Source organism: Strongylocentrotus purpuratus, unplaced genomic scaffold (genome assembly GCF_000002235.5).
Source record: "Strongylocentrotus purpuratus isolate Spur 01 unplaced genomic scaffold, Spur_5.0 spur5_scaffold_5, whole genome shotgun sequence".
Classification (NCBI taxonomy): domain Eukaryota; kingdom Metazoa; phylum Echinodermata; class Echinoidea; order Camarodonta; family Strongylocentrotidae; genus Strongylocentrotus; species Strongylocentrotus purpuratus.
In genome coordinates this window covers 25,008,804-25,297,161 of record NW_022145611.1, presented here as the reverse complement: position 1 = coordinate 25,297,161, position 288,358 = coordinate 25,008,804, and the positions used below count along the sequence as shown (strand labels likewise).

General features: G+C 36.3%; 14 protein-coding genes and 3 long non-coding RNA genes across 28 annotated transcripts; 6 read left to right on the top strand and 11 right to left on the bottom strand.

The window, feature by feature from the left end:
- Positions 1 to 1,507: 1,507 nt before the first annotated feature.
- LOC576977 (protein transport protein Sec23A) lies at positions 1,508 to 14,883 on the bottom strand. Of its 2 annotated transcripts, none has more exons than XM_030999452.1 (12): positions 14,764 to 14,883; positions 9,071 to 9,313; positions 8,487 to 8,544; positions 7,963 to 8,049; positions 7,391 to 7,469; positions 6,570 to 6,727; positions 6,055 to 6,140; positions 5,607 to 5,751; positions 4,918 to 5,076; positions 3,866 to 3,981; positions 3,346 to 3,469; positions 1,508 to 1,750 (listed from the first exon to the last, which is right to left on the bottom strand). In XM_030999452.1, the coding sequence occupies exons 2-12, from the start codon at positions 9,286 to 9,288 to the stop codon at positions 1,562 to 1,564; spliced, it is 1,419 nt and encodes a 472-aa protein (XP_030855312.1). In that variant the 5' UTR covers positions 9,289 to 9,313; positions 14,764 to 14,883; the 3' UTR covers positions 1,508 to 1,561. The 2 variants fall into 2 exon arrangements, with proteins under 2 accessions (XP_030855312.1, XP_030855313.1); XM_030999453.1 differs by having other exon boundaries at positions 14,757 to 14,861.
- Positions 14,884 to 34,712: 19,829 nt separating this feature from the next.
- On the top strand, positions 34,713 to 64,524 carry LOC100889603 (chromaffin granule amine transporter). The gene is made up of 14 exons (XM_030998319.1): positions 34,713 to 34,970; positions 40,358 to 40,658; positions 40,979 to 41,037; positions 41,516 to 41,599; positions 48,581 to 48,676; positions 50,702 to 50,791; positions 51,358 to 51,462; positions 58,475 to 58,570; positions 59,303 to 59,381; positions 59,733 to 59,784; positions 60,365 to 60,428; positions 60,685 to 60,804; positions 61,304 to 61,349; positions 64,265 to 64,524. The coding sequence occupies exons 1-14, from the start codon at positions 34,853 to 34,855 to the stop codon at positions 64,455 to 64,457; spliced, it is 1,503 nt and encodes a 500-aa protein (XP_030854179.1). The 5' UTR covers positions 34,713 to 34,852; the 3' UTR covers positions 64,458 to 64,524.
- A 2,629-nt stretch (positions 64,525 to 67,153) lies between these two features.
- On the bottom strand, positions 67,154 to 71,990 carry LOC588285 (protein SPEC3-like). The gene is made up of 3 exons (XM_787978.5): positions 71,421 to 71,990; positions 69,018 to 69,197; positions 67,154 to 68,197 (listed from the first exon to the last, which is right to left on the bottom strand). The coding sequence occupies exons 1-3, from the start codon at positions 71,587 to 71,589 to the stop codon at positions 67,785 to 67,787; spliced, it is 762 nt and encodes a 253-aa protein (XP_793071.1). The 5' UTR covers positions 71,590 to 71,990; the 3' UTR covers positions 67,154 to 67,784.
- Positions 71,991 to 75,247: 3,257 nt separating this feature from the next.
- On the bottom strand, positions 75,248 to 77,473 carry LOC115929440. The gene is made up of 2 exons (XR_004066494.1): positions 77,255 to 77,473; positions 75,248 to 75,779 (listed from the first exon to the last, which is right to left on the bottom strand). It is a non-coding gene; the product is annotated as an uncharacterized LOC115929440 (long non-coding RNA).
- A 2,146-nt stretch (positions 77,474 to 79,619) lies between these two features.
- Positions 79,620 to 88,980, bottom strand: LOC100888890 (protein SPEC3-like). The gene is made up of 4 exons (XM_030998713.1): positions 88,376 to 88,980; positions 82,854 to 83,033; positions 80,497 to 82,262; positions 79,620 to 80,183 (listed from the first exon to the last, which is right to left on the bottom strand). Exons 1-3 carry the CDS (start codon positions 88,542 to 88,544, stop codon positions 82,015 to 82,017), a joined length of 597 nt encoding a protein of 198 aa, XP_030854573.1. The 5' UTR covers positions 88,545 to 88,980; the 3' UTR covers positions 79,620 to 80,183; positions 80,497 to 82,014.
- A 4,623-nt stretch (positions 88,981 to 93,603) lies between these two features.
- On the bottom strand, positions 93,604 to 97,275 carry LOC578575 (protein SPEC3-like). Its single transcript, XM_774821.5, has 3 exons — positions 96,714 to 97,275; positions 95,211 to 95,393; positions 93,604 to 94,904 (listed from the first exon to the last, which is right to left on the bottom strand). The coding sequence occupies exons 1-3, from the start codon at positions 97,081 to 97,083 to the stop codon at positions 94,831 to 94,833; spliced, it is 627 nt and encodes a 208-aa protein (XP_779914.1). The 5' UTR covers positions 97,084 to 97,275; the 3' UTR covers positions 93,604 to 94,830.
- Positions 97,276 to 114,439: 17,164 nt separating this feature from the next.
- LOC100888762 lies at positions 114,440 to 120,810 on the top strand. Its single transcript, XR_143597.3, has 3 exons — positions 114,440 to 114,651; positions 118,295 to 118,379; positions 119,177 to 120,810. It is a non-coding gene; the product is annotated as an uncharacterized LOC100888762 (long non-coding RNA).
- Positions 120,811 to 124,688: 3,878 nt separating this feature from the next.
- Positions 124,689 to 128,798, bottom strand: LOC764243 (probable basic-leucine zipper transcription factor Q). 5 transcript variants are annotated; one of them, XR_004066561.1, is made up of 3 exons: positions 128,557 to 128,734; positions 127,030 to 128,245; positions 124,689 to 126,674 (listed from the first exon to the last, which is right to left on the bottom strand). XR_004066561.1 is itself a non-coding variant. In XM_011666585.2 (3 exons), exons 2-3 carry the CDS (start codon positions 128,616 to 128,618, stop codon positions 127,204 to 127,206), a joined length of 1,104 nt encoding a protein of 367 aa, XP_011664887.2. In that variant the 5' UTR covers positions 128,741 to 128,798; the 3' UTR covers positions 124,689 to 127,203. The 5 variants fall into 5 exon arrangements, 3 of the variants coding, with proteins under 3 accessions (XP_011664887.2, XP_030854890.1, XP_030854888.1); XM_011666585.2 differs by adding an exon at positions 128,741 to 128,798 and having other exon boundaries at positions 124,689 to 128,245; positions 128,557 to 128,618; XM_030999030.1 differs by having other exon boundaries at positions 127,477 to 128,245.
- Positions 128,799 to 130,805: 2,007 nt separating this feature from the next.
- LOC754165 (phosphatidylinositol N-acetylglucosaminyltransferase subunit H) lies at positions 130,806 to 135,260 on the bottom strand. The gene is made up of 5 exons (XM_001177880.4): positions 134,889 to 135,260; positions 133,944 to 134,019; positions 133,143 to 133,270; positions 132,462 to 132,545; positions 130,806 to 132,238 (listed from the first exon to the last, which is right to left on the bottom strand). The coding sequence occupies exons 1-5, from the start codon at positions 135,063 to 135,065 to the stop codon at positions 132,113 to 132,115; spliced, it is 591 nt and encodes a 196-aa protein (XP_001177880.2). The 5' UTR covers positions 135,066 to 135,260; the 3' UTR covers positions 130,806 to 132,112.
- Positions 135,258 to 160,921, top strand: LOC577287 (interaptin). Of its 5 annotated transcripts, XM_030998467.1 has the most exons (23): positions 135,258 to 135,388; positions 138,168 to 138,253; positions 141,642 to 141,806; positions 142,266 to 142,348; positions 144,407 to 144,484; positions 144,717 to 144,771; positions 145,158 to 145,256; positions 145,652 to 145,771; positions 146,389 to 146,498; positions 146,953 to 147,034; positions 147,360 to 147,432; positions 147,986 to 148,049; positions 148,394 to 148,504; positions 148,967 to 149,174; positions 149,680 to 149,811; positions 150,211 to 150,349; positions 150,690 to 150,769; positions 151,880 to 151,900; positions 154,970 to 155,065; positions 157,412 to 157,564; positions 158,079 to 158,181; positions 158,685 to 158,891; positions 159,291 to 160,921. In XM_030998467.1, the coding sequence occupies exons 1-23, from the start codon at positions 135,328 to 135,330 to the stop codon at positions 159,449 to 159,451; spliced, it is 2,487 nt and encodes an 828-aa protein (XP_030854327.1). In that variant the 5' UTR covers positions 135,258 to 135,327; the 3' UTR covers positions 159,452 to 160,921. The 5 variants fall into 5 exon arrangements, with proteins under 5 accessions (XP_030854327.1, XP_030854328.1, XP_030854329.1 ...); XM_030998468.1 differs by lacking the exon at positions 151,880 to 151,900; XM_030998469.1 differs by lacking the exons at positions 151,880 to 151,900; positions 154,970 to 155,065 and adding an exon at positions 152,657 to 152,686.
- A 980-nt stretch (positions 160,922 to 161,901) lies between these two features.
- LOC577348 (mitochondrial genome maintenance exonuclease 1) lies at positions 161,902 to 168,891 on the bottom strand. Its single transcript, XM_777580.4, has 7 exons — positions 168,833 to 168,891; positions 167,744 to 168,315; positions 166,842 to 166,976; positions 165,928 to 166,020; positions 165,011 to 165,134; positions 164,501 to 164,633; positions 161,902 to 163,832 (listed from the first exon to the last, which is right to left on the bottom strand). Exons 2-7 carry the CDS (start codon positions 168,306 to 168,308, stop codon positions 163,674 to 163,676), a joined length of 1,209 nt encoding a protein of 402 aa, XP_782673.3. The 5' UTR covers positions 168,309 to 168,315; positions 168,833 to 168,891; the 3' UTR covers positions 161,902 to 163,673.
- Positions 168,892 to 169,893: 1,002 nt separating this feature from the next.
- LOC577414 (tubulin-specific chaperone E) lies at positions 169,894 to 180,665 on the top strand. The gene is made up of 14 exons (XM_030999600.1): positions 169,894 to 170,050; positions 172,276 to 172,360; positions 172,729 to 172,911; positions 173,180 to 173,265; positions 173,845 to 173,944; positions 174,459 to 174,561; positions 175,004 to 175,080; positions 175,611 to 175,709; positions 176,085 to 176,214; positions 176,758 to 176,907; positions 177,467 to 177,620; positions 177,995 to 178,123; positions 178,955 to 179,046; positions 179,616 to 180,665. Exons 1-14 carry the CDS (start codon positions 169,906 to 169,908, stop codon positions 179,706 to 179,708), a joined length of 1,626 nt encoding a protein of 541 aa, XP_030855460.1. The 5' UTR covers positions 169,894 to 169,905; the 3' UTR covers positions 179,709 to 180,665.
- Positions 180,666 to 181,625: 960 nt separating this feature from the next.
- LOC577476 (striatin-3) lies at positions 181,626 to 211,242 on the bottom strand. 2 transcript variants are annotated; one of them, XM_030999598.1, is made up of 18 exons: positions 210,971 to 211,242; positions 207,536 to 207,639; positions 207,047 to 207,114; positions 203,832 to 203,907; positions 195,141 to 195,332; positions 194,472 to 194,673; positions 193,976 to 194,135; positions 193,231 to 193,347; positions 192,835 to 192,960; positions 190,473 to 190,594; positions 189,786 to 189,961; positions 189,447 to 189,494; positions 188,921 to 189,042; positions 188,166 to 188,333; positions 187,596 to 187,736; positions 187,120 to 187,224; positions 186,585 to 186,671; positions 181,626 to 186,050 (listed from the first exon to the last, which is right to left on the bottom strand). In XM_030999598.1, exons 1-18 carry the CDS (start codon positions 211,190 to 211,192, stop codon positions 185,881 to 185,883), a joined length of 2,406 nt encoding a protein of 801 aa, XP_030855458.1. In that variant the 5' UTR covers positions 211,193 to 211,242; the 3' UTR covers positions 181,626 to 185,880. The 2 variants fall into 2 exon arrangements, with proteins under 2 accessions (XP_030855458.1, XP_030855459.1); XM_030999599.1 differs by having other exon boundaries at positions 193,976 to 194,132; positions 210,971 to 211,210.
- Positions 211,243 to 213,271: 2,029 nt separating this feature from the next.
- LOC105440169 lies at positions 213,272 to 217,059 on the bottom strand. Its single transcript, XR_004066677.1, has 3 exons — positions 216,994 to 217,059; positions 215,647 to 215,797; positions 213,272 to 214,525 (listed from the first exon to the last, which is right to left on the bottom strand). It is a non-coding gene; the product is annotated as an uncharacterized LOC105440169 (long non-coding RNA).
- Positions 217,060 to 223,924: 6,865 nt separating this feature from the next.
- LOC577545 (nuclear pore membrane glycoprotein 210) lies at positions 223,925 to 258,407 on the top strand. The gene is made up of 42 exons (XM_777764.5): positions 223,925 to 224,130; positions 226,561 to 226,700; positions 227,337 to 227,468; positions 227,962 to 228,058; positions 228,652 to 228,802; positions 229,496 to 229,628; positions 230,269 to 230,397; positions 231,804 to 231,878; positions 232,234 to 232,346; positions 232,956 to 233,096; positions 233,597 to 233,734; positions 234,436 to 234,591; positions 235,052 to 235,160; positions 235,762 to 235,848; positions 236,228 to 236,379; positions 236,834 to 237,005; positions 237,638 to 237,758; positions 238,274 to 238,373; positions 238,837 to 239,029; positions 239,433 to 239,539; positions 240,187 to 240,288; positions 240,821 to 240,922; positions 241,495 to 241,623; positions 242,031 to 242,158; positions 242,624 to 242,765; positions 243,071 to 243,133; positions 243,547 to 243,726; positions 244,107 to 244,319; positions 244,994 to 245,149; positions 246,233 to 246,327; positions 246,712 to 246,883; positions 247,288 to 247,460; positions 247,888 to 247,972; positions 248,427 to 248,556; positions 248,956 to 249,092; positions 249,503 to 249,626; positions 249,977 to 250,123; positions 251,018 to 251,271; positions 251,637 to 251,859; positions 252,117 to 252,230; positions 252,730 to 252,846; positions 256,397 to 258,407. The coding sequence occupies exons 1-42, from the start codon at positions 223,949 to 223,951 to the stop codon at positions 256,522 to 256,524; spliced, it is 5,742 nt and encodes a 1,913-aa protein (XP_782857.3). The 5' UTR covers positions 223,925 to 223,948; the 3' UTR covers positions 256,525 to 258,407.
- Positions 258,408 to 259,806: 1,399 nt separating this feature from the next.
- LOC577602 lies at positions 259,807 to 279,474 on the bottom strand. Its single transcript, XM_030998378.1, has 21 exons — positions 279,250 to 279,474; positions 276,401 to 276,605; positions 275,786 to 275,982; positions 275,080 to 275,249; positions 274,577 to 274,767; positions 274,006 to 274,106; positions 273,596 to 273,686; positions 273,156 to 273,285; positions 272,655 to 272,757; positions 271,905 to 272,252; positions 271,573 to 271,631; positions 270,587 to 271,159; positions 270,053 to 270,329; positions 269,489 to 269,603; positions 267,332 to 267,723; positions 266,479 to 267,044; positions 265,942 to 266,162; positions 265,349 to 265,596; positions 264,510 to 264,684; positions 263,761 to 263,867; positions 259,807 to 263,342 (listed from the first exon to the last, which is right to left on the bottom strand). The coding sequence occupies exons 1-21, from the start codon at positions 279,402 to 279,404 to the stop codon at positions 263,171 to 263,173; spliced, it is 4,596 nt and encodes a 1,531-aa protein (XP_030854238.1). The 5' UTR covers positions 279,405 to 279,474; the 3' UTR covers positions 259,807 to 263,170.
- Positions 279,475 to 279,618: 144 nt separating this feature from the next.
- Positions 279,619 to 286,872, top strand: LOC100889281 (MAP3K12-binding inhibitory protein 1). Of its 2 annotated transcripts, XM_003727472.3 has the most exons (7): positions 279,619 to 279,804; positions 281,334 to 281,447; positions 283,054 to 283,206; positions 283,748 to 283,910; positions 284,273 to 284,461; positions 285,592 to 285,689; positions 286,283 to 286,872. In XM_003727472.3, exons 1-7 carry the CDS (start codon positions 279,742 to 279,744, stop codon positions 286,436 to 286,438), a joined length of 936 nt encoding a protein of 311 aa, XP_003727520.1. In that variant the 5' UTR covers positions 279,619 to 279,741; the 3' UTR covers positions 286,439 to 286,872. The 2 variants fall into 2 exon arrangements, with proteins under 2 accessions (XP_003727520.1, XP_030854382.1); XM_030998522.1 differs by lacking the exon at positions 281,334 to 281,447 and having other exon boundaries at positions 279,658 to 279,804.
- Positions 286,873 to 288,358: the final 1,486 nt, after the last annotated feature.

Below are 288,358 nucleotides of genomic sequence, written 5' to 3'. Positions count from 1 at the left end.
TTTTTTTTTTTTTTTTATTTATTTTTTTTTAATTTTTTTTTTTTAAATTTCTATCTATAATCTATTTTTAAATTTTGTATAGAGACTCATTTCACATTAAGATATGGAGCAAAAATTCTATATTTTAAAGCATATTAACATCATATTCATCAGTAAAGAGCACTTACATGTAAGTACATAAAACACATGTTTTCTCAGATCTTAACACTTCGGTTGCTATATTCACCTCCCTGTAAAGTCACCTGTTTGCCAAACGTGTAATTTTACGCAAAACAAGGGGCGCTCATTGACAGGAGAATTGGTTTGTAAACATACCCATTTCTGGGCTTGATAGGCTCCATGACAACCCTTTTAACACTGGTATAAGTTACTCTTGCAGTGGAAACAGTTATATAGTTTTGAAGCCTTTGGTATATATGTATATCTATCCCTTGATAAATACGAAGCGGCACAGGGAGATTACTTGTGTGGCAAATAAAGAGTTAAAGCTTGAAACCTCATGAATCTTTTGGTACTTTTCGTCGCCATGATCAGTAAATACACTACTGGTAATTAACAAGGACGAGAGACGGAGTATCATTAATTGTTTGCCTCTCTCTCTCTCTCTCTCTCCCTCTATAATTCACACACTTCAGTTACAATCTTTGTCTACCAACCAACAGCTGTCAAATATCCCACATGATAATTGGCTACATGTATAATTAGATTATCATGAGCGCTACTTTAATAATGCTGTATGAAAGATACAGAATTTCTCTCACAATCTCTCTCCATGTGTTGAGAATCAGAACACTTCAACCCTATGCAAATTTCGCTCACGAATGTTAACATTCTACATTATCTGCAAGGAGGGTATGGGAGGGAGTTCCACCTCTGGAGTTTTTATGTGATAACTTAGCAGAATTTTCTTCTAACCCTGTGTTTTCATTATTTTTTAAGCCCCGAGCCTTGCCCATCTTTTGACACAACATTCATGAAATTTGGACAATGGTTTTTAACGCACCGCAAACAATAACTTTGTGCTGCACGTGTCAAATTGCAATCTCGCTTTACTAATAATCGTGAAGCCTGATCAGAATGATTAACCAGGTGATTATTAATAAACACTTCTAGTCATGAATTAAAAATTTCATTCCTGTGCCAAATGTTAAGATATTTTGTTCCTCCACTACAGAGATTAGAGGGGGGGGGGGGGGGGGGGGGGGGGCGGTCAACACACATTACATGTATTTTTCCAATAATTCTATGCAGTAACTAATGATTAGTGTTTAAATTGTCAAGAATCAATAATCATGATCAGATGATACTCTTGATTTGGTATTAAAAAAAAAAAGACTTGTACTCAAAGAATAAAAAATACTGCTGTACTTTGTCCTACTTTCAACACAGAATTGTTAACACATCAGCTAATAAGGAATTTTCCTCTCTTCCTGCAATAGATTAATTTATCACACAAGATACATCATTTTAGAGAGGTTTCATGCACTCTGAAAAATTTCCAATATACGACAACAAAAACACCACAACACATACATATACAATTTCCAAGACAAGTCTCATTTCATGATGTATTTCTTACCTGGTTGACGACCTCGAAGAAGAGCCCTACGGTGGTGTTGGGGTAGAGTCCACAGAACTTCCACTGGCATGTCCCTCCTGTTCCAATCTCTGTATCAGACACAGAGGGACCCTTCACCCCCATGGAGAAGCATGGTCCAATGGCACCAGATACCTTGATCTCACGAGATGTCTGGTGAGAGGAAGAGAGTGGAAGGATGGAGAGACAGAGAGGGATAGAAAGAGAGAGTAGGAGACAGAGAGAGACATGGAGAGAGAGAGAGAGAGATGGACATGGAGAGAGAGAGAGAGTAAGAGATAACAAGTAAAGAGATAGATAGGGGAGAGGGAGTAATGGATAGAGATAGGGAGTAGGTGGGGAGAGAAGGACACAGGAGGGAAAGGGAAAGGAGAGGGAGCGGATAGAGAGAAATAGATACAAGAAAATAGAAGAGATAGAAAGAAGGAGAAAATAAAAGAGAGAGAGAGAAAAAAATGAAAAGAGAGAAAGAAATAAGAGAAATAAAAATGACAGATATTAATATCCAATTCATATTGTATTGTTGCAAATACAATAAAAGTTATTCTTTAGTGTACAGGCATACAAAGCAAGTCTACGCAACATTATCTAATTTAGAGGAAAGCAATACGAGATATGGACAAGATTGAGGGTATTTCCAGAAACAAACTGTTTGTCATTCAAAAAGAAAGGAATTGAATCATATAATCAAAACTACAAGAAAGTGTTATACCTAACATTTTACCACATTCCCAAAGAAATGTAGATTACTTGCACTGAAATCATTTCATTGAACATAGAAAAGTAAAATCCATCTAAAAATAATTTGGTTACAATGATAAAGCATACTTGTCAGTCTACGTGCATGTTGTGCATCCAACAGGTAGCTAACAGCAATATGGTAAAGAAAAGCAGTTCAAATAAAATAATGTAACAAGTTGCCTCATATTTGACAAGCAGCCAATTTCAACTTAGTGTTTTCATAGAAAATAGAGGAACTATAATCAAAATTAAAGAAAATATGTTTTCAGTCATTTTCGAAGTTTGGAGATATTGTGCGCATTCTGTACATTTTTGAACAAACAAGTGGAATTGACAAATTTAAAAACATGAATGCATATTAATTTTTAGAACTAATATTAGGGAGAGCAAGCAAAGAACCACCCACTTCCCTTGCAAATTTGATCTCTTAAAACAATATTTCTACAGTATTCTGTATAATTGCAATATCTATTTTTCATACAAGCTCCCGTCACCGCTGCACATAATCATCCACTTCCTTCACGATATTCATTCCATTAAAAATGATTTCTGTATCTAGCTGACAATAAGAAACCCAACAAGCATACCCAAGAGCATCAATTTTCAAAACACGTAAACCACTTGAGTAGATCATTGTCTATTTGTCATCCTCTTGAAAAGTTAATGGCAAATATTTCAAGCACATATACTGAACCTCTCCTCTTGCAAGCATGGAAACGTAATGAGGATTAGGAACAAGCGAGGGCAGTATACCCTTTCCATGCCCAGAGGAACATTTACCCACTGAATAAGATATGAGCAAAGTGTGTATCTTTTATATTAGTCGACCTGTTACTTCTAATCATTTATATTAATTGATTCAGGTTTTATGAATAAATTCGTTATCTTATGGGGGGGGGGGGTATCATTCCCTTTAACTTGTTAAGTTGTTTTCATACAGTTCTAAAACATTTAGATCATTTAGTACAAACTTCCATCTCGGGTTAAAGGTTGATCATTAGTCTTACCTTGACTTCCAGTACCCCTCCAAATGCCATCTTGAATTCTTCCTTGACATCTTTGGAGAAGACTCTCTGGAAGGTTTGCTTGAACAGTGATGTATTGAAGGAATCTCCCATCACCATGTGACCACTGTGGCATCAAACACATATATATTCTTTTGTCAACATACTAATTCACGATGAATTTTTAAAAAAATCAATTAAAAAAAAAAAACGGGCAAAACCACTAACACTACTAAACCAGGAGAAATTAAATTGGTGAAAACCAGTACAAGAGACTCAGAATCAATGATGACTGAGACCACTAGGGTAATAAAAAGACATACATTACTGAAAGGCATTGGTTAGCATTAATGATAAAATGAACTGACCATTGTTCTTTACATACAGGACACATGAATACATATTTTTTTTGAGTAGTGGTGGCTGTGGAAAAAAAAAGCCGCCCACATATAAATTCACTTTTTCTTATAATGTAACTTAACGATTGGAATATCTTTTTTAATGCAGCAGAAACAGAACTTACCCAGTGATGTTACAGCAGTTCTTCATTTCATGTAGACCAGTTTGATCCAGATTGCAGGCATAGATGTCAATGGTGTGGCCATTAGTAGCTGCACGGTTTGATAGGGCATCATAGTGCTGTAAGGGCATGAGAAAAAGGGGTAAAAAACATCTAAATCCTAATCAATCTCTATAATTGTTAACAAATAAATTTTCAAACTCTTAGAGCCATCAACATCTTTCTCCTATAATAAAGTGAAAAATTGATAGATACTTGTATCATCTTCTTCCATCTGTCTTTTGATTCTTTTTCGTATTCTTCTGAATTCCACTCCTCCAGTATCTGGGCTCGATACACAGTCTACACTATGTCCCAAATACACTCTCTTTTATTTGTAAATTAGCCAAACTGAAACACCTTACAAAACAATATAAAACAATATTAACACTTCTATAGCGCTCTTACATACTGTATCACATCGCTTTACAAACACATTATATAAATGTACATAAGTAATTTAAAACAATAGATATGAATACTACAGAGACGCCAAGTTCAAAGATTGGCAATGCGAGACATTTTCATGATTTGGCGCGCGAGGGTATAACACACGTATAAGGTATAGCGTTTTTTTATTGGGTCACAGATTAATATGCATTCTCTTAGGCCTGCATATAATGAGGCAACTAAAGACCTGAATTAAATCAATTATTTTGTTGTGTGTAAAAGGAATCCCAGATGAAAGCTACACGCAGTCTATAGCATTATGAATTGTAAGATATCACTTCAATTATTACTTCTACAGTATCTAATATTGTTGACTCTACATTACATTTCTTTCCACATAAATACAAACAATTGCAGATGTTTCCATATGAGGATAGAGGAGCAATTGGTTTTCAGAAGGTTTAGGATAAATTATGCTCTATTGGTCCAGGGTTGAAGTCTAGCAAATTCACTGAGTGTAGAACACTGACCATGGAATATGTGTTGCCAGAGCATGTGTCACATAACCCTTACTCCCTCCCCTTTTATCAAATTCCTTCACCAAATACTATTATCTGCCATCTTACCTTGATTGCTTTCCTCATGAACTTGACACTGTCCTTCTCGATGTCATGATGCGATCTGATGGTTGTCTTGAGCTCCTCACCGACCACCATGCCGGGTCCCTGGGTGGGAGGACCACCCATGAAGAGCATGATACGAGCACCGCTGTTGGGGAACGTACACTGTAAGGAGGAGAAATAGAAGTACATCACTACATCTTGATTTAGAACTTGAATTGTGGTGGTTATTTTACCTGACTGCTAAGAAAGCATAAATGCTTGTTAGTATTAGCAACCAGAGGACCGACCGGCTTTAGGTCCTCTCCGAGAGACCTGGTAATGAGGATTAATGCCTTACCAAAGGACACTAGTGCATTGCCTTTGTTTCGCTGGATTACGAGACCACCGCTCTACCAACTGCTGACCAGTTATGCATCTCTCATTCATTTTCATTTCTTTATCGTAAACCATTGTCAGATTATGTTCCTGACAAACACTTTTAAGATTAGCCAAACATATCACAACATCATGAGAAAGAAACTTAAACAAATATAATAGTTCAAAAGGCAATTCAAATAGGTTGCCTAACTAGCAGAGTAACCAATATATAGAATTCATGTCAGACATTTTATCAATTACAAGTCATAGACTGAGTAAGGTTTACACATCCACACCTTTCCCTCTATTGAATAAGACTCCCCCTTCGCACTTACCTCAAGCAAGCCAACGGCAATGGAGAGTGCTACTCCAGTGGAACGAAGGGGGCGCTTTCCGGCATTGACAGGCCATGGATCTCGCTGCAGCTCTCCAAGCAAGTCCGTCAGGTTCATGTCACATTTGTGAACAGGCTGGAGAAATCTATAAAAGGAAAACAATAACCTTAATGATAATAACATTATTACTGATATTTATAATAATCATAATGATAACAACAATTCTTATACTAATAACAACAATCATTATCATCATCATTATCATCATTACCGTCCTCATCATCATCACAGTCATCATTATAATTTGCTGAAAACATGAGGTTTATGAACTTCACACACTTAATAAAAAGTTACTGCCTTCTCAGCTCCCAAAAGGCAATATTTGATATTTGGCCTATTCATTACAATCAATATGAAGCCTAATAACTTGTAAACTACTTGTGCTTACTTGTTCATAGGTGGTTGTTGTGGCTGCTGTGGCTGTTGGTTGCCCCTCTGTGCCTGTGCTGGCACACGTCCTATGCCAAGCATGTCCTGTACGAATACAAGTAGATTTGCATTTGAATTGGGCGCTCATACAAACCCACAATGAAACCAAAAAATGTAGTATTTAAGAAATTATTATTTTTAGCCAATTGTATCTTGGTTAAGATTCTTCTGTGAGAAAGATAAACTGCAATTGAGAAAAAGATTTGGGGTGTTGAGATATATTCCATTATGAGTGCAAAATAAATACTCTTTGGGAATGTAAACAAGGTCCAACTTTTTCAGACTAAAATCCGCTTGGATCTAAATTGTAAAGAGCAATAATTTTCATGGAACATTTCTTCTATGATGTATTCTTCTACACGATAATGACAGCAATGCGAAGTCTGACAAATTATTTTCATCTTCACCAGAACTTAACCTCTGTCTTTACAAGAAGGAAAGGTCAGAAAACAAAGAATTATCGGTTCATTCTACCTGGATCTGTTTGGCAGTAAGGTCTTTAGTACCCCTGAAGACATAGCTCTTAGAGCATCCATCACAGCCCAGCTCATGGACCTGAACCATGCGACCGTACGTGATGAGACCAATCAAGGCGTTAGGGGGCAGCAGACTCAATGACATCTGAAGGGATTCTGCTCATCAAGAAACAAATAGAGATACATTTTAAATATAGTTCTTGAAATGACATTCAAAAGGTCAATCCTATCAACAAGCATATTGTGTATTGTGCTATGATCAATGTTATAGGAACAGAAACATAATGAGTAATGCAAGAAAATATCTCACTAAAACAATCTCTACTCAATATGTTAATGAAACAAAATATGCATGACTTTCATTAGAGTAAAAGAGTATGCAACATTTTCAACATACTGCAATCATTAACTAAAAATAGGTAATAGAAGATGCTACTTTTATCATGGGGGGGGGGGGGTATTTTTCCACCATTAGAAATTATTTGCTACAGAAAAAAGATCATTCCTTTTATACTTGTTACAAGCTTTTTTCAATACAGCAAACTTATGAGCTAAAAAGGTGCCACAGTCAAAGCAAACATGAACATTAATGTCTTGGTGACATATTCATCTACCAAATACTTCTAAGACCAACTGTCTGGATTATCATTCTTGAAAATTTTGCCCAACTAAAAATCAATCTTTGTGACATATAAATTATTAAAAAAAGGATAAATCTACATTTTCCTTCATTTCAACAGTTTATGAACTTTCTGATAACTTCAGATCATACATATTCCTCCTTTCTGATGAATAATAAAAACAACAAATATGTATTACCTTTGAGAGCTTGCAAGTCCTCTTCTTCCATGCATGTATCCAAAACCAAGAGATAAATAAGAGGGGCAGCAGGAGCTCGCTATCACACAAATATGAAACATTTCAATAAATCTAAATGCTTGATGATCTGTTATTAAAGAATTATCATTTCTATAATACTTCTATCAATTGTGATGTATGAGTATGTGTAACTTGCATTAGACCCCAGATGGAATACCGGTTCCTATTTGTATAAACCTAAATAATCATAACACACATTTACAGAAATTCTGAAGAGTGAGAAAGACCAAGAGATTTCATATGGGAAAGCCAAGGAAAATGTTTATTTTATAAATTATGCATTCTAATTATTCTTCATTGTCGCTCGATATGTAAATGTAGAAGAATTTGTTTTTATTTTTAAATCAGAAATGACAGTTCTATAAATTGACTAAGGATTTACTAAAACTGTAATTCAGATTCTAGAAATGATGAAGGATTCACCACATATACTGATATACTGAGAATTCAAGTGATATAAATAATAACCCCTCTCGATATATTGGGGAGTACCTATAAACTCAAGCACTTACAGTCAGTGTGTATTCAATCGTTGTAAACTGGGGAATCAACTCTGCTGGCTGGTGCTGTTCAGATATTCCTCTGTACTGGTTGGGGAACTATTGTGAAAGAGAGAAAGAAGGTAAATGGAAATTTAAACATTCATAGAATAAATAGAGATTTGATATCTGATTTCATTTCAAAATCGCTATTTCAATTTTCAAGATTGGTATAAGTAAGGTACATGCACATGTACCACTCACAGATAGTAACCAGGTTGATCCACAAAACATTTACATTGTACATGTCAAATACATCCATTACTCCAGCAATACGTTATTAATATCTTTACCATGTTCCTTATAATGTTAATACACCAATTCATTCGGATTGAATATCCCTTATTGACATGGGAGCAAAAAGTATGGCAAAAGCATATCTTTTTGCTAATTTGGCATACATCTACATGTATATGATTGTTTGTAAATTATTCATAATGCAAACATATGACCTGAAAAGTGTTTCCATTTATAGAGCCTTGTAAATGTACAATTACCTGATTTCTTTGAAAGCAGAAGTTGCAGTTCCATAACTTAGCCCTGTAATCCACTTGGCTGGAAAGAGAAAATGAATATAGACATCCATCATATTAAAACCAATACATAAAGTGATCTTTTTTAAATGAATACAGTTCAATTGCACCAAGATTACACATCCACAACAAAAACATGACCAATGCTAGAAATTCTGCTGAAACAAAGTTCCATGCCTAATTGAGACTCAATTCACCATACTCTGAAACTATGTTACCTACAAACAAGAGCAGAAAGACTGCCCCTTCTTTAAATAGATGACAAACCATGGATATTTTTCATCTAACAAACTCTTAGAATTTATATTTCAATGTATGAGTTTCAATCATAGATTTGAAAATCATTTTTAGCCCCTATAAAAGTATTACACTGCTTTTCTGCTAATAACTAGTAAGCCATTCAATTTCAAAATGTTTTTTTGGCTTTTCAGATATGCGCGTGACCATTATTAGCTTGCTAATTTTGATAAGTAATCACCCCCCCCCCTCTTTTTTTTCCCCTCCAGGAAGCAAGTAGCTGTATCTATCCACAACTGGGCCTGACTTACCAAAATGGATTGAGGACAGCTCTGCATGTTGATCTGCTACAGAGGACTGGATCATACTGAATGGGTGGTAAATCAGGTCTCTCCTTCAGAGGGGTGTAGAGAGCTGAAAGAGGGACCACCATTCGGGTGGCTTCCAGACGGCTAGATGGCCACACATTCCAGCTGAAACGAACGCCATCCCTCTCTTCGTTCTGTCGTATGAACTCGTAGTTCGCCATCAAGACTTTCTATTTCTGGCTAGTTCTGTGTGGATAGAAGGAAAAATTATTTTAGATTCAAAAGACAAAGGGCAAAACTACTTACCTTTGTTTATCAGCTGGCAAAGTAGATCTAATGATCTAATCCTATTCTAATGTAAAATAAAGAAAAAGCAAATTAAAACAAACAATCATCCCATGACGGTAGAGTCTAATGATTTATTTGCATGGCATTTAATGCAGCCAGAATAAGTCTTAAAGGCAGCGTTGTGGGATCGATCAGAAAAGGTTGATCATCTAGCATAAAAGTATTGGTGTGTACTGCAAAATTTGGCCCAGTCTTGGTAAAGTCATAAGCAGTGTACACAGAAAGATAAGGGACTATGCGATATCTATCCATTCCAGATAGATATAATAATTTACCAAATATATCAATTAGTAGGTGGTTTCCCGGCAAATTTGTATCATCACATATTAGTCAAAATATATTCTTTCACATGATTGGTAATAAGAGCTTCCATTTCATTTTTTGAGAGGGGGGCATTTCCAAAACTTGTCTATACCTTTAACAATGTTAAATCTGAGATGCATGGCCCTACGTGTTATCAGAGTATGTGATATGGTGTAATATTGAAGCCCTAAAAAAGAGTGTCTTGAAAAAGTAAAAATCTTTGAGTGACCGGTTTTACCATACCGGTACTCATTTTTCCAGTAGACTGTAGTGTTATAAAAACCGTTATAACTGACGCCTCGTAAACTCAGCGGGTGTTCGCGAGATGATTTACGACAGCTGTTTTGACATCGCTCTAGATATCGCGCAGTTGCTACTTTCGTATGTGGCTTTCTTGGATTAACTATTTTGACAATCGCAAACAATGACTGAAAGCACATATTCCGAGTACGACTTTGATTTAAATGACGAGTTATCTTTATCTGAAATCGGTGAATTGAAACTTGTTCCTGATGATTCGAAAATTGGAATTCATAATGATTATTACGATTTAGACTACCGGGTAGATCTATATAAAAGGAAGCACTAACGTTTGAGTAATGACTTCGTCTTCGGTTCTGTACATTGCATTCCGTGTGGGTTTTGCAATGTTTTGAGGAAATAGCCTTGCGCGATTATGACAGGCTTTTCACATTTCTTTTCAATGGTTATCATATCATTAAGTAACATATACATTGCCTGATTAAACAGAATGAAGTGGTTAACAAAAGTACAGCCATTATTAATTATTTCCTTAACACTACCTACCCCCCCCCCCTCCATCAAAATCAACTAGGGTCTAGACCTTACTCCTTAGCCTTGCCCTTGGCCTTAGGTCATAGCCTAGGACCTATGTGTATAGACTCCTATAGAGTCTTTTAGGAACTAAATATAATCTACATGAGGAGCAACTCTTTGTTCACCACACAATTAGGGATGAACTGTAAAAGATGCAGTGAAAAAATGACACTAGGACAGTCCTGAAAACAACAAAATAAAAAAAACATATGATGGCTGAAAATGAAGTTTGAACCATCATGAATGATGTAATGCATGTGAGTAACTGTTAATCTAGATTTTGAATTAAGACAATGATCAAGGATTATTTTCAAAAACTTCTAAGTATTATTATATTAGCGAGTTTAGCTAATTGTTCATAAAAAGATTAACTTTTATTTACATAGACGTTAGACCCTGTAAAATTATGGAGATCGAGATCTAGATCGATTCGTTAGATTGCAATCAGAAAAAAAATAAACAAGCCGAATAGAAAATGAGAGTCACTAGGTGCACAGAACACGAATTTGAACGCGTATCTTTCCCCAGCAGACGACGCAAACCAAGCTGACCAAATGCATAGGCATCTTCACGTGCAAATCTAAGCGCATGGGCACCCCTGGGCACTCTTCCGATAAGGTGGGTTTCAAAGACAAAAACATTCTCTTTTGAATGAAATACAGTCTAAATTCCGCAAAAGATCGGAACATATTTATAACGAATTATGAAATTGATACTACAACATACTGAGTATGGAGTCATAAAAATCATAACTAGCCCATTTCTGGGTGGATTTTGACGAAAAATACATCGTTGGAATCAGAAAAACAAATGGAATTCAATAACAACAACTGCGCATGCTCACGACTAGTAAGTCGGTACTGCGCACAGTTGCTTTATATGTTTGCGAATCTTTACTCCACTTAATGTGAATGGGTTTGGACGGCGGCTTGGAAGCTTGTACATGTACATCAGAGAGCGGCCTAGCTGTTGTCTACGGGCAAATTCCAGCGAGCGGCACTCTGATGTCGGTTGTTATCTTGCGCGTTGCGTAATACTCCTGGTCATAAATTTGCTAGCTGTAACTCCATTTGTAATATCCTCCTTGACTCAACTGATTTCACTCAAAATCTGTATTTGTGACGATTGATAACACCTAAGCAGGAAAATACAATTTTTTAAATTTCCGATGTTAGAAAAAATAATTTAAAAATTCAAATCGCGAGTCCACTGTCAAACTTGCTGATCAGCCGCATCGGCATGATTGTGTGCATCTGAGTGTATTGACTATTGGTGTATTTAAATGCTGCCTGTTAGCACGTAGTGCAGCGCTAGAGGTCAATACGCATTAGCATTGACTCTCTTAGACCGAAAGCTTCAGTCTCTGATATCGACGGTTGTTCCGTTGAGATTGCATCTGGCTCCTCTGACCGCCTCTATACATAGACTGAAGTACGTCCTATGGGGACTGAGTTGAACAAATGGTTCAGTTCGGCCGGACCGCGATGAATGAGATATATGCAACAAGATTTTCACTCTTTACATCCTCATATATTCTATTTGGCTGCAATATTACAATACATGAAATTAAAAAATAACACAGAAATATCTACTTGGACTTACGATAGCTTGCTCATTTAGATCCTAAATTAATGATTAATCCGAGAAAGTCTGGTAGTCAACATGATTCGTTTTCAGCCATCTTGGTTTTAGTTGATGAATATTCATTTTTTTTTCTTCGAACGTCCAATAGCTACATACGAGTCAACCCAGCTTGACCCAGTGATATATGAATATTCATAAACCCAATATTAAACGAGTGCTCTGATTGGCCAAAAAAGTGACCGAATACTGGGCACTCTACCCTAGAGTAAAGGAGGGGGTAATCGACCAGCTCCAGTTTTCGGCCGATTGGTTGGATGCATGGTAAAATCCCTTTAAAATACATAATAGCATAACACATATCCCACACACACCATACCATGCCAGTGTCACTGAAGAACCACATTTGCAATGAAAAAAATGTCCTAAAATATCACATTTTAGCGATGTAATCGGCGGTCCCGCTACCCGAATCTGAAAAATCAAGTATCTTACGCGTGTCTGTAAGAAATATGGGTACCATAAAATGAGCTTTATTTCAAGTATTTTTCAGATTTAGATAGGCAAATTCATGCAAAAAAATATATTAAAAAAATTGACTTGAAAACACATCAGACAATTAGTCTGAACCGAGTCAGGAGCAAATTTGAAGAAATTATATTTTTAAATGTTGTAAAACCAAAGATATAAGAAGAAAACTGACCAAGTATCTGTACTAAAAATCGTACATGTAAAATTGGTCGTATACATTCGACAGCTGAAAATGACGCGCACGGTTGCATTACGTGCGTTCTCGAATCCAAAATCATACTTCACACACACACTCTCGCCATACCGCGAATGGTCCTTCGTGGGGAGCTAGCCGGCTGAGAGTTTGCAGCGATACCAACACAGCTTCGGAGCTCCGCAGAGCGCCATTTTAGCGGGACTCGTAAGGGTTCGCGTGGGAAGGCAGCGGCCTAGCTTTTTGCCCAAACAACGCTAGATCGGCTGCTGGCACAATGAAAATAACTAAGATCAAGAACATCGTCGGTTTCTTAACTTTTCAGTGAGATAATTCTGAATTCTAATTGAGACTATATAATCAATTGAATCGACAAAGAAACCTCGGTAGAACTCTTATAACTATACAAAAGCTTGTTTATTTCTTCATTTGACATTTTGTTTTCGACCATTTTTTCGTGCGAGTCAATGCAAACTATGTATTACCAAACTTTCAACACGCAAGGAACGGGGAACACTCGCGGACCTCGTATCAAATTCGTTGCAAAAAAAAAATTCAAGTGTGATTTTGAAGCAGTGTAGAATATTGGCGCTGCAATGCGCAGAAATATACTTGAAAGAAACTTAATAAATCATACCTGAATTTTCAGAAAATCGTATTTGTATTAGTGTACCTAGATGTGACTTGTTTATAACTCAGATTTTATGAAGATTTGTCGGGAAAAAATGTCAATTTTTTCCGTTTGGTGGTCATTTCTAGGCTAATATTTAAAAAGTTACTTCAGTAATGGGCCCGATGTTTCTCTTATCACACTCGCATGTTATTTCTAAATAGATTAAACATAGGATGGTTAAGGGTAAGACCGGATAACATTATAAAAAAGATATATCCTTCCAACCTCCCATATCCAAGTTTTGGGCTGATTATTGCCGACCCACCGCAGCAAGGCCATTCAGATTGTCGTACGCAAGCGAAGCGCCCTCTAGTGCCCCATGAATGTGCCTAATTTAGAGCCCAATTTTGTGTTAGTCGCAAGCTCAAAAGTATCTCATCGCATGTATTAAATCAATGCACCGTAACGCACACACGATATCTCTGTCTAATTCAGATTCCAATTTCCGATCACTGCAGTACTAGTTTTCGGCCTGGCGAGCTCCGGCGTGGGATACCCGCTCTACCCGCTAGTGCTATAGATCAGCGCGGAAACGCATGGCGCGCGCTTCCTATTGACTTTGAACATGCGGCCGAAAACTGGTTCGCTATGCAGATAACTGCCTTCGAAACAGTGAAAATTGAAATGAATATTGTCACGGCAATTCATGATTTTTTTTTCTTCTGGGATTCTGTTTTTGTTTAAATAATAATAATATTTGCTTCATGATTTGAACAAGAAATTATAATAAATAGGAAGTAAAGGGTCTAGAAAATAGGATTTTGTCGATAAGTGGCCGAAAACCCCCTCCTTAGCTTTACTCTAAAAGTTAGACCTAGTCTAAGTCATGAAGTTAGACTCTAACTTTTAGTCTAGTTTTAGTATTTTTATTTCATGAGCGATACAAATAATGACTACAGACAGTGTATGAACTGAAGATAGTTGTGCTGCATGACTTCATATTTCGATTCAAGTCACTATTCCTCTCAATTAAAATACTAGTATTATAGTATTCGAAATTTATCAAAATTTAAATCAAAGACATAGCCTAGACTCTAGGTCTAGATCCTAGAATTTACTTACGCAAAATATGATGAATGGGACAACAGTTTCTAACAACCGATATCAAGATTCTGCAAACAATGAATTTTTCGTCGATTACTAGAAAGTGAAATACGAAATATTTTTACAAACGAAAATTCATGTTAAATAGGACACACACATATGTAAATAATATGTATTACCTCTTACCGTGTCTTGTTTTACGTGAAATCTTTGTCTGATCTCCACCCTCATCTGCCCATACACAGAACAGTTCTACTCAATATGCTTAGTCGACGTGGCTAACTTACAATACATAAAGCTAATAGCGCACGCGCGAGACGTCTTCCGCGCGTTACGCGTACGTATGTCGTCACAAAATAATACGTAATTTTTTATTTCAAGGTACTAGATTTAGGCGTCCAGTGGCGTACCTGGGGTAGTCCGTCAGGGGGGGGGGGGCAAGCGACCGAAACAAACAAAAAAGGCGATGCTAATTTTCACTTCTGGCGAGCGAGCGAGCAAAAAAAAATCTTTAAGTAACGTTTGGTATATAAACTGGTATTGTTGCAAGTTGGGGGTGGGAACATTCACTTGTTAGCGACGTTAATTTCATTTTTTTGCGAACGAGTGTAGCGAGCAAGAAAAAAATCACTTCTTTTTTAATAATTGCCACTTAAACTTGGTTCAATTGTCCCATGCAGGGCGCGGGAACAATATTGTGTTTAGGCTAATTTTATACCCATTTTAGCTAGCGAGCGAAAATACACCTTTCTCTCAATGAATTGCCATATAAAATTTGTTTCATTGGTGCAGGTAGGGGGCGGGCACAATCGTGTTTAAGGCAATGTCAATCCCATTTTGGCGGGCAGGCAACCCCCTACATTTCTCTTGTTAATGATATTGTAGCAGGTTAGTGGTGGGCACATAATTCCACGAGCTAGCGAGCGTAGCGAGCGAAAAAAAAAAATCGCTTTTCTTTATAGGGAAAATATGGTACATAAAACTTGGGTTCATTGTTCCATGTCAGGGACGTGATTATTAAAAGCGGTGTTATTTCTATTTTGGCGAGCGAGCGTAGCGAGCGAGCAAAAAAAAATCACTTCTCTTTTATAGGGAAAATATGGTATATAAACTTGGGTTCATTGTTCCATGTCAGGGACGTGATTATTAAAGGCGGTGTTATTTTTATTTTGGCGAGCGAGCGTAGCGAGCGAGCAAAATTTTTGTAATGATAATTGGTTCATAAATTTCAGATTTTTTTGTTGCCGGCAGGGCAGGGCTTACACAATCATGTCTAAGGTGATGTTAATTCCGTTTTGGCGAGCACGAGCACACCAAAACTTCTTTGAATAACGTTTGGTACATAATTATTAACTGGTTGTTGCAGGTTGGGGCGGGCACGTTAGCGGTGTCAATTCCATTTTGGCGAGCGAGAATAGCGAGCAAGCAACAAAAAAAAATTTCTCTTTTAATAGAAATTAATAAATAAACTTGTTTTTATTGGTGCAGGTCAAGATGGACGCAATCGCGTTTAACGCGATTCAATTCCTTTTTGGCGAGAGGGCGAAAAAACTCTTCCATTTTTAATGATATTGTTGCAGGTCAAGGGTGGGCACAATTGTTTCCAAAGCAATGTCTATTTATTTTATTCGCGAGTGAGTGTAGCGAGCGAGAAAAATGAATTAGTCTCTTTTAGTAACATTTGGTACATATATTGTGTGTTATTGTTGCCATGGTTGCAGGTCGGGGCCCGTCGGGGCAGGCACAATTGTATTCTAGGCAATACTAATCCTTTTCTTTTTTCAGGGGGACGAGCAAGTGAAAACATTTAATACAAAATAGGCTAGCAAGCAGTTCGCGCCAGCGAAGAGTTTCAAATTTGTTATATCACTTATATTTTCCTATTTTCATTTGTTTTAATTTTTCAGGGCCGTATGCGGAATATTTTTCTGGTGGGGGAGGGGGAAAGATGCGTTAAAAGTTTTCGAAGAATTTCAAAAGCAAAAGGAGTGAAGGGAGTTCGAGCGACCGAACTGGTCATGAGGGTACTTTTGCATTTTCAAAAGTAGAATTGAAGGATTTGGTATAGGCCTACACTACATTTTCAGGAAAAAAAATGTACGTTTTCAAAATATCTGGGGTCAACTGCCCCCCCCCCCTGGTGCGTACGGCCATGTTTTTTTTTTTTTTAAATTTCCCCATTTTTATTCTTTTCCTTTTCTTTTCCCTTTTTCTTCCTTTTCTCTTCTTCTTCCTTTTTTCTTTCCTTTTTTTCCTTTTTTCTTTTTCTTTCCTTTTTTCTTCCCTTTTCCTTTTTTCTTTTTCTTTCCTTTTCCTTTCTTTTCTTTTCTTTCCCCTTTTTCTTTTTTCCCCTGGAGCCTGTCAGGGGGGGCACTCTGCCCCCCCTGCCCCCCCCCCATAGGTACGCCAGTGTAGGCGTCCTTAGTTTTATTTCAAGCAAAATTTATATTTGTCTCAGGTGTAAAAATGTTACCACCGCCCCCTTTTTTGTATTGATCTTATATTATGATATCCAAATCTCTTTGGATGGCTTTTCCGTAGTAGCCCGTAAATACCAGGTGAAGATGATAGATCACGTCTATAATTCTAACACTAACAGTAACACTAACAGTTGTTGTTGTTTTTTGTTGTAATGGCAATCAGTCAAGACCTGACTATTAGTTGTCTCCTTTCTCTTTTATCTCTTCCATATCGCTATTGGCGGCGCAAAAAAAAAAAGAGGAAAAAAAAGTAGATGAAAAAAGAAAGGAGAAGAGAAACTAGAAAGGAGAAGAGAAAAGAAAGGAGAAAGGAAGGAAAGGGGAAGAAAATAGAAAAGAGAAGAGAAGAATTAAGACTGAGAGAAAAGGAAGAGAAAGAGCTAGAGAGAGAGAGAGAGAGAGAGAGCTAGAGAGAGAGAGAGAGAGAGAGAGAGAGAGAGAGAAGCCGGGTAAGAAAGCGAGAAAGACAAGGAAATGGTATTATGATGGGTAGAAGAATCCCAGCAATCTGATTGGTCAATTACCATGTAATTATTTTTACTGGATGCACGCGATATCGGCGATCGATACCACCGATTTTTATTTTTAAATAAGTCTTCTTTTTTTTTTTTTTTTTAATAATTTTTTTTTTTATATAATTTTTTTTTTTAATGATTTTTTTGATAATTATAATCTTTTTTTTTTTAAATTTAAAGGTAATACAAAGTTTTGGGAGATTTTGAAAATTGGGTGGATAGTGAATCTTATTTTGATATATTTGGATGCCCCTGTGGATGTTTTCTAAGCATTACAAAAAATTGCCCCTAAAACACTTCTGTTTTCGAGAAAAATTGAATATAAAAATTTACCGGTGCTCCCGGTAAATTTTGACAAATTTCAAATAGCGCCTATGGCCGTACAATGGTAGATGCGACCATGAAAATCTCAGAATATGTAGTTGGGATATATAATTTAAAAACGGGAATAGCTAATCGGTCGATTTTAGTCATTGTTTCATAGCTAAATTAATATCTTGACCTTGAGAGGGAGCTATACAACATAAAGAGTTTATTATTTATAATTTCATAACTTTAGACTCGATTTCAACCGCGACAACGATCAGTGTATATTGTAGGAACGTATATGCTTCCAATATGTTAATTTGAACCAAATTCATGACCCCATACCAAAACTTTGTAATACTATAATTATTTTTATTTTATTTTTTTAAGTTTATGATAAGTTAAAAATCATGGAGCCCACGTGGCCCATAAAAAACCCATATTGGCATTCCCACCCAAATCCCACATGTATACCAACACATGTTGGCCCAATATGGGCCCCATGTGGGTCTTTTGGTGGTGAAAGTTGCACATCGAGCATCGGCCGGGCCCAGCTAAAAACCAGATGTATACCAGATGGGCCTTCCCACCCGAAACCCACAAATACATCCCAGAATTTGCATAATGAATATGGGGTGCGTGCACATCTATGTTTTTTTACAATTTATTCGAATTTACAGGATATTTCCTAATTACTGATGATTTGGTTATGTGCAATTCATTTCGAAAATACTACAAACTGTAAATTGCTAATTATTAGGACATTTCACTACTTTTTATAAATTACATTTAATTAAACGTGAATTAGGAAAAACACTAACTATGAACTAAAACAGATTCAATAAAATACAAGTAAATGGAAATGTCCCATCACAGCAAAATTATCCAAGTCTTCTCAACACCAATGCCTTTACATTGGAAATTTTAGACGATGTGTTGTTGCCAATGGCAAAATTAATTAGTACAAGTGTTACATAACATACTAATTAAGTCTGCTAATTGGAGCTTTCAACTGGTTGAAAGTTGTGCCAAATGGTACGACTGGTCTAGTTACCCAAGTGGTAACCCTGGAAATTGAAATGGGATAAATGAATTCAACTGGGTAAAAAAAGAACCCATTTAAACAATATGAAGCCCATTTAGAACCACTTTGGCCCATATGGATCCCATATAAAAACCTGCTTATAGCCCATATGGGGCCCATATAGAACCCACTTGACCCATATATAGAATGTGGTAGGTCCCACATAAAACCCACATGTAACAAATAGGTAACCCTTGTGTATATTAATGGGCCAATTGTGGGGCCCATCTGGGCCGCCCATCTGGGGCCCTTCTATAACCCGGGTGCAGATTGCTGGGCCACACAAGGGGCCTATCTGGGACCCATCTGGGCCAAATGGGCCAAGTGGGCTGGGCCATTTTGGGCCAAGTGGGCCAGCCCAGTTGTAACCAAATAAAACCCAGATGGGCCCTACAACATTTTGCTCTCTGGGGGGGGGGGGGGGTGGGTTTGACTGACTGCATTCTAATTATCGGTTGTGCAAAACTGAGTCGGAATTTAGCTTATTTTTCAAAAATTCTAAGCATGCTTGTTTATGTTAATGAGAATGTGATTGATTTTAAAAACAAACTTTATTTTCATTATTGCAAAGGTGAAAATTTGATTGGACAAGGTTATCAAAATTCAATGCTTGGAAACATTCGAAATTATGATTATTATCAATTACAACATACTTAAATACAGCCCCGGCATATAGCACCTAAAAAGCTCTCCGATCGCTGCTGAGATGTGTGACGTCACATGCAGGGGCGTCTCCAAAGGGGGTTGTGGGGGTGCGACACCCCCCACCTGTCAGGATATTGTCGGTAAAATTCCGCTGCCGTCGGGAAAACAGAGAAAAGGGGGAGGGAAAAAAAGAGAGGGAAAGGGAAAGAAAAGAAAAAAAGAAAAGGAAAAGAAAATAATTTAATGAAACGTCAAAGCTTCAAAATTCATTCAGACAAGGATTAACAGTCGAGAACGGTACAATAAATCGTTTTCTTTTCCTAATAATTTAATGAAACGTCAAAACTTGAGCACTTTGCGCGGAAGAGGGATAAATAAATTCAGATAAGGATTAAGAGTCGAGAACAGTACACCGAATCGTCAGCTTTTTTTCATAATTTGATGAAACGTCAAGGGAGAAACTGAATCAGACAAGGATTAAGAGTCGAGCAAGGTGCAACAAATCGTCTACTTTCTCTGATAATTTAATGAAACGTCAAAAGTTCCGCGCTTTGCGCAGAAGAGGGAAACTTCATTCAGACAAGGATTAAAAGTCGAGCACGGTTCAACGAATCGTCTATTTTCTCTAATAATTTAATGAAACGCCAAAGCTTGCGCGCTTTGCGCGGAAGGGGGAGAACTGAATTCAGATAAGAATTAAGAGTCGAGAACAGTACACCGAATCGTCTGCTTTTTCTCATAGTTTGATGAAACGTCAAAGGAGAAACTGAATCAGACAAGGATTAAGAGTCGAGCAAGGTGCAACGAATCGTCTACTTTCTCTAATAATTTAATGAAACGTAAAAAGTTCTGCGCTTTGCACGGGAGGGGGAAACTTCATTCAGACAAGGATTAAAAGTCGAGCACGGTTCAACGAATCGTCTACTTACTCTAATAATTTAATAAAACGTCAAAACTTCTGCGCTTCGCGCGGGAGGGGGATAACAGGATTCAGATAAGGATTTAGAGTCCAGAACAGTACACCGAATCGTCTGCTTTTTTTTCATAATTTAATGAAAGGTCAAAGCTTCCGCGCTTCGCGCGGAAGGGGAGAAACTGAAACAGAGGAGGGAAAGCATTCGTTCAGACAAGGATTAACTGTCGAGAACGGTACAATAAATCGTCTTCTTTTCCTAATAATTTAATGAAACGTCAAAACTTCCGCGCTTTGCGCGAGAGGGGGAGCACTGAATTCAGATAAAGATTAAAAGTCGTAAACAGTACACCGAATCGTCTACTTTTCTCATAATTTAATGAATTTAATGAAACTGAATTCAGACAAGGATTAAGAGTCGAGCACGGTTCAACGAATCGTCTACTTTCTCTAATAATTTAATGAAACGCCAAAGGTTCCGCGCTATGCGCGGGCGGGGGGAAAAATTCGTTCAGACAAGGATTAACAGTCGAGAACGGTATTGGGACATTTAATTTTGTCGGTAATTGGTGGCTAGTTGTGTCGGTAATCGTTGGCCTCGACACCCCCCCCCCCCCCCCCCCCTCATGAAAAAGGTCTAGCGACGCCCCTGGATACAGCCCACCTGATAAAGGCAATTTTAACAAAAATATAAGGTGGTCTGTATCAGGGGCGGCGATTTTCTTTTCATGACCGGGGGGACAAAATGCGAGGGACGGGGGAGCAGTGGCGTATATTGAACAAAAACGTTGGGGGGGGGGGGTGGAGACAAAAATCCGCATCCCCACTCTAACATTGTACATGCAGGCCTCGCGGAACTTTTTTCATAGAGGGGGAGGCTAAAGTATTTTATTAGGTAGAGCAAAGCGAGCATAGCAAGTGGAGCGTAAATTGGCGTGTGGTCCAGGGGCGTAGGCCCATGAAGCTCAGGGGTTTTAGGCATTTAATAACAGTCAGATGAGCATCCAGGGGCTCGTCTTAGAGCCCCTGGTGGGATGCAGGGGGCCAGGGGCGGATCCAGGATTTTCCGATAGGGGGGGGCCTAAAATGTGAAAATCGCGCCGACCAATATCTGACTCAGTGGGGGGGGGGGGGGGGTAGTGATCACAATTTTTTTTCTCGTATTTGACCTCGAAAATGTGAAATCGTACCGACCAATATCTCGCTCAGTGGGGGGGGGGGGGGGGGGGGGAGGGTAGTGAGCATCATTTTTTGGGGGTATATGACCCCGAAAATGTGAAAATCGAGCCTACCAATATCTCGCTCAGTGGGGGGGGGGGGGGGGGGGGGAGTATGCATTATTTATTTTTTGTATTTGACCCCGAAAACACCATAGCGGTTACGACCACGCCTGAGTACTGTATAACCAGGAATAATAATTTCAGCATCATCAATATTATCACTCAAGTGTGTCTCGCTGAGTGTCAAGACATCCAAGTCTAAGTCATGGACATGGGTGTCGATCCTGGGGGATGGGGGGATATATCCCCCCCCCCCAATATTTCAGGTGTGGGGGGGGGGGGGGGATGGCCTGTACAATCACCCCCCCCCCCCCCCCCAATAATTCACCATCAAAAAATGAAGAGAAAATTAATGATGAGAACCCGATGAGAGTAGTTAATGGTTATTACTCGCAAGATAACCATCTATATACACATTTTGCTATCTCGTTTTCATTATATGTATATATATATATATATACGAAGTAAATGAGATAACCGTATATGAGACAAGAATAAATTGAATTCTCGCTCATACGGCTACATCAGGAATTTATGAACTTATTCAATCAACAGCATCATAGAAATGCAGAGCGCCAAATGCAAAGACGCAGCGTCAAACAGCAACGAGCAACGAGCAATGAGCTAAATATTATGCTACCCACCACTCGGGCTGTACATGCAAAGATTTGCGAACGAACATTCCAAACGTACTTCATGTGGGGAAACTGAATTCAGGATTAATATACAGAACAGTACAACGAGTCGTCTTTCTCTAATAATCAAGTGAAACGGCTAAGCTTCCGCGCATTGCGCGGGAGGGGGGGGGGGCAACTGAATTCATACTAGGATTAAGAGTTATAATTAAATGAAACGTCAAAGTACACGATACAACGAATCGTCTTCTTTTTCTAATAATTTAATGAAACGTGAAAGCTTCCGCGCTATCCGCGGGATGGTTGAAAGTGATTTCAGACGTGGATTAAGAGTAATAATCAAATGAAACGTCGAAGCTTCCGCGTTTCGCGCGGGATGGGGGGAAACTGAATTCAGACAAGGACACGATACACAAAATCGTCTTCCTTCTCTACGAATTTAATGAAAATATAAAGCTTCCGCGCTTCGCGCGGGATGGGCAAAAGTGAATACAGATAAGGATTAAGAGTAATAATTTATTGAACCGTCGCACAGTGGGCCAGGGAGGAGCCAAAGTGCGCCAAAACTAAGTTTGGGTGATTTCTTTTTTTTTGATTTTTTTTCTTGCCCAGTTGAAAGGTAATACATAGAGGAGTACCTCAGTGAAATATTTAATTCCGGAATGCACAATAAGGGTATAAATTTACTACTTCAAACAGCAAAATCCTACATATTCACAGTTTAGTGCAAAAGTGACTTATTTTATAAATCTTTCAATTCAACATGAAGTTTTTAAGTTATTGATATGAAATTGCTCTCACATATTCCTGATAGTTCATTTCGTTGAATGAATGGGTTAAAATTAATAGAAACACAATCTTCATGATATATTAAAGGGTAATTCGCTGAAAAATGGACTAATTATCCATGTTTTTTATAAATCCAAAAGAAATGTTTAGATCTCCGCGATGTACCGCTTAAATTTTAATACCACCATATTCTCTGATGTCTAAGTTTCAAGTTGATACCAAATTTGGCTGCCCAATCTTGCCCATTGTTATGTTAGAGCCGATTTCCCTTGCCACATTGCCCCGAAAAATGTGGGTTTTGGGGGTCCGCGGCTGAATCATGAAGGATTCGTGGTCATAAATCACGGCGCGAGGGGGCGCGTGACACTGTCTTGTTCTGACACCGCGGACCAAATTAAACACATTTTTCGGGGCAATGTTGCAAGGAAAACGGCTCTAACATAATAACGGGCAAAATCGGGCAGCCAAATCTGGTATCAACTTAAAGCGTAGACATCATAGAAAATGTTGGTAATAAAATTTAAGCGAAAATCCCTGGAAATCCAAACATTTCCTCTGGATTTATAAAAAATAAATCCCCAAACATGAGTTTTGGCGCACTTTGGTTCCTCCCTGGCCCACTGTGCGTCGAAGCTTCCGCGCTTTTCGCGGTAGAGGGGAAAACTAAATTCTATATCATCATCTTCTTTCTCTAATAATGTAATGAAATGTGGAAGCTTGCGCGCTTCGCGCAGGAATGAGCGAAAATGAATTCAGACAAGGATCAAGAGTAGTAATTTATTGAACCGTCAAAGCTTCCGCGCTACGCGCGATAAAGGGGGAAACTAAATTCTATATCATCATCTTCTTTCTCTAATAATGTAATGAAATGTGGAAGCTTGCGCGCTTCGCGCAGGAATGAGCGAAAATGAATTCAGACAAGGATTAAGAGTAATAATTTATTGAACCGTCAAAGCTTCCGCGCTACGCGCGATAAAGGGGGAAACTGAATTCTATATCATCATCTTCTTTCTCTAATAATGTAATGAAATGTGGAAGCTTGCGCGCTTCGCGCAGGAATGGGCGAAAATGAATTCAGACAAGGATCAAGAGTAGTAATTTATTGAAACGTCAAAGCTTCCACGCTTCGCGCGGGAGGGGGGGGCTGAATTCAGACAAGGATTAAGAGTCGAGAATGGTACATCGAATCGTCTTCTTTCTTTAATAATCTAATGAAACGTCAGAGCTTCCGCGCTATGCGCGGAGGTAGGGAACTTGATTCAAACAAGGAAAAAGAGTCGATAACGGTCCAACAAATCGTCTTTTTTTCTCTAATAATTTAATGAAACGTCAAAGGCTCGCGCTTCGCTTCGCCCATACAATGTAGGGCATTTTTTTTTTACTGCCTTTTTACAAATTATACAGGGGTATTTTAATCGCTGCAAACACCGTTTAGCAATGAGCTTACCAAAATACTAACACACCAAAAGAGAAATTAATCAACAATTAACAATTAAAAATTTGCAAGATAATAATAAAAAAAGTAAAAATAAAAAAATTCTAAAGTCTAATGAGTTTGAGTTTATAAAGAGAAATATGAAATGTTTCAGCAAGTTCAGTGGTTCATAATTTGTCCAGATCTTGTTTGCAGTGAATTGTCCTTTTCATTGACTTTCCGAGTAGAATGACGATCCGCCCGACGTAGGCTATAGGAAGGCACTGTAGCCACGGGGGGGGGGGGATCCACGTGCCCCCAAAATTTTTCCAAGATCGGTTGTACTTTTTTAGACCCCACCCCAGGACGTCGATTATTTACATGTATGTGCCCCCCCCAAAAAAAAAACATCAAACTCTGGCTACGGGCCTGGCTATAGGAACACACCTCCTTTACCATTTCGTGCCTTTTTGCACCTTTTTTTTAGGACAGCGCTCCGTACACGATACGAGCAGAACTTTGTTACGAGGCCTAACAAAAAAAGGTGTTGTATTGCTCTTTAGGTGCCAAAACATGGGTCGGTCGGTCGGAATTTTTTTTTTTTCTTCTTCAAATCTCCCTCTTTGGGCTAATATTTTTCAGTTTTGAATGCTTCAACATTTTTTTCTCTAAAAAACGGTTAAAAAAAAAAAAATTAAAAGCCGACCGTAGATTTCAAGATTTTTGAGTCGGTCGCGAAGGGCAATACGACATTTTTTTTTTGTTAGGCCTGATAGCGCGAGACTTCTTGATCTTGGACCTGGGGTTGGCGTCTGCAGACCGCGAGTCGTTCGCGATTCCACTCCTTGGAGATTTTTTTTTTTATGGTCAGTTTTTATTCTTTTCTCTCTTGAAACAAATTATAATCATAGTACAAATTACAATCATCATATGTAACTCTCACTGCAAATGTGATGACATTATAAATCAGTATACATTTTTGTCTTACAAACGGCTTCAAAAGAAACTTACATAGTTAGTTCCTATACATCATATTTGAAACAAAAATTCATATTTTCAAAAAAAAACATATGCAGTTGTATAATCCAATTTTTTTTTGTTTTAACAATGTAGCAACTTATACTTCTTTTTATACTGTTGTCCTGAGAGAAAAGTTTTCTCTTTTTGTTAACCCTACCCTACCCGACCTCTCCCTTATCCCCACCCCCCCCCCCCCCCCCCCCCCCTCTTAACCGGTGGACGACTGGCTCTGGGTTCCAATTGTTTGTCTAATACTCAGGTTTTCCCATTTAGAAAAATGAATAGTGAGAGTTCCCCTCATTGCTGCCAATTTCCTTTCTTCTACTTTATCCCCTATTATACTATTCTTTATTTCATTAAAAGAGGGTGGTTTTTTAAGTTCTCTATTTCTATAAATCAGATATTTAACAAGAATTAAAACATGATTCATTAATTGATATTTTCCTTTATTTCTCTCCTCTTTCCCATACAGAATTTCCTCCAAACTACAGTTATGTATTTCAAAGTCTAAAAATCTCGTGCACATTTCCCACACTGATTGTGCAAATTCACAAGTATAGAATAAATGTTTATATGTTTCTTCATCTTTTTCGCAAAATGAGCCTAAGTTAGTCGAGACAAGACCAAAACGGAAGAGGTGATGGTTTGTATATAATATATTATGTATAAGTTTGAACTGAAACTCTCTTAATCGACTGTTAAGTGTACACTGTCTTAGTCTTAAAAATATGTTTTCTATTTCCTTACAGGAAAAACCATAGTTCCTTCCAATTCTCTCAAAAACCAAGGGTTTAAAATCATCTTTCTTTATTAATTGTACATAAATTTGTTTTGATTTTAAATCAGCTATATTAGTTGTTTTCTTCCCCAAAGTGAAATCAGTTCCAGAATTATTTTTTTCTTCTCCCTTTCTAAAATTATTTTTCCAACAAACTGGTAAACAGGCATAAAAGTGCTTGATCTTTTCAATTTCATTTACTTCAACACCTAAATCGATAAAATGCCTGTCACTTTTTAGTTTACCATCGTTTTCCAGAATATGTTTTAATTTGTAAATTCCTTTGGCATACAACCTCTTATCGTATATACAACTTCCTTTATATCGAATAAGTTTATTATTAAAAATTACCACATCACCAATGTCTATACTCCTTATATGTCTCGTATTCACCCAATCTTCTAATAAATCCATATAAAATTGTGGAGCTGTCACTTTTAATAAACTTGGTATATAGTCACATGAAAATATCAAATCTCCACCCACGTGTTCAGTGACAAAGTTAAAATATTGTTTCCATTTCATGTCTTCATCTTTGTTTAGAAGTTTTTGAATCCACATAATTCGCTGCGATTTAACTTGTGCAGAAAAATTTAACATCTTTAACCCCCCTTGGTTATAGTCTAAGAACATGGTGTTTCTATTGATTTTATCTGTTTTTCCTTTCCATATGAAATCAAAAGTTAATTCATCCAGTGAATCATAAACCCATTTTGGAACAGGAGTAAGTGACGCCCGATAAAGAACTTTAGAATAAATGTGCACTTTCAATAGTTGAATCTTACCCATAAGTGTTAAATCCCTTTGCTTCCAAAAATTTAAAAGTGTTTTTATTTTACTTAAGATTTCTTTATAATTTAGATCTTCTTTCTTGTGTTCATCGAGGGAAAAGAAAATCCCTAAAACCTTAAGAAAGTCAACTATTTCGCCAAAAGCAAAATCACAATCTAAACGTTGACATGAACCTAACCTTAATATTTTAGTCTTGTCGTTGTTTATTTTCAGTCCAGAAATTTTTTCGAAATCTGCAAATAATACTTTTAACCTATTAATTGATTTTTTATTGCGAACAAAAATTGTCATATCATCCGCATAAAGTACTAGTTTAGTTTCCTTATCTCCAAAATTAATTCCGTCCACCAATTTATCTATTCGTAATTTGTGTGCCATTACTTCAATACACAAGATAAAGAGGTACGGAGAAAGAGGGTCTCCCTGTCTTACTCCCCTTTCTACTTTGAAATAACCAGTGGACCCTCCTTCATTTAATACACAACTTAGAGTGTTCATGTATAAAACTTTAACCCACTTTTGAAAGGACGGACCGAAACCAAATGACGACAGAACTTTTTGAAGAAATTGATGTGAAATTGAGTCAAAAGCTTTTTCGAAGTCTACAGCTAACAAAAAACCAGATAAATTGTAACGGGATGTATGAAAAATAATATCATCTATAATGCGAATGGCCTCACCAATATTCCTCCCTTTCATGTAGCCCACCTGATCTCCCATAATGATCTCATTTAATACTTTCTTGATTCGCTTAGCCAAAATTTTTGTTAAGATTTTATAATCGACATTAAGAAGGGAAATGGGTCTATAATTTTTCAGTGAAAAGGGATCTTTCCCATCTTTAGCGATTAACGTAATTACAGCTTGTTTTTGAGACGATGCTAATTCTCCTAATCTATATGCTTCATTCAAGGCATCTTTAACTAAATCTCCAATATTCGGCCAAAAGGTACGATAAAATTCTGAAGAAAAACCGTCATTTCCAGGTGATTTGTTCTGTTTTAATTCTTTTAAGATTTCTAGGCATTCTTTATTACTTATAGATCCTTCACAGTATTCTCGAGATTTTTCAGTCAATTTCGGTAAACCTTGAAAGAAACTATTATAACAATTATCCGAGCACTCGTACTCTACTTTACTGTACAACATGCTGTAAAACTTCCGGATTTCTTCAGTTATCCTTTTTTCATCGCAGCAAATAGCACCATCTGAGGTTTTAATTTTTTTAATAGTACTCTTTCTTTTGTTATTTTGCATTAATTGATTGAAATAACGCGAATCCCTTTCTCCGCTTTCGTACCACGAGGCTCGTGATCGAATCCTAATTCCTTCATTTACATAGCTATAAACTTCCTTTAATTTCTTTTTTGTATTTTCCAATTTTTCTAAAGTATCTGCATTAGTGCTTTCCGTCAATTGTTGTTCTAAACATTGTATTTCTTTTTCTAAATCTGTTCTTATTGTTCTTCTTTGATCAGCCAATTTTTTTGAAAATTTTTGTGTAAAGCTCCGAATTTTCATTTTTAAAAAATCCCATAACAACCTTTTATCTTTTATTTTAGTTTGCAGTTCGTTTTTTAATTGACAAATTTTCTTTTTTAACTCTCTAACATAATCTTCATTTTCACATAAACTATTATTGAATTTCCAATATGACCCTTTTCTTCCATTCGTTTTATTGACTGTTTTGTCAAATAAACGTAAAATATTGAATGATGATCAGGGGCAACAGATGGAATTATATCGCACTTCATAACCATTTCCTCTAGACATTCTGATATTATCCAGTAATCTAGTCTACTTTGCATAAAGGGATTGTTTTGCATATAAGTGAATTGCCTTTTTAAAGAATGCCTACATCTCCAAATATCCAAAAGCTGCAAATCTTCCATGAATTTTTCAAATTCTCGATTAAATCTTTTCGAAATCCTGTTTGAAGATTTCCCGTTATAATCAAATTCAATGTCCCTAATCATGTTAAAATCACCACCTATTATAACCGGGTAGTTATCTTTATTTAACTTAGCCAGATTATTGCGTAATTTTCGAAGAAATTGCAATTGATCACTCTCAAAATTTCTTGTTGGAAAATACACATTGCCTAAAATCAACCTAACACCTTGAAACTTACAGTCTATAAAAATATATCTACCCTCACTGTCTTTTAAGACTTGCAATATCTCAATATCTATCCTCGGCGCAATCAAAACGAGAACTCCTTTACTGTGATTAGAACCATGACTAAAATAATTAGAACCCTCCCACATTGAAGCCCACTTGTCCTCACAATCGCTAGTACTAAATGTTTCTTGTAGGAAAACAATGTCCGCCCCTTTATCTTTACACCAGAAAAATATGCGTTCCCTTTTATCTCTGTCCCTGATCCCTTTCACGTTGAGGGAGAACAATTTACAATTAATCAGAACATCCATAACCTATCACACACAAGAAAATTCAACCCAGTCCCAGAGCCAATCCCCCACCTTAAAGGACCCCACGAAAAGCAAGAACGAAACCCCGTCATCTGGGAAGGAAACTGATCCATGTAAGGCATGCAATATTGCAGCTCCCCCGCCCCACCCCTCCCACTCTAAAAATTTCTATTTAAAGGTAACATTCCCGAAAATAAGGCTATAAAGGATTATGTACCCTCTCCACATTGAAGGTGCTATAATAGCCTGACTTACAGAATACACAAAATAAATGCTTCCTTGCAATTATAAAAAAAAAAACATGTCATGTACGACAATCTTTGAAGGCTCTTGAATCTATTAATCACAAATTGATTAAGTATTCAGGAGTAAATTACATTTCAATAATCAACATATAAAAAGGGAACATCCTTAATAATCACAGGGTTGTAAACCAGTATCTTCCCATATAATAGCTTAACTACCAAGTAAATACCAACATGAAAAACATGCAGCTGGTAAGTACACCTGGGAACAACCAATGTATTTAAATTTGGATTTAGGATAATAATTATCCGCATAATGCGCCCTTTTCACTCTGTTTATTTTCATCTTTCTTAGTCACACAGAAAAGAAATGCTTGACAATCTATTCCTTTGAGGCTTTTGAAGCAACTGCAATTTCAATTTCACCAATTGATGGACGTGTTCTAAGAATATTAAATTTCACAGATAAACAAAAAGATAACATTCTTAAGACGCATGTAGTTCTAAGCTTAAATACTTCTCAAACATAAGGACATTTGACTTGGCAACAGCCCTGAAAAAAAAAGCAATTAAATTTGACTAAGAATAAGAGTTATCCATTTACATTCCAATGCTCTCCGAAACTACCTCTTTTCTTTTCTTATTAAAGAGTGATACATTTCACCTAACCAACAGTCTCACAATAATAACTACAGACCCTTGGAATTTGCATGCATATAAACAAGTTTTTTTTTTAAACAAAAAGATGACATTCTGGAGACGCATGTAGTTCGAAGCTTAAATACTTCTCAAACATAAGGAAATTTGACTTGGCAACAGCCCTGAAAAAAAATGAAGCAATTATTTGACTAAGAATAAGAGTTATCCATTTACATTCCAATACTCTCCGAAGCTACATCTTTTCTTCTCTTATTAAGGAGTGATGCATTTCACCCAATCAACAGTCTCACAATAGAAACTACAGACTCTTGGAATTTGCATGCATATAAAGAATTTTTTTTTTTTTCCCTCTCCTCTAGAACTGTCAAATAGATTTTCCATTGAGAGAACAAAAGCATTTCCAGTATGCTAATAAGTGTATTGCTTCTCGTGACATAATAAATAAGTACACCTGAAAAAAAAATGAAGCAATTATTTGACTAAGAATAAGAGTTATCCATTTACATTCCAATACTCTCCGAAGCTACATCTTTTCTTCTCTTATTAAGGAGTGATGCATTTCACCAACAGTCTCACAATAATAACTACAGACCCTTGGAATTTGCATGGATATAAAAAAAAAAAATTTAAACAAAAAGATTACATTCTTGAGACGCATGTAGTTCAAAGCTTAAATACTTCTTAAACATAAGGAAATTTGACTTGGCAACAGCCCTGAAAAAAAAATGAAGCAATTATTTGACTAAGAATAGGAGTTATCTATTTACTTTCCAATACTCTCCGAAGCTACATCTTTTCTTCTCTTATTAAGGAGTGATGTATTTCACCCAATCAACAGTCTCACAATAGAAACTACAGACTCTTGGAATTTGCATGCATATAAAAAAGTTTTTTTTAAACAAAAAGATGACATTCTTGAGACGCATGTAGTTCGAAGCTTAAATACTTCTCAAACATAAGGAAATTTGACTTGGCAACAGCCCTGAAAAAAAAATGAAGCAATTATTTGACTAAGAATAAGAGTTATCCATTTACATTCCAATACTCTCCGAAGCTACATCTTTTCTTCTCTTATTAAGGAGTGATGCATTTCACCCAATTAACAGTCTCACAATAGAAACTACAGACTCTTGGAATTTCTATCTATCTATCTATCAGGCTATAGTTCATCCAGACGTTGGACAAAGCCCTCCTCATGAAATTTCCATTCTCTTCTGTTTCTAGCTGTCCTGGTCCAAGCGGCCGTTCCCATGTATGATGTTAGGTCATCTCTCCATCTTCTCTTCTGCCTTCCTCTTCTTCTCTTTCCCACCCTTGGTTGCCATTCTGTTAAACGATTTGTCCATCTATTGTCCTGCAGTCTTGCTACATGCCCAGCCCATCTCCACTTTGATTCTCTTACTTTCTCCACGATGTCTTTAACCTTTGTTTTCTGGCGTATGACTTTGTGGTTGATTTTGTCTCGCAGAGATAAATGCGACATCTTTCTCTCCATAGCTCTTTGAGTAGTCACAAGCTTCTGTTCTAGATCCTTTGTCAATGACCATGTTTCTGATCCATATGTCATAGTTGTTAGAATGCATTGGTTGAACATTCTTCTTCTTAGTGACATGGGTATGTTTTTATTGGTCAACATGTCTTTGTATCTTCCAAAGTTCATCCATCCTGCTTTTACTCTCATCATAACTTCTTCTTTTGTGGTGTCCTCCATTTTCAAAGTTTGTCCCAGATACTTGTAACTGCTCACTCTCTCTAACGTTCGACCTTCTATCTCGATGTTTTCATCTGTGTCATAATTAGTCATATATTTAGTTTTCTCTTTGTGCATAGTTAGGCCAATACGTTTGCTCTCCCTGTTGAGACCTGTCAGCTGGTCTTCCAAGTCTTTGGTTGATGTTGAGATCAAGGCCACATCATCAGCAAATCTTAGATCAGTAAGCGTTTCCCCATCAATGTTTATTCCTCCATTTAAATGCGACTTTTTAAATACTTCCTCTATAGTGGCTGTGAATATCTTTGGAGATAATGTGTCTCCCTGTCGGACTCCCCTCTGGATCTTGACCTCCTTTGATACATCATTATCAATGTGAATTCTGGCTACTGCGTTGGTGTAAATATCTTCCAGGATGCGCACATACCCTTCTTCAATGTTAATCTTTCGTAGGGCATCAAACATGTCTGTGTGTTCGATGGAATCAAACGCCTTCTGGTAGTCTACGAATCCGAGGCATAGTTGAAGTTGGTACTCATTTGCCTTCTCAATTAGTTGATTTATAGATTGTAGGTGGTCTGTTGTTGAGAATCCAGCTCTAAACCCTGCTTGTTCTCTGGGTTGATTTGAGTCCAATCTATCTTTGATTCTATTTTGGATTACTTTGGTGAAGATCTTGTACAGATGAGATAGAAGGCTGATAGGGCGATAGTTTTTGACATCAGCTTTGTCACCTTTCTTGTATAAAAGAATTATTTTTGCCTCTTTCCAAGTGGTTGGAATCTGTTGCTTTTCCAATATCTGATTGAATAGTTTCAGTAACTGTGTGATTGTCTCCTCCCCTCCTTGTTTGATAATATCACTTGTTATTTCGTCATTTCCTGGTGCCTTGTTATCCTTCATACTGTTTACAGCTTCCTCAACTTCTCTCTGTAGTATTGGCGGTATGTCTGATTTTCTGGATGAGATATCTATATGATCCTTCGGTTGTTTTTTCGTTGAACCATAAAGTTCCTGGTAGAAATCGGCGCATATTTCTAGCAGTTCCGATCTGTCAGAAGTTATATTTCCATCTTTTTTCTTCAGTTTGCTCATTCTGGACTTTTTGCTTGCCATCTTTTGTATTGTTTTTGGTCCCCTTCCGCTTTCTAGAGTTTCCAAAATGAGTTTAGAAGTTTTTCGTCTGTTTCTTTGACGTCGTTTCTTTTTCACCAATTTGACTATTTCTGCATACTCCACTTTTTCTGTTGTTGTCTTGGATTCTTTCAGTCGTATTTCCTTTCTTCTTTGATCTAGTTCCTCTATTTCTTTGTCTTCTTCCGATCTTACTATCTTTCTTTTCTCAGTTGGGGCTACAGATTTGGCTTCTTCTAGCATTGCTGATGTCATCATATCGCATCGCTCATCAATGTCCATATCCTCTAACTCTAATCCATCAAAGCGGTTGTGAAGCTTTAGTTGGAATTCTTCTTTCTTTCCCTTCAGCTTCACGATGTTAATCCGTGTTTTCCTCTCATTTTGAATGAATCTAAGCCTAGCTAGTTTCTTGTTGATGCTTATATTGACTCTTACCATTCTATGATCACTTGCAATATCTTGGAATTTGCATGCATATAAAAAAGTTTTTTTTTTTTTTTTTCCCTCTCCTCTAGAACTGTCAAATAGATTTTCCATTGAGAGAACAAAAGCATTTCCAGTATGCTAATAAGTGTATTGCTTCTCGTGACATAATAGATAAGTACACCTGAAAAAAAAATGAAGCAATTATTTGACTAAGAATAAGAGTTATCCATTTACATTCCAATACTCTCCGAAGCTACATCTTTTCTTCTCTTATTAAGGAGTGATGCATTTCACCAACAGTCTCACAATAATAACTACAGACCCTTGGAATTTGCATGCATATATAAAAAAAAAAAAAAAATTTAAACAAAAAGATTACATTCTTGAGACGCATGTAGTTCGAAGCTTAAATACTTCTCAAACATAAGGAAATTTGACTTGGCAACAGCCCTGAAAAAAAAATGAAGCAATTATTTGACTAAGAATAGGAGTTATCCATTAACATTCCAATACTCTCCGAAGCTACATCTTTTCTTCTCTTATTAAGGAGTGATGCATTTCACCCAATCAACAGTCTTACAATAGAAACTACAGACTCTTGGAATTTGCATGCATATAAAAAAGATACACGATGCGATCGATCGATATCGCCAGTTGTTAGTTGCCACTATGAATATGACTGACAAAGAAAGCGGACAAAATATACAGTTCCTCAGGTAGACAAAGGAACATCCCTTCACTGCTATTATGTAAAAATGTGTAGAACAGGTGTCACATGCATATTCACCTTTTCACATAATAGCAGTGAAGGGATGTTCCTTTGTCTACCTGAGGAACTGTATATTTTGTCCACTTTCTTTGTCTGTCATATTCATAGTGTGCACACCCATGCAGTCGCGCACTCACTAATTATTGACAGATGATTTCATCGGTGTAAGTTCCGAGTCACTCTCCTTTACGCCGTAAAACTTCAAACAATTACGTCGAGAGTAGGCCTACTGTATAAATTAATCATGCCTTCGTCCATTTCGTGGAGTTTTTGCATGGGTTTCTTTCGAAGCAATCGAGCTTTTTCGACCGCTCTTGTAATCATTGTGCTCATCGCTAACGAAACTTGCATGACTGCTGTTCGTGAGTATAACTTTTAATCACTACAGTTTCGTTAGATTAGATTTGTTTATTTATTCATTCATTCATGATTTCTTTCAACAGGGTAGTTTCATTCAGCTCCACTTAAAGCCTGTGGACCTGATTTTCAAGAAAACCCTGCATAACAATAACCTCCTGTAGGTTCCATAATGCTGTATACCACGGGTGGCCAAGATTTTAAAGCTCGCGGGCCACAGCTAACGATTGGCATAACTTGGCGGGCCGTAGGTAGTCTACCCCCCCCCCCACACACACCCATGCAATACGTGTACACACCTGCAGTTTTGCAAAAACAAACAAGCAAACAACAAAATCAGTGAAAAAAAACAGGCTTACTTTTTTTAGTGTGATTTCTGGGACTGCATCTCATTGAACGCGGTGTAAGAGAAGGGGACTATCCAGTTCATAAGAAATTCAACGGCGGGAGAAAAGGGGTGTAAATTTCAAGCCCGGGGGGGGGGGGGGGTATTCAGATTTGGTCGGGGGTGTGCCGCTCGAGCACCTATACCCCTACCCATTTTAAAGGGTCATTTATGGAGATTTTTCTCGAAATAAGGCCCCTTTTTCAAAAAATTTCGGTGTTTTTCGGGTGCTTGATACACCCGGAAATTTGGGAATTTTTTTGAAAAAATAGATCCATTTTTAATGGTATTTTTATCAAAAGTGGGACCCATGTATGATGTTTAGGGATTTGTGTGTGAAAAAGCCACCCATTAGAGCGGCACACTCAACCAAATGGGGTTTCAAAACAAGTATGGAATTTCAAACATAAAATATTTCTTGATTCACAACATTTGTATATTAATTTTACAAACGTTGCGGAAATTACAAACTAAAATAAACACGGCCAGTGATGTTAATGTAATGTAATGTAATTGGAGGGAATTTGAGGATTTTTATATCAACCAAGTAATAGCCCGGTCCCACTGGCCGATGGACACAAAACGTATGCATAAAGGACACAGCGGACGAGCAAAATTTCGGGAGTGGCTCCATCCGTTTTCATCCGCTCCAGAAATGGACAAAAATTGCGAAAACAGAACGGAAAATAACCGACGTGGTAGTATGTAGCGGGGATATTAAACGGAAGCCTAGCGGATAAAAGCGGATGGAAGTGGACGTCAGCTTTGAATACTTCATATACGAGATGCATACGCTTACATCCTTTCTATTTCCGTGGTACTAACGATGTATAGACGTTCCATGTACCTTATCTTTCCTCCCTCTTTCCGTTTTCAACTGCAGCGGATGTGAGTTGCGAGGATGCCCAGAATTTGGGAATTATAACTCTTCTACCTCAAGGTAACAAACCTCGCTATCTATCGCCCTATATCTTTGCTCAATGTCCAATATAAGATTCTTTCAAGTTGCATTGCAAACAGAATAAAACCACTGTTAGACGAAAACATACATAAAGATCAAAAAGGCTTTTTGTCCGGTAGATACATTCAGTTGGAGAGAATATCAGAATACTTTATGACTTTACTCATGCAGATTATAAAATATTCCAGGGATATTTCCTTGGCAGCATTGGTAAGTTGAAATAACGGTCTGCGCGATATTCAAATTTCCGCCCCCCCCCCCCCCCCCATTTGAAAATCCTGGATCCGCGCCTGAATATATAATTCTTTTCCCTCTCAATACAAACCTGAAATGCGCTGTATAAGAACGAACTATTAGTATTATTATCGTGCACGCATCTCGCCACTCCGCTATTACGACATAACCATCCAAATGATTCGCATTTAGGCCTAATCAACCTTTTCCTGATATAATTTTATACCGCAGGAAAATACAATCAAACTAGATAAACGCAACCTGAGTTAAACTATCTGTGCATACAATTATCATGACAAGGCAATGACATGAACGTGTTAAGTAGGAGATAGTTTCTGTTACGTAACTATGGTTGCGTTTATCAACCAGATTTTTGGCTAGAATCAGGTTTCTCAAACGTCTTTCAGGCAAATTTAGAAGGTGATAAAGCTACAGTCCCATATACGTCCCGGACCGTCCCGGACCATCCCGGACCCCATCCGGGGTGATCCGGGATTCGGTCCGTGTTGACACCGTGTTGGCACCGGGGTGGTCCTGGATGGTCCTGGATGGTCCTGGATGGTCCTGGATGGTCCTGGGCGGTCCGGGAGTCGACCCCGGATGTTTTTGACGGTCAAAAACTGCCGGGGTGGTCCGGGACGGTCCGGGACAATAGTTTGATCCGGGGTGATCCGTGTAGCCACCGTGCTGGGTCCGGGGTCATCCGTAGTGGCGCCGGGGCGGTCCGTGTTGATCCGTGGCAGTCCGGGAGTGAGTTATTGACCGCCCAGGACCATCCAGGACCACCCCGGTGCCAACACGGTGTCAACACGGACCGAATCCCGGATCACCCCGGATGGGGTCCGGGATGGTCCGGGACGGTCCGGGACGTATATGGGACTGTAGCTTAAAAGCATCACACTTTTTTGAACAAAACATCCCGGACCATCCCGGATCACCCCAGACCATGGTCCGGGATGGTCCGGAGTGGTCCGTGCTCGTCCGTGCTCGTCCGGCTTTATATGGGACTGGGGCTTAAACGTAAAGCCTTTTTCAAACGTCTTTAGATATGGGCATATCTAAAGACGCAAAAAGGTGCGTTTTGAATGTGACATAGGCCTACAGCCAGAATCACGTTTCTGAGAGATCGATAAACGCAAAGCTGTTTTGATTCTCACATACAAATAGGACCACCCAGGTGTTGTGTACAAGCATGTGTGTGAAGTTGACTTCCGAGAAACTGTCTGCTTCCCGGGTCAAAACAGCTGGGCAGACACAAGGCCTTTATTTTGAATCGTGAAGGGACGATAAACGCGACATCCCGCAAATCCCGATCGTATAGTGGGGTTCGATAGTGGGGTTTGATAGTGGGGTACGATATTTATCTATACAGTGCGTCCCAAAAAAAACTATACACTTTTGAAATGGCAGCCGAATAAAAAATATATGATCCTAGGGGAAAAGTTTTATATGTATGGAAAGCTCATAAACTCAACTTTCATATGACACCAAAAAGTCCGAAAATAATTCATGCTTGGGTGAGCACTGCTCACTTTTATAAAGGGTATGAAAATTAGGTTGCGCAGGAATTAGCGTTCCAATCTGTGAGAGGTAACTCCTTTGGTGCTTACAAAATCGAGGGTGATATGATACATTCATGATTTTGGTTTATAAAACCAAAATTTTATGCATGAGTGAACAGAAATTTCATTTTTTATTTTAGCATTGTAACCTTCCCTGGTAGACTCAGTGGTGTGTACATGGGAGTCAGGAGGGGTTGATGGTACATGTTGTAATTTCCATCTTATAAACTGTTATTTTTTATATCTGTGACTTTGAATAAAAACCTTCACCCCACATTTCAGTTATTGTAAGATTAGTTGAACATCTTATTGATTTACTTAATAACCAAATAAGGATTATGTAAATTGATTATTCAATACGGTTTGTTGAAAAGAGGAATATCACAGATGTTGGTTACTTATTCTTCATGTTACCCATTTACCATTTACAGAAACTCAAGTGCTAAAATGACTGGTTGGTTGGTTGATAGATTAAGTGATTGACTGAGTTATTGATTGATTATGATTGAATGATTAAATTGATTGAAATACTGAATGGTGATTGAATGCTTGATTGATTAATTGACTGATAGCGTACATTGTTGATTAAGTGATTGGTAGCTGAATGTAATGGATTGTCAAGATATGCACAAGCACACCAAGGCAGAGAGAGAGAGAGAGAGAGCGAGAGAGAGAGAGAGAGAGAGAGAAAGAGAGGGGGAGGGGCATACATGTCCTCTTGACCCTTATCCCATCTACCAAACAAAGTCCTACCCTACATTTCACCTCCCCTGCACCATGTTCCATCACCCAGTCGTGACTCCTATGAACACTCCACTGAGTCTACCATGGAAAGTTACATTGCTATACGGTATTATCAAATGCAATTCCTGTTCACTCATGCATAAAATGTTAATCCCATAAACCACAAATTTCACTCAGATCAATTGATCATTAATTGGTCATATCATCCTCAATTCCGTAAGCTCCAACGGATTTACCTCTCACAAATTGGAAGGCCAATTCCTGCGCAACCTAATTTTCATACCCTTTACAAAAGTGTGCAGTGCTCACCCAAGCATGAATTATTTTCAAACTTTTTGGTGTCATATGAAAGCTGAGCTTATGAGCTTTCCATACATATAAAAAAAAATCCCCATAATCATATATTCTTTTATTTGGCAGCCATTTCAAAAGTGTATAGTTTTTTTCGGGACGCACTGTAGTGGCAAGCCCGGATAAACGCGCCCTATATCAATGGCAATAGGCCATTTTCGTGAAGTCTTAGTGAAGTGCCTCAATACAAATTATTTCATTCACCTGGTAAGAATAATAGTATTTCAACATAATCAGAACTGCGCTGTTGCCAGATGGGACGTGATGGTACGGGATGTGGCCCTTAGTGAGAGACTCGTAGCTCTCTTTGCATGTTTAGTGCATGTGTTTGTATTTGTCAAGTTTAATGTCTTGATATGTCTGTTTGTCTGTCTTGTTTCTTTGTCTGTCTGTGTTGCTCGTTGTATTGTACTGTTACTCATGCTCTATAAAATAATGTTTAAAAATTCATCCGATGGCCTTATACATGTAGCCTATGTATAAAATAGTTATTTGTTATCGTGATGTATAATAAGTTGAAGATTATTTCTATGAACTGTAGAGGTTTGGGAAACTCTCAGAAAATAAAAGATGTACTAAACTATTTAAATGGAAAACATGCTGACATTTGTTGTTTGCAAAATGAAAAATCTCTATCTAAATTCAAAAGTTCAAAATCCCTTAGACACGCGTGTTATAAGTCCGTTTTTGTCGAAAAGAAAATCGTGTACAAACCCTATGGCCGTCCGTCAAGTCACTGCTATAACTACTATTCATACAAACATTAATAATACTTTATCAATGAGTTACATAAACAAATGATCCGTATGTATTTATTTGGAATGCATTAGAAGAAGAATTGTGGAGATAAAACCCATTTCTAATTTTCTTAACCATGCATGAAGTATTTATTTATGTAAAAAATTGATCCGTTATTCGAAATCGGAAAAAAAGCCTTTAATCAATTGTTAATAGAAGATTATTAAGATCTTATCTCTCTCTCTCTCTCTCTCTCTCTCACACACACACACACACACACACACTCCTCGCCCCATCTCTCTCTCTCTCTCTCTCCCTCCATTCTCTCCCTCTATCCTCCCCCTAATTCTCCCCTTCTATCTATCTTTCTCCTTCAATATTCCTCATTCTCCCTCCTTTTACTCTCTCTGAATACAGTACCAGTGTCTCCTGAAGTCCTACTCAAATTTTGTTACAGGAATGTGTACCGTTCTTTGTGTCAGGAGGTTGCACAGACGGGACTATTCAACATGTCGGAATGTTTGACAGAGCAGCCCGAGTCGTATCACAGTACAAAGGATGTCACACCCTCCTATACAACCAGCTCCACTCCAGAACCCTTCTTAGCTCCTCTACACGACTGTCGTGAGAGGCTTAGTTTCCAAAATGGGTTGTTCCTGGCAACAAAGTTCTTGATGAGGATCTTGCTGACTGTTCCTACAAGCTCGCTCGTTGATAAGTAAAAAAGAGTATTTGGAGCACATACATGTCTTTAACTTCGCTCATTAATTTAATATTCGAATTTAGTGGTTAGACTTCTAACATGCAGGACTGTTCTCAATTTATCTTAACAAGGGATAACAAAATTAGAATTACGGTGTACAAAATACAGTTCACAGTGATAATTTCGTGCCAATGTCAAAATTACAATAAACAGAATTGACATCACTTTTCGTGCTGTCACGTGCCTTTTCAGGAAAAATACAAATATGATAGGAAATTACATTTCTGTAGTTAATGCTTGATTAAATAAGTGTTAATTTGTATCTTCTTTTTCAGAGTTGGACCGTTTTTAACGTTTTTCTTCAGTACACTCTTGACTCTGGCCGCCTGTTTGAGTAAGATCCTTCTCGATGTTCATAATTGTTGTTATTACTGCTACTCTTTTGTATCATCTCTCTCTCTCTCTCTCTCTTTCTTTTCGCCTGTTAATCCGTTACTTAAAGAGAAAGTCCAATTAAAGCAGAAAAGGTAAAGAAACAAGTAATTCAAAATTTGAGGAAAATCCGATGAAGAATGAGAAAATTGTAGATTTGTATAGTGACTTACGTGTACCTGTGATTTCACATTCGACCCCATCTCCATTTGTTAATTGCTTTATAAATCTTAAAATTCCATTTTCTCGCGAAAGAAAAATATTGTACAAGCACTCTACTTGTAATTATTTTACATATGATTTTACACAACCCCTATACTAAGTTAATCGATTCCTTAATCATCAGTAAAGAAGAGGGCTTTTTTCTCTCTCTCCCCATTCCTTGTTATTTTCAGTAGAAAGCAAATGGTAAAGCTAATTAAATTCTTTTAATTTTACAGTGATGGGCTTTGCTGACTCGATCCTGGTACTTTTTCTATCGCGAGCACTCCATGGCATCGGTGGGACTGGAGTGGAAATCGCAGGTACATTTGCCACTCTCCACCTTGGTGTAGTAAATGTGTACATGGTATAATGTAGCTATTATTTTCGTCATTGTTATTATTACAACTTTCATTTTAAAATATCTCGGAATCATCGGTGTAGATTGACCTATTGTCAACAGATTATAAGGTAGTCTTTAATATATTCCGAGATAATGAACAATACAGTGTACAACATTTATCTCTAACCTCTTTCTCTCGTTCTCTATGTCCTCCCCCCTCTCTCTCTCTCTCTCTCTCTCTCCTCTTTCTCTCATTCTCTCTTTCTCTCTTATTTCACTTCTCCCCCTTATGCTTAACACTTCCTACTTGTGCACTTGCATTGCCAAGACGTAGATTGTATTCATGTATCTAAAGTATCAATAATCAATTCTCGCTACCCCAAATAGCGATTTTGCCGAGATCCGGGGAAAATCCTGAAAACGCGCATTGCATTATGGGATAGCTTTTCGACATTACAGCTTCCTGTGCAGGCGGCGCGATAGCGCAAACGTAAAACGCCGTCGCCACACAACGTGTATGCACCGAATATGTCGTCTGCTCGGTCTTGTTTTTTTTCGCAAATATTTCAACGTTTATTTGAACATTTCATTCGTTGTTTTTTGCGTCTTTTGACATCAGTGACGATGGTTTTCTTTTGTGAGGCTGCACAGTGCTGGGCTCATGATTCCAAGCGTAAGAACCCTGAAAAATGGGGGTGGATGAAGGCCGTGACTTGGGATGGGACTCTATACCGGAAGTTGTAGTGACGACCCGAGAGAGTGAAAATTACCTCGTCTCGCGAATTTCGAGATTTTCGTACATATTTAGGGTAGCGAGAATTCGTCCCCATTTTCACGAAGTGACGGATGAGCGCGCAATTAAAAGAAAGTTAGTTTTGAATAAATCGCTTCCGAACTTTCAAACCATAATCTCAACCACTTTAATGTATCAAGGGCAAACAAATAAATAATTATATCCTGGGATAGAACATATCTCAATGTTTAGTTCTATGTTTAATTATTTCCATGTTTTCTTATACTTTGGGGGAAATGAGCTGTAAACATAACGGCTTATGCCGAAAGGGTGGGTAGCGTCGCGTCGTGGCGCGTTGACTTGAACGCGACCATTCGTCCGAAGCCCCCCCCCCCCCCGGTTTGGCCGAAAGGGTGCGTTGGATTGTTAGGGTGCGTCAGGTCAGATAACGCGACCAAATGGCACATACGTGGGGGGGGGGGGGGCGGGGGGCTTATTCCAAATGTACGCGTTCAGAGTCCCATGCCAACAACGCGCGAGACTGTTACGTACCTTAGAGATCTATAATAACACTTGATCTCTAGGTTACGTACGTATACGCACCTCGCGTACGTCGTGGATATCGATGGTGGATATCGATCGCAAGCTGACTAGCTGAGAGAGATGGAGAGAGGCTGGACATCTTCGAGCTTCCTGATCACTTTTGTGGTGAGTTTATAGAAGTATTCCTGCATATTATCGTGTTTTTGTGTAGTACGTGTTCAAGTATACAAGTAAAATGTCAAAATATAGAAGTTTTTTAGTTTTGTTTGCCAAGTGGTAATCCGCAATGCTGTATTAAACTGACCTTGATGATCGGATCGTACGGTTGATCAGAACGGCTGAGCTCAGTCCTATATGCTTAATTTGGTGTAATCTTTCAGAACTAACTTAGGGGCTAACTTAATGAGGCTCTATTAAATAAAGATAATTATAAATATAATTGCTTAATAAAAATAAAATAAAAACAAACTACAATTTCTGATTGGCGTAGCCAAGGGGAAGGGGGTCAGGGGTGCTTGCTTAATAACGTAAAAAGAAAAACAAACTCACATTAGTGAATAGCTGTTAACACCGGCTAGCTGTTTCGCCGCTAAATATTCTCTCATGAAATTGGGCCCCCTCTTTGGCCCCCTCCCCTGCCGCCGGCTGGATCCGCCCCTGGGTTCTATATAAATGGGATGGAATGGGGGGGGGGCTTGATTAATTCAGGGGCAATCTTGCACTTCTGTCCATTTCTCCATCTCTTTGGGAGCTTCTTCCAAGCATGAATGGAGACTACGGGCACCGCCCTTTTAGAGAACCCTCTCTCACCATATCATAAGACCGGGTGCTTTGCCCATCTGTTTAAAGCCCCCTCCAAGTATCTCTGAAGCCCGGAGGCTCTGTCTCACCATTGGGAGCCCCTTCCGAGCATGAATGAAGTCTAGGGGCACCGTTCAACACTGGTGACCCCGTCAGAAGCCTGGGGGCTCCGTCCTTCTTTTGGGGATCCCCTTTTAAGCACTAGATGAGGTGAGGCTGTGTAAGACAATTATTTTGTGTGTATGCCGGATAAGGCGTTGCCATGGTAACAACTATTTTGTTCCAAAAAATATGCCATTATGATATCAAAACCTTGTGGAGTGAGCTTCTTCGACAATTTTGGAGTTATTCTCCATTAATTATTATGCAAATTTATTCCAAAAATAACAAAAAGTGCTTCTCCCTCATTTCTTGACCGATTGTGATTTGGATTGCCGTATCTGGTAGAGCTAAATTTGGAACACTAAACTTCGACACAGAATTTTGAGATTTTGCTCCATTGATTATTTATGGTACTTTATGCAAATTTATTCCAAAAATAATAAACAAATCACATAAAATGCTTCTTCTCCTTCATATTTCGACCGATTTTGATTTGATTTGCTTTATATCATAGAGCTAACTTTGGTACACTATACCTCTACGCAGAATTTTGAAATTGTTCTCCATTAATTAATTATGGTAAATTATGCAAATTTATTCCAGAAAAAGCAAAAATTGCTTCTTCTTCCTCATTTCTTGACCATATTTGATTTGGTTTGCTTTATCTGGTAGAGCTTAATTTGGTTTACTAAAATTCTACACAGAATTTTGAGATTTTGCTCCATTGTTTAATTATGGTAATTTATTCAAATTTATTCCAAAAATTAACAAAAAATGCTTCTTCTCCTTTAGTTTCTATTTAATCTTGTTCGGCTAAATGAAATTATGTCCCTTCCAGGGCATCAAATTTTTATTTTTTGACTAGTTCAAAAGTGTACCACATAAAATTGACGATATTTGTTGTTACGAGATGCGGATGAGCGCTACGTCATTGACGTTCTGGTTTAATAAACTGAACTGAACTCGTGATCCAGGCCCCGCGCAACGGCGTAGCATGTTCTACAACGGTGGTGGGGCGTTTCGAGGTTTAATATAGGAGTTAAATGGGAAATTAAAGTGATTAGAAATGGGGTTGAAAGTGAGTGGGGGACTGGAGGATAGAGTATTTTAGATAAGGTAGAGCCTAGCACAAATTGGCGGGGGGATCAAGGGGCGGAGCCCCCGGATGCTCAGGGGGTAGGGGCATTTAATTACGGTCAGATGAGCATATTTGACTACCTTATTGATGACACTGGCAGGTCACTAATTGGCGTATGGTCCAGGGGGCGGAGCCCCCGAAAGCGCAGGGGTTTTAGGCATTGAAATAAGGTCAGATGAGCATCCAGGGGCCAGCCTTAGGGCCCAAGGTGGGGTCCAGGAGGCAGAGCCCCCAGAAGCTCAGGGGTATAGGTATTTAATTACGGTCACATGAGCATATTTTGTTACCTCCTTATTTTGTGACACTGGCAATTCACTATTTTTCTTTTTTTTCTATTTCTTTCTATTTAATTCTCTTTAATAATATTTTTCAAAAGTGTGAGTGTGAGGGAAGGGGGGATTGAGCCCCCAAGCCCGCAGATCCGTGGGACCTGACATGTAGGCCTCTAAAAAGTAAATAAGCACATTTCTTGCCTGACTGTAAATTTTGATATTTGTCATTCTCCAACAAACGCATAAAATGTATAATTTACTAAAAAGTGAGGAAAAATCCTTGGAAATTATGTCATTTCAGCAACAACTGTAAATCACTGGTATCGAATTAGAACCAACCCCCCCCCTTTTTTTTTTTAAAGGAAAGGAAAGGAAAAAGTAAAGAAAGAAGGGCTAAAAATACGAGTTAGAAATGGACCCACCAGGGCACTCACTTATCCGTATATAGGACAAGGCCCTGGGGCAGCTAGCCATACTCGGATATTTGGGTCGTTTCCCGGTCAGAACTAGCCCTTATTATCATTCCAGGATTTTGTTTCAAAACCTGAGACAAAGTTACTCAATCCCTTTAAGTTTCAAAAAGTAGACTTCAATGACCTGTAATAATATTATGATAACTATATGATTTCAAGTTGTGTTTTTTACCCTTCAGAACCAGAGTGAAAAAAACTGGTTGTTTACTATATCACTTTTACAAATTTTTACGTAGCAGATTCTTCGGAACAAAAACATGCCAAGAAAGACAACTTGTAGTTTTTGTACGATTCAAATTGTATAGGCGGATACTCCACCTATTCATACAAAATAGCGTGCACAGAGCAACAACATGAAAATAGAACGACACCTCAGGCCTATACTTGCGTTTTGTGAGAGGCTCAAGTGTCCAGGCTAGCTATTTATACTTTTGTATTGAGTAAGTTTTGAAGAAAAACAAAAACGAGTACTCACTCTCCATTCTTATTGGTTATTGGGGAATTTTGATTGTCATCAAATATGTTCTTTTTTCCTTTTAACACAATAATTGTTTTGCTTCTCAATTCAGGCCCGACTAAATATAAAAAATTTCGTATTAAAGGCAACAGACAAGTAATTAAGTCATATACCTGATTGAAGATTTCCTACACTATTGCCTGGCCGTGCGTGTCCCATATTTGAACACTAAGTTGCACCTGACATGGCAACATCTGCATTATAATGCTTTCTTTCATACAAATACACACAAAAAATCCCAAAATTTTGAATGCATACTATTTCACAAGATGTAATTAAACAATACTAATAATATTAATGATACACTTACATGTACATGCAAATGCATGCTCATTTTTGCACTTCTTGCTGCCAGCAAAATAGTTAATCCACAACGCGTTGGTGGGGAAAATCTGATCTCTCGTACCTTTTCTTTCCCTTTCCCGTTCTTCCTTCTCTCTCTCTGTTAATTTTGCTGAGAAAGGGAGGAGGCAAGGGCCATTTGCCCCCCCCCCCCCCGATTGGCGGGAAAACTAAAACTGATATACCCCCTTCTTTTCTTTCCTTCCCTTTATCTGCTCTTTTCCTTTTTTTTTCTTTCTTTCCCTTCTCTTCCTTCTCTCTTTCTTTTTGCTGGGGGGGGGGGGCAACAGCCTAGGAGGCGAGGCCCTGTCTTCCCCTCGATCTCCTTCTTTCCCCTTTTCTTTTCTTCTTCCTATCCCTTTGTCTCTTCTTTCCCTTTCACTTATTTTTCTTCCTTCTTTCTCTCTCTCTCTCTCTTTTGCTGGGAAGTGGGGAAGGCCTTTAGCCCCCGATATCCCTTTTTCCCCCTTTTTGTTTTCTTCCTCTTCTTCCTTTCCCTTACTCTCCGCTTTACCTTTCCCTTCTTTTCCTTCTCTCTCTATCTCTTCTTTTTTGTTGCCGCCGGGGCAAGGCCCCGTCGCCCCCCCCCCCCTGGATCCGCGCCGGGAAGACCTGTAGTGTCATCCCTAGCTAGCTGGCAAAGCAGAATATGGGTTATCCAGCCGTTTCATTCACTGTGTATAATTATACTTGTATTGATGTACGTGTGGACTAGAGTACGGACATTCGGTGCGGCAGGCGGCATATTGGTGCGAGACCTCTTCCGCACAGATTGTCCGTCAGACAATTGAGGCGCGCATGGAATGTCCGATACGGACATTCTGCGCGGATAAAATCCGCACCGATCGTCCGCTCTCGATCGATCTCTAATTCCCGGACGAACGGTGCGGGCTACATTCTACGCGGTCACACCGGCTGTAAGCGCGTACTTAGCCGTCACTTCGTGAAAACAGAAAATCCTTTTACTAACTAGGTAGTTTCTTGTTTACGTCATCGTCATAGTAACATAATTAGATTATTGTGGTTCGAAATTTTGTGAGATTCAAGATGTTAGTGAATGATGTCCAAAAATGCGACAAAAAATACTGGAATTTTATGCGATTTTCCTAATTACCGTGACTTCGTGAAAAAAGGGACGATTTATGCCACAAATGTACTGGATTATACACAAACACAATATAATCTAATCATTGGCACTGTATGTAATATTTAGAAAAATGATATTGGATAAGTAACAACACGCGGTAGGTAAGTAGGTAAGTCAGCAAGTAACTAATATAAATAATGATAATGATGATAATAATATCAATAATAATCTCATTTTGTTGATAACCTTTCTGATGGGATTGATTGTAAGAATGACGATATAAGTCTGTTATTTTGTATGTATTATGAATGTATTTTGTCTCATTATAATGTATGTTTATATTACTATACTACTCACTATGAACATGACGGACAAAGAAAGCGGACAAAATATACAGTTCGTCAGGTAAACAAAGGAACATCCCTTCACTGCTATTATGTAAAGATGTGTAAAACAGGTGTCACATGCATATTCACCTGTTCTACACATTGTACATAATAGCAGTGAAGGGATGTTCCTTTGTCTACCTGAGGAACTGTATATTTTGTCCGCTTTCTTTGTCCGACATGTTCATAGTGACTTGTACCAACCATGCAGGGGGATCGAATTTCCTGATATGGACAATTACTTATATACTTATACTTATAAAAAGCATCATTGTAATGCATCATTGTAACAGCACGTTTGTGAGATGTGGATCGAGGACAGAAGCCGATTTCTCCACGAGTGGAGATGCAAATGTTCAATCCGTTAATGAGAGGGCTAGGAATCCAGAACAAAAATCGAGAGGTTATTGTAATGCTACGTTTAATGTCCGTTGAGTATATAGTGGCAAAGGGACACGATTATCGTATAGTGTTATATATTTTAAAAATGATCTAACTACAGGCCACAACAACATGTAATTGAATTTTTTTTTAAATTATCATCATTATTGTTTCATTCATCTCAAGGAATTTCTTACTTAGCCATACGATACCAAGATGATGAGAACAAGAAAGGATTTGTTTTTGGTTTGGTGATCAGCGGCTTTGCTTTCGGAACACTTAGTAAGTCTTGAATTATTTTATTTTCACATTCAAGGACGTAATAGGTATTAAGCGGAGGGCCAAAGTCAGAAAAGAGGAGTTTGCCTGCCACTATACCACACAAACTGAGCACATCTCATTTATTCGAAAGACTAGATCAAGATACACAATATTCCAGAATATGTTTTAAGCGCGACCACCCCTTAGTCGGAGGGGGCGTCTAAAAAGGCGGCCCTTTTGACGAAAATTAGTATTTTGTAAATAATATTTTAAGGGAGCTTTGAACCACCATGAGTTTGGTGTCATATGAAAGAAAATTAAATCGTTTATTTTTGTATGGCAATTTCAATGGAATGAGATTAATTAAAATCACACATTTAAGTAAAAAACATGATTTTTGTGTGTGATTGATTTTTAAACAAATTGATTTTTTTATCAAAAACCGTTATTTTCCATGTATCAAAATCGGAGAGGCGTCTTTTATTGTCACTTTCCAGGAATTTGGCCATGTTTAAGGATAATATATTGTTTAAAGGGAGGCTTATATCTCTTTTCAGTCACTGTGAAAAGATATAGCAACCCTAAGTTATTTATTTGACTTCCACAAAAAACTACATTTTTGCCCGTATGTGTATTAACAGTTTGGATGTACTTGTATGTATTGAGGACGTGTTTACTGTGTTTAAATCAATTTTTAGGATATGTTTTAAAGATATAGACCGGTAGTGGTAAAATTACGGTTCAAGGGTTTTGTGTGCAAAATATCCATTCAATATTGTTTAAATATTGCCTTCAGAGGTTTAGATGACTTTACTTCAACCTAAATTCGCAAAAAAAGCAGAAATATATGCCCAAATGTTCAAGTGCATTCGCGATATCTCTTACATACTGTACTCCTATAACAGCGCCATGTACCCCCCCCCCCCTTCCCGGCTGCTATCGACTCAAGCCTTCTTGCTTATGATGGTTGGCTTCTACATTTATCTTGATTATTTTACTTACCTCCATACTCCAAGCTTTCAATTATATATATATATATATATATATATATATATATATATATATATAGGCCTATATATGCATTTTATGTGTGTGTATTTAAGTTGTCACTCTTTATGTAAATCAATTATATGTTATATACTATTATTGTTATTTGAATGTTTTATATTTGATGTATCAATAAATGTAGAAATATCTGCTATAATATATCTATCCAGGCTGGATCGATATGATAATTTACCAAATATATCAATTAGTAAGCGGTTTTCCGGAAAAATTTGTATCATCACACATTCTTTCACATGATTGGTAATAAGAGCTTCCATTTCATTTTTTGAGAGGGGGGCGTTTCCCAACTTGGCTATACCTTTAAGCTAAACCTCTTATAAATATGGGTTGGTGTCGAATGATGGATAATTAACTTACATTCAGGTTGATATCAATTTCCCTGAGTTATGTAGTGTGTAAAATGTAAATTTTGAGCCGATAACGTATTTTGGGAGATTATTTCCCCCTGATTTAAATAAATAGTTTGTTGACAAAATACTGGTATTACCCTGGTTGTCAAGAACGCCGGCAAAATAAGTGGTGTTGCACGAATGAATTCTGTATATCAGTATGATGCACACCATGTTATAATTTTAAGAGCAATTTGAAGGATATTTTGAGAACATTTTTGTTTTAATTCAGAAAATCCGATTGCGCATTTGCAATCAGATAATGACCTAACTAAAATGTTGAAGGAAATGAAAAGAAGATCATGATTGTGGGCACAGGTGAGATTGTTTTTTCCAGACGAGTTATGATGCACAATATTCAAAATTGGTGTAACCTTGCGTCCTTGCCTTCAAGTTGTGATTCTCGACTTTAATGATTACGAAGTATAGGGATTATAACATTAATTTCTTTTCTTGCCTTTTTATCCCCCCTTATCTCTCTCTCTCTCTCTCCATCTCCATCTCCCCCCCCCCCCTCTCTCTCTCTCTCTCTCTATATCTCTTTCTCTCTCTCTCTCTCTCCCTCTCCTCTCTTTCCCCCTCTCTGTAGTCGGTCCAACTTTAGGTTCTGTCCTGTATGGACTAGTAGGTCAGTCTGCTCCATTCCTGGTCATCTCTGCTGTATTAATTGCTTCTGTAGGTATGTTCTTTTTCCAGGTCAGAAGTTAGCTCGATAAATATTTACCCCCATCCCCCCCCCCCCAAAAAAAATATATATATATATATAATGATCGAAACACTTTCAAGAAATCAACTTAGGGGCAATGTTATACTCTGTTTTATTCCATATCGAAATCATGTACGGATGCTGTAACATGCTATTATACGACGTCAGAACATTATCAAGGGACAGAGCTATTGTAAGTGCATTAGCTGTGTTGATTTTTCGAAAGTATTTGCGATCCTGTCCCGTAGTATTCCACATTGTATCTTCTCTTTCAAAATTATGTTGATAGTGAAATCCACCCAATATGTGGAAATAAGTTAATACGATTCATAAAATATATATAAGAGTAAAAACGTCTAGAGATTTTTGTTTGATATTTGGCATGGTATACTTTTTTCCAATACATTATTTGTTTTAAAAATGTGTCTATATTATGATACTCATCAAAATAATTTTGTTTCATTGACTTGTAATGTGTACGTAATATGCTTACGCCAAATATTTTAGAGTGCACGATCATGTCCTTTTTCTACTCACAGTTTTTATTCCAATCTTCATGCCTGTGGACATACGACCTCCTTTGACAGAAGAGGGGTCATCTGCTCTTACTTTAATAATGAATCCTTACACCATACTGGTCTCGGGTATGTAGCAGACGTAATAATGGGGACTTTTAGATTTGCACAACGACAACGTGGATTGCTACGATCGACGTCCTTTTAATGCGCTGCCTTGAATGGACGTCACACGTATCAGTCCACGCAAATCTAAAAGTCCCTACTGTCATTGAATGTAAGGATAGAATTTATAAAGCCCTTCTGCTATAATTGAAGCGTAACATAGTGTATCATTAACCTAGTAATATGATTCAATAAGGGATGAAGTTACGATTCTGTCTTCACTCCTCAGGGGAGTATTCCAGTCAGTCGCAATTATTCCAAAACAGTGACATTCTAATCATGCTGGGAACCCCCTCAACACCTGCGTGGACAGGATAAACTTAGATAAATGGTGGATCATTGGTGGTTCCAGGAGTCTCTTGTCAGGTGGGGGGGGGGGGGGGGGGAGGTGGCACAGGTATCTATGTTGTTGTTGTTGTTCGTTTGGTATTAATAATGGCTATTAGTCAAATTTGACTATTGTTGCCAATTTCATCGCATCTCTTTCTTTTAATGTCTTGGTAAAATTATTATTTCTTTCTTTCTTTTTCCAATCTCATTTTAATATAATATTAGTCATAGTCTACAAAAAAAATAAAAACAAAAAATTATTTCAAATTAAACCACGATCCGCACACAGTTCCAACTCACGCTGGCCCTGTCCTTTCTATGATGCCTTCTTACCAGCCCAGCGAGTTATGTTACGCCGTACGCTTCTCGGTTGATAAACTCAACCTAGGTCACTCTGGCATAGACAAGGGGGCGTCGTGTACCTGTATGTTTAGAGGGTTTATTTATTTATTAGGAGAAAGACAACTGCATAAGCAAAACACTTGTGGGCTTTATTAGTTTATATGAGTTAGTTCATGAAATTATTTATATAGCGCATGACTTTTAACTACTATAATCATTGGGGGGTGACATGCTTTCGAGTAATGATATAGCAAGTTTTAATTGCTTTTTTTCTTTTCCCCAGCAGATTTCATGTATCCTTCTCTCTCTCTCTCCTCTCCACTTCCCTAAAGTTGTGTGTATGTATTAAGATATGTTTTTCGATTGGTCAAATAAATAATGTTAAATTGTTTCAATCATTATTTTTTTTTTTTTTAATTAAAAGAGGCCTAAATAAGATATATAGGTCTATACGATCAAAACTTCAAATAAGACACTAATACAGGTGTAGGCATAAGGTTATACACAAAAAACCTATTTTCTCTTCTATTCAGCTCAAATTGATTGCGGTTTCTGTTTTTCATCTCTTTTTGATTTTACTTTTTACATAATCGCTTCGTTCTAAAAACGAAGCGAGAAATTGCCATTTGTACATGAGAGTCACTGTTTCGTAAACATATCATAATGTCCTCTTCCTTGGAAATATTAACTTCTGACATTAACATGGCCCTTTCTATTATATACTTTGGACATTCTATCAAAAAATGTCTGACCGTTTCTAATGTTGGGCAGCTGTCACAGAAACCTGTGGAGTGGATGCCCAAACGCAAGAGGTCTTGGTTGAGTCCAGACACTCCCAGGCGTAGTCGCCTAAGAATAGTTTCAGTTTTTCTTCCCAATTTACAAGAATATTGTGAGATAACATTTGGCTGAAGGATTTTTAATGCCGATTGGGTATCATTCCACCTTTCTTGCCAAAGTAACTTTGAACTGTACAAAATTAAACTTGTCTTTTCAAATAAAGTCAATTTATTATGCATTTCAATTTCCTGAGTTAGAGCTTTTTTTGCGTAGAAGTCTGCCTTTTCATTTCCCACTATCCCACAGTGGCCTGGAATCCATTCCAAAGCGATTTCGATCCCTCTATATTTCAATCGGGTCGTTATTATAAATATTTCTGTGACAAAGGATTCGTCACTAAAATGTTTCAAGGCTGTGAGGGCACTTAAGCAGTCGCTAAAAATGACTGCACCTGTATAGATATTTGTTTCTTCGATCCATTGAAGGGCAAGAACAATTGCAGCCAACTCGGCTCTATACGATGAGGTAAAATTCGCTAATCTTTTACATTGGTGTACAGAAAAGTGTGGGATATAGAAAGCAGCCGAGCATTGGCCCTTCTCCGGAAACTTAGATCCATCTGTATATATATGCAACTGGTTCGACCATTTTGTATTAATCAATTTTAAGCTTTGTTGCTGTAGTTCATTCGGATGGTCGGCTTTTGAAATCCGAGAGCTCAACTCGGTCGAAACCAGTGGGGGTTCAAAAAGCCATGGCGGAAATGGGGATGGTACGGCAGTTTCTGTCATGAAGTTTTTTATTTTACTCTGGGTTCTATACCCGAAAGGTTTACTAAGAAAGTCTTTTCCCTTTAGATAATCAAATTGCCAACATGGCCCTATGTTTTGTGATAATGGGTGGTTTGGGGATCTTTCGATACTTTGTCTATATTTACTTGACACAATTTGTCTCCTTAGATCCAAGGGAAATTCCCCCATTTCCACTTGTAAGGATTGTAGGGAAGTGAGAGGTAGTCCTCCCGCACAAATCCGTAGCGCCTGGTATTGCACCGAATCAAGTGCCTTTTTTGTGGTGGTAGTAGCGCTATCGTAGGCCTCACATCCATAGTCGAGTAAAGATCTTATGAATGCCCTGTAAACCTTTACGAGGGATTTAGAAGAGCTCCCCCATTTAGTTCCCGTTAAACATCTTAGGATATTCAATTTTCTTTTACATCTCTTTACAACATTTTCCACGTGTGGCTTCCAGGTCAATTTCTTATCAAAAGTTACCCCCAGAAAATGATGAGTATTCTGAAAGGGCACTTTTTTCCCGTCTAATTCTACTTGCGGTGGTGAGAGATTCATTGTACTTTTTGTAAAAAATATAGGGACTGTCTTATCAGCCGAAAGCCGAAATCCCCATCTGCGAAACCAAGTCTGGAGTCTATTCAGGTATTCCTGAAGTTTGCTTGATATTTGAAGGATATCCCTACCTGATGCCCATATGACAAAATCATCAGCATATACAGCTAAGGGCACTGAAGGATCTGTAGGGATATCACTAATCATTAAATTAAAAAGCAGTGGACTCAAAATACTTCCTTGTGGGAGTCCATTATGCATATCATATGTTTTTGATTCAGTATTATTAATTCTTACCTGAAAGGTACGTCCTGTCAAATAATTTTGTAGATATTGTAACAAATTTCCTTCTATTCCTTTTTGGGCGAGTTTGAATAGTAGTCCGTTTATCCATAATTTATCATAAGCTTTCTCAATATCTAGGAACACAGCTATTATGTGTTCATTACAATTGATACTTTTCTGAATATCGTTTTCTAGGAGAACTATGTTGTCTATGGCACTCCGCCCTTTTCTAAACCCGCTAATAAAATTAGGTAGTAACTCATGTTTTTCTACATACCATTGTAACCTTTCTTTGATCAAACGCTCGATTATTTTGGCGAAGCATGATGTGAGTGAAATGGGTCTATATGAAGACGCTTTCCGGGGATCTTTTCCAGGTTTCAAAATTGGTATCAAAATAGAGTGCTTCAGTGGGAGGGGTATTTCCCCTGTTCCCCAAATCCTGTTTATTATATCTAACATAACCTTTTTAGTTTCTTTAGGAAAGTTTTCATACACCTCATAAGGAATGTTATCTTGACCAGGGGCAGTCCGCTTTTTTGACTGTACTGCCTTTTCTAATTCAATGAGTAAAAAGGGTTCATTGATAACACTCTCCTGAATATTCATGCTATTCTTTACTAAAGCTAAATACTGTTCATTTACCCTATCTTCTCTCATTCCTAAAGATTGAAAGTAGCGTCCAAAAACATCCACCTTTTCATCCTCCCGAGTTATTTCTTTGTCATTTTCTGTCAATGATGACATATTTTTTGACCTCGCACCTGGAACACCATTTAGTCGTTTTATGCAGGTCCAGATTTTTGACTCAGGCATGTAACGGTCCAGTTTCGTGCAAAACGCTTGCCAATATTTTTGTTCTGCTTGGCGGAGAACTCGTTGTGCCATTTTTTTCTTGTTACTATAATCATCTATATTCTCCAGCGTTATCATTCTACCTTTAGAGAGCTTGTTACTCGCTTTATTTCTTTCTTTAATTTTAGCAGAACATTCTTTTGTCCACCATGGGACCGGGTTTTGTTTCTTTTTACTCTTTTGGGGAACAGCTTCCTTTATAACTTCTTTTAGGTACTCCATAAATTGGGTGTACATTTCCTTTACATTTGTGTTTTTTAATGTAATCTGTCCATTTAATACTTCTTCACATTTCTTTGCAAAGTTAGACCAGCTTATATTCTTAAAAGAAAAAGGCTTTTCTACCACATTTCCATTAGGCATACCTGCATTTGCTCTATGCGGATCTGTACTTTTTTCGAGAGACACTTGGAGAGAGATTGGGAAGTGGTCACTACCAAAAGTACTCCGCATGACTCCCCATGTAGACTTACACGCCAAAGAAGGAGATGTGATACTTAGATCCAGACATGATGTTTTCCCCGTTCGTGGGTCTAATCTGGTCCCCTCTCCATTGTTCAAAATAATCAAACTGTTCTTATTCAAAAAATGTTCTATTACTTCACCGTTTTTGTCTGTTTTCTCGCTGCCCCATAAAACATTGTGAGCATTAAAATCTCCCATTATAAGGACGTTTTCATTGTTAGATACATTTTCCATTAACTTATTCATAATATTTTCATTCAGTTTATTACAAGGGTTATAATAATTAATGATTGACAATTTTTTCCCCCCTATGTAAACATTCATTTGTTGTAATTCTAAGTTTGCATCTGTGAAAGGACCCTCATACTTAATCCTATCATGAACATATATAGCACAGCCTCCTCTAATATTATTTTGTCTGTTTCTAGGAAAGCATGTATATTCTGGAATATTCAAAATAATGTTATTATGAAACCAGGTCTCCTGTATGCAAATAATATCATATTTAAAATCCTTGTGTAAGTTTAAATAATTTAATAATTCATTGCCGTGCCCTAAGAGTCCCTGGGCGTTCCAGTGTATAATGGAAAGTGACATGAGTAAATTAATCACTATCATTTGTTCTATCATATGTACTATTTTGTTGCAGCGCCCTTTTGGCTGCGACGCAAACAAGAGTATTCAATTCTTTTTCAGTTCTACCTTCTGTGAATTTAAAAATTAGTTGGCAAATAAAATCTATAATTTGTTCATCACTAGCCGAGGCTATGAAGTTGGTCATAGGTGGAGTGCCTTGTGGTGTTTCATTTGACGTTCCTTGATTATTAATGGTCTCTTTACTCTGTGGTACCTGAGGAATAACCTGGTTTTGAAATTGTGGGGTGGTGTTTGCTCTGGTCAGGAATGACGGAACAGCTGCTTGTGCGTAGGTACTATTAGGTTTACCAACATTCCGCACTGGAAGTTCGTTTGTTTGTTTTTCTGTTTCCTTACTCAATGTTTTGTTGGCTTTATTTTTCTGTTGAATAGGCTGTGGATTTGATACTTTTTTGTTTTGTTGCTGCCAGGACTGAGCTGCTTCTGCGTACGATAGCCCCTTTTCATACCGTATCTGTTGAACCTGCTTTGCCTTTTTTGCTTGTGCGCAGCCGCTGTAGGCTGCAGAGTGGTTTTCCCCGCAATTTACGCACTTTCGTTCTTCTTTTTTTTTACAGTCATCGAACGAGTGGTTTTCTCCACATCTGACGCATCTTTTATTGGAATTACATTGTGAAGCATTGTGTCCGAATCTTTGGCATTGATAACATCTAATTACAGGTGGGACATATTGTTTTACGCGCTTGATTTGGAAACATAAGTGGATTTCAGGGGGGATAGTGACTTTACTGAAGGTTAGAATAACGCAGCGCATGGGAATTTGAGAGATTTGGCGCTTTCCTTCTATTGTTTCATCTGTTCGGACTCTTTTTACCATCCTCTTCACCCCAATCACATTCTGAGTTTTCAATTCATTAAGAATTTCCTCTTCCTTCATTTCCTGTGGGATGTCATAAATGACTCCCTTTGATCCATTCGCTCCTTCACTGACTTTTACATCAACACTTCCTATTTTGTTAATCTCTGAGATAGCCTTCACCTGCTTAGTATTTTTACACTTGATTAAGAGTCCCGTATTAGTGGTTTTGATAAAATCTACAGGGTTCACGCAAACTTCCCGAATTGCCTTGGCTATTTGTATGGGATTTACTTTGTTCAAAGATTTTGTCCTATCTATTGGGGTTATGAAAATGTTAAAGCCCTTTGGCCTTGGGTTTGGGTTTGGGGAAGTGGTGTGGAAAGTGGTGTTCGAAGAGTATGATTCTGAGGCGTGTTTTAAGTTCTCTATATTAGTAGAGCTTCTCCCACGTTGCCTTTTTGCAGGATTCCTGTTTTGCACAGTTTGAAAAACCATTTCATCCTCGCTCATCATGGATCTTTCCGGCTCGGAGGCGTGAGCCGCCATGATTGGCTTTCGAAAAAAGGCGCGAAATTTGAATAGCGCGTATCGTGCAGCTAACCACAATGAAATGAAATGAAATGAAATGAAAAGCCCACAGTGTTTGCTTACCTCAGTACGAAAAATTCCTATTCCAAAAGTGGTCACATAAATCCAAAACAAAAAACTTCAAAAAGAACAACCCAATTTCCATATGAGAAACAAAGTCAAAGATATAATCCAAGAGTAAGGCGAGAGTGCGACCTATCCGTGCGACCTATCCGTAAGTTTTTCAGAATGATCAGAATGTAAATAGCTATGGTGAAGCTTAACAGTGCATCCAAAATTACATAGAAATTACAAGGTCCAAACCTTGAAATTTATCATAGACCTTGTAATTTATCAAAGAGAAAGCCAAACTCGTATTTTGACTCTATTAATAATTCATTCATATCGTTGATGCCTAGAAACATTATTTCACATGTAAAAGAGGAGCCTTTGGGCCTTTACACAAATTTCATTTCGGTATGCTTTCATAGTTGAAGGGAATGTAACTGAATCGTATCATCACCATTACATATCTTGTTTTCATATGTAGTTCTCGCTTTGATGAACACGATGGGCATGGCCTACGCTAGTGCAACCCTTCCAATCTGGCTTCGATCAACTTTACACACACCAGACTGGCAAATAGGTATGCACCACGTAGTGACAGATACCGGGAGCACGAGTGGCTGTGCCCCCATTTAAATCAAAATCTTCACAACACAACAGGTCCCTTCCCCCATTGTGTTTTGTACCCACTAGCAAATTCTTGACCTCAAATATCATGTTCATTGCAGGTGACGTATTTTTCTATCGTTATGCATTATTTTCTTTACTTCTTTATTTTTTTTATTTTTTCAGAGGCCTGGACTAAACTGTTTTCACATGTTCAAAATGTAGTCCATGGCGTATCCCTAATAGGCTTGGTGTAACCCCCTCTCCACCCTTGTTAAAAGCCGAGAAACATTCATTGGAGTGTGTCTCCGTCATGCGGGAGTGCCGAGATATCCCCCCCCCCTAACTTCCCCTTCTTCAAAAGGATTTAGCCTCCCTGTACACTGTCTGTCAATTTTTTGAAATTATATCATCACACCGTTTGCAACCATTATTTTTGTTTGGAACCATGTAGATATGGTACGAATTACGCACAAAAAAGATTTAGATGAACGAAAAGTCTATTGTTGATTACTTTCATATTCGAGGAATTGTAGAGCTTGTACATGATGGGAGCGGTCTGGTGTGGTACAGTGATGACCACGATGATGTTGATGATCGCAGGGATACGGGCATTTTTAATTGCAGTTATGCTTATTAACAACGAAAGAAAATAAAACAATTAAAAAATATAATTACGTCAATAAAGTGCTCATTTCTTCTCCAGGTCTGATTTTCATTCCAACTAGTATCATGCACGTTATATCAGGACCTCTTATCGGATACTGGAATAAAAAATTGAAAAGGTAGCTGTTTCTTCATTTCTTTCTTCCCCTGTTCATCACGGGTTGTTTTGTCTTACTTACACCTTTTTCAAAAGGAATGATATGTTCGAACGAGAGATGTTCAGAAAATATGGACTTGTGTGGTTCTGTTGATACAAATATATCATGCTTGATATTTTTATGTTAAGTGATAATTTAGAAAAAAGAAGAGGGGAGGGTATAATTATTAGAATAATATGAATTCATAAATCGTTTTATTCACATGTTTATTCATAAAATTGGTGCTTAGTATTTTTATCTATATTCATATTTTTTAATGTCGCATAAAAGTTTTAAAATTTGAATAAAACTGTTCACTCTCTGCAATCACAGATGGAGGTGTATGTTTGTTGGGGTGTTAGCGATGGCCATTGGTATTTCCACGGTAAGTTAAATACGTGCACTAGACAAGTTCATAAATATGTGTATTGCGTGCGCATATATTTCTTTCTAAATTATTAGTTACTTTTGACAACTAAACAGCTTGATAACGGCTCACCCAATACACCAACTATATACTCATGTACGACAGATTTATCCAAATACAATGTTAGGGACATTTGTCGATATATCAGGTTGACTTAGAGCTTTAATGTATTTACGTCAGTGGTGTGCAAGAAAAAAAGTTCTACACGGTTTAAAGTAGAAAATAAGAATGTCAACGTTTGCTATGCTTTTGATCTATTATTTTATAACATACCTAGCAATTAGTTCGAAAGTATAGGGTAAATTATTTCTGACAGCTTGGTATATTTGTATATTGACTATCTTAGCAGTGTAATAGTATATATCTATTGTATCATTCTGATGTTTCAGGGTTTTGTCTGAAATGCAGACTTCACATTTGAATTAGCATTACTATCATTAAAAAATGAAGTTAAAGTATGACAGAAGAAATAAATAAGTAGTAGCTACAATTTGATATTATTTACACTGATTAATACTATTCACGTTATATCACATAGCTTCCACTAGCTCACGGGATCTGGCACCTGATTCCCTCTATGTGCATCATTGGATTTGCCATTGGTGAGTTGAATACGTATCATATTCTACATTATATCATTATGTTCAAGAACTGATAATAGGCCACGCCGGATACAATACCATGATTAAATCACTCTGTCCCTTCTTTTCTAACCTCTTTCTCACTCTCTCTCTCTCTCTCTCTCTCTCCTTCCCTCCCTCTCATTCTCTTTCTCTTTCTCTCTCTCTCTCCCTCTCATTCACTTTCTCTCCCTCTCATTCATTCTAATCTTTATTTGTCACCCCTCTTTATTGGCAGGTACTGTTGATAGCACCGTAATGGGAATAATGTATCGAATTGTAGAAGTTTGGTATAACGGCGCGCACAGCTTGGCTGCCGCCGTTTTCGTCTTTAACTTTTGTCTTGCGTACACAATAGGTAAGCAACATTTCATCTTGTTCATTATTTGTATTTAACAGACGCAGTTCTAGATTTTTTTTTTTTTTTTTTTTTTTTTTGGGGGGGGGGGGCTGTTGTGGGGGCATGGGGTTCTTTAATTCATTTCTACAGTCATGTTCCTCGATTAAATTCATTTAAAATCAATATATTGCCACCCCTCCCTCCCCCTCCCTATCCTTTCTCTCTAGAGCTGCTACTTATCTTGAGTCTCTTTTTCTTTTTTTCATTAATGTTGAATAACTATAAAAACAGAAGTTAGCAATACATTATTCTCCAAAACAGAATTGTAATGCTACTCAAAAGGCTCACTTAGAAAAAGTAATTTTTTAAGGAGATTCGTCACAAATCAGATTTCTTATTCAGAGCATTTTAATTGTTAGAGGTTAGATAACGACTACCCTAAAATAATACATCTACAATTGTCAAATTTTGTTTATTTAAAAAAAAAATGGTTTATTACAATGCATTCTCCTCACAGGTACGCTGACTACAGGTTTTATTGTCGGATATATTGGATTTAATTGGTAAGTTTTGTGTGAGCTATACAGTGCGTCCCAGAAAAACACGAAACCGAGAATTATCGATGTTTTATCATAACGTAATCACCATTATAATTAATAAATGACACATATTTGAAAAGCTTAGCTACATATTTCACGCATGAGTGATTAAAAACAATTTGAAGAAAGGGTATCCAAAAAGTCATTTGGCGAACGGTATCTGAATTTCAAAGAGAAAATCACATTTCCAGAAAGTTCGTTTTCTGCCCTTTCATAAGACACCTCAATCAGGAAAAATGAGCCAGGAATAACCGGTGGCGGATCCAGGGGCCCGGGGCCCCGGGCCTCCTCCCCTGGGGAAAAAACGTGTAAAAAAACAAAAGACTTAAAAAGACGATCAGCCATGCACATAGAAGACGGAAGGCTTCATGTATGGATGATCGTCAACGAAATGGAGTTTTAAGTCTTTTGTCAACTCTGTCTTTTGTCAACTTTGTTGCTAAGGCAGGCAGCCTGTGAAAAACGAATTCTTATAATAAAATATTATTATGGAAATGCAAGCATTATAATTCAAATAAACAGAACTTTGTTATTCCTGGCTCATTTTTCCTGATTGAGTTTTCAAAAGAAAGGGTAGAAAACGAACGTTCTAGAAATGTGATTTTCTCTTTGAAATTCAGATACCGTTCGCCAAATTTCTTTTTGGTACCCTTTCTTCAAATTGTTTTAATCACTCATGCGTGAAATATGTATCGTATGAGTTGAATCAAATGAAAGAGGAGGATTTAAGCTTTACCAATGTGTGTCATTTATTAATCATAATTGTGATTAAATAATGATAAAACATCGATGTATTATTCTGGGATGCACTGTATGGAACTTCTATAATGCCGTTTATTTGACATGCATTTAGTCGTTAATAAATGAATTCATGTTCAAAGTATTTAAGAATGCAGAATTCGTCAATCTTTGCAACGGAAGCCAAATCTTTACATGATTTTGTTTAAGAACTTTATAACGAAAATAAAAAAGTTGGCTAAATATTCAATCGAATGTCTGTTACTTGGTGAGAGGGAGACTGGAGAAAGAGAGAGAGAGAGAGAGAGAGCGGAAAAATAGACAGACAAACAGAGATAAATAGAGAACTAGTATTCGTCAATCCTTATGTACATAATATATGTAGAGTCTTTTAAGGAAAGTTTGAAATATTTTTTGTTTAATATAGGTTTTCCCGCCCAACTTCGTAAATTCAGCATCCTAATTAACGTAACGTTCATTCAAGTTCGTGCGAAATTGAATGACTATGTAGATCAACATTCAAAAAGCTAATTGCGTCATTCAATTTGATTTAGTAGCATGCGATTTCATATACTCTTGTCACGGAGACGTGCAAAACGAGCATTCAATTTAGAAAAGCGTGCAAAGAGCATTCAAATTCGCGCCGGACAGACGGTGGTATGACTTCGTGCATTCAATTTCGTGATTAGGCATACATTATGTGACATTTGTGCATTGTTTTTCATTTGATGTTAATTTGTCACTTAATATACTTATGTTTGAATAATTTTATGCAAAGTTTACTTGTAGGAATGACATGCGTATTCGTTCTGTCATTATACAGGTAACTGCCGGCCCCACCCCCCCCCCCCCCGCCCTCCCCTATTCAGTGTTATTTAGGGTACGCATATGCATGTTCCCTCCTACGGGCCGGATTGTTGTGTACTACGAGCCGGACTTTGGTGCGTGAAACTACCGGACATTTTGGGAACACGCATGGTATCCGTTCACGGAGTTGGGGTGGGGGGGGGGGGGGGTCGGGGGTAACTGTCCCCAGAGAAGGTGCACAATTTATGACTTCTCTTCTTTTTAAGCACAAGCTATATATAAACAGATCTTGGACAGAGGTAGAGTTCAGGTTTAATAGACATGGACATGATGGAAACAAAATGCAATGATGAATAAAGAAAAAGATGTTAAATGAAAAGAAAGAAAGATCACCTACTCAATCAAGATTGATCAAAACAAACCATTAAAAAAATAACCCCTAAGGCATTTATAATGAAAAATATGAAGATATGAATAAAGAGATGTTTCAACAAAAATAAAGAATGTCGAAAGAAAGAGAAAACATAAAATACAATATAAATATATCAGAAAAATAAGAAGATTGTGTAATGTGAAATCATGTCAGAAAAGATATAGAGAAAAAGAATAAATAAATGAACATGAAATACTGAATATCCGATTGAACATCGAGCCTCATACTATGATTATGAGGTCTAGTTTTAATTTGAATGACCCGATTGCGAAAGAAGTTGCCCATAGACGAAAATGAAACCGCCAAAGAATTCACCTGCCACTCAACATTGGCGAAATTGAATGACCCTTACGCATTTCCAAATTGACTGAACCAAGCTTTAATTTGAATGTGCATATTTAGAAAATTCGGTGACTCGAAACGAAATTGAATGCAACAAGTTTAAAAATGAAACAGGGGAGAAAATTTACTCGAACATGAATGCACTTTAATGATATTGATTGCTGCTCTTACGAAATTGGCCGGGAAAACCTATAGTAATTTATAGGGCAGTTTTGTTTAAAGTAAGTTTTTAATTATCTGTAATGTTATTATTAGAATTATGTATTATTATTGCTGTATGTTTAGTTTACGTTGTGCCTTGATATGTTGAGCGTTTAAAAACATTGTATTAAGCGCTTTATAAATGTGATTTATTATTATTAATGAAAGAGCGTTTAAACTATGAGTACAAGTGGCATTGCGCATTGTTAGCGTGTCTTTAGAAACAATTTATTGATACGACATTTGAGAGAGTTGTATTTTATTTTCAGTCACCTTCTTCGTCTTTTTAATTGCGACGTACCACCAACCGTAACTGAAGTCTAATTACCTTTTTTTTGTATTGCATTGTGTTGTACAGGACTATGTGGAGCTTATCGATAGCCATTCTCGTGTCTTCACCATTTTGTTTACTGCTCAGTCGAATTCCAGAAGAGAAAGAAACCCTACCATCTCCTGATCAAGATGTTCTGTTACCGAACTGTCCACCCGAGACAATAGAAGATAAACCACAACCATCGCTTGATGAAACCATACGCTTGATCAAAGGATGATAGCAAACTATCGTAAACACGATCACAAGATGTTGCATCAGGCGCGTACGCAGGGAGGTGTTTGGGGGGTTAAACCCCCCCCCCCTTTGGTATTTTTATGTGTGTAAACCCCCCTAAAAAATCCCTAAAAAAGTCGCTCAGTGGGGGGGGGGGTAAGCGGACACTTTTTTTTTTTTTTTTTTTTTAAATTATTAAAAAAAAAAAAAAAAAAAATTGCCCCCATGGCTGACCTAAGAAAGGTAACCTTACCCCCCCCCCCAACGGAGCAAAATGTCAAATTTTCAAATTTCGAGACCAAAAAAACAAAAAAAAGTGTCCTCTTACCCCACCCCACCCCCCCCCCCCCCCCCCCCCCCCCCCCCCCCCCCCCCCCCCCCCCCCACTGAGCGACTTTTCGGCTGGCTGAGTCGTTGCGATTTTTTTTTGGGACTCCCAAAAAAAACAAAAACAAAAAAGTGTCCGCTTACCCCCCCCCCCCCCCCCCCCCACTGAGCGACTTTTTGGCCGGCGCGATTTTCAAATTTTCCTGAGTCGTTGCGAAATTTTGGACCCGATTTTAACACCCCCCCCCCCCCCCCCCTTGAAAAAATCCTGCGTACGCCACTGTGTTGCATTATATATAATATACCAAAATCATGTTTCCCATTTTGTAAAGCATCACCGTATAATGTTCCCACATTTCAAGCAGTCTCACAACACTTATACTTTATAATGTGCTCCGGCAATAATTGTTTCCGCGGACAACAGTATTTCTGACATTAACTGAATTCCTGATTTCAACCATGACACTATACAAACCGTATTACATAACCTAAAAACCAAACCACGACCCTTATATTCCTTACCCTATTTTTGACAAAGCGACACGGGGAGCAAACGTCCCCGGAACATGTATCAGATTACTCGCAGACACTTACTGCCTGTTACTGGTGCTGTATACCACTATGATGCCTTTACAAATTTGTGTTCTTTATTTTATGTTTCATCAAAGAAGTACGCTCTATGATTAAAATCAAATTAATTTCTTTCCAGATTGTTACGGCAGCAAATTAAAGTGTGCTCGTAAAGATCTGTAATACTGTTTTAACTTACTATACCAAAACTCTCTATAAATATTATGAAACTAAGTTTTAGGGGTTTGCTTCTTTAGCATGCCCCTCCGTGTCATAGTATTTAGCTCAACAATGTTTCGTTATAATTTTCGGTTCTTCAATATTTCTCATTTATACAATTCTATCACATTGTTTTATGTCATTGTTGAATTTATATGTACTTTGTACATGTTTAAATGTGTTCATATTGAAACGGAAATATATATATCAATTCAAATCAAATCAAGGTCAATGGTTGGATGTAATGGTAATTGATGAGGACACCACCATAAATACTCTTTGAAAATAGATCAAATTTCCTCTTCCGAACTCGATGAACATGATAAAGGGATACAAAAACTCTTTCTTGTGATATCCCGAACGCGTCACAGCGCCATCATCATTCATGTAGCAGTCGGCGTAAACAAAGGAGGCGTATACTTGGATTGTGTTTTTAAAAGTTATCATCATATTAATATCATTTCTCATACTTAGCACCATCATTTTATATCTACAAAATAATGGATATTATCGTAATACAGCAGTATAATCTATTAACCTAAATAGTGGTAGTTATACTTTTGTTATCCCTCTACTTCATTTGATTGTACACTTTTATTTCATGTTCTGTGGAAATAAATTCAATTCAATTCGATTCGATTACAGTCATGTAACGGGCGAATTGATGTTTGGTCTACAACCGGTTCGTCTACTACCCAATTAGTCTATTCCCGTATTGTCTACCAACAGTCCGTCTACTATCCACATGGTCTAATAACCATTTCGTCTTCTCATAAGTTGGTCTAATGACCATTTAGGCTGAAAGCCATTTGGTCTAATTTCCATTTGGGCTTATCTCAAATTATTCTACTATCCATTTGGTTTATTGTTCATTTAGTTTAATAACCAGTTAGTCTAATTCCCAGTTTTTGCCCATTTCGTCTATTTTCCGTAAGGTCTAAATGATTAATCATTTAATGACTAATTTGTATCCTCCCTGCCTTTCCTTCTCTCTCTCCCTTTCTTTCTTTGACTACCTGACTCCCGTATCCCTCTTCTTCTTTGTCTCAATATCTCAATGCTCATACCCTTTCTTCTTATCTGTAACATGATTTCAAAGTCTTTGGTAATACAAATGGCACATTTTTAAATAATTTACTTAGTAATGATAAAATATTTATTCAAAATATATAGGCAAAATACATATATTTATATTCTAACTTTCAATTTCTTCAAACAATCCTTTTGTACGCAGAACAAATGAATAATGTTCAGTTCACGATATCATAAAAAAAAATTAAATTAAAATTAGTTAAAATTAGACATGCGTAGAATATAATTTCGATCAACAAATTAATTTGCTACCGTAACATAGTAAACTACTGCAAGACAAAGAAAGTAAATTGTTGCTAAATATTATTGTGAGGGAGGGCAGAGAGAGAGAGAGAGAGAGAGAGAGAGTGTGTGAGAGAGGCAGAGGATTGGAGTCAGACAAAGACGGGAAGAGAGACACAAGAGAAACCGTGGACGAAGAGGTAGAGAATATACCCTGTAAAAACAACGGAACTCGCTATTATGAGCAGTGGCATAGCGAGGGTCCATTCATTGAGGGGCGGGGGCGGGGGTGGGTCCTGTCATCTTCGTTTACATTACCTTCCGCTTCTCACTTTCTTCCTTTCATTCCTTGTGTGTATGTTTGTTTGTTTTTGTTTCGCCATTTGATTATTAGGGCAAGTTCCCCATACCCTAGACATAGCTACGCCATTAAGAATGAGTGATCGACATTTCTGTTATTACATTCGATGATGATGGATGTTGCGAGCCTATAAACATTAATATAATTGAGCTAGTATGAAACACTGTCTGCCGTTAGTCCTTTTTCTGTATAACTCACACATTAATACCCCAAAATGATAAACGCATCTGTCCAATTAAGCTTTCTATTACCATTGAAGTCGGAAGAGGTGCATTACAGTCACGTGATTCGATGAATTACGATCGTTTGATAATGAAGCCGGTGATTGATACCATGCCTCTCTCTCCCTCTCTCTCTCTCGCTCCCTCCCTCTCTCTCTCTCTCTCTCTCTCTCTCTCTCCCCCTCTCTCTCTCTCTCTCTCTCTCTCTGAATCCCTTCTTACTTGTAACATCATCACGAACACGAAGGAAGCTTTAGTTTTGAAGGCAATGATCTATTATTGAACATCCTTTTAAAAATACAAACATTTCCATCCAGTATTATGACTTCTTGGGAGGAAGTTCGCTGGCGGTATAAGGCGGAGGCTGTTGTTGATCCGGTTGGTTGTAAGGGTTGTAGGCAGGTTGTTGCGAGTAATTCTGTGGCGGAAAGTTACTATCCATTGGCGGTGCTGTTCCTTGAAGAGGAGGGGCATATCCCTGTTGTGGGGGTGGGGCAAAACCTTGTTGAGGGGGTGGTGCATAGCCTTGTTGTGGGGGAGGAGCGTAACCCTGCTGTGGCGGAGGGGCGTAACCCTGATGTTGGTTCGGATAACCATGTTGTAGGGGTGGTTGAGGATAATATGCCTGAGACTGTGGTTGTGGTTGTGTTTGAGTGACCGTGAGTGCCTGAGGTCCTGGGCTTCTGGTTGTTACGAGCGTGGTGGTGGTTTTGTTAGTCTGAGAATAATCGTCTAAAGACCATAAGTAGAGAAAGAAAAGCCATGATGAAGATTACATGTGAAGCTAGACATGAAGTAGGAACGGACATGATGAGTGAAAAAATATCATATAAAATTCATCTGAATTCTTTAATTCCTTTCTACTTTAGAGTAAAATAGATATCTAGAAGTCTACATCATTATAACCAGTGATAACGGACTCCCTGTGTGACTGATTGATGTTCAGTGATTTGACATATCTGCTGCATGTAATAATGTGCAGTATACATCATAAAAACTCGTGTCTTCTGTATTTTCGTGTCTACTGTATTTAAGGACAGAAGATAATTCAATAATCGCGGCTTTGTAAATTTCAATCAAATATCACCAGAGACACATTTTAGTAACGTCAGCTTTATGACGCTCGATGCGCAAAGAGGATTATTAAGTAGCCCTACACCTATATCAAAACAAGGAAAACGGAGAAGGTTAAAGGTTAAAGATGCTAAAATGATGGCGTAGGACTGCATCGACAGACAGTCTCAGTCTTTAACGCACCATGTGAATGCAAAATAAACAGTGCTATTCTTGCGGTGAATTATTGGCGCACCAAATTATGTGTAGGCTTAAAAATTAAGTAGAAATGGCACCTCATGTGCAAGGGATGTAAGGCAAGTATGAAGAGGACTAAGAGAAAGAACAGTGGTATTATGTAAATGCCACTGTAATATGATTTCTGTCATTTACATATTAACTTTTGTTTGTTATTGTTATGGAAATATAAAAATAAAAGATTTAAAAAATAATACAAAAAAAGGGAATCTAAATCTAGATAAATGCAATTTTTATTTACGTGACATGCCGATGAATGCGACTCCCCACATGATAGACCAGATCCAGCCCACGAAGATGACCGTTAAGACCAACTGGAGGAGTCCCACAAACAAGTTGAGACACATAGTTCCACAATTGCCCAATCCCGACTGCCCTGGATTGCCGCAACAGAAAACAGAGAATCCAGCGATGATCGTACCTACACAAATGGAAAGAAAAAAAAAGAGGCCGTGCTGTCAATTTCAAAAACAAACACCAATCAGAGAGAGGAAAATTATAGGAAATAGAGAGATAGAGAAGGGCCGACTCTCAAAATTCTTTGATTCTGTGATCTCACGCTTGGGCTAAATGTCAAGTTGGGAAATTGGGATGTTTGGGAAATGACTAGTTCACACGTTTGAAACTTCTGCACTTTTTTTTCTTCTTTTGGGGTTGTTACCCTTTCATTCTCGATGTAGGGCCCACGGTCAAAACCATAACCAGTACATTTTGAAGAAGAAAAAAAAATATTAGGATAATCATGAAAAAGAGCAAAATAATATTTCTTATAACATACACTGTAGTTATTATTGCCAATATTTCGATAGAGAAAATAAAATGCGAAAGGGTGATGAGAGCAATATAAAAAATAAAACAGATCAAAACTCTCATAAAATTTGAAATAATAATTATTAAACTGCACATTTAACGAAATACTTATAAATAAAAGGTTAATTCTATTTAGATCTTATATCCACTCGTGTGGTTATATTCTTTTCTTGAAGATCATAATAGCTGCTCCTCCCCGCACGAAATATGAATATTTTAGTCACTTTAACCTCGCTGTTGTAACCATGGTAACAATGAATCATTTCCCTCAGTTTTCGTTTCCAAGGCTCTTGCCTTAGCATGCTTATCATCTCCTATTATAGGCTTTGAAAATAAAGCATGTGAGTAATAGTCCCTGATTCATCGATCTAAGTTATAACTTCTTATAAATTTCAACAAAAAGTTCACACTATATCATTATAAGTTGACAAACAGGCTCGAATATGCCCTTTTTAAGGTTAGCCTACATAATTTTGTATAGAGTACGATTTTGTTGGGTTAAACTGTTTTACGTTTATGTGAATGAAAAGCTTTTTGGTCTGTTACGAGAAAACGTTTATCCACTATTTATTTATGGCAGTGCAAAGCAGACGAACAGGGTTTTCTTCTCGTTTCCATGGAAACTTCGTTAACTTCTTCCTGGCATGAGCCGCAGGGTTTAGTGTTCCTGACAAATAGCGATTACACTATAGTAGGTCCAACTACCGTGCTATGCTAATATAGGAACGAACTTTGGCAAAACAAATGCTAATAATGTATGCTTTTGACATGGGTATGCCTTGTTTTCATCGATTTCAGTGAGTTCAGAGTCCAATGAAACAATAACATGATTTATAATCAATGCCCATATTTAACAATCAATCTTCACGCTCTCATGTTCAGCTCTGCCAGCTCTCACGTCATCACGTTCAAGCTCTAGCTTAAAGGTAGTGTATCCCTTTTGCAGCCAGCATCAAATTTTTATGTAGAACTGTGCAGGAAATTATGAATATGCTATACGTATGCATTCTACATGATATTAATATAACTCCTCTACAACAAGAACTGTATACACAAACAAACCAGTTTACTTTTGATATGTCATAACAATAGGACTGTGTGCTCTTCTAATCAACCTAGTTCCTGTGATTGCATGGAAAAGCATTGTCAGTGAGAATCAACGATCTGACATGACAACTACAACGCGCAATAATATCTGAAGGGTGACGCAAACAATAACATTATCATCATCCCTGCATTGTATATTACATGTAGGCCTACATGTCATTCTAGTCAAGTCAGTAGGAATGAAGAATGTTGCATTTAATGTTTGTGGGGAAAGTTAAGATATACCCGAGTTCAACACAGTGCTTTCCTTTTAGAAACGAAACTTTATTCGAACGCCCGGCCCACGAGTCCCTTTTTTCTAAACTTTTGAGGCGTGGCAAAATTCTATTCAGTTTTGGTAGATAGAACGCATACGCATAACTCTGTAAGCTACACAATAGGATACGAATTCATACACGTAATGTACTATGTAAACAAGCCTGTAGACGTTTTTGTTCTGACTGCAAACATAATATACTTTGGTCTGATAAGTGATATAGACATGCGCATGCACTGTAATAAATAAGCAGTTAGCATCACACATGCGAGTTGCATGAATTGCTAGAGGGTTTGCTGTAGCTTTGTATGTAATTATATGAATAATTAGTAAACAAAAACAAACAAAAAAGGACAATACATATTGACAACATACTAATCCCCCAAAGAAATGAGGTGGTGTATACAGTACATTACTATCATCAGGCATATTCTGAGTGAAATAATTGGAATCCAATCTTGAATAACTTACCTAGTCCTGGAACGAGAATGTTGAAGATAAGACAGAATACAGCCATAACCATCGGCATGGCAGGGATAGCGGCTCGACAGGCATTGCCTTCTTTCTTGTGTATCACCACCGAAGTCTGTATCGTGGGTTGTGTCGGAGCTAAAACCACCGTTGTTTGTTGTTGTGCCATGACTTACTTCGACGGTACAATAATGATATACCCTACAACATTGACAGTATATACATATGTCCACCGATGGTTATGTTATCTTGCTGCAATACAATGGTCGATGTGGATGGTATTGCTGTAATTAGACGTGATAGAAAGTTATGCAGACGACAGGACGTGTGCGCTGTTTGTTGTTAATTATCGTTTTGAACTACACGATCGCTTTCCCGTCTGGTTGACCACTTGTACATGTAGACCTACATGTAAATGCAATATCACAATAAACCAGTTACATACGAAAGTTGATCGTACATGCAGTATCCATTTCGACTTCTGTGCAACGTATGATATTCGATATTATTTTGTCGCAACTTTCAGGGCATGGCTGTCTCAGTTCTCGCGCTCTCTCTCTATCTCTCTCTCTCTCTCTCTCTCTCTCTCTCTCTCTCTCTCTGTGCCCTCCTGAAGAGTGAAGAACACTGATATTCTTTTGTATAAGACATATATATATATATATATATACTATGCAATTATGCGGAATTATTGTAGAGCGCTTAGAGACTTCTGATAAAGTATAGTGTTAGGCCCTATATAAGCAATTATAATTAGTATTACATTATTTTACTTTATTAAAGATTTTGTTTTTAAACATCATTTACAATTATGGTTGAAGATATTAGAAAACTATGAACACCGCTATATATAGACCTACATGCATTCGCTTGGATGAAAAATATACTCGTTTAATCCACCTGTAAATATCTACACCGTAGAGAGATCATTCTGAAACTTATGTTTAACATTATGATGATGGATTGTCTAACATCAATTTTTTTTTTAATTGGCACAGTTTCCATTTTTCTAACAGTCATCTTCAATACTGAGGCTGCAATTACTTTGCTACATAAAGCTCTCGTAACAGAATATTTTTCACTGAATTACAAATGACAATATTGACCATAAAGCTCACAATAGATGTGTGCAGTGATTATTAAAAGTGACAGCTTGCAGATACTAATCCAGTAATATCATACCGTGGAGATGGGGCACAAGCATTGTGTCATACATATCTGACCACAAAAAAGGGTTTTGCCATCTTTATCCGGCATAGAATAGTGTCACTTGCTGCCAGTGGCGGATCCAGCCGGCGGCAGGAGGGGGGCCCAATTCGTGTGAATTTTTTTTAGCGCCGACCCAGCCGGCCGGTGAATAAGCGGGGGGGGGGGGGGGGGGGGTAAGAGCACTTTTTTTCTCTCCAGTTTTTGAGGGGAAATTTAGGGCCGATTCAGCTGGCCGGTGAATAAGTGGGGGGGGGGGGAGGAGAGAACTCATTTTGTTTCCCAATTCGTGAGAAAATATTTAGCAGCGATTCATCAAGCCGGTAAATAAGCAGGGGGGCGGGGTCATGGAGAGAAGAACCACTATATTACTGTTGATGTTTTTTTGTTTTTTAAAAAAAGGTTAAATTTTACGTTATTATCCTATTTTTTTTTACCGATTTGGGGGGCTGGGGGGGGGGGGCCCCGGGCCGGAAAAATCGCCACGTGGATCCGCCCCTGCTTGCTGTATAATAGTACTATGTCTGACAGAATTTGAAACGCAAAACAAAGTCACAAAAGGGGCCTCAGCTACGCTTGAATAATTGCAGTTTAAAGCAATCTGTAACCTCCACTATTACACTGCATTAAAATTACCAAGGACATCACATCTCTAGTTCATCTCTACGGCCCAATACTTCAATATAAAACGAACTATACCATTACCCCCTTATACACGTTTACAACTTAGAAACTAATCCTATCTTCCATTTCTTTCTTTTTAATCCAGTTATTCTGGATGACCAAACATGCGAAGAAAAAAAAAGAACAGAAAAACGCGCCCTCATCTGAAGGTGAATATCTGGCAGGCAAATACAGATAGGGTTTTAAAGCCCGTCTGCACTAGTTTGCCAGGGGATTAGACCTCCTTGCAAGGTCACTGCTCTCTTAATTTCTAGGACTTAAATTTAAATCCATTTTGAGACTTAAAATATTTCAAGTCTTTAAGACTTAATAAATTGGGAATTCGACTAAAAGTTTTATCGAAACCAGCTTCTAGATATAAATCTTGGAAAGACTTAAACTTCTCGCCAATAAGATGTGCATATTTCCAGTTGCACCTGTTGATGACTGACTGTTGGCATATTTCCAGTTGAACCAGCTGACACCAATTAATTTGCATATTGAATATGGGGTGCGTGCAGATCTATGTTTTTTTAACAATTTTTCTGAATTTACAGCATATTTCTTAATTACCGATGATTTAGGTATATGCAATTCATTTCGAAAATACTACAAATATAAATTACAAGTTATTAGGACATTTCGTTACTTTGTATGAATTCCATTTAATTAAACATGAATAAGGGAAACATTAACTATGAACTAAAATAATTTCAATAAAATACAAGTATATGAAAAAAAATTCGATTAATTAAATTATGTATAAGTCTACTTATTACCGATGCCTTTACATTGATAATACAGACGTACCAGTATTGAAGTGTTGTTGCCGTTCAATTGGTTGGAAGTTTTACCAAATGGTTCTAATGGCTTAGCTAGACCAGTAAATCTAAAAGACTTGAAATATAAATACAATTGACTTAAACTTTAAATCTTTCAGGGACTTAAAATTTTAAGTCTTAGCTTAGATTTATTTTTGAAATGAATCCAAGAAAGGTTTAAAATAAATATTAAAAGACTTGAAATATAAATCCAATTGACTTAAATTTTAAACCTTTTCAGGGACTTAAAATTTCAAGTCTTAGCTTAGACTTATTTTAAATCCCAAAGGGTTCGTCACTAATATCAGTCTCTGTTAGATTTAAAAGTAAGACTTTAAGATTTAAAAATAAGACTTTCAAATTTAGAGAGTGACAAGTGGTATTCTAATTAAATCAGCTCTATATTGACATGAGAAAAAAGGGATCATGGGGACCAACAGGCACCGATTAGGCTTTGTTTGCTATATAGAGGGCGCAAGTAGCTATAAGTAGAGCAGTGGGGCTTAAAAGACGGTTAACATGTAACGGGATTGTTTGCTCCTTGTGCATCATAATAATGCAATTTTTTTCACTACCGTCACTTCGTGAAAACAGCGACGATATCACCTGGATCCATGCACCAGACATTATCTGCCACACTACCACACTGCCACACTGCTTCACTGACTCGACACCAGGGCTCAAATTAATTTTTTTGTCCACGGGGGCTCTTCCAATATAAAAAGCGCCCCCGTGAGCCTTCTCACGGGGGCTCTTTTAGTACAGACGGGGGCTCTTTTTTAATACAAATTTCCATTGAATTGGTGTACCCATGAAACTCCTAAATTATTTGCTATTTCATCATTAACATTAATAGTCGGCATTATTTCTCTTACAACTTTACAAGTTATAACATGCAGCTAATGGTCAGATCTTTTCCCTTTGTACGAAATTTCTGGTCCAAGCCCGTATACATACGCATTACTCAATCTGTATAGTGGATATGATCGCCGCAATGTAGTATAGTCAAATTGGAGTTTCCTTTGTTCGTTAGGACTAGTTCTCTTAAACATACAAGTATTATATAATTTTATGAACAATCGTGAATACCAGAGGGAAAAACCGTTGCAATCGACTGAACTTTAGCCTATTTTGTTATTTTTTTTTGTCGCGCCCATATCGCCTTTGTAGTTGATTAAAAGCTGAAATAAGGAAGTACTTGAGCTCGAAAATATATATCTTCACTGTTCTCACGCGGGGGTGATGTCGAAATAGAAACCTAGCCACAAAACACAACTAAACTATTCAGAATCAATAGCAGAAAGGACAAAAGACATGAAGACCTTGGCAATCTTATTACAACATTCCTCTTCAGAAAAGTAGAGACCTAGACCAGACCCCCACCCCTGATTTCGCGGAAGAAGAAAAAATGGTTTTAATGGTAATGGTCGACATAAAAAACTCTGAGCTCATCCTGTTTTCTATTTAATTATGAATCGAAAGAGAAAATTAGCGCCACCCTCGTAGTTAGTTTCGAAAGATGGATGATGTATATACTGGGCTGTTATCTTATTCTTATTTTGTCCTCGTTGCACGGGCGTGCTTTTCTTCTCAGTGACTAGTTTCTTTACTTTTGTAGCCCTCGTTACTTTTGTAATAGTAGGGTACCAAAAATAGAGATGAGATGAGTCTGTAAAACAGGAGGCGAAGAGGAGATGTGTGATGGTTAAACTCGTGACACGGACTGCCTTTTTAATAACAAGTAATGATATATATAAAACATAATTGAATATTCGTATTCAACAAACAAACTCACAAAATCAAAACACAAATACACTTCTATAGTTCCTATCCTACTAATATATAGGTTTACATCCACACTTAGCCATTAGATGAAATGGCAAAGTAAATATCAACAACATGTCCCTTTCCAATATTTAACCAAACAAAGACTTATCATTCACTAGAATGGATAATGTATAATAACTATTAATATCAAATACTCGAAACGTATAACTGCTGAACTACGAAGATAACCAATATCTAACTCGACTGAACTTAAATAAAGTAAACAAGACGATAACAAATATGTAATAACTAATTATAACGAAGAAACTATAGCTAACATAATACGAATAGACTAAATAGATTTATACATGTCTGACTAATAATATACAACTGGAGACTACCGAATGATAAATATATAGTGCTTTCGTAAACTGGACATATATCGTGCAAATGATTGTTGTTCTCTAACTTAATTCATACTGTAAAGATGAGCGTTTTGGACCTTTTGGACCATAATAGGACCCACTCATACATATGTAATAGTGACGGCTAAAGCACATTTGCTTCAGCTACTAATACTATAGTACCTGCTCTATACAGATTACAGAGTTGAGACAAATAAACCTAAAAAGCCCAAGTTCCTCTTTGTCAAGGTAATACTTGTACTTGTACTATTAGTTAAAAGTTGTAATCCTTTCTTTCGTCTCAACGATGCGCTTACTCCCTACACACCGTGTTAATGTACATGTCTAATCACGCAGACACCAATGTATCATAGATAAATGATTATAAAGTTGTACGCCAATTCCACACAAATCCCTGGTATATTAGAACATATATTAACATGATTATTATCTTGACATGGTATCGTTAGATCCTAAACAACATAAACGACATAATAACTCGATACATATTATAAAAAAAGGACGGACTTATAGACTAGCAAAATCTGGCCGGTTCTATGTCAAATCGAAGGTTATCTCCTTCTGAGATGGAAATCTCTCAAAACCTTATCAAATCGAATATGGAAAATCGTCATGATATTTCCCCAACTAGAATATGTCAAATGCTAACTAGAATCACAATAGTGGTTCATAAACGACAAAATATTGATTAGCTCATATCTGTAAGTAAGAAAACTAAATAGATAGTTATATACAATGTGAAATATATATATTCGCGGGTACCATTCACCCATACAGTATAACGCTTCACAAATAGTTGTAAGAAAGCTACACTTTCTTAACTTAAATTCCTAACTAAAATGCGAACATCAGAACATATCCAATCATACATCAGTACAACCGCACACAGTTATATAACATGATAATAATGATTTACTTAAATTTAAGTATAATATAAAATATGGTAAATTACCTGTAAAACAGGAGGCGAAGAGGAGATGTGTGATGGTTAAACTCGTGACACGGACTGCGAGGAGTCAAGCGGGTTCACGAGCTCAAGGTGTTCAGAAACAAAGGGACAAAGTAATGTTGCGGGGTCACGTGTTAAAAGATATTTGCATAAAGTGAGTCATGTAATCCAGCATTTTATGTGGAAATAGGATGTTGGTATGTGACTAGTCTTTATAGAACAGTCACCAGGGGGGTGTTTCACTAATGTCCTAAAATCGATCTAAAATCGATTTGATCGATTTTAAAGGCCTAAAATTGATTTCGATTTTAGCAGCAGTTTCACTAAATAAATAAAATCGATTTTGGCCTTAAAATCGATTTTAAGTTAGAGTGTGATCCATATCAATTTTAAATTAATTTTATCCTTATTCATTGCATTATTGATATGCTATGTTCAGCATTCATTGGTTTTAAAGGCGCAAGTGTCGGCTAGCTTCAATTTGACCATACATCTGAAAATGAAGAATTCTGTTCTTGGGGGAACAAATCTTTGTTCATAACCAATTTTTTTTTAAATCATCATAGTTAGGCATTATCAATACCAAATGTGGCACTCTGGAGGGTGGGAGCACAATGGCCCATTTTTTTCTTCAAAAATACATGGGCGGCCCGTTTTCCCCTTAACCCTATCTAGCCTGGGGGGGGGTCCTTATCCAGACGGCGGCACGGGAGGGGGCCCAATTCGTGAGACAATATTTAGCAGCGAAACAGCCGGCCGATAATTCGTTCGGGGGGGGGGGGGGGAGGGTAGTGAACAATCAACAAAAAAATTATTGGGGGGGCCTCGAAAATTTGAAAAAATCGCACCCCCCCCCCCCCTTGAGCGCCAGGGGAGGGGGCCCGGACCCCCCAGGCTATGCAGTTTCAAAATAACCCATGCTAGATAGGGTTTAAGTGCCCCTTTTACATCTGATTAACATCCCTTTTTGTTTATTACAAGTGCACTTTTCCTTCATGTAGTTTGTCTGGTTTCACTTTGTTTGAAAGTTCCTCTTGTTATTTCTAATAACTTTTGTTTTCTTCTTAGAAGTGACCCTTTTCCATTTTGTTATGTGCCCCTTTTTCTATATTTTTTTTACCATATGCGCTTACAATTATCGTCCTTGTTTTCACGAAGTGACGGTAGTGAGGAAAATCGTAACGCAAAGTGAATGCAATTTTTTTTCACTACCGTCACTTCGTGAGAACAGCGACGATTATGTGTCCTTATTTCGTTCATATTCTCTCTCTCTCTCTCTCTCTCTCTCTCTCTCTCTCTCTCTCTCTCTCTCTCTCTCTCATTAACATAAAACGACACTCCCATCACAACGCTTTGCTTGCCGTAATTTTGTTTCTTCATGAACACCCCCCCCCCCTTCCCCCACAAAAAAATAAATAAAGAACAAAAATGAATAAATAAACACCAACTTATAACAATAACTCACCAGCATACAAACACACTATTCTTGAATCACATCATTGCCCATTATCATCATGTAATTATTATCACCATGCGCTAGCGTACAATCTCATCTATTCATCCCCCCCCCCTTTATCTTCTTAAAAGACAAAAAATACATACAAAATAAAATTAACACAGATTTTAAAGTATAATCAATATGTTTATGCTTTAATGAATGAAATCTACATTTTGTAAATGATGAGCATAGCAAACACATTCAAGGGATACAATTACAATATTTTAAATGACACAAATAAAAGTGCTCCTATGAAAGTATCAGCCAGTTGTTAAAACTATGCAGCTGATATCTGCCACTCTCTATTTGAGTTACCTTTATGGAGATTAAAAGAGTAATACTTGTCACAAATATTTCTGTTACTCATACGGTTGTTAATCTAAGGATGATATACGTGATAATAATAATAATAATAATAATAATAATAATAATAATAGCCTAATAGTCCACTCCAAATTTTATTAAACCGAAACGGAAATTCTTTTTGCCCAATTGATGGTGAGCCCGGCAGCCACTGAGCAGCGCCAGATCGACGTTGCTCTATCCCTTATTGTTGAACGCCAAACAAGGTAGCAACAACTCCCATCTTTTAACGTCTTTTGGTATGACGCGGCCGGGGTTCGAACCCACGACCTCCCGGTTGTCATGTAAGGTCACGCAGTCGGTGAGAATGTGGTTTCTTGATGCAATAGTTTGTCTATATGAAATTAATTATCAATTCTTTTCTATCAGCTTTGACAAAAAATTCTAAGGACAACATAAGTCAGAGTTAATATATTTCCTGCAGGAAAAATCTGTTTTCACTCAATGTTCTGTTATTTATTTTGTATTTGTTGTTGTGCAATTGCTACAATAGCACTTTAAGCACCAACAGGTAATTATCGATACATAGTCATGCAAGAAGTGCCTCTAGGAAGAGTTCCAAATAGGTCATCAAACTGCTGCTCAGATGAATTGCTAATTAAGAAATTCCAATTTGATATTTTAAGATTTATTGCCATGAACAAAATTATCTATGTAATGTGAGTTTGGTAACAATAACCTCCATGACAGAATAATAGCTTTTTATTTCTTCTCTTTTCTTCTGCAAGATTCTAAATTTCTGTTTAAAATATAGGAAATCTTGGAAGTATCATTAAAACGTTTACTTCCTTTAAAATATTTTATGTTAACATTTTATCAAACCCAAAACCTCAAACTCGATTGCAAAATTTTAGTACCTTGACTAGAGCATTTTTAATAGCTTATAGGAATTAATTTGCAAATCTTATTTTACAAGTAGTTTTGGTTGTAAAAAGTGACCAGTCCATGATATCAAGATCTGTATCTCATTGTGGTTCCTCTTGCTTAAAGCTGGAAAAGGGAGCTTCTATCTGTAGGCTGGCTGATGTTTCATAAGAAGCATAACGTTGCAGGTAATTCAGGCTCTGCAGTCTAGAATAGGAATTGAAAGTTATGTAATAAATGAATCAATTACTAAATACTAGTACAATTTTTCAATCAATCTTCATTTTTTGTATTTATGATTATTTCAAATACTTTAATTGCTAAATAAATAAAGTAGGAGAATAAAAAATAGTTACAGAAGATAAATGATTAATTGTTTGCTTTGGATAAAAAAAAAAAAAATATCCTTTCATTACCATTTGTGTATGTTTTATCTAACAGAATGGGTAAGATGGGTATTAGACTTCTTACAAGGATTATGAAAAATGATAGATAAATTTTGGTAATTGATACTGCTTACCTTTTCAATTTGAAGAGATGGACAATAAATGTTCAGAGTCGACACCCACCCCCTCCCACCCCCTCCATGACGATGTCACGCAAACATATTTGGCTTACAATTCAGAACATATTAACTGAATGGAATTTATTTATCACTTTCATAAAAACATGAAAAGTCAAAGAGTACATAAATATATTCCTCACAAATAAAAAATAAAAAAAAGACAATAACAGGGAAAATACACTAAAGTAAATAAGGAAGTGCTTTGATCATCAAAAATTTACCGAAACTTGTAGGTAGATGAGCCTACACAAAATACAAACACTAACACCCTTAAAAGGAAAGATACATAGAAATAATACATTCTTAATTACACATATAATAGTGCGGTTGTCTTATTTAAAGCTTGTAGGAGGAAAATGCGAACAAGTAAAATGTTGTTTACACAACCCCTGTTACGTCAAGGTCTTTATGCTTATCAAGATAAGCTTTAACAATATGTCACAAAATTAGTACAAAATAAGATTATAAAATATTACAAATGCTTGTTAAAAATCATGAAATCATCATTTATTATCGCTCACTGAGAGACGTGATGAAATTTATTCTATATATCCTTCCTAATTTCATATACATTAAAACTTTAAACGTCTAGTCTAATATAATTGTACGATACTTAGTGCTCATGAATATAATATACATGTATGTTATTTATAATTTTAGAAAGGTCGAGACAAGTTCAAACACAAGAATAACGTGTTGTCAGTTTACGTTAGGGTTTCTTATACTATTGTTTTTGTCACGTTGTATGGATTATAATGAGGTGATATACGATTTATAAATACTGATATGAAATCAATGGTGTATCAAATGAGAATATTTCAGAGTTACAATCTTTCAATTTAATCTTAAAAAGTTTATCTAAAATTTACCGATATTTACAAGATGTATACAGGTCCTGTCATGTTTCCTGATCATGCTGAACGTTGAAAAATTAAATACAAACTGAAACTGAAAGAAGAGTTACGGGATGGACATGGTGAACTTAACTAAAGAATGGTAGTTTGAAAATAATCCTATACCCCTTTTCCTTTACATATCAGCAAACGTAAGAGAGTAAAACAACGAACAATATAATAACGAGATGAAGTACACGACGGGTTAGATAAAGCAGGCTAGGAAACAATTATGATGAGACTAACAGATAATACTTCGAAAATAGTTACTGATTGTTAGAATGAAAATCTTTTATAATACAAGGCATCTGTGAAACATTTAGAGACAATCAGAATACTATACAAACATATCTATATATTCGGCAGGGTCAGATGGTCATTTCAATCTTTTAGGTATAGTTGTTATGCAATACAGAGTTGGTTCGAGTTTTAATTGTAACTACATCTTATTATCAAATCCACGTTATTAATCAAAAATTACCCATGCTGTGCATCATCGTGTATTATGTCTAAAACCGTTATATTCATGCAGACTAATGGCATTCTGATTCTTGCAACACGAATGACGATAAAAAAAAACTTAATATTTCTCTTGTGGCGGTGCTCCCATGTCATAACTCGGTGGCTGCGGTGGTTGATTGTAGCCTTGTTGTGGCGGTTGATTGTAGCCTTGTTGCGGCGGTTGGTTGTAGCCTTGTTGTGGCGGTTGGTTGTAGCCTTGTTGTGGCGGTTGGGTGACTTGCATCTGCTGTGTGTTGACCACAGTGGAATTGGTAACCACTGTTCCAGTGGTCATTGTTGTGAGCGTCCCGGGGTTGTGGTAGTCGGCTGCAAAAGATTATGTTTTTTCCCGAAGCAATCAAGAACAAGTTCTCTCAAAATACGTCATACGCCTATGTTACTTTCATAAGATATTTACTGAAATCATATACTGTATCATGCAGATATAATATATTGTATTACAAAATAATGGATAAGAATTAGAACCCTAATGGTTTTAGCAAACCGAAACTGGACACTTTCATGCCCACCTATTTCGTCAAATTTGTGGCTAAGAATTATCAGAAACTGGACATTACATTTTGCATTTTGGAAATGATACAGTACCAAGATTTGTTGTATACATGGAAATGATTTTGAGTGTTCTTACTTAAGGCTCTTTCTCCCACTGCCATACTTCCTAAACACAGAAGTGGAAAACGACCCATCCATACTTTTCCACTTTGTTTTTTGGTCCCTATTTTAATGATTGGAATCTATACTAGCCCATAGATACTTTCTAATCACCTCGTGGATCATTGACTCTCTCACTAATATTGACATACTTCCTCCCTTGTGCTTGCTGGCTTATCTAGTTTATTTAAGAATTATTATTTCTTTTTTGTTTGTACTTGTAAAGGTTTATTCAAATGAGCTTACCTGACATAGCAATCATGACGGTACCCCAGATGATGGCCCATATCCATCCGACCAGGAATAAAGTGAGGAAGAGTTGCAGGATCCCCACCCAGAAGTTCAAGCAGAAGGTGCCCACCTTACCCCCATCACTCTGTCCCGGGTTAGCGCAACAAAAGACTGCAAAACCTGCCACAATAGTGCCTAAAAATAAAACGGATTGTTTGTAAATGTCAAGAAAGTGAATTTCGAACTTGTACTCTTGCAACTAATAGGGGGTGAATGTTTTACTAAGATATCGGAATTTATGGTGGTATTCCAGAACGACTGAATCATATGATATAATGTATAGTTCAATAACGCGTTAACAGTTTTAATATACTACGTGTATATTTTTGTCAATAAAACAAATTGACATGTCCCCCTTTTCTTTTTACAGTCACTCTTCGATATGATCAGAACATCAGAGTCTTCTCTTTCTGTGTTTTTGAGAGAATTAACGAAATCGAGGGGAAATTAGTAAGAAAGGAACCACAATTACACTGAAAGTATGTGGATCCCAATAGTTAATTCCATAGAAAACTGCCGTTAATTCATAACAATTTGTAAATTGTTCATTAATTTTCACTTTTAGACTGCATAATTTACCTTAATACCCCATGTGGTGTTGTTTATCAGATGAGCTGGTACACTGCCGAATAGCTATTATTATCATATCATTCATACTCAACCATATTTTATTCTTACTTTCTCCTTTGAACATGTTAAAGATTAATCATTTACTTGTTAAACGAGACCTTTTCATCTTGTTATTCTAATATGAAATGTTTAATATGTAAACACTTTCAACTTCAAGCAAATATCGTAAAGCATACAATAAAGCTCTTGGAACGAAATATATTTTCTCTGTAATATTTGTGCTAGACTGGACTGTTATATTTACATGAAAGGGTTGCTGGTATGAACTTTGGTCGTACTTTGATTACTTTCCTGCATATTGTCCTAAGTCTATATACGTTTGGGGGTCCCTCTAAAAACAAAGTTTAACTCTCTTCCCATAAAATTAATGTCGTCAGAATCCTATCATGCAAATACAGGGTTCAAAAGGAAACCCATTTACGTGTGGGTATATATACCTGTACCATGAATACATAGGCCTACAATTTTCTTACAGCAAATTGAAAATATTCACTTGTTGTTTATTATCGTGCGAGTGAGCGAGCGATAGAGCAAGAATACTGTCCATTTTGGGATGAGTAAAATTCAGCAGAGCCTATAGCCTTATCTTCTTCCTCTCGTTTGTTTGTTGTTGTTGTCGTTGTTTTTATTATTTTGGGGGTTGGAGGCTATTTTTTATAAATATCTTCACATGCAATAACCATGTCCCCTTATAGGCCTACCGCCTCTTCCTATATTGATTTGACGAGAATGACAATATGAGTGAGTGTACGGTATGAGATATCATGCAAGTATAGAATAACTATTGCCTTCCGTGTCATTGATAATAATAACAATTATAGGCATTTCTATAGCGCCGTCTATCTAGAAATTCTATTCCGAGGCGCATAAAATAGTACCCTGGCTTAAGCCTAGCCGCCATTAAAGCGCTAGCATTTCAAGGAATTAATTCGTTGATTAAAGCATTGATAGCCTACTAAATTGATACGTTATTAACCTATGTGTGCACATTAATTTGTAGCGTGTTATCAATTTTACGCCCTTGGCCCATATTATTGACAGAATTTTAGGTAGACTATCATATTCTGACAGTTTGCATACAGTGAAAATACATTTTAACTATTAAAAATCCCGAAGTTTATCAGAGTTTTTTTCCTACCATCATAATTTACCAGTGACTACACCATGGTCTAAACACTGATGAATACTTATCCATCCGCAAGCATATAATAAAGGAAAACAATTATGGACACATTGCATTGACGAAAATAATCCTTCTTCTAGACTACCTCTTTGACATCCGGCTGCAGGCAACATGACTTCTAGAAGCGAAGGAGTGTGCCTACTTTAGACTGTGCTCATAAATTTGTTGTTGTTGTTTATGCTTAACTGGTGTATGAGTTATGTGAAGAAAATGCTTTTTTTTTTGTAACCATATTTGCTTTTATAAGGTCTTGAACTACAATGTTGCGAAGTTAAATCACCACACAAGAATCATTATTTTAACTATTTACCTTTTCTATCAGATGCCAACTTTGAATAAGATGCCAATTACCAACATTGATTACCCTCCAGGAAGTAAATAAATTTAACAGCATTTTAGACAGTGTTTCATTATTCAGTTATATTTTCATTTCCAACGGAACAATCAATATAAACACCTGCGACAAGAAATCATACAAATCAATGTACATTAAAATTATGAATTTCGCAAATCATTAATTGAATTACAAAATAATATGTACATGTTTGGTGTAAGTTATGGTTCGCTTTTTTAAAGTAAAAATGTGGAAATAGAGGGATCTACTGAGAAGCAGGGCTTGTATAGAATATGGACCTCAAATAAAGGTAATTATAAACTTATGTAATTGATACAAAAGCATTTGAAGAAAAAAGACAGAAGGAGAAAATAGATTAATCTGTAAAGGTGGAATGATAAGATAATTATAATTCATAATTTGAAAATTTATGACCACATACTTCTCCTGCATCGGGGTGAAAATGAGTTAGCAGAGACTTATACGATGATGAATGACATGATCAGACACAAACGCATCAAATAAATTTACAAGAAAGGAACATGGGAACAGGGGAACAGGAAACTACAACGGTATAAATAGAGAATAAATTACAGATAGTGGGAAAGTAAAACAAAAGTAAGAGGGGGAAAAGGAAGGCAACGACAAAGAGAGAGAGAGAGAGAGAGAGAGAGGGAGAGAGAGAGAGAGAGGGAGGGAGAGAGAGAGAGAGAGAGAGAGAGAGAGAGAGAGATTATGGCCCTGGGTTCAAATTCAGTTTTTATTATACCCGGTACTGAAGATCATTTATCTGATGACATGTTGAATGACGTTAACTGAAAATAGTACCACGGAGTCGTTTATTGTCATCAAAATATTTGAATGGCATTGTAGAGATGAACAGATAATAACAATATATACATCGTCGTTAAAGGGACTCGGTAAAATTGTTCAGATGGAAGAAAATGGTACTGTGGTAGTGACTTCAATTCTAGATGTACAGTTAAAGATAATCTGAAAGTTTGAGTAAAAACAAACCATTATTAATGATAAAAATTGGGGGAAACTGATTTGATCGATTCCTTAATTCGCCCAACTATACTTCTACAATTTTATTTCATTTTAGGTGAATGTAAATCGCCACAAACCAATGAATTGGCTCTATTTACCATTCCAGATATTTAAGTGTTGAACATTTTTTAAGGCCTGTCTTATGTCTGATTGAAAAACGGTTGGGAAAATTCCAAAATGGTTTGTAGAATAAGAGGGTGTCGCACAGTGACGCCTTCAAAGCAAACCATAAATATCTTTGAGGTTTGAGAATTTTTAAAGGATTTGTTGCATGTTAGAGGGTTAGTACAGTAAACGGGAATGTAATAAGTGATGTTTCATACAAAAATTACGCATTTTTTCATCAACCTTCGTTAATGTTTCCTAGTCATTTGAAAGGAAACCTCACCCCAAGAAATAACTTTACTTATGTTGAGAGATTTATTATATTCTTGCCCATTAATCTACAAGATTCCCCACCAAAGGGTATGAGAGAGGCATAAAGCAAGAATAGTGTACAGTTTCTCAGCACGGCAGGGCATCGCCATTTTCTTGATAACGTGACGTACTATATGACGTGGTGTATCAAGTAAATTTATTCAAATTTATGGATGCTTCCTTCCCAGGTGATGTGTTTGGTGTTGAAGCATTTCATTCTCCTGCTTTTACTCTTTGTACTACAATTGTCAGAACGCAAATTGCATGAATAAGTTGGTGCTCTCATGGGGTGAAGGTTTCTCATGAATGAAATAGATTCATCAACTGCTATATTTTAGTAATTTAAAGGAATTACTTACAATTGGTCCCCTAATGTATCATTTTCACCAAATATAATTTTTATTTTCTCAGTTATGATTTTCCTCATTGAAAAATAAAGTTTTTTTTTAATTGATTTAAGAATTCTTTCCAACTAAAGCTTGGTGCATGATATATGTACAATTTCAACTGGTACGTCACAATTTCAAGAAAATGGCTGTGCATAATTATGAGTCATGCTGAAATGCATCACATCATGTCAAGAAATATCTTAATTTATACATCTCTTGTACATGTACATTTCGTAAGGATCAATATTGTACATCAAAGGGCAGGAATATATCTCATTTTTCAGAATACCTACACATATTTTTTAGGGTGAGGTTTCCTTTAATCGCGAGAGTGTTCACTTCTGTCTCTCTCTCTCTCTCTCTCTCTGCACTAATTCCTGCGAACAGTGGAATCAACCAAGTGAAACATCTTGTCGAAATTGACTATGAAATGTACGCTATAAGGAAGTTTCGGGACGAAATTGAATGAAAATAGAAATTGATTGAAAATGTGTTAAAATGGACAGGAAAACCTAAATATACATGGTCGTTCGTGATAATATTCACTTCTCTGAAGTTCTCTCTCCCTCTATGTTAAAATCTCCGAACACAAGTTGGGATTTTTAAAATAATTTCCCTTCAGTATGAAGATTGAAGATTATGTTGATAATACTGGTATCAGCTCTTAAACAATGTCAACAAGTTATTTATCAGCTTCTGAATATCAAAATAACAGCACTTTGGTATATTGGTGAGGACTCTTGACTCTCATAAGAAGTTTCGTTCCTTATCAGCGCTACATGTACAGTGTGTTACCAACGGAATACAGATTTTCGACCATATCTACTTGTACAATTTGAAGGATATCATGCGAGGGAGCGTAGCGACCGAGCGAGAAGATGTTTGCATTTGTATTATTCTAAACGCTGCACTCTTGGGCCCTCCAGAGCCTAAAAGTATGTTGCAGTCTTTAGTCAGTATTTGCTATACATTTTTTTTTCTTGTATTTTTCAAATTTACTACAAAAATTGAGAGGGGGTGTGTCCCTCCCGTCTTCCCTCCCCCAGACCGGGATCGCCGCCCTTGACTATAGGGATATCATATTGTCCTTGGGTTAATTGTCCCATGGGTAATTGTCCGGGGGTACTTGTCCTCGGGGTGGTTGCCCTAATACGCGGATAATCATCCCCTCGGACAACAACTCCAAGAACAATTACCTTCAGACGACAACCTTTTCTAGGACAATTATCCCCGGACAAATGTATTAAGAGTACAATTACTCCCCAATACTAACCCTTATGACTACCACCTCATCGGAAAATATCTTTAAGACCGTTATTCCGGACCCTACCCCCTCACTCTCAATTTGATAAAGATGAAAGAGGTTTTCAAATTCTGCGGGATGGTGAGGGCTATATCTTTTAGAGCGTACAGATAGTACAATCAACATGTACAATTTATGAAAAGAAAACAAAACAAAACAGATTTTCTTTACCTATTCCAGGCAAAAAGATATTGAGAATCAAACATGTGACGGCCATGGCGATGTGCATAGACGGTATGGCAGCTCGGCATGCATTGGGCTGGTTGGTCTGTTGGACGATCACATGTTGGGTCTGGGGTTGCATGGGTTGCACCACCACTGTTGTGTTAGTATTTGCCATTGTAGCTTCAACTAAATCGAGAACGAATTCGCGAACAAATCGTCAAATAATCACCAAGCAAGCGTAGAATATTGTCGATTAATGTGGAAGGCCTACTGAACAGGAGAGGTTCCAAATCAAATGAAAATAAAGTAATAGTGAGTATATCGAAATGACTATGGACGACTGTGTCTATTCATGGTAGGTCCGTGGTATGTTGGATAAACGAGGGTGTGCACAGGGGGTGTGCATGCAAAAGCATGTTAGAGGATCAACACAGCCAGTTTTTTTTCAGGACACAGTTGATTCGGTATAAATAGCTATGAGACAATTTTGGTCAATATTTGCAACGCTAGAACTCAAGTTCAAAGGAGACGGGGTAAATAGAGAGCGGTGGGGAAAGAGAGTGAGGGAGGCCGAGTGATAAAGTGGAGAACGCACGAACGCGGGAGAGAGGGAGAGAGAGAGAGAGAGAGAGAGAGATAGAAAGAGAGGGGAGGGAGAGAGCGGGGAGATGGGAGAGCAAGAGAATAGCAGTAGTGAGATGAAGTGATAAAGTGAAGGGAAAGTAGAAGGAGGAAGAGAGACTGAGCGAGAGGGATTGACGAACAGCAAGATAAAATGAATTAGAGAAGTGACGATGAGTGGAGAGCAATCCCGGAGAGCAATAGAGAGATTTTCATGTCATTTACAGAATTCGCAGTGCACCAGTTTATGAGACCTCCCCCAAGGCAACCAACCCAAACATTGTCCCTGCTCATCCATTTGGGTTTGTAGAGAGATTTTTAGAATTCAAAGTTTAATTTTACTCCACTTTGACCCCTGATGGCATACAAACAAGAATCGTAATGAATCAGGTGATGCACAGAGCGTAAAACAAACTTTGCCGAAGCAGGACGAAAAATTCAGCACAAAAAAACAGTTTTAAAAGGATTTTTAAAAAATGATATAAATATTTCGAGTCCAAATCTAAAATAGTTTAAATAAATCATACTAAATAACATAATGAATTTGAGACAATTTTGTTCACTGCATGTAACACCATGTAAAGGGAAATTTCACATGGACATTAAATAATTATGATCCTTGGATGTTGGATAACTATTTTTAAAAAGGGTCCCTATCTTTACGAGTAAATATCATAAAATACAGACATTCAAAAAAAAAATTGTTAAAACAAAGATATAATACAATAAGAAAGCATAACTGTAAAAACATGTTTATATGAAATTAGACAAACAAGTTACCACAAAGTCAAATGGATACATTTTTTTTTCTAGGAGAGATTTAATACTCCTAAAATATATTACAAAAGAATTGAGAATCTCTTGCTGTGTAAATAGATAATATAATGCCAAAAGAATAATTTTAAAAAATGTTTTATTATATAATATAGCCAGATTTTCATGATATCGTCATTTTCAAGGAGTTTGTCCACGTTTCATAATTATGTGGAACAATTTACTTCCCGTCATCAAAAGTAAATTTTTATCGAATTATATAAAAAGTATATCAATATGCACCTCGTCGTTAAAAGTAAAGTCCTAATCAATAAACGTGATAATTATTATCTGTAAATGATTTTTACGATTCTAGTTTGCTAATGCTCGCGTTATATGCATTCAAAGTAAACTCTGATTTTATTCCCCAAGCTTATTGCATGAAACTCATCTTCTACCATAAAATAGAAGTAGGAAGGGTTTTCTTTTTTTCTTTTTCATTATAGTTGATGGAGAGCATCCCGTAGTAATTTGATATATTTTGCACTGTTTAAATTCTTTCTTTCTTTTATTGTGATCTCCTGACACATTATTAAGTTGCTGATGTGGTTACCAAAACCCTATAGGGGTTGGAGTGGGAACCCTTGTTGTGGGTGCAACTGGTTCTCATCTCCGGGTTGTTCTGAGTAGGCCGGTTGTCGCTTTACGTAGCTTTGTTGTGCCGGTTGTCGCTTTGCGTAGCTTTATGGTGGCGGTGGTTGATGTGCGTAGCTTTGTTGTGGCGGCGGTTGCTGTGCGTAGCTTTGTTGTGGCGGAGGTTGTTTTGGGATAGCCTTGCTTCGGTGGGGGATGCTGTGCAGAGCCCTGTGGGTAAATATTATGTACTATGTTTCTAACCGCTTTAAATTGTACTGACTCATAATTCTATACGTGTATAAAATACATTATTACATGAAAATATAAAGTGTTACATGAATATGGTAAATGCATTTGGGTATGTTTTAAAGCGCTTTAAAATGTACTGATTCACAATATATGTGTATTTACATTATTACATGAAAATGTTGCTTTCTCGGCAAGGTACTGGGAAAACTATAAATATTAATATCATTCCGTTGAATTAAAAAAAATGCATTGACTTTTGCTGTATAAAGACTTTGCATTCTAACGACGTCCTCGTTGAGTTATCTAATCTCATTTAGCGAGATTGCGTAGCAATCCAGCCAGAAAATGTAATCTTTTGCAGTTGGGAACTTGTCATTTTAGAGAAGTTTTGATCACAAGTCTGAGCTTACTATCCATTCAATTTTTCTCTTCTATTATGGGGATAGTCAGCATTAAATATTGTTTTGACAATTTTTGCGACTCTCCAATATCGGGGACGACAACCAAACATTAACCATGCAGGAAGTTGCCTACTCTCTTGAATCACCGTTCCCCGCTTTTATGTTGTACCCTATAGTTAACAGGTCTTCTTTAACTTTAAAGGATATCAAGCAAGTGAACGTGTAGTGATCGATGGAGGAGAGTTTCCATTTTAAATAGTAAATGCACTTGACAGCCGAAATATAAAGGTTCTGGGCTTCTGGCATCAATCTTTCATTTTGTATATGCTATTTTGTTTTGTTTTCATTTTGCAGAATCAACGGGATGCCGCCCCCGCTGGTAACACTGAACACGTCTTGCCACATACACTCATGTGCAGATGAAAGAAAAAATGTGATGATATTGCATAATCCTATGGTAAAGGGGGGCTGGTTGACTTAAGACAGAAGGTTTTATTGGAGGGAAATACTAATAAATGGGGACCTTTAAATCGTTTATAGGACGTACTCCTGTTATCCTAAATACACCTTTTTTTCTAGACAAACTTAATGGGGCATATGGACTATACTTCTTTAAATATACCCCAAAGAACAAAGCTTGAGCTTTGTGTAGGCTATTATCGGTTTTGCAAGGATGTATGTTTTTTGTATTGTATTATACATTATAATAAAACCAAGGGAATACAAGACAAAGTGGCAGGGGTTAAAAAGGCGTGAAAGGAATCCCTTTTCTTTCTTTTTTCTTCTTCTTTTCGTTTTTGGGTGTGGGCGTGGAACATGTAGGGGGCAGCAGCCCCAAGCCCTTTCAAAATTCATGTATTACGCCAGTGCGCGCGAGGCGTCACCGTTTATGTTGCCTTAGATATTTTGTTGTTTAAGCATAATTTTAAAGGCAATCATCTAATGTGCCAGTTATAATTCAGAAAGGGGCAGACAGATATTGTGAAGGCATAGGTAAAGCGATACTAGAAGGTGTAGATGAGAGAAGAATAGGGACTTTTAGAGATGCGTGGACTGATACGTGTGACGTCCATTCAATTTAAGGCAGTGCATTAAAAGGACGTCGATCGTAGCAATACACGTTGTCGTTGTGCAAATCTAAAAGTCCGTAGTAGGGAACGGTAGAGGACAGTCATACCTCATGTCACATTGATGACATACCAGAACCACGTCCATCCGCACGAGTTTTAAAAGCTGGTGTAAATTCAGTTTTCATTAAAGTAGATATTCATTGATTTTAAAAACTAACATTATTTTCATTATTGCAAAGTTGAAACTTTGATTCGACAAGGTTATCAAAATTCAATGCTTGGTAACATTCGTAGTAATGATTATTATAAATTACAAAACGCTTAAATACAGCCCCGGCATAGCACCTGAAGAGCTCTCCGAACGCCGCTGAGACGTGTGAGATCACAGTATGGACATGACTTGCACAAGCAGACGATGTCCCATGACATCTCACACATTTTCAGTGCCTGTGTTTACATCTTCTCTCGAGTTCTTTCTCTTACTTCACTACCGTCAGGCTAAAACATAATCTATTGCCTCACTCTAAACCCCGCGCATGGTTTTATTTTGATGACAAATGCAGCGATACAAAAATAAAGGAATCTGTCGCTTGTAAACAAAATAAGACGCCATTGTATATTCAGCTGCACACAACGGGGTATGTTCGGCGCTTCAAGAGCGAACAAATGCCGTCCCTAATATCATTCCGAGGGTTTTTCAATTTGAAAATCTGGTTTCTTTGATTGTTAATTAATCCCTATCCTGTGTATTTACAAGCAAAAGATTTTAGTTATCAGAATCGGGTCATACTCCTTTTGAATGGTTTGACATGCCATTATATTTATATACACTTAACTCATAATAATTTGAGAAATAATAGCTTTGCAATTATGTTCATTCTCTACGGGATGTCGTCTGCTTGGGCAGTGTTGGTCCATATAGTGACGTCATTAAAATATCGTTATTTTTCCGGCGAATCTTTCGTATATCCCAGCTGCTATGAGGTGGTTGTTTTTTTATTTTTATAAATCACCCGATATGTAGTTGACCTAAAACTTGTACGATGGCCATCTGTTAGCCTACAAGTTTCTAGTGATACATTAGTTGACATATTTGTGATTTTCTTTGAATTTCACCTTTAACACCTATTGGTGCCGATTCGTCAGTTCTCCACCCCTTCTTCTATAACTTCCACATAAATATTCCCAATTTAAATTTCACTCCTTTCACAAATCTTATCCTAAGATCTCAATTCCACCCCTCCCCACTCTTACATCTTTCTGATCAATCTCTTTTTTCTTTTCCTGTTTCTCTCTCCTTCTCCCTTCTCTCTCTCTCTCTCTCTCTCTGATGTCTTCTCAATCTTCTCTCTGTCTCTATTATAGCTTTCTTATCTCTCTCTATCTTTCTCCCTTTCCGTCTCTCTTTTTTCCCTCTAAATACATCACCCTTGAATCTTACTCTTTACATTATCTCTCTCAACTATAACCACGGAGTAATCGACGTATGAATCTGGACACAGAATTACAGAGAGATACATTATATTTTAACATAGGATAATTGATATTTACAAACTGAATATCCCTTCATTCAAAACAATATTTATAAAAACATACCTGTACATGAAAGACGTGTGAGAATTACGGGAAATCCTTTTCAGCCATTTGTTTTTCCGCTGTACTATATCATAATCTCCGTAACAGCAATAATAATATATTAGGCTGGACGGAATGTCATAATATAAACGAAATTAACTATCATACGATATAAAAACAAACTCTCCAAACCGTGTTAAAACATGAAATAGTGTGACGAAGTAATACAAAATATGCAGCTTCAATGGGAATTCATTCATTAAAAGAAACCTCAAGGTGAATTGACTAACATGCCTGTTAAAAACAATACTTAAATTTTGTAGAAGTACCATCATATAAAACGTGTATGTTTACAAGATTTATAAATAATGAGCGGAGTTATCCAGCCTTCGATGATCACGTTAACGTTTAAGAAAACATTAAAAAAATGACATAAAATTCATCTTACTTCACCTCCTTATTCTCCAATGTAAGTTTTACAAAATGTATATGACACACACCATACTAGCGTTGCCTTTGAAATAAAATTATTCTTTTTTTTACGAGGATCAGCCATACGAGGATCCAAAACATATCCTAATATTAAAATCATGATTACTTTGTTGTTACAAAAATAGAATGAACAGTGGAATGTTTTGATCAACTATAGTTACAATTGCTGTGCAAGTTCGCCTGTAGTATAATCATCGCAACCAGTGTCCAACACACCCGTTATCAACTACCGTAAAGCCAGAAACTTCAGCGACATGGAATTTTTGTTGTTGTTAATGACAACCCGTTTTCGAGGCAAGAAACTTCCTCGAAATGTCAAAACTTCATTATTGATACTGGCTGTTTTGAGATTAAATCATTTCGAGGCTTTCAAACTTCTAGAACCTTTACCATTTGCGAAATTCTCAAGAATTTCACATCACACGCGAGAGTTTCTGGTTTCAGACTACACGTTTGGCATCTCATATGCTTGCCGACTCTTGACTTTTCTTTTTAAACGGTTTAGCTGCAAGGGACGTTTTATTGCTGTACATGAGTTCCTTGCGATGGTGCTTGCCTCGAATATTCCTTGGTTCAATTATTGTTCAAGTTCAAGATATCGTCGGTGCAGGATAATGATATTAAGACACGAAGCGTTATTATCATTTTGTCTTGGAAGTCGAGTTTAGTTGTTGATGACTGTGGTTCCTCCGCCACCAGTGGCTACAATAGTGGTATCTCCACTGGAATGATAATCAGCTGTTAAATGGAAAATAAAGAGAAATAGAAATTAGACTTCAGTTGTTTGTTTTGCCATAATAGTTTTTAAAATATAAACAATCAATTGTGATGTCAATGATGGTTTTTTGAAGAGAAAACAGATCAAAAGAATATTTGTTTTCCCCATTTTATTAAATGAGTTAAATGATTTCAAATTGAATAAATGTCAGTGATCCACATAACATACACCGACATGGTAGCTATATCGAAAGTGGTACCCAGACATATTTTACTGGTGAGTTTTATAACGAATTTATTATCAATAAGAAATGTTATGATATTTACCTGACATGCCGATGAAAGCAGCGCCCCACATGATGGACCAGATCCAGCCAAGGAAAAAGAACCAAACGGTACCGATTTGGAGGAGGCCGATCCAGAAGTTGATGCACATTGTCCCCACCTTGCTTCCTCCATCCGCTCCGGGGTTACCGCAACAGAACACAGCGAAACCAGCAATGATCGTGCCTGGAGTAGGTAAAATAAAATGGAAATGAAATCATTAAGAAATTGAAAAATGTATAGAATTATTCATTTAATGTTATAATAAAGAAAAGTTCAGAAACCATATAGAAACTGTCAATGAGAGTATGATCAAGATGTCGAATAAAAATTGTTATGATGATTCGTTTAAGGAACCATTTGTATTATTAATATATATTTATTATAAATATTAGTGGGAAATAACACTAAAACAATTCTTTCATTAAGAACACATGAAATATAAATCAATAAACTAAAAATTCGATAGTAGAGGGATGGGAAGGGGGTCTACTGTGGAATGTAACCGGTATTCCCTGAGGCACCTTCGGTATCTACTGTTTGCTACTATGAAGCGAAGGAAAGTGTTACATAACATTTCGATGGTGACAGTGACGCACAAGCTTTTCTTTTCAAAGTATTACGCAATGAGACAAGACATGCACCATTCCCGCTGCGCATTGTTGCATTTCGCTGGATTGGCGAGCGTATAGTTGATTCTATAGGATACTATACGGAGTATTTGCTGGTTGCTAGCCAGTATCGATCATGTTGACTCCGTGCTTCCCTGTTGCTATGGTCCCCAGCGTAAACTTCGCTTTCTCCCCGTATCGCATCACTTAGCCTATTCATTAACACAGTACTTTGTAATAAGTACCGCAAGGAGTTCGGGGTAATCGTTTTTATTCATGAATGGCGAATTTGCGTACGAATTCCGGTGTTATCAAGTGGTCACGACTACCAAATAACAAGGCGCCAATGGTGCGCTGTACGTAAGACAGGCATGCTTGTTGATTGTTTTTTTCTTATCATTACGTTAGGATAATTAAATTCAACATTTTCACTTTATAGTAAACAAGTTTTTACATAAAGAAGAAATTCAAAGTATATTCTATAGGATGATATACATACATTTTGCGACCTTTTTTTTGTTGAATGCATCTCACAGAACTACTCTCGAGAAGCTCATTTTATCTTTACCAAACTAATTGTAAACCTTTAATTCTATTTCTTCAGAACTTCAAATTCGACATAACTGATTTAAGATTGAATCGTGAACAATTAAAATAATACGCTAATGAGAAAACAACTTTTAAAAATTCGATATTCAGTATACTCTTAATAGAAGATTAAGAGACATGATATGTAGACTGTAAGTGAGATAATCAAGGTTATACATCTATATTCGAATCATTTATAGGTGTAATTAGCTTGGTGGCAGTAGGATGTAGTAAGCGGTTAGGACAGGATATGGAGGAGGAATTCAAGAGAAGATGGGAACACATTCTATCACGATTTGAAACTTACCAATGCCGGGGAAGAAGATGTTGAAAATAAGACATAGGATAGCGGCGGCGATGTGGAGGGCTGGGATGGCTTGTCTGCAGCAGTTGTCCTTCTTCTGGTTGATGATGACGACGTTGTTTGCGGGAGCGGGGGCGGGTGCGGTGACGACCACGGTGTTGTTCATCATCATGTTGTTGTTTTGAGGAGGAGGAGGGTATCCATACCCTGGTTGTGGTGGTGGTTGGCCATACCCTGGTTGTGGTGGTGGTTGGCCATACCCTGGTTGTGGTTGGCCATATCCTGGCTGTTGTGGGGGTGGTGCCTGCTGAGGGGGAGGTGGATAAGCAGGGGGAGCATCGGTTGGGGCTCCTGTAGGTGCAACTTGAGCCATTTTATTCAGTAAATTCCAACAAATCCGAAATTTAAATGTGTATATCCACGAGTGTGAGTTGGCCGCGTGTGAATTTTTTTGCTGAGTGGTAGCGGTGCGAGTGGCGTCTCTCCTGGTTGTCGCGTGAATAGCGTTCCTTCGCAACGGCGCGCCCAACTTATTGTGTCAGGCCTCCCTGGTCAGACAATGCGTGTATGATTTGTTTGCGTTGGGAACACGTAGCAACCTTCAACACGCTAGGATACCCGGATGCGATTATAATCAACCAAGCGAGATCTCCTTAGTGATGTTGACCCATGCCTGGACCTTGTTTATCTTTACCAGGGAAAGGGAAAGTGAAGGTGGGATCTGAGGGGGGCTGCACATATTTCAGCCAATGGAAAGCAGGATGGTTGTAACATAAAAATGTAACCCTGATTCACCTAGTTTTTCTTTATGAAGCTCATGCCCTCACATTATACCAACAGAGACGACTTTGCGAGTCTCAATGGACACTCAATTTCAGATGTGTTTATAGCACTTAAACAATAAATGCGCGCTGAAATGCAAATTTAGATATCATGCTTTATTTATATTATAACACAGCCAGAAGGATGTGGAATTAAAATCAACTACACACAAAATGGAATAATGAGAAAATGTTTCTTTTTTGTATAATGTAGATAAAATACACAAAATATGCATTCTTCAACTTGAACGTCTTCCAGGCACAATGATTTCCACAAGCCATAAATTGTAGATTCTATACTTGTATAAAAAATTAAATGTAAGGAAGTTTAATTCTCGGGAATATGTTTGTATATATATATATATTTGCTATGTTCATGATGCTTGACTATGATTGAGTGATATTAAGTTTGTAATGTATTTGTTTTTGTATGTGTTTGCACTTCAGAACCTGAAGAAGGCCTCACAAGCCGAAAGCTCGTAATAAAATTGTAAAGTACAGCTACGTTTCATGTTCCTAGACTATTTTCTTCACGCCTATATAATTATATACACACATATTTTGCATAGGCCTACTTATTTCATATGTTATCATACATTATATATATATATATATTATATGCAAGGTATGTATCTTATAAATGTATATATATATATATATATATATATATATATATATATATATATGTGTGTGTGTGGGGGGGGGGGTCCTTTCAGAGAACAAAAATCAGGAATAGAGGATTCAGTTGCGCTTCATCGCTACAGGTACTACGCTATATACTCTGCACTATTCTATAATACCTATATAGAAAGTGCTTCTTCATGTTGTCGTGCATTGTTGAACCTAAAATGGCGGTCCATAATCCTGAGTATTATCTAGTTCCAGTGGGTGGAATGAATAAATTAAAGAAAAGGCTGAAAAGGAAGATTAGCGAGGGGTATTGGAATCATGCGGCTCTGGACATATTATGTATAATTTTATAATAGCCTATTATGACTTCGTTATCATGGGTGTTTTGTTAGTTTCGTGTTGGTTCTCTCATCTCCCTGGTAACTTAGTATGATATTTCTTTACAGTAAATTTCAAATTATGTAAAATTGTAAAAATCGACCCTGCGCTTAATTTAATCTCATTTCTTTAATATCCATATTACACTTTCTTCAATGCATGAAGTTACTAGTGTTAAAATAAACTGATGCAATTTGTTGACGTAAATCAGTTTAAATAAACTTTATATTTTTACGGGGTACATTACACTGCTTTAGTATAGGGACTAAGGTCAGATAGGTGTCAGAATATTCAGAAAGGGAAATAGGACGTGATGAAATAATAGTCATGGACATTTTCAATCTTAGATTGTCCGCTAAAATGTAATGTACATTTTAGCATTTTCCATGACACACAGACCAAAACAAATATCGACAACAAAAAGACACACAACAACAAAAAACACATGAAAACAATCACGTCAAAAGGAAAAATATGTATTCATTTATTTATCGATTATATACATGCAGAGCTGCCAACCTATGGAAGTACAAATTAGTACTCAGCACCTCCAAAATTAGTATTTTACCATCAAAATTAGTATTTTACCATCAAAATTAGTATTTTTCAACCGGCCTTCCTTTCACCTATTAAAAACCTATTGATGTCTTAACGCAGTTCAAATGCATACCGTAAAGACCATATTTTTGCTGTAATTACTTTTTTAAAAACATATTCAATTGTATATGTTCATCTATATACCTTGTTTTAACTGCAAACTCAGTTATTTTTAGTTCCAAGCTCTTGCTTCAGCCACAAAATCACCTTGAAGATTCACACACAAGTGACTATAAGCCACTCCATATAAAATGATGCACTGAATTCACAATATGGCTCTTGTAAAAATCTGCAATAATGTAGTACACTCAACATTATACCTCCTTATCATCGAAACAGTTATCAAAGAATATTTACAGAACCAGTCTATTGTCTCAGCAACTTTTAATAAAAATTGTATTTAAAGCTCGCATTTTAACATGTTTAATCGAAAGATATTAGATTGTATCCAAACTTTCGTCGTTATTTTAAAAACAGAAATACAGATAAGTAAACGCTTAACTTGGTACGACGATGGAAAAAATCTCATCATATTTCAACTCAACAATTGATCATGAATTAATATTTGTATCTGTCTGCATAAAACCAAAAACACAATGATAAAAATATAACTTAAAGGGCAAGTCCACTCGAAAAATAACTTACTTTCAATAAAAGCAGGAAAATCAGACAAACCAATCAAAAAAAGTTTGAGCAAAATCGGATAACTAATAAGGAAGCTATGAATTTTTGAAAAAGTATGTAAAACTATGGAACAATGAGAATCACAACACAATTTGCCAAGATGGTTATCAGTTTGTGACGTCATGTCCTCACAACTTATCAATTGCTTTATATAGTTTAATCCCATTAATTTCCCTTTTCCCGATTTCCCCATGCCTTTGCCCAGGTTATATCATTTGTATCATATTGCGTGCATGACATTTCACAAAAACTTTTATGAATTTTGAAGAATTGATACTATTTTCTGAATATTGTATTTCATAATTATTGATTTTTATATAAATAGTTTATCAAAATTCAATTCTTCATGATTTAACTGGACATAAATTACTCTTTATTTGTGCATCCACACATAAAAAATATTACTAACAATGTGACTTGGATGCTGGTGTGAAGAAAGAGGATTCTTAGGGTGAAAATAGGAAATTTACATTATCAATATAAAGAAAATAATAAGTGCATAGTGAGGACCATACGTCACAGACTCATGAGTGAGTTGCCAATTTGTGTAGTGATTTTCAAAGTTGTTTATGTCATTAAAAATTCATAACTTTCTTATTAGTTATCCGATTTTGTTCAAACCTTTTTTGATTGGTTTGTCTGATTTTTCTGGTTCTATTGAAAGTAATTTATTTTTGGAGTGGACTTGAGCTTTAACAACAAGTGTCAATACAAGACAGTCGCTATTCGGGCAATGTTGTAGATAACAATCTATAACAATCGATAACAATATACACACACACATGCTCACACTATATGATCAATAATTATATACAGAATGAGAGAGACGAAATTGAGAGGACAGAGAGAGAGAGAGAGAGAGCGAGAGAAAGAGAGAGAGAGAGAGAGCGAGATAGAGAGAGAGAGAGAGAGAGGAAGGGAGCAAGGTAAGATAACTATGGCACCGAGAAGAACAGATGTATAGCTTTAAAGTGTTAATATTAAAGTGACTTACAAAGTTTATTTGCAAACTAGATACTATACAGTATGGTTTTGAAAATAAGACACTCGGGGAAATGTCTTAGTGTAATTACAATAATCCTGTTTAAAAAAACACATACAAATTTAATGATTGCAATTCTCAATTCATTTAATAGAAATTGATATCCTGACACGTTTTGCTCAATGCAACTGTTAGGGATTTGTACGTAAGAATGTCACATTTTTGCGCCGATCTTCTTTTCGCTATTGAGCACTATCACTCGTCTGTGTAATATATTAATTCTGCTTATTATGCTTATTGTAGTTCTTTGCATTATCATTTCATATAAAAACTTTAGTTCATTTATCACAACAGCAAGTTTCATACGTAAAAGACATCATACAGAATTTTGCATCAACATTGTTACATCGTCATATATATAAATCTTTTATGGGCCTATCACATGAAAGGGACAACTTCAACAAATACATTTTGTTACACTTAAATATCGTACATTATATTACACAGTATTCTATAATTATGCTTAATCACTAAGGTCTTGTCAATGCATATAAATAATTTGTGTATTCTATTGTAACTAGCATAATTATGATTATATTTCATGAATATGTTATCACCATTTTAATTTGGTATGCTATTCTGAAACAGTTTTCAAACCCCTTTTCTACATTATATCCCTTATGATTTATAAAAAGAACACAATAGTTAGACGTACAATTATGAACACAATTATTCATATACACCTATATACGTCACAATTTACATCTCTCGATGTTTAAACTATTTCAAAAACTTTCTTCGGCTAGCTTCATGGTATGGGAATAGATACCCACTTTATTTTTTCGAATTGATAATGTTTATTCCAATGCCAATGATTTATATGAATATTATATATATATATATATATATATAATATATATTTAGAGAGAGAGAGAGAGATCACTTTGAAGAAGTGCATTTTATGTCAACTATTTGATTTATTTCGAAATTTATTTAACTATATTACATAGTTGACCTAAAATGCATTTCTTCACAGTACCATGTCAATGAATGTTTTTTTTATATTTATATTGTTTTAATTTATAATGATTTGTTTGTAGGCCTATATCTTTTGATGTGTTTTTAAAGAGATGTGAAATAAAATTGAATACTTGAATACTTCTATGCAGTCGAGCACTGCTACTATGTGGATTAATCAGGACACACATATACACCCACACACACCTACACCCACACAAACACACGCACGCATACGCAATCACACACATGCACTCACGCAGGCGCGTACGCAGGATTTTTTCAAGGGGGGGGTTTTAACATTTATAAATCGGTCCGAAAATTTCGCAACGACTCAGCCAGCCGCTGAATAAGCGGGGGGGGGGGGGGGGGGGGGGGGGGGGGGGGGGGTAAGAGGACACATTTTTTTTTTTTTTTGGTCCCAAAAAAATCGCAACGACTCAGCCGACCGCTGAATAAGCGGGGGGGGGGGGGGGGGGGGGGGGGGGGGTAAGAGGACACTTTTTTTTTGTTTTTTTGGTCTCGAAATTTGGAAATTTGACATTTTGCTCCGTTGGGGGGGGGGTAAGGTCACCTTTTTTAGGTCGGCCATGAGAATAATTTTTTTTTTTTTTTTTTTTTTAATAATTAAAAAAAAAAAAAAAAAAAAAAAATCCAAAAGGGGGGGGGTTTTAGGTTTTTTTTAGGGGGGTTTACACACAAAAAATTTCCAAAGGGGGGGGGGTTTAACCCCCCCCCCCCCCCCCCCCCCCCCCCCTGCGTACGCGCCTGCACTCACGCGCAAATACACACATTTCTTACTGCCAAATTCAAGCAGAATCGTGTACTAAAACTGAAAAGATATTTATCGTGTACTAAAACTAAAAGATACTTTCAAAATTCTTCAAGGTCTATACATTTTGTCATGATGTTTGACATTGTTCGTATTTTTCTGAAACAATGTAACTGCAAAATAAAATGATGTAAAATCATGCTAAGTATAAAGTGATACATAGAAAAAAGGAAAAAGAAGAACAAGAAATAAAACCATGAAGGACAAGGAGATCATAAAAATAAAAATGAAAGAAAATAATTCCCTCCACCCTACTCCGAAAGAATGGACGTCTTTTCCTGGCTTCTTTGGAGTATACGGAGTGGAATTCTATAGGATGTGTCTTTCGGTTGACAGGAAACCAAAAACAGGCCATTCTTTTCATGTACTCTTTGAAAGGCTCTAACCACATTCCAATACACGAAGGGTGAAAGGGGAAGAAATAGCGAAATAAAGGAAAACGGACCTAGCAGCCCTTCCTTCACACGCACTGGATGCGTGGTGCATTAAACTGATGAAAATGACTTTTTCGTATAAAGATAACAGGGTGGAAGCGCCATTAAAAACGGATTTGAAGTGAAAGATGTCCTTGAGAGAGATTTACACAGTAGGCTACATAGCATAATATAAACATTCTATAAAACAAGGTAGAGTGAATGTGCATTAATACTTTTAGGAAACACTATAAGATGTGTCTCAAAAAAGTAATTATACCAAGTTATGTTACATGTATATACAGTTATATGGGTACTATGGGTACATAATATAATGTGAAAGGCATGATACATGTTTACTATAAAGACAAATTATGTGAATCATTTTATCAAGTTTTTACATCATTCACTCCAGACATAAGCATGAATCAAGAGTGTTACTTGAAATGTTTTTAAGCTGTAAAGTATTTCCACGTTAAAATACTTGAGATGGTTAATTCCCAGTAAAGGTGAAAATAGTTTGTGAACCTTCTCACTCGTTTACTGTCAGTTTGGAAGAATAACCATAAAAGAAAAATCCCATGAAAATGGTAGCTCTAAAAATGCCTTCATTTCAAAATGACGAGTAACATCTGCAAAGTTCGGATCAAACTGTCATGCCACACGTCAGAATATAGTCCCAATATGCTTATTTCATAATATACACTGATTCTAATAGTACTTCATTATAATCAATCTTTCCCAATAACTTCCAGGCACTTTCTTTTACTTTGTGACCGCATGACCAGAACTCCTCTTACCTTGAACAGTACCATGATTCAAGACATGAATTATTAATTTGATATCCACTATTACTATGCACTTACTTTACATGCAAGGTTGTTTTGTTTTCCTAATTAATTAAATCATGATGCAATTTCTTATCATCAGGCATTTTGAAATGGTCATGAAAGTTAATGAGTCGTGATTTAATTGGTCTTAACACGTCAGTAAAATGCGTGCGGGTGAAAGAAAGAAAACTAGATTATCGACGATTAGTATGAAAAATAGTAAATTGAGTAGGAATTTTATTCGTAAAATCGGACAAATAACTCATTTCATAGACATCATCGTAAGTTTGGGAGTTTTTTTTCTTTCTCTCAGCAGGTTATTGTATTGTCATTTGTTCGTGTGTTAGTTTCTTTCGTTGTGCATGTGTTCTTTTTATTTTATTTAAGCAATATAACATCATTTTTACATGTACATGTTTATGTTTAAAACATGTAATAATTATTGGTAGTGCAAAAGTGTAATCCGACAATCTACTCTAAATGTATCTTGATACGCTTACGTTTGGTGACCTTCATTGTCATTAGGCTATACTATTAATCACGCAGCCATGAAGCAAGCTGTGTAATAAACTAATGGGGGTAGTTATGCACGGGTTATCATGCTCTGGTGAAATTGTCATATGTTAATGGAACTATCCAATTTCGAATTAATAAGCATATTACCAGACACAATACTCTATGGATGCTTGGTTACAAATAATAGCGCCCTGGTGGATTAACTGAAGTGTGTATTTTTTCATGAGACAGTGTATTATAAGAGAGAAAGACAGAGAAAGAGAGAGAGAGAGAGACAGAGAGTGAGTGAAAGAGAGAGAGAGAGAGAGACAGAGAGAGAGAGAAAGAATTAGAGAGAAAGGTAGAGAGAGAGAGGAAGAGAGAGAGAGGGGAGAGAGGGAGAGAGAGAGAGAGAGACCAAAAAAGAAAGAAAGAGGGAAACACAAATAAAGAGAGAGAGAGAGAGGGGGGTATAATAATGATGATTGGGTCTTCCAAGTAGACAGACAGTCCGTGAGACCGACATCACTAGTGAGCGACTCGAGATCTCGGCCTCACCACTGACCGACTCGACACTGACGAAAGTTTTACAAATATAGAACCGATAAACCCACGCGATAAACCCACGCGATAAACCCACGCTCAAGACCGACCATCCGATTGACAGAGAGATATAAGGGCTTATAGAAAATGGAGTCATGAAGATAACAGTAACAACGATGACGATGATGATAATGATGATGATGATGATGATGATAATATTAATACTAATACTTCTACTACTACTGATAATAATAGTAACAACAACAGCAACAATATTAAAAATAATAGCAATAACAATAATAATAGTAATAATGATAATAATGACAATAATACAACAACAACAACAATCAAATAATCTTTTTTTTTTAATTGGAAATGTATGAGATTGCAAATAAGGAAGTCGATCAAATGGAAGAGAGACCAAAAGAACACTGTCTGAAACGTGGTAGAAGCGCATCAATCATATTCGTGATATATGTTTACCTCATATTTTCAACGGAAAGCAATCATAACTATTTCATCGATGATACTATGACGATGAAAGGGTGACGAGTATTAGTTTTTCGTGGTAATATCACCGCTTTGCTTATTCCTGCTATAAGATCGATTAAACAAAATTCCTGATTGTGGGGATTTTATGCACAAAAGGAAATAGCAGGAAAAATACCACCTTATTTTTTCTCATAATGCCGCCTCTGTATGTTGCTATTGAAGCATTCCTCAAAATGTTGCGATGCGTTTTTAAAGCAAGTGCGCCATCTATGACATTTTCAACGCAGTTTACAAAGTGTTTCATGCATGCAGGCAAATAAATGATCAAGCATTGCTTTCTCAGCATTAAGTAAAAGAATGTTTTACATTAATGATTTTCATTACCTCTTTTTATTTTACTAGAGAGGGGAAAGAGACTGTAGAGCCTCAAAATCCATGACAACTGTAAAAATAACCACAAATGGCAATACATTGCACCCGCAAATTTCAAAAACAAATGTCATAATATGACAACCACACACAAATGAACAAATATCCATATATGTAAAACATTACTTTCACCAACAAATGTAAAGTTTCGGCTACAAATACAAAAAAAATATTTGGTAATGTTAGGCAATGGCTCTTAATACAAGTGATTTCCCCAAAAAATATTAAATTCAACCCCAGATCCACCCTTGCTTCTTCAGGGTTGTTGCTTTGAAGCATTCCACAAAAATAATGTGCGACACGGTTTTAAAGCAAGTGCGTCATCTTAAGTTTATTAACGCAGTTTACAAAATATTTCATGCACTGTCTTTATCAACGAACTCAAAAGTCCAGCCTGAGATTTTTCTCCAGGCATAGAAATTCGGGGATGACGTCAGGTTCGGCTTGCAGCAAGTAGGGGGAGATCGCGGTCGTGGTGATTAAGTTTGATTTAAAAAATAATAATAATCGGCCAGATTCTGGACTAAGGCGTAGGGGTGGGGACTGGGGCGCCCCAAGACTGAGGAGTTGCTATTACCAATATTTTTAGGCAACCAAAAGTTTGAATTATAAAGGGCATGTCTGTTTGTGTTGGTCGGGAAATGATAGGTGGATGAGGTGTCTGGGGGGGGGCTGCTTTCCCGCCTCCCCCCTCCCCCAAAGAAGTATGAAATTAACAATATTCGGACAGCCGGCATCTCATATTCGGGTAACTTTCATCTCATAGTAGGGCAGTGAGGTGGTTCATTAATTTTGTAATCATCATTATATCTTTAGGACCATTCTCACTCACATGTAAAGCAGTACAAAGTGACTCCCAGATTAAAAAGCTTTAAAACTTTGTATTCAGGCAAGAGACGTCAGCCCCTGAGGGATAATTTTGATTTCGAGTTTAAAAGTGAAAATTGAATTTATTTCTTATGTAACCATCTCGTATAGATCTTATTACGAGCTTTAGATCGGTCTCTGGCTCGAGGGACGATTAAACCACTCTCAAGTTATCTAATAGTAACATAATCTCGTGGTGGAAATCATTTATTTTCTGTAATATCTTTTTTTTTTTAAAGTGTTTAGTGTTATATATTTTCATTATTTGTTATGCTTTATTATGCTTTAAAAAAAAACACTTATTGAGTAACGCTCAATGGGAACTATGAATATAAATATAAATATTATAAGCTAGATTGATAATGGCAACCTTGGATTTGGCATACATTAATATGTCTTTGAAAATATGTCAGTACTTCAGGGGAACTCAGTTAAGTAGCCTGAAAGATAACATCCATAGACAATTAGATATTTTATCATATGATTTTATTCCTAAATGTGCAATCATGAAGAATGAACAAAGTACGCCCATCAGGAGCTTACAAAATTTGGCAGTCATATTTTGTCGAACGGAAACGGCAACAATTTTATTGCTAATTCAATCACTTCCCGCCTGCCAAGTTGAAAATGAAAGAATTATTGTCTTCAGTACACTTTTGCAAATGTTTATTTCAAGAATAAGCCTTTCATCCGAGAAAAAATGGTATGTCATCGCAAAGAAAATCTCTCCAAAGCGAATATATGCAAACTGTGTAAAATATTAATATTGTCATCCAATATCTAATAAAATGTCACATTGTAATATAATGTTGTGTATATCTTCATTGTACATGTTGTAGTTTAATCAAAACCTGATTTCATCATCCTGCATTTTTTTAAATAGCTCTCGGAACATGTATATATATTTTTTTTCTATATGCATAGTATCTTGTGTCATCGTTGTTATTGTTGTTTTATGTGTGGATGTGTTTCTCTGATTTTCTTTGCAATATCAGTCTCCATTTTTATTTGCCTTATTACCCAAGCAACAGGGAAAAAGCGTAATATGGCTTGCATGCTTGAGATCGTAATGTTTTGTCTCTTAACCCTAAAAAGGCCGGGCTATTTGAGGTCTTAGTACGGCCGGGGGGGGCATTATGCCCCCCCCCCCATAAGATCTCGGCCGTGAAGCGGCCGATCTCCGCGAAAATTTGCACACATGTCAAGTGAAGTGTATAGAATACTATGATAATTTCATTTTTTTTTTAATTTCACTCATTTGCATAATTATGGTAATTTATGCTAATAAGGTCATACAAATCCAATCCCCCCCCCCCCCATAAATCATATATTATTCATATTTAAGCAATCTTTTTCACTACATATATTCATTAGACCATTCGAAATAATAATACAACAACAGAAATTGGAAGAGCCAGCTTCTTCCTTATGTTATCTCTTGTTTTGAGAATTTCTTATGTCAATTTCATTGTTTTTTTAACTTATGTATTTTATTGTTTTTGTTGTTTCATATCATTTCTAACTACAATTCAAGTATTTTGACTCCCAAAACAACCACCTAAACTTTAAACAAGACCCAATAACCCATGTTTGATCTGTTATTGGGGAAAATGACTTTTCCATATGTTTTGTACACAAATCACGAAAATGAGCGATTTTCGGGCTGAGATGCATAGACATAAGGTCACGTGACCTTGTAACCGTAGGGCCGATTTTCAAAAAAATTGTTTTAAAAGTTGCGCAAGACTCGAAAGAAAAAAAATCAGCGAGCGACAGGGCGCCACCCGTACGCGTTCCCGAACAATCGTGGAGGGGGGGGGGGGGCATGATGCCCCCCGGCCTTATTAGGGTTAAATGTACTATTCAATTCAATTAATTTATTTCTCCTCTTTCAATCGTTTATATTTAAATGATGGTACATTTTAACATATTCACATATTTATATACATATAGATCAATTTGCACAATAAATTACATTCAAAAAATAAAAATGAAATTGAAAGGGAAGGAGGGCCGACTAAAAAGCAGAGCTTGTAGGGTCTAAGCCCCCCTGTAAAAGTAATTATCACTAATTATTATTTCATGAGAAAAAAAAAAACAATAACAATAACTGATTCAGTAATACAAAAAAATCACTTTTAAACGCAAAACATTGATAAATACATACATGTTCATTAAAAGGCAAAGGTAATTGTTTAGTGTTGAGCTCGTACATTAACTGTCCAAGCTGAAACATATACAAAAGATTATTCGTGTGTGCCCGGAAATCTGCATTATTAATAATACGAATTGCTCTTTTTTGTAATATATAGGTCCAATTTGCAGGCCAAAAAATGAAAATATTAAATTCTAACGGCATTTGTAAGATGATATTAGTAATTTAGAACTTCCCTTTAAAAAAGGGACTTTAAAATGTCTTTAAGTGGGAAAATAACGACTATGAATTGTCAAATCGACTTAATTGCTACCAAGTCAGTAAGTAATAGTCTGATTTTCAGACCATTGTACCGAATGGTCACTACGTTTGGTGCTGCACAAAGATTCAATCAGTTTGATTTTGGCCATTACAAGAAGTGGGTTATTGATGTAAAGAAAATGCTCATGTACCCTTTACAGCTCATTTTGTGTATGTTATTACCAAAGAAGAAGAAAAACAGTCAGGCACTCAATAAAGTGTCTGACAGTGACGTTTAGCAAGTATACGGGTTTCCTTGCATAATTTGAATATTAGGACACTGCTAATGTTTAAATATCACAGATAGGACATGGCATTACATATTCTGAATTCCTGCAAAGTTCTACAGAATTCGACGTTGGCTGCAAAAGGGACATAGTATCTTTAAAGTTGATTGGTAACTTTGCCTCAGATTTTAAACAAATCATTGATTTAGCTCATGCTGCAATCATAATTATAAACCTCATAAAGCCTTTAATTATCAAGATATTTATGATTCGAACTAGAAACGTCAACAACTGTCAGCCCTATACAATTTTAAACAGTTTAAAATCTGTAAACTTGAACGCAGATGTGTGGCGTTTTAGAGTTGATTTCACTCCATTTGAGATCCATTTGAAAATAGTGGTCTGAATTACTTTTTAAGAGTGGATGCCACTACCATATCAAAGTGATCCCTCACGACTCCATGACTCCTTAAGGAGTGGATTTCCACTCGAGTACATTTAGAGAGCATAAAAAGGCAAAGCAATATCTCATTTCCTCCTTTTTTAATATATAAATCAGTGGTTTCATTAAAATTCTTACCTCTTTCCAGGCGCGGATCCAGGGGGGGGGGGCCGAGCGTGCCTTGCCCCCCCCCCCCGCAAAAAAAAAAAAAAAAAAAAGAAAGGGAAAAAAAGAAGAGAAAGAAGAAAAGAAAAGAGGGAAGAAGGAGATCGGGGGAAGGACTTGCCTCCCCCCTCCCCCCCCCCCAATAAAAAAAATAAAAGAGAAGGAAGGAAAGGGAAAGAAAAAAGATAAAGAGGAGATAAAGGGAAGGACAAAATAGGAAGAAGAAAAGAAAAGAAGGGGGATAACAGTTGCAATTTTCCCGCCAACAAGTTGTGGATCGAGGGGGGCAAAAGACCCTAGCCTCCCCCCCCCCCCCCCCGCCCTCCCGTCCCCGCTAAAAAAAGAGAGAAGGAAGGAAAAGGAAAAGAGGAGAGCTAAAAGGGAACAAAAAGAGGAAGAAAAAAAGAAAAGAAGCGGAGATCAGTTGCGGTTAATCCCGCCAACAATGTGTGGAGCGGGTTGGGGACCAAAATGACCATGCCCCCCCCCCCCCCCCCCCCCCAGCAAACCTAAAAGAGAGATAAGGAAGGGAAGGTAAAAGTGAAAAAGGAAAGAAAGGGAAAGGAAAAAAAAGAGAATGAAGAAAGGTAAGGGATATCAATTGCAATTTTCCCGCCAACAAGGTGTAGATCGAGGGGGGGGGGGGGGCACTGGCATACTGATAGGGGAGGGGGGAGTTGGAGAAATAGAATTCAAACGTGGTTTATTTATAATTCCATAACGGTGGTTAACAAATAATGCTGAAATGAGATAATTTTTCTCACTTCATGCGTTTGTTGGAAAATGACAAATTCCTAAATTTACAGCCAGGCAAGAAAATGCTTCTTGAGATGCCTACATAATTATCAGGGCCCGCGGAACGGCGGGGATCGGGATCCTCGAGCCCCTCCCCCACACTTTCTTTGAAAAAGTATATTAAAGAAAAATAGAAAGAAGAGAGCGAGAAAGAAAAAAATAGTTAACTGCCAGTGTCACATTATAATGGGGTTTCAAAATATGCTCATCTGACCATGATTAAAATGAATGCCTAAAATCCTAAGAGCTCTGCCCCCTGGATTCCACCTAGGGCCCTAAGGCGGGCCCTTAGATGCTCATATGACGGTCATTTAATGCCTAAACCCCTGATTTCTGGGGGCTCTGCCCCCTGGACCCCACGCCAAATAGTGTCCTGCTAGTGTCACAAATAATAAGGTATCAAAAATGCTCATCTGACCGTAATTAAACGCCTAAAACCCCTGAGCTTCTGGGGGCTCTGCCCCCTGAACCCAACCAAGAGCCCTTAGGCGGGCCCCTCGATACTCATCTGACCGTAATTGAGTGCCTAAAACCCTTGAGATTCCGGGGCTCCGCCCCATGAACCCCAAGCAAATTAGTGACCTGCCATTGTAACAATTAGGTATCAAAATAATGCTCATCTGACCGTAATTAAATGCCTAAACTCCTGAACTTCCGGGGCTCTGCCCCCTGGACCCCGTCTAGGGCGCTAAGGCGGACCCCTGAATGCTAATCTGACCGTAAATTAAAACCTTAAACCCCTGAGCTTCCGGGGCGGACAAGGTATCAATGTTCATCTGACAGCAGGCGCGTAGCCAGGGGGCGGTGGGGTGGTCCCCCAATAAACGCCGGCCAAAAAGAGAGGAGTGTAAAGGAAGAGGACGTAGGAAGAAAAGGGAATAGACAAAGAACATATTTGAAATTCAAACAAGGATTAAGAGTCGAGAACGGTACAACGAATCGTCTTCTTTCTCTAATAAATTCATGAAACGTCAAAGCTTCCGCGCTACGCGCGGGGGAGGGCAGGGGGAACTTAATTCAGACGAGGATAATTTTCTGGAATGGTACAACGAATCGTCTTCTTTCTATAATAATTTTAATGAAACGTCGAAGTTTCCGCGCATCGCGCGGAAGGGGGGGGGGAATTGATTTAGACAAGGATTAAGAGTCAAGAACGGTACGACGAATCTTCCTCTTTCTCTAATGATTTAATGAAAAGTAAAAGCTTCCGCGCTTCGCGCGGGTGGGGGAAACTAAATTATTTTCGAGAGCGGAACAACGAATCGTCTTCATTCTCTAAAAATTTAATGAAACGTCGAAGCGGGGGGAAAACTGAATTTAGACAAGGATTAAGAGTCGAGAACAGTACAACGAATCATCTTCTTTCTTTAATGATTTAATGAAACGTAAAAGCTTCCGCGCTTCGCGTGGAAAGGGGAAAACTGAATTAAGACAAGGATTAAAAGTCATTCATAACGGTACAACGAATCGTCTTATTTCGCTAATGATTTAATGAAACGTAAAAGCTGTATTCAGACGAGGATTATTTTCGAGAACGGTACAACGAATCGTCTTCTTTCTCTAATGATTTAATGAAACGTACAAGCTTCCGCGCTTCGCGCGGGAGGGAGGAGGGGAAAACTGAATTCAGATGAGGATTAAGAGTCGAGAACGGTACAACGAATCGTCTTCTTTCTCTAATGATTTAATGAAACGTAAAAGCTTCCGAGCTTCGCGCGGGAGGGGAAAAACTATTTTCAGACGAGTAGGCACGTACGGAAGGGGGGGGGAGGGGGTTAGGGGGTTGACCCTCCCCCCTTCGGTTTTTTTATGTGTGTATTTTGGAGCACCCCCCCCCCTTTTCTGTGATTTTTTTTTTTTTTTTTTTTTTTTAATTTTAAAAAAATATTAAAAAATATGCCAACGGCTGACCTAAAAGAGGTGACCTAACCCCCCCCCCCCCAACGGAACAAAATGTCAAATTTTCAAATTTCGAGACCAAAACAAAAAAAAGTGTCCTCCCCCCCCCCCCCCCCCCCCCCCGCTTATTTAGCGGCTGGCTGAGTCGTTACGATTTTTTTTTTCGGACCAAACAAGTGGCCCCCCCCCCCCTAAGAAATCCTGGATCCGCGCCTGCCTCTTTCTCCTTGTCGTTATCTTTCTAATAATTATCGCCAACCTTTGGGTGTATATTTTCTCATTTCAATGACCCCTCTCTTTTCTGGTATACATTATAAAGCAGGTGTCCCACAAGGCTCCTTCATCGAGGTCAATGTAAGTGAAGAGTCATTGAGAAAATGAGGCCGCTCTATTCCTTATAAAAACAGCATTATTATCATTTTGTACACGTAGAGTGCTGATTATAGTAAAGGCAACATGGTGCGCAGGTTGGGGGGGGGGGGCGTCCCCTTCCATAGAATGGGGGAAATGGTACTGAGAGCGAGAGAGAGAGGGGGGATGAAAATAACTGGAAAAGTGGACGGAAAGTGAAAAGAAGATTATACGACACCATTTTCAACAATTTGGTTGACCTGTGACCAAGTGTCAACTCACCCTCTTCACCAAGGGAGGTCATCAGGACTGACCCACGACGTAAAACCCCAAGGTACTTTTGCAAACGCGATGTTAAGAATAAAATTATTGTTTTGCAAGGTCACAAAGGTCTCCCCGCCCACTAAGGTAACCATAGAAACTATAAAGGAATTTCACTACAGTATATACCTACACACACTCCCTGCACCTTACTTTTTTCATATAATTCGAGTTGAAAAGGAAAATAAAATCAATAAAACAAATTGAATTAAATTCAGTTTTGAAACTCAACGACATAATATTAAATTTACAATATGGGAGCCTGAGAAAGAAATAAAGGGTAAGAAAGAGAGAGAGAGAGAGGGGGGGGGGGGCGGAGATAAAGAGAAAGTTTGGGCTGGTTTATTCTGTCTTTATTTACTCAGGATCTCTTGTATAGACGTTCTTTTTAGAAAGAAAAAATAACTGAACCATCGGCCTGCATACAGTTAATCAAAAATTGAAAAAAATTAAAAAACTGATTCATATTATAAGGAACTAAAGCCCTTGGCTGAGAGCCATGATTTATAACATTAAGTATATAAACAATGTTTAAAATTACAACACCGTTTCAATCTTTATTAAAGTTCAATTTTAAATAATACAAACATTAAAATACATAGATTTTGAGAAAGAAGAGAGAGAGAGAGAGAGAGAGAGAGAGAGAGAGAGAGGACAAGGGGATGTGCACATTTAATGCTCGCCAACGCAAACTCAAACAAAGCGTTATATTTAATACCCTTGCAGTTTTTTTTATACTCCAGCCAATATTATTACATTGATATGCGTATAAAATAGAGTCGAATATATACGGTTTGAGAGCACCTCTTATTAGAGACCAAGTACAATAACAACAAACTAGTCATAACTAACAAAATAATTGACCATTTCGAGGTACAGTATAGGCAGGGATATGTGATCCCTGGTATAGGGTAATCCAACTATATTCCTACTCATCGCACCCATAAAAGGGCGTGGTCATGGAGGCAGATTTGCACTCTGTACACAGCTTAGCATGCAGAACGCACTAAGCACACACATCTGCATGCGCTCTTCCTCCTATCCATTCACTGAGCGGGAGAGCGGTCAACGACCATTTGCATTCATTCATTCATTCATTCATCTGGCCTCCTCATCGTACACGCTGTTCACGTGTTCTCTTCTCATACTCTTGACTTCCATCATCATCACCATGCCTGATCTGGGAGATATGAAGCCAAAAGGACCAAGCAAGTGCAAGCTATGCTTCCTAAAATGCTGCTTCTGCTGTGTACCTAAACCATCACTTCCTGGGAAGGTCAGTAAAATAAGTATTAGTGCCTATGATTACAATATATATATATTTCTCATAGATGCTGCTACAGGTTAGTCATGTGGGTGTATGCACTTTTGCAGTATACAAATCTGAAATCAGCTCATAGAGGGAGAAAGGCAGAGAGAGAGAGAGAGAGAGAGAGAGAGAGAGAGAGAGACGAATTGAATGGTAAACTGTGTGGCAGCCGATATATATGATAATACTGTACTAATAATATGAGAGAGTGTTACATTGTTGTACAATTACATGGCACTCATCGACAGGAAATAAACGTCAGGCCGAAACTATCATAGTCCTTGACCAGAGCTCGGCGGGGTCGGCTGGAATTCAATCCAATATCACATTGAACGGATACCACTATTAATGTGTGCTCTACAGTATACACTTTCATTTTTCATTTTAAAGATTGTAGGCCTAGAAATTTTGCTTTGCGTTGTATTTTATGACGTGACATTTTCTGAATTATAACTCAGTGAAATACATTGTTAAAAGTGTCGAGTCGATCGTATGCAATTTACATGTCAATGAATAATACGGGTATTCTGTAGGTCGTGAATGGGATGTTAACATTATACTTGGGTCAGTTATACAGGAAATGTAAAGCGCTTAAATGTGAACATAAGAGATAAGGGGGGGGGGGGGAACAGAGGGGGTGAACATGGAGTCATTCGGATTGTACATGTTTCTCAACAATAGGACTGTTCGTTTTTATTCGCACATGATAATAATTCTGCTGAATAACCAGTGCCAAAACTGAGAATAAATATGAAAATAAATCAACCGCTTTAAAACGGGTGTACAGTGCCAGAAGGGTGCCATTGTTAACTCTGTGCTAAAACATAATGACTTAACGCTCTTCTGGCTTCAAACAGACGAAAATATCTATTCAAATATTACAAGGTCTATATTTTGATGGGGAATATTATGAACTTGGTATAGGCCTATGCTGAAATCCCTTTCAATCAGTGTAACTTTTCATTCCCCTATTGCATGGATACCAATCTGGATTGTAAAGAACTTTACAGATCTGGTAAAGTACCAGTAGATGTAGATTAAATTGACAGTGCATGTTCTGTATAATGTATACGTTAACCACAACAGCTGCAGTGCAACGGTTCTTTTTTTATTAAGCATTCTCATACTAGGTCAAAACCACGCACAATTTGATATTATTAAACAATAAATATTCTTCTTTGTCAACAGATCTATTATATTGGAGTTATTTGTTATTTCCGCACAGTTACCCCGAACGTCAACGTAATTTTAAAGGCTCTTTTATTCTCCATTGTTGACTCGAGCATATAAATCTGAAGCGTGGGTTGCAAACAAATAAAATTCAATTCAATTCAAACTGTAATATTTATTGGCCATGGTATATTGTTACTAATACTAAATCTAATAAACCGCCATACTGCATCTTGAACGAAATAGAAACAATGATTGTAAGACTGTATTGTACATATTTGTGTAGGTTACGAATGAGAGGAAAGGAATTTTGTTTACGATGTGTAAGGTATGCGTTGTTATTGCGATTGCGTTATGATATTTCCAATCATACACAAATGATAAGCTTCGTAATATCATTAACGTTCTTTGGTTGTATTTTAATTTCTTATCATGGTAAAAGAGATAAAAGAGCTACCGATACTTATCAGTAAGTATCCGACTGATAGTTGTACGGGTGTATTATTCACGGATAACTGCCCTATAAACGGTTATCAGGGATGGTATTCTGCGATAAGTTACCCTGATGCATAATTGTGTTTTATGTGTTTTACACCAAGATGTAAAAATTAATGACGAAGTGGTGTCAGGGGGTGGCGGTTTATACACCCTTCAAAATCAATGGCAGTGCATAATTTTGCTTCGGTTCTATATTGAAGGGAAATTTAACCCAAATAGACAGCTATTTCATTTCACAGTTTTGCCATTCTGTTTCTCTTATTTTTCTGCTTTCATTCAAATCAACTTATTACAAGGGTTCGATTGCCCTTTAAGTATGTACCATTAGTATGTGTTTGAAGTTTGTTCCGATTAACAACCTTTAATTAAATTTATCCCGGATATATAGTCATGTAGTAGCAATATTTTGTCATATAGGTACACGGTTGAAAAAAAAATACATGATAATAATTATACTGTACATCATATCTATCAATTTAATTATCCAATTCAAGGAGGAAAAATTGCCTGCCATGAATAATTCGATGATTAATGTTATTTTATCATTATGTTTAGGTCTTTGTATGCAACATTGGTATGTCGTATAAAAACGGGGTACACGCATAAAATAATCACGATAAAAAACTGCTGTATGAAGAAGAGGCAGAGATGCATGCAAAGCACACTTACACGCATGTGGAGTGTGGTGAATAGTGGTGAACCTTTAGCTCTTGATGAATCCAGAGAATTATGCTGGTATAATATAGGCCGATTCATAGATGGTTGTAAATATATCAAAATTACTGGAGCATGGAATTCATAGATTAACATTCTAGGAGCTATTGACTTTGATTATATACCACCACATATTATTAATAGTGCTCCAACTATAATAATTGCTTTGCGCCCATTAATTTTGATGACACACTCATCATTACCTAACCCGGAACCAACAATATAACCATATACCTCATCCTCACCCTCACCCTAAACCTAACCTCTACGCAACCGGAGTCTTCATCTTTTCCACATCTATGTCGCCAGAGCAATATCGGACCACCACTTTCGTCACAATCATTATTTTAATCGGTAGCTAATACTAAAGGAAGTGACAAATACTTTGGGAATTTCACCCTGATAATAAGCGTGTTTTTATATTGGGAGAAAAAATTTAAAACAGATCAGTGAAAAATTTAGAAAAATCGGACAATAAATAAGAATATAATGGATTTGTTAAATCCATAACTTTTATGAAATACTTCAAACCTGTGAGTCAAATTGGCAACACGGCCTCTCAATAATGTCACCCCCTCACATTTTTTCCTTTGTTGACTGCCTGATATGTCATTAAATTCCATTTTGATCACAAGATATATTTTCTTCGTGCCTATTTCGATCATAATATCACGGATAACAAGTCATGTTCTTTCATGCACCCCATAGGTCTACTATTCTATTCACATTCAGAGAAATGGAGATTTTGGTCATTCTGTCATTCAGATCAGTGGTGAATATTATTGTGAGGGGGTGACATCACAACATTCTGACCGCATTGCCAATTTGTCTCACAGATTCCATGATTTTCATGGTTTTGACAGATTCATAACTTTCTTATTTGTTATCCGATTTTTCTCAAACTTTCACTGAATTGTTTCTCTAATTTTCTGCGTCTATAAAAACCAATTTTATATCAGGGTGAAATTCCCCTTTAATGGTCATGTGGAATATTCAACCGGAGGGAAGTTCGTTGGTGTGACTTTCCGGTGTCATATTGTAAAATAATTGACATTTGCAAACTGATAACCACACCAATTTGTGGACCAATAAACTCATTTCTGAGCAATGAATTGTCCCTTCTCCACGTCGAGTAATTTGAACCTGCTTTGTGAAAAACCTGTTATACATTAATAAATTCGCTTCATGACTTGTATCTTTGATTTTTTTTCTTCTTCCAATGTTCCAGAAAAAGAAATGCGGTTGCTGCTGATAGGAGTGAACTTCGATGTACATAAAACGAGATGACCGTATATAATCAATCATATTACAACGTAAGTGTGCAATGGTCCTCAACTCTGAATACTCATCTAGAAATAAAATTCAGTCTATATTAAGAATACGACCTTCACAACAAGGGATCCGAAAACTATAATTAAACCACTATGGAAGAACCAGATAAAAGATGTTGTACATGACTTGTACTATTATTTTCAATCTCTATGAGCAATATTCGTTTTAAAGTAGACTATTTTTCTGTTTCATTCCTTTTTACCACACGGAGACCCCACTATTAATTAAAAGTATAATAATGTAACTTTAAATAATATATGCGTGGGTGGAATACACACAAAAGGGTGGAAGCTACCAGCGCTGCATGTGGTGGGTAACCGCTAAATATTGGGGTTGGGGCGAAGGCTTGGCTTATTTTTCTGTTTTTCACTGATAAGAACTTTTCATGATACACAATTTAGTATGTTTTAAATTCAAAGTTTAGAAATTTATTCTTTGGAGTATGCCTTCGCTTAATGATGATTGCATAGAAATTAATGTTAATGTTATTTTTGAGATTTTGCCATTTTGATAGGTCGAGAAAACGTTGCTCATTATACAAGACAAAATTGCATACATGCTAATAGTGATATTTTATTAGCAATCATAGAATCTTATGGCAGTAAACGCCAAGTTGAGCTTTTCTTTCAAATCTAAATCTTGGCGTTTCTCTACGTCGAAAAGGAACACCTTTTTAGTTACAAGCCCCATGATGAGTACCTGGCTCACGTACGACATAATTACATTATCATTATTTTGTCTCTTTTTTTTAACCCTCTCTTTCCTTTTCAAATTACAGTGGATTACACAGGAGCTAATCTGTCACACCGGAACCGTCGCAACACATGCATGACTTGCCAAACTCGTGATTCACAGCAAGTCACAAGCATTGGTCGAGACCCGGGGCGACGTGCCTAGATTTTAGACAGCTAAATAATCTTTTTATGGAACATGTACTGTAAGGGTGATAAAGTTTTGTTGACGTCATAGAAAATTCATACAACAGTATATGATGGAGTTTAACATGATATATAGGCATAATTTATTATTGATTAGAGGCAAGGGTAATGCTAACAATAAGTGAGATTAATCTGTTGTATTTAACCTTTGCCTGCCTATTCATGAAGATTGTGATGTACGTTTGTTTAAAGTCTGATCTTTCCGTTTAAAACGGACACAGAAAGTGAGATTGTTATATTAATCTGTAATTGCACTTTGTAGCGTCCCTGCCATTATTTAACGTCCAAGTTCTCCAAGAACGCAGACAGTGGTTATTGATTTGTACAAGGGGCCAGCATTGTTTGGTAGAATACTTATTGAATACCTATGTAACGAGGTCAGAGAGAAACGGAAAAACAAAGTCATGTATACAGTCAATAGGGGCACATTTTCGGGGCGGGGGGGGGGGGGGTGGGAGGGAATTCATGTTGACCACTGTAGAGACTACATGTTTCTCATTAGGTTCTTCTCTGTATTCTATAAACATCCTTATTGTATAGGTCAACGCGATAGCAATTACTTTCGAACAACCCAACCTAACGCAATTAGAATAACCTTGCGCATTACCTTTTGAAATGTGTCGATGACAATAACGTATTACGTAACACAAACATGGCATCTCTCTGACAAACATGCAGGCGTGATGGGAGTAGTGAAGTCGCCCATTAGTTGATTTTCGAAAATAGTTGTGATTGTGTTACGTGTAGCATAACCTATACGGGTCGTTTTAAGTTACCTGTAAATAACTAGTCACATATCTGTAACATTATTTTGTAGCCTAGTACTTTTCCTCAATCACCTTCGTAGTTTATTTCATCATAAATATATTCGACGCTCAGACAAGCGTTGCTATAATTCTAACTTAAGTTTCAGGAATGTCTATGTGGCCTATATCCCTTGAAATACGTACTGCGGTAAGAATTCACGGAAAACGACATAAAGGCAATAAATAGGCCTACGTCAGACTCACGCACACCAAAAACGAATTAACATCACTCTTATTTGTGAATAGTAATGCAACATAACTCAAAGTGACTTAATCAATAACCTCTATTCTTCTTTTGGACGGTGTCTTCATTGTTATTTGTTATTTTTCTTACAGAAATGTACAGTATGTAAAACAATTTCATGGAGTTTTTTCCCACCCATTATTTTGAACAATACATAATTTATATGTAATTTTCTCAGTGACGCATTATCTTTTGTGGCTGAATATGTAGGATTATTATCACACATGTACATGTAGTTTTACACAAGAGTAATGCTCGATTTTGATTTCTATGTTTGTATTGTAATACAGTTGTTTCATAGCAAGAATAATAATGTTCATGATCATCCATAGTGTTTTGTATAGAAGGTGTATACAATTTGACATTTTATTTGCTGAATAAAAGGTTTCTGTGAACTAATTCTTTTAAAATTGATTATACACAAGTCGATAGAGGTGTAAATGTTTTCCAAAAATAAATGAGTGTCTTGGGGATTTACAGGACAATTACTTTCAGAATACACACAAGATCAAAGAGCGTCAGAATTGGTGGTCTAGCGCCACCTACGATTTAAGAAACTTTTAGCGAGTCCCCCACAGGATGCGTTTGGAGCAGGACAAGTGGAAATTGGAGTTCATGATGAAGAAGACAGAGAAATTCCCCAAAAGGAGAACGACCAAACGGAAGTCCGGGGGCAACGCCCCTGGCAGTGGTTACCTTTTTCGCAGAAAACTTAAGAATATATTAACGTAAAAGGACATGTTTTCCTTGCATTAATTTAAATGCTAAATTTGAGAAATATGTGTCACTCCATCTTGCCTAAATGGACTCTATAATAATCATTGTTATGAGAGGAAAATGCTGCTTATATAGCGAGGTCAATGCTAGATGTACAATACATGATAATCTCGAAATCGGCGGAGGAATTTTATCCCTGGGTCTTTTGTGAAGGGCATGCAGAGGGTGAGAAAGAAAGAAAGTGGAAGAGAGTGAGTGAGTGAGAGAGAGAGAGAGAGAGAGAGAGAGAGAGAGAATGAACTTTCAAGAAGAAAGAGTGATTAACACAACCTTTTAAAAATGCATTTATTGACGAACTAATGAACAACGTCAAGAAGTCTATGTTTGACATCACAGTAAATTTACGAGGATCTAAAATAAAAGACAAAGCTCATCTTTTTTTTAAAGGTGCCTTTTGGTAATTATCTGAAGGGGAACTTTTTAAAACTTGAGCCAGTGTAAGTCATCATCCGTGTTCTAGAAGAACAACTTCAGTTACAACAGTCAAACAACAAATTAAATGAAATTTAATTTCCCCAAACAAAACAATTCATTCATAAGTGATCTCATTTTGATGACCGTCCGTTTGTCCATCAATTCAAATTATTGTACAACCCAAGAAAGGGAAGAAAATAAATGAGGGGAAAGATAATCGGAGGAGGGGGTAGCTGGAAAATGTGAGAAATATTTACACAAATAGTTTATGAAGGTTCAGGTAACGAAACGTATGTAGATGGGGGTTAAGACTCCTGTTAAAGCAATAGTAAGAGAAGAGGAATAGATTGATATATGATAGCAAACTTCGATTCATTCTACTCAAGATCACAGCGCTCTCTGGAAGTAATTATTGTAATAAATCTTATTCAATTTCATATAGACTGCCCCCTGCGCACGCAGAGGCGGTCCTCCGGAAGGGGGGGGGGGGGAACACAGTTCCCCCTCTACTTTTTCAAGCACCCCTTCCAACTCTGATAATTGCCCCTTTCATTAAGACACATATCCTTTTTACAAGTTCCAATTTTCCTTTGCAATAAGTGTCCATTTTAATCTCTAGTAAATGCCCTATTCAAATCTGAGAACTACCCAATTTTTCAACTCGGATAAGCACACCTCATATTTTCAAATGTACCCCTTTTCCGAAAGATAAATGCTCTTATTAAAGAAAAAAACTCCCTCGTCAGGTATGAGAAGTTACTCATTTCAACAATGATACATGCCCCTTTTCCTTTTTAATAAGGGACATATCCCCCTTTAATAAATGCCCCTATCAATATGACAGGTGCCCGTTTCCCATAGTCCTTTTTGCATCCTAGCTAGTGCCTATTTTAAAAGGTGTAAGAAGTACCCCTTTGTACATACTCCTTTTTTTAATAAGCGTCCCATTTCCCCAAAGCTCACTCACATTTAAATGTTATTTATCAAAGGTCTTTTTAGTCTTCTGTTGTGAGAATGTGCTTATACCCCATTCACATTCAGGTTTCCCTTTGTAGGTGACCTTTGTTGTTGGTGTCCCCCCCCCCCCTACTTTGGAAGTTTCTCCGCCACCCCTGCCCCTCCGAGTACAACACACAAAAACATGTGTAGTGTATGCCTCTTTCATCAATACCTCATTTACTCAACAAATGGCTAAATCCTTGATCGTGTTTGCTTTGTCAGTGTAGTTCATTACAATCTTGCAGTGATTTCCAGCCAAGTTTTCGCCTATACAAAAGTTATTTGGAGCCAGGATGGCTCTTAACAGAAGATATGTTGGCTTCATAAATGAAGTACAGTACATATTTCATGTAAAAGGTTGCCAAACATTTCTGTCAGTATGGTACATTAACAAACATATGGCACGGCCAGAATTCAACCTGCTGGAAATCCTTGCAGCCCCCCCCCCCCCCCCCCCCCTCTCTACTGAGCAACTCTAGAATCTCTCGCACCTCAACAACGAACACCAGATGGGAAGGCCAAAATCAATACATGTATGGCCACACTAGCTGTTTAAATAAGAGCATGTGATCACATATTTGCATTATTCCATATTACTCTTAAAACAAAAAATTTAAGTGCTCTTCATAGGAAATAGCGGTTATTATTTTTCTTTTCAAATCAATCTTGTACCCTTTGCCTGGAATAGAATATCAACTTTGAAAATGTCCAAGACTGTAGATTTGCTTTGATTTATATTGGCCTTCCCAGATCCCAATGCCATTGCACTCACACACATGTCTATTCCTCAGCAAAAAGGTAGATATTAAGCATAGTTTGTAGCATTGGAAGTGAGGTTTCAGCAGTCCACATTAACAAAATATGCTCAAGTCTTCCTGCCCCTTTCCCATTTTTTACGCCCAAAATTGTGCACAGCCAATTTTTTAAATTATTATTTGTCCAATGCAGCATAGAGTCTACCTGGAACCACAACCATGAATGTCAAATGTGACACATTTCCACATTATTTGAATGTTTAAATGTACTGATGTACAATTCGTCCCTATTTTCACGAAGTGACGGTAGTGAGGAAAATCGTAACGCAAAGTGAATGCAATTTGTATTCACTACCGTCACTTCGTGAAAACAGCGACGAATTGTACATTGTTTTTGCTGCTTCTCTCCCAATGCCATAAACTATACTTTTCCTCGTGCACTCATGATGAATTGAAATAGGTTTTTGCCCTGATTCAAGATGTTTTCAGGAACTTCTAAATTCTGTGAAAGATGAAAAAGATTACATTGTTATTAAATCAACAAACAACTCATTGTGAAAATATTTCATGTACAGTATAGAACAATTTTATTTACACATTTCACCACAAAAATGATACTTTCAGGCATTCTTTAAGCAAACTAAAAAATTCACATATAACAAAAAGGTAACGCACAGCCTAGGTAAGGTACTACGGGGTTAAAGAGAATATATCCGGTTTGGATTTTTTTCCTCAAATAAATTATGCGTGAGCTCAGGAAATGTTGGTATTTTCATGAAATCAGAGGTCAAAGTACTGATTTTTTTTTTGGCCTGGTAACCAATATTTCACTTCAAAACATCCAAGGATAAGGGCATTTCCAACAAATTCACAGTTGAGTGTCAAAAGATTAAAAATAATGTCAAATCTTTGCAAAAATTCTGTGACAATATGTTTGATCAGGGTATACCAGTACCTGTTTTCTTGTCACTTTGAAAGAATTTAGAATACAAGACTCTTTCAGTTACCTGGACCAACGCTGTGCATTCCCTTCAGCAACAATTTGTAACAAATGTGTAATTTTCATGTACATATTACTAGCTTAGCCAAAAAATGAATAACAAAAGTTACAAAATCAATCTACAGCTACTGAGGGTAGAATATATTGTAGTATTCTTTAGCAAAGTAATCCTGAAAATGTACAGAAAATAAAACAAGTTGGAGGTAATTAAAGATGGAATCAAGGACAAATCAGTATTAATTGTACAATGATAATCTCTTTTTTTTTTTATCCCTAAATAAACTGACATGTTTCAAATCAGAGTAGAGGCAAACACACTCAACATGAACTAGTGTAACATGCATTACTTTCTTTTTCGTTACTTTCTTCTTTTACTCACCTCTATACTTACGGTCTTTTCTAGCATGTGTACTTGACCTCAGGAGGGTGCAACAAGGTGCAAGCACTCATTATTTCTTTTTTTTTTTTTTTTTTTTTTTACCAAAATCTATTTTGTTTGTTGTTAAATCAAGAGAACCCAGGTTCCCGGCAACAGCAGGAAGGAGGAAAAAATGCAGAAGGAAATTGTGTGAATACATTGCAACTCTTAGAAATATTAAACAATTGAAGCTTTTCAAAACATCAACACATGCCATCTTTTTAATCCTTTATGCCAAAACATTTTCAACCTTTTTTTTTTGTCATCAATTTCAAAAGAATTGTTTTATTATAAATGTACAATGTTACATTTTTTTTCTTCAAAGACTAAATTTTGAGTCTGTGAATAACACCATAAATTGCTATAAACAACACTTTTCTTTCCTTTGTTTTAAAAATTAATAAATGAAGGCAATCAAATTTAGTGTTGATATCTACAAGCATCAATTGTTACAAAACATATATTACAAATATTACCATAACACTTCTTGCTCAAGTTTCCCTTTTAGAAAGACTTTTTACCTTATGAACAAGACTCTTGAAATTCCAATTAGATTTAGAAATACACCTGTACATGAACTGTTATGCAAATTGTTATAAATCAAATTTGTATACAGGTGCACCCATCCAAACAACTTGCTCAACCTTGAGGATTAAAAAAATAATCTCCATGAAAAAGAAAAAAAACTACAAATAGTACTATTTTGAATTTCTATAATAACAATAACTTTCAACATCATTATCCATTTATTTGAACTACATCTCACAGCTTGAAGTTATTTGCCATATATGGCAACACAAGATATATTGACTTAGGGTATTCTTCTCCTAAAAACACTAACACAAACACCAGGGGGAAATCGGTAGTAAATACCTTACCAGAAAGTCTGTATATTGAAGGAGCAGATGATCCAGGATTACTGCATCTAGAAAGGACAAAGCAGTCAAGGTTTTCTGAGAGTACCTTATCTTCTAGAATAGGCAAAAAACAAATGAAAATCTAAAATGAGGCAGATGCATCAAAGACAACAGTCTTTCTTTCTTATTATTCTTCTTTGATATTTTTCATTTTGTTCTAAAGCATAAAGGTAAAACAAAAAACATGTGTATGTGAAGTTTGATTCTTCACTTTTCAATATGAAAATGCAACTGATATCAATTTTTTTTTGTAAATTTACTCTTTGAATGCCTATCTGAGACTTCTGCAAATACCATTAGATGATTTTCACTTGCTTTGAGATGAACATTAGAAAATGAAAGAAATTGAAACTTTGAAATTTGTTCCAATTGAATCATGAATGAGTGTTAAGACTTGTGGTATCACATGTGGATCCCAGTCAAATCACTTTCTGTGTGTACTAAGCAACCAATTAAATCGGTGGCTAGGTAAAAAAAGTTGACACATGTATCATTTGCTCTTGTAAAGAGCGATACAATACAACTTGGTGTTTTCATTTCACATTGCACACACACTAGGTTTAATCCGATAGGTTTAATCCTAGAGATGCACATGAAAATGAGAAGTTGACATATGTATCATTTGCTCTTGTAAAGAGCGATACAATACAACTTGGTGTTTTCATTTCACATTGCACATACACTAGGTTTAATCCGATAGGTTTAATCCTAGAGATGCACATGAAAATGAGAAGTGTCGAACATGTATTATTTGCTCCTGAAATAAAGAGCAATACAATTCAACAGAATGCAGTCACTATTTGTGCAAGGTCTTGTGACATGCGTAAATAATGAATTACAAGACTTAACCGACCATTTAGTTCATTACACATGAACTTAGCGAGTCTCTGTGGCATGTCTTGGAATAGCTGACCAAGGGAGACCTATTGTTGGCATTAGCTCAGGTCTTCCGTAGGCTGGTCAACAGTGTATGTGTGCTTGCAATGGTGGGTTCCACGAGCACAGGATCTGCAGAGGATAAAAGCAGAAAGAACAACTGAAAGCAAGATTAGTGAGTGTTCTACAACAATATTTGATACAAGATTATTCAAGCTAGGGAAGCCATATGCAAAATATAATAAATTACAAGTTGCAACTGACTTCTCTTTACAAAATTTAAAGTGGAAAATTAACAAATGTATAACATACGACACTCTGATACAAATCAACATGATTAATCAGATTTTAACTTATTGAATTAAATGAAGTTCTGTCTTTTTCGGTCTTTCAGAGTCAATGTTTTCAGGTCACAGTTTTGAGTCAGGAATCATTTTTAACAAACAGAAAAATAGTTTATATAAATATAATCTAAGAGACAACCGACCATATTCTAGTTTGTTCAACCAAATGACACTTTGCTCCTTTCCGCATAACACGATTCTCTGCAAGTGCAACGTCGCATCTCCCAAGCTCATCTGACTGCTCACTGCTTCCATGGCAAAAGTGACGCTAACTGTTTATTTTCTCCTCTGATAAAATGCTAGATTTTTGGCATTGCTCATGATCTGCTTCCAGCCAATTTTGCTTTAGCACTGCACTTTGAGCAAAACTCAAGTGACACATTATCGCCTGAAACGTGAAGACAAACTCCTCCTAATCCTACTTCTGAAGCATAGTTGGGTAGATTTTCATCAATTGATTCACCTTCAACACTTGCTACGCTTTCAGACTTGGCGAATTTACGAGAGCGAAGCCCTTCATTCTGCTCAATGCAATAATCATGATCAAACTGTTGTTTTCTTTTCTGGCTTACAAGAGGAATGTCACTTACCGCTCTGCTTGGCTGTAACGGCATGGAGGTGTGAAACTCGAGTCCTGTTGCTTTGATATTTTTGAGAAGACCAGACAGTGTGCTTTGGTTTGCAAGAACACTTTTCACGTACTGCAACTCTCTGGCGAGCACATTGACTTTCTTACGCAGGCGGACATTCTGCTTTTTGAGGGCATCGTTTTCGGTATCTAGGAGTCCAACCTTCTCCTCCAGATCTCCCATGAGCTGCTTCTTCCTCTCGCGGTTTAACTTCGCCATAACTGCATTTCTGTTTGGCCCTCGGACGCTTTTGCGAGCTCCTGACTCATCAATGACTGTGTAGCTTGTTGAAGGTGTTGCAATCTGGCCGGGCACATTCCGAGTCTTGGTGTATTTTCGCGTAGTCAACGATGGCAATGGCGATTTGACTTGACTGTGGACAGTTGAATCCTGGTCATGTGAACTATCTGAGAATCTTCCAGAGTCATTCGAAGACTGTCGTCTCTGCCTCTGCTGGGTCTGACGTTTCGACTTTCGACTGGTTTGAGCACCGAGGTACCTCAGCAACTGATCTGCATCTTCAGCCTCTTCCTCTTCAGAAACATCACATTCGTAAACAGAGCCATTCTCTGAATTACTTTCTAATTCTAGTGAATGAGTAGAAACTTGGTCGCTCAACATAACTGATTGATTCTCTACGATTGCAACGTCGTCAGGCTGCATGAACAAAGCAGCACGATCAGCTAACGATTCGATGTCAACCATTTCTTCTGGTTCCACGCCTGTCAATAGACCAGTTCACGGTTAGCACATTACTGCAATGACCCCGAATATCCACAGATCTTCAAAACATGAAGAGGTCCCACTTTGTACATTGTGAAATAACCACTCCTACAGCGATGGAGGTGCTACATATATAGCCTTTGTTTCCCCTTTTCAAAGAATATTTCCACCTGTGTATCATGGAGTGCACTGAATGTGCATGAATAAATAATGATTACATGACCACGTATCCAGTATTTCGTCTCCGTGTATTTCAAAATTTGTTCTGCAATGACCTTTATCTGCTCATGCTCAGACTGCAACCGTGAACTGGCTTATTCAGGAAATAGCTCCTGAAATTCGCTCCCGTCGTACGGCGGAGATAAAGCACTCTCGACCATCTGGAAAGTAGAATTAGGAAAATACATTTTTAAACTATTCACAGGATTGACAAGGAATAAAATTCAATGAAGCAAACAAGTAATGTTTCGATAAATCGTGCAGATATACTCAAAATTACTACCTTGATAATTCAAGAAGATGTGTGATTGCGAAGCAGCGTATGGATAATGTACATAGGCAGGCGTTAGCCTATACTGTGCATGCATATAAGGCATTGCATTGTGATGTCACAAATCGTTCGTGAAACGTTGTTAATCACGTGCCCGACCGGATGCGTTATTTTTTTATGCGGCACAGATTGGGGGCATGGCGCGTGTTAAACCTATGGGAAGCACGTTCTTTCCCTTCTGAATAGTGTCTGCACGTACGTGAGACTAGTCATGTTAGCTAGCGCATTAGCGCTGCGAAGAAGTTTGTATATCCATCACGAACTATGTGTTTAGATAACATTCCTGTTCGTTTAAGTTAGTTCAGTTTTATTGACTAATTATTGTGATGTTCTCCTTATTGACGTTCTGCCTCCTCTTCAGATTTCCAATTTGATTTTAATTGTTGATGTAATGATTTTCCATACGGTAGTGGATTAAATGTAAAAACAGACCTCTACTACTTATACTGTCTCGTACGCACACGACCAGTATTAGTCTGTAAATCAAGACCCCTTTTAAAAAAAAGCCCTAATCTGTGCCGCATAAAAAAATAACGCCGACCGGATGCGCGTTTCCGTTTTACACCCTGCCCTAGGCTTTTCTCCAATAAAATTTTACAAACCGACTGGTATTCGGAGTCTAGTCGTCCACATCTTGCCTCGGCGCTCTGCACACCACCAGAACTCTGAAAACGTCACGTAGCGCTAGCTAACTCTCTATACTAACTAGTTGATCTTCCTAGTCGTATCATTTATTTTTATCCATTAATACGCAATACTCTAAGAGCGTGAGGATGCTTGATCAGCTCGCAAAATTTAGCCCAGCGATAACAAAACAATAATATATCGGGAAAACCGTCTTGAACAAGAAGACCCTCGCATCCCCAATTGAAATTGTACATAAGCTTTGGCTTCGCTATTCTTGACGTCGATATAAACAAACTTAGACTTCGGATACAGCATGTTTCGTGTAATTTCTTGCCGAAAAGCCTAGGGCAGGGTGTAAAACGGAAACGCGCCGACCGGATAGTGCGTTTAGTCTCAGTTTATGCATGTATTCTTTTCTAGATCAATTCCGAATGATTTAATATCTCTAAAATCAATCAACTTATATTGTATTTTTATGTATTTTTGTGAAATAATTATCTACTCACATAATTACAACCATAAGAATACTTTAAATGAATCAATATTTCCTAATAGTTAGATGAGCCGATGGTAATGAAGTCTCCTTCTAAAAATTATGTTGATCAACGCTTTCACAAAAACTAACATTCCACGGACGTCGAGGAAACGATTTTCCCCAAGACAAAAAGTGGGTGTAGTGACGTCACAATCACAAAGCGGGAGATCGAGAGGGTTCATCAAACTTTTCCTCAATAATATTGCATACAAAAAAAGTCTAATAAAAAAGAGGAGGCTAGATTTCGGTATACATGAGTATTAAAAAGGATAGGATGAATGAGATTTGAAACGAACAGAAAATTGGTGCGCTCTTAGTGGCATAAATGCATAAAAACTTATATACTAAAGGTATGTTTTTAATTAAATACATCTAGGGATTTCACTTTTGGTTATACTATGATTCTTCAGATTTTAAAATGTATAAAAGTCATACAACATACAGCTGCACTACAACTGCAATGGGGTGTGATTTTGTACCCCCCCCCCCTGATCCAATTTCCCCATACTTATTAAAATTTGCTGATTTTTTTAAAGGGGGCTCAACTTTTTTAAATTTGCTGAAGTGGCTGCAGGAAAAATGAATTTGAAATAGAGGGAAAAAATTACTGCAAATATTATGGGCAATTTATTTTACATTTTCCCCAATAGATATGCATGTAGCTGTGAAAATAATAGAAAATATTAATATGAATATAATGAATTGTAACCATGTCATGCACTTTGACCAATCACCAAGAGGATCCATACTGACCAGTATTGACTTCAAACTATTAATGTACCTTATTCCTTTTAGCTCAGCTCCATCATAAGGATAACAATTAGAATCAAAGACAAATGCACAAAAAGAAGCAAATTTTATATATAAAAAAAATGTTTATTAGATTAGCAAACTAGAAAAATAGGCAAGATTGATTTTAAAAATGTATTTAAAATAAAATATATAAAAAAATGATTTAGAATAATACACGTAAAACAAACTGTTTTCATGTGCAGTAAGTCATCATTCATATAGTTCAATGCACTACTTTACCACAATACTCACTCATAATTACATATCATTCATTTTTATTTTGTTTAATCATGAAAATATAGGGACATATCATTAAAAAATATTAAAAACACTTCCAATAATTCTTTACTACTGAACTGAAATTACTGAATTGACAAAGGACGATTCCCCTTTTATTATTAGCGATTAAAACTGTTTTTTATTATTATTATGTTTCTTATTCTTTATCTTAGTTTTCCCAAACATCTGAATATTTTTCTTTAATTTTTTGTTCTGCTCAGGTTTATTTTCACTTTAAAGGAAAATATCCACCCCAAGAGATGCTCAAGGCGCCTAACAAGGTAAATATATTAAACTTAAGAAAGTAAATGAGAAGTTACAGAGAACGAAAATAATTTAACATAATTAAATATAATTAAACAACGTTAATTGCATCAGATTGTGAAATACACTACGTCTTAACTAAGGAATTCAGACATTAGATAGGTTTTCAAGTTTTTTTGAACACCTTATACATGTAAATAACTAACATATGTATCCAGTTCAGTTCTGTAACACATTACTCTAACCATGTGGTTGTTATTGTTGTTTCTGATCACTATTGATAACATTTATTTTTCAATACAAATACGTAAATAGCCTAAAACTTTGATAAAACCTTGTAAATATGTCTGAAAGAAGGAAAGTGTGGACCAATGTCTTACCAAGGGGTACTACATCAGCTTGGTTATTATCAAAGATCTTTAAACTCCAGGAACAGAATTCTGTTTCTCTCTTTCTCTCTCTCCATCTCCTTATTCTGTACACATGTCTAAGATCAAGAATGAGATCAAATTTGTTAAAATCATACTAAAAATGCAAGTATTGCTTCATGTAAAATGCTTTTATAAATAAAACTTCTCTCAATTGAGGCAGAAGAACTCTACAAGCGTTAAGAGATGTTTATCTAATGCTATGTGCCTTTCTGAACATAACTTCGGGTCTTCACATTTTCATTCAATGCTACTATACATCATAATAACTCAACATTAAAAAAAAGGAAATAATTCAAGCCAATCTAAAGACTCATTCAGAGTCACATACCCTTACATAAATACAATATACATGCAAAAGCAATTCAAATGATGATTTGTCGAAAGTTAAATCTGCTGTCATCTTCTAGGGACATTATTATCTCCTCCTGCTTGAAATGATTCCAACTGATGTTTTTCAAAGTCCCACATTTTGTGAACAGAGGCATGGATTTCCTGCAGTTTCTCCAGTCTTGGCATAGAATGCTGTAAAGTGAATGAAAAACACACAGAAAAACATCTCATCAGCAAAACATAAAATCATCCATTTTTTATAAAGGTACACCCAATAATTCTTGTTGTCACCAATATATTACAAATACCAGTATGTTACATTCAGGCACCATTTCAAATCCATTCTGGGATAGTTTGGTGACCAAGGTGCTGGGTACTAAAATTGTATTGGGCACTGGACTTGTCTACTACTTACCATGAATACAGGCACTAATGAATTGGTCCACTCTCCATCAGTTTTGTGCTTCAAAAGGACGGCTAAATAGTACACTATCTTGTGCTAGGAAAAATGGGAGATGATAGAGAGAGAGAGAGAGACATTACCGTGACACATTCTGGATAAAATTACAGGGTTTTTCACATTCAGATAAAGTTAACACTATAACCATTTTACATGCACATAATTATGCAGTCATCCATTTCCAACACATATGATAAAACGATCTCGAGCCATATTCACGTGCATTGAAGGGGAGGGTAATTTTCTATACTCTCGTAAAGTGGTGCAATTTTCGGGGTGACGGTACTATAAGATCTGGGCCCTGTTTTATAAACAATTGCAATTGTGCTATGGGGCCCTGATATCTTGTGTTTTCATACCTTACCTTGTGTGCCACTTGCTTGCAACAATTGAGGAAAATGGATATGCAGTCAAGAGATGTCAGCCCCCCCCCCCTTGACAAAATTGAGCCCAATATCACCTACACTTTCAGGAATGTTCACATCTTTTTATATTTGCAAATTGGGGAAAATCCTTGGAAACCAATTTTCTGATTTTCTTGCCCAATTAAGGCCTAATTTTCTGATGAATCAAGGAAGATTCTCTAGTCAGGACTTCAAGAAGACTCAGGGATATTAAAAACAAACCTTTACTAACCATTGTTACAGCTTCATGGATAACAATGTCTTGGACAGCTCTGAAAGGAATGAATTTGACAACTCTTCGTCCTGTGACATACTCCGAAGATATCTGCACTCCAAGGGATGAAATGAGCAAGAGTGTTTCTAGAAGTCAGAGGAAAAAATAGGGAAAATTAAAGACTTTAATATGTGGGGATTATGGAGATGAAAACAAATGGGTATTAATAAAAGCGTACTATGCTTTGTTTTCATATATTTTGGAGAGAATCGATTAAAAAAAAACAGAATGAGAAAAGCCAACTCATTGAAATTGATGGTCAAGGCAAAAGTTGGGTAAAACTTGTCTGACAACACTGAATCTTAAAAATTAATAATGAGCATAGAATAAGAATATAAAATCCTCAAAACTAGTTCTGCGATTCAAGTTTGAGCATTGATATCTCTCGAGTTTATATGTTATCATACATGTGCTTGAATATGGTATTATTAAAAAGTATGCTTATTTCCCTTTACAATGACGACCCATTTGTAATGATTATGTATCAAATTCAAAATTGTTCTGTAATTCACTTCAAGTTTGGGCATTGTCTCTCAAAAGTGAAATGTTGCAAAATGCATTGTTATTGTTAAAAGTGAATTCTTCAATTGTTTGGATGATGGATTGTGTTTAATGACAATAACAGTGCATTTTGCAACATGTCACTTTTGAGAGACATGCATCAATGCCCAAACTTGAATTTAATTACAGAACTATTTTGAATTTGTAATCGCATTTATCATAAAATTTACATTTAGTCATTAGCTACACTTCCGTTACCTTTTGATACTGATGAACGAGTGTAGATAAACAGTAGGACAATCATTATGATGGCAAGAAGAACTGGATTCCATGACTGTAGATAAAGTTTGAAGACAAGCAATTATTGACAATAATACAACAAGGAAACCAACAATTATATAATTGATTAATATATTGGACTTGTCATAGTATATTTTACTTAATTACCGTAATCTGTCAAGAGAATCATCAATTTTGCAAATACATGTAGCTCCCCTTTTATGTAATAAAGTAATAAATTTTAAAGGAAACTGGATACCCGGCCTACATGTTGACTTACCATAATCAGCAATAGCATTTATTATAGATCGATAATGATACAATACGGGTCAATAATACATGTAGAAATCAAGATAGATAACCTTATTTAGAGTATGTACGACAAGTGCTAAATAGGAGTGGTGAGAGCTAGGGATGGGGATCAATTAAGTTGTTTGTCTGGAAACTTACATAGAGCCGTCTCTTAAATTTGCTGCTGGATTTCAGGAAAATGATATGCATCAAATAGCATTAACTATTGTGCTTATAAAAAATTGCATGTAAAATTGTTCTATTCACCATTTAAAAACGGGTTGTCCAGACAAATAACCTATCCGTACAACTGTGAGTATACATCTTCCACAAGTTCCAGTCCAAAAGTTTTCTACAACTTTACAATTAAGTATTGAAAATTTATGAATACATGGAGTTAAGGAGTTTCAACTGAGTTAAGGTGACACATTTACATGACAACGTTTTCCTCTGGTAGCTTTTTTTGCATTTATTGAATATTGCATTCCAAGTCCAACCACTAACATTTTATCTCACTTTCAAAATGTTAAAATTCTATCAGCTTTACATTGTCAATGATTTGATTTGGACCCTAATCAAAGGTTTATTTACATTAAATGGTTACGTTATACTGACCTATATAAATGTACTCACCCATATTATGTGTCCTGCAACTGAAATTAAGAGGAGAAGACAAAAAAGTAGAACGTTTTGTTGCAACTGCTTAGCTGTCACAGAGATCTCGCAGATAAGCTTGTGACGCTTGTCATCATTCATGCCTTGTTTCAAGTTCAAAGGCCAGCCGTTTGTATCCATCAAGTCCATTGACATTGTGTTATAAGTCCATCACTAGAAAATCAGATCAAATAGTCGAAATAATAAGTATTCATGACTCAGTTGCTATTGCAGATCATTTGCACAAGTCCAAAAGCTAGCTGTGTTGGTGCTTGTAACACAAAGGTAAATGTATGGGACCACACGAACTGCTTCCGGTGTGCTGCCCTCTTCAGTTGTTTATACCGCAGCTGGGCAACGGGAAACTCCGCTGAACGAAGAGTAAATGTGGGACTAAATCGGGAGAAATCTGGCCAAAATGTCTGCCAACACGGAAATGCCAGGGGTGAAAGCTGCTCTGCATCGTCTTCAAGAGTTAGGTAATAATCTGATTTGGATGACATACGAATATTATACCTAAATCTTGAAATATAGGTTGTTATTATTTGTTTAGATCTCCCTTGCGTGTTCAGGATCGAGTGACACCGGGGATTCATGTTCAAGGACCCCGGAACTCCGGGGTAGCATACATGTATAAGGTGCGGTTCGAGCTCCTCGCTGTTGTTGATGTTGATTGGTATATGGCGGTGTGACCACACACATAGCTGCATGATTACTATCCTGGCTGTGTATAAAAACTGTTTTATTGATTCTCAACATTTCAAACACCCAGAGACGCCAAGTTCAAAGATCCGCAATGCGTGACATTTTCATTATTCGGCATGCGCGCGTGTGAGGGTATACTCTAGATCTAGATTCTAAGACACGTATCCCGGCCCCCCCACTTACTTAGTCAGAGGTCGGAATGACCGCATGCGTGTTGCCAAAATGTCCGGTAAAGGGGTACTTTTCGTGCAACAAAGTCCGGCCCGAGAATTGTAAAAAAAAAAAAAGGGGTGTAGAATAGATCTATTTGACTTTTCACCCGGAGATTTCTTTAAAAAGGGGTGTTTTTCTTTTTTTCTCTCATCTCTTTGGACTCCTGAGAAATTATTTTGAATTTAGGGGGGTACATCGAGCATTTTTCCTGATTTAGGGGGGTCTCCAAGGCAGGAAAAGCCCGCGAAAAGCCCGCGAAAGGGGTGTTCGGAAATGTTAGCAGTCCTCAGATAGGGGGTGCTTTCAAAAAGAGGGTACGCATATCTAAATAACACTGAGTGGGGGGGGGGGGGCCGGGACACGTATACTATAAGGTATAGCGGTTTTTTAAAAATCTAACGCGCATGCGCGTCGTGCGTTAGAGCGTTTTCAGACCCTCGAAATGCCTGATGTCACGCCTGTCATGACACTTGGTAGCTCGATCTGAACACCTGATTTCACTCAAATCGGTACGTTAGTGACAATTGATGACACCTAAATCTAAATAGCACTGCAGTAACTAAAATAACAATTTTTTTAACTTACCGATTGCGATGTTAGAAAGAATAAAATAAAAAATCAAATTGTGAGTCTACTGTCAAACTTGCCAATCAGCCGCATCAGCATGTTTGTGTGCATTTATGTGTTGTAAGTGTATTGACTATTCATGTATCCAAATGCTGCCTATTAACAGGTAGTGCAGTGCTAGGGGTTAATATATTAGCATTGAGCTCTCTATGCTTTGCTAGAGTGGTTATACACATCGATCATTCTACGCCTGTGAACAAGAGTTGGTAATTGGAGTTTGGTCAAGCGCTCCAAATTTCTAAGGCCAGGAATAATCTTTGTTGCACATCTTTGTACGCTTTCCAACATCCTCCCCCCCCCCCACTCTGTGAACGGAAAAAGAAAAGACAAAAGAAAAAGGTCTACCCGTATTGACTTTAAACACAGGACTTTTGCTGAAAGGGGGGGGGTGCTGAAAAAGGTTGACCCGTATTGACTTTAAACACTGGACTTTTGCTGAAATTGGGGGGGGGGGGGGGAGAGGGAGTCGCTGGGAACAAGCATATATGCGTACAGGAATAACACTAAGTGGGGGGGGGGGGGGGGAGGCGGGCATCCTGTGTGCGGCCTGTCCGTATTCTAAAATGGGCTCCACGAGGCCTTTAAAAAAAATGGCATAGTGTCAGTATTGTGTGCATTGTGTGCAATTGCTGACTCTCAGCATGTAGTACAGCGCTAGAGGTCAATATGCATTGACTCTATGCTTTGCTGGAGTGGGTGTGACCATAGTTTGCGCATGACCCAAGTTCGCTATCTCAAAAAATTGATATATTTTGAAAATCTGATATCACCAATGAAAAGAGGATCTTGACAAGAGGAAAATAACCGAAAGACAGAATTTTTACTGGATGTGAAATTATGAAAATATTGACAAAGATCAGCAATTTTTTTAGTCATATGTGTCCGTTCCGAAAAATTACTAACTTACCGATAAGGGTCTTGAAATCTTCATTTTGAGAGCAGTAATCCTCCAAAATTGTAAGTAAAAAGTTATCTTCTTATATTACATGTACATGTGAAGTCTTCAGCAATCTCTTTGGCATAGGGTTGTGATAAACTTGTTTTATCAGATTTTTTTCTTTTAACGGAAATGTCTTTTCACTTTGGTTATTCTCTCAAAGTTGTTTACAGTAACACCAGTGATGACGTGGCGTATCTCGGTATTATGGCACCATGAGGGGTGTTTCACAAAGTTTCTCAGTTGAACCTAACTCTAAAGTTGGACTTAAAAATTATGGAGAGCCATTTGTAGCCTTGAAACGATATATATTTCAAATAAAAAATTCAAGTATTTTAGACTTTTCATAAATTCTACATCAAGAACATTAAATCTCCTTGAAAATAGAAAATATCAATGATTTGAACCAACATTTTATGCCTTTCAGAATAACTTTCACAAAAATATTTTCAAAGATGCTAACCATAATTGTTACATCCAACTTAGAGATAAGTTCAACTTACGATCTTTGTGGAACACTGCCCAGGTTCAACAATGAAATTGCAGTATATTTTTTGTGGCCCTTGTCAGGGGCATGCATGTGCCCCCTCTGCCATCTTCATATATACACACATGTAATTATGCAACTGCATAAGACACTCATAATGGGCCTTATAAACTTCCAAAGTTTATATAGTCATGACCCCTAACCCCCTTTTTATTGCATTTATTCAATGGTTCCTAAATTATTTCAATATATCATATCATGTTCCACTTTCTATTTCTTACTGTGATAGCTGAACGGATGAAGAGTGATGAGTTTGGATTCAGGGATAATGACATTGCTATGATTGATGGAGTAGCAGGAGCAGTCAAAGAATTGGTAAGAAAGTTAGATCAATATCAAAGTAAAACCTATTTGTCATTTTTTTGGAGACTCAATGTTCAGTGATATGATTGTTTTGAGATCTTTCCTTTTGATAATTTTTGTATATATCATTAGCAGTCAGTTTTTGTTAATGAATTTAGCAGTGGAATTCCTTCTTTTGTATTTCTTCTTTTACATTCCTTTCACATTTCTTTCAAATGAAAGGATACTGTAAACAAAGCATCATTGTGGTTGGTAACTTGTACAAATGTAACTCTTAAAGTGACGTTAATTTATAATTACAACAGTTTAGTTAATGTTATTACTTACATTTGTATTATTATTGTCATTATTATTAGTAGTAGCAGTTGTAGTAGTCATTTTAATTGTTGTTGTTGCTGTTATTGCTAGTACACTGTATTACAAATTTCTGCAAACATTAATTGCAGGCATCCATTAATATAAAGTACAGGCCTGATAAAATCCTGATTTAAATCTTTTTTTTTTTTTTTTTTTTTTTTTTTTTTACCTGATTTTTTTTCTTCTTCTCTCTTTTATCCTGATTTTACAGATTTCCCCGTTATTTTCTCTAATCTTCCCTATTTTGCCCTATTTTGCCCTATTTTTTTTCCAATTTACTTACTCGACAGGGGGGAATGTTGGTAGATGCCATTTTTCCCCCGCGAATCCTCTTCTCTTTTTTTTTTGGTTGACGGGAAAACAAAAAACATATTTTTTTTAGTGCTCACTATCACCCCAGAAAGTATGATGCCTTTAAAAAAGATCTGTCTTGTAATTCTTGGATAAGGAACTAGTTTAAATTATGACTACCTGTATAACCTTCTTTTTTTAAATTCACACACAACATCTAGTTCAGAGAAATAATAGAGGAATGTGAAAAGAAACAAAACAGGAAAAAGGGGACAAAAATGCTCTTTATTTCACAGCAAGTAAAAAGAGCTTAATTAGTTTGGGGGAAAATCAGACTAGTATAATGTTACAAGTAATGCCAATTTTGGGGGCATAGATCTTTTTTTTTTTTTATAGTAAGCCTATTTTTCTAACTGATAAGAGAGCCATCAAATTGATCTTTGTGTTTGTGTTTGATCTTAATTTATTTTTCGTTCTTTTTTTCTCATTATAATGATATGATTAGAATTTATCTACATGTATTTGTAGATGCAAATCATTTACATAAATGTAGACAAAAATTAAGTTAATTTGTTTAAATTTTGCTCTAATAAAGTGTATCTTTTAAGTCCTGCATGTTATAGAAACGTCACAATCAATTGAGCAAGGCAATTTCGATCCCATATTCGAATCTGACTAAGAGTATGAAGAAAAAAATTAGCAAAGATAGATATCAAAGTACCATTATAAATATATTGTTACTGCGATACCATTGGTAACTATAGAATGGATGAATACCGGAAGAATTTGATTGTAGGGGTAATCATAAAACGCAAGAGATGATGATGCAGATAAACCTATTTTAAAGCTTCTGTCAACTGTACTTCCTTTGTATGATATCTAATCTGAAAAGTCAAATACCGAAAGAAAATACATTACAATAGTAAAATAAAAGAAGTTTAAATCATTTATTTACCTTTTCCAAAAATCCTTGGTGTCACTAGTTGCAGATGTCTTCAAATGTGTACCAAAATGGATAGCAAATTGTAATAAGGTATTTATCCTACAGCACTAGTCTAATAAATATCATTATTAATATCACCCCCAAAGGAGATTTAAGAGGATCAATAAAGCAAATTTACATAATTCCCTTTGTGCCAGATCCGCTCCACCTAATTCCGTTATATTATTGCAATCAAGAGTACTGCAATGTCTCCCTTCTCTCTCTCTCTCTCTCTCTCTCTCTCTCTCTTTCTCTCTCTTTCTTTCTCTCTCTTTCTCTCTCTTTCTCTCTCTCTCTCTCTCTCTTTCTCTCTCACCTCTCTCCCTCACCTCCCCCTTTCTTTCTTTCTCTCTCTCTCTCTCTCTGTCACTCTCTTGCTCACCCCCATTTTAATTGACTTTGTAGCAATAAATCATAGCAATTATGCATGACAAAAGCACTGAAAAGACCTTGACACAAATTCATTTAATTTGGTTTTCAGTGCTTTCCAAATAGACTGGGGTCCCCACACTAAAAAATGCCATCAGAGGAGTAATTTCAAATGGTATACCAAATAAATTGTCTCTAGCTCTGTCATCATAATTAAGTTGCTAAGAGACAGCAAATTAAATAGTATAAAATGTTAAATGATCTATAGGTGTACATATGGTTTGCTTAGAATTGAATGCTGTCATACATGCATGCTGCAATTGTGTGATAGAACCAGCGTTGCATGGATAGGTGTTACATTTATATAAATTATGAGAATATAGTAACATGGAAGCTCAGAATTTTGATTACCGGTATTCTCAAGATTATGTTCTATGCTTAGAACATTTGGTGAGTCAATAATCCAGTTGTATTGATACAAAAAGTGTTTTCTCTTATTTGTACTGAAATGTTCATGTCAGTGTAACTCAGGTTTACAAGTGGAGGAACATTGTTATTTAGCTTTTCTCTCTTATTTAATTTTTTTTATTTAAATTTTATGTGTCAACATTGATTTTGCACTTAGTAATGTAAAAGTTAACTTAATGTAAAGATTTTTTATGATGATATTCATATTCTGTTGAAACTAGTTGTACATGGACATGTATAATTTCCACAGGTTTATCTTTAAAAAAAAAATTAAAAACCCATTATATTGGATAATTATGTTTACTTTCTATTTCACAACTGTAAACCATGTAAAATGTATTATAGTATTGAATGCTGAATTGTATATCTGATTTCTTGTCATAATTACTGTTCTGTTGGAAATGAAAAATGACACTGAAACTGAAACTGAAACTGAAACTGAAACTGAAATCAGATATACACCTGTAGAAGAAAATGTAATTGGCCTTATTAGATTCATTAGGAGATGATTCTGTATATTTTTCAATTTATGTGCAGAATTTAATAAACTAAAGAGGTCAAGCATGATAAATTGCCCTCGTACCATTAGTTTAAGATTTGGAACCATACATGTGGAGTATACTGAACATATACAGAAAAATTATAATTTCAGTGAGATATTTTCATAAATAATGAAACATCCTAAAACCCCATTGTGAAGTATATATGCAGTATGAATGACTGTAATAAATTATAAAAACAGATAGTATGACTATAAAACATAAGTGGGATATTTACATACATGTACATAATGGAACAATCTAATATAATATCTAATGAACAATTTCCTAAAGTGTACCATATATATTGAATATGATAAACAGAATATACCGGTATATTTATATTTGTATTGGAAACCATTCTAAATCATATGTAATAAATATATATTATCAGGATGCAGAGCGAGTGAAGCTTCACATGATGCTGGAGACGGAGACCATCAACTCTAGCATCTTGAGGCATCAGCTTCAGTTCTTCCCTGATCAGATCAAGAAAGAGATCATGGCTGCTGTGGAATCAGCTCGCCAGTCTAATGCAGAGGAGCTCAAAAGTTTGCAGGTGAATATTAGAAATTCACTTTTGTTATCCATAAAATAGGGGGATTTTTATTGGTACAAGCAACTTATATTTCCTTTTATCTATCTCCTATTTTATTTTCCATCTGCAGTTTTGACAAGTATGATTTGTGACAGTGATATAGTTGGGGTTGTTTATTTGTCCTTTTGGGGTCACAACTTTCATGTCAATTTTTCAATGAAGAATAAAAAATATTGTGGAGAGGAAAATTGAAGAATAAGAGAGAATGGGAAAAGGGGAGAAGGGTGAAAGGCAGAGAGGAAGATAAAAGTTATGAACATCAGCACATCAACCCACTGTGTACTGCAAGTATAATGGACGTATTATACTTGAAGATATGTGAGGCTACTTACAGGGTACGTAGGATATATGTCATAAAAAATGTGTCATTCTTTGAATAATCAGATGTCAATTATCCTGTTTCTTCTCACTCTCTCTCAGAATAAATTGCAATTGCTGAACGAGACTATCGAAGAACTGGAGGAATTGCACAAAAAATTGAGCAAGGAGAATGCAATACTCGCGTAAGTAGTTGTAACTGAGAGCAACGTGATATGTCTGTTATAAGCAAAGAGAATTTTTTATGTCCTTCATATCATATTTTGCCCTGGTTACCAATAGCACTGCTTGTAGTCTGTAAAGCGCTTAGAGACATTGTATTAAGCGCTATAAGCAGAATATTATTATTATTATTAGTCTGCAGGTAAAATTTGAAATTTTGAACCATGCATGCTTTATAGTTTACATGTACATCTCATTGTTGACAGCCCATATTTATTTTGCATTTTAATTTGAATCAAATTATTTAGTTCAAATCAATTTGAATATTGAATATGCAGCCCCTGTATGGAATGGAGGCCTCACCAAAAACCAAATCACCAGGTTAGAAAGAGTCCAAAAGAGAGTTTTGAGAGTCATTATCGGTGCCCGTTACTCAACTTATGACACTGTCCTAGATGAATTGAAAATCGAATCTCTCTCTGATAGAAGAAAGAGTTTGTGCTTGTCGTTCTTCAAAAAGACCCTACTCTACACTGATCAATTCAAACAGTATTTCCCTCCGGAAAATAATACTAGAACACTAAGACGTAAACCCCAAATTCCTGAGCTTAGATGTAAAACTAAACGAATGCAAAATAGTCCAATTCCGTACCTCATCCGTGCACTTAACCAAAGTAAACGATGAACGTTCCTCCTTTTCTTGTACCCTTCAGGCTCAGCAATTTCATCACCCTTTTGTTTTGTTTTGCTTTGTTGTTCTTTGACACGCCTCTTTTTCCTCTTCTTTTTCCCCTTTTTTTTCTCCTTTTATTTCTTCTTTTCTTTATTTCTAAACTTATTTTCTTCTTTTCCTTTTTTCTTTCTTTCTTCTTTCCCTTCTCCTTCTTCTTCTTCATTCATTTTTTTGATTTGATTCCCTTGCCCCTGCCTGTGTTTACACTCTTACCAATTAAGTATTGTATTTGTTTCATGATTTTTAAAGTATTTTTTTTACCCCATTTTAGTCTAGTTTTACCATATTGAATTGAAATTAATTGAATTTAACTGAATCTGTCATGTGACAATAGTTTATCACCCCTCTTCACCACCATCTCTTGTCTACTTTAGGCATGGTTGTATATTCCCCTCCTTCCATTTCTTCTCCTTTTTCTTCTTCTTCATCATCATCGTCTTCTTCTTCTTTTCCTTTCTTTTCCGTATCCTCTTATATGAATTTTCCATTGTCGCTTTCTACTCCTACTTCCTATATCTTCCCCCTCTCAGCCTTTTAACACTCTCCCTCTGTAAATCTCCCCCACTCTTAGTTACAGTGTATTTGCAAACGTTACTCCTTACCTTTCAGTTGTACTCTCGTTTTTTCCACCACCTGCACTTGTTCCGTTTACCGCTTATTGCTTACTTTATTCCTTCTTTCACATGATTTCAGTGCTATTTAATGCTATTTAATTCAGATTTCTTTCTAAATTATGTTCCCATATGTTGCAATAAGCTATATTTCTCGTATTTATACTGATTTATTTTACAAATTCAATATATCATGTTATGCTATGTTATATATTACATTGTGTTATTAATTTTGTTTGTAAACTTTTGTAATTCGGCTAAACGCCGCGATGAAAGTTTTATTTGAAATAAACCATTTTGAATTGAATTGAATTGAATTTAACATGGTTTATTAATGGAAAAATTGTTCGCGGCCAGTGGGCTGAATTGCAGATGTTCTGTACAAAGGATAACATACGATGTAACATCAATGAGCAAAGAATTAATAATAAAAAGATGGTAATAAATCAGACAGAAAATGCATATATTTCATACATGTATATGAATAATCAAGTATTGATATTACAGTGAACGTATACACATTTTATTTTTGATGAAAGGACACAAGATATTGTTTGCGAGTCCGATGTTGTTGTTATAATTACCATTGGTCGGCTGCTAATACATATTTGCAGCTCATTTTTGCATGTTTTTAAATTTGCAATCCTACAACAGTTTTCAGAAATGAATCCCTTGTAATAAAATAGCAGTTTTTACATGAAATATTCTTTTTCTTTCTCTGTGGTTTCTTTGAACAGTCCTGAGAGAGACATGGTGCGAGCTCAACATGAGGAGGTTATTTCACAACTCAATCAACGACTTGCTGATAAGGCAGGGTAAGAGCTAACCAACAACAAATCAAGCTGCTCCTTGTATCTTATCAATAATTGCCTAAATTTGGTGATTTATTTCTATAGTTACCAGCATATATGAGAATAACAAAACTAATAGTTTACAGTTTTCATGTAGTGGACATTGACTCTATACACTTGCATAGAGTTTTAGATTATGAAGGTAACACAATCTTTCAATCTTTAAATCACCTTTTCTCTTATAATAAATTGACAGGAAACAGATTATGCTGAATGAGACTCGAGATAAGCTACGTGAGACAAATCAAAAGGTAATGTTACATGGTTTAATATCATGCTAGATGTATGACTCTATTCTAACATGCAGCATACTTGTGGCAACATTATAACTTGGTAAACATGGAAATTAAGTGCAGTCTAAAAGATTTCATGCACGTCTCATGATAGTCTGAGTGAATTATGCCTTTATTTTCTGTTAAATGAACACATATACCTTGTATATGAGTTCATTACCCTATACTCAAGAATATCCTTTATTGTGAATGAACCTGCACAGTGAAATTTATGCTGAATACATGTCCATTATGTAACATTAAATTCTCTGAGTTATGTTGTATATAAGCAACACAAATAATCTGAAGTTGTAACAGTATTTCCAATGTGTAGATTGAATACATTTCCTGCTTTTATCTAATAGATTGTAGATCTTGAGACTGGGATTGTGATTCTAAAAGAGGACATGATACAGGAGAGATCTGATGCAAGGCAAGAAAAGAAACGTCTCAAGCAGGCTGTGGTAAGTTAACGCTTTTAGTTGTCATTTTTTACATGATTTTATGATAACCCGTATGTAGAGCCAATAAATAATTGCTAATGCTTTCATGAACAAAACATAAAAGGCATGGATGATAATTTGTTTGTACATTTTTGTAACTGGATGAAAGGAAAGGTTATTATGAGAGGATAGAGGGGTACAGAGAGAGAGAGAGAGAGAGAGAGAGAGAGACGAGGGGTTAGGGAAGCTTATGTGTGTTAATATTAGCATACAATGCATGTCACTTTATCTGTTTCATGTAAAGTATATTTGGGACTTTTGACTCAAGGTGTAGGGCAAAAGCCACATAGTTACTGTACCGCTCTTTTCCATTTCTTGACTTCTTTTATGTAATGTTCTCGTATAATTACCAATAGCACGACACAACCAAGAAGACCAAGAAGCAGAAGGAAGCTAACATATCTCAGAAGAAACAGGTAGATGTCCTCCAAGAGCAGCTGACTGGCAAGAAATTAGAACTTTCTGACATCATGAAGGTAAGCATTGATCAGTTCCACATAAAAAGTATTAAATGAAAAAATGGGGTAAGCTTTCCTCAGAGCTGTGAAATGTGTATTCCAAGTCAATTCAGTGTTATTGTATATAATGTCTGGTAAGAGCTAGAAATGCATCAACTCATATCATGTTTATGGAGTTGCCACCCTTCTTGCACTCACTGGATGATATATCTTCAATATGAGTGGAAGGGATTGTAAAGATGGACCTCAGTTGATGAGTTACTATACATGTATAAACTGGTATGCATAAAGGTGACTGACTAGTTATTCTGACTCAAAAGAAGTAATTGCCCTCGTTTTGCAAGTTATGCAAGTTCACCTATTTTTGAGAGCCAATTCTTTTACTCCACAAAAGTATGACTTCCTGCTACATTATCTGTCAGTTTTAATACTCACAAATCTTTAAATCACTTAAATTTTCATGTCTGGTCATCAAAATCTTTAATTGTCTACACTATCTATAATCTACTAGGTACATGTAATCATCATTTTGTGTACTTCTCTATAAAGTGAAATACAAAGAAAATGTACAAAGAAGATTATAAATATCACCTCATTTTTTTATTACTACATTTTTACCATTGTTATTTTTTCAGGTCATACGTCGGTTTGACACAAACCGCTCAAGATCAGAAGCCCAAGAGAAACTGCTTCAGGATCAACTTGATAAGGAAGTGGTTCATAATGAACAGATGAAAGATGAAGGGTAAATAAACCAGTCACATCCTTCTTAGATACATTGTAATCTGTTTCTTCAATTTCTACTAATGATTTTAATGATCTTTTCCTTTTCCTGTCATCTATTTTCTATGTTGGTTATGTTTTTCCTCAATAAAAGTGTTGATATTATTTTTTCTTTTGTTTTTTGGCTCTACACTTGATTATGTTTGTTCTATTTAATAGCGAAATCTGACCTTTGACACTTCCACTTTCAAGCACTTCTCAACCTATACAATCTTTCTAATTAACCATTTGTGTTATTATTCCACAATCAAATGATTTTTCTTCTCAAATTAGTTATATGATGCTATTAAATGTCAAATATTCATGCTTGTTTTACAGGAAATGTACTTCTAGGTACACTATGACTTGGTGCCCATTATGTAATGTAATATCCAATTCTGATTTCCATTGTAATAAGTCTTTTTGTTTTCTTCCAGAATAAAGCTCTCTTTACAGTTGACAGATCTAGAAACTAAGACTGGTAAGAAGGAAGCTTATCTGGAAACAAAGGTTGATGAGGTGAGAACTAATGCAGATTGACAGTAGTACAAAATAATATGAAGCAAGTAATGGTTCAGTTTTGAATACTCTCTACAATGTAGTCAAGAATTAAATCTTGTCATTAATTGTTCAGAAAAAAGTTGATTATAATATCATTTAGTACTTGGTTGGATGAGACAAGGTTATGTATATCAATATTAATGCTGCATGTCATGTACTCCATTTAAAAAAAAACTGATTTATCTGTTGTTTAAAGGAAAATTGTGCCGTCAAATTAATAAGAATCATCTTTCTTCTAAATAACCTATTGAATTGTACTATTTATTTCATTTTGTTTTTGCAGCTTGAAAGAGATATTAATAAGACTAACACGGAGTATGATGGACTCAAGAAAGAACATGATGAGAAGAAATTCAGTGAGTTGAAAAGTTTTTATAATTGGGGGGGGGGGGGGGTGGGGGGACATAGCCAACATTCTAAAATTAAAGGTTATGACATACTGTAATCTATTTGTGAAATGTTCAGTTCCAGTGCAGAATCCAAAGTATGTGACTCCACCATATTACAAGTATGTTTTAGATAGAAAATAAAAAATATTTATACCACTATTGTTATCCGACAATATTCAAGATATATTCAGAATCATTAAAAAAAATTGAATACTTTTTTGTCCTTTCTTATGCACTTTTTGAGCACAGTGGTAGATTTGTCAAATTCTATGTTAATGCAATTGAGAGGTACAGTACATTGAATCATTTATTTTAAATACATTTTAAACATTTCTTTGCTCTCTTTTTAATCATGATGCTTTCTACCCTGAAAATATCCATTCGTTTTTTAACAAGATTTGTTTTTCAAATCTGCAAACAAAATTGCATCCAGATCTTGATTCGCACTTGATGCCACCTTGATAATATGAACATGTATTGATATTTTATTTTTTTCAATTTAAATTTTTTCTCTGTGCAGTTGTTGAAGAGGTTTTGGAGGTAGCAGAAAAAGAGGGATCAAAAGTACAGGAGATAGACAACATGTAAGTACATCGAAGCACAAACTTTTATCGGTTGAATGAATAGCTTGGGTAACAGTGATTTAAAAAAATGCATTAAGATGTGCTCTATAGGGGTAGTAATAAAATCTTCTGAAAGATTGAGGTATTCAAAATTGAAACAAAACAAAAAACTACAGCAACAACAAAATATATTGACTTGAATGGAAAAATGTGACCAGAACTATAATTTGCATATGATTATGCCAAATTATTAAGTTAATTTTTGAATTCACTAAGACTGCTGTTTATGCCGAGTAGAATATATTCACCTGACATAATATATATTACTTCCGTATACCTGGATTAACTGTATATTTCCATTACAGCTTGCAGGGTAAGAAGGATGACTTGACAAAGAAGGCAACAGATACAGCCAGAATGAAACTAGAGAATGATGAGATGGAGAAGAAGATGAAGAATCTGGAAGAGAATCACCAGTAAGCATACCATCTTCTTTCTATGACAGCATTATGGAAGAGTTATAGTGTGGCAATGTTATAGTGTGTTGCTTGCTTGGAGTGAGAAGAGTCGTCTTTTCAAGATACTGTATTGTGATTTGTTATGGTATGGTGTGTTGGCAGCTATCAACATGTTTTGAAATTATCGTTGGACTAGAACGAAAAAGAAACCACATACCTAAAATGGGAAATAAATTCAACAATGGAATATACGTCTCCCTCCCTTCTATTGTTATTTCGTCATGACACCATTCCAAATTTCTTGTGAAGTTCTGAACTTGTGATAATTTATATTCATGCCTATGTTATCATTCTCTCTCCCTCACACTGCCTTGAATCCTCTCTCAACCCCTCCCCCCTCTCTCTCTCTCCCACTCCCTCTCTCTCGCTCTCTCTCTCTCTCTCTCTTGCTCTCTGATTGGTTATCTCTTCCTATCTTAGGATAACCGTCCAGCTGTTGACCAAGCAGATCCAGGCCTTCAGGGAGAACCTGACCAGAGAGCGCAAGGAGCGCTTCGAGCTGCAGGAGAAGAGGGACAGCCTGAGCAGAGAGCTGGAAGACTTCAGACAGGAGTTTGCAAAGTACATGAGTACAATGAGTGAACGCATCAACAAGGCCAAGCAAGATCATGTAGACCTTACTAATGAGGCAAGTTTAAACATTCATTTTGGATGGGGTTGTTTCATTTTTCAAGGGCTTTAATAGTAATTAAAAAGGTATTAGGAGTAGCTCACCATATATGAGTACAGCAGCGCTATAACTGCTGTTATCTTTTCCCATGTGACTATATTTTCATAGTTCATATGACTAGTGTTTATAGTATAAACCTTTTTTCCCTTCCTCATTAATATCCATAACAAGGCAGTTGGTTATTGCTATGTAATGTAATGTAGGCATTTATATTACTCACATATTATTTGTAGAAACTGTTATGCTCTTTATGAACATAAACTACTAGAAGTATGATTCTACAGTTAATCTTATGTGCTACATGAAAAGGGACAACAATTGTCTTTAATATGCAGAGGGGTAACACATACTTATCCAAAGTCACATGATGATATTGCTGGAATATAATATACAAGTGTTCTTCAATGTCATTGTGATACATAGAAATATTCTTTTCTTCATCCTTATCAATTCATTTCAACAGGGTGAACAGCTAACACGGGACATTACTAAAGATGATGTCACTATCACGACGCTTGAAAAGGATTTGAAGAAGGCAGAGGCAAATTTCAGCAAAGTAAAGAAGAAGCTGCAAGATGAGATTGCAAATATAGAAGTAAGTAAAATTTGAATTGAGAAACCTCTACTGATAAACATTGTACTTGATTAAATTATTCCATACAATTTTCAAGTAATGTGCATTCTTAGAGGATTTTAACCAGCTTTCTCTTAGTTTCGGGTCTTGGCAAGCGAAGAATACAAATCACCCAACCCCTAAGTCTAATCTGTTTGCATCATTTTTTTTCTTTTTTTTTCGCTGGCAACTATCTTGGAAATGAAAAGGGAGAACAGCAATGGGGAACTTGAAGAGAACTGACACTTTTCGTAGGACACCAGTGTATTATCTTGGTCTTTAAAATGACGTACCCTGTATCATATGCCGTTGCTCTATTCAGCCATCCTACATCTTCTGTTGACTGTAATCCCATTCCTACATTTAATTCTCTTTATTAAGAATAAAATTGCTGATGCTGAAGGTTCTTTGGAAGCTAAGATGAAGGAACTTGAAGAGAAGACTCCTATCTTTGAGGAACTTGAGAAAATGTTCGAAGAGAAACAAGAAGAGTACAACAGCAAGAAGAAAGGCATTGTGGGTAAGTATTATGGGGGGGGGGGAAGGGTTCCACACAAGCAATATTCCTTGCTTTGTATAAACAGTTTGAAGATGTACTTTGTTTTGAGTGATACATAAGATGAATGACACCATATTTGTTGTTAGAAATGATGAATCATGAAATAATAAATTGCTTTTATTCATTTAGTTTAGTCCAGCAGGAAATAGTAAAAGAAAAAGTACTAATAATACGCTTTAAGTGGTAATGGAATTGGCAAATAAAGTGTCACCCTCACAGAATATTTTGACTGTGTTTCTCTTCTATATGTTGTTTATTGATTAATCCATTCAAAATGACAATTTTACCTTGTAATCCTTAGAACTGAAGAATAAGAAGATCGTTCTGGTAACCTCCTCTAACAGAGCTCAGAGGGAGATACAGAAACTCATCGCTCCAGGGGTAAGTAGCGTCAAGCAGGGTAACAAATGAAAAGAGAAATATATATGAATACATGGATATCAACAGCCATCTCAATAGTCTAAGAAATAGTCTTACTGAATATGTCTTATACTCAGTGCCTAAATTGAGTATCAATAGCCATCACAATGTTCTAAGAAATAGTCTTACTAAATATGTCTTATACTCAGTGCATAAAGATGTGAGGAATACTACATTAATAAAGTAATAGCTTACCAACCTTGATGGTTACAATATACGATAAAACGTTCATTCGGTTGTTGAATATTTTGCTTCTTTTTTTTTTATTGAATTAGGGAGTGAATCAATAATACAAATTTAAAATGTTATGCAAAGTGATAATGTAAATTCACTAGTAGCTGTACACATTACAGAAGCATACATTTGGATTTTAATTGTATGATTTAAATATTATATGTTTATTGTTATAACAATTGAGTTTCCTCCCCACTTTTCAAATAACATTCTAGCATGAAATGCAAATATTCCATATATTTTCTGCTCTTTGTATGCTAATGAATGGATGAATAAGATACCAGACTCAGCTAATATTGTACTTTTGATAACTCTAACTGCCAAACCCCATCCCCTTTGCTCTAATCATGGCTTTGGAAACAACCATTATGCATGTGGTAACTTACAGCTGGCTTCCCCCATCATGCTTTGCTCCGTATATTTGCTGTTTGGTGCTTTCCAGTGTTATAAATCAATACAAACAACATCTTTAAAGCTTTGCGCTTTTAGAATTGTTCCAATGTAGGCTTTGAAGGTTATTTTGTAGTTTTGGTTGAAAATCAAACTGATTATCTTGAGTGATTGATGAAGATCTATCACAATAATATGTGTTTCATTTTCAGCTCTTATAATATGTGTTAGTTTCCAGAAAACTAATTAAAGTAAATATATGCCATGCATTCTTGCTTACATCTTAATTCAATAGGATAGTCACTACAATAGGCAAAAGGGGATCAAAATTTGTATACTTTTCATACTGCAAATTAATGGAATTTGGTCAGGAAATAGGTGAATTGTTTTCTGAAAATCAAGGTTAACTTGATTCTATATGCTGATTGAATCCATTGTCTGATTTAGGCTGAGAATGCACCAGAGGAAGTAAGTAGACATTGAGAGCACTCTTTAATTTAAATGTTGTATCAATATGGGTCTGGTGTTTACAATTTTGTCCCATGGTCCCTTATGTAAACCTATATGTATGTACCCCTGAATTTATCTTGCATTATGTCACATGTAGTCACCGCATTTATAGTACATGTATGGTATTCTGGGTATTTTTATGTAAGAATGGTATTCTGGGTATTTTGATGTAAGAGTTGGTTTTGGATTTGTATCATTCACCTGCTAGTGTGCATCTCTGTCAAGATACCATAAAAAGAATGTTTCATGATTGGCATATACAGCTGGCATAAGGTTCATTTATTTAATAACTTATATCATTCTTCATTTCATCACCTCTTTGTACCTACAGTCTATTCTTTTCTATATAGTGGTATTTTATAGGGTAATACCTCATCGATCATCCAATTAAATATCTAACATTATAGCAGCCATATCCTTCTTCATGCACATTTTTAATATGAAAGGCACCATATATTCCTTAGCATTACAGAACATGCAGGATCATTTCTGTTGTAGAAATAAAATCTAAACCCTTTGCCAGCAAATTGTATCATGTTGATGTCCTTTTTATGGTCTTCTGACAGGCACACACTTTGTTATTTTATTGTCATTTATTTGGACATCATATTGATTTATTTGTTTGCTTGATGATCTCAACTTTTATCTTTATTTTTTTTTCTTTGTTTTTGTTTTTTTGTATTGATTGGTCATTGGTGATTGGATGATACACAGGATAGGGCACTGTTTGCCTTACCACCCAAGGTGGAGGATATTTCTCTCTTATTTTTCATAGTTGTTGATAATCTCACATTTGCTGCACCAAATGCACAGTTTTTCCCCATTAATTCTATTGATTCCCATCCCTAAAAACAAAATATAAGAGATTTATAATATTAGACTTCCTTGTACAGATTGTTTCTTAACTTATAATTGAAGATTTCAGAGTATTTTTCAACTTTTGTTTAGCTTTAATGATATTAGTTCGTAGATGTGTGGGTGTAACTCATATTTTTCATGTTATAATCATATAAAAAGCAATAAATAGAGTAGAAAGAAGCAGAAGAGAGAGAGAGGGGGGGGGGGGGGGGGGGGAATGGCAAAATGAGAAAAGCTGTCCGGCATGAAGCAAATTATCATTATAGTCTTATTATTATAGCCTGAATTATGCTGTAAAATGAAATGAAATAATGTGCATAATGAAATAAACAGATAACAGAAACCCCACTTAATCATTGCTTGCAAGATAAAAGAATTCCATGGAGTGATAAATTTATCTTTTGACAACCAAAATGCTTAATATTTGTAAAGGTCTGATTGATGACCATTGTAGAAAGCATCTACCAGTGTTCAGAATTCATTAAAGCTGGCTGATGGCACATCTATGTACATTACATTAGAAATGTAAGCAGTCTATCTTATTCAAACATCTTGTAGATGCACGATAAAAAATATATGAATGAAATCTAATACAGTTGCCAACTGGACTGCTTATGCTACAAAGATTAAGGAAATTCATTTGTAAGGATTGAACTTCCAATAACCATTGCCCTAGTTCTTTGTAAATCTGTCAATACTTCCCAGGAATAGTGAAGTAACAAAAGGGGTAGGGATGAAAATAAGTACTGATAGTTGCCTTTGCTGTTTAGATTATATACATCCCAATGGTGGGACTTGAAAAATTGTATTAATGATATGAAATGATCTTTGAAGACATAATCATGGAACAACTGTGGGGGGTGTACTTTTTTTTATTTGTTTTTTGTTCCGTTTTTAAATTCTGTTCATTTTATTTTATTATTTTGTTTAAGTTGTTTGATTACAGTAATAGTTATGGATGGAACCAATCTCTACTTGCATTGCATATTTGTACCTGCAGGGCATAATAGCAGAAAGCAAATTTCTTATTCATGTTGCCAAATGTATTTTTTTTTTTTTTGCTTAAAGATGAAGTTGAGTTCTGGTCATGCGATTGCATTGTGAAAGAAACGGTGTGGAACCGACCAGAAAAGGTTGGTCATCTAGCATATAAGAATTTGTGTGTATTGCAAGGTTCTGGAATCATCAAAATGATAAGAAATTTGGCCAAGTCTTGGTAAAGTTACAAACACTTGCACAGAAAGATGTATATGGGACTACACGAACACGTGGCGTAAAAAGCCCCCCCCCCCCCCCCCCCCCCCCCCCCCCCCCCCCCCCGATTTTTACTATTTTACATGCATATTTAGAATATGAAGGCATTTGAAGAGCCATGCTTTTCAGGGAACATGTCTTAACTGATGTTCTTCCACACTTGCATAATAAGAATGAGTAATGCTCACAAATTATTTTTCACCTCTGATCCCAGAACTCAACCTTCTCTTTAATGATATGCTATTGTGAGTATCTGCTATTCTTCATAGCATAGCATTGGTGTCATACTATAGTTAGTTATTTCACCTACTGGTACTCAGTTAAAAAGCAAGAACATGTTAGCCATACATGTAAGTAGACAAAATTGAAAGAATTATACTAGAAAATCTGATAATTTAAAAAAAAACAGAAAAGAAAAAAAAAAGATTCAGGAAGCAGTGGTTTGCAAAGTAGGACTACTGATGAGGGTGTATTTTCTAATTATTTTGAAGATAACCAATGTGGTCATAAAAATTGTTGTTAATCTGTTGATAATGATGGATCATAGCCTCTATAAAAAACGACTGCTAAATATTGTTTCATCAATTGAATTTTCTTCATGCTCTTTGGCTACTTTTTTCTTCTAAAAATGCTTGCCCATCTAGCCTGTGCCTATTATTTATTATTTCTAAAAGGTCTTCAATGAAAAGGTGTTTTTAGCATTGATTTTGTATTCCTTTTTTAAAAGTTTTTCATCAAGTTATCACTTCCTAGTTTTCATAGAGTCTAAAAAACATTTGTATGTTGCCGATCAAAACAAAACACATGTCAGCATATTGTGTAATATTATAGATGTTCATTTGCAATTAATGCATTAGAGTAGACTAGCTTTGATGTCATGGCTGGAATAGATATAAGATTTTATCCCTCACATAGGACATAAAGAGAATACCAGAACTCCCTCCCGTCGGTGTATCTTTCTTCGCTTCAGAAGACGAGACCAGAAATAAAGCCTTTAAGCAACTCTCCGAGGTATTTGAAGCTAGAGAAGTATTACAAGTTACTTTTCTGAATATGTCACAGATTCATAGTTTCTATAGTTCTTTTCATGTTCTATGAGAATGTTATTTTTCTGCATGCGTTCAGCACATATTGATGTCATGGAAGCAGGAGACAGATCTGTTCATTGCTCCAAAGCTGTGTGAATTCCTTGAACTTTTTGAAACACTCAATAGCTTTAAACCTGTTGGGCAGTGTTTCATTTTGGTTGACACCCTTTTATTCCCTAAGCCCCAGGCTGAGCTATCTCAGGGCACACTAGTCAATATGGCAGAGCAATTTGAGTCTCTGAACACTTGAAATCAAGTACACAACATTTGTAATCAAGTACTAAAAAGGAAAAAAAAGGGTCAGTTATTCCTCTTCCATTATATCAACTATGTGCATTTAGTGTTATTTAATTTATGAAAACTTGGAAGATGTTTCCAGTAGTCGTATACACAAATTAAATGCACAAATTTCAATATGCATGTAGCACAAGTTCATACTAGTGCATGCTAGTAAACATGAACTATATACATCTTTTTACTGTTTTTTTAGAATATTGACAAAGTTGTATTTAATATGGTCAATATATACAGCTGTCACTGCATATATGGGATAGTGCTAGTTATTTGTTCATATGTGCCCTCTGAACATTAAGCTTCACCTTTATTTATTCATTAGCTGATCATCTTCATAATAATCATGATAGAATGAACAGTTGTTGTCATTTTCAGTAACTCATCTTTATTCATAGGTTTTATTCTAGTCTAGTAATTCATTTATACATACGTATGATCTGAAAATTATATTGCCAGTAAAGCATGCACAACGGGATGCATATGGATATTAGATAAACTGGTTAAGGTCATTTTAGATGGAAGTAGAATTGATATTGCTTAATTATACATTCAAATCAGCTGGTGGTAGGCTAATATTAGATGGAATCCTTTAGCTGTGCTGTCCCAGTTATGCAGTAATAGCTTTATATCAAATATTTGATCTGTGTTATTACTTTATCATGAGATATGCATTGATTTTACTAGTGGCATGTTTTTTGTTGTTAATGCATGACATCTTATTGTGTAAGAATATGTTTTCTTGCTCTGATACTTCACTTGAAAATTCACATGATTATTATTCATGTATTTTTTACTTTGTTGATATAAATGGCTATTGTTAAGAGTTTGTTTGATATTTTAATGAGGTATTGAATGATTTACAAAGAGGTCATGAATTGTATGAATTACTCTTTTTTTCTTCATTTTGAGATGTTGAATTAAGTTGAACAAAAAAGGTTGAATATTGGTATGGTTGGAATGTTATACAGGGAACTTTAATGTAGAGCTTGATAGGTCTATATCAAGCATTATTTGTACAAATTCCTCCCAGAAATGCAAGGTTAGTTTTATGATATAATAGCAGTCCCTTTGTCTGCAATTCATCACTGTGTTTCTTTAACAATTTTTCACTACTTATGTTTTGACTAACCCAAACTAATGTGATTGAAGTGTTCTACTAATACAGGTGTTGTAGATGTAGAGTCATTTTTAATATATAGCATATTTAGGTGTGAAGTGTTTTGTTGGTATTTAGTAGAGCCTGAATATATAGTTCATTCAGGATAACAATCTTCATATAATCTAGTTTAATGCTTTTTTAAATATTAAATATGATAAATACAACAATAATATAATTTACCTTTAAAGATTCAAATTGTCTAATCTTACAACCCTTATATGGTGAGGTAAGGGTAATTATTATACCAGTTTACATAACTGTAGTGTACTTCTGTAGGATACTATTTTGTATGTTAACTAACAAATCTGTGACAGTTTTACAAATTTGGTATGAAATTTATTATTGTTTCTCTAAACTTAAAAAGAACAAATAATAAATGGTATTCTCATATTAAAATACTGAAAAGGTAATGCTACTGAAGTGCATATGTGTTTTGGGATTTGAGAAACTACCTCAGTAAATTAAATTTGATATATAAAAGATAAAGTTAACAGTTGAATGAACAATTTACTGCCATATGCAGCTTCAAGAGAGACTAGTGGAGATAAAATATAAAATAGTTGATATCAATTTAGAGTGTTCTACATTTCATGATTGTACCTGAATTTCAGGATATTTTCTTTGTTGAAATGTTATTAAGCTGTTGCTCTGGACCGCTTTTCTTCTTTCAGAGGTCTTTAAGATTCCCTTGTTGATGTGTTAATAGATTGTTGCATTACTAAAATGACAAAACTGAAAAATTTGCTTTGTAGTAGAAAAGTAAAGCCAATATGTACAATCCCTTTGACAAATGATCATTTCATTTTAATCCACAAGGTTGCCTTGAAGCACTTGTTACGACAGCAACGTTCAGCTGCTTTGGGTAGAATGAAAGAACAGGGCAGAGAGTTAGAGGAGTTGGAAGAAAACATCTTTCATGCTGGTCGTAAACTCAAGGCAGTCACCGAGGAGAACGTCAGATTCACAGGGGTAAATAATTATCTTAAATATAACTTGAAAATTCAAAAATTGATTAATGTTTTTGTGTAAATCTGCAATTATGGGTGTCTAGACATGTATCTTTATTGGTAAGCAGAATAGTTTAAATCTTTCAAACATACTGTAAATATTGTTGTCTTTGATTTTTCAAAAACCTAATATCTATTTTTAATTTTAAATCATTATTTTGAAAAAATTGTATACAGAAAGATGAAACTTATACCAGACAAATTTGACACCATAAATTATTGCCAATGAGTAATCCAGAATCCCCTGTCATTAACAATTGAATTAATCTTGATTTCACCTTTGGAGTAGACTATTTGCATTTACACATCCATTTTTTTCTTCATATGTAAAGCTTAGGCAAAGTAAATACTAGTAGTTCATTCATCGTTTAGCAACAAGAAGATAGCATGAAAATTTGATTGAATGTTGAATTGCTGCCTCAATCTTTCTTTCATCCTACTATTAAAACACATGTGTATCATAATCTTGAATGCAGGCTATTGAGAAGATGCAGAAAGAGAGTGTTTCAATTGAAGGGCAGATATCAAGACACAGCAGCCTGGAGGAGAGCCTAAAACATCTTGTCATTTCACAGAGAGGTACGTTTTTGACTCTTTGGATACAATATATTGTAGCATACCAACTTGCTTATGGGATACACGGGAACTCTGCTTGATGTAGAGATTACAAACCAAGTTTCCTTTATGAAGTAGATGATTTGAAGCATGTAGATAAATGTACGTTGTTGTGATAACATGATTAGCAAGACGACATATTACCATGATGGCTTAACTCTATTCTAATAACTCTTGGCCAGAAGATGCAGGGTCCAGTCATTGAGGACTCCCCTCACCTTTTTTAAAATACATTTTCTAATATATATTTTATTTTATCTATGGCCTAACGAGGCACATTGACACAAACTGGGCTTATTCATCAGGAGACATTAACTTCACAATTCAACGCTCAGAGTTTAGAAAAAAATGTTGAAGAGTGGACTTTGGGTCTGAAAGGTACTCATAAGTTGCTCCAATGGCTGAAAGTGACAATGCTCAGTAAGTTCATGTTAATGATATAAAATCTCTACCTCCTTTATGATCAGGCCACTTAGAGGTAGGCTGGGAGAAGGATAAGGCTCTGCAGGATGAGTTTGCCAAGCGAGACCAGGTCTTTTTGGATGACATCACTGATCTCTGTTGCCGTGCCGACCGTCGGGAGCAGGTGGTATCAGATATCACAGACAAGCTCCAACAGGAGATCGTCATGCTGACCTCTCTCCTAGAGACGGTCGCTGAGAGAAGACCTCTAAGTGAGTACACTAGTATGACTGGTGATGAAGAGATGGGTGAAGATGATGATAATGATTATGATGACGATGATGATTTTGGTGACGACAATGATCACAGTGATGAGGGTGGAGTGATGATATTGATAGTTATATTATAGTGGCCTCTCTCTTTGAGAGGAGACATCCAAGTGAGTTCACCAGTAGAGATGTTGATGGTGATGATCATAATGATGATTGTTAAATGATGTTGATTAATGATGATATCGATAGTGATGATGTTGACGATTATGATATGACGATAATGATAGCGGTCATTGGATATTTCCCTTATTACCCATATATTAAACTGTTCTAATAGCTTTTCTGAATCTCATTCCCATTCTGCTATGTTGACTATCTGTTTTATTAATGTTACCGCAGATACCAGCCAGGGCAGTCGACCCACCACAGTGCCCCGCCCTCCTACAGTCTTGAGGGAATACCTGGAATCCCGCACCAACCTCACTACCCAAGCAGGTAGAAAGACAGAGTTACAAAGTCAACCCAACTTACTCACTCAGACAGTACCAGAGGAACTTTAGCAAGTACTACTCAGACAGAGGAGACCCAGCTTCTTGAAAATATGATGTGTATACTAGGAACATTTTTATGATACCCGATGCAGTTGTCAACCTTCTTGCTAGTACTGTTTACCTTTGTTGCAGTTGGGTGTGGATTACTGTGCCACAGGGTAAAGGGTGTGGGAGGACGGAAGTATCTGTTGTAAGTATCTTTGTAGGTTTGGTATTTTAATGTCAATTTTGTTTTCATTGGGAATGACAGGGAGAATCTACCTGTGTTATGTCTTTTACTCAAGTCCTGCATAGGCAGTTGCTAGGATTACCAAGATCATTCCGTCCCGACAATTAGAAGTGTGCTTTCTTTTAACATCATTTACAGAAATCACAATCATACTATGATAGGATTATTGCTCATCAAGTTACTTCTAGAAGTTTGTGAATCAATTACTTAATGTGATGCTCCTAGATCATCCATATAAGGAATCAACTGCATGTTAGAAATGTGCTTGTTTTCTGATGTCGGATGCATTCTGAATAGATTATCGTTGCTACATGGAGCAGTGCACATGAAATCATGGTATTACACAGATACCGACTAGCAAGAGTGTTACATTTGATGGATTTCCATGGGGGTATATATTTTCCTCAGTGCACAGGATGAGGGAAATATTGTAAAAAGTAAAATTATAGCCCTTGGGGGATGGGCCATCAAATGCTGTTATTTAGCACAATTTGGTCAGTATCTCATACATGATGTGGTCCCTACAGATATGAATTACTGATAATAAGTCTCAGTTGTGCAACGCCAATGTATAAGCTGCCGCACTTCATTCCATGACATTGGGTACATTAGAAATCCCCAAGCCACTCATTATTGGCAAAAATCATAATTTTTTTTAGCACAGATTTTTAATGTCTTAAAACTCTTACTTTAATTTGTGACCACATGCAAGTTTCAGCCCTTAAATAAGTTTTGCATGGTTCCTCTAAAATTCTGTGAAAAGGAACCTTCATGTATTTCTTTGTTCTCTACCATCTGTATTTGAAACATAAAGGACAAATATGGCCAGCCAATTTGATCAACTGTGTTGGAGTAGTCCCTTGCACAAAGGGGGTCATCCCATCAATACATTTTTGCTGTGTAAAATTTGAAGAAAAAGAGGCATATGATGGTACTTGTATGTACATGTAGTATTTAATCTAAGTTTGTATATAATCTGTATATATGTGTAAACAAATTGAAATGCATTTGTATTTATTTATCTGTACTTAGTGCAATATCCTGTCCAATGTTTTTCATCACCTTCATTTTGCCATGGCAAAAACAGGAAAAATAATAAATAAGTATTAATAACATTGATCTATGGCAGAAATGTGCCCTAAAGATCCTTTTTATGCATTGTCTCAAGACTTATTGTGCCTTTCAAACTTCATCTATGCATCAAATATGACATTATTTATGTACTCTGTTCTTTTATGCAACCATTTACCCCCAAAAAATCCTGATTCTTTGATTTTTGTATCAAATATCATTTAAAGGTACTATGTCCCTTTTGCAGCCAACCACAAATTCTGTAGAACTTTGCAGGAATTATGAATATGTCATGTATGTCCTATCTGTGAAATTTAGATGTTAGCAGTGTCCTAATATTCAAATTATGCAAGGAAACCTGTTTACTTGCTAGACTTCACTGTCAGACACTATTGAGTGACTGACTGGCTTTTCTTCTTCTTTGATAATAACATACATGAAATGAGCTGTAAAGGGTACATGAGCATTTGTCTACATCAATAACCCACTTCTTGTGATGGCCAAAATTAAACTGATAGAATCTTTGCGCAGCATAAAACGTAAGACCATTCAGTACAATGGTCTGAAATCAAGACTATTACTTATCGGCTATATAGCTCCTAAGTCGATTTGACAACTTATAGTCGTTATTTTCTAAATTAGTATTATCGTTCAAATGCAGTTGGAATTTAACCTTTTCATTTTTTGGGCCTGCAAATGGGACATAGTACCTTTAAAAAGAAGGTCAAGATCTAGGGAAGGTAAAAATATTTGTGAGCTTTTTCTTTCTGTTTATGTTAGCATAGAGGAGTATTCATTTTTATTTTTTAAATGTCCACTGAAAAGGTTGGCTCTTCAAATGCCCTCACATTCAAAATGTGACAAATAAGTGGGTTGTAAACCACAACTTTCATGCCACATGTTTGTGTAGTACTATACAAGCATTTCTGTGTACAATGCATGTGACTCTTAGCAGGACTGAGCCAATTTCTTTTCATTTTGATGATTCAAAAACATCACAGTATACTTATGTTCTACATGATCAACCTTTTCAATCGTTTCCACTCAGTTTCTTTCACATTGCAATTACATGGCCAGAAACACAACTTTATCTTTAATGATTTTAATCACTGAAAGAATGAGTTGAATTTTGAATAAAACAGAAGTTGCACATTTAAAATATATTCTGCTTTGAGATATTTTAATCAAAACATATTTCAGCTCACATTACCTAAGTTTTAAATGTAAAATAAGTTACCTTTGTTCAATGATTGTAGTACTGAATGTAAAACACTGCCTTGTACAATTTTCTAAATACATATATACATTCCATTTGATATTTTATCAGTCATACTCTATTCTCATCTCCTTTTCATTCAAGGTTCTGTAAATATCTATCTGCAGAGTGTCTATTATCTATTAAATTATTTGTTCTCTAATATATATACAGTCGTTTTCTCGTTGTTTTGTACTTTGTTGCTATCAAGTAATAACAGATTTTTCAGTTACTTCAGTACTTTGGTTATAGAAACAAAATTTAGGCCCTGAATAATTATTACATGTATCATTATTGCAAATCGATTTTTTTTTTTAAACAGTTCCTTACAAAATTTGAGTGCATAAATCCATACTCTGTGTGAAAATAAACAACTCTTCATCTCTTTATCAAAGCAAAAATGTATTCCTGTTATACAGGGGAGGGTGCTTAATTATTGTAGCAACAGTCTCTAATATTCCTGCAAAAGTACTGATATACATATATGAATTCATCCAGCCATGTTCCTTTGAAAACATTAAGCTTCAAACTATATGATAAAAGTACATGTACTTGCAAATAATGCAAATGTACAGTATACAGACCCTGCATTTTAAATGTGGTAAGTGTGACTAGAGACAATGATGCTCTGATGAGTAACTACTAAAGATAAGCCAATAAATTGGGTAGAGAGGTTCCAAATGGGAGTCTCATAAAATGAAACAACCCTGACAGTATTTGAGCCTATTGGCTCCTAATGATAGTATTAAGCAGTTCAAAGCAGAAGCAATGATGTCATGCAGTCCATATTATCATTTTTTTTATAATCTAGACCAGTAACATGTTCACCGGTAAAAGTATTTGAAAAGGAGTTTAAAAAAAGCTTGAATGGGCAAGAAGGTAGCTATACTGGGTAGCACCAATTATCACTGTTCTAAAGAATGATGGGTTGTTTAGAAGTTTACAAAGAATGTGAAAATATTCAGTGGGCAGCATCAATTAACATTGTTTCAATGAATGATCGTTTGCTAGATTGTGAAGGGTTTACAAAAACAAAAATGTACACAAAGTACAAAGAAGATATCCACGACAAGAGACTTAGCAACTTGAAAGATATTTGACATGATAGACCTGTAAGATGCCTCCCTTCAGCTCAAGTCGACTGACTGATCAATAAGGAATAACTCGCAATGAATACTTACTAACAAGAGCATGTTCTAAAGTTGAAGCTTTTTTTAAATAATTTTGTGGTGTAAACTACAAGTATCTTTCAGATTAGTAGACAGGAGACACCTTTGATACTCTTAAGTATTTAATTATATATGTGCATACTGACAAATGCAAAAAAAAAAAAAAATTTAAAGCTAAAGGAAGCATAAATCATGGCTAAAAACTAGGGACTATGCTAGAGCTAAATATTATTTTGAAGTTAATATAAATGGTAAATATCTATGCCGACCATATAACCGCCAAGCTTTAAAACCTGCCTTAGAATCAAATTATCATTTCCATGTGACTGTTTTGAAGCTTATTTGTTAACACAGGTTATGTTTACATTTAGTGAGGGAAGAGAGTGGCGTGAATGAAAAGGCAGTTGGGGCAGCTTGTCTCTTTCGGACTTGTACCTGACCAAAGAGCCATCAATAAGAATGACATATATGCTGACACAGAGCTTTGGTGCAAAATAAATTACATAACTAAAGTTGTTCAGCTGTCTTTCTCCCCTCCATCTCCCTGTATTCCTGTAGCCTCTTCAGCCATTTATTCCAGTAGAGGTCGCACAGTTCAGGGGTCATGACATGGAGGTCAGCAGGGGAGCCATCTTTGTAGGTTATCACCAGAAGTGCTTGGTTTATCTGTGTCATGAACAAAAGGTAATCAAAACTCAAGTATTGTTTCTAGTGATACTATTTTCTAAGCATATTTCTTTGACGTCTTCTAACTAGAGGTATTTGAAAAGGCAGGTTTTGTTGTTCTTTCTGGACAGAAATAAAGGAGATATATGAATTCTTGAAATAATGAAATTGTTTATCGATTTTGTTTTCTCAAATATAATCTTTATCTATTGCATTGTATTCTACCTATGTCCCTATTCTTTGCAGTGTAAACATTTTCTTAATGCTTTTGCTTACATCCCAAGAAGTTACCAGTTATGTTGTTTTTGTCTTCACATTTCACATAAATTTGATGTTTTTGCACTTCATGCATTTATAAAACAGAGCAAATTTCCAGTCAGTATCAATGGATTGAAAAAAGGCAATGAATCACATTTATTTTTTTCATTCACAGAAGCTCTTTTGGGGTTTTATTACTAAAAAAAAATATAAATATTTTGGAGGAAATAATCTTTGGCATTCATAGAATTATATTACATAAAATAGATTTTCCTATTTTTGAATGCTTTCTTTTGGAAAGCATTCCAGAATTACTTATATCTCTGGATATGAATTTTAGAAAGAAATCTATTCTTACAACAAATGACAAGAAAAAAAAACACTTGGGAAATGAAATCTAGATATGTTACCTGAAATTGATATTTAGGATCAAAGTTGAGTGCTCCTAGGTAGGCTGCAACTTGCATTGGGTTATCAAAACACTTGCTGAGGCTCTTCTTGGGTTTCCTAGATGTCTTGAATTCAACTAGACAAGGCTTGCCTCTGAAGAAGAAAAAAAGAGTGAGAGAGATTAAAACAAACATAAAATCTTCAGCTAAGTGCTGGAAGGGTGTTAACTCTTTTTCTTTCTTGTATTTAGCAGGTAAAATATTGATACAAATAAAAATACACTCACATCATAAGGCCTCTATAGAACCAAATCTCTACATAGAGTAAAGATATTTTCCCTATCCCCACTTTTCATATTCCATTCATTTTACAGATACTGTCAACATTTTATGTCAATCCATACACTTAAAATACTTTACTCCCTACATAATACTATTCTTTTACATACATACTGTACCTATACTGTAGTCTTTTCATTTATAAAAAAAAGATAAAATATAGTGCTATGAACGTTAATACATAAATCTCACCTGTACTCGGTGACGCAGTCTGCGTATCCATGGTAACCAAGATACGGATGCCTGGTGTGGCATTCTATGATGGGGGAGTCTGAAGCGAGCTCTGGAAGACGCTCCTTGATGCTCTTCCAGAATCCTAGATGCCATATCAGAGAGGAGAGAGTGGGGGAGAGGGGTATGAGGGGAGAGGGAGGAAAGAAAAGTACATGAAGAAAAAGAGATGGAGAGGAGTGTCAAGATTGATCCTTGACAGAGGTCACTTGACTTACTTCTCAGTGCATCAAACCACTTCAAGTCTAGATGCCATGAAATCTATTCTAGACTTTGCAGAGCACACATGAAATAAGTAAAATAAATATGAACTTTCATTACAAGTTTGAGCAAATTCTGAAGTCAAGTGTTGGGTATCCGTCAGCATGTACTTCTTTCAGTCAAGTGCTATTGCTCACATATTCTTGCCCTGTTCTGCAATTTCAGACTCTTCACAACTTCTAAGGTCTTTTTTTTTTAATGGTATACATGATAACTTTCCACTGCTAAACAGAAGTGTATCATCAGCATACAGAGAGCTCATATATTGCTTTAAGTTAATCTGGAAAATACTAAAACAATTAATCCTTTGTACAGTAGGCTTGCGGGTGCACCATGGAGAGAGAGGGAGGATTGAGGGGTCCTGAAAAGGACTCTCGGTAATCTTTCTTTTCAGGACCCCGCAATCCTCCCTCTCTCTCACATGGTGCATCCGCAAGCCTACTGTATATCTACATCACCATGCAAGCTGATACTTACAAGCAGCAAATAATCCTTTGAAGACTGAAACATTTACATGTAAAAAGATTTCATAGAACTTGCAATAGAGTCCAGGAAAAGCAGATTTTTTATCAATTTTTCTCTGATTCCTTTATATTCCTTTTTATAAATACACTCACCTTCAATTCCTTTCTCAATGACTACTTCTTCAGGCTTGTTGAGTAAGATATGTCCAATGTTTGCATGGAGTTGATGACCCTCGCTGAACATTTCTGCCATATCAAGTTAAAAACACAAGATATCATGCAAGTTTTCTATCAAATTCAAGAGCCAGTTTCAACATTCATAATTCTTGAATTTATTAAAGTGTATAATGTGTGATGTAATCTTATTGATGTTGGTTGTCTATTTGTTTACTTTCCACGATGATAATATTTTGCAGTGTTTGCACAACGTGGTACAATGAGTAAATTATAGAAGCCTCATTTATGCAATTGCTTGGAGTCTAGACCATCTGATAAGGTCCCCTGGTTGCCAACCAATATGCTTCACTTGCATCCAAAGTAAACTAAATCTAGATGGGCTGATGTCTTGATGACTTTTCAGATCGATGCAAACCAGTAGCAGTAGCAGGCCTTCATATTGAAAGGAAACTGCATCTTGAAAATCATGGTGGTCGTAAGTGTTAAAGGTACCCGAGCATGAGAAGTGATATTAACATTTTGGAGTAAGGTACCAATCACTTCTAAATATTGCTTAATTCTTTCCCAGTTTTGTAGGACCAATGGACCACACGGGGAACAACCAGTTGACTTTGGTCACACGTACAGTGTACATATAATATATACTGCAAATGATGCGACAGTCTGATCCATGGTGAACAAAGATTTAGAGAGTAAAGAAAACTCCAGACACATAGAAAGAAAGAAAAAAGATTTGTAAGATTAGACAGAAAAAGAAGTAGAATGGGAAGAAAAGTATGTAGGAGTAAATCAGAAAGCAAATACAAGTGAGAGAGAGGAAGGGGGAAGGAGGGGAGGAGGGGTGGAGTGAGGGATAGTTAGATAAGTATACATTCAGTGTCAGTTCATACCTTTCTTCAACTTCTGAAAAGCGGGTAATCCCATCTTTTTGATCATGAACCTTTCCCACCTTAGAAGAGCTGCTGCACTGTCAGGAGACATGGTCTTTTGTAGGATAGCGGTCACAGAAGGGACTTTGGTCTTGTCTATTGACAAAATAAAGATGGAAAAAAAATTAAACTACACATTCTCTAGCATTCTCAAGGCATTTTCAAGATAAAGATTGCAAATATATTATCAAGGTAAGGAAGACTTAAGACTTACAGATAGTGAAAACACATAGACTAAGTACTGCTACGTGGCAACAGGAGTATAGGATATCAAAGTAAAAGATCTAACGGATGAAAAGTAGAAAGCACTTATCAGCACATTCTTTTCTGGGAAAGTCTCTCTCTTTTGGTAACCACATACTAAGCAATAAAATGAAGGAATTTGGCTTTTGAAGTATTAAATTTAACCCGTGGTTATTTCTTTCTGGTCAGATATAATGTCACTTAAAGCCATCTATATACATGTAGACTGACTTTTGGCCAACTTGGTTTCAGTTTGTCACAACATGGGGTATATTGTGTTCTGTGCTTGCCCAACGAAGCAGTATTCACTATATTGTAACCAACTAGATTTACTAGAACAATTTTGGCCACTTTGTATATTGACTCTGATTTCACTACCTATGTCACTCTTGTTGCCAAATGATGAAAACTGTAACTTTTTTATTGTTTCTGGTAGTAGTAGAGCAGTAGAGGGCAGCAACTTATAGGTTATACCTTGACCACACATGTAAAGGAGCATAAGGCCATATCGGAACCTCATTCATTGGATGAGTGCATTATTTGAACTATCATTAATTAGTATTAAAAGGCAAACAAGAGTATTAAACTGTCAAACAAAAAGAAAATTAAGATGCTTGCACCTTTTCTTATGACCTCCCTCTCTTCATCTGAGCATCCTTCTCTGCTTGTATTTACCAGTCGCCATGGAAACAAGAGCATCTTTCCTGACTGGCTGATGAAGATCTCATCCTCATCATCCATCTCATCACTGTTCATTGGTCCCAGATCTTCTTCCTTGATTGATTCAGCAACCAAGGCATCAAGAGTATCCCGAAAATCACCTCCCTTTCCTTCTGAACCACCAATTATTCCACTCTTTGAGGTTGTATGACTTCTACGCTCTGGGATGTAACGTAGCTGATGAGATTTTGAAGTCTGAAAGTTCCTTGAAAATGACATGAGCGGTTGGGTATTTTTATAGGCAATTCCTTGGAAGTCAGGTACTTGTTTCTTTCTGCATGATGTTACCCTGCTTGGAAGCTGTCCAATATGAGATTGGTACTTTCCTGTGCAGTTTCTTGGAAAGATGGTGGCACAGCCAGGTCTAAGGAAACCTTGTCTGATATTCTGTTTGCAGAGTCCTGTAATAGATCTCATCGATGTTTGAAGTGTAGACATAGTGCGGAGTGCCATGACCTGGATCATGGAGTGGCTAGCAACAAGTCAACTGCACAAATAAATAAATAAATGTATGAATAAAGAAATACAGTAAAAATGAATCTTGAATCTAGTTAAATCTTAGCACACTCTGGTTCTTTTTCATTTTTTTTTGTCATCAGTGAGGAAGAATAACAAGAAAAAGTAAGTTACGCAATGCTGGACAAATTTTAAAAAAAGGGAAAAAAAGAAGCAAAATGGGCAAATAATTAAATACTACACTCCCTCACGCAACAGTTGTAGGATTAAGGGTAACTGATTAGGCTAATTAGGATTCAAATTAAACAAGGTAATTGGATTGAGACCTAATTAGGGTGGATATCAGGAAAGTACAAGTTGACATAGAGTCTATCATGATTAATTGGGCCCATAAATAAAAGACTAGAACCTAAAGGTATATGGCGAGCAGTTGCAGGGTAATTGTGTCCCTACATGCCGCCCCCCCCCCCCCCCCCCCCCTCCCCCGGCTGGCCGCCCCTGAGCATACCAGATGGTTATTTTGTTCTACTTACTTGATCGATCTGTACTTCTGTAGCCTGGCCAGCCTAGTCTCACCGGCAAGCACAAGCGATGTGTAGACTATGTTTACTTGATATGAATTATGATGTGACGACTCAGGCCAGGCGCAGGCATCCATCCAATGCAATGCAAGCTCCCTGACTCGGCGCTCTGTCGGCACGTCTGGTTACCACTCCAGCAAAGCATAGAGCTAGAGAGCTATAAGCCTAGGCTAGTCTTCCTTTTCTTTTTCTAGATCTTTATGAACGATATCCGCCCAGGTATCCGCCCCGTACTATTCATACCACAGCAAAAGCATTTTGTCCTCACTATTCATGTAGTCGGACCTCGCGCTCATTCCTTGAATTTACCGGTGTAGACACGATATATGTACCAATCAGCTGTGAGACTTGGCACTTTTGGTCGCTTATTTCAGTCCGTTCTCGGAGTTCGCGCTCGATCTTAGGGAGCGACATGAAGGGGGGGGGGGAGGGGTGGTGGTGGTGGTTGCGGAGGTGGCAAAGATAGATGGCAAATGACTAATGGCAATATGACGCCATATTTTTGTTTAAGAAAAATATAGCTTATAGACCCTAGGTAGTTTTAATTAGAAGTAACATAAATGAACTTGCATTCATGTAATATATAGATGAAAGTGGTATAGGGTCTACTTCGGTGATTCCTTTTTTATATCACTATGCATGCGCCTAAGCAAGTTATAATTTTAATAAATAATTAAATTAAGAAAATATTTTGCAGACAGGGAGTTAGAGCTAGAGCTATAGGAGGGAGACCCGGAGGGAGAGAAAGAGAGAGAGAGGGATGGAAAAGAGAGAGAGAGAGAGAAAGAGAGAGAAGAGAGGGGGAGAGAGAGACAGAGAGAGAGACAGAGAGGGGGATAGCAGGAGACAGAGAGAATACAATTTGTTCATTTTGTTTAAGAAATCATCTCCAACAATCGACTTTCTCAGTTGGGTAATTTGTCTGCTATCTGAGTGGTTTCCAATCCCCCTTTCCCCCCTTTCGCGGCTGTTTCAGATACTATATAAACGTAACGTAAATTGGTCGATATATTCAGTGATTTTGCATGAACGATATTTACGCGGAGAAAATGCCTGAAGAAATGGATGAAAAAGTCGTTACTGATAGGAAAATTGAAGTAGGACACCGGATTTTGAGTGAAGAGCAATATGGGACAATTAGATTTGTGGGATTAGTTCCACCAACAGAAGGTGAATGTGCACGAATATCCGTATTTGTTATGTGGTTTTACCTTACCATTTCATATGCAGTCCCAACTGTTAGTAATGGTGTAGTGTCCGAAGTGCTAATCGTGCCCGGCCCCTTTAAACTTTTATTAAAGTTATTGAGTGTCTACATTTAGGCCTACTTGTGCGCGTGTGTGTGCATATATATGTATATCATCCAGCATACTTTGTTTTGACAAAAGTCTTTGCCTATTATTATGTACTATTAGAGACAGACTAGACCTTTATTCGGCTATAGGCCTACCCAGGATATCATTCATTGTTTTACTTTTAATTAGATTTAGAACCCACTTTGTGAACTTTGTGACTTGTCGGGACGCGCTCTTTAGTCTTATGTGTAGAGACTATAGTGTGATCATAGTGGTCAGTCTGTGGTCACAGCACCAAGTTTGAATATTTTCAAAAGATTACTTGATAATTATTGGTCTAAATTCCAGTAGGTCTATGTTGCGCTTTATCCATCTATCGGCAAACCCGGACTTTAGTGCCCCAGCTGAAAATCTCAGTTTATTATGGATTTAATATCAATAATATTAATTATGCTAATATATGCAAATATAAACATACCAAAACTTGATGATTTTTAATCATTTGACGTCATAAAAAGCAATTTTAAGCCAAAAATAGCAGCGAAGTAGGGGATCTCCTCTTTGCTTGATGCGAGATACTAGCGAACTGAAATAACCGAATAAAAACTATGGTGAACTAAAAAAAGAAAAGAAAAAATCAAACCACCTCTGAAATTACCTTTGAAATGTTTATTAATTTTTTCTTCCGATATGCGCACATGATAGGGGCAGGTTGGGATGGGATGGGGGGGGGGTGCTCAATAGTCGCCAAATTTGGGGTAAAAGGGCAACTGGCCTTGGGGGCAGAATAAAGAAAAGAGCCACCCCGGAAAAAAATTAGAAAAATGATTACAAAGAAAAATAAGTAAATAATAAATTTAGCCCCCCCCCCCAAGGCCAGTTGCCCTTTTACCCCAAATTTGGCGACTATTGAGCACCCCCCCCCCCCCCCATCCCATCCCAACCTGCCCCTATCATGTGCGCATATCGGAAGAAAAAATTAATAAACATTTCAAAGGTAATTTCAGAGGTGGTTTGATTTTTTCTTTTCTTTTTTTAGTTCACCATAGTTTTTATTCGGTTATTTCAGTTCGCTAGTATCTCGCATCAAGCAAAGAGGAGATCCCCTACTTCGCTGCTATTTTTGGCTTAAAATTGCTTTTTATGACGTCAAATGATTAAAAATCATCAAGTTTTGGTATGTTTATATTTGCATATATTAGCATAATTAATATTATTGATATTAAATCCATAATAAACTGAGATTTTCAGCTGGGGCACTAAAGTCCGGGTTTGCCCATCTATCTAGTGTGCCCTCAAAGTTGTTTTCGTCTGTTAATCAGAACCATACAGAAGTAGCGACCGGAAGACCGACAGGACTACCTTTTCTTCCGTATACTGTTGATGTTGATGTTGAATGCAAATGCATATGGACTAGAGAGTGGGAAAAGGAGACCAATCACCAATAGCAATGGCTCAAGTTCTACTGTGCGGAGCGAATTTCGGTTTCCTATTTCATGAAAATGCCAACAATTCTATAATAATTAAGATTAGAATAAGATCTATGGAACTAGAAGTCTAAATTGGTTGGTTTTAACTAGTTTTAACAAAATAATAGTAAAACTTAAGAAAGAAGAAGAATCTAGTTGATGCGCTTATCATGCCAAAACTTGAGTTAAAACTTAAACCCAGAAATGACATTGTGGTGCCGAAATATCAATTCTCAATCAAATTACAAATGTAGGTGACTTTACTTGTCCCAGTACTTGTTAAAAAGTTGGCATGATTATAAATTTACAACCATTGCAAGCAAACCACTATCAAAATGGCTTGCAAGATATGGTTTTATGGTGCATCTGTAACACAATTGAACACAAATTCTTTCTGAATCTTTGAGTAGAGTTGAGTCAAGTAAACTGATGGGTCAATGCTGATGGTTTAATGCTGATTAAGGTCATTGGATGTTGATTCAAGCCAATTTAGAACAGAGTGGTCTTTAAAGTTAGGCTTTACTCTAGCCCTTACAAGTTACAACACTGCCCACTCATATCGTTTAAAACATAGTGTAACAGTCTTTAGCATCTATCGCCTCACATTTGTTTTCATTTCTTCTTTATGCAGGCCTATGGCTTGGTATTGAGTGGGACAATCCTGAGAGAGGTAAACATGATGGCAGTCATAATGGCACTCAATACTTCCAATGCAGGTAAATATCATAATACTATTCATCACATTAGGTTTTATTTCGTGTCTGAAGCTCGTTACTGTTGCTATGTTAGTTTAAAGGGAAAAGAGGTTCATTAACCCTTTAGCACCTACAGGTAATATGCCCACTGCTCTGTAGCAATTAACTTACTGAAGGAAATCAAACAGGCCTTAACATTTCCTATATATTTATGAAACTGTTAAAAATTAGATTAAATCTTCTTGAATGTGACAAAAGCAGATACAGTCTCTTCAATGTCTCATTGACTTATTTATTTCTTCTAAATATGGGGCAAGATTTAGAAACAAATTGATCTTGAATGTTACTGCTAAATGAACTCCTTTACCATCTCTGTCACATCCATCCAGCTCTCCAACAAGTGGTTCCTTCTTGCGCCCAAAGAAAGCTGATCTTGGCATTCAATTCCTAGATGCAGTTTCTTCCCGTTACATTCCAGAGAACATTGAAACAGCAGATGTAGAAGACTCCTTGGTCGTCAGCTGCAAGGCAGTAGAGATGGTGGGGGCAGAAAAGATAGCCAGAACACAAAGGTAGGTCTCAGTGAGGTTCTTAAGTTTTCTTTGCTCTTTGTTTTGAAGGTGCTGTTGATCATGTAACACAAAATGGGAATTGGTTGACTCTAGACGTATCTCACTCTCGATTTCTCTCTTCTGATTCTTTGAGGAGTAAATAGGAAGTGATCCCTGACACTTTTCATTTAGATGATCTTTCAGTGAAATGAAATTCTACTATTTCAACAAGCTGTTGGTGTATTTGGGCATTTTTAAATGACTTCTCTGTGTTCCATTTCTGTTTTAGTTCCTTTGAAAATCTGAAGTCTGTGGCCCTACATGAGATGAGAATTAGCAGAGCTGGAGATGAGAAGGTTGCTGACAAACTGCCGAGTATCCTTTACTTTATTTCACTGTAAATGTTGTCCATTCTTGAGCCAGGCACCCATTTTTTCTGTGTTCTATGAATTTCTAGCATCTACCCACAGTTGTATCAGAAGCTTTATTCTATTTAGTCTATGGCAGATAAACTGTAAAAGTAAGGATCAGGAAGCCCCCCTACAAGAAAGCAGGCTAAAGCTTCAGAATATTTGATATATTGTATTGTTACATCGCAACATTGGGTACAGGGGTAGGTTCTAACATTGTACCTTTTTTGTTGTTGGAAAATGTAGTGTAATATATCACAGGATTATATGGTACAGTGTAATGACATAGACACTTACATTACTGACTCTTGTGTGAATATGCACTTTTTGAATAAAGGAATTAAGAAAATGACAGTGCTCAACTTTTATTAAGACTCTACCCGTGCTGGCTATCTTCTTAAAATATGTATATGGTATTTAATAAGATAATGTTCAAAGAAATTAATAGGTTGTAACAATGGTGTCGTCATTTCTGTTCAGGTATATCAACATTTATAGAAGTATTTCATTTATTGTTATATTTTCCTGACGTTATTAAATTTAGATATTACAGGCCTTGAGGTCTCACAAAACCTGCTACCATCCTGGGAAGAGCTATCTAAAATCACCAGTAGCATGCAAAAACTAAAAATCTTAGATGCTAGGTAAGTACAGTAATTGTAGCCATAATACATGATTAGATTTCATTGATATGTTGTAAATGTAAATGTTTTGAAGTAATATTTAAAAACTTGATCGATTTTCTACCAGTAATTTATTATTCTCTCTGGCTTTATAACACTCTTTATAGTTTTTGTCATGCCTCTCTGTTTTATTATTTTTCTCATGTTCTCCCTTCTATCCATTGGCATTTTCTTTTTCCTCCTTCTCTATCTTCTCTTTGTACTCTTCTCCTTTAAACTCATCTCTTATATCTTCTCACCTTCCAATTTAAGCTTTTATATGCTGTTTCTCATAGTTATACATTTCCCTTCCTCATTCTCTCCCTCATCCAGTTTACTTAATTATTCATATTCCCCACTTTTTTCCTCCTTTTTTTCTTCGTCGTCATTCCTTTCTTCCTCCTTTTCCAGCTCCTGTTTCTGCTTCTCCTCCTCTTCCTCCTTCAATTCACTTATTAATTCATCTTGATCATCTATATTTTTTTCTGCATTTCAGTGAAAACAGATTAGCTATACCTACCAACCCGTCTAGTTTGTGTTCTGCCTTCTGTGCATTAGAAGAGCTCTTCCTTAATAGATGTAATGTCACATGGAAAGAGGTAAGATGAAACAGAGTTGTTTAGTGTTGTGGAAACAATCAGTTGAAATAGGAAGTTTAATTGTGATATAAGCTGAAAATATCTGATGTGATCAAGACATATCTAACGCAATTGAAAATTTGAAATTAAATTTTCTTTTTTTCTTTTTAAAGGAAAATATATGTATATATTTGTTTTGGATTTGCTGTATTGATTTGTTTGTTGTAAACAAAAGGAAAGACAAAAATACAAATAAAGTAAAATAATAGCACTACGTGAACATGTAGGTATATTGATAAATGGAAATGTTGAGCATCCTTTTTATATTTTTGAACAATGCTATCCTTTCAAATTTATTTACAAGTGAAAATATTTCTTTCAGTGTAATGAAGGATGATTTAATGAAGACTGTTAAACTTATTTCTAATTAAGATTGTTCTCATTTAAATGTTTCATTTCATAGTTGCTGATCTCTGCACCCATGTGGCCTAAGCTCAAGAACCTTCATGCATGCTTCAATAGAATATCAAATCTTGAAAGGTAAGAATAATTGCTGTTAGTTTTGATGGGGATACAATTTTCCTTTTTAGGTTTCCTAGTCCTTTTCAATGCCAGATTATATGACATTCTTGAATGGTGATCCTATCATTGTGTTTCTCTGCAATTTAGAATAAAAACTATGTACCACATTAATTTGAATGAATAAATACATCACATTGATACTAATGAATATGATCATAAGTGGAATACAGCAAGAAATGCAGATTCATGTTTTTTGCAGTACATAATAATGAATATGTTAAATGTTCCTGAAATGTACAAAAGATCAAATACATGAATGTGAATGTACTGAATTATTGCACATTATGCAGTTTCCATGCATTTAACCTATAGATATATTGAATGTGATTAATTATGTCTCATTATGTCTTTGTCTCTCGCTCTCTTACTCAATCTCTCTCTCCCATCTCTCTCTCTCTCTCTCTCTCTCTCTCTCTCTCTCTCTCCCTCTCTCCCTCCTTCCATCCCTCTCTCTCTCTCTTCCTTTATCTTTGCCTTACTCTATACAGACCAGCAAAAGGCACATTTGATCACCTTGAGTTGTTGAACATGGAGGAGAATCAGATAGAATCATGGGAAGACGTCTTACAGCTTGGTCACTTACCAAGGTAAATTTCTTTAGAATATTTCCTCGGGATGATATGAAATATTGAAGGATTAGATAGCAACCATCCTTGGAACCTGCAGCTTTCAGTTTTTATCTATAATACTAGGTTATTATGGACTATGTGTTGTACTGAATTGCATTACCTGACCTGGATTTTGAACTTGCAAATAAAGTGTGTGTGAGTGAAATATGTTCCCATGTAAAGACATTTCATGTTAATTTAGGTTAATTATACTTCAAATCTTCATATACACCTTTAGAAAATATGATGAAAGGTATTATGCTCTGATATATAACTTAATATTACATCTGAATTTATTTGCACTACTTTGCAAAGCAGTAATGATTCTAATTCTCTCTTTGTATTTGCCTGCAGGTTAGAAGGCCTCATACTGAATAGCAACAGCATTTCAAATATAAGCTTTGATGATGCCCCCTTAGAGGGAAAGACAAAGTACTTCACAAGTCTGAAGTCGCTTTCTCTTCACAACAATAGATTGAGTGAGGTAAGACTCCAATGATGCATTCAACCATCATCAATTCGATGTAGATCTCTTTGAATGTCAGTTTGCATATGTATTAATATTTTTCACAGGTGCAAAGAGAGGTTGTTTTGTAAACTTTTGTTCACATTCTCTACAGATTTATTTGTATTATGGAAATGGCTAATATGAAGTAGATCAAGTAGACAACCCTGGTGCTTAAATGTAAAATATGTGTTAATGCATGACACAGCAGTGGTGTGATGGAGCTTTTTTATTTTCATTGAGGAAGTAAAACGGCATATTGAACTACAAGTATATAACGATATATCGTTTTAACTGGCTGTGAAATTGATAAACTGTTACCAAAGGAGTTATGAAGCCATCCAACATTTATATCTGCAAATGGAAATGAAATTTGTTTGATTATATTGCATTTTATTATCATTTTTAGGAAAAGAGCATATCAGATGTGTATAGATTTTTCAATAAGGAAATAGTCTAAGCTCTGCATGTTTGCCATTGTACATTTTGTACAATTTATTTTTCATATTTTTTTCTGTTTAGTGGAAGAGTGTGAACGAGTTGAACAAACTACAGTGCTTAGAAGAATTGAATATGAAACGGAATCCTCTGGTACAGAGCGAGAAAGCATCCACCGTGAGAGGTCTAATGATTGCAAAGCTGCCATCGTTGCGTCACTGCAATCACAGTGCTGTGAGTTGGAATGAATTATTTTTTGCATTATGATTCAAGGTCTCTAATTTCAGTTGAAAGGAATGGATGACTTTCCTTTTCATTAGTTATCGTATTTTGTGGCTATTGCCATCTCCTTTCCCCATCATCTCTCTATGTCTCTCGTTCTCTTGCATTCTCCAATTTCTATTAATTCTTATCCGTCTTTCTTTTTTTCTTGAAATTGTTGATGATCTGTTTGTCATATTCTCTTTCTCTGGTTCTCTTTCTCTTCTACCCATACCTATGAGTATTGTTCTAAAGGAAAGTTCATGAATTGTGATAAACAATGTAATTTGCCTGCATCCCTGAACATTATGTGCGGTTACAGCTTGATGTGTAGCTTTAAAGCAAATAACTATTCATGAACATTCCATAAAATGTACTTTATTGAGCTCATAATCAACAAAGTAAAATCATTCTAGATTTAGAAATGTGATAAGATAGTGATTGGATAACTGTGCCATTATTTTGAAATAGACATATGTTTATAAATGAAATATATCCATTAATCCTTATCATACCTTTCTTTATGTTCCAGGTATCAGATGGTGAGAGGAAAGGTTCAGAAATTGACTACATGAAGAAATACCATGAGGATTGGCTGAAGAATGGAGGAGGAAAGGATCAACCTGACTCGAATCTTCAAGCAGATTTCATCAAAAACCATCCCACATATACAGCTCTTATCAAGAGTAAGTCAGTCTTTGATACCGGGAGGTGTGATGTGTTTCTTTTATATAGGAGGCAAAGAAAAAAACATTATAATATTTTAGTTTCCAAATTCTGTTAAAAGGTGTTTTTCTCTTCTTTTTTTCCCTTGAGCAGAATTGAATCTTAATTAGAAATGTCCTGTGTTTGTCTTTATTCAAATTACTCCTGGAATTTCTTTCTCCTCTCAAAGTAATAAGTACTTTGAAAATCATAATAGAAACCCTACTTTTTAACTCAAATTACAACAAATCCATTACAACTTTGTATACAATATTGCAAAAGAAAGAAAGGCTTTGTTACATGTAGTAAATAGTTTGCATGATATTTCCATTTTTGTTTTAAAATAATCCTATAGAGTATGGAGCTCCTGAAGTGAGTGATGACTCTCAGACTAAACCTGGAGCTTTGAAATCTTCCCTGCTTGAATTGATTTTAAGCTGCCCTCAACATGCATCCAAGAAGTCTATCAAGAAAAAACTACCAGGTATGCTCACAGTCATTGACCGGACATCAGATTATAATGGGAAATCGACATTCAACAAATGACTAATACCGCGGAAGCAAGCTTTGCTTGGAATTTAATTAAATTCTCTCTTATTATGGCCGTTTTTGAGAATCAAATGCTATTCAGTAGAAAACTGATTTGTGAAAATTGTTTATTGTATGAGTTATATCTGATATAATTAAAGCATTTTTGGGTGTTAAATTATTAAATTTTAGTGTGTTCATGAACTGGGAATGCAATATGAGAAGTACATTTTTCATTCATTGTAGGCCTCGTTGTTACATTTATATGATAATATATATTTATTCAATCCTTCTCATTGTTATGTGTCCAACAGTGATTAGTTCAATACTACCAGCTCTATTTGTTAGGTTCATTGTATGTAACCGTGTTCATTTGTTTAATGGATCTTGCCCTCAGTGTAAATGGCAATCAAACCCTTGTAATAATTTAATTTGTATGAAAGCGGACAAATAAGAGAAACAGAATATTGATTTTTTTTTTTTTTTTTAATCAGACTAATAATAAGAAAGTTATGAGTGTTTTGAGTGTCTCAAAATATATTGTGGGTAGCATGTTATTGAGGTTCTCTTGAAAGAAAAGACCCTCCTGAGTCATACATTTTGAAAAATTGACATTTTATTCATTATGTGTGTTGGATCAAATAGGAAAGTTTCCTGGCACTTTGTCATTAAATTTTCTTATTTTTTGTCTGATTTTGTTCACCAATCTGATTTTCCTGCTTTCTTTTGGAGTAGTTTACTACTAAAGTTGGATTTAGGAATCTCTCTGTCTGTTATTTTTTTTCAGTCACCATGGATATCACAAAAGTCAAGGGAATGATTCAGAAACTCTTCAAAGTAGATGTTGCTGACCAGAAGCTTTTCTACCTAAGTCCAAAGGTATGATACTCAACAATTGTTTTAACAGTAACAGTAAATAAGCTTGTGCCATTAGTCTTTCTTTCTTTTATCTTTTTTTCCCTTCTAAATAAATAATCTTTATGTCCCTTCTTTTCTTTCTCCTTCTTATTAAAAAAAAAAAAAAAATCCATTTTAAAATTCTTTCTATTTCCATTGTTATAAGCCATTTCATTTGATGTGCCTTGCCAAGCCAGATTGATGCAGTCACTCTCATTGTGTCAGCATTGCATGCCATATTGTATGTGCTTTGTGTATAAAGTCTATGCAAATTTGCACCCATGGCCCAGTAAATTTTGATCGGAAGGGTGATAAAAAAATCCCTACTCAAAACATTCAACCAAACAGTATATGATGTACACTGCTCCAGAGTACATTGACATGAAACTATTTTAAAAGCACAGCATTTTTTATACATGCACCCTGTTCTATAACCTAGTTTGTGAATAATGAACAGAGAATCAAGTTTCAGTGTAGGGTATCTATAGGAGATAACAAATAACTTAACATTTTGTCTGCCTTTTTTTCTATTCTATATTTTGTGTCTACAGTTGCCAGACCAGGAGATTCCACTAGATAATGACCTGAGGCAGCTGGGTTTCTTTGGAATTGAATCTGGAAACACGATTATAATCAGATGGTGAACACTTAAAGGGACAGTATTGAATGTACCAGTAGTGTAGTTTCTTGAGAGTCTGTGGGTGTGTGACACCATCGTGGAAATGAATGTGAAACACAATTATGATAAGGTGGTGAAAGCTTTAAAGGGACATAACAATTATAAGAATGACTACAACAACAACAGCCACTGTTCTTATACAGAAATATCATATTATGGTATGGTCATACTGTGACCCATGGTCATGATGGAGACTGCAAGAGACAATGCAAGAGTGAATGTGGTCCCATGAATGTGATTATGCGAATTTGGCGACATGAATTTGGTGTCATAAAAACAAAACGTGATACTGATGAAGAAAAATTTGTATCTGGTAATGTCATTATAATAAGTTAATGGTGACTTGAGAAATGTGGTCTAAAGAGTCACCATAATATCATCTTTTGAATATAGTTACATAATGATTGTAACCTGATTGAGACCTTAATGACCCCCATGATATCAACACAAGTGTTGAATATGACCTTTTTACTTATTTGATTGATCAAAACAGATTTCTGCTTGGAAATCATTCATATCTATATAAGCAAATAATTACCGTTGGTGAAGGTGACGGGACAAACTATCACTTCTGAGGCGATCTGGATGTTTTGCTTCGGAAAGATAACGTATTCATTCAGACCGCAGAGGAAGTGATAGTTTGCCATCGGCTGAAACCAAAAGGTGATTATTTGCTTTATATTCCACATCGGAAACATTTCACTTCTTCCATCATTTTTTAGAGCAACAAGTCATCAATTAACAGCTAGCAAACGGTGTACGATATGTATAGTGCATGCAGTATGGTGGTACTGGTGACCATAGTTTGTGTGTGACCAAAGTTTGCGTACTAACACTAAAAGCGCTTAAAGAGGAGAGCAATACGCAATGTATACAATTGGATAGTACTACTATCTATGCAGTGCAACACACTTTCACTGTAGATAGTAGTACTTTCTACAGTGTAACAAACTTTTCTTCTCCCATCAACGATGAGCGAACTATCTTTCATCACATGATTTAGTTCTAACCAATCGTAGAGCAAGATTCTTAGTATGTGGAATATAAATGAGAATAGCAGTATGCAGATAGTATTCTTGATCTGTCATCCTCCCTATGATCAACTAAAGATTACGTAAGGCAGATCTATGCACACAAGGAATATTTTCAATTCAAAACTTGATGAATGTGCTTGTCAGCATATCTTAGAGTGACTGTATTGTGCAACATATTTATTTGTTTATGTCTCCTCTTTCATCAAGTTTCTGTTTCATCTGTCCCTCCATCCATTTATTCTTTGATTTTTGTTGTTGTTACAGTGAGTCAAGTTGAGAACCTATGAAAGGAAACCAACTAAACTTGAAAGATCAAGTCGAATCCAACTCAGATTTGACAGAGTGTGGATACTAAATTATTTTGTTTTGCTGTCCATTCATGTCTCATGCCAGAATTCATTTTAATGACAGAGTTAACCGAACCTGCATGGGCAGGAAGTGTAATACTAATCAAGAGAAGTGATCACACTGTTGAAAAGACACATAAAATATTTACTCTGTTGGACAGGACTTGTAACTGCAAGTATCCTGGATGTGTTTCCACCTTCTTATAAGGAGCTTTGGGCTTCTCTGCAGACTGATTTATAGTTTGTTATGTTTAATATATGTACATTTAACAGTCTTATTTATAACGGACATAATGATCTATTAACCTATTGGTTGTGTAAGATGCTGTACAAAAAATATTGTGTAAAATTATTGTGCGATGTCAATAAAGTCTGTTTATCAAAGTATTTTTCTTGCAAGTTGTGCAATCTTTCAGCAACAGTCAGCCCACTTCAGGCATAGCAGGTAAACATAAATGACAAAACTTTTCCAAAACAATGAAAACACTGACAAGAAAATTGTACAATTCACATCTTCTGTATCATTTATTGTATATTCATAAAATGAAACGAAAAGAAAATCAGAACAAAAATTATTAAGTAGTATAATTTGTATTTTTTGTATTATTCATATCTACAGTGTATAGCTGAGCACTGTCTTTTTTTCAAAATTAAAAACACTGCATTCAAACTCGAGACATTACCACTAAAATGATAGAACTTGGGTGAACCATGAGGTGAATATGATGTTAAGGAGTACCCACTGTGGAACCAAGGTATAACGGTATGCACAATATTTCAAGAGGATGATATGTCCAATAAACCCACGAAAATCATTGCATTCATGTAAACAAAAAAATCAAGCTCTGGGTAATATACATATTGATTGACTTTCCTTTCACTAATGTTACAGACATACCATTCTCCTATGTTACTTTGATTTCAGAGTTTACCATATCTTGAGGGTATCAGTTACTGCTAGGAATTTGCGCTGTTTGCTATTTCAATAGGGTAGATAATTGTTTATGATTATCATTTTCATAAATAAATTAAAATAGCAATTGTTTCATTCATTACAAATTACCAAAATTGACTTTAGAGTGGAGGGGTAAAAATGGCAATTGAAAATATATATGCGTTCCTGTCTTACATCCATCACACATTGACATAACAGATAAATTTGCAATTCAAGCTTGCATGATTTTTCTGTTGAAAGAAAAATCAAGTCTCATCAAAATACTGCAAGCCAATAGTGTTTCAAAAAAACTTTTTTTCTTCTTCAAACGAACCAACTACGGCAAATGCAATACCAATTTGGTTGATTGGTTGATATCAATCAGCACACTTCAGATGCCCATTTTCTGTGATTCAATGCCCTACACCTGGTTTGCAATGGCCAGCATACACACGTAACATAACATGTTATGTTTGATTTAGAGGCGTCTTTCATTAATGCTTACTGATGCTACACTTAGTTGCAATTTGTAGAAAATCAAGATAGCAAACTGCAATGGACCCCTTATCCCAAACAACTAGGTACATGTATATATTGTTTTAATTTTTCGATCACCATTCGTTTTATACGCGTCATGTGTATTGTGCATTTGAATGGGCTGTAGCAAAGGGCATCTACGCATGGTGTCTGCATTATCAATGAAAATGAACCAGATTTTAGAATTGCACTAAAGTCTGCCTCTCATCTCCTATAAACCATGCAGATGTATAATATAAAATTTTCATCAATCAGTCTCCATTTGTGATTTATTTGGTTAAAGAGAGATAGCCATGAATATTACATTCCCATTATATAAGCCATCCCTGCAATAGATGAAAGAATTCACAATCCCTATGATCATTTATTTATTATTTCCCTTGTTATGTATTCAGATGAGATTTGATAACAACATTTGTTCAAGTTATCTCATGCATTGCAATATGAACGCAAAAGATTAGGAGGTGGATGGATGTATTAAAATAATAATCCTGCACATTTTATTCATTGTATTTTAGTTTTGATTGATAGAATGCAAATCCAGGAGTGGGTGGAAAATATTGAAACTACATCAAAAAGTTCTAAATGAGTGTTAGTATTTAATCTGCCACAAGGAGTAAACAAAGCTAAATTAATGTTATTGAAAACCATTACACATTTAATTCTACACATGGACGAATGACAAAACGTTCTACATAGGCTCTACTCGACATAATTTAATATGTAGAGCCCAAGAGTTAGTCCCTGCATGAACAAATTGTCTCACTTTACAAGTAGAATTCATTGCTAGTCATTATTCATGTAGACATTTATACACTATGCACAATTCCAGTATCTTTTCACGTTAATTTACAAATCGATCATAGTCAATCAGATATACATATGAATTCTTACATAATTCCTGGATTTAAAATGAGTAATTTCTAGTCGAGCCACGGGGGGTAGTATAGCGTGTAAAAAAAGCTAGCCTTTACAGAGTGCATTGAATATACTACATTTTTTTTCATTTTGGCATCGCATGTTCGCTTCAAACGATACATAATATGCATAAAATGCATATAGAGGTATGCTGTAGGTGCAAGAGGAACTAGCAAAAGATTAACTGAAGATGTATTTCATGCATGTTCCTTTATACATGCAAACAAAACACCAAGTACATAACTATATATATATGCGTTAAGAATATAAAAATAGAGTATGTTGCATGACACTGACTCAGGTAGGGTGATGTGCAACTTCTTACTTCTAGTTAGAGCACAGAAATACATGTACATAGTTGGATGTAAAGGAAGTGTACTGACACAGGCATTATTCCGAACAATCTTCTGGGAGTTAGAATTAGATAGCTAACCTTTGACCCCTGACCTCTGAGCTGAGTACTGTCTACATTATCCATCTATTTTTCTCTTCAATTTATACCGAGTGTGAAAGATAACATTGGCCTACTGGGGTTTTATGGGTTAAAATCCCATTAGAGTGTAGTTTCCATGCAATTTCCCTTTTCCATTCCGTGAGAAGTAATTAAATTACAAATAGATGAATCACCATTTTATGATATAAATAGCAGAAAGAAATATAATATTGCAAAGATGGCCCCTAGTAACCATGGTGATAATCTGGAGCCTTGATTTGGGGGTAACTAATAAAGAAATGAATTAGAGATAGGTTGTTTTGAACTGTTAATCACAGATTAAAGTACTACAAGTAAAAATGCATACACATGTATGATGTTATAAAGTGGACTGAAAGAAACTATCTATGGTTACAGATGAAGATAAATAATATGATAAAAATCTCCTACAAATATTCAAAACACACATTACAACAACAAAAATAATAAAAATTAAATAAAATAAGGAAGCAAATCTCTGAAATAAAGAGAATTCACATAGTATGGCTGTCTTTTGGACTAACGTGTATCTCAAATGAGGCATTTTGTACAAAAGGAATACAGATGTTCCAAACATAAGCTAATACACTGATTTTCACAATAAAAAAGAAACCTACCAACTTCCACGCAAAATTCAACAACAGCTATCAAAATATCTTAATGAATTGCTTTTACATGTATACAATGCACTCGCTCATCCATCTATTATCGAAGACATAATATGAGCCATATCAAGAGAGTGAGAGAGAATTAGAGAGAGTGAGAAAAGCACTCTTGATTAAACTCTTCACATATACGATGATTCACATAATTGATTATCTGAATGAATATGCTAGGCAACATTTTAAAACATTCCGAAGTTTCAATAATATTGATGATGCCCACACATTTCGCTAACAGGAGTAAAAATTGCTCCTGATAATTCAATCTGTACATATACATATGGAATAGCGTAGTGAGAATAAATTACAATCGAAGAGTAATGTACACATTTCAGAAGCCACCTATAGTGGCCGGTCCATAAGAATTAATGTCTACGAGCAGCAAAACTCAATTGAAAACAAAACACAGGTATGCTTGTATCATTCTGAACAATTTCGTGTTTTATAATAAAATTGAACGTGACATCCTGAATAATTCTTGATTCACGTTCACAACTCCCTCCTCTATCATTTATAATATCACATCAGAAGTTACTAGCTCCGTAAAACCATGTTTGATTTCCAGTTGGCCACAACTGGACAGACTAGCTACAATACACACTTCATACACACGATTATTCAATTATTCATATACAGACAAGCAAAATGACTTATGAATAGCATGAAAATATAAGAAGCGCAAGGGTTCTTCTGTATATGCAGAAACAAAATCCTGCTCATGGTAAGAAAAAAATGAAAAGAAACAATAATTTACTAACCTAAATAATTGTTTATCTACACCATAGCCATTCTACTTTTTTTTGTTAAATACACCCATAGATACTTGTAAACATTTCTGGAAATGCGACACATAGTTGCTGTATGATAAAAAGGTGGGGAGAAGGAAATACACACATTCTATTCAGACAATGATAAGAGTTTGATTGTTTGCGTTGGTTCCTCTGCAACTAATGATGTTTCACAATGATGATATGTAAGTCAGTCAAACCATCAATCTGGCTCCATATCTATGCAAGGAGAGCACACAGTTTTTAGTTTCCTCTCTTCTTATCAATCATGTGCAACTAACCATTGCTATCACCTTCTCATCACAGAGAGGTGCTCACTCTGCTGGATTCACACTCACTTTGCGATCAAAGCTGTCACGCGAGTTGCATCGAGGAGGAGGGGAAGTCATTCACACGCTGTACACTGACATACATTTTAACTGGGGATGCAGGCAGGGAGTGATGCTCAGACAAAGACCTTGGCTAGGGCATCTGCTCCCCCGCTAGCGATGTATGGCTTAGAGGGGTGGAAGGCCACATCAAATATTGATTCATCAAACTTCTTGCGATGGGAGGTGATTTCTTGGACGCAAGTTTTACTATCAAGGTTCCAAAGTCTGATTGAGCTGTCGTGACCTGCAAAACAATATACAATATCAAATAGATAGTATTATGACTTTTCTTAATGATTAGAGAGAAAATGGATCCACCCTAAATTATGTATAATTATGTCTGAAGCTGAATGTTATATTTCCACTAGATAGATGGGAATTTGAACAGGGGACCTAATGTAGATATTAATAGATCAAACTGGGACACATGCGATTACAGACATACATACTCTCTAGACAAATCAAAATGAATATTTTAAAGGTACAAAATATGCATCAAAGCATTTGGAGCAAGAAATACAGACTTGTATTACAAAAGGAGGAAATGTTATTATATCCACAACCTCTATTCTTTAGAGTGGTACATGGTAAAAATCCTTTGAGTTTGACCTCACAAGGACTAATCATTCTGAAACATATATGACATAATGAATCTTGAAATCTTGAAAACGAATGCACAGAAACAACAGTGGATACACCCAAGCAACGATTTTAAGATGCAGTCCATTGCTGTCTTGTGAGTGGGAAGGACATTTAGAGGTAGAATCATAGGACTTACTTCCAGACAAGAGGTAGAGTCCATTAGGGTCCACAGCCAAGCAGGTTACTGCATCCAGATGGGCCACCATACTGTGAACCATTTTACCTGAAAACGACAGAAAGAGATAGAACAGGTCTTTCAAACCTTGGATTTTCAATTCTAAATCTGCATCAATTGATCACAGCATCTCTAAATACATCCCCTCATTTGGTTAATCTTACCTTACATCTCTTTCTATCACTTCTTATTTATTGACTGTTTTATTCGATAATAAACAGCTATTAACATGAACAAAATTAGGTTTCACTTGGTTGATGCTTTGTAACAGTGTAAGTTAATGCATTTATGTGTATTCATAGTAGCAATGAAATTGTAATCCACTTCATTTCATTCCATTCTGCTCCTTTTTTAATTATTTGTATGTTTTATTTACTCAAATATTTTGCAAATTACAAATTCGTAATGTAAACCACATAAACAAACAAACAAATATTCTTTACTACCTGAAGAGCATCTGCCCTACAGACCGAGACCCTTTCTCACGAGTACTTACCACTATTATTATCAAAGAAGCGAATATGCCTATCTTCATGTGCAGTGATAGTGACTGGTAGAGTTGGATGACTGGCTACACTGTTGATCTGACTAGTTGGGCTATCTGTATACCAAAGAACAACAAATGCACTTGTTATTTCTCACATTCTACACATACAGTATAAGCTATTAAATGCACTACTCAATGCATAGCTTGAATTTTTGTTTTACACCATTACTAAATATTGAACATCATCATCATTATCACCATCATCAGTAGCAACTGTACCACCATCACATTCAACATCATCCTCCTCCTCATTTTTCATCACCACCACCACCATTCTCATCCTAACCATATCATCACCACTATAAATATCACCATCATCATTCCCTACTACCACTACCACCACCCCTGAGATTTTTACTACCACCATCATTCAACATCATCATTATTATCCTTATCATTTTAACTATCAACATCATCATCCTTACCTGAGGGTAACCTACTGTCCAGCGTAATGACTTTCTTTGCAGTCTCTAGATCATACACAGCCACATCAGCTGATGAAAAGCCCACTGTGATCTGACTCGTGTCACAGCGCACAAAGTCCACTGAGGTGGGCACTCCAAATGCTGTTTAAAAAAACAAAGAATAAAAAAATGCTATATAAACATTTGATTTCTGGCTCTATGTGTATACCTCAGTATAGAAGAGTACAGAGTATAGAAGTAACAAAAGAACAAAAAATGTCAATAAACTTCTAGAAGAGGAGGGGGAGGGGAGAAGAAAAAAAGAGATGGGACAAGTAAATCTAGCAAATATAATCAAAAATGCATGTTTGATCCTGCAAAATTAAAAAATGCAAAAAGTGTGTAACTGTTGGTCGTTGATTATATCCCACATTTACTCCATGAAGTGCTTGATTATAGGAACAAAGACATGCCCTGTCATTCAGTAATAATTATCTTATTATTGATGTGACAGGTGATTGGTTGACAGGTGTAACATTGACATATGCATAACTGACAAGAGATTGATTGACAGGAGCTTTGATGTCATACCTGTCTCTGCTGTGATGGTGGTGAGGAGGGGTGACTTCTTGCCCGGACTCCACAGCTTGACCGTACCGTCAGATGAACAAGATACCAGGCTGTTCTTAGTCCCATCGTATGACAGACCCCATACAGCATCACTATGACCTACATAGGTCTCAGCCATTACTGATGGATCTAAAAGAAGCACAGCATAATTTGATTAACATACGCAGCTATTTGGAGACAATCTTGTACCATGACAGGTATTATCATGCTGATTGTAATAATATTGCGGCAATATGAACAATGTAATTTTCTGCTGATAGAAACTTGTATACTTTGCAAAATTCAATACACTTTTTCTTTTCAAAGCCTTCCCAAATCTCTGCATTACCCCCATTTTTACAAATGTCTCCTTTCTCTTCCCCTGCCTCAACTTTCTACTAGGTTCTATTTTCATTCTCTTTTAATGCATATCAACATATTATGACCAATACAATTAAATTAAAAATAATAGAATTACTGGGATATTGACTGAATGAATGAAATTCTTGGGCCAAAAGTCCATGTCTTTCACCATATTTGGTCCTCTGAATAAATAATTAACAAGTGAATCACAAGTCTGAAACATCACAGATATTTTCTTCACCAAACAGAAACAAGATATGCCACTTTAAGTGTTGAAATCATTTCCATTCAAATCATTAGGTCACATCTTCCATATCCTTACTCTATTGTGCTAATTCAAATAGTTCTGTTATTGAATTTATCAGATTACATACCATACAAGTCATAAGGATCAATGTTTGAACCAGGAATATTCCAACATCTAATGGAGGAGTCCATTCCACCACTGAAGCATTGCTCTCCATTACTGCTGACTGCCAAACTTAGAACAGCCCCTCTGTCAAATCAAACAAACATCCAATTATCATTAGCATACTAAGCCCCCACACTGTGATATATCAAGAATGGGATACAGAGCTAATCAGGTTGAGAATGGTTGATGATTCAAGGTGCATGATTTCCAACACTAATGGTGAATAATGATTACGCTATAAGAATCTAAAAGAAACTTGAATGTTATATAATGGTTTCTATTGGAAATCAATCAGGATTCTTTTTTTTTCTTTTTTTTTACCTAGGCATATATATTTCATATCTTACATATTTTAATATGTGAAGAAGATAAACCACTTCATACGACGGCAAAGTACTTTTTTTTCAATTCCCATGAGATAAAGCCTGAATATAATCTATACTATATCACATAAGAATGAATCAGAACATTAGAAATACTGTACTTACACATGTCCTCTGAATGTATAAATAGGTTCCACATCTAGAGAAGCAGCTCTGGAAATAAATGTTTAAAAGAAAGATTGTATGAATAAATAGCAAATATTGAGAATTAAAACAATATTTCTTCATAATTTGAGAAGAAAAGACATAGATAAAAATAAAAAGGTCTCCATGATGCAATCATCAAAGCTTCATAACATGTTCCTACAAGCTAGAAGGAAAAGCTTTAGGTGTGTCCCAAAAGAGAGATTTTACAGATGACAAGATAGCAATTTAATACAACAAATGACTGCTTAAAATGTTCTCACGTTTTTTTCCAAACCAAAATCTCAATCAAATACTCACTTTTTAGCTGGGACTGTCTTCTGTAAATTCCATAGTTTGAGAGTATTATCCTCTGATCCTGTGATAAGGACTGGTTCCTCTGGATGAAATACTAACGCACGTACACCATCAAAATGGCTTCGTAACGTAAACTTAGGATTCCATGTCTTACGAAAGGTCTCCTTGTTTGCTGATATCTGGTGACAAAAATGAAAGCAAACAGAAGTAGAGCGTGAACTTGCATTTACATAAACACAAGCAAGAATTATATATTTTCTTTTTTTACAAAGTAAATCGTATATTATGAAAAGTACCTGTTCTCCCTTTCAAGGGTGAGACATCTCCAGTTCACAACACAATTCAACTCAAAATCAACCCATGTATTCACTGTTGTCCTTGATCATGCCACAAGAAGTAAGAGTTTCCAGTGTGCTACCTTCATTACCCCTGTCATCCCTTTATCATCTGTTGAAAGTTGCAAGTTGCACGGACAATGAGTGAACCCCCTTCTTGTTCATTTACGCCATATCCAAAGTCTTAAAATGACATTCCCTATTTCAGTCTACATAAATGCCTTTTAACCTTTTCATGTCTATTCTTCCTAGAATGGCACCAAGTCTCTTTTATTTTTCAAGCCATCCATGAAATCAAATCCAATAGACAATGTTCCTATCATATACCGGTAATTTGTTTTCATCTAAAACTTACATCATAACTGAGAACATCAGCCTCATTAGTGATGGTCAATCCTGCAAGTTCTCCCAAGCGAAGGGTTTCTAGGGCTTCCTCATCCGCTCCCATGATACCTTGACGGGGTGCTACAGCTACATCTAATCAAACAAATACAACCATCAATATTAAGTCATATTATTTGTAATAAGCTGCCAAAATCCAGATATTGAGTACAAACGCAATGTCTATACAATAATCTGTAATGATACAACCGACAGTCTGACACTTTTAAACACATGGCATTTTATTTCAAGAGTTTTAATTCAAAAATTTGAAAAAAGCAATACTTATTCAATACTTCATAGGTATAGAGATGTACTACTTATGTTATTTCTATGAGCATGACCATCAAATTTTCTCAGTTTAATCATAACTAGATGGAACTTCGACTGCGCGCAGTCGAAAATGATGCCTCCGTCATGGAGCAATTTTACAAACCAAAACAGAAGAAATTTTTCAAATCAATTTCAATTGTAATCCATTATATACATATATGACCCTTTGATCTTTGACCTCATGACCCTAAAATCTACTCAGTTCATTGGCTCTGCAAGATGTCCTGAGTTAAATAGTAATCCATCTGTCAGTTCTAATGAGAATGCGTTCACAAGCTATTTTTGCATACATAATGAGCCCATGACCTTTGACCTTTGACCTCATGACCCAAGAATCTACTCAGTTCATTGGCTCTGCAAGATACATACATGATCTAAGTTTGGCAGGAGTCCATCAATCTGTTCTAATGATAATGCGATCGCAAGCTATTTTTGCATACATAATGAGCCGCATGACCTTTGACCTTGACCTCATGACCCCAAAATCTAATCAGTTCATCGGCTCTGCAAGTAACATACATGACCAAAGTTTGGCAGGAATCCATCAATCGGTTCTTGAGATAACGCGATCACAAGCTGTTTTTGCATACATAATGAGCCCTGTGACCTTTGACCTTTCATCTCGTGACCCCAATATCTAATCAGTTCATCCGCTCTGCAAGATACATACATGACCAAAGTTTGGCAGGAATCCATCAATCGGTTCTTGAGATAACGCGATCACGAGCTGTTTTTGCATACATAATGAGCCCTGTGACCTTTGACCTTTGACCTCGTGACCCCAAAATCTAATCAGTTCATCGGGTCTGCAAGATACATACATGACTAAAGTTTGGCAGGAATCCATCTATCGGTTCTTTAGATAACGCGATCACGAGCTGTTTTTGCATACATAATGAGCCCTGTGACCTTTGACCTTTGACCTCGTGACCCCAAAATCTAATCAGTTCATCGGCTCTGCAAGATACATACATGACTAAAGTTTGGCAGGAATCCATCAATCGGTTCTTCAGATAACGCGATCACGAGAACGGGACGTACGGACGGACGGACGTACGGACGTACGGACGTACGGACGTACGGACGGACGGACAACCCGAAAACATAATGCCTCCGGCTACTTCGTAACGGAGGCATAAAAACAATCAATGCCTAAAACACATATATTGCTTTCCTTCTGTATTCATATATTCTCATTTCATTCTCATATGCAGAGCTGCCAACAACCTTGTGCGCCACAAAAAAGGAACCATGATGGCAAAAAAAAGGAATTTCAAGCAAAAAAAAAAGGAATTCATTAAATCGAAACTTACAACCAGACGCGACACACTTCCGATGCAGAAATGTCCATTCCTCATGCTGTTTTTTCCATACAAGCAGGTATTTTTTTGTGGTATTATTGGCATTTCATTCTTTTTGAGAATATTTTTCTCTTCAAGTATGTTTTAAACTTAGTCTTCTATTGAATTTGTGATCAAATCAACATTCTAGGGCAGTTGTTTGATGTGCGGTATGTAAAAAAACAAAACAACAACAACAAAAAACAACAAACAAACAAACAAAAACAAAAAACCGTATTTTATGAAGAAAAAAACGTACTACTGTAATTTGGAGGAAAAACGGAATGGTTGGTAGCTCTGCATATGTTTCTAATAATACACTTCAAATATGAATTTCCTACCCCACACATTTGTCTGAAATGTATTGGATTTGTACAAACTATTCATGACTGTGTATCGGATTAGTGATTAAAGGGCATCTTGTCTGAAATCTAAGTGGTAAAAGTAGCCTACAGTACCTGAGATAAATTGGGTACAGTCAAACCTGCTTTAGTGACCACACGTCTACAAGGACCACATTTTTTGTTTCCCTTGAAAATGGTTTTTCATTAAAACATGTACTAAAAAAACCTGTCTTCAAAGACCACTTTTTGTGTTTCCCTTGGGCGGTTCCTATAGACAGGTTTGACTGTACCATAGAGATTTCTCTGTGGCTTATCTTACCTGCTTCATCCGTGATATCAATGTCAGCTCCTCTAGATCTTGAGCTGCCTCCTGGTGTGTTACTAGCTGGAGGGCTCACGTCATCCAAGTTGGCTAGCATGGCTTGCAGTGCAGCTTTGTTAGGCCCTGTGTTGTATCAAACAATGGACAATCAAATATAATAATGATCTAGATAATGCTGACATATAAAATCCCATCCCATCCAGGTCCTCACTCAACGATTACTATGTTTACTAATGTTTAGTGTTAAATGACTAAAATTTAAGTTACATTTAAGTCCAACAGATATTTTTGATATTATGTATGTCTACAAATGGCTTGTAAAAGACACAAGAATGCCCTAATAAAATATGAGCTTATTTGCAGGCAGACATAGAATGAAAGGGAAATACTTACGTCTATCAATGCCTTTGTTTCGTCTTGATTTCTTATATTCTTCTTTTAGTTTGTTCAGCATGCCTTGATCTACTCCCCATTCTTCACCAGTTGGTGATAAGTCCACACCTTTCTTGCCTGAAAAAAGGAATGGTAAACATGTAATATTGTCATTCAAAAGAACTGATATTTTAAAAAAGCAATTCATTCATTTACAATTAGACTCATATTCACATTTCATTGTTTTGTTTTGGTAATTTAATACAATTTATAAAATAAAGATTATGCATTGAATATGCTGGTAGAGACTACATGATATTAAATCCACCACTTCCAAATGGGCAATTCCTACACAGCTGTAGCTCATCTCTATGCTGAAAGAGGTAAAAGAAAATCATATGAATAGCCCTTTCCTTTTTATGTTTACACACATCAGATCATTGGTCAAGTCTGAAGGCAAACAGCAACAAAAATGACATCAGTGTCTTTACATAAGTAATTGCAATCGATACAAAATGAATCCAGTGATTAATAGCTCCCTTAATAGTTCTGATACATTCTCATGTGACGTAGTATAGATTATATTCAGGCGTTATCTCATGGGAATATAATGACTTTAAAAAATACCTCTTTATCATCATCATCATCACATTCATCATCGTTGTCGTCATTGTCGTCGTCATCGTCGTCGTCATCATCATCATCATCATCACCATCATCATCACGATTGTACAAGTATAGAAGAAATTAGCTGGTGATCACTTACCAGCACCTATGGTCCATTCAGGTCCCTCTGCTGTCCTGGCCTCTCCAGCACCTTCAGACTGCTCTGCAACCAAGAAATCAAACTCTGCTAGAGCCTCTTCTGTGTCAGGGTCGTCCTCGTCCTCACCCATCCCTGCCATGCCTTCATTACCAACTACCTGCTAGTATAAACACACACATTACAGTGAGATATAGAGAAGTCTGTAGCCATAATATGTCTTCATTAACACCTATTGCTGGGGAAACATAACATGTTGATCACTTGACATTTTTAAGACCATACTATGTATGTAATTATTTTTGCTATTCACACTGATCTTCTGAATTTTTGTTAATACATTCATCTCTTTAGCCCAGACTGTTGTCACGACAACAAGTTTCAACTGCCCCAGGTTAGCTTTGAAATTAGTCCAGCAATGGACCAGCATAACCTGTTTCTTCCTTTGTTTTACGTACAGACAGTGTGAATATACATGCTCTGCTCTAGGAATCCTTACTTTTTTCTTCTTGACAATTGTGCCTGTTTTGCCCCTAGATTCTCTGATGTCGCTCTCATCGTCGGCAGTGATGCCCTCTTCCCCGTCCCCTTCCACCTCTCCGTCATCGTCCAGGGTATCAGAGAGGAAGTCAAATGTGGAGAGGACCTTGTCCAGGACATTCTCTGGCAGGGCCTGGTGCATTCGAGGCTTTTCATGTTGCCTGTTCGAGACGATATAATAGAAATTACTTGCAAGTCATGTTCATTACGGAGTACAAATATAACTGATATCCATTAACAGTTTTACGTTAAGGGGCTATGACACCCCAAAAAGGTTATAATCATTAAAGAAGGCAACACAACACACACAAGAGTTAAATGCTAAGTGAAACATTTCCTTCAGAAAGTGAAACATCTTTAGCCAATTTATGGCATTATATTTCTACACATGTGTTTTCATGTAACAAAGGAAACAATTATCTGCTTGCTCTTCCAACACAATAAATCAATATTCTTTGTGATTGACACTTGCCATTTTTACTTCAAACACCACTTTCCGTGGGCGGAGGCATAAAAAGACAAGGTTAAAGTATACCTTTAATTGCAACCCTCCTTCATTGCCTTTTTAAATTTTAAGTAAACAAATAATAAAATCATTTAAGTCATAGAGCTCTTATTCTTCGTTTACCTCTTTGTTGTGCCCTGTTCAATGTGCCTTCCTTGCTTGGCTGGACTCTCGCCATTAACGATTGGTTCTATTTGTCCATTGGTCTCTAGACCAGGACCGGTTCGCTCATTGGGAGCAAGACCCAACAAGGATCGCACTCTATTTGATCTGATGTCAAGGATTGTGTCTGTGTAGCCTATTTCTTGCAAATATCTGTGAAAATAACGGAAACAGATATTGCAAACAATTACAGAAGAGTGAACTACAGGTACATATACATGGGCAAACTAAAATGTTTACAAGGGAGAGTAGAAATACATGCATAAGTTAACATTTTGCAATTTTCTCAGACATATACAGTTGTATACGCTTTATAACCTTCATGAAATACTCCATGTATACACAATAACCCTTCACCAAATATTAAATAAAAGAAATACATTTATTACCACACATTCTCTATTATGGGATAAGTTGTAATATTGTTCATATGGGGTATCGTTGGATTGGAAAATGTTCCTTTAATTTTCAAAATGTCCTTGGGTATTTATAAAGCTTAAATTTCATACAATATATAAATACGACATCGTTTAGTCTTGAGCTGTGTAAAGGCTAATTTCATTCTAAATGTTGCTTGACAAAATTCAATTATCTGATATGGAGTGAAATGGATAGATCCACTTGGCACTGGTACAATCAATGAACTGCACACATTAAATATTTACTTAGCACATTATGTCAATAAGATTATGAGCACTCTTTAATCAAAGCCTCAAACGACTTCCTGGCCTAATCTAAATAGATTGGAAACCTGATTGATCCTAATGTACTTAACAAATCTATTTTTTCAACAACAACAACAACAAAAATCAGATTTTAATCATCATACAAATAGACCACTCTTAAAGGTGCTATGTCCCATTTGCAGTCCCATTTGCAGGCCCAAAAAATGAAAAGGTTAAATTCCAACGGCATTTGAAAGATAATACTTATTTAGAACTTCCCTAAAATAGGTGGGGCTTGAAAAAGTCTTCAAGTGGGAAAATAACGACTATTAGTTGTCGAATCAACTTAGGAGCTAAAGAGCCAATAAGTGATAGTCTTGATTTTCAGACCATTGTACCGAATGATCATATGTTTTATGCTGCGCAAAGATTCAATCAGTTTAATTTTGGCCATCACAAGAAGTGGGTTATTGATGTAGACAAATGCTCATGTACTGTACCCTTTACAGCTCATTCTATGTATGTTATTACCAAAGAAGAAGAAAAGCCAGTCAGTCCCTCAATAGTGTCTGACAGTGAAGTCTAGCAAGTAAACTGGTTTCCTTGCATAATTTGAATATTAGGACACGGCTAACGTTCAAATTTCACTATAGGACATACATGTACATGACATATTCATAATTCCTGCAAAGTTCTACAGAATTTGAGGTTGGCTGCAAAAGGGACATAGTACCTTTAAAAAATGTATACCCCGGTATTGGAATGTACATATCAAAATAGAGTAAAATAATAAATAGGGCAAGTTTCAATTATTTTTCTGAGCTTCAAAAAAGGAAAAAGTAGCAACAAAATTAAAGATAAACTTGAGTACTGGTAATGCGATTGCATTGTGAAAGAAAAGGTGTGGAATGGATCAGAAAAGTTGATCATATAGCATGTAAGTAATGGTGTGTAATGCAAGGTTCTAGAGTCATCAAAATCATCATAAATTTGGCAGAGTCTTGGTAAAGTAACGATCACTTACACAGATAGATGTATATGGGACAACACACATGGTGTCGGGGCTAGTACTACCCTGATTTCCTTATCTTTCTATGCTCATTACTCAGCCAGCATACATTTTCTTCCAAAATTGTTTGGCACATGACATTTATTTGTAATCTTGAACATTCAGTGTAAGTTTCGTTAGATTCTGTGAGAATTCATTTTCTTTTTTTTACCAGAACTCAAGTTTAGCTTTAAGATCTACATTGTAAATTCACACCTTCATATGAAGGTTGTTTCACTTCTCTAAATCGATGGGCACAAAAGCCACAAATCAGTTGACCACAACTCTTACCTTATTTACCCTGGCATTTGAAAGCCATGTTCTATAAGTACTACAACAATGTAGTAACCATGTACTGGTGTGTACACTGCAGCACAAGGTTGGTGCTTATTCTGAATCATGAAGGTTTATATTTTCATTTTATATATATTCCATCAAAGCATTTAACCTAAACAAATTTTCAAAAAAAAGAGCATCCCTTGGTGTAAAAACTAAGACGACCACTATAATCACCTCAACACCCATTCTCAAATCTCCTTATCTAATGTCTACGGTTATGTTATCAAGGATATCATTTGCACATGTACATCTATATGTATGAAGATTTTTTAACCTTTTTTAATGGAAAGAAAAAATATACATGTACATGTACATGTAATTATTTCAATTAGTCTGTACATATTACAGCCTATGGTAATGGTTACATTATAACCTTCTATGCAACTGTTCTTTTACCCTGATGATAGCAAATCATCTGTATGTCATTAATGATGTTCAAACCCCATCATATTATCCACACTCTGGTACCATTCCATGCCTGAAGGATAATAATTATCATTCTGGCGTACACATGTACAATATAGGCCTAGTATCTTCCATGGATATCCTTGACACACACATATATACTGTACATCTACATCTACAGTTGTATTCAATATGATATATCTTCAAAATCATCAACACTTAAAAACACATCATCATGTCATCATCTTCTCTCATTCCATAAAGATCACATATTTGCAATGAGCCATGTACTACTATTAGGAATCTGAATTCAATGAATACTAATAAATCCATCAGTAGGTAATTAGCAATGCACTCTAACAATCTGAAGCATATTATTAGCACTCATGTGTGCAATGCTCATCCAACTGAGCTCCCGCATGCTGAGAAATTGTCAGCTTTGACATCTAATTTCTAGTCTAGTGAACTAGACCTTCTTCATTTCAGTATTAAAATGATCTGTGCACTTTGATGACAACTACCCGAAATAGCTACAGTAAAATTGTGTTATTACATCATACATGTATGTGAATTTGTATGAAAATATTTGTGTTACTTGACATTTTGTGATCCTTCACCCAAATCGAACAACTGAATGCCCATGGACAAGGGCCTAGTGCACACACAATGAGAATGGTTTCAAATACCATCTCATAGGGTCTGGTTCCTGAGACTAGGGAGCCAGTGGAATCTGACCCAGCCAAGACAGTCTTTGGATGGGAGCGTTGGAGTCAGCTGTGTACTTCATGACATCAGCCTGGTGGGATGCGCAGTGAGGGCGCAGTGAGGGCGCAGTGAGGGGGACTACGGTCATGACAGTAATATGAACATCTTCCATCATATCAGGTTGTTCGGATACCCCCCTCCTCTAAACAATTTACATCTTATGCAGGCACTGCAAAGACATCTTTTGTGATATTGTAGGCTACGTGTAGATGCTTTGTGTTTGTGGGCCGGGCATCAATGGAAGAGGTATCAGTACTAATTTAGGTCTCAACTTACTCAAGGCATCTTGTCTCTCATTCTAGTTGTGGTCATATTCAATTTCAACTTTTTACTGTTCGTTTTTTTCAATGGAAAGTTAAATATTTTGGGAAATAATCAGATTTCATATGGGAGGATTTTTTAATGGAATTCAACACTTTCTGTTAAAGAGGAAGTTGAGTTCTGGTCATGCGATTACATTGTGAAAGAAACGGTGTGGAATCGAGCAGAAAAGGTTGATCATCTAGCATATAAGAATTTGTGTGTATTGCAAGGTTCTGGAATCATCAAAATGATAAGAAATTTGGCCAAGTCTTGGTAAAGTTACAAAGTACTGACTGTACACAGAAAGATGTATATGGGACTACACGAACACATGGCGTAAAAATCCTTTTACAATTTTTCATGACATATTTAGAATATGAAGGCATTTGAAGAGCCATGCTTTTCAGGGAACATGTCTTATCTGATGTTCTTCCACACTTGCATAATAAGAATGATAACGCTCACCTCTTCCCAGAACTCAACCTTTTCTTTAAGTTAACAAATATTGATATAATTTTTGTGATGCAAGTTTTAACTTAAATGTACAGTATATTGATATTTCTTATTTCCAATATTCACTGTTAATCTTTCTAGAGTTGTTTTTTGTAAAATAAACAAATAGATTAGCACTTTTGTCTTTGGATATTGAAAAAATAACCAAACAAAAAACATCCCTATTGATTTTTCTCAAAATTATTGACACATATTTTTGGAGAAAAATAAATTTATTTACAGATTTGATTTTACATGCAAAAATAATGCTATTAATACAGCAGTATTAATAACATAACTCCCCCCCCCCCCCCCCCCCCAAAAAAAAAAAAAAATAAATAAATAATAATAATAATAATAATAATAAATAAAAAAAATAAAAAAAAATAATAATAATAATAAAATCAAAGGTGTCATGTGTAAATGGATATTTTCAAAGGAGTCCCATACTATTGTCACAAACTCTCAACCCATTTGTTTTCAATTAATTTTCAACATGTACTTTTAAATCTAACACAAACAGGTTTGCTAATAACATAAATGAATAAGTCATGTACATTGTTCCCATCTTCAGAATTCATGAACCAAATCTCAATTTCAAAATAAAAGGCCTTTTTTTTAAACAAGTAGGACATGCATACAAATGTATGTACAGTATGTAAAGAGCCTTTATGGTTAATATACATGTATATTCTCCATTCCTTGAAAAGAAAACAAAATGTCTTTATTGAACATGTATTTTCACTGCATATGACATATTTATTTTGCTTAAAACTGCCTGTGTTTATGGAGCATTTGAACATTGCCATCATTCTCATTTTTGCCTTTAAAAAATACTACATACCTAATACCATTTTGCAATTTCCCTTTTGAAAAATGACCCCTACACCTTTAAAAATTGAGTACCGAAAAGAAACAAACAAACAAACAAAATAAGGACAGGGAAGAAGAGAAAGAAAAACAATTTATTTTCTAGATTTTCCCCCACGGCAACGCTGTACCTCAATCAACCCAAACACAGGAAAAAGAGGCACATTATTTGTGATCTATATTCCCATGTCAAAATGAATCAAGGGATACTACATTAGGATGATCCCAAACAGGCTACCACAAGGCACAGAATTTGCTTTATTAACATACAAATTGTATCAGCGCTGATTCATCAATATCCATTACCCATGAAGGTAATTTTCAAGTATGTGACCCCAAAATGCTTCATTGAGATAAATTATTCAGCTTCCACTCACAAACACTCAACAGTGTAACGTGTTGTCTATCCTGTAGTAGTCTAGATTCTACACATTCCCTCTATTACAGTTGCATTTTTGGCATTCTCATTTCACAATAACAAGTCAAGCTTACTGGTCCTCAAAAGGCGTTCTTTGTGAAGATGCATTTTAATAGTTTTAATCTGTTTTGCTCATATGCATGTGTAAGCCGATAAAAACAGGCAATTCATTTTCCAAATGATAAAAGCAATTTGTACATGTACATTTTGTACAGTGTAAGTCTATACCGTATGCAAAGCAGATTGAAAAAAAAGAGAAATCTTTTTTTTTTTTTTTTAAATCACTCTTTCGAAATACAATTTTTACATGGTACACCTTCATAATTCGTTTTAAAGGAACAGTACTGCACAGTACATAGGGCCTGTACACGTACATGTGCACTTAATGTCAGAGGTCTTAGTACTTTAAAATCTATATTTCCAGTTAGGCCAAAATGCATGTACATGTTGTACTGTAGTTTACATTATAACCAAGTCCATTCATTGAAATGAAATTCTTCAAATTGCAAAATACATGTTCCTAGACAAGTACGCATCACTGAATACATGTTGGCTTACGCACACATCACCAGAGGACTGATGAACACACGTGTACATAAAGATAACATGCAGGCAACATGTAGTGTACATGTACAATGTAGGTAGGTTGCTTCGACCAGTATCTGTTTATTGCCTGTGACAACAACTGTGTCAACACAAGAGAATATAAAGCCTAGCTCTTCTTACTCTTTTGTCTTGACAGTGACACACTGCCATAAAACTAACGACCGGTACACAACCTGTACCAAGACATAATGTACAAATCTACAGTGCAGCAAGACCTGTTTTAACCTTGCCACTTTTATTTCCCATCTCTTGTATTTGTATCAAGTAGAGTAGCCTAGAAGCTGGTATTTCATGTAGGCGAAGTAACTGAAAGACTTATTTTCAAATACTGTACATGTTGGCCTACTGTGCCTTCACTACATGTACATGTACATCTATAACAAGTTCAAAAATAAAATTATTGCACAAAAAATGCTCCATATTGGGGGGAGGGGGGTACATGTACACGACTACATGTACAGTACATGTACTACTACTACAACACATGATTTGAGTGACACATCCCTGCAAACATTGATGACACATTTGTAAATTATGTCAAGCAGGGGTTCTTGACCATCCCAACCTAATGACCCCCATTAACATTCCTTATCAGTATTGTTATACCTCCTCGCCCCCCCCCCCCCCCCCCTCAGAAAATGAATAAAAATACATCTGAATAAATATAAGTTACATATGTCTGCCAATTCTCAGTTGACTGAATGGTTAAAATTGCTCTGCCCATTTTAAAACAAGAACAAGAGATTACATTCTTTATGTGTACATGTATATTCAGACTCATGAACATATAAGAAATTGATTTGTTTCATTTGTGACCCATCATACATGTACCGATATGTCCATTTATTTCTAAAACAATAAATTAAGAAGAACCACTATTCATGTGCTGTACATGTACTGTACATACTACCGAAATATAAATACACATAAATTGATTTGTTTCATTTGTGACCCATCAAATGTCCATTTAATTCCAAAAAAAATAAATGAAGAACCACTAAATACTTGATTTAGGTCCTTAATATACATGTACATGTCATGTACATGCATGTACTGTACATGTACCAAACTGTAAATAAATTATATACAGTGTGATGCATGTCAAAGTATCTTTCTCATTTACTTTAATTAAGTACATGTATAAGTGCACATGTATGTATGCATGACTGGTATTCTAATATTACAGGATAAAGATGATTTTCAGTCTCATCTTCATTTCATATACAGTGTACATTGAACTAGGACGACCTTCCACAATGACCCACATGTTCATGTACATGCATCATAATATCATGGGCCTAGTATAAGTACCGGTGTATACCGTGTAGTAAGGGCTTGCTACATGTACATGTGCATACACTGTGGTGTAGTGTAGGCCTACAAGTACAAGTACATGTAGAGTGCATTATGGTCGTGTGATGAATTAAGGTTCCTAATTAATTGGTAGCAAATTATTCACAGAGTGTAGAAATACATTAACACTGATTGTTCTTAATCATCATAATGAAGCTTTAGAGGATAAATTGTGATAACAAATGCATCTCAATTACAGACAAAATGAATATACTGCATGCACAAGTCCATGTACAATACATACCAGTACATGCATTTTTTACACACTACAAGAAGTGTTTATCTCCTAAGTCTTACCTACATGTATCAAATGCATTCATACTCATGATTCCCTTTTTCCTAAACTATTCATTAACCATGGGTACTATAAGAATCAACTCAAGGTTAGTTTTTGCATACAGTAAACTGAGTAATAATAAGAGTTCAATGACAGGAAATGAACCACATTCCATCGCACAAAGCTAATAAACAAACAATACTGGCTTTACATTCTTCTCGTCCATTATAGAGAGTGAAACTTAATTTTGAAGCCATTAAGAAAATATTTCAAAAACTTTTAAAAACATAATTTTTAGCTTAATATTTTACTCACTTCCTTATTCTTTTTTTTTTTTTACCATGATGCAAATGGCATCTATAGTTTATACAGTGAGAAATAAATGTCTTTCTGGTTCTATTTGTGTTACAATCTTTGCAAAGTTGACAACTTCAGAAGCCAACCTACTGAATATATATATGTGGGCAAGCAGGCAGTCCACTTGACCAACTCAACATTATGACCTTGTTTCAGTTTAACCAAACTCATTCATGAATGTGGTGCCCAAGAAGCCCTAGATCTATTAATTTACTTGTTGTATCTATTTATAATATGAAGCTTACAGGTACTTGTTTAATTAGTGACTGAACTTACAAAGAAAGATATTTATCACATGAACAAACAACTATTACTATCATAATTAACAAGAGCTTGCAAATTAAAAAAAACAGAGTAAACTCTCTCTCCCCCTCTCTCTCTCTCTCTTTCTCACACACACGCAAAGTATAAAATGAAGTTTAACTCCATATGCATAGTGTAAATGTCTATTGATATCTTCTTTTTTCATGAATTACAAAAAACACATTTTTACCCACATTTACCAGTAAAATGATATTATTACAGATTGCTAAGATATTTCTTAATACTACTGTACATCACTGATGTACAATTTACATGTATTTTTGTCAGATTATTTAGTAGAAATATACCTATCACATAACAATGAAATTGTTGAAAATAAAAAAATTTCCACAAGCACATCTTGGATATATCGAAATAGCTTTTGATAGAAAATCTTAATTCATAAAACATGTTTTATATTATAAGCATTAAAAAATTAAAGGATACTTACTGCCTGAGAAGCTGCCGACTTTGTCTGAAATTGACTGAATTTGGTGATAGGGCTGATTCTTCCTGGCCGCCTTCCTCTGGAAAATCAAAAACAGAGCAAAAAAAAAAACAATTAGGGTTTACTTACATTCAGGTTCAAATTAAAATTTGTGTTTCCATTTTTTTCTCCAAAAAGACAAGCTTAGGGAGCCTGTAAAAGCAAGTTTCTTTCATCTACATTAATTTTCTATTGATAATCAAATACGCAAAGCAAGAAACATGCTCTCCTTAGCTGCTACAGTCTTTGTCTCGATAAGTACAGAAATACACAAAATGAAAGGTACTCCATAAAAACAATATGAAATCTCTTGTCACATTCTACATTTTGTATCAATATTTCCTGTCAAATTCTCAAGGAAAAGATCTCAAGAAAAACACCTTTCAAAAGTTTTTCTTTAATTAGAGATCCATAAAATATACAGTATTTCTAAGTTTGTTGTACTTGCAATACTAAACATTAGTACACATGGTCATAGAAATTCCCTATATATGTAATAGGTTGTGTTCCTTTCTATTGTTGCGCAGACTTTTTACCTTCATCATGGTAATCAAAAGGGTATTGTCTTTTGATGTGAAATAAAGGCAGCTTTGTCTACTCTCACACAAACACACATCTCTTACAGGTGCAGTATGACTGAGTAAAAATGAATATGACTGAGTAAAAATGAATGAATACAACACTGTCCCTCTCCATTGTCCATGTAGATCATTGTACTTTACCAGAACATGATATATCAGACAGTAGGAACGTAATACAACAGATTGATATTGAGTGTCATTATGTGCTCTTCAGTACTTGCTTTGTGTCTTCATGTACATGACAATTATCTTGTGTATTACATGGTTGCCAGAGACAATATAAATGACTGAACAAGCAGTAGCTTTTTGGTATACATGTACACTAAGGCTGTGCACAACAGTGTAATGAGGTACCAGAGTACACTCCCAGGCTTACAAGCGAATACTGGAATATTCGGACGCCATGTTTTTTATAATTTTTTTGGATTTTTTTGGATTTTTTTTTTGCCACCACCATATCACTGGAGCATATTTTTTGAAAATATTTATTAAACAAAATACTATTTTTGTTTAATTATACAAAAATGAGAGATAAGACTATAACACGTGACGTAAAGTATTTGGCGACAATAGTCAAATTACTGACTACTCGGTAATAAGCTAACACACAACAAACAAACAACAAACGCAGTATCCCAGGTCCATCGCCGAAAACGCATGCAATTTTACTTCGAGTTGCAGTTGAAGGCGCCAATTTAATAATAATAATAATAACAGAAAACAATGCTGTTTTAAAAACAAAAGATGGCAGAATAATCCATTTTCCTCTGAGTCCGGGCATTTGGTCCCAGTTTCTGAGTGGTGAGTTTGACAGTGCTTGAGTTGGGAAACATTTTTACCGACGGTACCATGCCAGCGGCCGCCGCTCTCCCTGGCACGGGTAAGCGTCGGCCTGGACAATGCGAGGTGACCGGGATTTTTTTTTTTTTTTTTTTGCGGCCGAATATTCGAGTATGACAAATCGTACTCGAGTAGTTGTCAAAAGTGCGGGTTCTCTAGCATTCGACTACTCGTCGCAGCCCCAATGTACATGTAGCATCAATATTAGGCCTAAAAAAAAACTGCTACCGACCCAAAAATCTTGCAATCTACGGTCGGCTTTAAAAAAAAAAACTTTTTTAGAGAAAAAAGTATATAATAGCATTCAAACTGAGAAATATCAGCCCAAAGAGGGAAAAAGAAAAGAAAAAAAGCTTAAAAAAAAAAAAAGTATTCCGACCGACTGACCCATGTTTTGGCACCTAAAGGGCAATGTAACATCTATTTTGTTAAGGCCTTACTAAGTCTATAAGACTTATCGAAAATAATATCGCTAGTGATATTCGTTTGTCTATAAGACTTATTTCCAAATAACAGACAAAAGATTAATAATCTATAATAAAATTGTGCTAAATAAAAAATCCCACAAATATATGAACAAAGTAATGTTTTTACAATCCCAACTTCTTTTGACAACTCATAAAGTCTTCAGATCAAATGAAAAACAAAAATACATAGATAGTCTATAAGATTATCACATTACAATAGACCTTAACTGTTATTGCACTATCCTCCATCAACCCTTTTACTACATTGTACAAATCAACATATACATGTATGACATACTGTTGATCTGTCATATATTTCTAAGATTCATCTTTGTATTAGTATTCACACTACTTCCTTCCCATAAAATAAATTCTCTCCTTTCATTATGGTACTATCAATGCCACAAAGGCATTACTTTCTCGTAATTTATTCCATATATATTTCCTGAAAGAGCTTGATAAATCCTCCAGGGATTCTGTCACTACCAGGTACATGTACAAACAAAATCCTTAGGGGTAACCATGAAAGTTCTTGTATCTTTTGATGCTATTGATGGTCTTTACGATGCTATGAATATCCAGATTTTAAATATCTTGTTTCTACATTCATTTTTGTCTTCAGCACATGCACATGTTCATGCATATGAACGAGGAAATATGAAAATAAGAAAATAAATTCATATTATAGAATCATAGGAACATACCTAGTACAATGTACATGTAGTTACTATATAGATACAATGAACAGTCTCTCAATATGATACACAAATTAAACAAAGTTCTGTCAATGTCAAAGGCTCTTTTTAAAGGCACATACCTGTATGAAAAAATAAATTACGAAAAATAAATTAAGAAAAAAAATATATCTTCTGTGTACTTAAAAGCAATCCCCCCCCCCCCCTCCCCCTCCCCTCCAATTCAATTTCTTTGATAAAATGTTACAAATTTTAATAAATTCCATGACCTGTCAGTACAATTAAATTTTACGTGGAGATATTCAGTAATTTTAATGTTTAGGTGAAATTAAATTCCTTGAACAATGAAGAAATTTGTAGATCTCCAAATTAAATTAGAACAAAATAAAGCAATACATAGGAAAATACATTTTAAACATGAAAATCTATCAATTCACAATATTAGGCACTGATGATGTGTCACAATATAGACCTACAATGTACATGGAAATATACATGCACTAAACATCCCAAAAGAACCATGATTTAGCATTAACATTTACAGATGTTTTGCCAATTAGAAAACTAGATAATTAATATCTAGAACAACATCTTACCTCCATCAAATGTTGGGGCCTTTAGTTCATCTTTATCTGAGCCAGACTTTAATTTTTGGTACTTCGTTCTGTTGCAAAAAAAAATAACAGAGGAAAACAACAAACTTTATATCAGATTTCTTTGGTAATATAATGCAATTAACATTTACATTTTCTGGGTGTCTGCACTCACATTCACACTCGTCACCAGCCTGCTCATCACTTCAGATCATTGTGATTTATGGGATTTTCTGGTATTCAAGTGCAAGTGCAAGTGCAAAAATGTAGTCATTCAGGAAATAGAAGTCTACAGTACAAGTCAAATAATTACAAATATTATATTACAGACAAAATTTTCTATTATAGCTCTAGGCTTTAATACTACCAAAATAATATTCTTTGTTGTCTTTTTATAATTATAATCAATATTGATTTTAATTTTCTACAATGTTTAAAAAAGATACTTTAATATTAATAAAGCATTTACTACTGTAATGGTTTAATATTTACCTTTCTTGTTTTAGTGCAAATTCAAGCATCTTTATTCTCCGTACTAGGTCATGTTTTAGATTCTCTTGACCCTTTCGCTCTCCTTGTAGGAAAGCAATGCGAGCCTATTTGGGAAGAAAAATTAAGGTAAAAAATCACATAATTTATGTTACAGTTAATGAGGTTATATGAAAACCTAGCGCACTCTGTGTACAATACAACCACAACAGATTAAATGGATACTCAAGTTGACGTATAAATTTGTAAAATGTAGTAGCATCAATGGATACAAGTGACATTTTGTACATTACAATCAATGTTGATAAATATTGCAAATTACATGTATATGGTATGTTACTGACTTACTGTACAGTACTGTACATGTATAAAGCAAAGAACTAGAACACAATAACCCTTTGAGAGGGCCCTGTCATTCCTCTAACTTGATTGATTTGGGGGCTTTCATTTCAATAGCAATATTGGAATTTTGAGGCTGCTGATTTTGACATGGTTGATGTAATAAAAATCAGCTCGTAATGCTCCAGATCACGTTATGTCCAGTCATGCGAACCAAAGCTTGGTTGTAAGCAAAATTACTAGATATAGCAAAAAGTTACATTTCCATCTAAAATCAAGAGAATCAACATATAATGCCTGTGTGTTATGTTATACAGCTCTACAAATATGCTCAATGTTTAATTGGAAACAAGCAAAACCATCCTTGATAAATAGTATACTGTAAGTAGATTCCACCTATTTCTAAATGAAAAATAAATATAACCAGTAATTTCTTATCTACCTGTATATCCTAGACACAGTCTACAGATAAGCAAAGATACAAATTAATGGGAATTTATTCTGACAAAATTTATCTTGTGAGACATCATCAATACAACAAAATTATTAAAATATGAAAAAACTCACAAAAGGGATTATAAACATGAGGCTACATACACAGTTTAAATCAGTGTAAAAATCTGATGCAAAATCAATTTTTGCAATCATTTAGTTATTACAGTGTATATCATCATGACCTGATAATTTAGTTAATTTAACTCAGATATGATCTCTTTTGCTGTTACTCGGCATCATCACAGTTGTAGCTTTTATCAACAATTTGTTGCAACTTCAGAATAAATCTTGACATACATGTACTGTATGTTTGCCTTAATGAAGCTGAAGCAGGGTCTACTCTATTAAACTTTGAGTACATGTATAGACTAAAGTATGGCCATTTTGCCTGTGAAAAAAAAAAATCTTTTTCTTCAGGTTACATCTACATGTACCTTCTTCAGATTTGAAGGTTCCTGTAGATGGTTCCATCAATCACAATCAAGATGAACCAAACTTCTTGGCCATAAATGTTTCATTACACTTTTGATTTTGTCTACTCTTCTTCTTGTTTGTGAGAATTCAACAATAAATTATTATAACATGAAATTCATCAATACTTTTACATGAATTACTTTGACATTAAAAAAAGCTAAGGGGACTAGATTATCAGACCAATGAATGTGTTCATTGAAGACTGAACAGAATGCAATCCATTAAAGGGGAAGTCCAACCCTTATCAGTTATCACAATGATTTAATAGAAGCAGAAAAATGAATGAAAAAGTCAAGTGAAGTTTGAGCAAAAACGACTAGAAATAGAAAGTTATGATTTTTTGATGCTGCAATCATTTCAAACACAAATTGGCGACTCTATGACATACATGTGTAATGTATCTTGTGAGCTCCCCTCCCATTTGCCCTGTACTAAAAAACTTTAAAAATCTGTAAATTTCCCTCAAGAAAATATGAAATCATACATTCAGCCTAATCCCTAAATGTAGGCTAAGTATTGCATATATATAGACCCTAGACCTACATGGTGTATATGTTTTAGACAACCCCTATTATATGAAACAAATCTATTCTGTCATCAATAGCTAAGAAAATGAAAGTTTATGAAATTTTCTGTATGATGGGGGTATGGGTGTCTGGACAATTAACATCCATACATTGCTATCTATTGATTTAATTCTTATAAACGCCTGATCTGCATGACTAAAGTCTATGTTCTTTTAACTAGATTTTATTAAATTTTCAATCCGTTTCAATTTTGATTATTTCAATTTAGAGTAAAGGAGGGGGTAATCGACCATCTCCAGTTTTCGGCCGATTGGTTGGATGCATGGTAAAATCCCTTTAAAATACATCGCATAATAGCATATCACATATCCCACACATACATGTACCATACCATGCCAGAGTCACTAAAGAACCACATTTGCAATGGAAAATATATCCTAAAATATCACATTTTAGCGATGTAATCGGCGATCCCGCCACCTGAATCTGAAAAATCAAGTATCTTACGCGTGTCTGTAAGAAATATGGGTACCATAAAATGTGCTTTATTTTAAGTATTTTTCGGATTTAGAGCCCGATTTTGTATGAGTCGCAAGCTCAAAAGTATTTCATCGCACGTATTAAATCAATGCAGCCGGACACCGCAGCGCGCACACGATATCTCTGTCTAATTCAGATTCCAATTTCCAATCAACGTAGTGCTAGTTTTCGACCTGGTGAGCACCGCGGAGCTCCGGCGTGGGATACCTGCTCCGCCCGCTAGTGCAATAGATCAACACAGAAACGCGTGGCGCGTGCGTGCGCGCGCTTCCTATTGACTTTGTAGATGCGGTCGAAAACTGGCTCGCTGTGTCGATAACTGCCTCCGAAACAGTGAAAATTGAAATGAATATTGTCATGGCAATTCGTGATTTGTTTCTGGGATTCTTTTTTTGTTTAAATAATAATAACATTTGCTTCATGATTTAAAAAAGAAATGATAATAAATAGGAAGCAAAGAGTCCCAAAAATAGGATTTTGTCTTAAGTGGTCGAAAACCCCCTCCTTTAATCTAAATGACTTAAATTTCTATTCCGTAATTTCTATTATAAACGACTAATGCGGAAGACTAGTTAACGCATTCTTTCGAGAAAGCCTCCTCGCTTTAGCTCATCCCGTTTAATTAAGGTTGTAGGCCTAGATCTAGGCCTAGGGGCGGGCCTAGGGTCTACTCCGTTCGTACCCTTTCATCATAAGCTGTAGAGTGTAGACAATGTGTGAGCTGTCATACGACTTTACAGACTCGGTTCAATTGAATTTTAGATTTTCTGTTCCTGAATTCAACAAACACTGGATCAGTCACTTCATTTTCAATGAGAAGGATAAAATACCGAACCTAGTCCTAGAGTCTAGACAATAAGTGAAATAGAACAATAATGTTGTCACAATTTTATATAATGTAACTTAAAAAGGACTAGGCTATGACTTTGTTACATGTCTTGTCATTCAAAGCACTAGATCTAGATCTACACTGCATTCATTCATCATTGATACGCCACACAACATGGGCTTCAGCTCAGCGCCGTATAGGCGGCCGTATAATGTGCGGGTGGGCCAAGCCTACCTGAAGTTCAGCTCGTTCCACTTCCCATTGAGCGCGTTCCATTTCGAAACGTGCCCATTCATGTTGTATAAAATGTAAAATTCCCGGAATTGTGTAGTTGGGTCTCGGATGATCATCTTGTTGTTTGCTGCTAATGCTATTTACAGAAGAAGAACCAGAATTCATCTGATTAACGTGGTTTTGCGACAGTCCCGATTCACTATCCATTCTGTATCTTATCATACTACTACGTCGCCATTTTGTTGAGATGATTGGATGTCAGACTAGCCTTTTTCAAGAAATAGTATGCAAGAAGATTGTGTGTGGAATGTCATAATTTGAAAGTGTTAATCTTAATACAAATAGAGGAATGTTTGGAGAGAAAAAAATTGATCGAAAATAAACAATTTCTTTTCTCTTATAAATACCAATTATCTCTTAATCTTAGTTTGTATAATAGTTGCCCCTTCCTCATCAAAGATTGACGTCACACTTGAACGTGCGATACCGATCCTGAACGCTCGATTGCAATAATAATTTTCTACCAGGGCCCTGTCTTATTGAGAGTTTTTTATGTTGTTGATATAATCGCAACTTATTTTCGATCGCTATAAGTCGCAAGTATGTAAGAGATAGGAAACTGCAAACTTGCGATTGATTAGAAAACTTGGGATTTATAAGGATCAATCGTAACTGTTTATAAGACGGGGCCAAGAAAATTGTCTATCCTATCCCAGGGCCTATTCCCAGATTCAGGGAGATCATATTTTGGCTTAACATCAAAATAAAAATGCTCATACGAGATATGAGTGAGTCAGTGAGATAGCACCAGTGATAAACATCGATGTGAAGTATGCAAAGAGATAAGCGAGAGAGAGAGAGAGAGAGAGAGAGAGAGCGAAAGAGAGAGAGAAACAGACATACATACAGACGGACAGACTGCCCAGATAACAATGCGACGTTACGCCAACGTGGGGCCAACGTAAGCTGTTACGTTGGTCCAACGTCGCCAACATGATGTTGGGCCCACGGCTTTCTTGCCGGCGGGCCAACGTTGGCTCGACAGTGACAAAATGACATTAAGCCAACATCGGGCCAACGTTATGCCGACCCCTATCCGACCATATGTGCCGATGTCCTCCCGACATTGAACCAACGTTATGTCAACCTCTTTTCCACCGTATGCCGACGTCTTTCCGACATTGGACCAACGTCGTCCCAACCCTTTTTTAACCATGTGCCGACGTACGACCAACGTTATGCCAACCCCTATCCCACCATGTGCCGACGTTGTTCCGACATTGGATAAACGTCATGCCAACCCTTATCCCACCATGTGCCGACGTCTCCTCGACATTGGCCCAACGTTATACCAACCCCTTTTCAACCATGTGCCGACGTAGTTCCGACTTTGGACCAACGTTATGCCAACCCCTATCCCACCATGTGCCGACGTCGTTGGCTGTTACGTTGCGCCATCGTCGCCAATGTGATGTTGGGCCAACGGCTTTCTTGCCGGCGGGCCAACGTTGGCTCGACAGCGACGAAATGACATTAAGCCAACATCGGGCCAACGTCCCCCCGACGTATGACCAACGTCATGTCAACCCCTATCCCACCATATGCCGACATAGGACAAACGTAATGCCAACACCTTTTCCACCATGTGCCGACGTCTCCCTGACGTAGGACCAACGTAATGCCAACCCCTTTTACACTATGTGCCGACGTCTCCCCGACGTTGTCCTAACATAATGCCAACCCTTTTCCCACCAAGTGCCGACCCCTCCTCCACCATGTGCCAATGCTAGACCAACGTTATGCCAACCTCTTCTCCACCATTTGCCGACGTAGAAGCAACGTTATGCCAACCCGTATCCCACCATGTGCCGACGTTGTACCTCCCCTTTCCAGTTCATGCCAACATCCTTCTGACATTACCAACACCAACTCAAAAACATATTCACACCAACATCGGTCGTCCGTTCATAAGAACATCGTTAAGATCATACTACATCGGACATGTACAATCATTCAAACACATGCATCACAACGTGACAAGGAAATGCCAAGTAGTTTAAGATTGGATTAAATAAATAAACAGAGCAAAATCCACAAAATGAAGATAGTAACAATTTCAAAACTTGATAACAACTTATTTGTCCCATTTTAATGAAAAGTTCACCATCTTGCTTCTTAGAATTTGCTCTGAATACATCCCCTTCCCTCCAAAACAAAAGAACAAGGAAAATAAACTGATTTTGTGATAAAACATACTTTATTTTATGTGTAATAAACAAACTGTGGTAAATGTGAATACAATTATTGTACATCTTTCTTTTGTATTTTCGTTTGAATTCGAAAAAGATGTAAACATAGTTTCAAGTTCAAGGTATCTCAATGTGTCACAATATAGGCCTACTATCAATGAATGCTAGGACGATAGGAGCTGTTATAAAATGAATTGTCGCTTACACGTAACACAACATAACATACTGAAATTCATTGTACGAATATAATAAACAATCCTCGCAACTTCCCGAGTAAAACAAAACAAACTTTCTGGCAGACGAACACGATTGCTTATGACAAGATTCCTCTACATATGTACAGCACAAAAATATAAAGAAATGAATAAAGTGTCCACCATTTGCATACCAAGAACTAGGCAATTAATGTAAACAATGTTCCATAAAAAATTAAAAAATAAAATTCAGAGAAATTGCCAACATTTGTTATGCTTAGGCATTTCAGAGATGCTGATACATTTCGTCGCCATATCTATTGTTAGGAGGTGTTTTTTCTATGTGTTTTAGGAGGGATAGTATACATTGCTTGAATGTGTGAAGTAAAGCAATCGCTAAATGTTTATATAACAAGAGAGGAAATTTGAAAGTGAAGTAAGAAAGAGCAGAGCTTGTAAAGGGAAAAACACAAGTTTCTTCACTCTGATATACCACTTTCAATATTTCTTTAAATTGAGAAGAAGGTAGTACGAAAAACATTCAGTCACTTAGATATATGAAACATTTTTTTCTTACCTTTGAAATTCTTTATAGCATGCATTTAGTTGACACGTTATACAGGCATTCAAATTAATTACGACCTTCTTCGACTCATGGTATAGCTCTCTTTTTAAAATTGGGCAATTAGTGAAATTTCACCACAATAAATAACAAGTAAAGATGCATAGCACACTATTTAATAATAAAAGTTATTGTTTATGTTTGTGTACAAAACATAATGCCTGCAGAGCTGGCTAGCAAGCACCGTAGCTTGCCTAAGCGGAGATCGTTCTTGATATAACATCACTAATCCTTTGGTCAATCATTCCGAGGAACTCTGAGAATTGTAAGGGGCGGGGTCCACCATTAGACGAGCAACTTGGAGAGGTTTTCAAAAAATTGTAAAAAATATAAGGAGGCATTTATTTATGAAACAATTGTTATTATGTTGCTTTAAAAGGGTCTTGATACAAGACATAAAAGTTTTAATTTCCTAAGGCAATTGACCTTTAAAGAATAGGTTAGTCGGAATCAAAATCTTGTCTAGCTTGTGGTGGTACAACTTCGACATCTGCGGGAAAAAAAGAAGAAGAAAGAAACCAAACAAGATTTAAAAGCAGATCATGGAAACATCACCTTGAAATAGTACGGATATTGATCAAATAGTACGGCATTCAAGGGAAGTAGTCCTGAGTGGCACATCCTCCCTAGTTTTGATGAAATTTCATGGATAGAAGTACTTTGTCATGAAAATAACTTCGTTCAAACTTTAGAGCGAATGACCCAGACGTATGGAAATTAGAAAGGAATGGATTTCTTTTATTTTTGTCTTGTTTAATTAGAATAGCATCAAACACTCTTCTCAACAAAGGAAATATACATTTGAGGTAAAATGGCAGTAATATTCTTCAATAGAAAGAACCAATTTATAGTATCTGTTTGCTCAGTGTTGAGATGCTTGATTGACAACAGTTTAAAGCCCCTCTTAAGTGTTGGATCCCTAAATTAGCCAAAGAATAGATGGCACAATCTCACTTAAATGGTATGATGTAAAAGAGGATGTCATTAACACCCGGACACTTCTGCAAATAGAATATTGCCCTAACAAATGTGTTTGAAGTAGAATATGGATGAAAGAATACAAAATTTTCTGCATACAACACAAAACCCTTAGTAAGTTTGTATTCTTTCTAATTTTTAGTACAAATGTTTGAAGAAGAGTGGCATTTTCTTTCACATCATTATAACATTGAAGTGAAATGTGAAGCTCCCAATACTTTTTTTGTATTTATGTAAGCTCCCAATACTTGAGAGAGCTCGAGGGGCTTCAAAGTAGAAACAAAAACACAAAGCTATATCGTTAGTTGCTTATACAAGAAACAAATCAATTGACTGTGTTTTGTTTTTTGTGGCACCCTGCATTCAGAATTGTTTCCAAAAAAATACTGCTATAAGCAGTATTTCATGATTTGTTGTTGTTGAATAGTTTTGTAAGTGATCACAATGCAGTTTCTCAATATAATCAGGAAAAAGATACTAGCATCCGTTAGCAGCTATGTCCTACACAAACGTACATTAATCCAGTACATTTGTACTTTGTGTGCAGGGCACAACTATAACGAATACTAAGAAGTGCTATCCTGTCTTCATGTATAACTAAATACAAAATGAATAAAATGCCAAATGACATACCCATATTTCTGAATGTTGAGGTCAATGGGGTCGTTGGGGTCGACAGTGTTCTGGAGGTTGATGGGGTCGATGTCGAAGGGGTCCTTGGTGCTGTTGATGCTGTTCTGGATGATCGAGGTAGGGGTAGCTGGATCTGAACGGGTAGAGGAATCTGGAATTTGTTGTGAAGTTGACGATATGAAATGCAGGATTTAATATTTAAATTTCAGAATTGTAGGGATTATGGGAGAAAAAAGTATTGGGATTTGGAAGAGCTATATAGAATTGAATGTATTAATAAAGAACGTCATAATTTAAAAATAAATAATTAGAATATTTACCTTTAGTTCAAATTATAGCAATTTAATATACATGTGCATAAACAATAAAAACTAATTTGAAAATGAGAATAAAAATGCAGCAATAATCAAATTTGTGAATGAAAATTGTGAATGAAAATTATGGGATCGATCAGTGTTGCCCCCGCCCCCAATAGTTTTTCCTATTTACTATTTGATCAAATTGAGGTTCTTGTGGCCAATTGCGACTTTAAATGATTGCAAATGCCAAAATGAGGGTAATTCCCACCAGCTACCTCTTTCACATCACACTCACAATCCACTAAATGTGTTGATACAAAGTTCTTGCATATTTTGGCAGACTTGGCACACTCCCTTGTAAGATTTCAGGATGCTAGAAACATGTACTAGCGGGATATCTTAATTCACAGCCCAATCTCGTAATTTATTCCTTTTCGAACTGAATCATCATCAGCATATATTGAGCTACTACAGAGTATATAGTATAGACCTACTTCTAAATCTGAAAGTATCAGAGACTATAATATCATTTAGATATGCATAAAAAATGATGCGTCTTCCCATTCAGCTCTATTTGATTCAATTGGTCTTTCCAACAATGCATCAGCACCTTCAACACTTGTAACACCAACAGATTCACAATCATTTGATTCATGGTCAATATTGCATATTGGGATGAACATCATCACTGTCACGGACGCTGCAACATGATGCATCAATACATTACCTAGGTCTAACTCTAAGTCAGGAACATATTAACATTTATCACGGCAAACACTCAATGCATCTGATGCCGACACTTCGGCCCCCATCATAGCCATCATAGCCATCACTCACACTTCAATTGCACGCAGCGGGTGTGCATGCTAAGCGTACTCACTCACTTTCACTTTCATTTGGACAGGGAATTATCAATGATTACTTTAACAATTTCTCATGCTATTTCCCTCGCTTTGTGACGGGGAGTTCTCACACTATACAATTTATAAGTTTCACGCGACATGCTCACAAAAATAACGTTGAAAGAGAAAGAAAATCATTCATTTACCATGCAGTGTTGGTACTCCCCGGCAACTGATCCAGACAAATGGACAGGATATGGCTGACGTACGTTGCATTTGCATGAGCACATGGGCATGCGCACGCATGCATTTTTTTTTACCCGGATGTAGCGGTACTAGGTCGTATTTGCTACGTTGGCCCAACGTCATATAGCCAACCAATATATACATGCACTATTTATCAGTAAAGATGGAGACGATATAGACCAACGTTAAGCCAAGGTTGGCCCAACGTCGCGTATATTAGCCAACATATCCACCATTTATCAGTGAAAATGGCGACAATGGACCAACGTTCAGCCAACATTGGCTCAACGTCGACTAGCCAATTAACAACCACAATTTATCAGTAACAATTGAGACGATGGACCAACGTTCAGCCAACATTGGCCCAACATCGAATGGCCAGCCAAAAGCCAACATTTAAAATTTAAAATTGAGACAATGGACCAACGTTCAGCCGACGTTAGCCCAACGTCGAATAGTCAACCCAAAGCCACCATTTAAAAAAACTTAGACGATGGACCAACATGAAGCCAACATTGGCCCAACGCCGAATAGCCAACCAATAGCCAACATTTATAAGTTAAAATTGAGACGATGGTCCAACTTTCAGCCCACATTGGCCCAACGTCATATAGCCAACCAATATATACATGCACTATTTATCAGTAAAGATGGAGACGATATAGACCAACGTTAAGCCAAGGTTGGCCCAACGTCGCGTATATTAGCCAACATATCCACCATTTATCAGTGAAAATGGCGACAATGGACCAACGTTCAGCCAACATTGGCTCAACGTCGACTAGCCAATTAACAACCACAATTTATCAGTAATAATTGAGACGATGGACCAACGTTCAGCCAACATTGGCCCAACATCGAATGGCCAGCCAAAAGCCAACATTTAAAATTTAAAATTGAGACAATGGACCAACGTTCAGCCGACGTTAGCCCAACGTCGAATAGTCAACCCAAAGCCACCATTTAAAAAAACTTAGACGATGGACCAACATGAAGCCAACATTGGCCCAACGCCGAATAGCCAACCAATAGCCAACATTTATAAGTTAAAATTGAGACGATGGTCCAACTTTCAGCCCACATTGGCCTAACGTCGAATAGCCAACCAATAGCCACCATTTATCAGTAAAAATAGTGACAATGGACCAACGTTCAGCCAACATAGGCCCAACGTCGAATAGCCAACTAATAGCCACCATTTATCAGTGAAAATGGCGACAAGGAGCCAACGTTAGCCCTACGTCGAATAGCCAAACATAAGCCAACATTTATCAGTAATAAATGAGACAATAGACCAACGTCAACCAACATTGGCCCAACGTCGAATAGCCAACCAATAGTCAACATTTATCAGTGATAATTGAGACGATGGACCAACATTTAGCCAACATTGGCCCCACGTCGAATAGCCAACCCAAAGCCACCATTTATCAGTGATGGCGACAATGGACCAACATTGAACCAACAATAGCCCAACGTGGAATAGCCAACCAAAAGCCACCATTTATCAGTGAAAATGGCGACAATAGACCAACGTTCAGCCAACATTGGCCCAACGTCGAATAGCCAACCAATAGCCATCATTTATCAGTGAAAATGGCGACAATGGACCAACGTTCAGCCAACATTAGACCAACGTCGAATATCCAACCAATAGCCACCATTTATCAGTGAAAATGGCGACAATGGACCAACGTTCAGCCAACATTGGCCCAACGTCGAATAGCCAACCAATAGCCACCATTTATCAGTGAAAATGGCGACAATGGACCAACGTTCAGCCAACATTGGCCCAACGTCGAATAGCCAACCAATAGCCACCATTTATCAGTGAAAATGGCGACAATGGACCAACGTTCAGCCAACATTGGCCCAACGTCTAATAGCCAACTAATATCCACCATTTATCAGTAAAAATGGTGACAATGGACCAACGTTCAGCCAACATTGGCTCAACGTCGACTAGCCAACCAAAAGCCAACATTTATCAGTGAAAATGGCGACAATGAGCCAACGTTAGCCCAACGTCGAATAGCCAACCAATAGCCAATATTTATCAGTGATAATTGAGACGATGGACCAACGTTCAGCCAACATTGGCCCAACGTCGAATAGCCAACCCAAAGCCACCATTTATCAGTGAAAATGGCGACAATGGACCAACATTAAACCAACGTTAGCCCTACGTCGAATAGCCAACCAAAAGCCACCATTTATCAGTGAAAATGGCGACAATGGACCAACGTTCAGCCAACACTGGCCCAACGTCGAATAGCTAACCAATAGCCACCATTTATCAGTGAAAATGGCGACAATGGACCAACGTTCAGCCAACATTAACCCAACGTCGAATAGCCAACCAATAGCCACCATTTATCAGTGAAAATGGCGACAATGGACCAACGTTCAGCAAACATTGGACTAACGTCGAATAGCCAACCAATAGCCACCATTTATCAGCGAAAATGGCGACAATGGACCAACGTTCAGCCAACATTGGCCCAACGTCGAATAGCCAACCAATAGCCACCATTTATCAGTGAAAATGGCGACAATGGACCAACGTTCAGCCAACATTGGCCCAACGTCGAATGAGCCAACCAATAGCCACCATTTATCAGTAAAAAATGGCGACGATGGCCCAACGATTAGCCAACGTTGGCTTGCCGACTGCGACCCTGCCGACCGTGGCCGACGTTGGCCCAACGCCGTATTGTTATCTGGGTGAAGCTCTGGGGGAGGGGGGGGGGGGGGGGGGGGGGACAAGCGAAAATGATCCAATCATGGACCTATTAACCATGCATATAAAATCAAATAAAGTCAGGTATGGCGAGAAACTCGATCCATTCCACATGTTTCTAAATTACTATTTTGGCTATTAAATTAATCTTTTCCCCTTTTTGTTGTTGACGTATAAGGGAAAGAGGTCTAAAGGACGATAGATTTCCAAACAAGGGAAAATAGGGACCTATGACGGGGGGGGGGGGGGGGGGGGTATTCCTGTGAGTAACAAAAATGTTCCCTATTGAAACCAGTGGCTGAACCAGCTCCGCTTTTTATGACTTCATTGAATTTGGTACTTTTTAAAGACCTTGGTGCGCGTGCGGAGGCGGCCCTCCCGGGGGGGGGGGGGGGGCAGATGGTGCACAGTGCCCACCCCCCACACTTTTTCAAGTACCCCACTTGTACCCCTTTTTACAGTAGGATAAGTGCCCATTTTACTTTGTAAAGTGCCACTATTAATATTTTGTATGCCCTTTCCCCGGTTTTTCACCTCTGGAAAGTGCCCCTTTTATTTTGATACGTGTCCATTTTCCTTCGACAAGTTTCACTTTTTCCTTTACAATACCGTGTTCAATTTCCATTTTAATGAGTGCCCTCTTCAATCTCTAGATGCCCCTTTTCAGGTACGAGAAGTACCCTTTTTCACTTCTGATAAGTGTCCCCTTCACCTCTGACAATAATATTGCCCTATTCAAATCTGAGAGGTGCCCCTTTTACTTTGACCAGTGCCCCATTTCCTTCGTAAAAAGTACTCCTTCCCCTTGTAATAACTACACCCTTTAACTCGGATAAGCACACCTTATATTTTCACATGTGACCCATTTAAAAAAGAGACGCTTACCTTTCTCAAAATAAAATGCCCCTATTCATCTCTTGTAAATGACCTTTTCAGGTACGAGAAGTTACTCCTTTTCACTTCAGATAAATGCCCTTTCCCCTCCTGAAAAGGGCTCTTTTCATCTCTGATGAGTGTCCCTTTTCACCTGTTATAACTACCCCTTTTATAATTACACGTGCCCCTTTTCCTTTCTAATAAATGCTCTTTGCCCTTCTCATAATTATTCCTTTTCATCTCTGATAAGTGCCCCGTTTATTTTAACATGTGCCTCTTTTTCTTTTTGATAATAGCCACTTCCCCCTTCTCATAAGTGCCCCTTTTCATACCTGGTCAGTTCATATCTGGTCAGTGCCCCTCTTCAGGTGCGCCTGTATGATAAGCGCCCCTTTTCACCTCTGATGACACGTGCCTCTTTTCCTTTCTTATAAGGGACCTATCCCCTTTTCATTAATGCCCCTTATCACCTTTTATAAATTCCCCTATCAAAATCTGACGGGTACCCCTTTTTCGTTGACAAATGCCCATTTCCTATTCTCATAAGTGCCCTTTTTTCATCCCCGCATGGTGAGTGCCTCTTTTTGTAGGTGTAAGAATTCCCCATTTTCACCCAATATCCTTTGTATACTTTGACACGTGCTCCTTTCCTTTTTTAGTAAGAATCTTATCCCTTTCGATAATTAGTGTTACCTAATTTCAACCTACCTAGAGCAAATTTCCCCCAGAGCTCGTTCGCATTCATAGATGATATAATTATAATACTTATCAAAGGTCATTTTAGTCTTCCGTTATGAGACTGTGCTAATTACCCCAGCAGGATTGAGTTTTTTCTCTTTATAAGATGTAATTTTTCGTACTTCGAGTCTGCGACCTCACAATTTTTTTAATTCTATCGCTCGCCAATGAATTTTCAAACCATCACACCCAACGGCAATAATAGTATGGTGTATAAGGAGAAACAATTATTGAAATCATCCCTGATAATGTTATCATCATGTTTATACCCATTTGTAGAAGCTGCTCTCCTCGGGGGTAAATGAAACAACGTAATAACTAGTACAATTTTCCCCAGGTAAGTGGAAAAATATGATGTAAATGAGTCAAGCATTTGTTATAGTTTTTATTAAAATTATTTATTGGCAGGGGCGGATCTTGAGGGGGGGGTTAAGGGTTTTAACCCTCCCCCTTTGGGCTGCCCCCTCCCAAAAGTAATTTTTTTTTTTATTGTAGTGCTTTTTACCCCCCCCCCGAAATACTGGTAGGCACTATTTTGAAATTCGGGGGGCAAAATGAAGAAAAAAAAATTGGTACTCACTACCCCCCCCCCCCCAACTGAGCGAAATTTTGGTCGGCAAGATTTTCAAATTTTGCTGATAGGCAGTCACCCCCCCCCCTTAAAAAAAAGCTAGATCCGCCCCTGATCTGTTGAATATCTGTCCAACGCGTCACGAAAGTTTAGAAAAAAAGCTTTCACTGCATGGATATGATTTGTTGCCCCTGCAACTACACCATGGATGTGTTATAATAGCCCCGTGTTGTGGGACGATTGTACCACTTAACTTCCGGTTTTAATGGCTTCAAAAAAAAATTGTTTCCCTTAAAGCCTGACTGTCCTACTTGTATACTACTTGCTCCTTCTATATAAAAAACTTCCCCAATCGGTGCCTGTTGGTCCCCCGTGATCATTTCTTATGTCATTTGAGAGCTGAGTTGATGAGATAGCCATAATATGTCAGTGACCTCGCTGTGTGGTCCCTCCTAGCCACACTAGTGTTGAAAAGCTTTAACCGTCCGAACCTAGTCATACACATTTCAAGCCAAGATATGCATCTTTCATTCCTTAACATACCTTTCATTGTTTAACTATAATAAAGTCGATATATGTCAAATTTGGAGAGAAAAAAAGTGTTATAATATTGTCCCCGGCCTCCCCTACTCATCAAACACTTACTTTGGAATAACGTCGATTCGGCGTCGATTGCGTGAAACACCAAATGTGAGAAACCGGTTATAGAGTATATCTGTTTCTTTTTCTTTCAATAGAATTTATTCATTAACTGAAGACTTTCATTTCACATTCATATCAAAATATCAAACAAAATCAGATGATACATTACAGGAAGTCTAAACAAAGGTTTACTTTATTTCTTGTATATAACTTCTAGTCTCTGGGTATTAATAGAGTATGTTAGTTCCATGACAACATAGAATTTTAAAGATTAAAAATATGTTTCTTTCTCATTTGCATTATTTAGAAACAGAATTTAGAAACAGAATGAATGCCTCCAAATTTTGAAAGTGAGGTGCCTGACACTATGAATATGACTGACAAAGAAAGCGGACAAAATAAACAGTTCCTCAGGTAGACAAAGAAACATCCCTTCACTGCTATTATGTAAAAATGTGTAGAACAGGTGTCACATGCATAGTCACCTTTTTACATAAAAGCAGCGAAGGGATGTTCCTTTATTTACCTGAGGAACTGTATATTTTGTCCGCTTTCTTTGTCCGTCATATTCATAGTGTGAATATCGTCCTATTTTATAGCGAGGTGCCCGAATATATTTTATATAATCAATATCAAAATTACATTTGTTATCGCTCTTCGGTTTCACTCTTTTAACCAGATAATTTCGGGCAATGAGAAGGCCGAATATCCTCATATTCATTCATATTTGTGTCTTGATTACAAAATAATTATTAAAGATATTAAAGATGTAAACTCATTCTGCCCCTCCCTTCGATAGGTTGAAGTATCTGCCCCGTAGAGTCCAGAGTTTCCGATTTCAAATCAGGCAGTGAGCCTCAGATTCGGATGCGTTATTTTCTTCTGCGGCACAGATTGGGGCTTTTTTTTAAAAAGAGGTCTTGATTTAACCCTAACCTATAACCCTAACCCTAAACTTTCCCATAGGCTCAACACGCACCTTACCCCAATCTGTGCCGCCGAAAAAAAAATAACGCGATTCGGATAGGGGAATTTCCCTTTTACCGAATGCGATAAGCCCATAAACTGATAATCATCTGTGGTGTGGAAATCAAATTTAATTTTTGTTACAGATTGTTTGGAAATGACGGTGGTGAACCTTACAATGGTAATCCACTTAATATAATCCACTTAATAGAATAAAGCATAAACATAAATGATATTGATATCGTTTTCATCTAATTTACCATATTATTAAATCAAAAATTGATCCACGAACGAACGACGTTGGATGCATGCCGCGTTGGCCGCGGGAATTTCGGATCACCTCGATTACTGTATGCGCGCGCAAACTACACACTGGTTATACATGAAAATGGCGTCGGCATTTCAACTCCATGTGACTTTTGGAGTCATCATTTTTGCTACGTTTTCATTACATTTTTCATCATGTACTGGACACAAACTGAATGTTCCCAGGATAATGCTTCCTTACTATGCAGCGACACCAATCAATTTTACCCTTGAAGGCAGCCAAGGCTGCTACACATGGTATGTTTAATGACTTTATTATTTACTGACAACTGAGTCGTGAGTCTTTTGTTGGCTGCAGCATGTCGTCGACGGTGGATCTGATACGAGCGGAGACTCCGGTTCGTGCAACCCCGAGCTGGCGGGGTACAGCGTCGCTTTGATGAGTGTGATGTTCGCTCAGTGTAGGCCAAATTCCGCGCTGCACTTACTCGGACCTTCGGCGTACAGATTTACTGTCTTAACCTAGGTCTAACGTTAGATTTTATTTGTTATTTATTTCATTTATTTATTTCACTCTGTTTTAAAAAACATCAAAAGTATATACATGTTCGTTCATTATCAACATAAGATAAAAGGAAGTGGGGAATCATGAAAGCCAAAATTGGCTTGATGAGAATGATCCCCAAATAAATACTAAGCATAAACAAGATGCAAACTTATTTTATATAAAAAACACATACATTTACAACAACAGAGGACAGAGGAAAGATAAAGATAACAAGGTAAAGATAGTGACAGGAAGACAAGAAGAGAGAGAAGATAAGAAGAAAGAAGTTACAGCTTGAGTGTTACATTTTACATAATAAATTACAATTTCAATTTGTTACGCTTAAATAACCCTTGTACATGTATTTGAAGCATTTTAAATTATTACACTGTTTTAAGACATCTGGCAGACTATTCCAAATTAATGGGCCATGAAAAAATATGGAATCTTTAGAGGTTGAAGTACGATGTAAAGGTAAATGAAAATCAAGAGCGTGTCTGGTATTATATTCGTGGATTTGACAATTCATTGTGAAACATTCCCTAAATGAGTCTGGTAAAGGTATATTTTTCAATAGCATGAACATAAAAGTGGCAACATTTAATAATATTATGTCATGGATTGGCAAAATTTGCAACTGTTTAAAAAGAGGATCACTATGACAAAGGAAATTTGAATGAGTTATTATACGTACTACTCGTTTTTGTAACTTATGTATTAAGGTTGGTCTTTGATGTGAAACCCCAAATTATATTACAGTAATTCAAGTGTGAAAATACAAGGGAGTAGTACAATAGTTTTAATATTTTTTGTGGTAGAAACTTTAACCTATAGAGTACACCAATATTCTTTGAAAGTTTTTTACAGAGATCATTTATAGTTCCATGACAGTTTATCGTCTAAGTAGATGCCCCAAAAAATAATATTTTGGACCTTTATTATTTCTTCATTCCTATAATGTAATTTCAAATCAATAGTTCCAGTGTGGCGAGTTCCAAAGATCATGCAATTTGTTTTTCCAGTATTCAAAATCAACTTATAAGCATTCATCCATTGACTTATATTATTTAATTGCATGTTTACCAATTGGTACAGTGAATTTAAATTTTTACCTGATGAGAAAATACTTGTATCATCTGCAAATAAAATAAAGTTAATCGACTGAGTGCAAAATATGATGTCATTTATATAAATAAGAAATAAAATTGGTCCTAAAATGGATCCCTGGGGCACTCCATATCTAACTGTTTTATATTCAGATTTTATATTATTAATTTCAGTAAGTTGTTTTCTTGAATCTAGATAGCTGCTTAACCACTTCAGTGGTATACCTCTAATCCCATAGTAATCTAATTTTTGTACTAATATTGAGTGATCTATTACATCAAAAGCCTTTGACAGATCAATATAAACTGCTAGGGTAAATCCACCATCTTTATTAATTCCATATAGTCTACTAGTTGGAGCATAAATAAAGGGCAACCATTGCATTTGCAATTTGCAACCCTTTTCAAGCGGCAGTGCCTTGCCCTTGTTGTAAATAAATATTAATTTACCGAGATCTAGATCTAGACCCTAGACTAGATTCTAGATTAATTTTATGAAAGCGAAAATGTAAGAGAAACTAGATCGAAACAAATCAAACCAATATATTTATAAGAATCTAGGCCTATGTAAATTGACAATTTTGTCACTTGTTTGTGATGTATTCAGCTTGAGAACTCGCATTCAATACACACCCAAGCCCAAGGCCGCGCCTTGTCAAGCAGCTGTCACATTAAAATCAATGAGGTTGTGGAAAATTTGCATACAATTTTTCGTACCAATATCTGATCTCTTTTCCACTTATTCCTTTGGTTTTATAAGGCACTAAAACTAAAAGTTGTTTTGTCTTTAAATTTGCCCCTTCACTTCAGATTTAGTGTCTGATGTGCTTTCAAGTCGATATGGTGAAAATATTTGTTTTGTTTGTTAGTTTGCCTCAGATCAAATATGATTTTAACTCCCACATAATGTTTCTCTTTTCGAGATTTTTTCTGTCCCATATTTGATTCAATCCTGATGTACATGTAAAGGTTTATTTAATACAATGAAAACATATTAATCCCCTCTGAGTGTTTTATTCTTGATACACTCTGCCTTCATTCTAAATGAATTTATTTTGTAATCTTGATCTGCAGGCGTTCCTTGAGAGCTGATGTGGCTTCTGTTCAACCCATTGATCAGGATAGCGGAAGTGGATGTGCCCAGAGAGCCCTTGTTACTGCATTGTCCGCTCATCCAACACAGCGAACGAGTGTGGTGTTTGCAGAGGAATTAGGTTTGTAGAAGAAGAACAAAAATAAAAATGACACCAAATACAACAATTGAACAAAAACATTTTCCTGTTGCAACAGAAGACAGATCAAATTATATACCAATTTAAAATTCATAATTTTTTTTAATGAAGTGATTTGTATCTCTACCTTAGTATAGGTTCTCCAGGAAAAAATACTGAGTTGTATTACAATGGTTTCATGAGTTATTGAAAACATATACTTGGAAAATAGTTTTGGTAGACATCAGAAAGATCTGTATGAAATTCGTAAGAGAGGAAAGTAAAATTAAAAGAGACCTTTTCTTTTGTCGACATATCTTAGAAAGTTTTTTCTATGAAACCTTGCCTTTTTTGATGACTAAAATCAGGATTTTTATTTTGTGCAGAATGATCAAGACAGTAAAAAAAAAAGTCAAAATATTTTGATACCAACTAATATGATCTAATCCCCTCTGAACGTATGAATTTTGCAGAAATGACATGCTTGATCACCTGCAAGATACTCAAATAGAGAAATAGTTAACAGTTCCATGTGCTTTTTTTTTTTAAAATTTAATATTTTTGGTAAAATATCCATGATATAAGGTGTACTTAAAAAAAAACTTGTACTAAGCTGTAACACCTTTTTATGTTCTGTAGGAAGTGGACAAGTAATCAGATGTGATGTCATCGTTGATCAAATTGATCTGATTGATATAACTACTACAACACGGATCCTCTATTTGGGGGACTCTCCTGAGGAGTTTGAAGTCAGAGCTCTGGACGATGAAGGTGAGGCATTCAAAAGATATGTTTTTATTATAACAATACTAATAATAGTATGATATCATCTGCTGAAGTTCAGAAGGACATTAAACTCATGAGATGGAGTTATGCCCCTCTGGTCTTGAACTGACTTTATTGTGTAATGTAGTCATATGTGAAGTATCATTTGCAAATGTGTTGTCCATCAATAAACCTAATGGTTACCAGTATCTGTGCAGGAATATAATAATTATAACAATTTCAGATTATTGGGTTCCAGCAGTTTGACTTTTAGTCATATTTTTTTGACAAATATTTGTATTGATTGTTTAATTATCTATTCATTGTTATATTATTATATTTCTCTTCCTTGATATCTCACATTATTTAGGTCTTGTAATTGTCTTGGGGGGGGGGGGGGTTGAAAATGTAATTTTGGATTATTATTTTTTTCATTACTTGCTGATGAATATAAGGGGTGGTATTAATAGAAACTGTTTGATGTTTTGGTTCATGTCAGGTAATACCTTCAGCACTCTGGAAGGATTGGAGTTTGAGTGGACTCTCCTATCAGATTATGAGGCAGATAATGCTGTGGACGCCAAGAGCATTCTAAGGTAAAATTATTCAATTTTGAAGAGTGAGATGGAAATAAATAAATGTAAAAAAACTACCTGGTTTCTGTCCTAGATTATCATTTCCTTGCATTTCTTTTTTTGTCTTGTTAGTTCTACACAAATCGTTGATTAATGGTGTGATGACTTATTATCATTATGTGCTACAAAATGTCAATTTTGATGTTTTTATCTGTTTCACTTGAACCAAGTTAATAGTAACTAGTAACTTTTTGAATTTTCTGTCATTCTCTTATCTTTCATTAAATTATGTTTTTTTGTACATAAGTTTAATTTTCTGATAAATATATAACACCCAAATTTAATATATTTGAAAAGCAATAAGTTTAAATATACTTGATAAATATTGAATTCAACTTGAATACAAACAAATTTAATGAAAAAATCTTCCCAAACTGTGAACCTAATTTGAATCTTCAATAATTGTTAAACAGAACTTGATTCAAAGTACAAACAAGATAATCTATCTTTTAAGTTGAATGTAATTAGCAAGGAATCCGAATTATCTTTACCTCATTTATTGAATACATGACTTTGATTGAATTACAAATCCCTTTACTGTTTCCTTTCCACAGGATTGTTCAGTTCAAAGACTTGCCGTATGACCCTCCTGCTCATATCACCTCTATGGAGGCTGGAGGCAAGCAGGGAGACAGGATCCTCATTGAAGGGTTGAGGGCTGGGTCAGCCAAGGTCGGGGTCAAGATCAAATCAGCTGGATTCAAGGTGAGATGAGCCCTGGGTTTTTTTTATTCTTAACAGGTCTGAAGAAAGTTTGGAATTTATCAATTATTAGATCATGAATTTACAAAGAAGACCTGTACATGGTGGGACTTCAGGAAACAGAACTTGTTATTATTATGATTACTAGTAGAGTATTGATGCACACTCATGTGCTAACTAGATCATGTTTATTTACCTTCTGTTTTTCCAGCTGTAACAGAGTTGTTTGAGCCAGCTAACTCCCGAAAAAGTAGCGCACTATTTTATGTTGTAGGCGCTTTGACATTCTGCAAAGTGCGTTTGATTCACCTTTCTTACAAGTTGATAAGTCGTCGACTGTGGATCACATGGTCCGCGGTTGGAGTCCCGCCGCAGCACTAATGTCCTTTGGCAAGACATTAATCTACATTTGCCACTCTCCACCCAGGTGCTAAATGGGTACCGGTAGGAAGGAATTCCTTGAATGCTGTAAGCGCCAAAATCGGCAGCCTAGCAGAGCCAGTATTCGGGGCGCCTTGAGCACCTTGCATAGTGGATATATGCGCTATATAATATCCCATATTATTATTATTAAAACAGAAACTCCATGAGCAGTTTGATGTGGTGATATGAAGTGCAGAAAGTGATTTGTGATATGAAGTGCAGAAAGTGATTTGTGATATCTTGTTTTGTTTTCTTCTTTCTTCCCTCTGATAGGATGTAAAGCAGAGCGTTGTCCGTCTCATAGTCATAGATCATCTCACCCTGAATCCATCTCAAGATATCTACATCCTGGTACATGCCTACATCTACTACACTGTGGAGAAAATCAGACAGGGAAAGACCACAAGTAAGCATTATCTTCCCCCAAAACAACGCCAATTTTAAATCACAATAAAAACCTTCTTCAGAGTCTTCAAATTTTGTTTCCAATCTAAAATTGGATATTATATCCCCTTTTATTTAAATCCTGCTATATTTTGATGTCATTTTTGTTGTTGAAAGAGCAAAGCAGTAAAAGAAGAATACTGCCTATTAATTTGAAGTAGAAGTTCTCATTTATGAAATATCCATATCCTTCTTGTGATAAAGTTTGTAAGTTTGTTACATAACTGCTTAGACTTCAATATTTTTAATTTTCATGCTTGTATCTAATATCCCAGTCTCTCCAGCGAGACTGACACCAGACCGGCCCAAAAATAAAAATCCTCTGAATTGCAAAGCATTGATCGGTTTAAATCAGGGTGTATAGTCCCTTCGGCCACGTGCCTTGGGTATAACTCATTAATCAGAATTATCAACGTGATGACAAATATCTTTTTCATTATTATTAGTCTTATCAACTGTAATTGAAAACTCTCATTTCCGTATTTCTTCATCATTGTCACTATAAATACTAAATCTTATACACTACCCAATATGTCTCTTTCCCCAAAAAATATGGGCATGGATGATATATTATCACCTGCTTTTGTCATTTCCATTTGCAGTTGTAACCATGCCATCGACCCAGTATCGCCTTGCTCTTGGAAACTCATCAGTTGGATCACTTACTGAGAGCAATTCAATGGTGACCGGTCTGGCTCTGGGACACACACAGATCATGCTTCAGGATAGGAGTATCCTTTTACAATCCCTACGGATCGGGTTACAGGCTTAGATATCCAAGATTGGATCCATCCAGGCACCCTTCTGTTGAGTGTAACATGCTCATTTATTATTTGAAATTGCTTAATCGTTAAAGCTTCATTATTTAAGATTCATTGTTCTATCAGTTGGATATGATTTAAAATTCAACATATGATTTTTTTTCTTCAATCTTGTTATAAAGCTTTAAAAAAATTCCCCAAAATCATTATGTTTTCTGGTTGTCCGTCCGTCCGTCCGTACGTCCCGTTCTCGTGATCGCGTTATCTCAAGAACCAATTGATGGATTCTCTCCAAACTTGGATCATGTATGTATCTTACAGAGCCAATGAACTGATTAGATTTTGGGGTCACGAGATCGAAGGTCAAAGGTCACAGGGTTCATTATGTATTCAAAAATAGCTTGTGATCGCAATATCTCAAGAACCGATCAATGGATTCCTGCAAAACTTGGGTCATGTATGTATCTAACAGAGCCAATGAACTGATTAGATTTTGGGGTCACGAGGTCGGAGGTCAAAGGTCACAGGGCTCATTATGTATACAAAAATGGCTTGTGATCGCATTATCTCAAGAACCGATCAATGGATTCCTGCCAAACTTGGGTCATGTATGTATCTAACAGAGCCAATGAACTGATTAGATTTTGGGGTCACGAGGTCGAAGGTCAAAGGTCACAGGGCTCATTATGTATACAAAAATAGCTTGTGATCGCGTTATCTCAAGAACCGGTCAATGGATTCCTGCCAAACTTGGGTCATGTTTGTATCTAACAGAGCCAATGAACTGATAAGATTTTGGGGTCACGAGGTCAAAGGTCACAGGGCTCATTATGTATGCACAAATAGCTTGTGATCGCATTATCATGAGAACCAATAGACATATTACTATCAAACTCAAGACATGTATATATGTATCTTGCAGAGGCAATTAACTGATTAGATTTTAGGGTCATCAGGTCAAAGGTCATGGGGCTCATTATGTATGACTATAAAATGTTTGTGAATGCATTATTATTAAAACCGACAGATGGATTACAATCAAACTTGAATTTTAAAAAATTGCTTCCGTTTTGGTTTGTAAAGTTGCTCTATGGCGGAGGCATCATTTTTGACTGCGCGCAGTCAAAATTCCATCTAGTTATTTCTTTATCCTCTTGAATTGTATAATGTATTCAAAATGTGGAGTTTTATTTATATCTACAGAAAGTGTGCCAAAACTATTCAGAACCACTAGAGGAAGTTAGTGAATTCATTCATTTTGTCTGAACATGGAGCTCTTGAGATTTGTCACATGGGAATGATTGGAGATTTTTGAGATGTCTGTATGTTATGAAATAAATAAAGAATTGCATCCTTAATGCTGATGTGCAACTCAGATTTTAAAGATTTCAAGGGATTTAAGGACAGTCTACCATCAGCAGACATCTATGTTATAGAACCAGCGTACTTAGGTAAGTTTCTATTTAATATCATTCCCTTTTTAAAAAACATGTTGCATGAGATATAACTATTTTCATTCTTTTTATTTATTTACTTATTTTTTATTGTATTACTTTTTGCATTCCACGCTTTGAAGAGAAAAGAAAATCTTGCAGGACACCCAATAACGGAAAGAATCATAAGTTTGAACCAATGGTGAGCAAATTGGACACTGATTAGAATACAAAAAATGAAAATTACCTGATGTGTTTTATAAAGTGAAAAGAAAGTAACACAAATTATTTTTCTGTTCATAATTATTCCTTACTTGAACATTACTGCATTGTTTATCCAATTTAATGAGATTTGAATGATTTTTATTTGCAGGATTTGTAATTGTACCTGGTGGGAACTGGGTGTTGGAGACTGGCCTCTATTATGAGATAACTATTGATGTCTATGATAGAGAGAGTCACAAGATGTTCCCTTCAGATATACCTGTAAGTTTCAGACTTGAATGTTACATTTTGTAATGGTTTATGAGCTTATTTTGCCAGTTTGAGAGACTTATATTGGCTTGTATTATGTGATAAATTTGTGACATTGTGGCTGGTAAACTTGAAACATTAATATTTTATCTAATTTTGTCACTATTTGTTTCAAATTATAAGGGATTAGTGTAAGTCTCAACATCACTTTTCTAAACCAAACTAATCTACTTCCCAATTAGTTGTGAACAAGCTCATGGACTGTAATTAACTGAACCAGTAATTTACTGCAAAATTATTAATGATGATTCTTGATATACGTGTATGGATTGTGTTATACAGATAGATCCTACTCTTGACACATGGTTTAGTGAGAGTACGCTCCACCTAATGGTATACAGATAGATGTCACTGGATGATTAAGATGTTAGGATTTGTCATAATTGTTAAGATTGAATACCCAACAAAACAAAAACAAAACCAACAAAAACTGTTAAAGGAGCTAGTTTTGAAGAAGTTTCAATGATGGATACCAAATTTGGATGATACATTTATAGTATTTTGATGTTTGTTATGACAATCATTCTCCTTTCCTTGCTCTTTCCTCTATGTCATCAACAGAATATCCGCATTGATACAGTATTCCCTGAAGCCTACTTCCAAGTGATCCGATCCAGCGAGAATGGTTCATACCATTATGTAAGGACTCTACAGAGTGGTATCACTGAGATCAATGCAGCACTTGTAGCAATGATTAAACCAGTAAGTATCGAGTAGTACACATCACATTTCATTATCAGGGTCCTGTTTCATAAAACTTGTTATCAATAATAAATTGCAATAACTGTTACAAGCTACCGAAATCGTGACGTTTGATTGACCGACGGCAAATTTGTTATTGATAACAAGTTTTATAAAACGGGGCCCAGGTTGATTTAAATTGCAATGAACTCCAAAGGAAGCATGAAAGCAAACATAATAATTGAAAAATGGATTTGATGCATCCCTTTATTCCTTCGTACCTTTTGACAATATTGTCAAACTAAATAATCATGCACACTTTAAGTCTCCGGATTGCTCTGAATCCAGGGAGCTCCAAGAAAAAACGTAATCAATATTTTTAAGCATACAGGCAATTTTCAATGTTTAGAAGTTTAACATGGGATTACAGATTTATTTGTCCTTCTATGATAATTGATAAAATATAGTTGTTAATAAGAGAAATCCAGAATATGTGTTGAATGCTATTCTTTTGTTTTTAGGATGGTGAACGAGCAGAGTTTGAGGTCCCCATCAAGGAGTCCCAGGAGGCTGAAATCTTTGACCCTATCCTCGTCAGACCAGAATACATTGCCTTTGCTTACCAACCTGGTCAACCAGGCTACCAATATCCTCTCAAGGTGAGTCAGCTATGAATATCATTAACTCTGTATTATTTTTTTGTCTATAGTGAAATATTGGTTTAGTTCGTGAGCTGTAAAGCAAATTTTCTACAGAAGTGCCTTACATGGAATCTGTACTCTAACCTGACTTCAAGGCAGAGCATTGTCACATTAACACGTCTTCTATTTGAGAGCAGATGTGTGACCATCATGACATGTAGGGTGAAGTGATATTTAACCTTAGATGACAGACACTATTGATCTCCAAATTTGCATCATGATGATTCACAGCATTTGTATGGCGCCATAAAAAAACATTCAAATGCACTAGCTCCTCCAATAAAGTTAGCATTTAAATGTCTGAATGAAGACGTGAGTTTTGAGTGAAGCTTTGTAGTGGTCAACGTTGACAATTTCGCTAATAGATGATGGGAGGGAATTTCAAAGGCAAGGAGTAATAGAGGAAAATGCCCGGTCTCCATATCCCTTGACATGAGTAATGGGCATCTGGAGAGTAAGGCCAGATGAGCGAAGTCCAGGGCGAAGATGACGCCGCACGATTAAAGATGACACATATCCTGGGGTCTGACCATGAATTGCCTTAAAGCAATATAATGAATTGTAAATCATTTTGAGAAGCTCCTTAAAGAAGAAATTACGTTCAAAAGCACTAACATTAATGTTAATGACATACTTGATTTTGACTCTTAATCTTTTAGGCAACTGGTGGTACTGGAAGCTATGTTTGGTCATCATCCCAACGTGTTACAGGAACCGTCAACGTCCATGGACTTGTTACGACAGGAGACACCACAGGAATGACCAACGTCACAGCTGCAGACAACCGTAATCTAGCACACTTTGGCCGGAGCAGGGTAAGAATCACCAACTCACTTTGAGTCTTAAATTTTAGGTTTCCTGGGAGAATTTTCAATTGTTGTCAACAACTTGTTCGGCTTGCACCCAGTAAATAAAGATCACATGCTGAATCTTGTAATTGAAAACAAGATAGAAAAATAAATCTCTTTGAAAAGAAGAATAAATAATGTATATGAGTTATCATAAAAATTACTTCTTTTCCTCTATTTTATCTTTAAGAAAATAAAAAGGAAATGTGCACATTTTTCTAACATATTAACGATAAACAAGCATGGAGATTTATAGTAAATATTAGGGTATTTTCTCATTCATTTTTGTGCTTTCCCCTTTGACTTCCATCAGAGCTATTCCGTCTTCAAACTCACAGCTCTTCCTCTATTTTAGGTTCCTTTTTTCTTCTTCTATAATGCCCATTCCTTCTATGAATGTCTGTCTTTTTCTGTGTGCAATTTGCAGGTTTATCTGTTGCCGCCCACCAAGATGATCTTTCTTGATTCTCGTGTTGAGGCAGAAGTAGGTTCCATTCTTCACTTGCCACTGGCAATGGAAGCGTACTATGAAGCTGGTGAGTAGAGCTTGCCAGCATTTTATGTCTATCCTGGAAAAAACGCCTTTGTTATGTGCTATGCTGTTTAATATTGTTATCCTTGAATATATTACTTTTTCAATATTTTTAAAAGTCCCACTGCACTACTTGTAGCTACTTGCGCCCTCTTTGGAGCAAAAAATGCTTAATCGGTGACCATTGGTCCCCCATGACCCTCTTTTTCTTATATTACTTGAGAGCTTATTTGATGAGATAACCGCCTGTCAGTGGCCATGCTGGGAGGTCTAATCCCTCCTGGCCAAACTAGTGCAGTGGGGCTTTAAAAGGTTTAGATTTAGCAATCATCGTTTTGCCGCTTCTCTGGTAGTTATCATTATGTTAAATCTTTGTCATCATGTTCTTGCTGTGCTTAAATTTGTACACGAAGTTGAATAAACTGTCCCAATATAATTAGTGAACATAGTATTCTTCCCCTCCCCCCCCCCCCCCCCCCTCCCCCAATAAAAACAAAAAATAAGAGAGAGAGAAAGGAAAGTAAAAGTTGATTTTATACTTCATTGATGGTTTGGGTTAGCTATCTGTTCATCCATTTATGTTTTTTATTTTTTTTATCTTGTAGGAAAAGAAAGGGTGATGTTGACTCACTGTGGGTCTCTTCCTCTCAGTACCGACGTTGCTGATCAAAGCATCTTCCAGAAAACCGAACGTAAGATTGTTGATTTATACACATGCTTTTTCAAGTTTTTCAAAGTTCACATGGGAATAAAATAATTTTTAATGTAATATTTCTTTTTGTGGACAAAGTTATGTGCCCATGATGTTTATTTGATATGAATGACTTTTGCAGGGGTCTCTTTTTAGAGAAAGTACTGAAATTCCCTTCAATTCTTGCAAGTTGGTGATAATTATTCTTTTCGATACAGTATGTGTTTCTGTACAGATTCAGATTAATGTTTTTTTCCCCATCCTTTGGGTGCTGCACTTTATATACTTTTATAGATATATTGTGTTTTTTTTAAATAAAAAAAATAAAAAATAAAAAAGAAAATCACATTTCCTTTCCCTTAACCATTTTCCATTGACAGCTGGTGAGAAGTTTGAGGTAGTAGCTGACTCCTGTACCACTCTCCATGTGAAAGCTATGTCAGTAGGTCACACCCAAGTTAGCGTGATCCTTAAACAAGGCGGTGTCAAGCTGCAGGCATCTGTCACCATCGCTGCCTTTGCACCCCTACAGGTAGGCACATCTTGAGAAATTGTAGTTTAATTACTGGACCTGTTTGAATTATTTTCTGCCTCTTATTTTTATACTCGTATGTTGATTAGCTTGCTCTAGAACCCATATTTTGACCAGAGAATTTAATTAACCGATTCTCTTGAGCACAAAGTTTTTTATTGAACACATGGAACAGTATGAAACTGAAGTCAGGCACTCTATTAAAAAACTAACAATACATATTTCATGTTACCAAATAGCAGTGATTACAAGAATCGCATGAAGAATGAGCAATGCATTCTTTTAATCCTATTGTATTGGTAGTAAAAGCATGTGACACCTCCTAGTCAACATACAATTCTTATATTTTATTTTCTCCTTTGAATATGCTAATGAATAGGAAAAGTTCAGAAAATCAAGTTGTTCTTTATTTTTAATCAAATTTGAATATTCTGATGATTGTTCCGTATTCCAGCCCCTTGATCCAGACAGCATTGCCATTGTTGCCCTAGCTTCATCTAAGACTCTGGTCCTGACAGGAGGACCCCAGCCTTGGGTCCTGGACCCGTCACGTTACTACCAGAACCTGGAGGCAGAGGAACAGGACTGGGTCAAATCCAACCATGTCAGAGGTTATGGCGCAACAAGTAAGTAAACTTAATCACGGATGAGTTTGTGTGTTGAGAGCCAGAAGGGGATTCACTGTGTATTAAAAGATGATATATATATTACCCTTCTGACTCAAAGCAGACTTCATGAATACCCTTTCTGTCCAATTCGTTACTGAAATCTGATGTAATTTTTTCACTAGAGGAATGCCAGTCTTAACGTTCTTGCCTGATTTCAGTCCATATTACCTCTGTATTTCAGGCCTGTGCAGGCTTCATATTGTTAGTAGTTATGAATAGACTTATAGCCAGTGTAAAAAATACTTTTCTGCTAGCGGGATTTAGCATGGTTGTAGTGTGATTTTCTCACCATTATATTTAAGTATTATTCTGTTATTACCAGAGCTGTTTTGTAGCGTTCGAGAGCCAAGTCGCTAACCGCTTGCGTGTATTTTTTCACTGCTTATAGCTTTATTTATTTTTTAATTTTAATTTATAACTTTTACTTTTCAGGACTCCTCAATCCTCCCTCTCTCTCACATGGTGCATCCCCAAGCCTACTGTATAACTTCTACTTTCTTTTTATCTAAAAATAAAGTAACAAATGTCCCTGAATTTTGCATACTTATATGTTTTTCACTGGAAATTATATTTATTATATCTTTTTGCAGAGAACTACCATGTCTTCCAAGTATTGTGCCGTCATCTTGGAGAGCAGACTTTGACCGTCAATGTTGGTAATGATCCTACTGCGCGCAACAAGTTCCCTGCTAGGTCCTCGGCTACTGTCAGGTAAGACCTAATAGGAAAGGGATTAACAGTTTAATATCTTTGCAGTGATGTTGTTGGTGAATAACACTTCAGATTTGACCAAGTATACTCGAGTGAATATCAGAAGACTAAAATATCAGTCATCAATGCTATGTAGCATTCATTTCCTGTAATTTCTGTTGAATGTATTATTTGTGGACTATTGTATACCATTTGCAGACAAAAAATGAACTCATGTATTTTCATTCTTGAGCATGTTAAGATTAGATGATACTCTTATGTCAGGAGATCTTGAGTACCAGTATCATGGTTGTTGAACTATTACTATAGTGTATTTGCAAATATGCGTGAACTGTATCTATATGCATAATTACCAAATTATCGACCGCTGGCAACCAACTAATAGAAGACCCCAAAATATGGAAAACGCTGAGTAGTTCAAAGTTGAATACAACAAAGAATATGTATTTCCATGTAAATTGAACATCCTATTATATTCAACTGGTACCTACCACTATTACCTTCTCTTTGTTTAGATATTTATGTACTCAGCCTGTTAGCCTTCAGTTGATACCAGTGGTACAGCAGCCAGATCTAGAGGTACCCTGTCCCATCGCACTGGATTCAAACAATCGGGTAAGACCTTCCGAATCAATAGCATTGCATGTCAGGGCGAGGATGTTATTTCTATACATGATATGTGATGACTTTCTCTCTGGTTTGATTGCTTTTACAACACTAGGCTTTTATATTCACTCTGAGAAGTTTTTTTATCCTCATAGCCATTTATGAACTGGAACCTGTGCATGTTGTGGAAAATATGAGATATATAAATTGCATATATTTGAAGTCTTACATAGTTACAGTGGCTAAAGAAGTTGGTGAATTAAAAGTGGATGAAAATGATGTTTTGTAGAAATGGTTGTAGTAATATGCAAATTATTTGTGTTACAGCATTCATCGAGAATTTTTTTAAGATTTGGAACAAAGTTTGTGCAGTCTGAACACAATATATGTAGTAATATGTGGACAGTAAAACAGCCAAGTGAAAACAAAAAACATGTGTTAGAAGTCGGAACACTCTTTATTCTTTCATTAGATTCCTGTTATGAATGGACAGGATGTGGAGATCTTAGTGAATGCTGTAGACAGCCATGGACGTCTCTTTCATAACTTCTCTTCGTTAGTTGTGTCATGGACCAGCACTGATCATAACCTAGCCTCTTACTACAAGCCACAGACATCATACAGTGATGAGGATGGTAGCTTCCCGGGATCTAAATCACTCAAAGGTGAGAAACTATCGAGTCTATACATACTGACTATAAAGTGATGTCACCAATAATAAAGCCAAGCTTTTTATTGTTTGATTATAATTAAGGCCCAGTGTTTAAGTGAAAGAGATCAGTGTTGGGATTTGTTGTAATTGGTTATGTTTTTAATAACAAAGGTGAAGTATTTGGGCAGTATGTACCATCTACACTTGTTCTATAATTTTCATCTTCAATATAGTTTATGATGTATCCTTGTTATCTCAAACCTAATTATGAAGTAGATAGAATTGAACTACATCAAAGCACTTGTCCTAAACAGTGGCTGCCTTTGGTTCAACTTGAAAATGCCTTGGACGGTGCCATTTGATACCTTCTTCCTAGCTTTAGATATAAATTTTGATTTTTCTCCTCCAATCAATAGCCTTTGAGGTTACAACGTTGAAACATCAACAGGGTTCTGTGACACTGACAGCAACCACCACTGCCTATGATACTGGGCTCTTTAGAAAGCACTCTGTTGCTATTCCGGTAAGTATTTTAAGTAATCAATGTGATTTTGTCTTTTTTTAAATTGGTTCATCCTGTAGATGTCCTTTCGTTTGTACATTCTTTGATGTCTGCTTTTTTATTTTTATTTAACACATACTGAATTTCTGGATTCATCCATGGACAAACACAGAACCAGACCCCTTCCCTAAACTTACCCTTTACTTAACATAAAGCCAGATGTTAAACTAAACCCTAATCTCATATATTTGATGAAATATATCCTGAGGCAGATCTTGGATCACCATTTTATTAGTCCAATATCATGTTTGTTAAATTGTTGTTTTTTCTCTAACTTAATAGGCCTAAGTATCTAGTAAAACTATCTGAGGCGCATTATGAAATTAAGAAAATAATAAAGAAGAAACAATAATTATGATAGACCAGAGGATAACACAAATTGTGTTGACATTCAGATATTATATGCTTTTGAAAAAAAGTTTAGACTTACAAGGGTACCTTGTTATGTTAAGCGCTTAGAAACATCGTATTAAGCGCTTTATAAATGTAATTCATTATTATTATTAAGGGTGAAATACTAAAAGTTACTACATTTTGATTTGTAGAATTGATTGTAGTGAAAGTAATATATTTTGGTAATGAATATGAAGAATTTATTATTTTGACAGAGTCAAGTACCTGGTGTGAGTGCATCTCTTGAGTTGGGTTTGGTAATGGAAGCCAGCATAGATCCAAACAGACTATCTCTCTTCAATCATCCTTCAAATCAAGTAAGTCAAAAGTTGAGAGGGCTTGTGCCTCTTCCATTTCTCTCATGTCCTACTCCTTTGTGAACCATGTATACATACTCTTGTCCAAGATTTCTCTCATTTTGTCATGCTTGTATGTAGAAAATTGGAATATTGACATTGAATTTAATTGAATTGAAATCTATCGTCCCTTTCAGGAATTTTTTTTTCCCACTGGTTTTACAGTCATTGTACATGTACATAATACAAGAAGAAATACATAAGACAATAATAGTAAGTCAGAAGTTGAGAGGGCTAGTGTCTCTTGCATTTCCCTCTTGTTTCTTCTTTGTGAACCATGTAAACATATTCTTGTTCAAGATTTCTCTCAATTTTTCACACTTATATGTAGAAAGTAGAACATTGACATTGTTTATGTAATTGTTAAATTGTTAAATTGGTTTTCTCTCAACTCAATAGTAATAATAATGATGATATCAAAAATCAATTAAAAAAAAGATGTGATAACCTCTTCCGTACTTATCCATTAATACTGTCTCATTTGTTTTTTCAGGCATCATTGAATCTCCAAGGAGGTTCTGGTCACTTTCAGATCCGTCCTAACATCGCTGGGCTGGCGGAGTTGAGATATGATGAGAAGAAAAAACAGATCGAGGTAAGAAATACTTGGTTACGCCACCCAAGAATAGGACAGCTTTATATGGGTTGTCTTGGGTTGTTTTGTTGCCAGTCGTTTCATAAAAGCCTTTAGTGTATTTGGAGATCACTGATGATTTATGATTTATGAAGTAGAAGACTTAAATTATTTATGATCAATTTATCAAGGTTTCAATGACTGAGACACACTTCATTGTGATTTAAAAAAAAATGTATACTGTCATAAACTTAACAGAATTCTTAAATTAAAATTGAATTTTTTTGAAATGATTAAAAGGGTCAGGCAAGACCTGTCAAAGCTGAGTGTGATAATGGTGGAGACATGAAATTATCCAAGATTTAACCTTAGAACATGATTTTAGTACTTGGTCCATATTGGAATAAAAAAAAAAGTTAGCTGCTGTTTATATAGGTATCTTCTTTCTCTTTGTACCTTTATGAATATCTCTATCTTTATTTCACCTTTTTTATCTCTTCTTCATATCATTTGTACTCATTAATATATTCATTTGCTGAATATTATTCACATCGTATAATTGTTTTGTCTCTACTTGTTTTTATTCTACTCAGGTTACCCCCCTACGAGATGGCAACCTGGTCATCACTGCCTATGACCTTTGCATTGCCACTAACCAGCATGCTACAGCACAGATACACATGGCTGGTGTGCATACCATTGACCTCAAGGTTGTTGACAAGGTAACCATGATGGACATTTCTATGTAGTATGAAGCATAATCAGACTGGTGATTGAGGCAAAAATTCTCACTTTACCAAAGAAGACCTCCAAGTGCAAAACTCTTATCAACTACAATAGCTAAAAAGTGAGATTTTATGTTTTGAAATGGGATCCAATTGTTCAAAAGATTTGTTGCAAAATTGTTTTTGTTTACGAGGAAGAGAAGAGAAATAATGTTCCACTGCAACAAAAGAGAGAGAGAGAAAGAGAGAGAGAGAAAGAGGAAGATGAAGGAGAGAAGTCCGAGCCTTGCAGGGATACAGAGATGGAGAGAGAAGAGATTGTACACTCGTACATAAAGATGTATTTTGCAATGTGTGAAATCGATCAAATTTGAAAAATGTCATGAATTTTGTTTCTTTGCCAGGTACAAGTTGATCATGAGATCCGCGCTGCAGTCCAGGTACTAGACTCCACTGAACAGCCACTTTCTGTGTCGTACTTTCCTCTAATGAAGCTTGAACCTGTGCCAGGGTCCAACATTGTCACACTGAGGTAAGTTGGTTTCTGTACTTTGTAAAGTTACTGCTACTACAACTAATGGTATTGAACAGTTGCACTGCTCTGTCCTCAGAATTGGTCCTTATAATGCAATTGTGAGAAAATAATTTCAATTACCCCCGGTGGTTAAAATCATCATTTTAGTCAAATGTATTAAATATGAAAACACAGTGGTTATTTTGATTGACAACAGTTTCAGAGGTTAAATTTGTAATGAAATGTTAAGGCAATTAATTAGCGCCATTGAAAAAATAAAACAATTGTAACATATTTTCAGGCAAACATGAGCTAGTGATGATAAAGACAAGACGCATTGCATGCTTGGTGATATGTTCTGAAGACAGTCAGCAAAAGTTGTCTTTAAAAAGAGTGGATGGTCAATTTACCCTTTTATTTGAGGACATACATATACTTAAAAGATTTTCTTGTTTTTTTAATTGTTTTATCTCTTTCTTACAGACCTGACATGGAGAGCTCTGGTAGGGATCCACACACAGCATACTACACAGTACATGGAGCTAGTATTGGTTTCACTACCCTTGCCTTCACAGCCATGTCAAAGAGTGGTCATACCGTATCAAGCAAACTCAGAGATATTCAGGTTAGACATAAGCTTTTATTTTCATTTTCATTTTACAGGGTTTTTATAGTATTAAACTTTAGTACCAAATTTACATTCTGAAGAAACATTACTGACTTGTTTTTACACAATACCAATGCTTGGTTGTAAACATTACGGACTCATAGCCTGTCCGATTCTAGAGAATGTCAGCTATACTTTTAACATGAGAAAGTACACCTTATAAAACTTCCATGTTATCCTATGTTCTCTCCTTCGCTCATATAGTTGCTAATGAAGTCACTCTGGAATGATAATTGTTACCTATTGTTTCCTTTTTTTTTTAGGTGTTTCCCCCTCTCAAGTTGACACCCAGAAACATCACACTCATTGTCACGTCATTGTTCCAAGTAAGTGCATCCCGAACTATAAAATCATCATGAAATAGAAATATTGTTCCATTTGAATAGAGTGTGATTTGTATGGAAATGGGTTTTTATTTTGATATTTTATACTTGATATTCAGTAAAATTTTGTGAATGCACAAAAAAACATCACAAAGTTAAGTAGAATTTCCTATCTTATCTGCATTTTGATTATTTGTTTCCATTTTACATCCATGTCATCTAATTAATGTTAAACACAACCTTGGGCAATGATGTAATGTCTTTCATTCATTTTTAAAATATTTTTTTTGTATCTCAATCATCTACCTTTGCTTTAAGAAACACTGTAGAGATTCAATATAAGGAAGCATCATTGCTATCATGTTAACCACTTAAGCTATAACAGCATTTTTAAATTCCTTTATTTCGTTCTATAGGTAAGAAGTACTGGAGGACCACAGCCCCAGAGCCAGATCGAGTACGTGGTACAGAGCTCTAACATTGCTAAGATCAACAGCAGCGGTATCTTGCATGCCTTGAACCTTGGTCATACCAGGGTTACAGGCAGAGCAGTGGGATATGACCAGGAGGCAGGCTCTAATGTGGTTTATTCAGAGGTAAGTGATCCCTGGAAAGTTGCATTTCAAGTGAATGTTTTGCATGCAAACTTCTCATTTGTTATTAAATGTGATAACATTTAAAGTTTCCAAGATCAGGACGAGGTGTAGCTATATGCAACTATATAAAACAACTTGACATTGCATTAAAAAAACATGTTCTCAATTAATTGTAAAAAGTTGGTTAGTTGGTCACTATTTTACTGTCAGTTTACATGAGATCTTGATTCATGTATTCCAAAAGGGTAGTTTCCTTTTGTATTGTTATGTATTTCTGCATAAGACATTGATTTATTTAGAACAAGATATATGAAACTAAATAACTGGCAATCAAGATTTGATTACTGATTCACCTTCTGGTTTAATTTCTCTCTGTAAAGGATATCATTGATGTCTACGTGATCGAGCTGAACGGTATACGAATCCATGCTCCTCTCCATCGCCTGGAGTCAGACACCATCATGCCTGTGTATGCCATGGGACTAGGGGAATCAGAGACTCCGTTCACGTTTGGTGATGCCATCGATGGCCTTCAGTTTGAGTGGAGTGTGAGCAACGATGATGTTATAGAGGTGGAACCTGTGTTTGCTGAGGTGAGTAATTTTGTGTACACCATCTCTTTGTATCTATGTTGTTCTTTCTGATGATTGTGTTTGGTTTTTGTAAAGGGCTTGTTTCAACCTTTCAGTGGCGCTAAAGGTGCTCCAGGGCCCAATCTTATGAAGAGTTGCGAGTGATCGCAACTTATCTGCGATTGATATCAATCGTAACTATGTACATAAGAGATGGGGGATTGAAACCTTCCGATTGATTAGAGGACTTATGATTGATTTGGATCAATCGCAACTCTTTATAAGTCGGGGCCCTGGAGTACTTTGACTTGAGGTTACAGAGCTAACAGCATTCAAAGCTGCCTTCAGTACACATTTTATCTATCAGATGAAAGAGCTGTTAAGATATGCCTTGTTGGGGTACACAGCCACAAGGCCATGATTTATTAAATTCAGCTGAATAAAGCACAAATCCAGAACACCCACGTTGTATGTAGAGCCTCAACAGCCTCATGTTTTTCATATCAAAGATCCATTTTGTTTGGTGTAAAATGAATTTCATAGACTACAATCATTATTGTTCTCCTTGCTCACCAACAGTATTGTTCACCGTGTGTTCTGGATAAATTTGATCTTTTAAAGATGTTTCCTTTAATATTTACCTGTAATAGCTAAGAATTTTGTAGACATTAAACTTCATTATTTCTGGTGTACAGGATGGTATCTACAGTGGAGCAGAGCACAACATTGCCATGCGAGTGAGAACCCTGAATCCCGGTGAAGCCTCTCTGAGACTACAGGTATCCCTGCTTCAACCAGGACGTAGACAGATCTACAGGGATCAGACTCTCATGGATGAAATACAGATCCAGGTCAGTTGATCCAGAGTAGAACTAGATACTTTATGAGGGCTTTAAATCCAAGGGGACACTAGCCTCTTCTTGGGCCATCAGTTTGGGGAATTGATGTAAACAAATCTTCAAGGATAAAATTCTGACTCCCAGACGATTTATTTTAAATACTGATATATTGGACATAAATAAAGAAAAGCCGACCGTAAATCTCCGTGTATAAGGCGCACTTTTTTTCCGTCGGGGGAAAAATCGAAAGTCGGGGGTGCGCCTAATACACAGGTACAGGATATTTTGAGTTCTCAAAATGCTACTTTTAAATGGTTTCCGAAAAAAACATGAATTACATAATGCAAATAAAGAATAGGATCTACTATTTAAAGTTAAACTACGTTCCTAATTTGAAGGGAAGAGAGTTTTTTTGGTTTTTTTTTTTTCAGTCTCGATAAACTATGCCCCTTCACAAAGCACTTTGCCGGCCGAAGCTCTCCCGTGTCTCCAGCTCACTCACACGGGGATATCGAATCACTACTAGAAAACTAGCCTGTCTAAATTTCGGTTTGGACTCGGGAGGAAAATTTTTCTGTCATCTTTAATTTTAAAAACAACATTGTAACTATTCTTTTTTACTTTTACTTTTTGACTGTAAAGACGTAATAAATAAAAAGTCCTTCCCAATTCCCTGCATCATGGCTTTGGTTTCCAAACGGGACCGCAGGCTGAAATAAGAGACGATTCAGTTGGTGTTGGCAAAAAGGCAAACCCAAAAGGAAAACAATTTTTTTTTTTTTTTTTTTTTTTTTTTTAAAATCTCAAAAATAGGGGTGCGCCTTATACACGGAGATTCACGGTACCTATTTAGGCCACCCAAGGGAAACTGAGAATGGTCATTGTAGACAGTTGGCATTTCTAGACATATTCTACAACACGTATTTCTTTCTCCAGGGAAATATTATATATGGTCACTATAGACACTAGACAGATGGTCTTTATAGAGAGGTGGCCACTAAGACAGGTTTGACTGTAGACCTATTTAACCAAACCGCATTGCTCACTACCTGAATACATTGGCATGATTGCATGTTCTTTCCATTTTCCATGTAGGTATTTGAGAGACTAGAGCTGATGCAGCCTAACTGTCCATGTCACAGCAGACTTCTAATGACACCTAATACACAGGCACCAATCAAAACCAACAGGTGGGAACTGACAATGAAACGTTTTGCTGTTCTGTATGAATACATTCAATGTTGGATTTGAAATTACTTGCTACGGCCATTACATGGTTTATTGTTTGTTCAGCTCAATATTTTTTTTTAAATCCAGGATTGGAATACTATTTTTTTCCATCTCATACATAATATTGATCCACTCAAATTTAAAGTTTTTGGTGTGATGGGCTAGTGAGGTGACCTGAATAGATAACGGGATGGAATTCAGTAGAATATATGTGAGCGTATCCCACAGTCATTGGAGTATTTCTTATATGTTTTTTCAACATGGCAATTAATTGAAATGTGTCTTTTATTTATGCACACCTTTATCAATCCTCATGATAATTAACCTTTTATTGTCCCTTTCAGAGATGGGTCAGCCAGGATGTCCTATCGCATCTTGACCACCTCCTGGGATGACTTCTTGAGCGTGAACCAGATGGGCTTGGTCAGAGCTGGGCCCAAGGGAGGTCAAGCGTCTGTAGAGGTCACCGCATTTGAGAGCTTCGGAGTGAACCAGACGACAGTTGTTCATGTCTCGGTGAGTGCTCATGCTCATTTGATTTCTATTGCTTCCAATAATCAAGTTAATATGATAGCAAATAGAATAGATTTAATACAGTACTTCTGATTTTAGTGGGCATGATGATAACAAGTTACATCCTGATTAGGGGTAAACCATCCTGATATCAAGGGGAAAATAAGAAAGATATTATTGGGCATGTGCACATGAAACATCTGATATAAGAATGAGATAGATATGAGTCTTTGAATTTGGGGGCTTAAAAGTTTGGATTATTACTGAAAAAATGCATTAAGGACAATTGTAAAAGTTAACTCCACTGACACATTGTCAAGACTGTGTTCCTGCTGTTTTTTCTGTTATCATTATTATCCTATTAGAATATCATCTTTTTTAACTTTGGTCTTCTTTGTCCTGTTTAGATCAAGCCTGTATCCTACATAGCTGTGCATTCCACCACCGGTCTTACCACATTTGACAAGAGTCTGCAAGTGTTTCCCATCGGCGTGTCACCTTCCTTTGTCGTTCATTTCTATGACAACATTGGTGAGAGATTTGATGCCACCAATGTGAAACTGGACTACAGGCTACACAGGTAAGACCTACTGATCAACCTAGTGATTTGTAGTATCCCATGAGCTTTCTGTAGATGAGGAATAGTCAAGATACCATGACCGCATTTGTACACTAGACTGAAATCCACTGTGCCACTCTGTGTGATAGAGATATGAATGTGTTTCATCCCTTCTTGAATAGAAACTTACCATCTGTTCATGGACCTGTTAGATTAGTGTTCATTTATTTATTTATTTTTAAATTTTTATTCCCCTTACTTCGTATCATGCTCTATAATGTAGTCAAGTAGTTCAAGGATATTGGTTGGACTTCATAGAAGTTTATTATATAAAAAAAAAACATAGTGGTGTGAGGTATGTAATTAATAAATCACATGCCTAAATATAAATATGTGATTTTCAATTTTAAGGAGATTAACTTAAACTATGATTGCCTTTGGTTCACAGATTTGACCGTCTTCAGTTGCAGTCAGGACCAGATAATAGTACATTGATTGGTAGATCAGCACACATTGGAATCACTATTCTCAAGGTAAACACTCCTCCTCTTTTTCATCTTACATTTTGCTCAGCTGTCTGTCCAAAATAGTCACTGCTATTCAGCATGTAGATGAATTGTGTACTCTCAGTTGTTCGTGGGAACATAGCTGAGAGGCAAATTTAATCAAAAATCTATTTTAGTTTAGCCTTGCATATATTTTGCTGAAATATAATTGATACAGTTGTCAGTCTTCAGACTGTTTGCTCTTGGTTTTTTATGTTTTGATTTCAATAAATCATATATATATATACTCATTTAAATGACAAACCTTTCATTAAGATTCCATCTCTTGACTGTATCTTGTTTTATTTGAACCTGAGAAGCTTGCTGTTATGTATATGTATTTATAACTTTGAATTGCTTTACTCACATGTAACTTAAAACCCAATAGTAGTCGTCGATGCTATCTAGTGAATTATCACTTTTCAATCATTGTTCTGTTTAGGTATGGGACAGTGAGAGTCCCTGGATTGACGATTACGTTGGCATCCCCGTAGGCAGTGTGGTACAGCCCGACCAAGGCCTGGTTGTGGGTGATATTATATGTCTGAGATCACCTCTACTTTCATCAGAGGGTAGGTATTACCGTGTGTGATTCTATACATAAAGATATGTAGCCTCTTTTATTTAAAAAAACCATTGGAGCAATGCCAGATCAATGACTTTATGACTTGGACATTGTGAGCTTGGGTCACCTATGCCAGATTTATTTATTTATTGTCTGAATGTGCGGTGTAATTTTGTTCTCATTAGCCTTGTATTATCTATTGCATACAATGTGCATGCATGTTAGTCATTAATTAGTCATAATTTGTCATAATTATATAGTGTTTTGTTACTCTAGTTCTTTTCTTATTTTTCCCCTTTTTTTAGCAAAATTAATTCCATATTAAAAATGTTGTTCCTGTCTTGACTGCACTATCTTACATTGAAAAGAAAAAGAAACAACTACTACTGTCATTCTTTTCAATTAGGTCAAAGTGGGTCTTGGAGCTCATCTGAAAGCAGCATTCTTAAAGTTCATAGGTCAAGTGGTGTTGCCATGGCATTGACCCCTGGTGCTGTGACTTTGACCCAGCAGCTGACTCCCAACCTTGCCACCACAGCTCAGGTAAATGATGCTTTTGATCTGACCTCTATGTTTAAGAAATATTTTTGTTGTATGAGTGAGATTATGGAAGAATTTAGATTGACACCATAAACTAATGAAAAAATGAACATGTGTCTGAAATGTAATGGATATTTAGAAATTTAGGTGCCAGTTCTATTGTCATCAAAGAAGAAACTGGCATATTTATTCATAACATAAATCATCAAAGCTGAGAAGTGTTGCAAGTAATCTATACTGCAGATTGGAGTGCACCATGTCAACTTCCAACAACAACAAACAATTACATTATGAAGATGTTAAACCTGCAGCTGTAGAATGAGAATTTTGTGGGTGCATGAAAAAATTTGATTTGTATCCTCAAGTGATATTCAAACAATAAGAATATGTTGAAATATGTCTGTTTCCACCAGGTATCTGTTGGCACTATTCTTAGAATCACGCTAGAAGGAAATGATGTTACTACTCTATCAACTGTGGCCAAAGAGGGCAGCATTCGCATTCCTGTCAAGCTGAATGGTGTTTCTAGTATCCAAGGTGAGATATAACGTAGCAAATCAAGTATAAATTTCTGAAGAATAGAAACAAATTTTGAATATCTGTTGAAATTATAGGTCAGAGGCGATTTTTGTTTGTTTTTAAGAATGCTTACATTGTAAAATGTTCAATTTTGTTTATGTGTCTTTGCCATACAGATATATGAAACTTAAAACACAAATAGTAACAGCTATAGATGTGTAGCTTCAGAAGACTCAAAACTTTTAAATGTATTTTCAAGCATTTAAAGATTTATGAGCCATCAAACTTCTGTTCAAGCTTCTGTTCTCAGTAGTGTTGAGAATTCTATTTAAAGTGTCTACCTCTTTACTACCCCATTTTGATACCAGGTGAGAACTGTTCCTTTGAGAAGCATGCTTGGATCTTTGAGACAGTGACTCCGCCCTTCCAATGCACCCTCCAGTTTGCTGACAGGAACTCTCCTGTAACCCCATCTGAGCTCTTCCAAGTCTCTGCAGGCTATGATGCAAGCCAAGGTAAAGCACATGAGTGGCTGCTTATGATAGAGATATATGTGATATCTATTTGTATCTTCTTGTAACATGCAATACCAATTTTCAAAAATTCTTTTTAAAACTAAGAAATGGGTGATAATTTAAGGTAAGGTCCTCAAGCATTTTGAAACCTGTAAGGCTCATTCAGATATGAAGTAGGAAAACAAATCTTTCGTTGTTTTTGTTTTCAACTTGTAAATGAATGGCAACTGTGCTCAACAAAGGTTTTACAGTATGTGTATATAATGATCTCTGATACAGAAATGAGATGGATATTTCATTTTTGTCATTATTTCTTTAAAAGAGCAGAGATTTACTGTGTCTTGTCATCATATCTGACCAAGGCTTTTATTGTGATTTTTAAAATAAATATTATTAAAGGTAATACAAAGTTTTGGGAAATTTTGAAAATTGGGTGGATAATGATTCTTTACAATTTTGATATATTTGGATGCCCCTGTGGATGTATAATAAGCACTAAAAAAAATAGCCCCTAAAACACTTCTGTTTTCGAGAAAAATTGAAAATAAAAATTTACCGGTGCTCCCGGTAAATTTTTATAAATTTCAAATAGTGCATACGGCCGTACAATGGTAGCTGCGAACCTGACAATTTCAGAATATGTACTTGTGATATAGTCAAGAAACATTGTTTTATAGCTTAATTAATATCTTGACCTTGGGAGGGCGCTATACAACATAAAGAGTTTGTTATTAATAATTTCATGACTTTAGACTCGATTTCAACAGCGACAACGATCACTGCATATTGTAGGATCGCATATGCTTCCAATATGTTCATTTGAACCAAATTCATGACCCCTTACCAAAACTTTGTATTACCTTTAACTTCGCATTTGCTTTTGTTCTCCATCAGGTCTGTATTACTGCTCCATCAGTCAGTTGAAGACGAGACACACCCCGACCTTCCTCAGCACCATGGATACGACCCTAACACTGACCGCTCGTCTGCTCAGCATCCCTAATCAACGTCAGGTCATCTCGGAGCCACTCTCCTTCAAGTTCCTCCCAGCCTACTCCGTCCCACAGTCTGGGATCACCCTGACGCTAGCCACCCGTAGAGAGGATATCTCGGTAGAGGGAATACCAGCAGTCATTGACAACTTACAGGTATATCTAAAGGGTCAATAATCTGTCATCTGTGCATTGTGATTAACCCTTGCAGTGATGTCGTTTTAAGAATGATGAACTTGTATGCAAAATAATTGAACTCAGGATATTTTTTCTTGAAATTGAAAATGGCTTCATGATTTACTTTTCTTTTTACCATAGATGGCCGTCTTTATTAAGCAAGATGATGGGAGGAAAAGAAATACATTGATATTTATGTCATGAAATCCAATATAATAATTTTTTCCAATTAGTATTTTCTGTAAATATTTAATTCATATTACACAAACCTTTATACCACATGGTGATGATAGGAAAATGAAACTGATATTGAGCATTTCTGTGTACATTCATATATTTTGCAGGCCTCTACCAATGACACCGACATCATCGCACTGGGCAAGCCAACCTTCATGGGTAGAACCCTCAAGAAGTTCCCTGTGGCTCTTGTGGACTCTTCCATCGTTCAGTATGGACCCGCTATCTTGCACACGACAGTGGAACTGTCCAATACAGTCACAGGGCAGCGTACTGTGGTTCCTATCAAGATCAGTCTTGTTCCTGTTAAACTTACGATTGCCATGTCAGGTGAGAACTATACATTCATTAAAATACCAATTTGTAGACCAACTTGTAGATGATTCCGGCCTCAAAATGTCGTCTTTTGCATCTATAATCTTTGAGGTCTTGAATTTTCCTTCTTTTTGTTATAATTTGATTTCAACTTTAAGTGTTAATTTCTTTTTTACACATATTCCATTTGAAGATACCATTGGAACAGACATTTTTCTGTCATTCTGTTCAACATATTGATTTACATTTGTGTTATTTTTTATGAACTGCAGAAGAAGTCCCTGTGACAGGTTGGTCTAGTGTGCTTCACCTGTTTCTACAGCACTATCAGACATGGCTCTTCTTTCTGATCTTCATCCTGGCTGTAGCAGGAATGGTGCTTATATGTAAGTTCATTGCATTTACCAGACATACTTACCGCTATCATGTCTATATTGTGAAGACAAATCAAATAGTAGTGGCACTCAATATCTGGTCAAAATTGATATGAAACACAAATAATTATGCAATGAAAATGCATTCTATTAGCAGTCTGTGTACTTATACTATGCAATGTTTCAGTTTTAAACCTTTTAAAGGTATATTTATGATTGTAATTAAAGTGAACATGATAGTCATTGAGAAATTTATAAATGCAAGTAATTGAAAAATAATGAAATGTGTCCAGAAAAATTGTTATCATTGAGTATGATAAAAAGGGAAATTTTCGTGTTTTTTTTTTTTTTTTTTTTTTTTTTTTGGGGGGGGTATTGTAAATTACCTGTTGCCATATAAGATATGAGCTGTAATTATCTAATAATTTACCATTCTAATATTTTACTTTTGTTATCTTGCCAATCATAACCCTTTGGATTGAATTTGTTTTCCCCCCTTCCCATTCTTCAGGCTACCATGTGTTCCTAGCTCCTCGCTACTACGTAGGAAGCTCTGGATCAGGAGCATTCCTTCATAGCCCATTACATCGCTCACCGGCTCCACCGCCATACTTTGAACAGTCCCCGGGTAAGAGAAATATGTCCTCTCTTAAGGGAATCATAACATAATATTGTAATTCCTCTCAGAGAGAATCATTGTGCAATGACAAACATTTGTACAAAACATTTGTAAAGGCTCTGAAAATGTCATTTGAAGTCTTAACAGCAAGTGTTAGTTGCATTAAGCTTTAGAATTCTTCAAAAAGGGAACCGAGTACATGATGTTTTCTGTGTGGAGAGAAGAAAAATAATAGCAAGTACTTGCCACATTGAACATCTTGCTGTTTCATTGACTGGTGTGATGAAAACTGGACTATTAAGATTTGTTTTCTTTTGGGTCATTGATGAATTAGAATTATGAATGATATAATTCTTTATTGATTCCAGGTTAAGATACTTTGCCTCACCTTTCAACTTTTCTCTCATACATTTGTTATTTTTGTCACTTATTAGGTATTATTTCGGACTAACTCATTTGGCTGTGAATATGATTTTCTTTAAGCCTGCCAGGTGCCAAATCACTCTAGGCAGTTGACCCTCATACACGTTATTTTCTTTTCTCATGTCTCTCTCCTCATCTTTTTCTATCTTCAGAGTATACTAATCCATATTTGCCCCGAAAAACTCAGGGAAGTCACCCAACGGATAGATCCAAGCCTTCACCGACACAGTGGGGGTCTTCACAGAATAATTCACATGAAGGTCCATCAAAGTTTGCAACTTTTGTTCATGCATCCCTTTTTTCTGCATATTAGATTCCTATTTAAAAAAAAAAAATCTGCATGCAAGTTTACCCTTGTTTATCCACATTTCCAAAGTCATCTCATACAAACTGCTGTATACTCTGGTTGATGTAATTCCTGAAATTGTAGAAAAGTTTTAAAAAACGGCATCCATTTGGTGAAATTTGTATTCATAAAATAGATTACAAATAGTGTATGTATGAAAATTAGTGTTATATGGCTCAGCATAGAAAGTACTCCTTCATTTTTCAATATTCTTGGTAGACTTACATATCAAGGTACTTCTCTCACTTTCCCTTCTTCTCTGCAGCTATTTATTGTAATGCAATTAAAATAAAAGTGTAAAGCAGGGGAATGCAAGTAGGCCCTCCAGGGCTGCAGATTTGATTAGAATGAGCATTGAATAACCTCCGCTGCAGCTTTTCTGTCTAAAAATAATTCAATAATCTTTACAAATTCACTTCACTAATTATTATATTGATATAAATATGTCAAAATGCTGAATGTATGGTGAAATATAGACACTTAATACATATGTATATTCAACAGGTCATATTGTTGCTTTGGATGAGAATTCAGTCACTTCTCAGTGATAGATTTTCAGTCCCTCTTCCGGGCAACAGAATTAAAAACAGAAAAAATAAAATGTTTGATCATATAAAAGTGGTTTGAGGAAAAGAAAGGTGGCAGAGGTGAGGGGGGGGGGGGGGGGGGGGGGGGTGTATGAGCAAAAGTAATTAACAAAAGGAGATTCATTTCACACAAGTACTACAATGGAAACTTGTTATAACAAGGTCCTTTGGGACCAAGTTAAAAAAAATATATTAAAAAAAAAATGTTTCAAAACTTTTATTAATCAAATAATTTTTACATTCATTTTGATAACAATAATCACAAAATCACTGCACCATAATTACAAAAGGGGATCAAGTAAATTTTCTTGTATCAGGAATCTTGGTATATCGGGGTAAAAAAAAAACATGAGAATATAAAGAGCTTGGACCAGCAAAATCACTATGTTATAACAGATACCTTGTTATATCGGAGCTCTTTATACTGAGGTTCCACTGTATGTGGATATGGATTGATTACTTGTCTATTCATGTTTTTTTCAACCTTGCATGATGACTGTAGGTGGCTTTACATCTCTGTGGATTTTACATGGTTTTGTTGTTGTTCTTGTGTGTTGTTTGGAGTTTTCTTCAGAGAAATCATGTTGTGCAGTTTACATGAGCTATTACCACAGCATATTTGTCATTTATCAAAATATGAAGCATCCATTGATTGCAATGTCAAACATTTTCACAAAATCTGTGTTTGTTTGTTTGTTTATTAACCCTCTTCTCCCTATTAACAGTATGCTTCATTTTGTTGACACGTATGTGATTATACTTAACTGGCCGAAAGAGATACTTGCATTAATGATTGAAAAAAGGCTGTACATGTATTGTGGGAATTGATGTACTCAATCATGTTCATAACCTTACTCTCGTGTTTTATATTGTATGCCTCATTTTCTATGGCTTTATATTTATCAATATTCAAATATTAATACCATGGCGTCAATGACTTTTTTTTTTCCTATAAAGATGGTGTCAATCATATTTCAGCTATCAAAGAGATTAATGTAAATATGATGATAATATTTGTTTGCGCCATTGGGTCCCAGGGTATCAATTACTCTGTATTCAAATACCAGACCTGTATTGAGCATTTTACCCATTCCCTTGTCTGTACCTTCTAACTGCAAGTCATTTTACTCACTTTTCCAAGCAAAATCTTGCTATGTGATGATTTGGACTTATACTATTTTACTAACTGTGATGCAATGTAGTTGTTAGCAAATGCTTTATTTGATGCCCTCATAGTAAATTGCCAGGAACAAAAATGCTAGTAAAAAAAGTCCTGTGAATAGGAATTGTGGCAATAGAAATTTATGCTGCTAAAAAAGCAACTATGAAATTAGAAGGAAAGAGGAAGTAAGATTTGAACACTTTTCATCTCGGGTTAACCAGACACAAATTAACAAATCAAATTTTAAGAAGTGATAAATGAACCATGTGCAAGTCTTAATTTTTAGATTTTTGCAAGTACATGTATAAACTGATCAATTTCCTTGTACGATCTGCTTGTTGACCAAACCTTTGCTTATAATTGGGATAGAGAAGAAACGGAGAGAATTCATAGATACCGGTAGACCAAATGTGCATAATATATGGTTCAGATGCTCATGATACATTTACATTCTTGTTTTCATGTATATTCATCAAGTATCTTCTGCCACATTGCATATTAATCATGGCTTTCCAATAAACTCCTTATCAGGTCTTCAAAAGGTCTCTATTTAGTTGACAGGTAATGTGTATCATTATATAAGCACATGTACGTGTCCACACTCCCATCTATAGTATAATGTGTTTTACATAGAGCAGTTCGAACGTAAATGATTATCCCTTGTCAGTGGATCTACCAGGTTTCTATCACAAATAAACCTAATGGTGAAATTATTTTTTAAATGATCCGACAATCACCTTCCTTCTTGATGATACATCCACTAATGGGAGCTCCAACATTTTCTCTGGCAACAGTTGGTCCGGCCTTTATTCCGTCAAAGATATGTGTGTAGGATTAGAGCTAGGGGTTTAGGTTTAGGGCTTAGTGCTGGGGTTAGTTATAGGGTGTAGTCCAAGGCTGAGGTTAGGAATTCAGTTAGTATAGGATATTGGCATTGGCGCAATTGTCGCCGTAGCATGTGTTGTACAACCACGGGAACATGTAAATACATCCAGTGATCATGTTTAACATCAGCCGTTTTGTTATTTTATTTTTGTACAGGTTTCACAGAGTACCAGCAGAGCCCATACAGATCTGATTCAGTACGACAAAGAAGGGCGGGGAAATCGCCCACCAAACTCTGGAGTACAGCTTATAGTCCCCAGGAAGGCGCCAGTCCCCAATATTAATGTCCCCCTCCCTGAGTACTTGATACTATAATCATGTAAGTCAAATTGGATATCCCTGTCTTTCCATACTTGCTACAGCAACATTTTGTGCATTCATGTATTAGACTTTGTTAGATAAGACATTTTGTAATTTTGAGTAAAATACTGTGAACTGAAGATTTGTATTAGACTTTGTTAGATAAGACAATTCGTAATTTTGAGTGAAATACTGCGAACTGAAGATTTTTGTTTACTTTGTGACTAAAATATTCACCTAAGCTCTATACGATACAGAATCAGATTGTGTCTTAGTTGCTTTTGATTTAAAAGGCTTTTCAATGGCATTAATGTTTAACACAATGTCTGATCAGTGTACCATCATAGAGTTTTATGCAACTGAATTACTCAATATTTTGTTAAAGGCTATCAGAAAAGGTGCTGTCTATCAAATAGAAATCATGTTGATGTGGGTTGATGTTTTCAAGGCATATGCCAACTTTTAATGAAGACATTTTTAATAAGTACACTGTTTACACTTAAAAAGTGATCAATACAAATGTTTTTATTTTCCAATCCCAAGAAATTACTTTTTTTGAATAAATGACAAATATATATATTTGTGTCTTTGCTTTTTCATAATTTGTATGTTTACTATAATACTGAAATGGTTGAGTCTTTAAGAATATATTTTGTTGCATTAAAAAAAACTTGAGGTTGTGTGGGTTGTCATTATTAGAATATGAACACATGTTAGTACGAGTATGATCATACCTTCAAACTTGGATCAAAATCAAATGCTATGCAACATTGTCGCTGAATATATTAAGATGGTATTTTCAACCACATAGATTGGTGTTAGACCATATTTGAGTATACTGTAACTGCTTGTCATCTTATTTTCTATGATTTTTATGAAATATTAGCGAAATCCCACCTCCTCCACAAATTATTGTTTATGCAAAGATGATTCAGCCCTTGATTTGAGAATAACTTGTATTGATGGATCGCTTTGTTTTTTAGTGATTCTATAGATGTTCATGTAAGTTTGTAACTTTTGTGTGTAACAGGGGATTGTACAATGTACCAACAACAGTTGACTGAATTATTCATATCCCCCATAAATTTGATGTTTTTTTAGTTTTTCGTAACTCAAGAACGAAAGGTGGACTGGTTGAATTAGGGCCTTTGTTCAATACATTTAGATGTAAGCTTTTATGCATCACATTATCAGGAAACATAAACTGGGACATATTAAACAATTACAATACTTGGTAAGGTATGAATGTTAACTTGATATTGGTGGATAATTCTTATGAAGGTTGTTATTTGTGTGCAAAATGTAACTGTGAGTAACTGCAGTATTATCATTGCTTTTGTCATATTTCTGAGAACATTCCAAAAGTGTGTTTATTTTGGGATAATAAAGTGTGCATATGACATCAAGTTTATTTACTTTATGATCTGGGTCGTACTTTAGTCATCTACATGTACCTATGATAGTATGCATTATGTTCACAATCAAATTTTCTTGTTATTTTAGAGTGTGTTAATGGGTCATTGTTTTCTACCACAGGCGAACTCTTAAAATTTAGTCACATGGCGAACTAAGATTTTATAAACCGATTGTAAAACAACAGAATATATGTAGGAAAACAGAATGGGACTATATATATGTTTACATGTAATAACAATGCCCTATATTTTGTATCAAGTTATTTTTAATTGCAGGGTTTGCCTGTGAAGAAGGTTCATGTTTCGTGAATGTTTTGCATGTTAGGTCTCTTGTTTTTCATGTCTTTTGTTTGTAAATAAATAAGTTTGTACATATTGTTTGTTGGGTGTACTATTATTGTATGAATGAAGATGCAATAAAACAAGGCCTTATTCTGATGGACCAGATTGAACATGTGTCATCAATTTTTCCCCCCTTTTTTGTTTGTGTCTGTGTGTGTGTGACTGTGTGTATACCGTGCGAGTCATAAAAAAGTTTACACCTAGAAAATTGCTAATTATTTTAAAAATCATCTATGAACAGTAAATTATTATACATCTTATGAGTGTTTTATCCCAAATCATTTGGTATCATTTTTGTGTTGTATGTGTTTAGCTTGGATGAACAGGAGGCATTGCGCCAAAGTGAGGCCTACTGTATGTATTATGTTGGGATTAGCGGAGTGAGAGAATAAATTAAATGTATCAAAAGAAATGCATTGCATTATGATTTTTGCAGAAGCAAAGTAAGTCGCACACACACACGCGCACAAATATTTGTTGATATGTGTGGCATGATTTATTTTGTTAGGGATGTTATTTGGATCTGCAAAGACCGAATTAATACCCAAATCCCAATTGTTTTATTCAAACATCACATAAGCAACTTTGGCGCAAGTCGATTTTTGCACTCTCGCAAACCTATTGATGCCTATTCATCCTCTTATGTTCCATAGTCCCATATAAAATACATCTTCTAATGCAGCAACTAAACTCAAATAAGTTCACATGTAACACGTAAGTAGAAATGTAGAATATTGATATTTTACAGACAAAATGTATGCATTTTTATTTACAATGGTTCAAAGAACAAACTATAATCACAGTAATGGTGTAGTGTCCATTGAAATAAGAGCATTGCCTAAACAAAACAAAGGCAAAATACAGACTACTGATACAGAACAAATGGTGAAAAAGTAATCAAATGAGGTGGTGGTGTACAGTAAAAATGACTTGCCACAGGTATGTATTTAAATATGAAATTCAAAAGTCAACTTTAACATCACATTTTGATAAATATAGAAGAAAGTATAAGTTGAAGATACAGAAAACTGATTTGCAACTTCATGGCCCGAATTCACAAAGCAGGTTTGTCGACAAACCTTGGTTTTCGTACGTCATATGACGCGTTTTACGCGTTTTTTACAAACCTGGTTTGTAAATAACAAAAGGAGGTTTGAGCTCAAACCTTGGTCTGAGCTCAAACCTTGCTTTGTGAATTCGGGCCCATATGTCTGAAGTCGTGCTTTTATTCCTAACGCTTTTTTTTTACTGACAAAAATTTACATTTCTTAAAAAAGTATTGAATATAATCTGATGCCGACAAGGCACACATTCAAGTTCCAGTTTATCTGATATGATTCTTTAAGAGGAGAAAAGCTCCATAGTAAATACAGATAGAACATCAGGTGCGCATAGGTATGGGATTAATCATAAACTACATACGTACATCATAGAATAAGCTTGTAGGAATATACATACAACACCAACCATTCAATACAATAATATGGGTACTTTCAATAAACATATTTGTTCATACAAATGCCATTTCACAAATTTGAATAGCAGATTACACTCATCTTTTCATACAATATTTAAAAATTTGAGAATAAAATTTATCAACAAGTTAGTTATATACAGTGTTCATGAAACTTTTTTTAGAAAGCTGCAGTACAAATGACATGTTTTTTGCCGAGTATCAAGACAACGTCCTATGAATAATACTTTCATCTCCTCCATGTATTTGTTCATAATGAGCCGATTATGGGTGATTTTGTGCAATGTGTCCCATAGGTCGTATGACATTTATCAATATTTTTCATCCATGAATGTAAAATCTCTCGATTTTTCTATGACTAATAGCAGTGAAACTTACTAAAACAGGACCATTATCCAATGGTCATGGCAAAAGATTCTTAAGTTTCAGATGAATATGTGGAGGGGGTGAGGAAGACATATGGGACACACACATAGCAGGGAATTGCTCTTAATGTGTAAATGAAGATTCTATTTTATATATACACTTAAATATAATGTCTAAAAATACTACCGGTACTTGTAATGGTTGTCCCATAAAACATAATGATTATCATGTTCTCATGTAGGTTAATAATTATTCAAAATACAGATGCCTGACCATTATGAATGTAATATCTGTGGATACCGTGAACATGGTAGAGTAATATATCCAGTTACTCCTGAACAATAACACTGATCAAATATGATAGTATACTGTTCTTGCATCTTACAAATGTAAACACTATTTTATTTATTTTTTTAATATTTTTTTTTGCTCACAAAAAATGTACTCGAAAATATAAATGTATGCACACACCTAGTATCCTCACTGAACTAGCTTTGTTGTATGATACTACGCTTAGTGATATCTTAGAGAAACATGCTCCTGTTGTTACTAAACAGGTAGTGTTACGTCCCCAAGTACCGTGGTATACCGACTGTGTCAGGACAGAAAAAAGGAAAAAGAGAAAGGCTGAAAAGCGCTGGTTGAAAACTAGGGCCGATAGTAATTGGGACAACTATAAGTCCGTTCGAAATGCAACATTGCAACTTTTGAATAAAGCTTGTGGAAAATATCACAGAGATCTGATCATGGAAAATAGGGACAATCAAAACAAGTTATTCAATGTTGTCAAGTCTCTATTGAACATGTCTAATAAACAACCCTCGATACCTTGTAGTACTGATAAACATAAGTTTGTGAATGACCTAGGTGATTATTTTTGAGACAAAGTCGTGAAAATCCACAAGAATATTGAAACAAGATTAGATGCAATGAATGAACCCAGGACTTATTCTCCATTAGCAACATACCATGATGTCGATGTTTTGAGCAATTTCAAATCTCTTTCTGAGCACCAAGTTGAAAAACTTATACTTAACCTCAGTAAGAAGTCATGCTCTTTAGATCCTATGCCCACGAAACTTCTTCTACAATGTATCGACATATTAATTCCTGTGTTCACATCATTGATTAATCTTTCTCTCTCGACTGGTCATTTTCCTATGCAATGGAAAAATGCCCTCATCACACCTTTATTGAAAAAACCTGGTCTTGACGCAGATTTTAAGAACTTAAGACCTGTCAGCAATCTGAAATATATATCGAAGTTGGTTGAGGGTGCTGCTACCCAGCAAATTATGGATTACCTCAATGACAACTCACTTTTGTCATGTACTCAGTCTGCATACAGACAATTCCATAGTACTAAAACAGCACTGCTAAGAATAAAGAGTGATCTATTGATGGCTATGGATTCCCAGAAAGTCACTCTTTTACTGTTATTAGATCTAAGCAGTGCATTCGACACTATAGATCATTCTTGCTTATCAGAAACTTTAAAGACCTGTTTCGGCATAGATATGGTTGTTCGTATTTGGCGAATAGATATCAAAAGGTCAAAATGGATGATGTGATCTCTGATGATTTCCCAGTGCCTTTCGGAGTTCCACAAGGTTCTCGGCTGGGTCCTTTGTTATTTACTCTGTACACTGCTAATCTCATTTCAAATGTTCGAAAAAATTTCCCCGAGATATCATGCCACTGCTATGCTGATGACACACAGCTTTATGTATCATTCAGACCTAATGAACATGCTAAAGAGCGATGAGTCTCACTTCTAGAAACATGTGTTGACTATGTAAGTGGATGGATGTTGCAAAATAGGCTCATGCTTAATGCTGGTAAAACTGAATTAATGATCATTGGCACACCTACACAGACATCCAAAATCAACTTAAACAGTGTATCAATTGGAGACTCTGTAATAGAACCATCTGTTAGTGCAAGAAATCTCGGAGTACAGTTCAATTCGAATTTGAATATGAGAGAGCACATCACAAATGCTTGTAAATCAGCATACTACATGATCTATAATCTCAGACGTCTTCGTAAATATTTAGATAAGGACATTAAAAAGACATTGTTCATGCATGTATCACCAATAAGTTGGACTATTGTAATGGTCTACTGTATGGGATCCCCGACTCTCAAATAGTGAGATTGCAACGGGTTCAAAACACCTGTGCAAGGCTGATCTGTGGTTGTTCCAAATTCACACGGATCACCCCAATTTTAAGAAATCTACATTGGTTACCAGTACGCCAGAGAATAACATTCAAAATCTTGCTGATTGTATATAAAGCACTTCTTGGTCAAGCTCCCACTTATATCAAAGAACTGTTGAATTTTAAACCTAATCAACACAATCGCAACTTGCGCAGTTCCCAAGATACTTTGTTGCTGCAGATCCTATCTATCAAAACAAAAATAACACTAGGTGATCGAGCATTTGCTTGTGCAGCCCCAAAACTCTGGAATAACTTGCCATTTGAAGTCAGGAAATCACCATCTGTAAATGTCTTTAAGTCCAAACTGAAAGCACATCTTTTTAATAAACTGTAAGTCTCAGCATATCAGGAGCTCTTGTAGCGCAGTAGAATATATACTTAATGTTGGATAGTTTCTGCGCTCTATAAATGTATTATTATCATTATTATTATTATAAATGGTCCGGTGTCAGGATTGCCTTCTTAAATTCAACAATAGATCTACAAGACTAGCATGTTTGGTCCAGTGCAGTGGTAGGCTACCAAGGATTAACATACAGAGACTTGATTTGGTGTTGTTCCTTTAGAATGTTTCCCTAGTAAACACGATTGACCAGTCTGCTTCTCACTTTTTCCAACACATGAATAATGAAAGATCTATATTGGGTCTGAATCCTTCTGGAAAATGCACCCTCTTCCGCAGCACATTAGTTTCCAGTATATGCCAATACCCGCCCAAAGTACAATTTAGAGTTTGTAAAAGGCAGCTACAAGTTTGTCAATGACATGTCTGAGGGTGTTTTGGGGACACAACTTGTATATTGAAAGCCTAATCGCTCAAAAGAACATCCATGTGGAAATGGATATCTGCTTTCTTGGAAGGGTTAACGTGCTTCTCTAGCTGTCTCCTCAGGTCACCTAGATGAGGGAGGTCAGAGGGGTCACAGCTCGGTACATTGAGTAGGGTGTGGAAGAATCCCTTCCAGTCGACCTTGGCACACCTGTAAACAACAAATACAATAATTTTAATACTATGATCAAGTCTTGATGCACTAATATTAGAGATGTCAAAGATAGTGTAGAAATAGATATTTGAAAAAGAAATTGTATGTATTATATCAATAGAGATAGAGATATTTAGAGCACTTACTTTTAACACATAAACCCATTCACTTGATTCACATATTCCTGAATGAAATTCATGAAATCTCAAATTCTGGGGGATTTTGCCCCTCCCCGGCTGAGGGACAACTAAAATAGATTACAGCTTAAATTAGTCATAGAAAATGTTACCGTCAGTTGTCACACATCATAAATGTAGGGTAAACAAAGGGAGTCTCAAAAAATATCTAAGAATTAATATTGTAACAGGTTCAAGTAATTCTACAAATATATACAGAGTAAGTTTGAAAGACTGACCTTGGGACTTTGGATGTCATTTTCCAGATGCCTCCTTCTCTAAAGACCTTCATGTACTTTCCAAACATCAAGCAATGCACTGTGCCAGCAATGCCATAATAGTCAACCTGGGAAATGATAACACAAATTATGATAACACAACATTGTAAATATGACAAATTATGAATTGCTTCAGGAATGTTTACATTACCGGTAAACAATTTTTTTCTGAAAAACTACTTACAGAAAATTTACTTTTGTTGAAAGCTACATGTTTCTAGTACTTCAACAGAAGTTTGTTTGTATTTTATTTAGATTTGTTATCTTGAAATATTGTTCAACCAATTGAACCAATAAACTATCTATTTATATACATCAATCCTTTAAAAGCAATTAAGGGAAAAACAACTAAATTGCTACTAAAGAGCTGCATGGCAATAATAGTCGTTGTGGTATAATGCACATCAAACAATGTATTAATTCAAACATGCAGATATAATCAGCCTTGCCAAGTTGCCATTATACTCTCCAGTAGGTGAGAAAATTGTAAAGAATAACCTTCTAATAGATATTAAACTGCACATGGGTAAAGAGAGGCAAGTGCCACTAAAATGCCTTGAAGGAGTATGTACACATTCGTAATAAGAAATACATTCTACAGGATACCCATTAACTACATAAGGGTTGAAAGAAACAACTACATATAAGCTGCCTTGGTCAAGTTGATATGCACTGTGCATAGATCCAACTCCACCACCAGTTGAACTAACCTGGTATGTCCATGGCTGATCAGACTGCATCTCTGTACAGTTGAATCCACTGGTCTTACACTTGGCCGTGAAGACTGTACCCTCAGGGAAAAGAGTCATGTCGATGCTACGTCCAAAGTCGATCAGTTTTACAAGGCTGCTAGGTTCCTGAGAGCAGGTGAAGTTTTCATCGTTGCTACAAAAAGGAGGGAGGAGAAATTGGGTGTGATTGTCTCAGCATGCCTTTTTGATTATTGGGGAACCAGTAGACTGATTCTACACATTTCCTGACAACTGACAGCTTTTGAAAACTTGGCAGTTGAAAATATTGGCCCTCTTCTTGGGCTCCCCCAATTGCCTAATTTAGATGAATGCTATTTTTGTGTTATTTGAATCAATCAACAGATTATTTACCAGAGACCCACAAGCAACAGTAACAAGCTTGGTTGTTTCGTGTCAATTCCCCCCCCCCCCCCCCATATCCTTGTTTTTTATGGAGGGAGAGGTGACACATTTCTATCATCATCCTTAGCTGTATCAAGAAGTGGAGCCAGTTCATTCCTCATTGGGTTCAGACAGAGAAGAGAGTTTCAATCAACCTGTAAGACGCATACACACTTCTTCATAAAGAATAGATTCCACAAAAGGGGACTCAATCAGAAAATTGTCATTTCTAGCTTTAAAACAGAGAGCGATGAGGAATCGTGTTTACATGAGAGAATGAGACAACTAGACATGCAGTCAAACAAAATGTAAGACACAGAGAGGCAAAGAGAGATATGAAGAAAACAAGAAGAATAGACAGACAGAAAGAAAGCAAAGAAGTTTAGAATGACAGAAATATGAAGAACACAACTTACTCTGTATTGATAAGGAAGTTGTCAGGCTTGATGTCACCATGGATGATCTTACATCGATGCATGTACTCTACTGTCTGCAGGATCTCAATTGCGAAGAATAGCACCCAGTCCTCAGATAGGTCTTTCTTGTTAACAGCCTTGACTTTGTTGATTAGGTCTAGAAGGGTGCCTTTGGATTTGTACTCGGTCACCATGCAGCTCTTGTCTTGGTAGATATGTGCGCATTCCGCAGTCATAATGGATGGACGCTGCAGAGTAAGAGATTATAAGTCATTATTCTGTGATTAAGCTCTCCTAGAAATGAAATTGCAGTTACTGCTTCCCATTTTCTCCTTTGATTATTCACAATACCATCTTAATATCATCTAAATAACAAATCCTTGTACAAAAACATGGAATACAGAGTAAAACTAATCCTACATATGAATGCTAAGCATACAAATTCAGTAGATTGATGATTAAATAAATATGAAAATGAGGAACTCACCCTGGAAAACGATTGAGAAAAAAAAATTGACCTCATCCATGAAGTAAATAATGAGTATCACTTCAGTAATGTTGGTTCAGAGTTTAACCTTAGGTTTACAACTCACCACATCGATCTGGGAGGGTAGTCTACTAAGCCTAGCATGTAGCTCTTTGATGACGTACATCTCCCAGGGGCATGGAGGGTGTTGGACTTTGAGGGCCACTCTTCGAAAATCACGATCCAGGTCAGTCATGTCCAGTGCATCTAGGCATGCAGCCAGGTAGATGGTGGCAAAGGCCCCTTCTCCTACCTTCTCCATCACACTGTAGACATGGATCTCATCACCTGGTAGCAGGAAATGCAAGTGAAAAGAAAATTGTAAAATTGCATGTCCACATTCAAGAGTGTTTCTCAGCGGATGCAATGGATTATTTTTGCTACTTCTCAGCAATTGAACGCTCATTTACTTTGTTTTAATTTGTTTCAAATCTATCAAACACAAATGATAAATACCTAGGACAGTATTGTAAACACGTAAAATAAAAAATTATGTGTGTTGCAGACTTTACTTAGCGTGAGGGTGTCAGCTTTTCATAATGAACAATCCAACTTCCTGATTTGCTTTCAGTATCCTTGTCAAAATAATGTGAATAAAAAGTACCAAAGCTAACGGCAAGGTCCGTCTTGATTGCTGGCATCATGTGATCGTGCTGGTAGATCCCTTTGTACATGGACAGAGGTTTGGATAGGCCAGCTAGCAGAAGGTTCTGGAGACCAGCATTGAAAGGGTCACTGTAGTCCAATGGTTCCTCCCCCATTCCAAAGGTAGTGATGTCCTGCTCTACTTGTTCTGCGTCCTGGATGGTCCTATCTGGGATGAAGCTCATCTCCAAATCTGGGAGATCATCCTTGTGCAGGCAGCTGTTGTCCTTTGCACGGAAGCTGGTGGGAACCTCAGGGGCAGCACTGGACTCGTTGTTGTCAACGTGGATGTGGAAGCCTGAAGCTGCAGATCCAGTCTTTGGTTGATATTGGGCATGAGGTTCTTCATCCATGTGGATTGTGAAACCTTGAGAACTGGGTGCAATGTCCTTCTCTCTGTCTTCCTGATTGTGGTATGATGGCTGGTGGCATTCCAGTGAGGAAGCTGATGCATGTGAGTTGGTGGTGGAGGCAGAGCTGGAGGCTGATGAACGTGCATTCTCTGCACTTGTCTCCATGATAGGGCTGCATAAACAAAGAAATTATAACATTTTTACATTGCATGCTTGTGTACAAACATGACCACTGCATTACAACACGACTAGTGTGTGTTAACAAATCAAGTAATTATACATATTCCAAAAAAACGGTACACTTGTATCATCATCAATATTATTTTCCAAAGTTTTACATAATCATCAACAATTGATCTTTTTTTTTTAGTAGGTCAACAAATAATTTAAAAGCTGGAGAAAACATCCCTGTTCCCGGACTCTCAGTCACTTTAAAGAAAACAAATACATTGACCTTACCTGAGATGTCCAGCTGAATGATCAACTGCGAACTCGGTCTTCTCAAAGCTCTCATTGACCGATGCTTGTATCACTCTGGAAGCCGAAGCCCCAACAACCTCACTCTTTGAGCATGCCACATCAGCAGCCACAGTCCCCTGCTGCATGGGCATTACCATCTCCTCCTCCTTGTCCTGCTCCACCTCTCTGGGTTTGATGGTACTCATGGGGGGTATGAAAGACAGCTTGAGGGATGAGGCATCGTTGAAGGGCGTGGAAGCCATGCGGGCAGCCACCTCGAAGGAGTAGTTGGAGCCGGCTCCAGTCCGGGGGAGGGTTACGTTCATGGTATGGGAGAGGTCACGGTGTTGAGAGGGATCAGTGCTGGGCTGCACTTCCATTGCATCCATTCCCTGAAAAGACAAAAACATTTGTCGTTATGAATTAGAAAGAAGCAAGTGGTATGCTTGATATGTCTTGATTCAATTTAAAGAATTCATAAGGATTGAAAAACAAACTTTCCCATATTTCAACACTTTTAATCTTCTCTTAAATTAGGTTCAACAGTCATCAACATTGAAATATCGCATTTCGTGTTATCTACGTTCAAGTCAAATGTACCATTCTGTATCCATTTGTATCTTTGATGTATATAATCTGTAATCTTGTATTGACATGCAAATGAAACAAATTTCCAATCATTGGACAATAAAATTTGACTTGAATTGAATCGAACAGGAGTCAAGGTGAAATTGACCCCTCAAATTCATGAAAATTTCAACATTTCAGAATCTGTCTTATCTAGAGTATACATAAGGACAGGACCCATTTGTTTTACAAAGTTTATTAAATTGCCCCTACATATAAAGGTCAGAGCAAAACTACCAAAAATCTCTGTGTATAAGATGCACCCCTATTTTTTGGGCCAAGTGGAAAAAAAGGGAAGAAAAAAAAACTAGATGGAATTTTGACTGCGCGCAGTCGAAAATGATGCCTCCGCCATAGAGCAATTTAAACAAGTTTGGAGTTTAAATCTCCAGTGGTTCTTGAGATATCATGATAACAATCTCAATGTATGGAATTTCATAAGTTGACCTCTGTGACCCTTGACCTTTGACCTACGTGCTCCAAAATCTAATCAGATTGTCTTCCTATGGTAATACACTATCATTAAGTTTGAAGTTTAAATCTCCAGTGGTTCTTGAGATATTATGATATGGTGATACATACTATCCTTAAGTTTGAAGTTTAAATCTCAAATGGTTCTTGAGATATCGCGCTAACAAACTCAATACAAGGAATTTCATAAGTTGACCTCTGTGACCTGTGACCTTTGACCTACGTACTCCAAAATCTAATCAGATCGTCTTCCTATGGTGATAAATACTATTCCCGAGTCTTAAGTTTAAATCTTAAATGGTTCTTGAGATATTGTGATAACGGTCAAACGGGACGGACGTACGGACGGACAACCCGAAAACATGATGCCTCCGGCACCACCTTCGGTGGCGGAGGCATAAAAATTGCCTGACTCCGTAGCCAGCAAGCCAGGTCCATGTTGAAAAAACCCACGCAGGAAAGGACCTTCATTTTACTGCGAGGTGCAGTTGGAGGAGCCAATTTTTACTTGTGAACTTGTCACAAATAATAGTAACAATAAGGTTATCACAATAATGAACATTTAGTAATAACGAAGTTATCACAATAATGAACATTTAGTAATAATGAACATTTCAATGTTCATTATTCTGATAATTAGTTTTTAAAACTAGTGATGACACGCAGATTTTCCTCTAAGTCCAAACAGAAATCCGGACATTCAGGTAGTGTTGTTCTAGTTTCCGAGGGGTATGACTGAGCTGGAGGACTTTGCCAGGCACAGTGCCAGGAGGAGGGCATAAATCAAAACGTTAATTTTTTTTTTTTTTTTTTTTACCCATGTATAAGACGCACCCCAGACTTTCAGATTTATTTCCAGTGGGAAAAAGTGCGTCTTATTCACGGAGATTTACGGTATGTCTTAAATATTCCTGTAAGTTATTTCACTGCACTATATTTTATTTATTATTCATATTATGTTACAAAAGGCACATCAAATTTTAACCTAGTATTTCATATTCACATGTGCATATACACTTAAAAATGTAATTTCTGGATACGATGGAAACCTAAACTCACAATTGCATCTTCTTGCTCCTGATCCTCTAGTGACATGAAAGGTACACTCTTAGAAGATTCTAGAACACCTGCCATCTCTCTCTTCTCTTTCACTTGCCTGTAATCAGATGGTGGCCTGGAAGATAAAAAAGAAAATATCTAAGTATAATATCAATATAATATAATATAATATGCAGCCATAGTAAATCATGTCTTACAAATCATGTTTCTATAAAGACCACATATCCATATCCTTTGAGCCATGTTATTCATTAGCATTCAAGGAAACCCGAACTGTATACAGATTAAATGACAAAAGATATTACATAATACCTTGAGTGTTCTCATATGCAGACTTATTTAACATTAACACAATTTTTTTAGAAGATCTACAGTAAGTTAAAAAAATGTTCATGTTGCAATCATTTAGTGAATATCATTGAAATACATACAAAATATCAACACCAAATGTTTCACCATGAAACCTTTAACAGCATGGTTCCACTATGAATTCATAAAACAAGCACATCTATCTTATTTCCACACATTAACCCTTGAGAAAAATCAAACATCATTTCAACTTACGAGTTCTCTTTGGTGTTGTCCACTGGTTCATCTTCAAATATTGTGATCTTTGTAGCTCCTGCCTCTTTGATCTCTGGCTTCATGTCATCTTGATAGATAGGTATAGAGGAGAATGCGGATGATGGGGGTACACCTTGGCGTGGTGGTTCAGTGGGTTGATCGGTCCTTTGAGTAAGAGGTTGTCTTCTAGGGATGATGCCCTGACTACCAAAGCCTCCAACGCGCTTGAAGGCACTACTGTCTTCAAAGATTGCACCCTTGCTCACTGGCTTTACATCTAAAATGGGAAACAAAAGATAATCAAATAGAAAGCCAAGTAAAAATTTAAGATTTGGCTGATACACAATATATAGTGGATTATGAAAATAGGCATATTGAATGTAAAATCAGCAGATTTACATGAATTCAAGTCACCATAGGCTCTTGAGACATTGGCCTTGCATGTTGCATTCAATTTATCCATAAATGATAACCTTATATAGATTTTATTGATAAATGAAGTCGATGTTCTAAATGCTGGGAAGACTGGCTTACCATTACTTTCAGCATTTGCAAAGTCCATCTCAAAATCCTTCTCCTGATGTGTCACCTGATTCTGAAAATCACCATCCAAGTCAAACTGGTTACTCTTCAAAGAGCAATTGAGCATGGCGTTGATCACTCCAAGAGCTTCCTTGGTGTTGATGGTCGGTGAGGGCGCCGTCAGACCTTTAGGGGTGCGTATGTTGCTCAGCCGACCATTCCTGGAGCGGCTCAACGATGCGAAAGACGCAGAGGATGGTGTCTTCTCGCTCATCATCGAGGACTGAGGTGTCTTGTCATCATTGAGGCCTGCCCCATGAGGAATGGTTGAGCTGGTGTTGGTAGCAAAGCTCTGGTTGGGAGTGATTGTGTCTTGCTCTGCTTGCTGGCTGCTCTTTGATGGTGGAGCACCCACAGAGTGGACCGAGAAAGCTGAGGTGGAGGACGGGTTGCAGGGCGTTGGAGCTGCCATACTTTGAGACAGAGGAGCAATTGGTGGCTTAGCTGCAGCAGCTACAGTAGGGTACCGAGGGGCTGGTTTGGCAGGAGGACCCTGACTTGGGTCACAGAATATATTGAAGTTTCCTATTAAACAAAAACAAAACCAAAATAATGTGAATACATGAATTAATAAAACAACATCAAATATGATTAAGTTTACATTTACTGAGCCAACTAACATTTGGTAATGATTGGGATTCAACAGCATTATCAGTATATCATCATTTCTGACCTCAACAACTTCCAACATCAATGACAATTTAGAACGTACGATTTTGATCTAGAATCAAATGTTATGTTACTCCATAATGGGAGCATGCTACATATTATGCAGAATTAATGGGGAATACCTGAAGAGCATACATTCCTTATAAGAGCCTTGGCTTTACATACAAATGATACTGTAATACACCAGGATTTTGAGCAGTTTGGAGTAATTCAAAGAAGAGAAACCCTTGAAACTAATTTCAACACAAGTATAAACACAATGTTCGTACCTGCTGCGCCTGTCAGATCATCAAACATTAGCTGCTTGGTACAGGTCATAGTTGAATCTCTGGAAGGGTTAAACAAAAGCAAACAAATTTAATTTATCTGAATAGTTTTCTTTATTCACAGCACTGTAAACAGATTATTTTGTAGTGCCCGCATCTCCAAAAGTTAGCCCAATATGTATTTCATTGCACCCATGCTTTAATAATATGCCCACACATCAGAGCAATCAGAGACTTCACATGTGAAATCATATAACTTAATTTGAATATCAATAAAAGTCTACTACATTCAAATGATAACAAATGTACATATTTGAAAAAAAGTTTTAGGTTACCCTCCCGAGTTTGATCTGTGCCTCTGCTTGGTGACATCAGTACAGTCTGCTATACTGTCCAGGGGTGAGGTGTGAGAGCGAGTAGTAGCTTGGCTGGAAGATCCCTGTGTCTGGAAGCCTTGTTGAGCTGATGCATACTGGGCAAAGGGTACCCCTTGTGCTGTCTGTGGTGGTGCCACTTGTGCAGGCTGCTGTGGTACTACTGGTGCAGGATGTGCTGGTGCCATTTGTGCAGGCTGCTGCGGTACAACAGGGGTAGGCTGCACCACTGGAGGTTGGATTTGCTGAGAAGCCATAGCCTCTACCTTCTGCTTCACAAGTAACTCAATATACTGCTCTTGCTGGATTCTGCAAATATAAATGAAGAACATTACATATGGGAAGAAGGCAGCAATTAAAACATTCAAAAGATGTTATACATGCTGAGTTGCTGAATATTATTAGCTTTTTAACTACCGGTATTCTATCAACAGACAGATAAAAAATGTGCAAATATATCCAGGAAGTTTTTAAATACAAAGCAGCTAAATCGCTTTCTAATGTTATGGCCTTTTTATCAGCCAGAAAGCCCTTTTCAGCATGACAAAGCCTTATATGAGACCACATCCTCACCATGTCATTATGTTTTTAAGCCACTTGACAAAATGATATGTCTTTAAAAACTGACAAAATCTTACACTAATGAATACCTTTAGAAATTTGAATCATAATCTACTAAAATATGAATGTTGTGCTAAGATTAATGCATACCTCTGTTGCTCTAATTTCTCCTGCATCTTGGCAAACATTTCATCATGTTCTTTATGCTTCCTGACCATGTCTACTCGCAACCTTTCAGCTTCTTCCATTTTAGCTGAAAAATGTGGTAAAGAGCAAATATGAGAAACATTCACTGATATCATGTGTCCACTGTTGTTACTGGTAATATAAGTATTAGATGAAGTGTCTAATCATATTCCAATATCCACACATATACTCTACAAAGTTGTGATTAAAATGATGTTGTTGAAATCAACTGAACCAAGGAGATCATACTATCATTATTCACAGAAATGCAAAAGTCATAAACCATGTGATTTGATGAATATGGAGTCTGCTTTTGGAAAAAAATTAATTAACTTGTCTTTCATGCCTGCATAAGACTTTGTTACAGTTGATTGGTTACAGATGACAAATGCTTAGAAATATTGAAGAATTATCAAGTAAATTGTATATTGGATACAATATGATGTAGCAGGTTAGATGCTTTACCTTGGATATCTCTCTCCTTTCTCTTAGTCCTGTCCTTAACACCACGCAGCTCTTCAAATGACATCTCCCTAGCACCACCGTAGATTAGATGCTTGCAGTACATCACTCTTGTATTGTCTTTCACGTTGTCCTTCAAATAACAACAAATGAATAGCTTTCAATGATGTGGTATAATGGTATCATCTATGCAGCTAATTAAAGAATTTTACATCTACAGAAATCCATACAACTGTTGTCATTTTCAGAGAGTAATAAATTGACATATTTTGTATATAGAAGGTAGTGTAAAGCAAATTATCTCCTCACTAAAATAGTGAATTGTTCAGTACATGCCACACAAGATACAGCTTCAATGACAAGTAATAAGGAAATGCATAGAAGTTATACAATATCAAATTGAAATAAATAAATTTATATAAAAAATGGATATGAATTACTACCTGTGTGATATGATGAAGGGCATTAGTTGGTTTATAATGCTTCTTCTCACTCAGTACTTGGAATCCCATCTCCAGTGGCTTACGTGGAGTTCTGTCATGATAAAAAGGAAAATATACGGTATAAAGAATGTTATACGCTGGATGAGGAATATCTGTCATATTTTCAAACATATATACAGGTGTATACATGTACTTATCTGTCGAGAATGTACACTGATGTAATATTGCAAAAATTTTGAAGCACTGTGAAAACAATTGAACACATGATAATGATGGCTTCTTGTATAGCATTCATATCTCAAAAATCACATTTGTAATACTCATTCTATCTAAATGTTTAAAAAAAAAAAATTACACTTGCAAAATCGCAAACCATGCCACTTCCAGTGAAGAAGTAACTAATTACTTACGTGATCTGATCTGCATCCTCATCAACATGGACAGCAAAGTCTGGTCTGGAATAGCTGCTAACCTCTTGAAATGTCATTCTTGGCATGTTCCTCTGAGGAAGCTGTCAAATAAAAAAGTAATTCACATAAGTCATTGGAATTGCAATGAATCTTTGAAAAACATCAAATAAAGAGTCAAACGATAGAAGCCACATTTTCTTTTAAAATTGAAGCTCTAAAAATAAACTTACTAAGAATGTTCAAAAAGAATGTTCTCTGGCATTTTTCTTTTCAAATAAAGAATTAAAAGCACCACTTCTTGATACCAGATCTTAGCGTGTCAGAAATCAAGCAAATATCCAATTTTTATTTGACTACTTTATATCATTTCACATTAACTGTGAAACCTTGATATCAGTTATATCTATCTTCCAGAGTATATAGGTACTTCTATTGGCAAGATGTAGTTTCGCAAAAGGAATCATGGATTTGGAGACTAGATAAATGTATGACTATGTAAAACAAAAGTTTTGGTTCATATGCTTTGAGATGTTAACACACATTGTTCCATGCAGTAGCCCATTATACATACCCTTTGACCAGCCCACTGACCGGCAGATGATGTGTTCTCCTTCTGAGACTCGGAGCGAGATGGTAGATGCTGCCATTGCCCAGAAGGTTGGGCTGCCGCTGCTCCTTGAGCACCATCATCACAGAATATGCTGATCTGGTTTGATCGTTGTTGAAGTGGGGCTGGGGCAGTTGGAAGACCACCCCGACTTGCTGCATGCGGAAATAATGAGGTGCTGTTAATCAAACAACTTTAAGAAATAGAAGAGATAATTTGAAAAGTATCCTTTTAAGTTTAACACTAATGAGATAATAATTGTCTGGATTAAGGGCATTTTAAAATTATTTGAAGAAATTGGGATTCAAAATGACAGTAATTTTGCTTTCAAACTCAGCTTGCTGCCTATTTGGACCCATTTTGATGCATTGTCCCTTTTGTGACTTTTGTGACCAAATAAATGGTACTACTTTTAATAAGACAACAGAAAATCACACATACAATTTATAGTGAGAAATTTAACTTACAACGCATTGCAGCTCCTGTTCGATTTGTTCCTACTTTTTGGTGCTTCCCCCTAGCCCTGAGGTCTCCGAGAGTGGCTCGTTGATCTTCGGCAGAAGCAGTAGAAGTGGGGTTCATCGTCCCTTCTTGCATCTGCTGCACAGTAGCTCGACCAACACGGGACTGAAACTCACTGGTATTCAAGAGATTGTTAGAAATTAATTAACACATTCCATCAGATCAAATACTAGTACTTCACTTTATTTTAAAAAAAGGACTAGATTAATCATTAAAAACACATCTTCATAGAACATTTATGTTACACTTTTCATTATGTGCTTATGGCCGTTGATTATGACCTGGACCATCACTCCATAAGATATATACCAAAGTTGATCTGCACTAGACCTTTTCAATCATCATAACGTAAAAATTACATTTATGGACTATGGTTGAGTTCTTTTTTGGATTTAATAATTATGAGATAAGTTGTCATGGTGATTTTTCAAAGATTTTTTTTCTTCTCCAGATTACCAGAGATCATCACCTTCTCAGAGCTCATTTTGATCTCGTCTCCAACATTTCACAGGTTTATATTCATACACATGTTATCTCTGTTCTTACTTAATGCCACTAAAATAAAGGAACATCACTAAATAAACCTTCCTTTACAGAACACAAATATTAATTTTGATGTCTTTCTATCATTTCTACCTCATGCCAACTTACATTAGAGCCCTTTCTAGCCTTTCCCGGGGTTGTGCATTGTTAGCCAGACCCTCTTTGTAAATGGCATCAGCCCTCTTGGTGTTCCCGACCTGTTCAAGCTCCCAGGCCCAGGCCTCGTAGAACAAGGTCAACTTGGTCCCAGTCTGGTTGGCTTGCATAAACTTGAAAATTTCCAGACTCTCGCTATCATACTGAGCCTGGTTAGCATAACAGGACAGAACACAAAATAATATATGAATGAAGAAATACAAAAAGAGAGACTAAAACATGCGAGTTCTCTTTCAATCATGTGGTATCAAGGAATCATCTATTTGTCTCACTTGCTTAATCATAAAAATATTAATAAGGTTTCAAACCATAATCATGTGTGTTTGTGGATGGTGTTATGGCAATAAATGAGAAATGATGTTTATGAAAACATTAGTTACGTGTACAAGGCTAAAAAATATAGCAATATTTACTTTTGTCTATGGTCTATAATAAGTTAATAACATATTTCTAACTCTCAAAAGCAGGTATATATGTTTAACGAAGAAAAAACAATTTGCTTGCTGTCAGCATAGAGCAATTAATCTCCCTTTAAAAAAACAAAAATTCTCCAAAGAGCTTAAGTACCATTTTGAGCCAGATGGAGACATAGCGGATATCCTGCTTGTAAAGGTCATCATTCTTGAACTGGATAAGACACTTCTGCATCAGCACACCCAGGTGAGAATCCTTCCCGCCCTGGGGAAAGTTCTGCTCTGTCCACTGAATGTAACGAATCCAGGAATCTAAGGGATCATCTCCAGTATATGTTCTCAATTCAGTCTCAAAACCTCTGCAGAATAAAAAGAAAAGACATTCAAATTTATTTGACCAATTTTTGGTAGGTAACTTGAGGCAAAGAGAGGACTACCATCAGTACCATGTTAGATCTACAAAATTAATTACGATTCAAATAATTTAAATAATTAGAGACATAATTACTGAACAAAAACAGAGACCTTACTGTCGGGCATGCTTTGGAACAATGACTTGGTTTCACTTTGTTTATGAAGCTAATGAATCTAATATTCATGTTTAATAGCTATCGATCACGATATTGCTGAGGTCAGGATTTGGGATTTAAATGGCATCAGTGAAGTATCGTGCATGTATTTCAAGGCTGGAAACTTAGTTCTGCAAGTCAATTTCTCAATCCACAATCTTGTATAATTGATTGTTATCGTGTAGATTGTCGCTCTGCAATTCAACAATCAACAGTCGGGGCTGACTTATGATGACTATAATGTCAGCAAAACTTGATTTATTAGAGCTCTTCATAAATAAAGTGAAACCCAGTCATTATTCCTGCATGCTCGACAGTTAAGTCTCCGTTTTAGTTCAGTGATTTTGTTTCATATTATTTGTTAATAATGTAATTTCTTTTGATTTTCAAAAAAAAACAAAAAAAAAGGGAAAACAGGCTGTCAAAATTGAAAACGGATAGGGCCATGTGCGGTTGGATACCGGATGGTTAAACGTTTGATCACAGCACTAGAAGTCTAGTTCCTGTTAGTACAAAATAGTAGGCTTGAAGTTTTTGCTACTGTATTTGTTTGTCACATCTATCTTCTTCTTCTTCTTCAAGATAATCTGCCTCCTTCAATACTGAAGATTCTTGCAGATGCCGTATACTCGGCCTGATTGGGGTGTGCAGGTGGACCATTACACCGGGGTTTCCCCCTTCTCTTATACGAATAGTGCAATGGGTTCTTAACGTGCAAGGGTGGTGACTCAATTCAATTCAATTCAATTCAAAATGGTTTATTTCAAATAAAACTTTCATCGCGGCGTTTAGCCGAATTACAAAAGTTTACAAACAAAATTAATAACACAATGTAATATATAACATAGCATAACATGATATATTGAATTTGTAAAATAAATCAGTATAAATACGAGAAATATAGCTTATTGCAACATATGGGAACATAATTTAGTAAGAAATCTGAATTAAATAGCATTAAATAGCACTGAAATCATGTGAAAGAAGGACTAAAGTAAGCAATAAGCGGTAAACGGAACAATTGCAGGTGGTGGAAAAAACGAGAGTATAACTGAAAGGTAAGGAGTAACGTTTGCAAATACACTGTAACTAAGAGTGGGAGAGATTTACAGAGGGAGAGTGGTAAAAGGCTGAGAGGGGGAAAGATATAGGAAGTAGGAGTAGAAAGTGACAATGGAAAATTCATTCAAATTCAAATTCAAATTCAAATTTATTCATGTTTCCAACAAAACATTACAAATCAATTATGAGCATTTAAAACAAATTTAAGAAATACATGTTGGAAACAGAGGGGTCCACTAAAAAGCAATGCTTGTACAAGTGTGGACACCTCAAATGAAACTTAGGAATAATGAGTAATTAAATTATCTAATATGTAACTACAAAAGGAACTATAAAATAGGGGAAATAAAAGGGGAATGCCAACAGAGACGAGAAAGGGACAAGACAATACTTTCCACGACAAAGATAGAAGAACACGGTCATAATACAAAGAGTAGACAATGAAAAAAAGAAGTGAGAGATCGAGGGTACAGAAAATAATACTAAAAGATGAGCTGCATGTGGGGTTGAGAAGAAGATAAGGAAAGAGAAAGGAAAAAGAAGTGCACGTTAGAAATGAAATAAGCATGAGAAGGAACAATATAATATATCAAATTACATCTTGAGTCAGTGAACGGAGAATGATCGTATATTAAGCAAAAAGCAATAACAGCATATAGATATAATTCAAGGAGGTGTATATGATTTTAATAAAAACAACTTCAATTTTTTCTTAAAAGTATTAATCGATGGAGCATTTTTTATTTCACCACTTAATGAATTCCAAAACTTTGGACCCTCATATATAAATGTTTTTTGAGCTGAGAGGGTCCGCAAGAGAGGTAAATGGAAATCATCTGAATGTCTTGTTGGGTAATTATGAACTGAGCTATTTTTAAAAAACATTTCTTGAAAAACAGATGGCAACATATTATTATTATAATTATACATAAATTGACCAAGTTGGAAAAAATATAAGTCTTTTACCTTAAGTATTTTATTATCAAAGAATATAAGAGGATACGGAAAAGAAAGGAAAAGAAGAAGAAGACGATGATGAAGAAGAAGAAGAAGAAGAAGAAGAAATCGTTTTCCTATGCAAGCTCTGGTCTTTAGTCTGGAGCTCCGCTACCGAAAGCTGAAAGTTAATCATGTTTATTCAAATCATTCTCATTGACTTATTATTGCCTGCACGACTATAATTGTTGCAAGTTTATACCTCAATACAATAAAGATGTGTTTTATGTGTTTTATTTTCTGGGTAACCTTGCTTCCTCGTAGCTAAAAATAGAGTTTAATCTAGTCTAGTCAATGTGAACGTGCACGCAAAAGAATCACATTCACAACACACACCACATGCACACACACACGTAATTTAACCATTTTTACTCACTGCCTCTGCAAAATAAGCTGCTGTTGCCGATCAAAGTTTTGTGGTTGAAGAGCAGCTGTGAGATTTGTCATTTTTCGACCCTGTTTCAGAGGTAAAACATTCTCTTTACTCAGTTCCCACTCATCTATGGACTTCATGTCTTGATCTCTCTCCATCTTCGGCTTTTCCAAATGGATTTCTCATGCAAAAGTAGATATATTCATTGACGCCGACAGTTCCGTTGTTGCATTATATGAGCATATTTTCAAATTCCCCGCGCGTGCTTGGTTGACGGACGGACACGTACGTACACACGCTAGCGCTAGCCTTAGCTGGAGCGCGCGCGCACGATGAGCTAACTCAAGCTCAGCTAGCTGATGTTGGCGAGCATCGCCCCCGAACGGCCGGGTGGGTAGCTAGCTAGGCTAGCTAGGCTAGCACGTACACAGTACATAGATTATACTGTGATAATCTAGGATCTTCATCTCAACAGACTCAATCTCAGATCCTCTCATGATGGAAGTGGCAGAATTTATTGAAAAATTCGCGGAGTCTTTCCAGAAATTCATGGAAAAGGTAAGTTGGTCGATTAGATTTATAGAAAAAAGAAGAAGAAAAAACAATTAATATCAATTTTGGTCATGGACACAAAAATAAAAATAAAATGAGACTGAGCTGAGCTGAGCAGAGAGAGAGAGAGAGAGAGTGACAGTGAGATCACGTCAATGAGCATGATGAGAATCTCCATCACTCAAATGAAAATGTTGGACTAATAAACGGACCTAGACTAAACTTAGTTAGAATGTAAATTTCAATTTTCATGCCATAACTAGCGAGAAAAGAAAAAAAAATCATCAATTATCCAGGGCTGTCAACTTTGGGGAACTAACTTTAGGTCTACTTCGAGGGAGATCGTATGCAATTCTTTTTTGCTCAAAAAAAGAAAGAAATTGGCTTGGAAGTTGGATAAACAGCAGTAGACTAGTCTACATCTACAATATTTAACCAAAGATGGCAATAGAAATGAATTAATGTGCAGACTGGTGATAGAATTGAATACAGTTTGCAAGTAAAATATTTATGACCTGAGCCTACGTGAGACATGATTAATTATTAGCAGCAGAGGGCAGCAGAGCAACACGATTGTACTGATCCCAAAGGTGATAGTACCATCGCTAGCTAGACCTCAAGCTTTTTCACGAGCTCACTTTTGCAATGTTCGTACTACTACTAATCTTGTCAAAGATAGAAAAATATTTCTGCCTTTTTCTGTCAATTTTCTTGACACACTATCGAGTTGCTTGCACAATTAAAATATATGTTAAGTCATAGGCCCCTACATAATGTTGCATTGTTATTTTTTTTCATTCCATTAATTATTTGATGTTCTAAAAATCATTTTAAATCCAGTTATATTGAGCACTATTTATTTGAGTAGAGTCTATGGTTACATTCGTGATTGGTGTGATATATGAAATTTATTTCTACGGATGCCTAATTTCTAGAGCAATGAAATTTCCATCCCTGGATTCACCCTTGTACTATTTGCAGGCCACAAAAATGAAAAGGTTAAATTCCAATGGCATTTGAAAGATAATACTAATGGAAGTGTCTTTAACAAGTGGGAAAATAACGACTAGACTCTATTAGTTGTCGAATTGACTTGAGAGCTATAAAGCCAGTAAGTGTAATATTCTGATTTTCAGACCATTGTACCGAATGGTCGTACGTTTTATGCTGCGCAAAGATTCAATCAGTTAAATTTTGGCCATTACAAGAAGTCTGTTATTGATGTAGACCAATGCTCATGTACCCTTTACAGCTCATTTTATGAATGTTATTACCAACAAAGAAAAAAAAGCCAGTCATTCACTCAAAAGTGTCTGACAGTGAGGTCTAGCAAGTAAACGGGTTCCCTTGCATAATTTGAATATTCTCCCTCCCTACAAGATTTAAGTTCCATGAAACAGTCAACCACCACCTCCATGTACAGGGGTATCCATTATGAACAATAGCCTTGTATAAATGCTTACTGATACGCCTAGAATGGTGTGCTAGACTATCCTCATGAAAACAAGTATTATTTAATTCATCTTACAAAACAGGCACAACTCTCTTCATCTATCGCCATGGTGATAGATGAGAGTATGCTAGCTGAAGTTGATGTCAAACCATCAGTGCTACAAAGCAGTGTGTCCATGCTCCTACAAGACTTACAGGTAAAACATGGCCCTGTCTTGTAAAGATTTATATTTAATCTGAATGAAATGTGAGTTTATGAAATTATAATTAAAAAAAGTTTGCATAAATTACTGAAGATTTTGTAATAGATTTCAAAATTTCATATGAATCACAACTCTTTTCACGATTATTCCCAGATGTAGGCCTTCTGTCTAAAATTGATGTTCATCAGAAGCTACAACTACACCTTGCCATTCCAGGTGCCATAAAGAGATGGTTTCCCAATTTCCTTTCCCTTTTGATAAAAAACTATTGAAAGAAAAGAGATGCACAAACTTGTCTAATTTAGCCATTAATCCTCTGATGGAAAGTTTGGCTGCTTTCCAGAAACAATGTACAGGAGATACAAACCTCCCATTTTTTGTTGTATTGTCATGTTGGGGAAACTGGCTTGTGTCCTGTGATTACTTGACCAAAGATCTGTGACAATAGCTACCCAGAGTCCCTGTTTAGTGATGGCTTAATTCTCTTAATCCATATAGACTCTTTCACCTTTCTTGCCTGGAAGTTACTTTCAAAGTCTATTATGAGGGCATCGTCCCATCCAATGTTATGTCCTGTGTTGAGGGCGTGTTCAGCTAATGCTGAATGGGATGGGTTGCTCAATCTGAGGGCTCTTTTATGTTCTTTTAGACGCTCATTTAGAGTTCTGCCAGTTTCCCCGACATATGAATTGATACAGTCTGTGCATGTAATCTTGTACACAATACCTGTCTTTTCCTCTCTTTGGATTTTGTCGTTTGGGTGGACCAACCTACTTCTTAGTGTGTTAGGGCTTTTGAAGGCAACACTGATGTCCTTGTCATGGAATGCTTGTTTCAGGCAAGAGGATATATGTGTTGACAAAAGGAAGGACTACCTGTTGTTCACTTCTTCCTTTTCCTTTGGGGGGGGGGGGGTCTTAGTTCTTATTCTGTCCTCCGCTCTTTGTGTCATCAATGCTGGGTATCCACAAGACATAAGCGCCTTGTCGACATGTTGGAATTCACTATGTAGTGCATCATTGTCTGAGGTTACATTTTGAGCTCTCAGATACAATGAGCTAGCATCTCAAACCTTTGTGCTGAGGGGGTGATCTGATTCGAAGTTCAAATAAGAATCAGTGTGGGTTGGTTTCCTGTACACGGTGATGGAAACTGACAGGTCGTCATTAACAAAGACCTGTGTCCAGGAAGTTCATTGACCTTTGAACCTCTTCCTTAACGGCGAACTTTATGTGTTGGTCGATGCTATTGATATAATTAGTAAATTCGTCAATATGCGGATGATCAATGATAACAAAGGTGTCATCAACGTACCTCCACCATATCCTAGGGGGGTGGGGGGCATGGGAGAAAATCTCTTCTTCCAGATGTTCTAGATATAAGTTGCAAACAACTGGGGAAATAGGTGAGCCCATAGGTGTTCCATGTGTTTGCTGGTAAAGGCAGTGCAGCGAAGCAAATGTGTGACTCAGACTGATCACTTAGCTTGAGAAAGTCCACAGGAATGGACGAAAGCTTGCATAACAAATTTAAGGTTGGTCGAAGCTTGACTCTACATGTTAATATGATTTTTGTTTTACTCATCCATCTCATCATCTAGAATCTTCACAACTTGTGTGATTCCTCAAATTCTGATGGAAAGTCAGACGATACCCCTCCTTGCCCAAGTTGCAGGGAACGAAAAGAGAAGCCAAAGGATGACCCTATAGATCTTGATCCCGAGGTCGTCCAAATAACAGCAGATAATAGGGAGGTATGTTTGTTCACTTTGAATATGTTTATCTTCATGTAAAGTGGATTGATTTTGAATGGTTTGGCCTTAGAAGGAAAAGTACATTCAGTTTAAATTCTTTTTGTTCCTTCTTACTATCTGGTGTGGTCGTTAATCAGTATACAGAAATGCTCTTAGTGCGTAACAACAAAAATATGCTCACTGTGACTAATAACAACAAAGTGCATTCCCTTATGCAAGAACTTAGAAATGCCAGGTGTGGCTGTGGCAGCCTTCTAGTCTGAACTGACGATGGCACTTGGATGCTGCAACTCATGCTAAAATGGTACCTAATTGAAATCATGGAAAGGGCAAAAATAGGTCATGGGAAGTCATTGAATATGGTTCTCAAATTCCTGTGGGAAACCTGTATGATATGACCACATTAGGGTTTTTTCCATTATTTATGTTGCCATGCTTTTTAGAGATCATACAATCTACTTTTAAATACTTGTTAGACCTTCTTTTTTTCTTGATGTACTGTTATTTTCTGTGATTATAAATAATTTCCCTTTTCTGTTAGATTTACAGGAGGATCCAGGCATTCATAGATCGCAAGCAGACAGAGAAGGATGATACTAATTGCAGGGAGTTCTGTACCATGGTGCCCCATTCATCAGATACCTCCTGTGCAAGAACAGACGCTGTGTTCACATCCCAGACTGGTGGAAAGAGCCATGTTAAAGGTACCAGTCAGTCGCCAAATAGAATCAATTAAACAAATATTTTGTAGCTTATTGTGTTGCAACATCAATTGTCAGTTATAGGGATCATGAGATAACCATGAAAATCATAGTAGTGATTACAAATTTGTAAAAAAATGAATTGATATGCAATTACTGTAATTTCTATCTTTGAGTGTCCTGTCTTTTAAAAATACTTTTGTTTAAACTGTTAATTATTTAAGATGATTCATTGCATCATTTGATAGAAATTAAATATTGTGTGACATAAGGATAAAGGCAATAAGTCTGTCCTCATGATTGTGTAGCTTTGTGAATGACAGTCAAAATGTTAATGGCTGAATTACCTATATTTTTCTTCACAGTATCTAAGGTAGTAAACAAGTATGGACCCCAAACAAGACCAGCTCTGATCACGATGCCTCATGTAAGACCTGCAGTTAAAAGAGAACGGATTCAAAGAGAGTCTTCTGGCTCTGATGGTGCAGCTGGTCCTGTGACAGGGGTTGAGGAAAGGCTGCACAACATGGAATCTTTCCTCAAAATTAAAACAGGTATATGTTTACATATTAATAGATAGGTCATAATGTTTGTGTCTGGTTTTATTATTTGCAAATCAAACTTTATGGTAAATCAAGCCAAATACAATTTGGAAGGGCAAACCTAAGGTTTGTGCCCATTTTACAAAATGTTTGCCGTAGTAGATTGCTGAAGCCATGGACATTTAGGATTGTCTGTTTTATGCTAATGGTAATTCCATAAATTAGGGACCCACTTGGTGACACTTTTGGTGTCCCTGTTACATAAGGAACCCACACATATTTGTGGCTCTGAGTAAAGACTTAAAGGGATAGTTGAGTTCTGTTGCAGAGGGCGCTACACAAAATATTTTTTTGTGAGATAATGGAAACCTGAGTGTCAAATTTGAAAGAACATAATATTTAAATGACAAAATCGTCTTTGTTTGATCATAATCGGTTCAGAGACAGCTGATATATAATGATTTCTAATACTTTAGTACCACCACAAATATTAGATATTTTGAAAAATTTGAAAAAAAACGTTGAAAAAAACAAAATAACGCCTTTTACTTCGCATTTCAGCCAATGCCGATGTTGTTTTTTGTTGGCATTTTCGTGTTGCTTATATTACCCACAATATCGCCGACTTTTGTATCGTTATTTTTAATTAAATAATTAACGGTCACAAATGTCACAAATTGGGTCACTAATTTATGGAATTACCCAAATATATAATGTTTTTGCTTATTTCTTTCAATGTTATTGGATAGCAGTACTGTATTAATTCATGCTATATTTTGTGTAGATATTGAAATGTTTCATTATTAAACCTTTAAAAAAACACAAAGGGAAACAAGCTAATCTGACTAGTTGAAAGAATCTTTTTTTCATATACACGGTGTACATCTCAATTTTCTTCTTTCTGTTTTTGGACTTAGCATTAGACTCTTTAAATACTGTAGCCTGTATTGTTACTTTTGATTATCAGTTAGCCAGTAAACCATTTAAATGTCTTGTATTCCTTTTCAGACGTCCACACTTTTATTATACTTGATTGTTCTTCTGTGAATAGATTTATGACATAGTAGATAGTTAAACCTTGGTTTACTGGAAATGTTCTATTCTTTCATTTGTCTAATTTCTTATGTTTTTTGTATATTTAGGTCATAATTCTTCAGGGGACATTTTCCAAAGACTGAAGCATCTAGAAAAAAGATTATTACACTTAGAAAGCGTCTCTCCAGAATATGCAAATGTATCAGTAAGTTATCACCCTAAATTCTGTTCATTTCTTTCATGTTTGAAAATTAGCATCCCCATTTTGATACATTAAATCTAGAAAGTTTGATCTTTGATCTAAGGACCAAATTTAGTTTAAATGTATTTAAGTGTGTATAGCTTGATAAAAAAAAAAAATGTGTAATTACCCACATCACAATCATAATCGCAATTAATCCACACCAGACCATATAGTGATATCCAAATATACCTACGTAGAGGGATGTCAATTTGAAAACAAGGTCTAGTATAGTTCTGATTTAAAAACACCCATCTAGAAGCAATGCCATCAACTTCAATAGCTAAGAGGGTGATCCTAAAGGAATGTCATGTTTAATTGATATGGCATAATCTGAAACAAAACAACAGGTGGGGACCAATCCACCAACTTAAGTTCTTTAGCAAGACATTATTTTATAGTCTCGCTTGACCTATTTTTAGTATTAAAGTAGGTGTCTGATATCATAATGTGCAAAGCCCTGTACAAAAATGAAATACACATATTTTCTAATTTTATCTTAAACTCTGTGTGCAGTATTGAAATTAAAGTTGCATTTTATTTTAATTATCTTACAGTCTTCAATGGCCAAGCCACAGAGGGGAGAAGGCCTTGATAAAGAATATGGACAAGACACTGCAGTGCATGATATTGACCTCAGGATTAAAGAGCTTCAGAGGTCACTCAGGATGAAGAAAGCCAGGATTGAGACCATGGCAAAGACAGAGTCTTGACCTCAATGGAAGCAAGCAGTGTGCTAACAGGATTTGATAGGTTTTTGAGTACCAATGAAAGAGAAAGTCTGTACCAAGAATATGGAAAAGACAATGCAATCTATGGCCAAGGCAGATACATGACTGTGAGTGAAACGCGCAGCGTGATATTTCCAGGACTTAATCGTCTTTTAAAAAAAAAATTAATGAGAGCATGGCTGAGACAGAATGCTAACTTTGACTGATCCAGGCAGTTAGTGTAATAAGTCCAGGACTTAAATTTTCTCTCATGATAAAGCCCCTGGGAAATAGGTGGTCTTAACAAAGAATGTGGACAAAGCAATGTCATATTTGGCATTGACAGTGAAATTAAGAGCTTGATAGTTCACAAGGTTCAACAAGGGTGGAGTCAGTGAGGATGGAAACCGTTGCTAAGACACAAACCTGAACCAAGCCAATTTGAAGACTAAATATGAAACTAGAACATGACTTGATTCAGAAATACTTGTGTGAGACTACTGGTAAGCCAAATTGTCGTGAAATGTCAGATTTTTAAGTAACCACTCAAGACCCGTCAAGACACCCAGTAAGCCCTATTCACACAAAACAGTAAACTGTGCCTTGAAACAACTTCCTGCTGCAGTTTACTACTGTATGTCTGAATGTGGAGCAAATATGTTGAAGATTGCGTAGTACAGTGTCGTATTGGTATATGTATCTTTAATGTTGTTCTGAATTTAGAAAGAGCACTAAGCATTGAATGACTCGTGTATTCACCATTAATGCAGACTGTGCATGGTATCGTTGTCCCTTTATATTAAGAAAATAGAGATAATCTTGTAGATGCCAAACTAATGCAAGAGCGCCATCTCTTGTCGGTTTTAAAATTTAATAAGTTTGAGGGGAGGAAAAGCGCGAATAATCACTGGCAGTAACCCTTGGAAACAAGACAGAATTTTAACCTCTTCTCCCTACTTCATATTTCCGTTTTATGATCTTGTTTGGTTTTGGACAACAATTGGAATGGATGCAATCATTGTATAATAACATTGTGATCGACCCGACGTGAGTAACGTGAAATGTGGTTATAGTAAAGGCTTCAAAATTAAAGTTTTCGAGACATTATATTGGTATTCGACAATTGATTTCTACACTTGCAATTGCAATTCTACAGTACGGTACGTGGATTGACGATGTACGTGTGAATAGTGTCAGATTGCGAGATATTAAAGGACGGAACGGAGCTGAGAGGAGCGTTGAAACTATAATAAGGTGAACTTGGGTTCTTGGCCAGTCAAAGGTGATCGTGAACAACAAGGGACCAGTGCAGTACCAGTCTGATAAATGAGAATATGACTAGGCCTAGAGAGGTCTATGAATAGAGCATGATCACTAGTTGTGGGTGTATTTTGAGTCGAAAGAATGACGTGATTGGACAGAATACAGTCAGAGAATTAATGTCGAGGTCTAAGCCTAGACCTCCAGACCTAGTCTAAAAACGGAGAACTAAAGACAGACTATCTGACTACTTCAAGGTCATTTTGCACCCACATTCTAAGTTAAAATTCTGGTTTCACAAGCTAACAGAGGAAGGCCTAACGATGTTAAATAAAGAGACTGGTTAGCATTCAGGAATCTGTTGAAAAGGATAAAGAAATTGGAATCCTGAAATATCTACTTGAGATGTAGACGTAGAATCTACAGTGACTAAGACTAGATTTCTAGACTCCAGTCTAGAGGTTAGACTAGATCTACATTATATTTAGATGCCCAGAAGGCCAGATGTTACGGTTGATTTGAATGGACAAATGTCAGTCAGAGATTAGCCAAGAATGGAGAATATGTCTACTGGCTACTGCTCTTAATTACAGAAGGCTAGAGTAGAGGGTCTAGTCTAGTGGCATACATACTAGTGGAGCTATTTCAGGAAGTTTTTAGAAA

Bases quoted from the DNA above. Each gene is read 5' to 3' on its own strand.
- LOC576977 (XM_030999452.1), bottom strand. From the start codon at position 9,288: ATGGCGAACTACGAGTTCATACGACAGAACGAAGAGAGGGATGGCGTT. The intron at 8,545-9,070 runs GTAAGTCAGGCC...TTCTCTTTCCAG, and splicing joins GCTGTCCTCAATCCATTTTG to CCAAGTGGATTACAGGGCTA. The intron at 6,728-7,390 runs GTAATACATATT...CTTGATGAGCAG, and splicing joins GGACTTGCAAGCTCTCAAAG to AATCCCTTCAGATGTCATTG.
- LOC100889603 (XM_030998319.1), top strand. From the start codon at position 34,853: ATGCCTTCGTCCATTTCGTGGAGTTTTTGCATGGGTTTCTTTCGAAGC. The intron at 48,677-50,701 runs GTAAGTCTTGAA...CCCTCTCTGTAG, and splicing joins CTTTGCTTTCGGAACACTTA to TCGGTCCAACTTTAGGTTCT. The intron at 51,463-58,474 runs GTATGTAGCAGA...TTTCATATGTAG, and splicing joins TTACACCATACTGGTCTCGG to TTCTCGCTTTGATGAACACG.
- LOC588285 (XM_787978.5), bottom strand. From the start codon at position 71,589: ATGGCACAACAACAAACAACGGTGGTTTTAGCTCCGACACAACCCACG. The intron at 69,198-71,420 runs GTAAGTTATTCA...CCATTTGTGTAG, and splicing joins CATTCTCGTTCCAGGACTAG to GTACGATCATCGCTGGATTC. The intron at 68,198-69,017 runs GTAAATAAAAAT...TATGGTCTTTAG, and splicing joins CGCATTCATCGGCATGTCAC to ACGATTATTCTCAGACTAAC.
- LOC100888890 (XM_030998713.1), bottom strand. From the start codon at position 88,544: ATGGCAAATACTAACACAACAGTGGTGGTGCAACCCATGCAACCCCAG. The intron at 83,034-88,375 runs GTAAAGAAAATC...TTTTATTTTTAG, and splicing joins TATCTTTTTGCCTGGAATAG to GCACTATTGTGGCAGGTTTT. The intron at 82,263-82,853 runs GTAAGCTCATTT...AATCTTTTGCAG, and splicing joins CGTCATGATTGCTATGTCAG to CCGACTACCACAACCCCGGG.
- LOC578575 (XM_774821.5), bottom strand. From the start codon at position 97,083: ATGGCTCAAGTTGCACCTACAGGAGCCCCAACCGATGCTCCCCCTGCT. The intron at 95,394-96,713 runs GTAAGTTTCAAA...TACCTACTCCAG, and splicing joins CATCTTCTTCCCCGGCATTG to GCACGATCATTGCTGGTTTC. The intron at 94,905-95,210 runs GTAAATATCATA...TCCATTTAACAG, and splicing joins TGCTTTCATCGGCATGTCAG to CTGATTATCATTCCAGTGGA.
- LOC764243 (XM_030999028.1), bottom strand. From the start codon at position 128,645: ATGTATTTTCCTAATTCTACTTTCCAGATGGTCGAGAGTGCTTTATCT. The intron at 128,246-128,556 runs ATAAGCCAGTTC...GTGAACTGGTCT, and splicing joins TTTCAGGAGCTATTTCCTGA to ATTGACAGGCGTGGAACCAG.
- LOC754165 (XM_001177880.4), bottom strand. From the start codon at position 135,065: ATGTCAATGGACTTGATGGATACAAACGGCTGGCCTTTGAACTTGAAA. The intron at 133,271-133,943 runs GTAACGGAAGTG...TCTGACTTCTAG, and splicing joins TCGTTCATCAGTATCAAAAG to AAACACTCTTGCTCATTTCA. The intron at 132,239-132,461 runs GTAAGTAGTAGA...TTCACTTTACAG, and splicing joins CATTAGTGCCTGTATTCATG to CATTCTATGCCAAGACTGGA.
- LOC577287 (XM_030998467.1), top strand. From the start codon at position 135,328: ATGTCTGCCAACACGGAAATGCCAGGGGTGAAAGCTGCTCTGCATCGT. The intron at 150,770-151,879 runs GTAAGTAGCGTC...TGTCTGATTTAG, and splicing joins AGAAACTCATCGCTCCAGGG to GCTGAGAATGCACCAGAGGA. The intron at 151,901-154,969 runs GTAAGTAGACAT...TCCCTCACATAG, and splicing joins CTGAGAATGCACCAGAGGAA to GACATAAAGAGAATACCAGA.
- LOC577348 (XM_777580.4), bottom strand. From the start codon at position 168,308: ATGATCCAGGTCATGGCACTCCGCACTATGTCTACACTTCAAACATCG. The intron at 166,977-167,743 runs GTGCAAGCATCT...TTTTGTCAATAG, and splicing joins GAGGGAGGTCATAAGAAAAG to ACAAGACCAAAGTCCCTTCT. The intron at 166,021-166,841 runs GTATGAACTGAC...TTGATATGGCAG, and splicing joins TTTTCAGAAGTTGAAGAAAG to AAATGTTCAGCGAGGGTCAT.
- LOC577414 (XM_030999600.1), top strand. From the start codon at position 169,906: ATGAACGATATTTACGCGGAGAAAATGCCTGAAGAAATGGATGAAAAA. The intron at 175,081-175,610 runs GTAAGAATAATT...TACTCTATACAG, and splicing joins AGAATATCAAATCTTGAAAG to ACCAGCAAAAGGCACATTTG. The intron at 179,047-179,615 runs GTATGATACTCA...TTGTGTCTACAG, and splicing joins TTTTCTACCTAAGTCCAAAG to TTGCCAGACCAGGAGATTCC.
- LOC577476 (XM_030999598.1), bottom strand. From the start codon at position 211,192: ATGATAAGATACAGAATGGATAGTGAATCGGGACTGTCGCAAAACCAC. The intron at 207,115-207,535 runs GTAAATATTAAA...TTTTTGCAACAG, and splicing joins TTTGCACTAAAACAAGAAAG to AACGAAGTACCAAAAATTAA. The intron at 188,334-188,920 runs GTATGTAATCTG...TGCTTCTTTTAG, and splicing joins TGATCCTTATGACTTGTATG to ATCCATCAGTAATGGCTGAG.
- LOC577545 (XM_777764.5), top strand. From the start codon at position 223,949: ATGAAAATGGCGTCGGCATTTCAACTCCATGTGACTTTTGGAGTCATC. The intron at 246,884-247,287 runs GTGAGTGCTCAT...TGTCCTGTTTAG, and splicing joins CGACAGTTGTTCATGTCTCG to ATCAAGCCTGTATCCTACAT. The intron at 249,627-249,976 runs GTGAGATATAAC...TTTTGATACCAG, and splicing joins TGGTGTTTCTAGTATCCAAG to GTGAGAACTGTTCCTTTGAG.
- LOC577602 (XM_030998378.1), bottom strand. From the start codon at position 279,404: ATGGAGAGAGATCAAGACATGAAGTCCATAGATGAGTGGGAACTGAGT. The intron at 274,768-275,079 runs GTAAGTTAAATT...TTCCGCATGCAG, and splicing joins AACAGGAGCTGCAATGCGTT to CAAGTCGGGGTGGTCTTCCA. The intron at 273,286-273,595 runs GTAGTAATTCAT...TGTTATTTGAAG, and splicing joins CCCTTCATCATATCACACAG to GACAACGTGAAAGACAATAC.
- LOC100889281 (XM_003727472.3), top strand. From the start codon at position 279,742: ATGATGGAAGTGGCAGAATTTATTGAAAAATTCGCGGAGTCTTTCCAG. The intron at 279,805-281,333 runs GTAAGTTGGTCG...CTTACAAAACAG, and splicing joins TCCAGAAATTCATGGAAAAG to GCACAACTCTCTTCATCTAT. The intron at 285,690-286,282 runs GTAAGTTATCAC...ATTATCTTACAG, and splicing joins CAGAATATGCAAATGTATCA to TCTTCAATGGCCAAGCCACA.